Here is a 232,294-nt window from a genome sequence, read left to right as displayed (position 1 = left end):
CCATGTGACGGAGGGGCCGGGGGCTTTGTGGGGTGTTATAAGTTAGGGGAGGTTTTTTCCTTCCTTACCTTTATGGCGTCTCCGTGGTTTTTAAAACACTTAACATTGCATGTGGCGTGAGTACGTGAATGTGACAGGAATGGAGTAGAGACATGATCAGTCTGGGGGTGGGGGGTTCCCTCCCTTCTGCTTTATGTCTGTTCATGCTGCACCGTTCCCCTGTTCTGGTTCCATTTTCACTTTCGCCGGGAATTAAGCAGGTTCCAGCCACGCGGGGTGCTGACACCTGGAAACTAGTTGGGGTTGCCGTGACAACCATTAGCCCAGAAAAGCAGGACTTCATTGCCCCGGCTTGATCCTCAAAAACCAGTGGAGGCTGGGTGAGTAAAGCAGAGTCTGGGCCAATCAGCAGAGGGGGGGAAGCCAGGTACCAAACAGCTTTCCTGAGTTGACTGGAGGGTAGTGGCTCTGGAAGAGCAGGTGTGTGGGAAGCCGCCTAGTGATCCTCAGAGTGGCAAGTTGCGTGCAGTACAATGGAACTGTTAGGAAGGGAACTGACGTGCCAAGCTCCAGGCCGTCTGAATCTGGGTGCTGGGATGGTTAAACCTCATGCACTGAGTGTGAACCTGGGACAATTATATATTCAAAAACCAGGGCTTTGAAACCTGCATTCCTCGTGGGCTTTTTTCATGCAAGGGGCACTTCCTTTCCCCATTTGAGGAAGGACAAATTAAAATTCGGATTTAGCCTTCACAAAAGCACCTGTGAGGGTTTCATTAGAGCTAGACCCTCCACTTGAGAGGTCCCTCTGACATACGAATTTAACTATTTATGGTAGGAAGCCACAACCCTACCCGACATAGCTAAATTAGCACAAAAACTGTGAGTAGAACAGGCCTGAACCTGGGTGTCTGATCTTGACATGGCAGTAGTAACAGCAGTGTGAATCCCCAGTTCTGGGTTTCAAATGGTCAAGGCCAGCTGTGGGGAAAAATTAACTCACTTCTGGAGCGTGGAAGCTGGCACCTTACAGCAAATATTACAGCACCTTGCTGGTAACGTAAGGTTTGGCTCATCTAAACAGACCCATGGGCCATGCAGTTGGATATTCCCCAGTCTCTGATGGGGATCTAGGCCAGATGTTTTAGAGGAAACTGAGCTCCCTCGTGCACCCAGCTGAGCAACTGTGATCCCTCATTCAAGGGGGAATCAGATAGCTCCAGGTTCATTAAAATCCTGCTTTTCAAAACTTTTCCACTTATTCCCCACTTTGTAAAGCAGCGAGGGCATACTACATCTCTGACGATGCTGTTTGTAACTCTAGATTTGTTAAAATCTGCATTGAGATGGAGGTATGGTTGAGAGTACATATAAGTATCCTTAAAGGTTAAAAAAAAAACCATTACAGGGATGTTGGAATTATCCCAAAGCAAGCATTACACACCAAGGAAATTCAGAATGGAAGTTTCACTTGAAAGAAATCCAAATACTTTAAAATCTACAAACGCAGGGAAAGAAGCTTAATTCTTTCCATGCAATAATGATACAATTGTGATTAAGGTATTTTAGCATGCCTCATCACTCCTAGATGAAACTGATTTGTAAAGGAACATAAGTTTGAGTAGTCATTACTGTAGACAACAGCTCCTGTCTCTCCTCAAGGCGTAAGCAGGGAGACTTGGGCTTGTACTGAACTTTGTGTTGGTAACTCCTTGGCGGGGGGTGAGACTGACATTACACTCATTCTCGAATATTCACGACCGCTCCAAAGCCGTGATGTCGAATGGGTTTTGTTTGGGTTTTTTTCTTTTTCTCCCCAGTTGAGACTGTGAAGTGTTGTCTTCCTTCCAGCCCAGAGAGACAGCAAATCTGACTGGTGATCTTCAGGGAACCTGTTTGGGATTTTGTTGTTTGCCTGTACGCAGCAGGGAAACGTTAATTGTAACTACAGGAAAAAACACACAGCTGTTTTTCCATCTAAAAGCCTTTGGTTCATCCCTACCGTCCACCACCAGAGGGCACTAGTCACCTCTCGGTCAACAGCAAATCCAAAGCCCTTGGAGGGAATCCCAGGGACTTCAGGGGGCTGTTCCTAGAGTCTGGGAGTCACATCACATCCTTGCAAGCTCTTTGTTGGCAGCATTTGCTGTGCTGAGTTCACGGGCCGGCTCCCATTGGTTTGTAAAGATGCCAGGTCACAGTCTGCTCCTAGTTACACCTGAGCAACTCTGCACTGATGTAATTACGGAGGTTTTGGCCGGTGGATTGTACCTGGCTTTTCTGAAAGGGAAAATCTGAGTCACCAGCTCCCTGCTTTAATCCCTGATAGACGCTTTCTGCGGATCCATTTGCTCAGGCCCCTGTCAGGCCTGTGCTTTAAAGAGGCCCAATCAAGCTGTGGCGACCCAGGAGTTCCGTTCTGTAAAATAATTTGCTAACTGCCTGGTCGCTTCTTTTTCTTTTAAAGAAGACCGGCTTTGGAAACCCAGACATGCCGGCATTAGTGCAGGGGGACCAGACAGTGAGAGCACCGACAAAGTGAAACTGCCAGGTCAAATTTCACTGTCCACGCTAAGTATGACAAGGTAACTATCAGCTCTGGCCCAGCTCCTGCAGCCGGAGTCCTGGGAGTGGACTTTTGCCCCTCTGCCGAGCCACACTGGAGAGCCACAGTACAAGGGTCGTCCTGTGTGCTTGGGGCCACCGTTATTCATATTTTACTTTCACATTTATTTTGATTTGGAGAGAAAATCTCCTTTCATTGCGCTGAGTGCTTTCACAGTAACCAAAACAGCCTATGCCAAATGCAGCCTTCAAGTAACTACAAAAGTTTTTTTCTCCTGCTGATAATAGCTCATCTTAACTAATTAGCCTCTCACAGTTTGTATGGTAACTTCCAACTTATCTGTATGTATATATATATATCTTCTTACTATATGTTCCATTCTGTGCATCCAATGAAGTGAATTGTAGCCCACGAAAGCTTATGCTCAAATAAATTTGTTAGTCTCTAAGGTGCCACAAGTACTCCTTTTCTTTTTACAATTATATCATGGATCAGGCCCCCCAAATGTCCGAAGAGAATCTGCTTCAATACAGGAACAGGGGGGAGGAGGCCTCTGACTGCACACCCCGAGTTGTCACCTACCACCCCACACTGGAACCACTACGGGGTATCATCAAACAATTACAACCCATGCTTGATGGGGCCCCCATCCTGAAAGAAATCTTTCCTGAACCCTCTCCTCTGGCCTTCAGACAACCCCACAACCTCGCCAAGCTCATCAGAAGCAAGCTCCCCACAGACCAGGACCCACCAACTCAAAGTGGCACCAGACCCTGCCAGAACAACAGATGCAAAACCTGCAGACATATCTCCACTGCTACAATGATCAACACCCCACACAACACACCTTTCAAGATCCCTGGGTGTCAGTGACCGAGTTGTTAGCTGTCTGGCCTAGTGGTTGGAGCAAGAGTCTGGCCTACCAGTTAGATCTGAATCCAGATGGGCAGGTTTAGGAGCGAAGCCAAGGCTTGTAGCCTAGCCAGGAGTCAGAGACCGAAGCCTCAGCTGGAGTCGCAGTCAGGAGGGGGAGCCAAGGGTCTGAGCTGGGAGTCAGAGGTCAGGAAGGAGCTGGAGGCTGGGGCAGATACAGGCTGGGGCAGGAGCAAGCGCAGCTGCAGGCTAGGAATGCATTGGGCAGCACTGGGCTGCTGCTGCTCTTGCGCTTAAGAATCAACCTGCAGACTCCTGCAGCCAGCGGGGTGGTCCAGCTTCTATTGGACCAGCTGTGCTCATTGGGTGCCAGGAGACTGGTTCTGCTGCAAGCTGGCCCCTGACAGTATCCTCCCAGCAAGGGCAACTGCGAGGGGCCACAGAACATGGTTTCAGGGGTTATTCCTGATGGAACCTCTGAGTTCTGGAGCATGGATGTTTTCTATCGGCTCCCACAATCGCTCTTCCAGTCCATAGCCTTCCCAGTCTACCAGATAAGAGAGTTGGCCTTGAACTCGCTTAGAGTCTAGAATTTCCATGACCGTATATTCCTTTTGGTCCTGGACAACTAAGGAAGGTTGTGGTGAAGCAGAGCATCTGGGAAAGGAATTCTCCACATAAGGTTTCAGACGCGTGGAAAATGAGGTGGACCTTCAAGGATTCTGGCAACTGGAGCCTAAATGCTACAGGGTTAATCTGTTCCACAATCTTAAATAGGCCTAGGCATTGATAGTCCAATTTAGCTGAAGGACAGGTGGATGTTAGGTGTTCTGAGGATAACCAGACCTTCTCTTCTACAGATAGCATTGGTGTGACTTGGCATTTTCAGTTGCCATGATGTTTGTGTGCCTCCTTGGAGGCTTCGACGTGCTTGATAAGCTCTTGGTGAAAGTGGGCAACTACGTCTGCTGTGGCAGGGACTTAGGAGTCTGGAGGTGCAGCCAAATGAAGTTGAGGGTGGAAACATAGGTTGCATAGAATGGGCTGTGTCAGCAGATGCATGGGTGGAGGAGTTGTACGCAAACTCTGCATGTGGCAGGAGGATCACCTAGTCACCTTGGCGATAACTGAGAAAGCCATGGAGGTATTGCTCGAGGATCTGGATAGCTTGTTCTGCCTGCCCGTTGGTCTGCGGGCAATAGGCCAATGAGGTAAGTGATTCCATCCCTAGGACTTTGCAAAGTTCACGGCAAAACCAGGAAGTGAATTGTGAACCTCGATCTGAGACTGCTCCGGCTGGCAGCCCATGGAGCTGAAAAACACAATCTAGAAAAAGGCAAGTCACTCCCTGAGCAGTTGGGAAGGAGTGAACAGAAATCAAGTGTGCCATCGTAGGGAGGAGATTCATGGTGAGAAGGATGCTGGTGCGACCCTGGGAGTGGGTAGCTCTACAGTGAAGTCCAAGGATACCAAGGGCCAGAAGCGAGAAGGGGTAGGCAAAGGCTGGTGAAGACCGAGTGGCCTGACATACGGGCACCTGTGCTGACAGCACAGATCTCGTGAATTAATATAGCTCTCAACCTGGGCCACCGGAAATTCTGCAACACTAGGCCTTGGGTTTATTTTTTCTGAGTCCCTGCCTATGTTCTCTCTAAAACAACCCCTTCCCTTCCCCTCCCCGCCCCCCCAGAGATTCCTGTTTTACAGGCTCATCTAAGGACTTCCAGATCCTTAATTTAATCACCAGCGCTTTCCTATCTTAATCACCCTGCCTCTGTTTGTAAACAAAACACTGACTCCCTGCACCAGAGGCACCTCTCCTCTGCAGAACTTAGTGCTGTAGTTAAGAGCTCCACCTTGGAGCTCCACTGACAGGAGCTCGCACAACTCCTGTATGAAACTGGGTGGGGGGGAGGCTCCAGCCCCCCCCCGCCCTCCCTAAATGGTGCCCCTGGGTCCTGCAGCAGAGCTACTAAAGAAGCTAAGTAGTCATCATGGAATGAGAGGCAAAGTATTGTCTTGGATCAAAAACTGTCTGGAAGACAGAAGCAAAGAGTAGGGTCAGTTTTTATCCTGGGCCAAGGCTAACAGTGGGGCTCTGTACTCGGTCCTGGGTTCAACATATTTATGATCTGAAAAGGAGGGTGAGCGGTGAGATAGCAACACTTGCAGAGAACCAGGCAGGACTGCACTATATTCACCTAGGATGGTCTCTGGGCCACCGGCTGGTGAATGAAGGTCAATGTTGATAAATGTGAAGTGATGCACATGGGACGGAAACATTTAACCTACCCAGACAGCTTCCAGGGCTCTGCCCAGACTGTATCAACCCAAGCAAGGGAGCTGGCGGCATTGGGAATGCTCAGTGGAGACCTTTGCTCAATGTACAGCTGCAGTCAGAAAAGCAAACAAGAAGCTGGGTTGCGTAAGGAAGGGGATGGAGGATAACCCAGAGAATGTCATAGTGTCTGCATCTAAATCAAACATTCAGCCTCGCCTGGATACGGGGTGCAGGTCCCTGCAGCCCAAAGGCTATCGCAGAACTGGAGGGGGGTCAGAGAAGAGCAACAAGAATGAGTGTGGCCTGGAAGAGAGGGTAGGGCTGCTGCTGGCCTGTTTGCCCGGCTCAGAAAGGACTAATTGTCACGGGTGCAAAGTCTTGGGGCTCTGGACACCTCTGAATCAAACCCAGGCAGCACTGTCTGCAGTGTGACACCCCGCAGGATGCATTCTCACTAGGGCAAGCCCCCTTGGCTTCAGCACCTACTGGGACTGACCTCGGAGCATTCAGCCCCCCGTTCCATGCTCCCTGCAATGAGTCCACCTGAATAGGACACCTGGGGGAAGCCTCACATGCCCCCAAAGGGGAGTCATGCACCCCAACTTCACAGTCAGCAGTGACTCCCAGCCAGCAGCGCTGTAGAACAGAGGGTTTATTAATGGTCTGGAACACAGTGCTGGAAAGTTCTTTGTTAGCACAGAACCCAGAAAGTTACAGCTCAGTCCATCTTCATCAGACCCTGAGCCCAGAGCCCGGGGTCTCCCCCTGAGACCCCAAACCAGAGAGTGTCCTGCTTCCAACAGTCCAGCCTCAGTCATGCCCAGCTGCCCCTCCTCTATCCTTTGTTGAGTTTCCCACCAGGCAAAACTGTTCACCTGGCCTCCACCTCTCTTCCTTTTGTTGGATCATATTAAAGAAGTTCTGTATTAAAATCACAAATGAGTTTGATTCCCCATAGTTTAAATTCCAGGGTATTACTAATTAAGAGGTCTCTTGGTTTTTGGTACTGTTTCTCTCCCTCTATGTGTCAAACTTGCAAGCTGCTAATTGCGTTAGTACATTCTAAGACAGAGTCTGTTCTCAAAGCAATTCTTTGTAATAACAAGTACTCACACAGAGAGAGACTCAAAGCAATACTCTGTAACAACAGAAACAGCACCCAGAGACTCCCCGCCCTTTTGTTGTATTCATCTCGCTTTGTCAACAATTGTGATTAAAATAGAGATAGAGGATGTATGTGGATGGATGCTTGGTGTGGATAATAACTGAATGATCAGGGAGGTGCCAGCTTAAGAATCCAGTGTCCATCGGCTGAAGAAGGCGTCAAGTGGAAATAACCAGAGGACCCCGGAGGGCAGACTGGAATCCACCCAACAGCCTCAAGGATGGGAGAACCAAAGAACAAGATAACATCTGGCAGCACGGAACTGTCAGGAATGTGCCATCTGCTGATTGATTCAGCAACAGCATGATGAAGCAATTCCCATAGACTGGCCTAGGAAGAAATTCCTATAAAAATGGACTCTAGAAAGTGAGACCTTTGGGGTCTGATTCTGCAAACCAACTTCCAGGAGCGTCAGATGTGCATCTGACAAGGCCCTGCTCCCTCCTCATGTCCAGGCCACCTGGCCAGTGGCTTGGCATGAGCAACTCTAAGGCTGGTAACTATGATAACAACCTTGCAGAACCTGTGTGTGTGTGTGTTTGTATGAATGAATGTGTGAATAAATATGAAATTGAATGGAATGTTATAGCTATAAGTAACTGCTTACTAGGATTCTTTCTGTATTCACAATAAATGTGGTATTTTGCCTTTCCCCCTTTAATAAGATCCTGCTGGGTTTTATTTTATTTGTATAACACTTTGTTCTCCAACTAGTCATAACCCGCTGGCTTCTTGCAGAAGGTGGCCCCCCGGCCATCAGTTGCTAAGTTACAAACTATCCGCCCATTATCTGGGTCCAGGCAGCTAGATGGCAGTCACACCTGATCTTCTAGGCATTTCTGCAGAGATGAAACACCCTTGTCCCACCACAGGTGAATCATGCAACACATAGGGGAAACCGAGGCACAAAGAAAATTCCCCACTTTGTCACATTAACATCACACCCAAGGCTCTTTCAGGCCCTTCCCTCTGGGCACCGGTTATGAATTCAAACAAAAACTCGCAAAGTGACACAACACAAAGTCATTCTGGGCCCAGCCCAACACAGGCTGCAGGGGCTCAGTGGTCTCTCACACTGTATCTCTTTCCCAGCCCAGACACAGCAGCCAGCCCCCCTTCCCCGTTGAGCCACTGGCTAGCTTTGATAATTACTAGATCTCTTCCTAGATGGGTCTGCAAATCAAACAGGGCGGGCTGGCCCCAGGCCCACAGGGACAGACCACCCTGTTACAGAGAGACCAAAAACAAAGGAAAGGAGACAAACAAGAGGGGATATGATAAAAGGATACAAAATTACACCCCAAAGTACAACTGTTGTGCGTTGGGCTAAACCTTGTAATGAGTCAGCTGTGGCTGTTGCCTTCCATTCAGAATAAATGTAAAGATGCCATTGTAATCAGGTGGCTATCACCCAAAATCACAGGCACAGGAAAACGTTGAGTCAAAGCTGAATCCTGGGGTTTTAAAAGACAGGGGCTGGAGCTGTACTTGGGGGAACAGTTTGTGTGTGAGAGAGAGTTTGAGGTGGAGAGCCAGGACAACCTGGAGGCTTGGAGCTCTAAGCAAAGAAGTGTATTTAGTCTGCGGAAGAGAAGAAGGAGGGGGGATTTGATAGCTGCTTTCAACTACCTGAAAGGGGGTTCCAAAGAGGATGGATCTAGACTGTTCTCAGTGGTAGCAGATGACAGAATGAGGAATAATGGTCTCAAGTTGCAGTGGGGGAGGTTTAGGTTGGACATTAGGAAAAACTTTTTCACTAGGAGGGTGGTGAAACACTGGAATGCGTTACCTAGGGAGGTGGTGGAAGCGTCTTCCTTTTTGGTTTTTAAGCCCTGGCTGGGATGATTTAGTTGGGGATTGGTCCTGCTTTGAGCAGGGAGTCGGACTAGGTGACCTCCTGAGGTCCCTTCCAACCCTGATATTCTATTCATCTATGATTCTATGATAAGCTCTCCCCGAGGTTTGGGTTCTCCTGCATTCAGAGAAGCAGGACTTGGTACGCTCTTTGCAAATAAGCAAGATTCCATCAAAGAAAATACCAAACTTTGGCTGGCTGCTCAGCTTGGAAAGGGGTAATCCTGCTTTAAAAGAACATTATTAAGACTGCAAAGTCAAGCACGCAAAAGTTAGGAACTGCCAGAAAGAAGGTTACCCAGGCAACCTTCATTCAGCCTCCTTGTGCACACGTAGTATGAGCTAGTCTTTAATGACAGGATCACATGCTATTTTCCCACAGCATCCCTGCCTCAGTCAAGGAATGGCTAGTTGCTCAATATTTCTTCCTGTCCTCATTCCACGTGTAGGCCTAGGCCTTGGCCTTGTTTACCACACATCATCCAGCCCTGCACTGAATACAGTTATCCGGTTCCTCCGGGGTGTTTCTCTGACACCCTCACCCCAGTATCTGAGCGCTTCACACCCGGTAATGAATCTATCTTCACAACACTCCTGTGGGGCACGGTGGTACCACCCCCATTTAACAGATGGGGGAACTGAGGCACAGAGCGATCAAAGCTAAAATTGTCAGGCGTCCCCTAATTTTGGGTGCCCAGCTTGAGGCACCGAGGCCCTGATGTGATTTTCCAGAGTACTTCGCATTTTTAGGCACATGATTCTAGCAGCCAGTGCACTCTGTGGCCAGCAGAATCGCTGAGGCTGTAGAGGGGACAGCTGGGCTGCAGTAGATGGAGATGTTGAAAAATTATTTCTTTCAAAACCAAGGAAATTCAATGCCCCAAAACACTGTTAATGCAGAGTGCTGGTTGCCCAGCGCTGCCCCGTGCCCATCCAGCCTGCAGAGAGTGGCTAAACTTAGCCCTCTGTAAACCGGGAAATACAAAGTTATGGTGCGTGCCACCCCAGCAACACCATGAGCCCGGCTGTAGCACAAGCTTTGTGACACGGGGGCATGGGACTGTCACCACAGGTCACAGACAGAAAGGCGTCCCCGTCTTGCTGTAGGGGGCAGCAGGAGGTCGACAGCCACTTGCTGAGGCGTGAGGAGTTAAGGGAATTCCCAAATTGCTTTTCAGGAGCGGACAGAGAGGCGTTTTGCAGAATCCACCCTGAAACCGGATGAACTGTCACTCCTTCACAGCGCCATTCCTGGGCGTAAGAGACCAGGAGCAGCGGAAGCGCCCTAAAAGTAGGGGGGGCCACAGGTGCCTGAACCGTGGCCTCCACCCTGCCCCTAAGACCCCGCCCCACCTCACCCCGTCCCCTGAGTCCCCTCCCTCACGCCACCGCTTCCCCCCAAGACCCCGCCCCCACTCATTGCTCTCCGCCCCTCCACCCGTCACTCATCCTTATGGCTGGTAAAAAGCGGGAGGGCCGTGGCCCCCGGCCACCCGGTTCCAGCGCCCCTGTAAGAAACAGCAACAAATCGCCAGCAAAGAGAGTTCATCTGTAGCCAGAGGATACCTGGGAAGTCTCCCACGCGTGTGCACACATGAAGGTAGTGAGATCTACCGACAAGCCCTCTCCATTCAGCCAGGCAGGAGGATGTGCAAATCATGGTGGTGCCGAGAGGCCTACCGAAGAGAAAAGAAAGAAAACTGACTAACAAAGCAGCCTTCCCCAGCCCAGAACAAAGGAGGAACCGGAAGGAGAGAGATGTGCACATCCAGAGCCACATGCCATCAGGTACACCCTCACCAACCCAGAGAGCAGCCACACAGAGGCAAACCCCGACACGCAGGCACCCCCTGGAGACACATGCGTCACGCTGACGTAACAGGGCATGTTCACTGGACTAAAATAACCTTCAGCGGGTGGCCATCTGGCCTCCCGCAGCCCCTTGGTAACGGAGATCTGAGGAACAGGAAAATCTCTGTGTAGGTTGCTTCTGCACATTGATTGCATCATCTTGAGTGCTGTGCATGACCATCCCTGCGGTGGGGGCGAAGGCTGATCAGAATTGGGCTTTACTCCCGAGAGTCAAATTATCGGTCGTCCCAGCTGCCACCCGGGAGCCCCAAAGCAAACCCCTGGCGAGGGTTCGACCTGCAGCGGGCTCTGGGCACTCAGTGAGGCTTGCAGAAACTCCGCTACAGGAGGAGCCGACTGTGCCAGCCGAACCCACGCAGCTAATGTGACAGCAGCTCCTGCGAGGGGCTGGGCTGGGTGCCAGCCAGGGTGAGATGCAGCAAATGGCAGCTCCAGGGGAAAGCCGGGGGCAGCAGCTGCAGGGCAGACAGCAAGAGGAGGAACTGGCTGGGTGCACCCGGCCGCACATCAGCTAATTCAGGGGCTGCGTGCACTGACTGGCCCTGGCTTAGTGCTGAGTCACTATCTGTCCTCAGCCCAGACACAGCGTGGGCAGGAACCAGGGTTTACAGGCCTGCAGAGCCTCAGCTTCCCTGCGTGTCTCCTCCTCCTTCCCTGGAGCACCTTCGCCCTTGGGGAGCTAGCTAACCCTCAGCTGGATGTCAGCCCATGGCTGGCTAATTGCCTGAGGGTTTGGATCATGCAGCCTGGGGACACCAGGCCAGGAGGAGGGAGATTTCAAGATGCTCGGTAGCAGGGCTGGGTCAGGAATCTGGCCTGCATGCCAACTTCGTCTCCTAGCCTAGCCCTGTCAACTCCCTGGGCTGTGGCCTCTGTCTTGAGCCAAGAAGCAATAGGGGGCTGGCAGCCCATATTAGCAGCAGATGCTGAGAGTAGGGAGAATCTGTCTAGTTGCCTGTCACCATGGTATCTGGGCACCTTCTGGCACAGAGTCCTCAGTGGATTCTATCTGATCTATTTGTAGAGTGCCTCACACCATGGTATCTAGGCACCAAATACAGCACCCCAGTTTGATGAATGGGTGGGAAGGCGGCAGGGAGGCGTTCATGTCTCATGGAGCCACTGCTTCAGGCTGTCTGCAGACTCAGGGTATGCCTTCACCCCAAGGCCTATCCCAGCACAGTTATGGGCTGGGGGTTGCGTGGTGGATCATCCGCTGAATGTGAGCTCCCACTGTGACGCTGTGGCCAAAAGAGCTAATGCAATCCTGGGATGCATCAACAGGGGAATCTCGAGTAAGAACAGAGAGGTTATTTTACCTCTGTAATTGGCACTGGTGCGACCAGAATCCTGGAATCCTGTGTCCAGTTCTGGTGCCCACAATTCAAGATGGACGTAGATACATTAGAGAGGGATCAGAGAAGAGCCAGGAGAGTGATTAAAGGACGGGAAAACAAACTTGATAGTGATGGACTCAAAGAGCTCAATCTATTTAGCTTAACAAAGAGAAGGTTAAAAGGTGACTTGCCCACAGTCTATAAATACATAAAAAGTTGTAACGAGGAGAAGGGAGAAAAAATGTTCTTCTTAACCTCTGAGGCCAGGACAAGACGCAATGGGCTTAAATTGCAGCAAGGGTGGTTTAGGTTGGACATTAGGAAAAACTTCCTAACTGTCCGGGTGGTGAAGCACCGGAATAAATTGCCTAGTGATACCAGTCAGCTCTGTGTTTTTGGGGAACCAGGGCGCAGTATCCAGCCTGTCTGACTCATGAAAGACACCCCCCCCCCCCCACGCACACCATCACCAGTTTCTTCTTAAACCAAAACCCATCAGAGAAAAAACTTTCAGAGAGCAGTGAAGGGCGTTGGGAGACACACCTAGACCCCCCCTGACAAGGGTGACAAGATTAAGACATCTCCATTAGCATACAGAATGGAGAACAGAGGCCATTCCCCTAGCCTCATCTGCATGAAAGATGGGACAGGGAGACATCTCAATTTGCATACAGAATGGAGAACAGAGAACCGCACTGAACTCTGGGACGAGAAAAGCAGAGAAGCACTGCATCGTGGGAATCTCTGCTCCACATGTTAATGAACCTACACCTGCACACACCCTGCTCAGCAATTATCAGACCAATTCTAGTAATAAATCCTTGATTGATATCCAAAATACTGAAGCAGCCCAGTTGCATTGTCACCTGGAAGAAAACACCACCCATAGCCAAGAGTGATCAGCTCCTATTGTCTAGCCTAAAGAAAACCCTTAAGTCATCAGTTTACCCATAAACAAATCTAGTGTTCTTCCTTGAACCATTGTATTTTCTCTACAAAAACCCCTACCTATGTCCAAGTAAGGGTTCTGATGCTTTGATCCAAACTATGCATCAGTTCCACTGGGACTCCATCTCCTGACTGATTGTGCTGGGGGCTCTGCCTGTCTCCTGCCCTCAGGACCCTGAGCTACCATCGTCACCTGGGAACCCCGACCAGTTCAAGCCTCCTGGAGTGGGTGAGATCCCCTTCTTTCTCTCTCTCTCTGTTTTCCTTTCTACCTCAGGTATTAACCTTTAATAATGTAACTAGAAAAGGAGTACTTGTGGCACGTTAGAGACTAACCAATTTATTTGAGCATAAGCTGTAGCTCACGAAAGCTTATGCTCAAATAAATTGGTTAGTCTCTAAGGTGCCACAAGTCCTCCTTTTCTTTTTGCGAATACAGGCTAACACAGCTGTTACTCTGAAACCTGTAATAATGTAACTGTTATGTTGGTTTAGGCTCTCCTTGTGTAGTTAACATTATTATTCAATAAATAACTTTTATGGTTAAGCTGGTTGCTTCCCTCTCTCTCTCTGCACTTTACTCTTTTGTGTTTTTAGCTTCCCCCATTTTCTCTGCAGCACTTCTTTTACCTAAGCTAAAGATCCCTGCAGAGTAACCCTAATAAATGAGCATACCCCAAAGTAACGGGCATATCTGGTAAGGTTGCGAAATCTCCGTCACTGGAGATTTTTAAGAGCAGGTTAGACAAACACCTGTCAGGGATGGTCTAGATAATACTTAGCCCTGCCATGAGTGCAGGGGACTGGACTAGATGACCTCTCGAGGTCCCTACCAGTCCTGTGATTGTATGATTCTAAGTATCCACAAATATTTAATAACAGGCTCTTCAGTCTAGCTGAGAAAGGTCTTACACGGTCCAATGGCTGGAAGGTGAAACTAGACAAACTCAGACTGGAAATAAGACGTACGTTTTTAACAGTGAGAGTATTTAACCATTGGAATAATTTATCAAGGGCCGTGGTGGATTCTCCATCACTGATAATTTTTCAACGAAGGCTAGATGTCTTTCTAAAAACTCTGCTCTAGGAATTATTGTGGGGCAGGTCTCTGGCCTGTGACAGCCAGGAGGTCAGACTAGATGATCACAATGGTCGCTTCTGGGCTTGGAATCCATGAAACTATGAGCTACACACCTAAAACATAGACTGACCTAGCTTCGTCGCTCAGGGTTGTTGAAAACCTGTACACCCTCTGCACCGGAGTTAGGTTGACCTCACCGCTGGTGTAGTTGTGGCCAGGTCTATGGAAGGCTTCTTCTGTCGACCTAGTGGCCGCCTCCCAGAGAAGAGGATTAACTATAGCGATGGGACAACCCCTTCTGCTGATGTAGGAAGCATCTACATTGTGCCCGTGTAACTGCGGCAGTGGAGACATGCCCTATGGTGCCATAGCTACGCCAGCAAAACCCTGCAGTGTAGACAAAGTGTGCACCGACTGAAGGGGTTTTCCTGTTGGTGGAGGAACACCACCTCCCTGACCAATGGTAGCTAGGTCAACAAAAGCATTCTTCCATCAACATAACATGGGGTGAGGCTGGCATAGTACAGCGCTCGGGAGCGGGGGTGTTTTCCATCCCTGAGCAACGCAGCTACGTGAACCAGGGCTCGGGAAGACAACACGGCATCGGTTCACCTTTGAGAGGTTGTTTCGCAGCCTTGAGGGCTAGGAACGTTTTTAAACACTTGTTGTTAAGGTGAAAGCTGAGATTCTACACAATCTGGATCGGCCACACAAGGACCCCAGGGAGGCAGGATCTGTCCCGTGGGCCACGGGTTGGATACTCGTTTTAGAGGGGAGTTGCCAGTTTACTTTCTGACAATATATTTTAGATGAAGATTCCGAGCACGTCGAGCTCTTCCCTCGGGCAGGGGAGTTTATAAATGGAACGACAGTCGTTAATTTATTATGATAATTGGAGCACCTTATATCACGTTGCTGCTCTGAGACCGGAACCCCTTCATCTTATTTTTCAAAAGCTGGGCCATGGACCTTAGACACAGGAGAGGAGAGAGGAGGCCAGGCGGTGGCACAAAAAGAAGGTGGTAGCCACAGAGGAGGAGACGGGCCTGTTAACAAGCAGCCCTCTTGCTGGATTGGAAGCTCTTAGGATTTAGCCAATCACTGACTCATTCAGAGGCCGAACCACAAAGGAATTTTGCTTTGGAAAGACACTAGTGATTGCACAGAATCTCAAGGGCAGATATGGTCAGAAAAGGAGCTTTAGAACTAGCCCCATCTGACTCCACATCTCTGCTTCCTGCGAGACTCCCTACCCCTCACACAAACCAGCATTTACTCCCTCTTGCCCCGCAGAACTCCTGCAGCAGTCAGAGAGTGAGCTAGAGTCCCGCTTGCTCGGACACCGCTGAGGGGTTGGAGCCGTTCTGGTAGCTGTGGGAGTTCATAGCAAAAGCAGGAGCCTGGCTGGATTTCCAGCTCTCCCCTTGAGGCTGGGGTGCCAGAAGTGGAGCGATTTAGATCTGGACTAGTTGAAAGAGAATAAAGCTGCACTGTAAGTTTCCTCATCTGCAGAGAGATTTGCATCTGTTTTTACTGTGGAAGGCTCGGCTCCTGAATTCGCTGCCCATCCCACACCCGCTGCAGCCCTGGCAGTTTTGTACACATAAGGAACGCAGGGTTGAATCAAAAATGGAGCCAGCTGGAAACAGCCACATCGGCACCTTTCCTGATGCACAGAAGGTGAAATTCCCCCTCCGCTGCCAGCGAGCACAGGGCCTATGCTGCCCTTCAGCTGGGGATTTACTGGTTGCATAGGCTTTGTGCTGGCCCTCTCCAGAGGGGTGAATTTCCCCCAGAAAGAAATGCAAGAGCTAGAGCTTTGGTGATGTTGTATGATTAAAATATGACCCTCGATATTATTGTTGCTACCACTGTTATATAATTGCAACAAATCTTATATAAGGTACATCATGTAAGGCATCCATGGAAAAGTTACAACCGATCAAATATGATTATCTGGTTTGTATGCATGCATCATTTTTGTATCTCAAGTTATGAATATTGACTATATACCTGTATTTCAAAACACAAGGTAGTTTGCATCCTGTCTAGCCAGCACATTGTGAATGGACCATTCAGGTTGATGGCCCATTAACAAACACATGAAGCTTATTCCTTCCCGAGCCTTCCTGTGGATGTTTTAGCCAGAATATGGGTAGTAGCTGCTCCTATGACTCACTGAAGCATGCAAGGGCATGTGTCTAGCTCATGTGACTCTGGACTCTTGTGCCTGGACTTTTCCACAAATGGTGCTGGGAGCTTTGTTTGGGACAGTGAAGTTCCCTCCACATGGGAGAAGGTATAAAAAACCCTGGAAGCATCTCCATTTTGCCTCTTTCCTGCTCTGATCTCTGGACTAAGGACTTACACTAACAGGAGCGTTACAACTAATGGACTGAGGACTTTCCAGTGTTTTGGAAGTTACCAGAGACATTACAAGCCAGCAGTTCATTCCATCACAGCTACAAACTTGATCCAAGAATTTTGCAATGAGTGTATGTATTTGTTTTCCTTGACCATTTTAACCAGGGGGTCGCGAACTGTCAGCCTCCACCCCAAACCCTGCTTTGCCTTCAGCATTTATAATGGTGTAAATATATAAACAAGTGTTTTTAATTTATAAGGGGGGGGTCGCACTCAGAGGCTAGCTATGTGAAAGGGGTCACCAGTACAAAAGATGGAGAACCAATGATTTTGATTCTCTCCTCTATCTTTTCTCTTATTGATAACACTTTAGATATTAGATATTAATAGATTGGCAACAGTGTGATCATCGAGTAAGATCTGATTTATAGATTGACCTAGCTCAGTGGCTGATCTCTTGGGATTAGAAGAACCCTTTGTTTGATGAAATTGGTTTTAAATAACCACTCATGGTGAAGTCTAGTCTGCGGGTGGTGACACAAGGGCTGGAACGCCTAAGCAGACTGCATGTCTGACTTCTTGTTGATCCGTGGGGTGAGAGAGACGTTGACTCTTGTTACTGGCTTGGTGTAGCATATGGAAGAATAGCCCCCAGTTTGGGGTGGGTCTGCCCCATTTCTCAGCAGACAGAGAGCTCTGTGATGCTGATGGAGGGTGGTGGCTCAACCTCTCTCTCTCCGCAGCTCACACACCCTGTCTACACTACACAGCACAGGAGGTCATGGCTCCGAGCTGATACTGACGAATGCCCCAGCCATGGTGTAACAGGGTTTGGACTTGCCTGTGTGGATGGGACAATGTTAAGGAGCTGTGCCCTGGGCCTGCTTCCAGAGTCTTTACTGGGATTACAGAGCAGCTCCTTTCAGAGGGTGGGGTCCTGTCTACACAGGCAAAGCCAGTCCATATTACAACAGAATAATGCTGTCCCTGCTCCCCTCTCACCCCCAGAATTATCCCAAGCAGAGCTTCCTAGAAGCAGGGAGGGGAAAAGAGCAGGAGATTCAACTGAGTTCACTACGGACCCTGCTGTGCCAGGGAGGTGCTCAGGTAGGGTGACCAGATGTCCCGATTTTATAGGGACAGTCCCGATTTCTGGGTCTTTTTCTAATATAGGTTCCTATTACTCCTCACCCCCGTCCCGATTTTTCACATTTGCTGTCTGGTCACCCTATGCTCAGAGACCATGATGATGGGCACCCATACAACCCACAGGGACACAGCAATAGCTGCCGCGTAGTTGGGGATTTACACACTGAGCATAGGTCTGCATCCAGACAGGCGTAAGGCTCAGCAGGGCGCCTGACTTGGAGACCTTCTGCACCAAAAGACCAAGCCCCTGTCGCTACAGCAGAGGATGCGCTCCATTCACAGTCACTAAATAGTAGGCTTTTATCCTCACTGCAGCCAACTATTAGCCCTGGCCAGTGAAACGAGGCAGCATGTGACACTGACACCTACATAGCAGCGGATACCCGCAGCAGGGAGCTGTCTATCCTAATCCACCGAGGTGCTGCTGGAAGAAGTTAGAAAATAGCATTTAAGCAGCCAGCCAGGTGGAAACTAGACAAACTCTTCCATCCGCTTAACAAAACAGGTAACACAATGATCGGTGAGGCCAGCCTGGTTCCCCGGAAGTCTTGCTTTACTTTCCTCTCCCTCTGCCATTTCCCCTTCTCTTCTATCCTACCCGTTGCACTTGGTTTGTAGTCGAAACCATAGAGGATCCTACTCCTGGCACTTCAGAGGAGCGACTCTGTAACCAACACTTATGTCATGAAACTCACACGCCTCCTCAGGGCTCGCTCAAGCGATGCTCCAGGTGCCGGCTTCGTTCCGGGCGTTGATGGAGCAATTTGGTCCATTGACTCCCATGGGGGCGTTATCGGCATAAGGTCTGTGTCACAGAGGGGGATGGCCCTTTGTGGGAGCTGGATTTAGCTCCTCACCCTCGCCTGGCACTAGCCAGCTGTCTCCCAGGTGGTGGATACAAGACCAACAAGCAGCCAGTGTTAGAGCTACATGGACGGTGGGGAGGAGACTCTGGGTCAGGGAAAGTGGGCTTGCCACACCAGCTGCGGAGAGGGCCTCGCTGCGCATATGTGCTATGTAGGGAACAGCAGATGCCTGGTCTACACTGCACAGGTTGACTGGTAAAACCTGTTTTATTTTGGCACATTTTTGATGCGCGCCCCCTCAGGCTTGAGTCGTGTCAGGGAAGTCCTGACCTTCTGCCAGGGAGCTCCTCCCTGAAGGCCACACACCCTCAGTCGGCACTGGTCTACCAGTGGAACATCTGTCTGGACGCCGCGTTACCCATACCGGTAAAAAGAGTCACAGAATCATAGAAGGGACCTCAGGAGGTCATCTAGTCCAACCCCCTGCTCAAAGCAGGACCAATCCCCAATTTTTGCCCTAGATCCCTAAATGGCCCCCTCAAGGATTGAACTCACAACCCTGGGTTTAGTAGGCCAATGCTCAAACCACTGAGCTATCCCTCCCCCCAGTCCTCCAGCAACAGTCCCACAATGCCCCTGTCCTTGCAACCAAGACCACTCTGGCCACAGCTCTGAACTCTGCAGGCCAGGGGCCACCAGAAGAAGAAGGCCAAGCTTATTTTAAAGTCCCCAGGTATTTTTGAAATGTTTGTCTTCTTACCAGCCCACCTTGGCAAACACGCAGGGCTGGCTCCATGCAATGCTCTGGCTAAACCTTGTGGTGCTGCCTGGTCCGGGAAAGAAGTCCTGGATCGCCTCAGTCTTTGGGGAGAAGGGGAAGCACAAGCCTAGCTGCCGAAGAACCACAGAAACAAAGATCTCAGAGTGGCAGCCCTGTTAGTCTGTATCCGCAAAAAGAACAAGGAGTCCTTGTGGCACCTTAGAGACTAACAAATTTATTTTAGCATAAGCTTTCGTGGGCTAAAACCCACTTCATCGGATGCATGCAGTGGAAAGTACAATAGGAAGATATATATATATATATACAGAGAACGTGAAACAATGGGTGTTGCCATACACACTATAACGAGAGTGATCAGTTAAGGTGAGCTATTACCAGCAGGAGAAAAACAACCTTTTGTAGTGATCATCAGGATGGCCCATTTCCAATAGTTGACAAGAAGGTGTGAGTAACGGCAGCGGGAAAAAAATTAGCGTGGGGAAATAATGTTATTTTGTGTAATGACCCATCCACTCCCAGTCTCTATTCAAGCCCAATTTAATGGTGTCCAGTCTGCAAATCAATTCCAATTCAGCAGTCTCCCGTTGGAGTCCTCCCTTGAAGCTTTCCTGTTGTAGTATTGCGACCTTCAGGTCTGCAATCGAGCGACCGGGGAGATCGAAGTGCTCTCTGACTGGTCTCCGAATGCCATAATTCCTGACGTCTGATCTGTGTCCATTCACTCTTTTACGTAGAGACTGTCCGGTTTGGCCAATGTACATGGCAGAGGGGCATTGCTGGCACATGATGGCATATATCACACTGGTAGATGTGCAGGTGAACGAGCCTCCGATAGTGTGGCTGCTGTGATTAGGTCCTATGATAGTGTCCCCTGAATAGATATGTGGACACAGTTGGCAACAGGCTTTGTTGCAAGGATAGGCTCCTGGGTTAGTGTTTTTGTTGTGTGGTGTGTGCCTGCCGGTGAGCATTTGTCCCAGGCCAGGGGGCTGTCTGCAAGCAAGGACTGGCCTGTCTCTAAATTTGTCCGTTCAGATGTGTGCAGAGAGGGGATGCAGCAGCAGGTGTACGGCCGTATGAGCCCCAATGCCAGGCAAAGGGGAAGGAGCTGTGGCAGGCCTTCCGAAAGGCAAAGGAGGCCAACAGAAAAGCTGGGGCTGCCCCCCAGATCTGCCGCTTCTATGCGGAGCTGGATGTCTTACTTGGTGGGGACCCCTTGTGAGACCTGGAGGAAGGAACCCCAGAAGTGCCCAGCAATGAAGAGCTCGTCAAGGAGGGGGCGTGATGGCTGCAGACCCCCTGGAGAGCTGAACCTGGCCCAGATGAGCCCAGAGGAGGAACCCATTGCAGAAGGAGAAAGGAGCTGAGTTTGGGTGTTTAATTCATGGCTTTTTTCACACTATGTTCACAGGCTGCCTTGAAGCTCCTCCCCCTCTCAAAACGGGTGCTGAACGCATGTGGCCAGGGAACAAAGTTTGGAATCATCTTTTGCATAGCTGGTTTCTTAGAACATGCACTGCCAGTCATAGGCAAAACAGGAGAGCAAATATTGCAAGCAACGCATCAACATTTCCAACTGCATGCTTCAGCCAGGGTGAGCAAAGAGAATTCCTAGCCACTTAAATCGATGCATCACAAGGAGAAAGAGAACCATACTGAGCATTCAAGGAAAATACACAGGAAATGAAAAATAATTCCTGCAAGCAGCCCAGTAGCTGTTCATTCAGACCATCTGATTGGGTTACGGCTAAAAGTACCCAGCAAACGCATACTGCAAGTATCAAAACATGCAGTATGGTTGTTCAAGTCCAAGACAAATTCCTTGCATGCTGTGCTTGAAATTAGGAGTAGAAGGAAGTAGAGGGCGTTTGTTGCTGACTCAGGGCACTTGGCTCTGAAGTGGCCTGTAGGGCTAGGCCGTGGTAACCTCCCTTCTTTTCCGGAGTACGGCGTTGATCTTGCCACGGATCTCCCATTAGTCATCTGGCACCATTTCAATGAAGTATGGAAGCAGGCATTCTTTGAGATTTGCCTGAACGTTTCTCAGCAGGGCTGCTTTGTTTCTTCCACCCCAGTAGGCAACTTTCCCACACCACCCTGCAATGGGTTCCACCGGCGCTAGGAGTGCGGCAGCATATGGCACCCCCAGGAGTGGTATATTGGCCAGAATCACCACTGCCTGTAATAAGTTTGGTACTATTTACTGTGCTGTCCCTCCAGTTATTAGCCGGGATGCCTGGCCAACCACCCCCATCTCCTCAGGGCGACAGTTTTTGAAAAGTGTCCCCTATGCACTCACCATGCTGGGAACTGCTGACCTGTCCTAAAGCCAACGGCTCTGAAGCTAGTCTGATGCTGTTCATGGTTTTATTAGGATCTTTATGGGAGCCTTTTAGGGAGATTTCTCTCTCTCTTTTCCTATCTGCCAACTCTTTAATTCTAACAATGTCTGTCTGCCCTGTTGTTAGCAGTGGCCTCAACAAGGGTACCCCTTCTGCACCTGCTGAAAAACTGACCTTGAGCAGAGGAAGAAGAAAAGCACAAGGAAGGGCATGTTCTCCGGTCTCCTCTGGAGCTCTGAGTCGGGGGACCATGAAACAAGGTACTGGAGAAGACACATTCTGGAGGAAAGGCAGAAAGACTGGGAGGGCCAGCAGAGGGAAAAAGGGTGCCCAGGGACATCCGCCAAGACATTATGGAGCTCCTGAGATGGCAAATGCAGATGCTACAAAACTCCCCTAGGCCCCAGCAGCTGTTGCAAACAGCATGGACAATTCTGTTTCTGGGCCCAGGCCCATCCCCTCCCATGACACCAGCATAGCATGCCACACTAGGAGCAAGGAGCACTGCTATGAATATCCCTACACTGACCTGGGACTGATGCAGGGCAGCTCGGCAGCTCACACAGTCTTTTTAAATGGTCCGCAGTGATCGAGAGGAGTATTTTTATCACTTACAACTGCTCGGTCAAGTGGTGGTTTGTGCCAATAGAGATGTATTTATTTGGTCTTGCAAGACAGTCACGCAACCTCCAAAACCAGCCTCCCTTCTCCAGATGTACCCAGTACGTTAACCGTCAATCGACAATTCAGATGCCAGCCAACTACCATTTAATCATAAAGGGATACAAATTAACACAAAGCAGCACGCTGCCTGGGGATGGTGCACGGTCAAAGCACAAGGCCACCTTCAGCTGTCCAGGGCCTCAATGGGCCCTTGAGTCGCGGCTGCTGAAAGTCAGCAGACAGCCTTTCCACTTCCCCCCACCCTGCCAGTGACGGTTTCCCCCTTTGCTTTACGGATATGAGGTAAAACACACCGTGCAGCAACAAGGATCGGGATATTTGCTTCGGTGAGATCCAGCCTGGTTAACATCCTTACCATCTATCTACCGAATGCTACACGACACAGTCATCCTGAACCTGCTCGGATGCCGGTTAAATCTCTCCTTGCTGCTGTCCAGGTGCCCACTGCAGTTTTATGAGCTAGGGAAGCAAAGGGTTAGGTTCCCAGGATCACTACTGGTGTTTCAACCCCCCCACCAATGCAAATGTGCCACCAGCGAAGGCAGCCACGTGTGCACATGCTCTCGTGATATTGCAATGCTGGCAGTGGTAAAATGTTCTGGCGCAGACGTGGCTTTGATCGACGTTGAACTGTGTCTGTGACTGGACAATAAATGCCTCCCTTGGGAAAGGCAATGAAGTCGTGACAGTGGAGGCATCACTGCAGGTGAGCTGGCTGCTGGCTGACGCGTGAGTGTGGAAACTGAAGCCCATGCAGGGCCTGACGCCAGGTTTGAGGCCACCCTGTTACAGGCTGGATAAGAACTACAAGGCCAAATTCATCCCTTAGATCACCCAGTTGATTTCAGGGGGGATTAAACCTCCATGTTTGACCTCCTGCAAATCTGGCCCTGGCACTTTTCTAGCATCTCTACACGTATTAAAAATACGCATGCCCTCCAACAAGTGCCTGAACTGAGCAACCGCATCATTACAACAGGGTAACCTGTGTCCTTACTTGTCTGTCAAATCCGCCGGTTAGCTGTTGAGCTCTTCAGGGCAAGGGCTCTTCTTTTCAGGGAAGTGCCGAGAACTGCCGTGGGGGCCTGTAAAAGAGTGAATCGCTCTACCCTAAAATCACGCTTGTGCCATGAACCCGCAAAAGCAAAGATGTTGCTCTCCCTCAAGCTTCTCTGTATGGTAGGTGAAATAAGCCAAACCATGCCAATGAGTATTGAGGACACTGGAGGCCTACCAGCAAATGTCCTTCCTCTTGTAGGTTTACATTATAGCGAACATCAGCTCCTTTGTATACAATTTCCTTTTATTTAAACTTTCAGCAATGCCACTGAGTAAAACTATAACAAGCAAAGAGCATGTCTTGGAATAAACAGAAGTATTACAGAGCCCCTGAATGTATCACAGATCCCCAGCTGCAGTGAGTGGGACCCACAAAGCATTCCGCCAATGCCGGAGACAGTCACATGGAACTAGGTGCGACAGATATTGCAACACCACGCCATCTCTCTGTATTAAACTGAGGATTGGGTTGATGTCCGATTGTGTTCTCCGCCATGGGGGAAGGTAACCACAGCTTCTACAGGAGCTAAAAACAGTCGGGGGCGGCTACCCCATAGACTGTAAATGACTCCTGAGAAACTCCAGCCCTGGGGTGGTTTACATAGACTGGTTCAAGCTGCATTTTCTGGAGACTAGGAGACAAAGAAAGGGGTTTGGTATAAAAGTATGAGCTTGAACTAACTCAGGGCCTTCTTTCTGCCCAGCAAACGGACAGGACCTTCTGTCCAAGGGGGGCCCAAGTCTTGCAGAAGGGCTGGAAAGACTTTACCAGGGCACTGTAAGACTGATGGTGACTCCTGGTATGCTTAGTGTGTGTTTAAATCTGTTTATTGTTTTTATTAGGGTTAGGGTAGAATGTGCTTGCTTAGAAAGAGCTGTGGTGACTCATAACTGCTGTTCCTGGCCCTTGGCGAGAGAGCAAAGTACAGGTGCCGGCCGTTGGGCAGACTGGCTTGCTGGGGATATCACAGTACAAGGCAGGGAGCTGTATGGCCTTAAAGTCCCTGGTCAGAAGGGAGTGGAACAAGGGTCTCCTGCCAGAGACAGGTGATGGCTGGAGACCTGAGCCCTGACCGAGCTTTCCTGGAGTGGACCACTGAGGCGTGGATGCTGTTACCCTGAAACTGTGACACTAGGTTTTAGCTTTCTCCTTCATAATGGAAATAAATGGTAACTGAATCAAACCAGTTGAACTGTATTTGTGAGAATACAAAGAACAACCCATGTTATATAAAATCCAGCAGTGGGACTCTCAAGTAATGCATCTGAAGTGGGACTGAAGCATGAGCTCAAAGATCAGCTACCTGGACGGCTGTCAGTACTCAAACGTCTAATCCAGAAAATCCAAATATTCACAGGTTTCCCTGACTTTGTGCAGACAGCGAACACAGAACACTTGACTTTGTATTCAGCATTGGGTTACTCGCATTGCTCCTCAGCACTCAGGAGAAGGCAAAGCTCACCCTGGTGATCAGAGTTCCTCAAAGACCTCTTCTGTTTATCCGGGCAAAGAGCATCCCATACAGCAGTCTGTTTACAGCTTTCGTGCTGACGCGTATGATGGGTCAGAACCCACCCACCTGTTCCTCCTCCATTTCCTGGACAGAACGAAATGTTCTCGTGTTGCTTTTATTTATATACGTGAAATTTACTAGCGTCTTGCCAAGAAGGAAGGGCTTGACTTTTATGTCTTGCTCTAAGAGCTTGTCTATAAATTCACCAGTGAAGTCCCCAAAGCATTTATATTTGTTACATGACCAGATCATGTGAAAGGGTATCAGCCTGGGGACAGAACATTTTAGACAGGCAGGTGGCTCTCATCCCATGCACTTAGCATACGTGACATATAAATAGCCTATGTTTCAGAAAGCACTGACAGCATTAGAGGCGGGTTTTGCATTTTGCACCCGCATGACCCTTTGCATCTTGAAAATCTTTTTCTGATTAGAAAGTCTGCTTAGAATTGAATAGCAAAAGTCCTGAGGAAGGACGTCTGGATTTGTCCTGTCATGATTAACATGTAGCAAGTAAGCTGGAGAAATGTGGGCTCGGCGGAACTACCATTAAGTGGATACATATCTGGTTAAACAACTGCAAACTAAGAGGGACTGATGCAGGATTGGAGGGAGGTCTCAAGTGGGGTTCCACAGGGATCTGTTCTGGGTCTGGTGTTATTTAACATCTCTACTAATGACTTGGATATAGGTCTAGAGAGCAGACTGATCAGATTTGCAGATAACACAAAGCTGGGGGGGGGTTGCCAACACTTCGGAGGATAGCGCTAAAATTCAAAGGGATGTTGATAAATTGGAGATCTGGGTTATCGACAACAAAATGAAATTCAATAAAGACAAATGTAAGGTGCTCCACTTAGGGAAGAAAAACCAAATGCACAAATACAGAATGCGGGATAACTGGCTTGGTAGCAGCACTGCTGAGAAGGATCTGGGAGTTGCGGTGCATCAAAACCTCAACATGAGTCAGCAATGCGATGCTGTTGCAAAAAAAGCAAATGCAATTTTAGGTTGCATGAACAGGGGCATAACATGTAAATCACAGGAGGTGATAGTATCGCTCTTCTCGGCGTTGGTTAGGCCTCAGCTGGAGAACTGTGTCCAATTTTGGTCACCAATGTACAGAAAGGATGTAGAGAAATTGGAAAGATTGAGAGGCGAGCAACAAAGATGCTCAAAGGGGTGGAATGCAGCCGTATGGGCAAAGGCTGAAGGTACTGGATATGTTTCATTTGGAAAAGAAGAGATTAAGTGGGGAAATGAGAGTGGTCTTCAAATACCTGAAAGGCTGCCATAAAAAAGATGGAGAAAAGTTGTTCTCTCTTGCCACAGAGGACAGGACAAGGGGCAATGGGTTCAAACTACAGCACAGCAGATTAAGATTAAATCTCAGGAAAACCTTCCTAACTGTAAGGCCACATTCTGATCTCACATCAGTGTAAATCCAAAGCAGCTTCACTTATGTCAGTGGTGTCGTTCCAGAGTTATGCCTACGTAGCAGAGCAACATCTGGCCTTAAACGAGACAGAGCATCGCAAAGCCTGACAATAAATAATTGGAGGTATGGGAGACTGAGAATTACAAAAGTGAAACATGAGTGAAGGTTATTGCTACTTCCTGTTTTATGTGGTTATTTATGTGGAGCCGGAGTCTGCCCTCTTTTCTCTATGAGTAGTCACTGTTGACTTCAGGAATAAGGGTCTACTTACATGGTAGAATAGGATACACTATAGGATATACTATAGAATATTCCATACTAAATCTAACCCTTCGTATTTATAAGGAACGGGGCCAACATTTTCAAAGTTAGGCACCTAAATCCCGATTTAAGCATCTAACTAAACTGACCAGATTTTCAGAGCTAAGGAGCAAGCAACGCTTTGCACTTTTGAAAATCAGGCTTGTTAGATAAGTGCCTAAATATGAAATCAAATATCTAACTTTAGGCACTCAGATTTGAAAAGTTTTGGCCAATGTCCAGGATGAAGCCAGGTTGGAGGTTTGAAATGCTTATTTGGCAGTGAATAGGAATAGGGCGTATCCCTTTAAATAGTTTGTGAGCCCTCTCACGGCGCTCAGTGTGTTCTGTGTTTTAGTGTAATTTCCAGCTCCAGCAGACATATCTGTGCTAGCTCTGATTGCTCTGAGCACTAAAAATAGAATCGTTGCTACAGTAGCCACCCCAAATATGATCCCATCTGAGACCCTAGGTACGTACTCAAGCAGCTAGCCTTTCTGTGGCGATGGCTACACTTCTGTTTTTAGTGCACTAGCTTGATCAGAGCTAAAGTGGGTATGTCTCCTCCAGCTGGAAATGACACTTTCTAGCTCCAGTGTAGACATACGTTGTCAACAGAAACCAGTTTAGAAACCAGTCAGAGCAATAGTGTGTATATGTAGCTAGGCTCACATGTTTGTGCACATTTTGTAAACCCAGTTATTTAGAACCCTCTCTGCCTTGGTCTACCTATTATTCTGTAGTGCAAAGAGCAATAGACACAAGAGTTATTTATCTGGAACACGTTATGGCTGTCCCTGAAGAGAAGGGCAGCATCTGAAAATTGGGTGCAAAACCTTTGACATAATCCTGCTAGTCATGACTATGGAAGTTTCCTTCCATCTATTTAAGTCTGAATTTTAGCTGTGTCAGCTCTTCTCTGGTATTGGCTCCATGGATAAGACACCTCCGAAGTATAATTTTTATTCCTTAGTAGTGTATGTGAAACCAAGACGGCTCCACTGACAAGCCCAGCCTTGATCTGAGGGTTATTCAAATTATTTTTATACACTGAAAATGTTGAAAAAGCTTATATTGTTTGGATGATCTCTAGTGTGTACATTTACTGTGTTTAACAATATATCTGCTGCATGCAGGATTATTTCATTAACAGTGTAGCACAATGCAGTCCTCTGAAACGTATTACTGCCACTCCCGACGATTCCAATGAAAGCATGAACAGAATGAGTGAAACAGAGGACATACTTTTCCATAGCCCGGGGGAGGATGAAGAGGATCAGAAAGAGACAACAACCCCCATCTAACGTGTAACTGAGGAAAATATCCAGACAATACATTCCATTCCCAGCCCATTACAAAGGTTTTTCCTCATGGACTGGGCCACTCCACAGTCAAATAATTGTTTTCTGTCTCTAGTCACTCTGGAGGTGTGGAATAACCTGAGAGATCCCACCAAACAGCTAGTGGAGATTTGTGGCTCGTGTCTTCTTAGCATGAAACCTGCCTGATATTCATGGACAGTCATGAATATCCCCTTTGCTAACAAGAGGAAAATCCTATCCAGCTGCAGGGCTGGCTCGTTGATGGACTGGCAGGATTTTACCTGTTGTTCCCATCCAGTGACCGGCTGACCCCTAAATGTCCTCTCCTTCTGCATCACCCATACTGAACACCAATCACCAATGACTTCTAAGACAAATGCTGTACAAGGGAGGTAAGATTAGAATATCCATGGTGTAAGACTAAATTTGATCGTGGCATGAGACGTTTAAGCAAATCTGTGCCATAGCTCTCAAGGAGACCAAGAGAACCTTTTTCTCTGCAGCCACAGCAGCTGCAAAATGTCAGTGAGTGGAAATGTTTAGGATATTGTCCCACTTAAACAATGGAGGGTGCCTTCAATCAGTGTCCGATTCAAATACTTTCACCCTACTTGGGGGATGGGGGGAGATAAAATCTGAGATAGTTTTTCCAGGCCTGAGGAAACAACATCAGAACAATGGGCAGTGAACATGACATCTACCCTGAGCTTCTGGGATGGATCCAGGAATAGAAGGCTGTCCACAGAGCCCCTGATGGAACATGATGCTTCCCGAATTCAGCCCATTCATTCACACAGCAGGAAGTTGCTGAAACACGGAAGGAGATCCAAATGACCACAAAGTTACCCATGCTCTTCCTGGCTGGTGAAGGCCCTGGTGCTCTGGATTGCCTTTCTACCACAGACAGTCAATGTCTCTCCTTTTCAGAAACAACCTATTACTCACCCTAAGACACACAGTAGTCGCAAGGACCATCACTCACCAGCTGTCACCCATGATCTAATCTCCATTTCTAAGCAACATAATTGAGAAAGTGGCAAAGAGCTGGTTCCTTCTGCTTAAGTGGACCCCATCTAATCAAAATAGTCTCACATCACAGAAAGCACTCTGCTGCTTCATGAATGAAAACAGTCTTTTAATCTACAATGCTGGCATCTCCATTTTTTGGTCCCCCACTATCAATTTACTCCTTTCTTGCCCCCAGAAAGATGTCTTAGCTCATAAGCACTGACCTCTTCACAGGCCCCGGAAGTGATTTCTGATTCCACGTCTTTTCATTTTAATTAGCAATTGCCACCTTTCCTCTCATCTCTAGATTATTGATTCAGTCTACTGCCAGGTTGATAGTGCTGAAGGACTGTTACTGGTTGGTTGGTGGGTCTCAGTGCATTTCCTAGCAGATCGTTCCTGTGATGTGGACACCTGTGAACACAGATGGGTCTGTTGGCAGTTTCAGTAGAGATGTAAGGATGGAGAAAGACTGAGCTATTCTCTCAGTTCATACAGTGGTCTTTCCAGGTCACATTTGAAACACATAGCTGGGGGAGTGAGGGAAGCTTACACTGTCTATGCTCTACTTGTTCTGTAGTAAATAGGAAGCTTCAGAATCCAGAGCTTCCAATCCAGCATCTTTCATGCCTCAGCTGAAAGTCACATAATTCAGCACCATTCACCAGCACTAAATTCTCCTAAACAGTTGTAATAGAATAATTTTTAGATTTAGATTATAAGCTTCCCAGGGTAAACAAGAAACCTGTCCAGTGTTCTGTACACCAAGGAACATGTTGTGAATTCTCAACAAATATATTAATTTATAGAATTATCTTCCCCAGTGACTCTTCCTCTTTTCCACTAAGTTCCCAAAGAGGAAATTCTACCCGTTTTTGTTTGTTTCCCTGGTTCTTTCTTTCCGCTCTCAGTTCCTTTGTAATTTTGTATTCATTGATTTTGTCTTTGATGCAGTGCAGCGAGACTGCAAAACTTCAATGCAAGCAGGAACGAACATGCTACTACCCTGGTAGTACCCCAACCTAGACCACTCAACAAAACTAAAGCATTGGCAGCTGCTCTCAGATCATTAAAATGAATAAAGGTTACAAAAAATAGCGTAGCTACCAAAGGAATTTCACAAACCTTTTCATAACCCAATTTTGGTTATGGGTTCTTTATTTCTTTAGTTGATTATTTACTCTTCATAGACCAAGACTCCACGTGCTAGGTCAGTAGCTATACCACTTCAGGCCACTATCTAACTCTCACAAAAAAAGCTGGCTCGGGCCTGGTCAGTATTTGAATGTGTTCTTTTTTTAAAAAATTCAGGTATTGTATGACATTGAAGTTTTAAATGTGCTCTTCCTTCTCAGAGTATTAAACGACGTGGCATCAGGACCATTGTGATGCAAAACCGAATTCCTGAACACTCATGCTAAAGATCAGACTAGACTTTTCACAAGAGAGGGTTGTTAGACTCATAGACCAGGCAAAATATGAGCGTGTATAATTATATTTTACTTTCCTCCATTCACACTGCAATTTCAACTGGACATTCAAGTCTCCTTTCAATTGTTGTGCAGCATTGCAATGCATTGTTAAACAGCCACCACCTTTTAACGTCAGAGGTGGTTCCATTTTAGTGGGGGGTGAAGTGATTTTGCAGTGTGTATAATCTCTAAAGGATTTTATAGAGATAGAATATATTATGCTAATAATGGCTGACTTTCACCTATTTAAATCTTAATTTTTAGACATATAAGTGGGGGGGAGGAGGGGAAGGAAAATCATGAAAAGTGTAGCCTTTATGGTGCCACAAGCCATAAAGCTTATAAAAAACACCATTTTAGTGCTCATCTTGCCATGCGCTATGGGTGAGACATTTTTGCCCAATTCTGTAAATGCATTCCAGTATACTGCCCCACTGCTCCCAGAAATCCACTGAGTAGCCCCCAGAAAGCCTCAGCTGCATTGAACCAGTAAATTAATTCTCCAACTAGCAGTGTAGAAACAATGGCTAAAAAGTGTTACCACTTTCCCCAGTGATCCGGAAAGCGCCATCTTATCTGGAGAAGGCAGATAAGGTTCCCTTTATCTGTGGTGATGGGAGCAAGGACAAAGCGCCTCGTTATTCAGAAAGGTTTCAGAGTAACAGCCATGTTAGTCTGTATTCGCAAAAAGAAAAGGAGGACTTGTGGCACCTTAGAGACTAACCAATTTATTTAAGCATAAGCTTTCGTGAGCTACAGCTCACTTCATCGGATGCATGTAGTGGAAAATACAGTGGGGAGATTTATATACACAGAGAACATGAAACAGTGTGTGTTACCATACACACTGTAACGAGAGTGATCACTTAAGGTGAGCTAATACCAGCAGGAGAGCGGGGGGGGGGGAACCTTTTGTAGTGATAATCAAGGTGGGCCATTTCCAGCAGTTGACAAGAACGTCTGAGGAACAGTGGGGGGTTGGGGGGGGGGATAAACATGGGGAAATAGTTTTACCTTGTGTAATGACCCATCCACTCCCAGTCTCTATTCAAGCCTAAGTTAATTGTATCCAGTTTGCAAATTAATTCCAATTCAGCAGTCTCTCGTTGGAGTCTGTTTTTGAAGTTTTTTTGTTGAAGAATTGCCACTTTGAGGTCTGTAATCGAGTGACCAGGGAGACTGAAGAGTTCTCCGACTGGTTTTTGAATGTTACAATTCTTGACGTCTGATTTGTGTCCATTTATTCTTTTACATAGAGACTGTCCAGTTTGACCAATTACATGGCAGAGGGGCATTGCTGGCACATGATGGCATATATCACATTGGTAGACATGCAGGTGAACAAGCCTCTGACAGTGTGGCTGATGTGATTAGGCCCTATGATGGTGTCCCCTGAATAGATATGTGGACACAGTTGGCAACGGGCTTTGTTGCAAGGATAGGTTCCTGGGTTAGTGGTTCTGTTGTGTGGTGTGTGGTTGCTGGTGTATTTGCTTCAGGTTGGGGGGCTGTGTGTAAGCAAGGACTGGCCTGTCTCCCAAGATCTGTGAGAGTGATGGGTCGTCCTTCAGGATAGGTTGTAGATCCTTGATGATGTGCTGGCGAGGTTTTAGTTGGGGGCTGAAGGTGATGGCTAGTGGTGTTCTGTTATTTTCTCTGTTGGGCCTGTCCTGCAGTAGGTGACTTCTGGGAACTCTTCTGGCTCTGTCAATCTGTTTCTTCACTTCAGCAGGTGGATATTGTAGTTGTAAGAATGCTTGATAGCAGACCTTTTCAACAAAAAACTTCAAAAACAGACTCCAACGAGAGACTGCTGAATTGGAATTAATTTGCAAACTGGATACAATTAACTTAGGCTTGAATAGAGACTGGGAGTGGATGGGTCATTACACAAAGTAAAACTATTTCCCCATGTTTATCCTCCCCCCCCACCGTTCCTCAGACGTTCTTGTCAACTTCTGGAAATGGCCCATCTTGATTATCACTACAAAAGGTCCCCCCCCCCGGCTCTCCTGCTGGTAATAGCTCACCTTAAGTGATCACTCTGGTTACAGTGTGTATGGTAACACACACTGTTTCATGTTCTCTGTGTATATAAATCTCCCCACTGTATTTTCCACTGAATGCATCCGATGAAGTGAGCTGTAGCTCACGAAAGCTTATGCTCAAATAAATGTGTTAGTCTCTAAGGCGCCACAAGTCGTCCTTTTCGTTATTCAGAAAGCGACTGTTAAAATCGGGTCACTGGTCTGAGCTGAGACAAGAACAAGACACTCCTTGGAATATGGATAAGAAGCAGTCCCAGATGAGTGGCAGGCAAGGCCTAGCAGCTGGCAGAGATTGGTTTTTGCCTAATAGAGCAGGCAACGCCCAAGGGGTGCGGGGCTGGGCAGGCCTGGGCAGAGAAGAGCAGCCCCCAGGTATGTGTGTTTCAGGGGATTTTTGGGCAGGATGTGACTGAAGGTACAGCCAGGTAGGGTGGGTTGAGTAGGGTATCCCCCAGGTGTGCGTGTTTGGGGCATGGGGGCTGGGCAGGACTTGACCGAGGGGTAGAAGGCACAGCTGGGTGAGGTTGTTCCAGTGGTGGTGGGGGAGGACAGCCCCCAGTTACATGTGTGTTTGGAAGGTAGGGGGCTGCGAAACACTTAACTGAGGGCACAGCCAGCTAGGTGGATTGGGCAGACCCAGAACAGCCCCCAGGTGTGTTTGGGGATGGGGGGCACAGCCAGGTGGGATGATCAGGGCTGGGGGAGAGGGTAGCCCCCAGAGGTATTTGGGGGTGTGGAGCTGGGCAGGTGGGTTTTAGCTGGGCAGGAGGGGCCAGGGCAGCCGGCTGGAGTATTTGAGGGCACAGCCAGGTGGGATGAGCAGGGGAGGAAGCATAGCCCCCCAGGTGTGTTTGGGGGTGGGGAAACTGGGGGGATGGGAAGGGGCAGAGGGAAGGCAGTCCCCAGCTGTCTTTCGAGTGGGAGGGTGGGATGAGCAGGGCTGGAGGGGCTGGGCAGGCCCCAGGTGTGGTTGGGGATTGGGGTGGGGGAGGATTGAGTAGGGCTGGAGGGGATGGGAGGGCTGAGTGGGGCTGGGCAGGCCCCAGGTGTGGTTTGGGGGGGGGGGGCGGTTTCAGCGGGGCTGAGGGCTGGGCAGGCCCCAGGTGTGTGTGTGGGGGGGGGGGGTTGAGCGGGGCTGGGCAGACCCTGGGGGAGGGGGTTGAGCGGGGCTGAGGGCTGGGCAGGCCCCAGATGGGGGGGAGCGGGGGTTGAGCGGGGCTGAGCAGGCCCCAGGTGTGGGCGGGGGGGAGGTTTAGCGGGGCTGAGGGCTGGGCAGGCCCCAGGTGTGGTTGGGGGGGCGGGGGGGGTACAGCCGGGCGGGAGGAGCAGGGCCGGCTGGGAAGGGGGGCTCTGGTGGCGCCCCAGGGCTGTGAGCGGGGCTAGGCCGCTGCCCCGGAAGGTGACGGGCCCGGTCAGGGGAGTCGCAGGGCCTGGGGGGCTGGGCAAGGGGGGCCCGAGCAGGAGGGCGGAGCGTCCTTCCCGCCTCTCAGCGCAGGTCACTTCCGGGTGCGGGGGACAGGTGTGGCGGGGGCACCGGCCGGAAGCGCGCCGCGGGCGGTGCCCGAGGGGGTGGCTGCGCAGCCGCGTATCCGCGCGGCGGGCTGGCTGGGCGGGCGGGCTCCGCGGCGGCCGGGCGGGAGCGCGGCGCGGGCGGAACGCGGGGCGCGGGCCGCGCGCTTCCGGGGGGCCGCGTTCGGGGTGACACCGCCCCTCCCGGTAACGGACACGGCCGGGCGAGGAGATGGCGGCGGCCTGGAGCGGCGGCTGCTGAGGGGCTGGAGCCGGGCGCGGAGCGGCCTGTGCGGGACCCGGAGCCATGGAGAGCGGCGGGGGCAGCGCGGGGAAGCCGAGCCTGCAGCTCGTGTACCAGGCGGTCCAGGCGCTTTACCACGACCCGGACCCGAGCGGCAAGGAGCGGGCGAGCTGCTGGCTGGGGGAGCTGCAGCGATCGGTGAGCGGGGCCGGGGAAGGTCGGGGAGCGGGGCCCGGGACGGGCCGGGGCAAGTCGGGGATTGGGGCCCGGGGCAGGTCGGGGAGCGGGGGTCGGGGAGCGGGGCCGGGGAGCATTTGGGAGACTAGTTGGCCGGGCCGGGAGCCGGGAGCGCTCGGCGAGGGCGAGCGGGGGCCGGGCCGGGGGCAGGTCGGGGAGCGGGGCCGGGGAGATCGGGCCGGGCCGTGGCGCTGGGTGAGCTCGGCGAGGGCGAGCGGGGGCCGGGCCGGGGGCAGGTCGGGGAGCGGGGCCGGGGAGATCGGGCCGGGCCGTGGCGCTGGGTGAGCTCGGCGAGGGCGAGCGGGGGCCGGGCCGGGGGCAGGTCGGGGAGCGGGGCCGGGGAGATCGGGCCGGGCCGTGGCGCTGGGTGAGCTCGGCGAGGGCGAGCGGGGGCCAGGCCGGGGGTAGGTCGGGGAGCGGGGGCCGGGGAGCATTTGGGAGACTAGTTGGCCGGGCCGGGGGCAGGTCGGGGGGCCGGGCCGGGGAGATCGGGCCGGGCCGTGGCGCTGGGTGAGCTCGGCGAGGGCGAGCGGGGCCCGGGGAGCTGCAGAGGTCGGGAGCGGGGCCTTGGAGGACCGGGCGGGGCCTCGGGCCGGGAGCGGGCCCTGGGGACCTGCGCGGGCCGGGCGGTCGCGGGGGGGAGCCCGGGACGGGCCATGGCGCGGGGCCGCCGCGGCGAGGGGGACCCGGGCGGCGGAGCCTGGGCGGCCCCGGCGAGGGGCCGGGAGCGGCGCGGCCGGCCTTGGCGCTCCCCGAGCCCCAGCGCGGCGCCGGCTGGCGTTGGGGGCGGAGCTGGGTCGGGCCGGGCCCCGTGCGCCGGAGGAGGCCTGGCAGCAGGGCTAGGCCCGCGCGGAGGCCTGTAGCGCGGCCGGCTGGAGGCCTCGTGTTGCGGGGAGGCCGGGGTCGGAGCGGCCGGGACCGGGAGACTCACCGCCCTCCCCGGGGTCTGGCTCCCGCAGCAGGCGCCGGGCCGGGGCCGAGACGGGGCCTGGGTTTCTCGGGTCCCCGCCACGCGTGCGGGGAGGGCAGCAGGCCGGGGCTGAATGTGTCTGCGGGCGGGGACGGACCCGGACCCGGGCCCGGCCTCTCCCCCCTTCCGGAGACAGGGAGGGGGCGCCGGGCCCTCTCTGCGTTGGGGTGGGGGGCGAGCTGGCTCCACGTGGGAGCCCTGGGCACTGGTTCTCCTGCGAGATTCCTGGTTAGCTGCCTGCCCCTGGGCTCCGGTTTCTGAACCTCCCTGCTCGCCAGCCTGAAACCAGAGCAGTCTCGTGTTTCTCTGGGGCGTCCCAGCCCCCAGCATCCGAAAGGGCTTTATGGAGTCCCAGGGATCACTGCAGCCATCTGGGGTGGCGCTAGACCGCAAACAACCCTGCGCTCGCTCCTGCTGATCTTTACCAGCTCTGTGGGCATGGAAATGACAATATACCCTGGCCCCTGCAGACGAGTCCTCAAGTTCTGGAGACTGCAGCTTATATGGTCGGAGTCCAGGCTTCTAGTTGTTGCCTTCAGGAGTCCCAAATATTTGAAAGGAAATAATCTCTTTGTTCCAGAAAGAACTGCATATTTTCTCCTCTTATCTGTGTTGTCTGAAGTGAGATCAGGGATTTGGTGTTGATACTGCTTGTTCTGTAATAATGCTAGATTTTTGTGACACGTACGTTTTTACTAACAGGAGTTAAGAACCTCATGTTAAAGTACTATACTGACACAAGGATTTTTATTACACTGTGTTACACCAGTTAGAATCTGAAATTCAGGAGCAGTTAACAAAAAGTTTTGCTAATATGCAAGTTGTGGTTAAAAATAGATAAAATGTATAGTTGAGGACATACAGTAAAGCAAACTAATTTTTGCAAGGTAGTCTAACCGTTCGGATTATCTTACCATTGTAAGAAAGATTTGATTTTGCATCTCACTATAGGCAATTTTCCCTGCCCTGACAGCAAGATAAACAGACATGGGTCACAGCGTGTTACTTTAGGACTCCACCCCAGTACTTTTCCAATTCGGAGCTCCCCTGTAGTTTGGCCCTGTTCAGCTTCTGTGAATTGTGACAGCAGGGGGAGACTTCACTTCCTCTACTGATTGCTGTTGTGGTTTTGTCTTAATAGTTTATTCCTAACGGAGATGTCTTCCTTTGTAATGGCTCTTTTTTTTCTTTTTAGTCTATTTATTAACAGATCTATTCTTTTATAACAAATATAAAAATTGCTTTGTATCTTAAATAGGGAAAAGGAGGACTTGTGGCATCTTAGAGACTAACAAATTTATTTGAGTGTAAGCTTTCGTGAGCTACAGTTCACTTCATCGGATGCATTAACTAGAGAGAAACTTAATATATACACAATTATAAATTGGCCCATGAAAGTCCCCAAAAATTTATTGATGAGACCTGCTACAAATACCCATGGTATTGATCATGTATTGTATTGTGGTTGATGCTTTTCTACTTAGACTTCCTCTTCTGTCTTGTCAGTTTATAGTGTTGGTTAAAGTCTTTCATTATCTCCTGTCTAGATCCAGACTTCTGCTTTTCTTACATTTAGATGCATAACCTTTTATTAGTTCTATTCAAACTCTATGCAATATTGTGATTTTTTTCTCCTATTTTCCTAATTTTAATATCGTCTTGCTGTTTAATTTTAAGTATTGTTGAAGGGATTTCTCTTCCCTCCCTCCTCAGTATTCAAAGAAAGTTCTCAAACTATCAGCAGCCCCCAGAAAGTTCCACTAGGTTTCTAAATAATGTTGTTGGGTTTTTTTGTTTGTTTTGTTTTTTCCCCTTCTTCCCTGTAAAATTCCAACTTGGTGAGTGAATTTTTCTAGGTCTTTCGTTCATTCAAAAATGCTCTGTTGAAACAGAAAGACCTGCTCTTCCTCCCTGAGCATTCACAGGGAAGCATACTTCCTTAATGGGGGACAGGAAAGGCAGGCTCTCCTTCTTTTGCACAATCTTTGCAATGTCTGAAAAGGAGGAAATGTGAATGACAAATTCTTGAGTTTTCATTTTTGCTGGGATTATAAACATCCCTTCTTTTGTGTTGTATGATAAGATGCATCAATTCGACACTGCTTATTTGACTCCCTTCTCCCCTTCCAAGAAGTATTGGCCTGAGCTTTCTGGCAACTTCTTGGAGCCTATCTCTGTATCTAACATGGCAGATCTAATGGCAGTTACAAGCCACATTTAAGGACCCTGTAAGTGACATGCTGGGAAACTCTCAACTAATCAATAAGTTTGGAGTACTGTGCTATTTCCTGGCTTCTGAATCTTCAAGGGGATTGATGCTAGACAGGTCCGGATGGTGTTACAAGACATTAATCAGAGGGCTAAATCTACTAGCTAGAAGCCAATATAAAGTGTTGCCAGTCTTGTCATGATTCAAGGATATTGTCTTGTCTGCACCCAATGCTTCCTGGTTGTTGGGAATGGGTTAGAACCATAGAAATATAGGGCTGGAAGGGACCTCCAGAGGTCATCAGGTCCAGCCCCTGGTGCTGAGGCAGGAACAAATTAAACCTAGACCATCTGTGAGAGGTGTTTGGAGGTTTTTAAGAACAGGTTGGCCAGTGATGGTCAGTCCACAGTCTCCCTTGGAAGCCTACTCTAATGCTTAACTATCCTTATAGTTAGAAAGTTTCTCCTAATATCTAATAAATGTCTTTTGCTGCCGATTACGCTGACGACATCTTGTCCTACCTTCAAGGGACTTTTGAGTTTTGCGTGATCTTACACAGAAGGGCCACCTCCAGTTCACCCAACTGCAAAATGGGTATCTGATCCATTGGATTAGGGCAGTCATAGGCAGTCGGATGTGATGCTGGCCACATTGTACTTGTGTCCTTGTGTACCGTTGGCTATGAAACTGACGTGCCTTAAACGCATCAGCCCAATGAGCCATTGGCTTGGGGAAACTTTGACTTGACTCTTTATTACAGCATATGACATATTTGAAGACTTGTTACCACGTTCCCCCTTGGTCATCTTTTTTCAAGACTAAATGTGGCCGGGTGTTTTTTAACCTTTCCTTCTAGATCAGGTTTTCTAGGCCTTTGACCATTTTTGTTGCTCTCTTCTGCAGTCACTCCAGTTTGTCCACATTTTTCCTAAAGTGTGGCACCCAGAACTGGACACGCTACTCCAGCTGAGGCCTCACCAGTGCTGAATAGAGTGGGACAGTTACCTCCTGTGTCTTATATAGAACACTTCTGTTAAAACACAACAGAATATTAGCTTTTTTCTGAACCGCGCCACATTGTTGGCTCATATTCGCTTTGTGATCCACTATGCCCTCCACCAAATCCTTTTCAGCAGTGTTACCGCCTCGCCAGTTATTCCCCATCTTGTAGTTATGCATTTGATTTTTTCCTTCCTAAGTGCTTATCTTTATTGAATTTCATCTTGTTGGTTTCAGACCAAATCTCCCATTTCTCAAGGTCGTTTTGAATTCTAATCCTGTTATCCAAAGTGCTTGCAACCCCTCCCAGCTTGGTGTCCTCTGCGGATTTTGTAAGCATACTCTCCGCTCCATTGAAGTAATTAAAGAATATATTGAATAGTATTGGGCCTAGGACTGACCTCCTGAGTAACCCCACTAGATAAATCCTTCCAGTTTGACAGCAAACCATTGATAACTACTCTGAGTACTGTCTTTCAACCAGTTGTGCACCCACCTTCTAGTAATTTCATCTAACCCACATTTCCCTAATTTGCTTATGATGATGTCACATGGGCCTGTGTTAAAACTTTTATCCTGCCTACTGTTTCCCCCATCCGCTTGGCCCATTTTGTAATCTTTTAATAGCCCCTAGTCTCTGCTGGGGCCTGTTGTAGTGTGATGATATTTTTAACTCAACAGACCAATATTCTAATTCAGTGGCAAAAAAGCTATAGTCATAAAGAGTGACGTTTCCTTGGTAGTATGTCGACCTGTTGAGTGCTGAGTTGAGTAAATCTCAAAGTTCTAAAAATCAGGAAATCCACAGTTAAGGATGCCCAGGAAACCTTAACCCTACCCTTTTTCAGCAATGCTCTAATGCACCCCAGTAACACACACTTTTACTCTGCCAACACCAGTTGCTGAAATGTGCAAGCTCTTCACCTCCTTCTACAACCCATTCACTCATCCTCAGGATTTCTTCTATACCCTGGAGCTGACAGTAGCTGATGGGAAATTATTTAGATACACTCCAGGTTCAGTCCGCATGGTACATGTACCCACGCTAAATGGTGGAGGCATTGAAAATATGCGTACTGGATCTTGAAGGTACACGTGCTGCTCTTTCCCTTGCTCACATCAGAGGGTACAAAACATACATCTTTTTGTATCAAGCAACGTAGGTTGTTACATATTTATTGCACAGGTCTACAAAGGTTCAGGCTTGAAACATCAGTGGTGGGATGTTCACCGTGGGCAGTGGTCTTGGCATGTTCCCTAAAACTACTCCTGCAAGCATAAAGTGGCTGCATAGAAATCCTCTCATGCCTTTTCTCTTTATTGATGCATGCACACTTTATTCTTCCAGCCTACACATCTATGTAAGCAAAGCAGTGAACATGGTCTTAAATACTGTTCACAATTTGGGTTCCCCAAAGACTTAGTGGGTGCCATGTGCTACTTTGGGTAAAACTGACCGATTGAGACCATTTTGACCCACATCACAGCACTAGTTTGCTCTCTAGCTTGGTGCAAAGAAAAATCCACCCAAAAACTTTTTGAAATTTGGGTCACTAACCTTGCTGTGTACTCCCATAAAGCATAGCACATTTCAAGAAAAGTCATGCAAATGTGCAGATTTTAGAGCACATTGTCCTTTAAACAGGCCATGTCTATGATACAAACTTATGTCAACTCAAGTTACATCACCATACAGCTGCCACAGGTAATACATCACTTGTGTGTGTTCTTGGCTCCGTGTTTCAACGATGCACATACTCAATAGGAGAGCTTGTGTCAATGAAGTGCAGTGCACCATGGGCAGATATCTCACTGCAATTCGCCATGATCCAGCAGGTGGTCTTTTGGGAAATTTTGACAATGCATGATGGGGCCAAAATGAGCTGCACAGTGGTAAAAGGGAACACAGGGTCAATTTCCCAAGTTTGCAACTGTCTCCATAGCATATTATCTGTGTTCCATCATTTTTGTACCTTTTTTCAAAATCCCATAAACCCTTGGCACACTCCTCACTGTCTGCCGTCTCAGACAGAAGCATGGAGCCTGCACAGCTCTGCACTACTGTCATGAGTGTAGCAAGCACAGGATGCACTGTCCTGCAGTATTTGAAGATCCACAAGAAGAACTGAGTAGATGGGGTAAGGATTGGTAATGATTTTTTTGGAGGACAGGTTGCAGTGGGACATAGCAAGAACCAAGTCTAGGTTGTTTGTGTCGTTCATGGGGCAGCTGCAGATGGTGGAGCACCGCTTCTGGGCCTGAGAAACAAGCACTGACTGGTGGGATCGCATCCTAAAGCCGGTTTGGGTTGATGAGCAGTGGCTGCAGAACTTTCAGATGCATAAGGCCACATTCCTGGATCTGTGTGCCGAGCTTGCACCAGCCCTTTTGCAGGGCAGGGACGCCAAAATGAGAACTTACCTGACAGTGGAGAAGTGAGTGGCAATTGCACTGTGGAAACTTGCAATTCCAGACTGTTACCGGTCAGTTGGGAGTCAATTAGGAGTCGGGAAAATCCATCGTGGGGGTTGCCATTATGCAAGTGTGGTGGGCCATTAATCGTCTCCCGCTGTGCAGGACTGTGGCTCTGGGCAGTGTGCAGGACATGGTGTATGGGTGGATCTGCAGCAATGGGGATACCAAACTGCAGGAGGGACGATAGACCTCACACACGTCCCTCTGTTGGCACCAAACCACCTTGCCACAGCATACGTCAACAGAAAGGGCTACTTTTCTATGGTTATGCAACCTGGTGGATTACCAGGGATGTTTCACCAGCATCAGTGTGGGCTGATCAAGGAAGGCGTATGATATTCACATCTTTAAGAATGCAGGATTTTTCAGAAAGCTGCAAACAGGGACTTCCTTTTCCTGACTGGCGGATTACCACTGGCAATGTTGAAAAGCCAATAGTGATTCTTGGGGACTCAGCATACCCCTTTCTCCCTTGGCTCTTTGGCTCATGAAGCCATACTCTGGTCACCTTGACAACACCAAGGAAGGATTCAACTACCAGCTCAGCAGGTGCAGAATGATAGTTGAAAGTGCTTTTGGTCATTTGAAGGGACGCTGGCATTGTTTACTCACAAGATTGGACCTTGGTGAGAAAAATATCCCAGTGGTTATAGCTGCCTGCTGTGTCCTGCATAATATCTGAGAAGCAAAGAGGGAGAAGTTTCTGCCGGTGGAGGGCGGAGGTGAAGTGGCTGTCTACTGAATTTGAACAGCCAAATACAAGGGTTATTAGAACTCAACGCGGAGCTATCCGGCTCAGGGAGGCTGTGAAAGACCATTTTTAACAGTGAGCCACAGTAACATGTTGTATACTCTACCAGGCCCTGCTCTTTTTATGGCCTGGTAGGAATTGTGTGGTGGTTGCTGTGCATGTAGGAATATAACATTGTCAATGCACCTATTAATTTTGTTTGTGACTGATCCTATGAGTTGTGTGCAGTAACAGGTAACTGGCCGCTTTCAGAACTGCTGAGCACTCAGCAGCATGTGTTGTGAACTAATAAAGATGAATTATGTTCCAAATAATAGAATTTTATTCTGTAAAAAGGATCTACAAAAACAAACCACCCAACCAACCCCATGCTGTTTTAAAACAAATACATTAAAAACTTAATAAATTTTGAGACCAGAACCTATGAAGAGGAAAGAACACTTATGTTCATGTAGGTACACAACCATGGCTTTCACGGGTCAATGTATGTGAAGCTGTGATTGTCTTTAATGTCCCCCAGGGTGGAGTGGTGGGGGAAGTTCAGTGACCCCTGATGCCACATGGAATCTGGAGGGAGGTTTAGGGTGGTCTCTATATTGAGTTTTTACAGTGGGCTGCAGAGGCACATGAGCCTGGGGTTGTTGAATGTGCAGATGCCCCAGAGCCTGCAGCATCTGTGGTTTGCTGCTTGAGAAGCCCTGTTATGTCCTGGTGCATCTCCCTCTGCTTTTCATACTCTGACTCCTGGGTCTCTCTTCTCTCCATTCTTGCCTTCTCCAGGCTGTCCACAACGTTCATTCCCCCAGGCCCTGTGATCACAGTCCAGCCCAGCACTGGCTTGCAAGATTTCACTGAACATGAAATCCCAAGTCGTCTTCTATCTCTTCCTTATCTGGCTTGGCTGTTCCATGGGTGTGGAGAGGGAGCCCCTGAAGGCCACAATGGCAGCAGCTGCAGATAAAACATCCAGAGGTACCATTGTCACTCTGTTCACTACCCAAACTTAAGCTGCCAAACTCACTCCTCTTGCTCACCTAAAGTTTTAGGCACTATGTTCTCACTTCTGCTTGGGATTGCTTGTGTACGGCACCAGTCGCAGCACCAGCCATGTTGAGTATTGCCCACTCGGGGCTGGGGCAATGAGGAGGGAATTGGCTGGTTGCATCAATCTACTAGTATAGGACATTGACACTGAATACTGGTGCCATTTTCCACAGGCGGGGTTGATTTTTAGCTGGTATCTCACTGCTGAGGGTAACACAGGCAGAGAGAGCAGAGTTATTGCTGGTATCCAGAAGCTGCCTGGGCCCATATGCTGTTAGCCTGTGTACAGCAATGGTGCCTGCTGAAGTTATTGCAGAGTAGTGTGGGAGGAAGAAATAAATAAAGCAGCCCTTCCTAGAAACCTTCAGCAGAGATTGCAGAGTGCCTTCAGGAAAGTTTCGTCGATCTCGCAGGAGGATTCAAAGGACATCCCTGTGTCCATAGACAAATTGCTCCAAATGCTCCTTTCTCTCCCGCCTAACTCTCTAGTGGGGAATGAAAAGCAGGTACCAACTGTCCCTCTTGGTTGTACCACTACCTCTCGAGTAAATTATTGAGTCAGAAATGTGTCCTGCTACTTTGGGGGCACCATCCCTGCAACTGAAAATTTACACTTACCCAAGGTTCCTTCCCCTGCATCAGGCTCATCCATGCCCGACTGGCTGGACTGCGGTGGAGTCAAAAATAGGTCCTGGCTCGTTGCGCAGCTGGATCCCCCAGTCATCTGTCCCCCAAACTCCTCATTCTCCACCACCACCACCTTCTCGCTGTTCCCGGCAGGGCTCTGTGACTTGGGCCCCTTGGAGGTATCCACGGGGGTGTGCAGGGAAGACTTGCGGGGGCCTTAGCTGAGTATGGCATGCATCTCTTTTGGCGTTCTGATATGCTTGCTGCGTTCCTCGGCTTCCATGCAGCACTGCTCCTGATCCCTTCTCCTGGGTCCCCTGAGGAATCTGTTCGTAGGTGTCGACGTTTCTGTGGCTGGTCCGGAGCTGTGACTGCAGAGCCTTTTGTCCCCACAGGCCCAGGAGATCCAGTGTCTGGAGCGTGTAGCATGGGCAGCTTGGCAGTTGCACTCAACAAAGGAGAGCTCGGAGGTGTGCTTGCTGAGTCAGGGAAAGGAATTTCAGAAATTTGCAGGGCTTTAAAGGGGAGGGGGGCTTCCAGGCTACGCAGCCCCAGGGCCGCGGAGTTCACCATGGTGACCAGAGTAGTCATTGTGGGACAGCTGCTGGAGGGCGGTTCAGATCGTGTGCACTCGCACTGCGTCAACCTGTGTGTGTTGGCAGTGGCTCTGTGCTGCTCGGGGAGATGGGGCTGCTCAGGGCACAGCTACGCTGACAGTTCTGCATCTGTGCAGCTGCTGCGCTTTAATGGAGACACTCTTTAAATGACGGGTGAGAGCTTCTCCTGATGGCTTAGTGAATCCACCTCCGTGAGAGACTGTCTACACCGGTAACTGTGTTCAGGGGTGTGACTTATTCACGCTCTTGAGCGATGTAGTTATACCGGAGTAATTCTGCAGTGTAGACCAGGGGTCAGTCAGCTTAATGGGGCAATTTGCAGTTACATCAATGAGAGACCAGTTGAGTGTTGACACATGCACAGGTAGGTCGCTGTAAGCTGCCTTGCATCGATCTAGCTTTATAGTGTAGACCAGGCCACAGGAAGATAGAGATGATGGAGAGCAAGGCCTCCTTTACACCTCCATCTGCAGCATTGCAGGCTCTGAAAGGTGTGAAATGGCCCATTCACCTCAATGTGCTCTTCTCAGCTCAATGAGAACACCCCATGGAGGTGAATACAATAGCTCTGAGACTGTGACCTGCTCCATTAATCTCAGTGGGTGTTCCCGTCCCCCTCCTGGGTGCTTGAGTGCCTCTGATACGCATGAAGTATACCTCTTCACAGCTCCTCATCCAAAGAGGCAGGACTACCCCAGATCCTGACTCACATGGGGGCAGGGAGGGGGCCTCAGTCCCTCCCAAAAGGGTAAGCCTTTCCCCAGAACCTGTCTGGCTCACATGAGGTGGGTCCAACCCCGATAGATCCTGGCACATATATGGGGGCAGCGAAGGGGCTCAGACTCCCAGAGAGGCAAGAACCCCTCAGATCTGAGTGCACACATGGGATGGGAGACTGGGGCTGACAGGTGCCCCTGCCCCTGTTCTCCCCGCCACTGACTTCCATGTCTCTCTTCCCAGTGTCCCACCCCTCCACTCTCTCTAGCCCCAGCACCACCTTCACCTGAGCCCCCAACCTCTCTCCTCTCCCTTGACACCCTTCCCCTTTCTCCCTATTCCCCCACTCCGCCTCCTAATATCACCCCCCTCCCAGCAAGCAGTCATGTCCAGTTTTCCTCCATAAATACTCAGATTCCTTTCCACCCACAATAAAATTGCCACCCATGACTCAGATCATAGCAACATCCAGCCAGTCAGTCTAAAACTCCTTTTGTCTTGGGTGGGGGCTTTTGATTAATTTATCTTTAGTTTTGTTCATTGAAGGGTGAGTTCATGTCCATCAGTCTCAGAGGTCTGATTCATCCAGTCACTAGTTTAACAGGACCCAGCAGCAGCAGGAAACTGTTTTGGGTAGGGAACTTGGGAACCCCTCCGTCAAATGACCCCACATTTGGATCACTAATGCTACCCATGCCCCCTATAAGGCAAGCCAAATTTTAGAGCAATCCGAATAACCGATTGGATTTTAGAGAACTTACAAGAGTTAAGCTTTAAAACATAAAATGATGGGAATGAAAACCCTGTAACCATTTTTCTGTATTGGCGCTTATGCATGCACAAGTTTACATTTTCTTAAATACCATTCTCAGTTTGAGTTCCCCATAGATTTAGTGGGTGCCATGGGTAAAACTCAGTTGACTGAGACCAATCTCTGGCTCAGGGGGAGAAGGGGACCTACCTAGAAACTTTTTGAAAAATGGCTAATTTTGCTGCGGGAGGATGTAATCTCTGCAACCCCTAGCTCAAATAACCTCAACACTGGGTCATTAAGCCTACCCTGCACCTTTCTGATACACATCAGATTTCAAAGGACTCCAACTAAGCATGTTGATTACAGAAGACTTGGAAAGGTGGACCTTTACACAGAAGTCGTGACACAAACTTACCTGTAGTGGTGCTCCTGTATTGACTTTGGCTTGTGGTTGGCTCTTCTCGCCTGTGTATGGTCCATCCTCCCCCAAAGTCCTTGGCTGCTGCTCAGAGTTTCCAAGGAATAGCAGTGCAACTTGAGTTTCCGGTAAGTTTTCCAGTATTGCGGTCAGTTTTTACTACTACTTAGGACCTAGGCAGCAGTTGTAGAATTGACCAGTCTAACAATCTTGCTGCTCCAAATTTTCTATGGGCTAGTAGTTCTTAAGCCTTTGTGACAGAGAACAAATATTTTCCTTGTTAACTTCCTGGGAAGTAGTGGGACGAAGCTGAGTGCCTAGATATCTCAGAGACATTCCAAGCTATGACTGTTTCCACAGGTTCTGATAAGTGGAAAAATTGAGTAAAAGGATGAATCAAATTTGTGGAGTTTTGGGTAACTAGTAATACTCCAGCTGAAGATCAAACTGGTTACTTTTGAAGAGTCTGAGGACTTGCACTTAATTTCCATAAAATTGAGTGCAGCCTCTCGCTGGTATTATAAGAGTTTCAGCCTATGGAGATGACAGGTCCCAGTATGCATACTGCCTCTACTGGGATTGAAATGTAGTGTTGTATAGCTGTCATTTTTGCAGGCTGCACCTCCTCACTAACGAGAGGATGGCAGCAAACAATGCGCTTAACAGTGAGAGTAATTAACCATTGTAACCACTTACCAAGGGCTGTGGTGGATTCTTTGTCAGTGATAATTTTAAAATCAAGATTGGGTGTTCTCCTAAAAGATCTGCTCTGGAAATGATTTTGGGGATGTTCAAACAGGGGTAAAACATGAGCAAGAGAAGTGTTTAGTTTTGCTCAGCTTGTAAGTACAAAGTCAGATGCTTTTGTCAGGCGAGCGGTCTTAAACTACTACATCTCTCCCCTAGAGGGCTGCTGACAATCTGAGGACACAGACTGGCATGTTATGGTACAGTACAAAGAGAACAAGCACGGTGCTTGTGGTGATCAGTACAGATGGGTTTTCGACCTGTGTTGAATAAGGCTCATTCAGGCATTGGGGCAAAATGGGAAACCGTACAAAACCAGAGTGGGCATACGTGACTAAAAACAGTTGAGGGAAGCCTATGGAGAGCTGCCTTCTATCAAGATGACTTATTGAATTTTGGGACTGGAAGTCCCTGAGGGCTGCACCACTATACTACAGATAATGGCATCAGCCGGCTGACTGCTCTGTAGGACTCTGTAGACTGTACTATATTTGCCCTCTAATTTACAGAATCTCTCATCAAGAAGTGCAGGCAGGGCTGTCAAATCTCCTGCTCAAGGCTTCTCCCTTCAGTGGGGTTTATCATCTGGTCCCATCCCTGTTGTAAATTTGTGATTTGGGCTCCAGCCTTATTCCTATTGGTTATGATTCATATGTGTATTTATCTGGGGTTGCCTGGTGTAATAAATTAGTGGGCCACAGTTTTCCTTTTTAGCCTTTGTTATCTTCCTTCTCTTGCTTAATTGATCGCTCTGTAACTATTCCCTCTGCACGACTCCCCCCACCTAAGTTACTGTCACTAAAAACAATCCATAGTGACTGAACAAGCATTTCTCTGTGAAACTACTGCTCAGACAGTGGGGCAGATAGGATTTCTAGCAAGACGATAGACCTATTTCAAAGGATCCCCTTATAGAGACATAACTCTCGCATCTCATCTCATGAGAGCTCGTTGTTTCATTGATTTCAGAAATCTTTTTTTCTAGCTGTGGACTGTGCTCTCTGTTTCGCGTGTTGTAGTGCAAATGTTTTCCTTGAGAACCTAGCTCGTCTCCAGGTTAACCGCACTGCTGGCTCTGTCGCTTTTTTGTTAATGCTCACCAGGCTTGATGCTTTCAGAGAGATCCCCCCCCCCCCCCCCCCCGCGTGGAAAGATTTTGTAGGAGGCTCCTGAGCTGTTCCTCAGAACGCTAAAGGTCTTGGTCCAGTGACTGGATTGGGGTGGAATTAGTTTCCGTTCCGAACGTAGCATGTCATTAGTCTAAACCAGGGGTTTTCAACCTTTTTTGTTATGCACCCCTCCCCCTCCCCATGCAACAAAAATTCCATGGCCCATCTGTGCCACAACAACCGCTTTTCTGCATACAAAAGCCAGGGCTGGCATTAGGGGGTAGCAAGCAGGGCAGTTGCCTTTGGCCCCATGCCACAGGGGCCCCAACAAAGCTACTTTGCTCAGGCTTCAGCTTCAGCCCCGGGTGGCAGGGCGCAGGGCCCCGGGCTTCGGCCCCAGGCAGTGGGGCTTCTGTTTTCTGCTCTGGACCCCAGCGAGTCTAATTCTGGCTCTGCTTGGCAGACCCCCTGAAACCTGCTCGTGGCCAGCTAGGGGCCCCAGACCTCTGGTTGAGAACCTCTGGTCTAAACCATTCTTTACAGGATTCCTCTCAACTACCAGTTAGAGAGAGGTGAACTTTAGAGTTAGATAGATCTTCTTTGTTCTGACATCTGACTTGTCCAGGCCACAGAGGGAATCTCACTGCTTTAGTCTTCATTTCCTCTGTGTTAAAAGGGAAATAATAATGTCCCCCTCAAAGGGGTGGGATGGTGTTGAAAGTTAATTAATCCTCTATTAACAATAGCAGTCTGACCTCCTCCAGCTGCCAATTTGTGGTTTGAGGAATAATACGTCACACTCTTCAGCATCTCCATCCAGACTTCCCAAGTGCTTGATAGATGTGAATCAATTAAATCCTATAATAGCCCTGTGAAGTCAAGTGCTATTGCCACGTAACGGAGACACTGAGACACAGACGAAATGACTCGCCCGAAGTCATAGGAGGTCAGTGGTGGGGCTGGACTAGATCTCACATCTGATTTAATGAGCCTTCTTCGCCGAGAGAGTGGACGTAGGTTTTAACTAGCTCGGGACTGTCTGGGGTGAGGGTTGTTTGTGTTTAAGAAGCAGTACTAATCCCTTGCATAATTATTGGTGGGTTACACACACTCAGCTCTTATCAGGCTGTGCTGTAAAAGGGGGTTTAGTCGATTTCAGTGGTGGTGGCAGTTTCAGAGCTGTGTGTAGCAGTGAGTCATGCAGCGGCAAAACCCTTTAAAATGGATGGTTCATCTCTCCTGGGTTGCGGAGAGTAAGAGGAGGATGTAGACCACGCTAGTGAAAAGCTTGCTGGGGTGTGGCTGCAAAACATTCACCATGAGCGTCCTTTTGAAAATACCACTGTAAAGGTCTTTCTCTGGCCTCTTCTGTACAATGCGCCTAAAATTAGGTGGTTAGATGGCAAACGTTCCTCTACTATCTCCAGACTAACTGCAACCTGTTGCAGCTCTTCCAGAAGTCCCATTCGGAGTTCACCTGCCTTCCATCAGGTTGCAGTGATCTTCCTGAAACCAAAACCTTGTTTTCCCAAGCATGAGCCATTCTTTTCAGGTGACAGATCCGAGGAACTGCTCCAGATTGAGGTGTCAATAGAAGTTTTGGAACATGTTGATAAATTTAACAGTAAGAAGTTGCCAGGACCAGCTGGTCTTCACCCAAGAGTTCTGAAGGAACTCAAATATGAAATTGCAGAAGTACTAACTGTGGTGTGTAACCTATCACTTAATAAAGCCTCTGGACCCAGATGGCTGACTGATAGATAATGTGATGCCAATTTTTTTTTTAAAAGCTCTGAGGCGATCCTGGCAATTATGGGCCAGTAAGCCTAGTTTCAGTACCAAGCAAACTGGTTGAAACTATAGTAAAGAACAGAATTATCAGACCCATGTGAACATAGTATGTTGTCGAAGAGTCAGCATGGCATTTGTAGAGGGAAATCACGCCTCACCAATCTACTAGAATTCATTGAGCATGTCAACGAACGTGGACATGGATGATCCAGTGGACATAGTGTACTTGAACTTTCAGAAAGCCATTGGCAAGGTCTCTCTCCAAAGGCTCTTGAGCAAACTAAGCAGTCATGGGATAAGAAGAAAGATCCTCTCGCAGATTAGTAACTGGTTTAAGATGGGAGACAGAGTAGGAATAAACGGTGAGTTTTCAAAATGAAGAGATTTAAATAGCGGGGTCCCCCAGGGGTCTGTACTGGGACCAGCACTGTTCAACATACTTATAAATAATCTGGAAAAAGGGGTAAACAGTGAGTTGGCAAAGTATGCAGACAATACGGATATGTCTACGCTGCAATTAAGGGTCTGTGGCTGGACTGTGCTAGGTGTCTCGGGCTAAGGGGCTCAGGCTGACTGTTTGTTTAATTGTGGTGTAGACATTCAGGATTGGGCTGAAGCCCAGGCTCTAGGACCCTGCGAGGTGGGAGGGTCCCAGACAAGCCCAATCCCAAACAGCCCCGCAGCCTGAGCCAGCTGACATGGGCCAGCTGTGGGTGTCTAAATGCAGTGTACACATACTGTGTAAAATGACTCCAGCAGATTGCAGTGAGTTACAAAGAGCTCTAACAAAACCTGGTGACTGGGCAACAAAATGCCAGATGAAATGCAATGCTGATAAATGCAAAGTAATGCGCATAGGAAAACATGATCCCGACTATATATACAAAATGATGAGGCCTGAATTAGGGCATGTCTTCACTAGCAATGCAGTGCTTGAACATGAAAGAGCTCTCCTAGTGGTATTAAAAAAAACCAAACAAAACCCACCTCCACGAGGGGAATAGCTACCAGCTCTGGGAGCGCTGTCTACACTGCCACTTTACGGCACTGAAACTTGCAGCGCTCGGGGGGGTGTTTTTTCACCCCCCTGAGCGAGAAAGTTGCAGTGCTGTAAAGTGGCAGTGTAGACAAGGCCTTAGCTGTAACCACTCAAGAAAGAGATCTTGCAGCCATTGTGGATAGTTCTCTGAAAACATCTGCTCAATGTACAGCATCAGTCAAAAAAGATGATAATGTTAGGAGCCATTGGGAAAGGGTTAGAGAATACAGAAAATATCATAATGCCATTGTATACATCCATGATATGCCCGCACCTTGAATATGTGTGCGGTTCTGGTTGTTCCATTTCAAAAAGATATATGAGAATTAGGGCTGTCAAGTGATTAAAAAAATTAATCGTGATTAATCACACAATTAATCACACTGTTGATAATAGAATACTATTTATTTAAATATTTTTGGATGTTTTCTACATTTTCAAATATATTGATTTCAATCACAACACAGAATAAAAAGTGTACAGTGCTCACTTTATATTTATTTTTGATTACAAGTATTTGCACTGTGAAAAAAAAAACAAAAGAAATACTATTTTTCAATTAATGTAATACAGGTACTGTAGTGCAGTCTCTATCACGAAAGTTGAACTTACAAATGTAGAATTAGGTACAAAAAAACTGCATTCAAAAATAAAACAATGTAAAATTTAGAGCCTGCAAGTCCACTCAGTCCTACTTCTTATTCAGCCAATCGCTAAGACAAACAAGTTTGTTTACACTTGCAGGAGATAATACTGCCCGCTTCTTGTTTACAGTGTCACCTGAAAGTGAGAACAGGTGTTCGCATGGCACTGTTGTAGACGGCGTTGCAAGATATTTATGTGCCAGATTTGCTAGAGATTCATATGTCCCTTCATGCTTCAGCCACCATTCCAGGGGACATGCGTCCATGCTGATGACGGGTTCTGCTCGATAACAATCCAAAGCAGTGCAGACCGGCGCATGTTCATTTTCATCATCTGAGTCAGATCACACCAGCAGAAGGTTGATTTTCCTTTTTTGGTGATTCGAGTTCTGTAGTTTCCGCACTGGAGTGTTGTTCTTTTAAGACTTCTGAAAGCATGCTCCACGCCCCGTTCAGATCAGATTTTGGAAGGCACTTCAGATTCTTAAACCTTGGGTCAGTTACAAATCTCTCATTGGTACCACCTTTGTGTTTTATGAAATCTACAGTGAAAGTGTTCTTAAAACGAACATGTGCTGGATCATCATCCGAGAGTGCTATAGTATGAAATATATGGCAGAATGCGGGTAAAACAGAGCAGGGGACATACAATTGTCCCCCAAGGAGTTCAGTGACAAATTTAATTAACACATTCTTTTTTTAATGAGGGTCATCAGCATGGAAGCATGTCCTCTGGAATGGTGGCCAAAGCGGGAAGGGCCATATGATTGTTTCGCATATCTGGCAAGTAAATACCTTGCAATGCCAGCTACAAAAGTAATTGCAAATGCCTGTTTTCACTTTCTGATGACATTGTAAATAAGCGGGCAGCATTATCTCCTGTAAATGTAAACAAACTTTTGTCTTAGCGATTGGCTGAATAAGAAGTAGGACTGAGTGGACTTGTAGGGTCTGAATTTTTACATTGTTTTGGTTTTGATTGCAGATATGTAACAAAAAAATCTACATTTGTAAGCTGCACTTTCACAACAGATTGCACTACAGTACTTGTATGAGGTGAATTGAAAAATACTATTTCATTTATCATTTTTACAGTGCAAATATTTGTGAAAAAATAATATACACTTTGGCTTCAGTTACAACACAACACAATACAATATATATGAAAATGTAGAAATACATCCAAAATATTTAATAAATTTCAATTGGTATTCTATTATTTAACAGTGCAGTTAAAATTGCAGTTAATCACAATTTTTTTTAATCACGATTAATTTTTTTTGAGTTAATCGCGTGAGTTAACTGCGATTCATTGACAACCCTAATTAGAATTGGAAAGAGTACAGAAAGGGCAACACAAATGATTAGGGGTCTGGAACAGCTTCCATGTGAGGAGAGACTTAAAAGACTGGGACTGTTCAGCTTATGGGGATTTTTAAGAGCAGGTTGGACAAACACCTTTCAGGGATGGTCTAATACTTGAGTGCAGGGGACTGGACTAGATGACCTTTTGAGCTCCCTGCCAGTTCTGTGATTCTATGAAACAGATGACTGGGGGGGTGGGGGTGGTATGATAGAGGTCTATAAAATCATTAATGGTGGGGAGAGAGTGAATAGGGAAGTCTTATTTACCCCTTCATGTAACACAAGAACTAGGGATCACCCAATGAAATTAATAGTCAGCAAGCTTAAAACAAACAAAAGGAAGTACTTCTTCACATAACACACAGTCAGCTTGTGGAACTCATTGCTTTGGGATGTTGTGAAGGCCAAAAGTATAACCGGCTCAAAAAAGGATTAGATAAATTCATGGAGGAAAGCAATTGATGGACCTGTAAGCCAAGGTGATCAGGGATGCAAGCCCATGCTCTGAGTGTCCCTAAACCTCAGACTGCCAACAACTGCAACTGGATGACAGGGATCACTTGAGAAATTGCCCTGTTCTGTTCATTCCCTCTGAAACACCTGGTCCTGGCCACCCCTCAGAAAATGGGATATTGGGCTGGATGGACTGTTGGTCTGACGCAGTCTGGCTGTTACTATGTTCTCAGTCTTCCCTCTGAGTTGAATTTCATTATATAAACTCTTAGCCAGGGCAGCAAACACCACTGAAATGCAAGCACTTTACCTCGACTTGGTAGTAAGGAGCAGTGTCTCTTTACTGGCCCTTTTTTATCAATACCATCGAGCAGTTCTGTGGGACTCCGTCCGTAGAGCTTAAAGTACTTGAAACTGGGACAGAGAGACGTTATCTTGCCTAAGGTTGTGCAATGAGTGAACGGCAGAGGAAGGAATAGAATCCCAACTCCTACGTGTACAGTGTTATACACTGGGTAATTATGACTTTGTGGGAGGAACTAATTGAAGGATAGAAAAAACAGAAAATCCTTTATGGTCTCCCCTGCCTTCCTCACCGCCTTTCTTGTGACCATCTGAGAACTTAACTCTCTATGGCAGTCACTTAGGGTACGTTGACATGGCGTGGGGGAACAAAACAACCATGTTAGTGAGTCACAGAGCTCAGGTCAACTGACTTGGTCGGGGTTGTGCTGCAGGGCTACAAATAGCAGTATAAATGTTCCATTTTTAGCCCCATAGTGTGAGCTTGAGTCAGTTGACCCAGTTGACTCACTGATGTGGGGTTTGGTTGGTTTGTTTCTTTGCTATGTAGACATACCCGTAGTGCATCAACTTGTGTTGAAGCTGCAGCATAGTTTATGAACCTGGAATAAGAGGCTTGTTTCATGTCCGATGAACAAATCCAACCCCCTTGGGTGTAATCTGATTTGTCCTGTTGGTTCAATAATAAAAGTAATTGGCTCTGAGCCATGAGCCACTTCAACTCTTTGTTTGACCATCGGCCTAACAAACCCTAGCAGCAACTTAGAGTTTCAGCAACATCCTGTGTATACTCAAAGCAGCACTTACACTGATCAAGTGCTTGCCAATCTGGGGGCGGGGGGGATTTTTATTTATTTATTTTTTTAAATAATGCCAGTTTGTAACCTGAACTGGGGAAATAATTTGCAGTGAATAATCTGAGTTTTTAAGATCCTTTTTTCCATTCACAAATTGTCTTTGAGCAAATTAAGGGTTTCTTGGTATTCATTATTCTCAACTAACCTGAATAACTTTTATAGTCCGTGGTTAGACTATGCATCAGCGGCTTATGACTATTGGATATTTGACTTGTGTTGGTTGGTTCCAATGGGCACATAAGTCATGTGATACGGCCCTACTGATTGAGTGCAACTGAGAAGCCAGTATGAGTGGATGTGATCAGACTTTTTTTTACTAGAATCATCATGGGAAGCAAATTTATTTAATATTTTAATCTGTTTGTTTTGGCAGTTTCCCAACAAAAAACACTTTTAGGACAGGGTGCTGGTAAATACTGGCTTAAACCCGGTTTAAATCAGGAAGCTGGGAAAAATTGCATCAGTGTCCAGCAAGCATAGAACAAATCTTTTCAAGCTTTGGATACTTCCATTCAAAACTGAAGAATAGGCTCAAACTATCTGTTACATGAGAGAGTAGGTCTTCTGCTTCAGAATGCTATCTGCAGCTCTGGGTGTTTCTGATTGCTTAATGCTGTCAAGCCTACAACGCTGCACTATTTGTCATTTTCCTATAACAGGGTGGATAAAAATCAGTTATTTTTTTAAAAAAATTTAAAAATTGGATTATTTTATTTAAATCGGATTTTTTTGATAAAATGCTTTTTGAGTATCTAAACGTACTTTTAATTAAGATACATTATAGCTCAAAGATATCTCATCATGGACTAGGGATTATAAATTCTAATTCTATTGTATGAAACAATATATTCATGTAATATTTAAGAAAAGTTTTGTAAATGAGATCCAGAGGCTTCTCTATAGATTATTTAGGTTAATCTTTCTATCTACCCAATGGGACTCAGTGCTCAGTCTAGAAGGTACCATCAGAGATGCTTAGTTTTGCAGTTCTCAAACTGGATTTATGTCTCCAGAGAGGTGAGAAATAACAAACCTCAACTCTATTGTCCCTCTGCAAATTTGTGTACACAGAGTCAATCCCTTACCTCACTCTCGAAGTGCAAAGTTTTAAAAAGTTCAGTGAATAGAAGATTGTTGGGAGTGGAATAGATCTGGACAAGGGGAAGAAGTCTGGAGATAAAGGTGAGAAGCGAGGGACATATTCTTGTTTTATTAAAATATTATATGTTTGCTGTTGAAGAAAAGAATCCAGAATACTTAATGTTGTTGTTTTTAGTTAAATAAAACAATTTAAATGTCTGTCTGGTGATATTCTCTTCCTAATACAGCATGGTAAGAAAATCCTCCAAATATTAATGATTAACCTGTTGAATTGAAGATAGTGCACCTCCCAGTGACTTCATAAATACCTGCTTCAGTTACCTTTGGTGAATGAAATAACCAATCATTCATTTTCTGATATAGCTGTAAAACTGATTAAACTTTTTAGATTAATCTATGATTTTAGTATGTAATTAAAATTAAGTGTAATGTTGTGTGCATTAATGAAACAGTTTTTAAAATAGAAAATGCTTTAAACTGGGACTAACTAGTTTTCCCCAGGGTGGTAACCACCTCTGGTAAATACTATGCCATCCCTGATTTGTCTGGTTCTGTGTCTAGTTGTTCCTCCCCTTGAAGGTATCTAAGTCAGCATTGTGCTTCTCTGGTTATTTATTTGAGCTGTTCAGATTTGTCCATCTGCTCCTTCCTTCAGAAGTCACTCTGTTTTTCTTTTAAACTATCACTTATTCCAGAAATGTAATGCATGTGGGTAGGAAATTAGCTAAGGGAGTGTCTTATAAGAAGTTTGCTTTCCACAACCCTCAAGACTTTCTGTGCATGGCCTTGGTTTACTCACCTGTAGGGAGTATTCCAAGGTCTTTAAACCACAAAATGCAGAAGCCACTGGGCCAAAAAAATCTGCACCCTGTGTTTTGAGTTAAATAAAAGATGCTATCTCCTGGAGGTTTTGAGTTTATTTTTATCTATATAATGCAGATGTTATGTGTACGCGATCATTGCTCATTTGATAAATGTGTATTTCAGAATAGGACCTCCACCGTGGAGGAGTCTCTGTTTTACTGCTACTTGGCTAGCTTCCAATCTGTGTGAACAAGTTCATAAAAATAGCATGCAATATATACTTGCAACAGAGACCTGCGTTCCCGGGCATCCGATGTTCAGAAGACCGTGTGGATTGGTATTAATGCCGGTTAACTAACACTTTTTTTTAAAAAAAAGGTGAAATTAAACCTGGGTTATAGCAGTATAGTTTTATTTACTTTATTCTTTCGAGGCTAACTCCAGTGTAGACTTCCCCTCTCCCTCCTCCACGTTTTCCTCCCAATCAGCTAAAAAGATAGTGATGTATGAAATTTAGCGTGGATTTAGGCTTTGTAAAAACAAGCATTTTACAAAACTGATGCCATTGGAAATGATTCCATGACTGTTTTTCAAAATTCCAGTAGAAAGCTTTTTGAAAGGGGGAAAAACATTCCCCTGTAGGTTTTTGCAACCCAAACACTAAGACACCTATGAAATATACTAGAAACAGACTGTCCACAAAAGTGAAACTGGCTAGTTTCTTTTCAATGTCTAAACAGAGAGAAATGGAGAATGTAAACAGTATAAAGTGTGGGAAGTAAATATTGAAAATGCTTCTATTTTAATATGCTGCTAGTGGAAGTAAATACAGAGCTTTTAACCTGGTGAGTACCCCATTGAATTTTTAATTTGAGAGGGAGGCTTTTGTGTTTTCAATCATTCAATCTGAACTCAGTGCAGATTGGAAGCAATGTGCCAGTCTCTCTTCCTGTGCGTGGGAGGCTTTGTCCAGTAGAAAATAAGGCTGCACTTCCTTTCCTTACCCAACCAATCAGTGAGTTCCTCAAAGATGTGAATGTAGAAATAGATGTGTGGGGGTTATTTGTGGCATTTTAGAAATGAAATTCACACATGTTCGTTGCACAGTGCTGATATCTGTTTCACGCTTGTCTTTGTGCTAATGCAGTTACAGGTGTGTTAGGGTTCTTAAAGGGTCCTATCTCTGTTTGTTTGTGTGTTTTGTTGTTTTTTGTACAGAAGCGGAAAATACGGTTCACTGATATCTTCAGACATTGCGTCCTGTGTGTAGGTGGCTTTGAGTAGCCACAAGAATTTTTCCTCTTATCATTGTTCTCAACCTCTTATCTAAGGCAGCCTTTTTAGATGTGACTCCTCTCAGAATTAATTCTAAATCACACAGCTCTTATATATACCGCCAGCTCTTCCCCCTAGAACTGTGGATTGTACCAGTCCAGGGAGCGAGGCCTTGTTGGAAGATTGAATCTGTTTAGGCACTTACATCATATCATACAATGTGTAAGTGCTTCCCAAGTGTTTGAAAATAGACATAGCATTACCTCTCTCTCCCCAGCCTGTTGGAGAAATAATCTGATCAGTTTATAGGCTATGTGGGGGCAAGAGTGGGTATACTGTGTTTTTATAACACACGGAGGGAAAGCTGAGTTGAAGCGAGTTTTGAAAGCAGAGAGATCTGCTTTCTCTTTCATGGAAGTGACTGTGGTAGTCGAGGGCCAATTCCTGTGGAGAGTCAACTCGTGTGCCGCCCTTCTAATAGACTCTTTTGTTCAGGTGGAATGAAGCTCTTGTGGGAGGCCATGAATATGGAGGCAGAGGCCATCTCTGGCAGTTAGGACCGATCTCCTAGATGGCTTTGAATATCAGGCCTTGAAGTGGACGTGTATGCAGCAGGGAGCCAGTGCAGAGCGTGACGCACCAGGTGGTGGTGGTATGGCAACCTGTGTGTCTAAGCAGACAAATTATTGCCGACAAGTTGGCACTTCTGTGGGTGGATGTGGCTTCGTTCCTAGATATTGGTTGGAATAATACTGCCTGGAGATCATGAATGTGAATCGCCATAGCCAGGTCTGTGTGTGATTAGACGGTGCTATTTTTCTGACCAGTTAGAGAGAGAGGATGGCACTTGTTTTGCCACCTTGCTTAGTTAGGCCTCAATGTGGTATGTGGCAGAAGGGGTTACGAATGTTCTGTCCTGTTTGCAATCTGATATTGTTCCCCCAATTTCAGACCTAAAAGTCGCAATTCTCCAATAAAAAAACTTCAAAAACAGACTCCAACGAGAAACTGCAGAATTGGAATGAATTTTGCAAACTGGACACCATTAAATTAGGCTTGAATAGAGACTGGGAGTGGATGGGTCATTACACAAAGTAAAACTATTTCCCCCTGCTAATTTTTTCCCTTGCTGTTACTCACGCCTTCCTGTCAACTGTTTGAAATGGGCCATCCTGACTATCACTACAAAAGTTTTTTTTTCTCCTGCTGCTAATAGCTCACCTTCATTGATTAGTCTCGTTACAGCTGGTATGGCAACAGCCATTTTTTCATGTTCTCTGTGTATATATATCTTCCTACAGTATTTTCCACTGCATTCATCCGATGAAGTGGGTTTTAGCTCACGAAAGCTTATGCCCAAATAAATTGGTTAGTCTCGAAGGTGCCACAAGGACTCCTCAGGGTTTTTTTGCTGATAGAGACTAACACGGGCTACCACTGAAACCTGTTCCCCTAATGTATTTACAAACTAGAAAGTGAAACTGATTTGAAATAGATCTATTTTCATTGTCAGAGCTGATTTACTCAGCAGACTACTAGTAACCAGTTGAAAAGTAAATTATATTTCACTTCTGTTGTTCGAAGGTGTTAAGTTTGCTAAGGTAGTCTTTTTTTTTTAAATTTATGAATTTTAATCTGGCAGCTCATTAAAACTGAGAGAGGGTATTCCTCTTTGCAAGCAGTATTACATCTTTGTGTGAGTATGGTCTCTCAGTTCTCCAGTCCCCTTATTTACCCGTGTCTCTTGTTACAGCCACGGAAATCTCATATTTCATGTTGTTGCTAGATGTCACGCTTCAAATAGTTTGTTGTTTTATCTGTCTGTGGAAGCTGGTTCTTTGAGACAAAGCCTATTGGGTGTGGATCTTTAGAACGTACGGATGAGGAGTCTGAAGCTTTAAGGCTCCCTTTCTGCACTGTACGTCCTCCCTTAGTTCTCAACCCTTACTATGTCTGCTGTAAAATACTGACCCCAGTATGACAAAGGTACTTGCAGGGACCAAACAAAAATCTTCTACACAAGCAAGATTATGTATAACTCTTAAAAGATTTATTGAAGAAACCAGACCTGTAGCCAGTCTTAACCTTGATAGGTGCAAATTTAACTAATTATTTGAGCTTTGCATGTAAGACTAAAGAACTTTATCTTAACCCTTAACCTCTCTGTTTTGACAAGGCTATTTTAGAGTCTTACATTACGAAGCCATCTTATTTTTTTAATAAACTTCCTTTCATTAAAGTAATTCCAAGGGGTGTTCTAAACAGTTCAGACACCATGCTGGGCTTGGTTTTTCCGACCTGAATAGAACAAGAAAAATCTGTCTCTCTGGTGATGAAGACTGCCTCTGAGGTGGGATACTGCAGATGTTAAACAACAATGCTGTAGAATAGTTTGGGCCAGAGAATGTTGTTACCTTTTTGAAACTCAGTGGGAACTTATGGAGTCAGAATGTAACTTCCCACATTATTTGGTTAGGATACCTGGATTACCATGATCACGAAAGTGGGAGAACCTAGGGCTTCTCATCTAACCCTATGGACAGGCCCGTTTGTTCCTACAACTGGATGCGTCCTTGGGAGTCTGGTCAGGAGCAGAGCGTACATGTAGGTGAGGGGGAATGCTGAGTCTTTATCATCACAGCTTCAAAGCAGAGTGCATCTGTAACTTGCTACATGGTCCCTCCTCGGGATGCGTCTTCATCCTTCCTGAAACCCACACCAGAGAGCATCCAACATCTGAAGACAGGAGCTAGGACCACTTAGGACAGTCCTGCTTCCACTTAATAATGACTCCATTGCAGTGATATGCCACTCTCTGTCCCCAAACTGACTGTAACCTATAGAAAGCTCCCAGTTCCTGTGGCCTCAGAGATTGAATGGTTAAAGTTGGAACCCAAACAGCCACTGCATTTTGGTGATTTCCACTATCTCCCCTGGAACTACTTCGGCTGCCATGGGCCGGGGACATCATCAACTCACATTTTTTCAGACTGACTAAATTTTAAAAATTCCAGTTCCTGATACAGCATCTTCTGTGTCCCGAGTTACTTTAAAAAAAAAAAAAATCCATTACAGTTTTTATACAAGGATTTCCTGCTCTTTTCTTTATACGGGCCTGTGACAGAGTGGGAGTAGCCGTACGAGTGTGTGAGAACTGCTTGCAAAGGGTGGGAGAGCAAGCCCTGTGGCAGAGGGTCTCTTTAGTTAAATCACTTTCTCCCTAGCGCTGACTGTACAGTTGGTTTAGTGCAATTCACAAAGTAAACAAAGGAGGTGGACGCTTTTGCTGGTTGCAGCGTTCTGAAATGTTTGTTGCGGCTATTGTAGATAGAAAATTGTGATTCCCCCCCCCCCCCCCCCCACAGTTGATGGTGTCTAAGTTCTTCCCTCACCCCTTCTGCTGTTGCATAGTTACATTTCAGTTTTGTTTCTGATCTTGCTACAGTGTTTCTAAAAGTCTCTGTGTTAATTTTCTAGTATGAAAAATATTTTAACTTGTATTGCCTGGAATCCCAGCAGACCTGCTGAGATCGATCTCCCGGATGGAGCCTGCTGTGAAGGGTTTATATAATTTCTAGATATACTGGAGTTAATTCAGGCCACGAAAATGCCTCATTTTAGCCCATGTCTGGGCCGTTGGGACTGAGTTGGAAACCTTTCCAAACACTAGAATTGTAACAATTGTGTTAGACTGTGAACTTGTGTGTACAGTTAAACTGTCAATCATGCAGTAAGTTCTGCAGCCTTTGCGCTATGGGCCACGAGCTAAGACCTTCTCGTGACCCACTCCCAGCATCCCAGTCCCTCCCACTACGCAGTTCTCAATATAGTTAATTCTGCAGATGACCGAGAAGGGCTCTGCTGACCACTGGTGATCCGTAGACTGCAGCTGGTATGTCTCTTACTATAGATTGATTACTTTGGAGTCTGGTGTGATTAGTCTAAAGTTATTTCAACTCTCCTTGTCCAAATTGGGCTGGGAGGCCCAGCTAGCTTACAGCTATGTCTGTAAACACTGGTCAAGCATGATTCTGTTAGAACCATTTTGGAACATGTTTTGCTGCTTCAAACAGTGGGCAAGGCCTTTCGTGTAATGAGGCTTTGGTGGTAGCTGGGTTTATGAGAGAGAATGCCTTGAGTAGATTTTTGTCACAGGTGTACATAGCAGCTGGAAAAGAGGGACTGAAAGATGAAGAACTTTCAGACAGCAAAGACATCTGGTTTAAGGGAGGCAGCACCTGAGAGGTCCATAAATCTCCTCCAAAATCACTAGTAATTGATTCAGGCCTGCTCAGTTCCCTTTGAAAATGAGCCCCTGTGGGATGCATGAGCATGTCCACCTGTGGATGCAGTCTGCCTTCCGAAGATGGGATGGACTTTGGTCTCGGGAACAGTGCACTGCCTGCGATGGCTGCAGTGGCACTGGACATTAAAGCCTCTAGAGCAAATGCCAGTTTGGTGTTTGAGACAAAGATCATTTGGGCAAGTGCACTCTGCATGGAAAGGGAGGAGGGACCTGCATTTAGAATGAAATCCAAGTCCTGCAGAGTAATTGCACTATGAAGAACTTTTCTTAAATCTACAAAATCCAGAGAAGTCAAAGCAAAGGATGAAACTGTCCTTAACTCACCTTGTGTCTAGATATTGCAGCTAATCAGGGCATGTAAGCTTCCACCCGCTGTCTCCTTTAGGCACCAAGGGGTGAATTTGAAGAAGTTTCAGTATTAACTCCTGATTTCCAGGTGCTTCTGGGTTTAAATCTTTATTTTATTTTTGATGCACGTTTCCTTTGTTCTGGTATTTAAAGCAAAGGGGATATAGGAGCTGAACAGAACCCTATTTGTTCATAACTGTGCCCAAAGTAATATCTTGGGGCTCCTTTAACAAGCTGAATTTCTTTTTGATTTGCCATTAGTCTCATGTCTGTGTATTGTTGTGAATATTCAGAAAGCATGCAGCTGCTGCATGTGTATTGCTTTCTGGGCCAAAATGCCTTTGAAATATATCAACATGTTTATTATTTAGGTTTATAGTCTCGGGAGCTGGTGCCTTGTCTTCGTTCCTTACTGTAAAGCTCCCAGAATTATCCTTGCTGTATCCAAATTAGATCTTGCTTTGCTCAAGAGCACAGAAGTGCGTGTCAACCAGTTGAGTTCTAATCTCGGCCCGAACGTAGATTTGTGGCCTTGGGAAAGTCACTCCATTTGTTTTCTCACCTATGAAATATAGTGGCCTGCCCTCACTTGGTATCTGCAGCAGATCACTGAATCACACGAGGGAACAGGATGACCGGTAACTGAAGCTCCTATCTGTAATGTATTGGAGGAAAAGCTGTGTTTCCCCAGGGGACTTCAATCTGAGTGCCAGTACTAAAACATTCTAGGGATTTCTAAACCTTATACATAATGGTTTTCTTATTCAAAAAGTTTTTCATCCAACACAAGGGAATTCTATATTAGACTTCAGCTTGACAGTAAAGAAAAAATGATCACAGACCCAAAAGTTAGTGGTGGTTTAGGTACAAATGATCATTTTTCATTAAAGACTTGGATAATGGAGTGCAGACTATGCTTATAAAATTTGCAGATGACACCAAGCAGGGACGGTTTCTAGCTCCTTGGAGGACAGGATTAGAATTGAAAATGAACTTGAAAAATTAGAGAATTGGTCTGAAGTCAACAAGAGGAAATTCAATCAAGACAAGTCCAAAGTGCTACATGTAGGAAGGAAAAATCAACTGCACAACTACAAAATCAGGAATAACTGGGCCAGCGGTTCTCAACTAGGGATGTGCAGAGGTCTTCCAGGGAGTACATCAACTCATCTAGATACTTGCCTAGTTTTACAACAGGCTACATAAAAAGCACTAGCAAAGTCAGTACCAACTAAAATGTCATACAGACAATGACTTGTTTATACTGCTGTATCTAGGATACACTGAAGTGTAAGTACAGTATTTATATTCCAGTTGATTTATTTTGTAATTCTATGGTAAAATGAGAAGGTAAGCAATTTTTCAGTAAGTGTCCTGAGACACTTTTTTGTATTTTTATGGCTGATTTTGTAAGCATGCACTTCTTAAGCGAAGTGAAACTTGTGGTTTACAAGAGATATCAGACTCCTGAAAGGGATGCAGTAGTCTGGAAAGGTTGAGAGCCACTGGGCTAGGTGACAGGACAGCAGAAGAGGATTGGGGGAGGGGTTATAGCGGATCACAAATCGAATTTGAGTCAGCCATGTGGTGCAGTTATGCAAAAAACTAATATTCTGGGATGGATTAACAGAAGCGTTCTATGCGGGACTCGGGAGGCAGTTGTCCTGCTCTACTTGGTGCTGGTGAGCCTGCAACCAGAGTACTGTGTCCAGTTCTGGGTGCCACACTTTAAGAAAAGTGAGGACCAATTGGAGAGAGTCCAGAGCAGAGCAACAAAAAGTTTAGAAAACCTGACCTATGAGGGAAGATTAAAAAAACGGGGCGTGTTTAGTTTTGAGAAAAGAAGGCTCAGAGGGGACCAGGTAAGTTTTTGAATATGTCAAAGGCTGCTACAAAAGGGCCGGGGATCAGTTTTCGCCATATCTGCTGATGGCAGGACAAGAAGTAATGGGCTTAATCTGCAGCAAGGGAGATTTTAGGAAAAACTTTCTCGCTAGAAGGATATTAAGCTCTGGAGTAGGCTTCCAAGGGAGGTTGTGGATTCCACATCACTTGAGGTTTTTAAGAACAGGTTAAAAAAATATTTGTTCGGAAATACAGGAATGGTCTAAGCTAGGTGTACTCAGTCCTGCCAGGGACTGGATTGGATGGCCTCTGGAGGTCTCTTCCAGTCCTACATTTCTATGATTGTGTCTTGATTACATTTGTAATATGCGACTAGAATAAAATCCAAACTGGCAATATATATACTTAGTGCATTAAAAGGGCCAGTTTCACAAAACAGAAAACAGTTGAGCCAGATCAGTTGTTGGAAAGAATTTAAAGAGAAAAATGCGAATGATAACTGGGAACTGTAGAAGAACATTTTAATGGATGCCTAAAAAGCCACAACTGAGAGAGAAGGTTTCTCTGGCTAAACAACCAATCCAGTTTAGTGGGGAAGCGAAAGCAACTACAAACAACAAAACATATAAAAATGGAAGAAAGGGGAAGTTGATAGTGATGATGAATATAAATCAGAAGCTAGTGATTGTAGAAAATTGATAAGGGAAACAGAAGGGCACAAGGAGAAATGTATAGCCAGCAGAGTTAAGGAAAATCAGTTTTCTTAAAAAGTATGTTAGGAACAAAAGGAATAAATACAGTGGTCCATTAGTAGACAGAAATGATAGAGTTGTCAATGAAGAAAAAGGCACAAGTGTTGGATGCATTTTTGTTCTGTATTTGGAATGCAAAAAGCTGTGCGGTTCGTATTAAACACAATATGTGCAAACCGTTTTCAGATTTTTTTTTAAAGTGCTTCTGGCGTGAGATTTCGGCTGCCACGCCTTACTGCGAAGGGAATGCATATAGCTGAAACAAACATCTTGGAATGAGGTCTGCAGTTACGTTGTGTCAGGTGCATCCTGAAATGAAGGCTCAGGCCTGGTCTACACTTAAAAATTAGGTCGACCTAGCTATATGTCACTCAGGGCTGTGAAAGATTTTGCTCCCTGAGCACCGTAGTTAGGTCGACCTAACCCCCGGTGTAGCCACGGCTAGGTCCATTGAAGAATTCTTCTGTCAACCTAGCTACCGCCTCTCGGAGAGACAGATGACCTACATCCATGGGAAAGCCCCTTCTGTCAGCGTAGGGAGTGTCTACATTATGGCAGCACAGCTGCAGCGTAGATATGGCCTGTGTTCCTTCAGGCACCCATGGGGGTGGGTCCTGAGTGTAACTGCACTTCGTGAAGTCGAAATGTATTTGTGACAACAATGTCCTAATTCCCCACTGGGTTCTCAAGCGTTGTTCTGTAGGAGAGCTGCACAGAAAACTTGTGCCTGCCGACCAGAATGCTCACGCTTTATAAGATGTTACAATGGGAAACCATACTTTGCCCTTGTTGAAGCTCACATAGGCTCCCAAACCCATAGTGAGATGTCTAACTTTAGGCTCCCAGGTTTGAACGATGATGGATTTGTAGACTAAAGACAATTCTGACTTCAGATGCTGTGTGAGAGAGATGTGGAGACCGTGAGTTGAGTTGAGCGTGGGGTGCTTGGAGGGGAAAAGGGTTCTGCTTTCAGGTGCAGGGGTTACTGTAGCGTAGTCCTGTACGCGAACGTAAAGAGTGCGGTAAAACAGAACCGTGCCAAGCAGCAGGCATCCCGCTGCTGCTGAGGTAGAGCTGCACGCTGATCCAGCGCAGCACAGTACTCCGGGCACAGAGCTGGAAGGCTTTTTGGGACGTGTGTGGCTCCTCGGATGGGATGGCGGAGAGAGAGCAGTCTGCCCAGGGCATAGTGAGCGGCATGGCTCATGCAGTGTGCAACATCAGAATGGAGTTTGGGGCTTGGGGGGAAATAAGGAAAGGGTTGCACTTCCACCTTGTGCCCGTTTTACAGCCCTCCCAGCACACTGGATTTGTTATAGGGACGTAGCGAGAAGGGGCAGTTCTACTGTTACTGCATGCTGGCAAAGAGTGATCTCTCTGTGTTAGAGGAGAGAGTGCGTTTGGAGCTCAGATACCACGCTAACTAAATAGAGAAAGTTGTAGGTCTGATTTTCATGACTCACTCTGGAATGATGATAACCTAACCTAGGTTTTGTATGTTTTAAGGCTTGACAGGACCATTAGATCATCTAGTCTGACCTCTTGTACGTCACAAGTCCTACTCACTGCTTTTCTGCTTATACATCGAAGTATCGTACGGCCCTTTGCACCACAGCATTGCAGCTGGAGCTCATGTTGAGTTGCTTGTCTACTGTGATTCCTAGACCCTTTTCATATTGGTTCCTCCCCGGGAACCATTCTGTAGCTGTGGCTTATGTTCCTTGTTCCGAGATGCGTCGCTTTCCACTTGCCTCAGCTGTATTAGAACACAGCTTGTCTCAGAGGGCCCAGCTTACTGGGATGTCAGGATCGCTCTGTAAGACTGCCCTGGCCACCTCATTATTTGCTTATCTGGCCGTTTTTCTCATTGGAGTGTGAGCTGCATTCCAGTCTTGTTCGCAGATCTAAGAGCTAATTGCAGAATGATAATTACTAAAATATTTTCATATAATTTCTGTTCCCTCTCTCCCTCCCCTGACCCCATGAAATGGCTTCATTTAGCTATCAACAGCTCAGGTGCGGTTCTTAGTCATTTGTGAAAGTCCAGGAGATGTGTTGTAAGGCCCAGCTGGGATCCTGAAGCTGGTCTGGAAAGTCCCAGGTGACTGCAGCTTCAGGCTGTATGGTGAATGGTGCTGATGGTGAATGGCTAGCATGTCTTGTGCTGCGGAACTGTAATTTGTCTCACATCTGGCAGTGAACGCAGTTTTAGAACAGGAGTGGAAGTGCAGTAAGCATTGCATGTGTAAACCAAGGTCCACTGGCAAAGCTGACTCTCCATTGAATCACCAAAGTAGCCTTCTAACTGGAAATAGTCAGCAATTCCCATGTCAGGTGTATGATTTGCTCTTTTACCTTGAGGTGAAGTTGGTTCATGTTGTGCTTGAGCCTGGCATCACTGTGTAACCAGCCTCTGCTAAGTGACTGACACTTTTGACAGCAACACGTTCAGAAGGGAGTCCCCAGTTCAACACTTCTGGTGATAGTCTTGCTAAGAACAAGGGAGTTGTAATTGCAGGAATTCTTGGCTCTTCCTTTTGCAAACTTGATGCTTAAACTTGTGGAAAGTCCATTTTGTTCGAAAAACCCTGCCAATTAATGTTTAGCTAATCTGAGTTCTATTCCATGTCTTTCTCTGCTTGATGGCAATGTTCCAATTTGCCTTTAGGTTCATGCGTGGGAGATCTCAGACCAGTTGCTACAGATCCGGCAGGATGTAGAATCATGCTACTTTGCAGCACAGACCATGAAGATGAAGATTCAGACGTCGTTCTATGAACTCCCCACAGACTCACATGCTTCATTGCGGGACTCTTTACTGTCCCACATCCAGAACTTGAAAGATCTGTCACCGGTCATTGTAACTCAGGTAAGCTGTGTGTTAACTCCTGGTGTGGGGGAGGAAAAGGAGCATTTCTCAAGGCAGTTGCATACCACCTTTCCATAATAAAGGATGAATAATTCAGTGCCTTAATTAGATATGCATTGTGGACACGTTGTAACATTTACACCACTGCCCCGTCAAATCCATTCTGTGCAATAATTGCTGCCTTGTTTAGGGGAAAGGGCAAGAAATAGATGCTGCAAGTCATGTTTAATAATAACTAAAGTTTTTCACTGCTGGCTTTCAGAAATCCAGCATTCATGCTCCCTGGCTCTTCTTCATTTAGCGTGGAGCAGGAAAAACGGAGAAAAGGAAAATCAATGCCCTTTAGACCCAGTCAGAGCAGTATCTCCATTTATAGGCTCAGCTTAGTTTATTTCTTGTCCGATGATGAATTCAGCAATGATTCAATATGTTAATACATTATTTTACCCCTTTCTGTGCTGCTTTGGGAGAGTGATGGGCGGAGCTGCTATGCAAGGATCTTTTCCCTGCTCAGCTATGAAAACAACATTGAATTACCCATCAAAACACCCTCAGAGACTGGAAGGTCTCTGACATGAGGTGCTACCATTTCCCCAGGCCTGTGTTCATTTTAGATATTGAACTAATTATTCCTTCATGCCGTCAACTTAGCTCTCCTGCGTGACTCTGCAGAGCACTTGTCACTACATCCCTATGAAGTCCAAATCAACCTTGCTACCTGTTGGTCCTCGATCAGCCTGCAGGGTCTGATCATGCACTGGTTGAAGTCAATGGGAATTTTGCATTTGACTTCTGTGCAGGCAAGGTTGGGCCTGAATGAAAATTGTTTATAGCCGAGGAACTGTACCTGGCTTCAGTTCCAAATTAAATGCAAATAACCTCACAGTGCTGCCAAGGAGACTGGCTAAGTTTCTAGGGAACAGTGTGTATGATGCAGCCTCCACTAGCCAACCTGAGAGAAGGTTTGCAGCCATGGAGAAGATGGTTGGCTATCTGGATCACATACTGCAGTTTGCAAGTGGGTGGGAGAGTGCTGGCCTCAGTCTGACAGGTGAGTTGAAGGCCTTATGACCCCTCAGCCTGAAGGAAATGACTGTTACCTGTGACTAAATGATGTGCCTAGCAAAAGTCACGCAGCCCCTTCTGTCCTGGTGGAGTGGTGCATTGGTCACGAGTATTCTGTTGCTGCTTACGCACCAGAGAAATAGTACTGTGGCTCATGGCTATTGAGTCCTATGAGATTGGAGGGGTCTGGCTTTCCTTCACAGAGGGTTTGACTTCTCCCATCTTCTCCCAATGTTGCTGAACAGAAACTGGATGTTTTTCCCCCTGTCTAGCCGCACAAATTGGACACTCCATGTTTTTAGCACTGGTCTTAGACTTGTTCTTTTTTTCCCCCTCCCCCACATTTTAGCTGGCATTAGCCATAGCAGATCTCGCCCTACAAATGGCTTCTTGGAAGGGCTGTGTACAGACACTGGTGGAAAAGTAAGTATTTGTTTTATATCATTAAGCTTTATAGAAATATTAAACCTACAAATCACTCCACTCCTACAAGACTTAGCCTACAGGAATGCGAAAAGAAAGGTAATGATCTGAAAGCACAACTGCACTTGTGTGCACTGATACAAAAGAGTTGGAAAAGTGCTAGAAAATAACCTTTTCGTGACTGATAATTTAAGTAGCTCCTGATTCCAATTGAACTATAGTCGTGAAGTGTTCTAGGTGAGGCGAGTGGCAAGTCAGTTTATAGACATATCTGTGATAGAAGCCGTGCATGCTTTTTTGGGACTCCGGTCTAAGTCTTCCTCAGCTCCATTTCTATATTACTTTACAATCCCTTTCTCGCGCGCATAGCTGGCTTATCCTTCTGGTTTAGGGTTGATCAGGAGTCTCAAGCCAGTCAATGCTGCATCTTCACTGGTTGCAACTGTAGCTAGTTAGTGTCGTGAGACATTCCTTTCGCTTCTTGCTAGGGCTGAGTACTGTCACTGAGCAGCTGGAGCTCAAAGCAGGATCCACGTCCAGCAATGCTTGTCACTGCATGAGGCCAGCACGTACACATGGCGCTGTCGTGAACTGGTGCAGATGCTGTGCGAAGTTTCCACTCAACAAAGCCACTGCAATGTGAAATGGAGATTGCATGACGCCATTGTTGGCGGCGTGTGCATGTGATAGGACTTAACGTCTTGTATTTGTAGAACTAGAGATTTTTGTCATCCTCCTTGACAGGCACTTCCGACTATGGTAGGAGAACTAAACCCCAAACCGGGGTCGGTAATGCTCATTTATTTCGTAGCCTAACGTTTGCTTTTGACATGAATCCAGACAATGTGTTTTCGGACAACTCTGTCCAGAATCTCTTCCAGTGAGATTCCTCTCCTCTCCCACTGTGGTGTTAAAGGTGCTTAGACGCTCCTGGAGTTCGATATTGTGCGTGTTGGCGAGCCCCTTTCTTCTCCATGCCATTTCACCTCTTTTCCACTCTGTCTGCTCAGGTACAGTAACGACGTGACATCACTGCCCTTTCTGCTGGAGATCCTCACGGTGCTGCCAGAGGAGGTTAATAGCCGATCTTTGCGCATTGGAGCCAACCGCCGTACTGAAATCATTGAAGACCTGGCTTATTACTCCAGTACAGTGATCTCCCTTCTAGTAAGTAGATCACCTGGAATGCAGGCATGTGACAAATCAGCCTGCTCGGGTGAGGCTATTTCAGATCTAGCCCGGGTTGGAAGTGATCAGGAAGCTATCAGGCCTCCTAACAGCTGCCGGTATGAAACTAGTTGCTCTCTCCAGTCCCTAGCGGATGAGAGTCAAACAAAAAAGCACAGCTGGCCCCCAGCTGTAAGCAGTAGGCCAAGGAATGAGTTTGGTCATGGAGACTTAACTACCCCTCCAGCTAGTTTCTCCAGGTCAGGATTGAGACACGTTAGCGAGGGGCAGTATGGGGAGGAAACTTGCCCTGCCACTCTTTGTTCTGTGCTTAAAGGCCTTCAGTCTCCTGGGCTGTCAATCTAGCAGCTCTCACTGGCACTAAATGCGTTTAGACATAAGGCCCTACTTGAATCATGGCTGAGTTGTGGACAAGCCATGGAAAATCATGGAAAAGTAATAATGTCCATTGTTTTTTCCGCTGTCAGCCACCCATGGGGTCTGCAATACTGTGAATTAAGTAGGGCCTTATTTATAGATTATAAAAAGATGAGGGATCTCAGACCATTCACTTATCTTATTTTAATTTAAAAGGAGACTGGCAGAGAGAACCTTTAAAGTAATTCTAGAATAAGAGGTATTGATTTGTCAGAATAAGCACTTTAGGATTTACAGCTACCTAAAGGACATCTTATGTATCTTATTTTTACCATGAGTTCTTTCTTGACTTACCCATGCCCTTCGTGCAATGCCTTGAAGAGATGTACACCTTTCTCCCCACCCCCACCCCCGCCTTGCCACGCCAATCAGCTGTTTGGTGCGGGAAGTCTGGGGAGGGGAAGAAGCGGGACAGCAGCGGCAGTGTGCTCAGGGGAGGAGGCGGAGGTGAGCTGGGGTGGGGAGTGGTTCCTCTGTCCCTTACTTGCTGCAGCCCGCCCCAGCTCACCTCCGCTCCGCCTGATTGGCGCGGCAAGCCTGGGGGGGAGGAGAAACGGAGCTGTGGTGCGCTCGTAGGCGGAGGTGAGCTGGGGCGGGGGGGCCGCAGCAAGTAAGGTGATGGGTGGGGTGCAGAGGAACCGCTTGCGGTAATGTGAATTCGGATATAATGAGGTAAAGCAGCCCTGCTCCCCAGAGCGCTGCTTTACCACGTTATATCGGACTGCATTATATCGGGGTACAGGTGTACTTATGTTCCTAACGCTCCCGTAGTGTTCACCCAAAGGATGATATATGGTGGCAACTGCAAAAATGTACCTGGATGGAAAAATCAACATCCACAGGTGAATTTCTAGATGCTTTCCCACTGGTGTGCCACTAAGGGGAGTCCAGGCTCTCCAGGGAGCTAACCGCTTGAGGACATTGGTGCTCAACAAGGCTTGTGATTTGGGTTTGAGGAGTGACATGAATCAACCCGTCTCCAAAGCAGTTCACAGAGATTGAAAGGAGCTGACTAGAATATATCCAGCCCCACTCTACTCAGTCAGTGTTTTCCCAAGGATGCTTTACTCGTTTCCTACTAAACTGTTTGAACTAAATACTCAGGAGAGACCAATCTGGACCCCTCCCCACCCAGCTCCAGGCTGTACTGAAATACAGCCCCCATACACATTAATGCAGAACTCCTCATTAGTTTTTATCATTTCACATTGCTTATTTAAATGGGAAATACAACATGCCCCCCAGCTGTGCATAATAAGGCTGTTAATATCCTAGAACCCCAGATGGAATTGCATTTTGATGTATTATAATTATAATAGATGGTAACAAATTATTTTTTTGCTTTGCAGCCCACGCTTTCTCTGCTTCTCTCCTTTCGCTGCCCTTCGCATCTGTGTCTGCTTTGCTGTCTGTTCCCCAGTCTTTTCCTCCAGCTGCTTTCCTTTTGCTTCAACTCTGGCCATAATTTTTCTCATTTTCATAGCTGTTGGAGTTGGAACAGATCTGCATACCTCTCTTCTTCTTCACCTTTAAAACCACCTCTCGCTTAGTGCAGGTTCATTCCCCAGGGTGTCTTCAGCACTTTATCTAATCCAGTTTTGAATGCCACCAGTGATGTGGGTCACCACTTCCTTTGAGGGAATTATTCCATCACCCGACCAATCTCACCCTAAATTTTCCTGTGCACTCTTTAATGCCACTACTCCTAGTTACAGAACTTCATAAGATGTCAAATTCAGGAGTGGCAGAAGTGCCCTAAAAGTAAGGGGGACACCGGTGTCTGAACCGTGGCCCTGCCCCCCATGCCACCCACTCCCCCCCAAGGCCCCGCCTTCCCTCTTTTAAAAGTGATGAGGCTGTGGCCCCTCCCTCCCACCCCCGTTCCAGTGTCCCCGGTCAAATTCCCTTCTCAGTTTGATACTACACCCTTTGTTGTTTGCAGACAGTTATTATGTTCCCTTCTAGCCATTGTTTAGCTATGCCATATGTAGACTATTTAACCTTGCTTTGTGAATCAACTCTCTTGCCCATTTCTAATTCCTTTTGTTCTCTGGATCCCCTCCAGCTTGTCTGTATCTTTCTGATACCTGATTGCTCAGAATTGGGCATAGTATTCTGGTTGTGCTCTGAAGCCATAAAGAGGCTTTCTGCAATGTGATGGGGTACTTCTGCCCCAAAGGATTTTCAAATCATATGGAGCATGTTGCCCTTTTCTTTGCTATCCTGTAACAAGCACCTCCAGTTCATTGTCCAATATCGTCTTGTGTTTGTCTTGACTCCCCAGCTTTCCATATCTCTCCTGTGTTAAATCTCACTTTATTTTCAGCTCATATTTATTCAGTCTAGGTCCTTGTATTTGTGTCCTTGTTGTTGCTTGTAACTTTTTCTCCAGACTCTTCATCCCCTACCGTTTAGTTTCATTTGTTTGGTTAACATGCTGGTTACTTCTTTTTTCCAGCTCATCAGTGAAGATGCTAAATAATTACTTCTGGGGGAATTCTGCATCACTGTGCGTGCGCAGAATTCATGTCCCCCGCAGAAAAATGAATTCTGATAGGGAAGCTGCAAGAGCGGTCATGCGCCCATCCCTGGCAGCACAGGCAGGTCGATTTTGGGCTCCTGGAGCAGCTGGTAGAGACATAAATCACTGCGGGGAGTGCTTGGCAGTCATGCATGTGAGAGAGAGAGAGAGACACATTGTTCCTCTCACTTCCTATTGCAGCATGCTCGGCATGGAAGGGCAGAGGGCATTGGGGTGTTTCTGAGGAGATAGGCATGGGGCAGGCTCTGTCCCCTCAGGCAGAGCAGAATGTAGCAGCCTGCCTGCTTAGTGAATTGTTCCCATTGTCTTTGTGAATTCCCCCAGGAGTATAAAACAGGTGTAAAAAGTTTTAAGGCTCCTTTACATTGCCAAAGTTGTGTAAAGGACAGTATGGCCTTAGAAATGCTTATGGTGCTTTAGTGATTAGAACTGAACTAAATTTTTGGACTGAAAAAATTTCCTATCAAAATGTGCTCCATGAACTGTTTGCTACTGATCTATTTGGAGATGGTCAGTAGCCACTATAAATTGTGAGTTTGATTCCCCAGCCCTCACTTGCTCTTCAGGTGCCTATGGTGTGACACTGAGCTTATGGCTGCATATATTTGTTGTCTAATAACTAGAAATAAAAGGTCAAACCTAGTTACGTTACTGGGCGGGGGTTGGGGATTTTTGCCAGTGCTCCCCACACCCCTTCTCCATCTATTATATTGTAGTTTAAATAAATTACCAAAATAATTGAAACCAGTGTGATTATATTGCATTATTTTGACAAATAAAATATTCACCAGGAGTATAAATAATATTGGGGTTAACCCTGTTCTGTGGTGCGACCCGGCACTGCACTCATCCGCAGTTTATTACCTTGCTGTCCAGAATTCCTCATTTTCATGTGTTCAAACTGCTTTTGAAGTTTAATTCTTTTCTTTTCAAATTTAACTGGTAGCTTAACGCTTAGTTTAAAAGTTCAAAAAGGCTGCCTCCATACAAATGTATAGCCGAGAACAGGAGCAGGGGAGGTTAGGAACATGGGGTCAGACCAGACTGGTCCAATCAGTTAGGTATCCCATGTCCAGCAGTGGCCAATATCTAATGCTTCAGAGGCAGATCGATTGTCTCTGCTCTTTCTCTCCCCTCTCTTCTCCTCCCCCGCCCCAGAAAAAAAAACAACCCACACCATACAATGCACCTGTATGTATAAGGATGGCCGTGGAGAACACATTCCTAATTTTGCCAGTTGGTTTAATCCAGATTCTAACTGTAAAAGTCTATGAGACTTTCAGAAGGGCCCATCGTGATCAGCTAGTCTGACCTTCTGCACCTTGCAGGCCACAGAACCTCACCCTGGAGCCTGTACTAGAATTAGCTGGTTTAAGTTCCAACCTAGTTTAAAGCCTAAGTTCTATCTTTATGGATCTGCAGAAGTGTTACCCTTAAAACTTTGTGCTGCTTTTTTGCTCTAGCCACCCCTGGCACTTTCTCTGTGAAGAGAGAGAAGCCGGCTGTCTGATTAGTTAATTGGTTAGTTGAGCAAGCTCATGTCTCTCTGATTGCTTATTGCCTTAGTAGAGATGACGTGGGAAGCCCGGGTTAGTCAAAAGCTGATGGTGGATCATAAAGGATCATGAGCAGGCCAGCTGGACCCAGTGGTAGAATCTCTGAGCATGTTCCCCCACGATGACCCTCCTGAAGTCTGAAAGGAAAAGCGGCTTTTGGCAGCACGGTGGCAATTCTCTGGTGATATCTGCTGGTGGTCCATCTGCAGATATGCCTGCTGAGAGGAAATCGTGGCTGGTGATTTCTTGGGACAGCCTGTCATTTGTTTGCTTTGCCAGGCAGACTCCACCCAAGTGTTTGCTTTGCCCCGGCGCGCTCTGCATATATTAAAGATTCTATATTCAGACCACCCAAATTTCCTTTCCAAAGTCCAGAGTGGGCATTTTAATGAGCTGCCTGAAGAGCAAAAAGAAATCGGGTCTCTCTGTCTAGGATTTAACTCCTATATATAACTCGTATAGGATTTAGCTCATATTTTTTTTAAGTTACTTATATTTAGGGGTCTACCAAATTCTTCGCTGCTGTGAAAATTGCATTACGGACCAAGAAATCTGGTCTCCAGCCACCCAGCTCTGAAGGCAGAGCAGAGAGCAGCGGCTGCTGCCCTGGTGCCCAGCTCTTCAGGCAGCGCCGATGTAAGGATGACGATACCGTGCCGTCCCTTCTCTGCAGCTGCTGGCCGGTGGCGCTGCCTTCACAGCTGGGCGCCCAGCCAGCAGCCGCTGCTCTCCGCTCTGCCATCAGAGCTTGGCGCCCAGGCAGCGCAACCCCCAGCATCAGCACAGAAGTACGGGTAGCAATACTGCGGCCCCCTAATAGGCTTCTGACCCCCTTTTTCGATCTGGACCCCTAGTCTGAGAAATGCTACGGGAGAAGTCGCACCATTTTCTTGGGTTCATCGCAGTCTAAATAGCGAATTTCAGGGATATGTAACCCATCTGCGAAATTTTCTATTTATGCCGTGACCAACCCATAAAAATTGTGTGATTTCTCCATGATCTAAGTAGACCCCCTACTGTCCTAATAAAACCTCTGTCTAATAAGACAGAGGTTTTATTGGAGTTCTCTAGAGGCTGTAATAATGTACAGAGCTACTAGCCTTCTGGAGTAGATTACCAAGTGAACAGTAAGCATGACCGTCTTGAAACATTTGGTATGGAAAGTTAAGGTACACTGTCAAACTTGTAGGCTCCATTCTCCCTGGAGATGGGGTGGTCCAAGGTCCACTCAAGCCCTGACGGGCAAAACATGAGGCTGTTCTAGCTTCGCACAGCAAGGGCCCCCTTTGGATGGGTCCTGGCAAACCTTGTCAGTGGGGTTGCTGATGAACAGCAGAAGGCTCTCCCTCCCCCAGGCTGAGGGCCCCCAGCCACAGTCAGAAATAACTCCCCAGTTTCTTACGGCACGATGGTGTAATGATTGTCCTCAAGCGGGCCTGAACGATGCCTTTTACCTTTCAAAGCCGTCACCGAGACGCTAGTGATGCGAGTGTATTTTGCAGCAGTGAGCGTAAGGAAATCTTAACTTGAGACTTGGCAAATATGAAGCTCATTAGGGCTGGGCTTCATCTATCTTTGAGACAGGACCCTGTAGGAAATTGATGTGCTGTGGACGGGTGAACATATTCCAGGCTGCTTTTCTCACCATATGCTGTCCCTGCAGTTGAAGTCAATTGATGTGCTTGGCTTAATCCCTAGATCACGTGGGGGGCTTGTCTATTTAGGCAGGGCAGGGGGGCTCAAGTCATCTCCTATCTCGATCGTGCTTCCTTCACTTCTCCTGCCAGACTGACATTCCGGGTATAGTATGTGGCTCATGTTTCTTGCCATGCACTTTTCTTGAGAGGCTGATTTTAGGCGTGGGGTGTCATTAAGCGATAGACGAGTCTCTTCACGTTGACACTGATGGGTGGGGGGGAATTGTGGTTTTTAAATACAGTTCATCCCTCAGCGATCACGCCATGGATGCTGCGTACCTTGAAACGCTGATCCTCTCTGTTCACAGCTTCCAGAAACCTGTTGAACGCAGGAGAGCGTCAGTTTTGTGCTTGTGGAAACGAACTGGTAGCTTTGGGTCTCTAACCAATTCTCCGTCCCTGCTCTTTCTCCCCAGATGACCTGTGTAGAGAAAGCAGGCAACGATGAGAAGATGCTCATGAAAATTTTCCGCTGCCTGGGGAGCTGGTTCAACCTGGGAGTTCTGGATAGTAACTTCATGGCCAACAGCAAGTTACTGTCCCTCCTCTTCGAGGTGCTGGTGAGTATTCGCTCAGGCCATTGGCCGAGCTCCTCTCTGCCCGGGAAGAAAGATGTTAACTTTTTACCAGGAGAGGAGCAGCAAAACTTTTAAATCAGTTTGAAATCCCTGTGCAGACTTGTTACAAATCCGTTGTAAACGTTGGCACGCTAGGATGACAGCTCATTGGTGGTCTGCATGGCGGGTCATAAAGAAAAGTTTACTCCTCTTCCTGGGTCCTTTTCTCTGTCTTGAGTATGAGACCCAACCCATCTCTTATCCCACTGTGCTGCTGGCTGCACGCTAGCTCTTCCCCAGTGCCCCAAATAGCTCTGCTTAGTGCCCCCTCGATTTCCAGCCTGAAGGCTGTCAAGAACTGGCACTTTGGAGAAGTGGGTGTCAACAGGAGCACAGGACTCTCTTAAGAGCAAGAGTCCAGTTTAAGTGCTTCTTCTGCCCACATGTCAAGTCCCGAGTTCAAGATTCCAGTTCTCTGGAACCAGCTGCTGCTGTCGCTGACCTGAGATACGCCTAGAACGTGGGCCAACTTCACCCCAGTCTGAACTCGCAGACTGGGGTGAAGTTAGCCCCAAGCACAGCATGGTGAAGGGGAGGGTTGAAGATGTCATTTTTAGCCTTTACCAAGTAAGAGAAATGAACAGCAAAGGACTGTGGCTCATGGAGTCGGGGAGGAAACCTCGCTCCATTTCTCTAGAGTGAAATAGGCGGGGAAAAGAGCAACTCAAACAAAATCCTGGTTTTCTGAACTGCAAAGGGATTATTGGGGGATGGATAGGTGAAGGCCCTGGGCCAAAAACACAGTAGACTTAAAATGTGAATGTAAGACCTGTTCTCCAGTTTGGCTGTGTACCATAGAGGAGGGAGAAACCTGCACCTTCTTCAGGGTGATCATCAGGGTCATCATCCGTCTACACTCCCAACCTCTAGCTATTCAGATAGTGAAAAGAACCATGTATTTCTTCTCATGCTGCATTTGAAAGTCCTCGATCTGAGTGGTATGAACGTTTTTAATTAAAGCAGATAGTAAGACACCTTCTCGCCCCCTGGACTCCGTTATTCCCTTTGCCTGCATTCCTGTCGAAAGACCTGCTGCAACAAATCCTTCTTCTGTGTAGCTTGGGATTCAGCAGTTGTATCCCCAGATGGGTCATGAAATGGCTCACCGTACTGTTTCCAGTTATAGCACATTGGTCCAGGGCAGGACTGGAGTGGGAGTGGGGTGGCATTGGATTGCAGAAACCACATGATCCTGTAATCTTTGCAAACCCAGGTATACTTTCTGGCAGACAGTACTTCCGAAAAGAAGTTCACAAAGTTCTAGTCGATCTGGTCTCCTGTTCTCACGGTCTCGCCCATTCATCATCAGTTTTCTCAACTTCTGTTAAGAGGCCACTTTGTCTAGTTCACTGGTGCTTCAACTTTTCCTGTCGTGCCCCACCCCCCTCTTACCAGTAATGGAATCAGTCTGTGCTTCCCCCTTCCATTACTGTCCAGTTGGCTCCGCGGAGGGGCTGGGGCTGGAGGCGGAGTTGGGCTGGGGGTGGAGCGGAGCTGGGGTGGGTGGCACTCCCTGCCCTGCCCCCTGTGGGGGCTGGCCTGGACCTCGCCACCGCACCTCCCTCCCCCCAAACATTCCTCTGTGCCCCTCTAGGAGGGTGCACCCCCCAGTTTGGGGACCACTGGTCGAGTTCTTAGAGCACGAGGCTGGGAGCCAGGGCTCCTGGATTCCATTCCAGCTTCTGTCACTGATGTTCTTTGTGACTTGAGGTAAGTTTGACTTCAACTTCTGTCTTTCCCATCTGCGAAATGAACATTGCTATCAGTTGCTGTTACTGACCACTTCAATTAAGAATGAGTTCAAGGTTTTATACTAATCTCCCTTTTAGGAGCTCATAACTTTCTCCATCATATACAAGGTGGGTGAGATAATATCTTTTATTGGATCAACTTCAGTTGGTGAGAGAGACAAGCTTTCGAGCCATGCAGAGCTCTTCTTCAGGTCTGGGAAAGGTACTCCGAGCGTCACAGCTCAATGCAAGGTGGAACAGATTGTTTAGTGTAAGTAAGTAGTTAGCTCATATTCTAAGGGACCAGCATAACTACTTACACTAAACAATCTGTTCCAGCTTGCATTGAGCTGTGATGCTCGGAGTACCTTTCCCAGACCTGAAGAATCTGTGGCTTGAAAGCTTGTCTCTCACCAGCAGAAGTTGGTCCAATAAAAGAAATTACCTCCACCACCTGGCATCTTTAATATCCTGGTATTGACAGGGCTACAACATTGCATCCATCATATACAGTTCTTCCTGGCTGAAATTCACCATGCTTAAAGGTGAATTGTTTTGTAAGGCTTTGAGCAAGGTGCCTTTAACACTTGTTTGCATTAGGCGAGTCTTGGAATAAAGTTCTGTCCATCTGCACAGGATTTAAAATATTCAAATGTTGTTAACTTTCAAGGCTAGAAGCATAAAACTTGGCTTGGTTTGTAATTGTCATCAGAGAAACAAAACTGGCTGTAGATTTTCCAAGTTCTGAACATTTAAGTCAATATTTTGTTCACGTACAGTACTGTGCTTTTATCCCTCCTTTTTCTGACACCTTTCCTGAGTTAGCTGTTCTGAGTTAAAGTCTTTCTCCATATGTATGGAAACCCCAAAGAGCTCCAGTAAAACAGGAAAATTAAATGTAAAAAACTTGCATTAATGCAACATGAAAGTTGAAGAGCTGAGCTAAGCACACACAAGTCAGAAATTCCCAAATGGTACCAGTTCGTCATGCATTGTTTGCTCAGACCTGTTGCATGGATGAGGTATTGTCTAATGTTTTATTATTATGCCATTATGAAACGGGTAACTTGCTTTGCATTTGTTGCACGATACAATCTAAGCAAACAAAAATGCAAATTAAGGTTCCCATTTAACAGTGGAAAGAGGACTAGACAGCACTTAATGCATGAAACAAGTCTGAGTTAATGTTGCAGTAGAAACTGTTATCCTCTGGGGTTTTCTGACTTCTGAGTGCTCAGCTTTTCAGCCTGCATGTTACATTAATGATAGTTTTTGCAGTTAATTTCTCCCTGCCCTTCATTGTTTGCAAGGGATTGTGCTGCTTAATTATTCAATGTTTGCAAAATGCTTGAGGATCCCCTTATGAAAGGGCATCTATAGGTGCACCGGATTACTGCTATTCCTTTGTTGCCTCTCCTCTTCGCTGTCTGCTCTCTCCTTCTTTGTACGCCAGCCCTGTCTCCTTTCCTAATTACCCCCAGCCCTATGGTAGCTATTAAAGCTTCTGTGAAATGAGCCTTGCACAATGGCCATGAATGTTTACCAGGCAGGGCCCACCCTAAGCCACCAGGATAATAAAACCAGTATTTTATCCACACTTCAGAGGGGTGTTCCCCCGGCTTCACCACCCAAGGAGAAAGGGGTAGTACAATTTTTCCATGGTGCTGAAATATCTCAGACCTGAGATTTCAGTCATTCTGTTCCACCTCTTTACGTGCCATGTAGAGAAGCCAGAAGGGTTCCGTGGGGCGAAGGTCAGTTGCCCCCTGGGTACAGCAGCAGGCTATGCAGGGCTGGCAAAGGAGGTGGTGTGGGGAGAGCTGTGTATTAAGAAACGTGCCTTGGTATTTGAGATGAAACAAAAGCTTCGTTAGGTGCAGCCTTGTTTATCGCTCCGCAGTCACCTGGCTCCTTTCCTCCCCTTCTGTCCTGCAGCGACAAGACAAGACGTCCTCAAACCTGCACGAGGCAGCCTCTGATTGTGTGTGCTCGGCTCTCTATGCTATTGAAAACGTGGAGACCAACCTGCCCCTCGCGCTGCAGCTCTTCCAGGGAGTCCTGACGCTGGAGGCCGCCTATCACATGGCTGTGGCCCGGGAGGATTTAGACAAGTAAGCAAATGAGCCTCTGGTGTTCCTGGAGAGGGGGGAGAGCTGCGATAATTAACTGTCAACTTGTCTGTTCAGAGCTATTCTTGGGATCGGCTGTGTTTGTGCAGCGCTCTGGAGTGTCGTATGCAAATGATTGCTCACGGAACAGAGACGGCTGAGTTAATGGCGCTTCGCTTTGCCGTCAGTCGCCAGGCTAGAATTGCAGGGGGGCGAGCAACCTGAGCTTGGGCAGGCAGGAGGGAGCGTTGCAGGCACTCTGGTGCTTTGCTCTTATCAAAAGTCTTATCAGAAGACGTGCCGCTGTGCGTCTCTCATTGAGTGATGAGAGAGAGTGGAATGGCTGAGCCTTCTGGAGAGGGGAAAAACAGCCTTGTGAGCGCTACAGCATGGGACTTGTCCTGCCTTCCATCTACAGAGTTCTGTACCGATGTTAAAGAGCCCTTCTTGTTGGCTTTATGATGTTAGCATCTAGCTGCTCCAACCAAGATCAAGGCCTCACTCTGCTTGTACAGTGCCTAGACAATAAGAGGGTTTACAGTGCAGATAGACAAGACAGAATAAAGGGTAAAAGGAGAAACAAAGGCAAGAGATGGAAAGTGAGTTGGCAGATCTCTTGTGGCAGTGCCTCCTCTCGCCGGCCCTGCGGCCAGTGTTCCTTGCTACCTCCCTCTGAAGTCAGCACTATCAGAGGGGAAAATGAAGGTGAAGAGGGTGGTGGCTTTCCATGGATCATGCTCCAGATCACTCCTAGAACTGCCATTAGAACTCCCAGTCCTGTGCTCAGCCCACTCGGCCATGCTGTCTGTTACACAATGCTGTGCTGTCGGTCCTCGGGAACTGAGAGATGGCAAATGGAGAGGCTTCACATTCGGCAATCAGCCCTCACTGTCTCTGTGGTCTTGGTTTTGATCTTCCTCTTTCAAACAGAATAGCAAAGCTGGTTAGTTTGAGGACAGGTTTTTGCTGTTCAACTCAGCCCCTCAAATTGTTTTCTAAAGATATTTTCAGGACAGCAATCCTATCTTCTAACACAGATTGCCTCGCTGTCTGTGACATGCTGCTGTAAAATTCAAGGCTGATAAAGCTGGTTCACGTACTTGTGTATCATATGCTGTTGCACAGTCCCTCCATTCTCGTACTGTATGTCCTGTTCTTGTGCCGAATGCATTTGAGGTTGATTTTTGGTAGACTTCTTGGGGGTCTGTTTGCAGCGATGGAGATGGATGTCCTAAACTTTCTCCTGAACCACAGTCTCTTAGTTGTCCTGGGTACGTATTAAAGTTTAACTCTGAGGAACCCAATTTAGACCAGGCAGTGGTCTTCACTTTCATCAGAACTTCCTGGAATCCATAAAGGGAGAGGCAATTCTTGATTTAGTCCTAAGTGGAGCACAGGATCTGGTCCAAGAGGTGGATATTGCTGAACCACTTGGTAATAGCAACCATAGTGTAATTAAATTTAACATCCTTGTAGAGGGGAAAATACCAAAGAAGCCCACCACAGTACCATTTGACCGCAGAAAGGGTTAACTACACAAAAATGACTACTAAAAACTACCTCAATTAGCTGTAACCACTCAAGAAAGGGTATTAAAATCATTGTGGATAGTCCTCTGAAAACATCCACTCAGTGTGCAGCGGCGGTCAAAAAAAATCTAACAATGTTAGGAACCATGAGGAAAGGGATAAATAATAGTATAGAAAATATCACACTCGACATAAATCCATGGTACGCCTGCAGAAAGGGCTAACTACACAAACATGAGTAGGGTAGTTAAACGGACGTTAAAAGGAGTGCTCACGAGTGAAATGCCTGCAAGCTGCAGGGAAGCTCTTTAAAAACACCATTATAGAGGCTCAAACTAAATGCATTCCCCCACCAGTAAGAGGACCAAAAAATGGCACCATGGCTTAACAGCAGAGTAAAAGTGGCAGTTAGAGGCAAAAAGGCAGCTTTAAAAGTTGGAAGCCCAATCCTACTGAGGGAAATGGAAAGGAGCATAAACTCTGACACGGCAAGTGTAGAAGTGTAACAAGGAAGGCCAAAATATGAATTTGGAGAGCAACTGGCTAAAGACACAGAAACTAACAGCAACATGTTTCTTTTTAAGTACCTCAGAAGTGGGAAGCCTGCCAAACGCACTGGGGCCACTGGATGATCCAGGGGCTAAAGGGGAGCGCTCTGGGAAGACAAGGCCGTTGCAGCGAAGCTAAATGAATTCTTTGCTTTGGTCTTTCCTGCAGTGGATGTGAGGGAGATTCCCACACCTGAGCTGTCCTTTTTAGGTGACAAATCTGAGGAACTGTCCTAGATTGAGGTGTCAATAGAGGTGGTTTTGGAATAAATTGATAAATTAAACAGTAATAAGTCACCAAGGCCAGATGGTATCACCCAAGAGTTCTGAAGGAACTCAAATGTAAAACTGCAGAACTACTGTGATATGTAACTTATCACTTAAATCAGACTCTACCAAATGATTGGAGGATAGCTAATGTAACCCCGATTTTTATTTTTTATTAAAAAAAGGTGATCCCGGCAATTACAGGCCGGTAAGCCTGACTTCAGTACAGGGCAAATCGGTTTAAACTAGAGTAAAGAACTGAATTATCAGACAAATAGATGAATACAATATGTCGGGGAAGAATCAATGCGGCTTTTGTAAAGGGAAGTCATGCCTCACCAGTCTAGTGTTTTTTGAGGGAGTCAACAAACATGTGGACAAGGGGATCCAGTGGATATAGTGTACTTGGACTCTCAGAAAGCCTTAGATGTTTCACATGCCAAAGGCTCTTAGGCAAAGTAAGCTGTTACGAGATAAGAGAAGGTTCTCTCCTGGATCAGTAACTGGCTAAAAGATAGGAAACAAAGGGTAGGAATAAACGGTCAGTTTTCACAGTGGAGAGAGGTCAATACAGGGGTCTGTACTGGGACCTGCTATTTCACAAATTCATGAACAATCTGGAAAAGGGAGTGAACAGTGAAGTGGCAAAGTTTGCAGAGAATACAAAATTCCAGATAGTGCAAAGAGTTCCAAGGGGATCTCACTAAACTGGGTGACTGGGTAACAAAATAGCAGATAAAATTCAGTGTTGGTAAGTATAAAGTATTTCACATTGGAAAACATAATCTCAACTACACATAGAAAATGATGGGGTCTAAATTAGCTGTTACCACTCAAGAAAGGGGTATTGGAATAATTGTGGATAGTTCTCTGAAAACATCTGCTCAATGTGCAGCAGCAGTCAAAAAAAAAAGGGGTGGGGGTGGGGGGGGAAGCTAACAATGTTAGGAAAGGGATAAATAATAACACAGAAAATATCATATTGCCTCTCTATAAATCCATGGTACGCCCACATCTTGAATACTGCATGTAGCTCTGGTTGCTCCATCTCAAAAAAGATATATTCGAATTGGAAAAGGTACAGAGAAGGTCAACACAAATAATTAGCGGTCTGGAACAGCTTCTATATGAGGAGAGATTAAAAAGAGAGATTGTGCAGTTTAAAAAAGATGACTAAGGCGCGAATATGATAGAAGTCTGTAAAATCGTGACTGGTGTAGAGAAAGTAGATACGGAAGTGTTGTTTACTACTTCTCATAACACAAGAACTTGGGGTCACCAAATGAAATTAATAGGCAGTAGGTTTAAAACAAACATAAGGAAGTATTTCTTCACACAACGCACCGTCAACCTGTGGAACTCCTTGCTGTGGGATGTTGCGAAGTCTGGAAGCATAACTGGATTCAAAAAAGAATTAGTTAAGTTCCTGGAGAATAAGTCCATCAGTGGTTATTAGCCAAAATGGTCAACGATGCAACCCCATAATCCGGATGTCCCAAAATGTCTGACTGCCAGAAGCTGGAACTGGACAACAGGGGATGGATCACTCGAGATTGCCCTGTTCTGTTCATTCCCTCTGAAGGATCTGGCTCTGGCCACAGTTGGAAGACAGGATACTGGGCTTGATGGACCAGTGGTCTTGACCCAGGATGGCCGTTCTTAGTTCAGATTTTGTTAAGCACATAACTCCCACAACTATGATGCTCTTCAGCACATTGTAACTCCATTTCCCTGAATTTGGGGGGCGAATTAGAAACGTCTCTGGATAAAAAGGCTGCTGAAATGGAAGGATTCAGTGTACCCCTGCCTCTGAGATGACTGCTTAGTGCATGTTAGCTTCAGGAAGCTAATGCTGTACATAAGTAGGAGACAGTTTTTCTCCCTGTATTTACGATATCACTGGGTATTTGCATGTGAAACATGATTTGCTTCACTTCCTTCAACAGGGTTCTCAATTACTGCCGTGTCTTCACTGAACTCTGTGAGACGTTTCTGGATAAAATTGTTTGTTCACCAGGCCATGGGCTGGGGGACCTGCGCACGCTGGAGTTGTTGCTGATCTGTGCAGGCCATCCACAGTATGAGGTAGGACTCAGTGCGTTACTCGCTCTTCTTCCTCAATCAGATCTGCAGAAAGCTTTTCTTTATAGCCTAGTGAGTTTGGGCAGGTTTCAGGTCCCGTTCCATAGTGGCCTTGAAAGCCTTGCTCTGAATTTGTGATGCAGAAGGTATTGTTTAATTCGTCTGTGCCTGGGATAGAAAGCCCGAGGCAGCCTCTCCTGATGGAAGAGGTAAGGAAAAGTCCCTCATCAATTTGCTTGAAAGCATTTTAAACCTCTCACCTGCTAGGAGCTGTATCTTGCTTTCTGCATCTTCTCTGTGCAGTAGTCAGTCAGGGTCCGCCTTTGGAAGAATAGATTCCTGGGTGAACATGTATTTTGGTGCCTCCCCTGGCCCCTGCTGCTCTCCACCCTCATTGCTCCCAGCTCTGCTGCCTCCCCCCGACCCATTGCCCCTCGCTCGCTTCTGCGGCCTCACACTACAGGCCCGCCTCACTCCTTGCCTCTTGACCACAGCTCACCCATAAGGCTAGCCCTTGTAATGGGTTTTTTTTCAATGTTCTACGTAGCTAAATGTTCTCTGAGGCTTCCAATGTAGCGGTAATTTCTTACATATCCACCCAAATCAGATGAGTGATCTCATCTCCCCTCGCTTCCCCCCCGCCCCCCGGGCGCACTTTTGCACACCGTCTGAAGCTCAGAATAGCAAAATATCAAATGTAAGATGTGGGATTTCCCCAGATCTCCCACTCTTGGGATATCCCCTGGGACAGTTTGATTAACTAAAATCTTGCTGATTGACCTTTAGTTGTGTTTGCTGTGCCCCTTCTATTCGGATCTGTGTTCAGTAAATGTGCCCCCATCACAGAGGTACTGATTTATGGATTGGTGCTCGTTACATATAGCACTAATACATGGTCACCAGCCAGACCTGGTTTCATAACTACCTATGCACCCATCACTTTATTTGGGACATAGAACTTTACTGATGGAGGAGTCAAGCCTTTAAAATTAGTCTCTCTTCATGAGAAAAGTAGAAACTGGACTGACTGGGTTTTAAGTGGGCTAGCATGCCGTTAACCTCTACAGGTGCAGATTTTCAAATGCACAGAAGTCCCTTAGGCCTTATCTGCACACAGTTTGGGTACCAGGATAACTGTCAGCTTTTGGCTGATAATTATACTGACCCCGCCCCTCATACGGACACAGTCATACCGATATAAAGCATGCGTCTGTGCATATAACTGGGTCCACACTCAGGGTGCAGCGCTTTCTTAGATGCAGTTTTTGTGTGTGGACCAGGCCTTGGGGTGTGAGTCACATTATCTTTCCATGGTTATTGGTGTGACTCATGCCTGAGCAAGGAGGGGGTGGAGGATTCTGTCTGACAGATGTTTGACCTACATGAAATGAGCTGATGACTTCAGCTGAGCTCCTAGTGAGCTCTATCCACTGCTGCAAGACACACTAGTATCTGCAGAGGTTTGAAGCCAGGAGGCTGAATTACCCTTTTGCTTGGGGATGGCTCCCTAGGTCAGAGTACGCCCAGCGTGGGGACATCTTCACTGTTACTCTGCAGGGTCACGCATCCAAACGCTGTCCCAGCACTAAGTTGTTTGATTTTTAAATCAACTGCTTAAACAACAAGCGAAAAATGCAGGTTTGTGAAGCCGAAGGAGCTGCTCGTGGCTTTGCTGAGGCTGCAGGTGTATGTGTGGAGCCTGTAAAAGTGCTTTTCGGCGGCAGCCTTCTGACGACTTTCCACATTGGGAGGATGGGGGCGAAATCCTGTCTGTGAAAATGACGAGTGGCTGTTTTTCCTCTCCCAACAGGTGGTAGAAATTTCCTTTAACTTCTGGTACAGACTGGGGGAGCATCTGTACAAAACAGATGATGCAGTCATACACAGCATCTTCAAAGCCTACATCCAGAGGCTTCTGCATGCTCTGGCCAGACACTGTCAGCTTGACCCAGACCACGTAAGGCTGCGTTCAGCTCTCTTCCTTTTTCCTCCCCTGCTCCAGTAGGCTGCAGTGGACATGGGGGGGGCTGGTGAAATGCAGCTCACCTTCCCCACGCGCTGATTGTCACTGCTAGCTAAGGAACCAGGCACGTAACGGCTCTGCATGTAATGGCTAGCTAAGGAACCAGGCACGTAACAGTTTTCGTCCCCCCCCCCCCCCCTTCCATCTGCAGTTAGGGATGGAAATGACGGGGTTGGGCAGTAACGAAAATTGCCATATACTTAGAGGGCCTAATCTGACATCCCCTCCCTTCAGCAAGTCAGCCTGTGTTCCGGCAGAGAGGTCTGGTGGCTGTGCTGCCCTAGAATGACTCTTGGGTGGGCAAGTGTGGGATGGGGGAGCTGGGTGCTGGCAGGTCTCATTTTTGCTTTTGCCATTCTTGGGTTCCGTTCTCCCCCAGCTGAAATGCCAGTGTGTGGAATTGCAGGCTGAGCACATTCACCTGACTGTCCTCCCCGCTGGTCACTGTCTCCCTTCTTGAAGGAGCCTGAGCGGCTTGGAATACTTAGTGCCATCCCCAGCTGTATTCCCCCACCTCCCAGAGACTTTGCATGGGTCTGAGAGCTTGCCTTTATTTCCGGAGCTCAGTGTGGGGAGAGGATCTGGCCTGTTAATGCAGGTTGTGTGGAGTGGGCCAATCATGAGCCCCAGATACCTCGCTTGACATGATGTTGGTGCTCCTGCTTTCCATCCCTTGAAATCCCCTTCACCTGAGATGGCAGAGAGGATCACATGGTTTAGGGTGGCTTAATGTAATAGCTTATCTTGCCCTTCCCTTGCTCTGTGAGTGAATTAGGATCTGGAAGTCCCCTTAGCTGCTGTAACCCCACTTCCTCCAACTCTAAATCTCTGCTAGGAGGGTGTCCCGGAGGAGACAGATGACTTTGGGGAGTTCCGGATGAGGGTCTCGGACCTGGTGAAGGACTTGATCTTCCTGGTTGGATCGGTGGAATGTTTTGCCCAGGTGAGCCCCTAGTAATGCTGCCGTGGCGCTGGATAAGTTGCCTCGGAGGGGATTCTGTTGCCTTGGGTGTGTTTAGCTTGGCTTTGCACGCACAGGATGATGTAATGTCCATATTCTATGAATGGATTGTTACCCTGAGATGCCGTGTCTTCTCCTTGTGGTGGTGTTGGCTGCTCACCTCCACCATGCTGGCCAGAGTCAGCTCCTGTGGCTTGATCCTGGATTGCCATGTCCCCTACCACTCGCTGTTAGTTCAGAGCCCACTCCAGCTCCAGTGGAGCATGTACTCTCCCCTCCTTGACAAAATGAAGGATCTCTGCGTATCCTGTCACGTTCACCACTGTGTGGTCTGGCTGGGCCCCAGGGGCCGTCTCCCAGGTTCCTTTCCTCTCTGCTGGCTGAAGCCACGCTGCGCTGCCCCTCGGGGCGTTCAGCAGCGAGGACGCTGCAGTCACTCCGCTGTGTGATAAAAGCTGGTTCTTGGTGGCGGGGTGAGATCGCCTCCAGGAGCTGCCGCCAAGCGGGTCTCGTCACAGACCTCAGCGCGCTTCAGGCCTCCTCTGAGACCGCGGCGCTAGCAGTGAGCATTAGATCAGCCTCGGTGCAGAACCAGGCTCCAGAGAGTGCTGGGAAAGCGGTTTAGGAGGAGAGGAGCAAACAGGTACTTCTGCCACTTCCCAAGGAGAGGTGCTACCCTGCTGCTGCCTCGGCTTTCTTAATCCTCCTGTGTGACCGACTCTCTCTGCCCCACAGCTTTATGCTACCTTGAAGGATGGGAACCCTCCCTGGGAGGTGACGGAAGCTGTTCTCTTCATCATGGCCTCTATAGCCAAGAGCGTTGACCAGTGAGTATCAGGCACTGCCTGCCTCTGTGAAGACTGGGTGTAGGGGCTCGTCCCATTTGTTTTCGGGGCTCTGGCTGCAGCTAACCAGTTTACTCCTGGGGGAATTCTGCACCAAAAACATCCACAATTCTGCATATTTTATTTGTCAAAATAATGCAATATAATCACACCAGTTTCACTTATTTTGGTAATTTATTTGAACTACCATACAGAAAAACAGTCGCAGTAACTGTTCAGCATTTCCTAAACACCTGAAAGTTAAGTTACACGAACACAGTAACCAAGACCCTGCATTCCAGTTCTAATCCTGGATTTTCATTTAAATTACAGGAGTTTTAGTTTGCTGTTTGGTGTTCTGTGAAGCAGACTGTCACTTTGAATTGCTCAGACTTTCACACATGGAAGTCGGACAGTTTTGCTAATCATTGTCCTGCATTTTTTTCCAATGGATAAGTGAAATAGATCCTCAGCTGTAATCTAGCCCCCTTGTGCCCCCTCTCTGGCATAGGGGAAAAAACACGAGAAAGCCCAGAGCCCTTCCTAGCTCAGGGTTCCCTCAGTGTCCTTTACAATAAGGCTCCTTTGCACACTCTGGCAAGGTATAGGAGCCTGAATTGACTAAGAATAGGAACAATTAGCTAACATTGGGAACATTAGCAGCCTGCCTGCTTAGTTGTTACATTTCTGCTCTGCCTCAGGGACAGAGCCTGCTTCACCCAGCCCTACGCCTCCAGGACACAGCAACAGCGAGCAAGAGAGACAGAGTGAGTCTCTCTCACTGGTTCATACAGGCACCCGCCCAGCCCCACCCCCTTAATGTCTCTCCAGGGGCGCATGCACGCCCAGCCTCCCCGCCCCCCATGATCTGCTCTCAGCTGCTCCCAGCAGATGCGCCCAGGCTGCCGCGGAAGGGGCGTGTTTTTCCCCACAGATTTCTTTGCTCCCTCATTGTTCTGTGGGGGAGCCAAGAGATCTGCGGCAGGTACGAATGCTGTGCCCCCACTGGGGTGCAGGACCCCCCCAGGAGTACCAGTTGCCAAGATTCAGGGACGGCTGAAAATACCCTGAGCAGCTCCGAGTTGCTCTTGTCTGTAGCGCTTGAGCCGCTGTCCCCCCAACCAGCAAGTCAGGTTTACCCGCTAAAAATGCAGGTCCTGCGAGCTTATGCAGAGACCTTCCGTGTGCCACAGGGCTCCTCAGTCGAGAGAGAGATTCCTGCTGATGTGAAACGTAAGTGAGGAGCCCCAGATACCTCAGTGCTGGACTCCCTCCTTGTGTCCCGTCAGGACCGTGCATCACCCGGCCTCTGCCTTCATTCTCCCCATTCTCTGTTCTTTCCCAGCCCCACTCCTTAATGCACCCTCAGCCAGTGCCATCCGCCAACACCCTCTGCTCCTCAAATCCCTCCCGATGTTACTGCCTGGTATCTCTCGTCTGGCTTGTGGAAGGCGGGGAGCCCTTCAGGGCAGGGAACAACTCTGTAAAGTACTGTTTCAATTGCAGCTCGCGTCACGAGTCTGTAAAACGATTATTGGCGCATCCCCTGCTGGCAGCGGCCCTAGGATCCAGAAGGCCACTGCTTCCCGGCTGGTAGAGGGGAAGGTCAGGGGGCTAGGAATTCCGTAACTGTGCCGGTCCCTGGAGGCTGGCGCTCTCTGTTGTCTGGTTGTCCGGGATGCCCTGACACCAGACGACTGAGTCACAGAGGACTAGCAAAACGAGGGGGGGAGAATAAATTAAGTGTTGGCAAGGTGTTCAAGTTTTTCCAGAACAAATCTATCCGGTCTCTACGGGGCAGGTGCTCCAGGGAAGAGGTGGTTGATAGTCTGTTGCCTGTAGATTCACCAGCTCAGACTGCCAAGCATCAAAACTCATCCTGTTGCTCTTCTTCTTCTTTCTAACGTCATTCCCCTGTAGCAAGAATGGAGGTTTCCGAGAGCTTGACCATCTTGTTGCTTTGTGTCTCCCGGGTCACTGACCCTTGTTCCTCTGAACACAGCCTTTCCCACTGTGGCTCCTCCTGGTCGCTGATAACTTGGTTAACAGCTGAAAACACAGGCACACTGGTGGAGTGAGACACCTCCACCAATAGGGCTGAATTCCCTTCTGGTACCACTAGGAGGCGCACTTCCCCTAGTTCAGGGCATAGCTGATGGTTCAGGGCAGGATAAAACAGATGATGTCTAGGGCTGATGAGTTGGATTTCTTGTATCTTAGAGATGCTTTTTGTGTCCAGTGGAGTAGGTGGCGATGGAAGGGTCCTGTGTGCCATCCAAGTAGGAGCCCCACAATGATCTGAGTGCAACCCTCTCAGGGTTAAACAGGAATGCCCGTTGAATTCCTTGCTGAGTGTTTTCCTCTCTGTCTTGCCCCATAACCCTGGCTCTTACCAGATGGCTCTTCTCATTCACTCTTCTTCAGCTTGCTGCTCCTTCTTGCCACTAGTATTCTGGAGCTTGGTGGTCCGCTCCCCAGTGTAAAGCTTGGACTGAATAGCGTTTAAGTGCTGAGTATTGTTACAGTTACTGTTAAAGATACTGGGCCCCCGCTGGGCGGTGTGTCAGACTCTCTATCCAGGCTCCTCAGGGTAGCACCGCATGGTTCCTTGATCTAGCTGGTACTTTCAGCCTTCAAATAGCAGAATCGATGGAACTGTTGGTTTCTTGCTTGGGAATAGGACTGACTGTGCCAGATACTGAGTAACCACTGTCCTCTGTCCCCAGGGAGAACAACCCGACGCTGGTGGAGGTGCTGGAGGGGGTGGTGCGCCTCCCCGAATCCGTACACACTGCTGTCCGCTACACCAGCATCGAGCTGGTGGGAGAAATGAGTGAAGTCGTGGACAGAAACCCTCAGTTCCTGGGTGAGTCTAGCCGTTGACACTAGCTCAGTCTCTGCACTTCAGCTGGCTTCCCTCTGGGAAGTGTGACCTCTCCGAGGTCAATGCGGGACAGATAAACCAGTGTGCCTTCTAGAATGAGGCAGAAAATGAAGCTGTGGGAGTCCTCTGTATAATCCAGTGTCTCCTTGTGGGTTTCTTCTCTTCTCAGATCCTGTGCTGGGTTACTTGATGAAAGGTCTCTGTGAAAAGTCACTGGCCTCTGCTGCTGCCAAAGCTATTCACAATATCTGCTCAGTATGCCGGGACCATATGGCTCAGCACTTTAACGGCCTGCTGGAGATTGCCCGCTCCCTCGACTCCTTCATGCTGTCTCCAGAGGCTGCTGTGGGACTCCTTAAAGGTATTTCCTCACATGCCCAGACACCGCTGTCAGGACTTACTGCTTAGTGCAGACGTGCACTCGATATTGTGAGGGTCACCGAGGGGGTGTATTACAGCCCCCAGTGTCACGCTTCAGTTGACATTCTCAAATCACAATGAATTCTGACCAAATCACTTTCAGGCCAGAATTTTCCATGCCTGTTCTTGGCCCAAAGGTGATTTTTTGTTTTGTTTTAAAGAAAGTTGGATCAGAATTTTTTCAGTTATGCTCAGCTCTGAAGAAGAAGTAGAAAAATACAGGTTTTCTGCTTTAAAACCTACTGCCGCACTTCATTCAGCGACTCTGGTAGAACGTTGAAATGTAGCATGAAAATATTCTTAAGTACCAATGGGACCGAATTTGAAGCTAGTCTGATAATAGTTTTGAGTTCATGGAAACTGGCTTCTGCTCATGCACAGTGGAAAACAAAAGTTTTTGTACTTCTGGAAACAGACTGATTTGCACTCGTGCAGTTCTTAATGTTCATTCTTCAATGTATTTCAATAGCCATCAACTTGCATTAAGGTCTTCAAGCAGCAAGCTGTCTTTCAGAAGTACAGTAAAAGCTTTATCCAGCATGTTGGGGGAATAGAGGGTGCCAGTAGGTAAAAAAATTTCCGGTTAACTAAGAGGGAGGGAGTTTGGGTGTTGGGAAGGGGCTCGGGGTTGGGGCATGAGAGGGGTGAGGGGCGTGGGCTCTGGGAGGGAGTTTGGGTGCAGGAAGGCTTAGGGCAGAGGGTTGGGGCATGGGAGGGGATTCGGGGCGCCGGATCCAGGCGGCGCTCATCTCAGGCGGCTCCCTGGAAGCAGCGACATGTCCCTGCTGCTCCTAGGCAGAGGCGTGGCTAGGCAGCTCTGTGTACTCACCATGCCCCGAGCGCTGGCTCCGGAGCGCCCATTTGCCGGGAACCACAGCCAATGGGAGCTCTTGGCCTGCAGGTGGAGGCGTGGCTTGACAGCTCTGTGCGCTGCCTCCGCCCACAGGCACCGCCCTCGCAGCTTCCATTGGCCGCGATTCCCGGCCAATGGGAGCTGTGGGGCCAGCGCTTGGGGCGGGGCAGGGCGAGCAAGCCGAGCCACCTGCCTGCTCTGCACCAACTGTACTATAAACCGGACTTTCAGTAAGATCAGAAATGCCAGTTTATAGCGCTTTCCAGTTGGTAAAGTGTCGGATAACCTAGCTTTTACTGTACTTGCTTATCAATGTATGTCGTTAGCTGTTTAATTGCTTGTGCATCTGTAATGTGGCTTGCGTTAAAGATTTGCAGGACCTTGCATCTAACTTTTTTTTTTTTTTTTTTTTAAGAGTTTCAGGCTATCCTAGCACTTGCACTGCCTGGAGGGTTTGTTTTCTTTAAACAAAACAACACATTGCATTAAGGAGTTTAAATACTCGTGAGTTTTGATACCAGAACATTGAATTGCATGGTTAGGAAAGGGCAAAGTGAAGGTTCCCTCAGCAGTATTGTATTGGCCATGTCAAGGAGAGGTAACGCTGTCCGTGTTTTCTGGTTTAATATGCAATTTCCAATTTACGTTGTAAAACACATGCCAGGAAACTTGCACTGAGTGACACTTGGCTAAAACGACTGCTGCTGTTGCAACCTTAACTTGTACATTTCCTGACCAGTGCCTGACTGCACCCTTTATGTTGCATTAACACATTTTGCATATCATTTTATGTTTGTGCTCTGAGTACATTTTAGGTAAGGTGCTGCTGTTACCACGGGCCCTTACAGCAATAGGCAGTGACGGGGCAATGCAAGTGGTGTTTGATTTTGTACCGACTGTAAGACCCCTAAAATGCTGTAGTATAAGCTTTTACTTTTTTTTTTCCGTCCCCCAGAAGTGTGTAATTTTCCAGGATTATTGCAATTAGGCTGAAATATAAAGAGCTTTTACTACATGATGACATGCTATTTCAGAAAGGGGTTTATATGCTACACTGATAGGCATGGTATGAATGCTGACAGAAATGTTTTGTGCCTATTCTAAGCTCAATGGTGCATCGTGCTTTTCTTTTCAGGTCAGGTGTGATTTGAGTGGGGTTGCTAGATTTTTTCATTCATCTAGGTTCTTCTCTTACTCCAGCACGCCAGCATCTTTCGTCTTCCATCCCACACATCCATTTCAGCGTCTGATCAAAATGAAGCAGCAATGCCAAGTTGTGGTATATTCAGAGGAATGTGTTTTATCTGAGGAGTAATAACTTCATGTCCAGTCAGGCCATGTGGATATTATTAGATGTTTTTTCCTGCTGTGTGTAGGGAGATTTCCAATTGATTTTGCTGCAGTTGGATCCATGTGGGGAAACTTGTTCATTTAGTGTCTGAAACTGACTAAACTTCCACTCGACCTTCTCCCTGAATTCTTTTCCTCTTGCATTCCAGGGACAGCGTTAGTTCTTGCCCGGCTACCCTTGGAAAAGATAGCAGAGTGCCTCAGCGAACTGTGTGCCGTTCAGGTGATGGCACTGAAAAAGGTACTTCGGGGCACTGCAGTTGCAGAACTTTTGCCTTGTTCTGCAGCCGGGTTGGTTATGCCAGTCTGTAGTAAGAATTTTCTGTGTGTTGCTCAGTAGAAAACTTCCACTGTGGCTGCAGTGTTCTTCAAGTGCCATAGCCCTGAGCAACTTACTGTTCTGAGCCTGGGGAAATAATGTGGGAACGGCAACAACGTGAAGCGAGACCTGAAAATGCAGCGTCATGACTTCCGCTGGCACTCGCTGCTGTAGCTCGCTGAAGTCAGTGCAGCTACACAGATTGACACCAGCTGAGGAGCATAGTAGCTTAAAGAGGTGTAAGAACCAGATTTGCAGAACGCTTGAAAGTGTTGTCAATACATGAGCCAATTTGCATGAAATGTAGCCGATTGCAGCTTCAGTATGGAGCTAGTCTCCTCATGTTGTATCTCCCAGCATGCAGTGCTTCATCTCTGCTGTGATCAAGATGGATCGTTGCATGCTGAAATCTATAGTCTCTATGGACTGTAGCCCTACAGTGTAGTTGATGGTGGTCACGGGCCACTTACCCATCCCTGAAGTATAAGTAGCCCACGCTGCCTTTTCATTTAGAGTCTTGGCTAAAGGAAGGTAAAAAGTGGAAAGGGCTGGGAAGTGAGGGGAGGGGCAGCTAAGTAAGCTTGCATGGGATACTCCCATATGTCATTCCTAAAATGACCTGCCATTTTGGAGCCAGGTGGGCTGAATGGCTCCCTCTCTGTTGTGGAAGCTGAGTTAAGTGTGGTGTACAGTTTGATGTGAGTAACTTGTGAAGCGCGCTCACCAGCTGATCAGTTTGTCTCCTCCTGGTAGGGCTCTCTTTTGCCATTCTGTCTGAAATCCCTGTCAAGTAAGCTCTGAATGCCCCATGGAAAAGCCGTAGGTAGCAGGAACTTCCCATCTTGTGCAGCTGAGACTAGTCACCACTCAAATCTTTTCACAAGCCCTAGTTCCACATCTCTCCCTTCAGGCTCATAGCGTGATACTCCCCACTTCTGGCCTGCTGCCTCTCTCTCTAGGAACAGAAGTCTTCTGCTCTGCATTGGCCAGAACATGGGGAGTCTGAGACATGAACATTGCTTGTGAGGTGTGAAAGAGGCATAGTTTACTTTGTGTTCTCGGGACAACAGCCATTCAGAACGGAGCTCCTTATGGTCACTGAAATCTCAGCTAATTTTGCTTTTTTTCTCCAGCTGCTGTCTCAGGAGCCGAGCAATGGCCTGTCTTCAGACCCCACTGTGCCCCTAGATCGACTGGCTGTCATATTTAGGTAAGAGAGGTGGGGACTAATGCAGGCTTTGTTGGGAGCTTCTGAGCAAGATTGTCTTGCTGGGGGCTGGATGGGGCCTGCTGATCTCTCTAGATCAACTTAAAATCCCTGAACCAGCCAGAGGTTCTCATTTACAAAGGTCTGTAAAAACAATACATTCTTCTTCAAGTGCGCTCGCCCTATGTTATTCCACTGTGGGTATGCATGTATCCAGGCGCCTGCTGTCAGAGTTCCTGAAAGCAGTGTCCATTGATCTGCACATATGCCCTCGCTGTCCTGTGCCTCCAATCCAGGAGATAAAGGGCAAAACAGACCAACCGCCTCTCAAGTTCCTTCTTGTAGTAGGAAGAGAGCCTGAGACATAAGCCCTTGTATCATAGGCCTGGTATGAGGCAGGACCTGCTCACAGAATCTGGCAAGAACAGGGCTGATATTGCAGAAATTCACATTCCTAAGAAGTACTACACACAGAGTGCTCACACAAACACAGCCATATCAAGGATGGTTCAAAAACATTCCCCAAGGATAAAAGGAACACACTGACCCCTCCTAAAAGATAAGGTCAGGATAACAGTACGTAATAAAAATGTTTGTTTTAAACCAACATGTACGAGGTGATGGGTGATAACTAGCCACGTCAGGGGGCAGTAACTAACTATGTCAGAGGGACAGTAACTAACTTGTTTGTATCAAGGTATAAAGATGTAGCTCAGAGGGAGTGTCTTTGTCCAGCCGAGTGGGGAATGGAAAGTCCCACCATTCACTGAGCTGCTTCCATTGTCACAGGCATACATATCGTAGTATCCTTGGGGGAAGCTCACGTTGCAGCAAGGTTTACTATCTGCCACTCTTTCCTCAGTCATACCTGTGAGGAGTGGAAACTTCCTCTGAAGAAGCACTTAATGGAGAAGGTCTTGAGGCTGCAGTCAGGCCCCAGCTGGGGGACACCCCATACATTGGCCTGACTCAGCAAGGAGTGCGTTTCATGCCGTGAAGTCAGACTTAGGAGCGAGGGAATGAACTCCTACAGACCCCCTGCTGGGGTCTTGTCGGGTGGGCCGGGAGTGCTCTCATAAGCACAAGAGCAAATTCTCCTCTAAATCCATTTCAAAGCAGCCAGATACAACCCTGCTTAAGTCAAGCAAGTCTTTCTCCTCAGCCTGTGCCATGAGTCGGCTCGGGGGCATGACAAAAAGGGCCACAAACCCAGGGCTCCATTGGCACCAAACCACTCTGCTGGCAACAGTGCCTCTGGCACTGGCAAAAGGCAACCGTAGAGAGTCTCAACCACCAACAGTACTACCTCTGCCTTGCCCGACTGTGGCACAAACTAACTCCTCCGGCTCCGTTGGTTCAGGCAGACGGACCACCTCCTATTCTGGGGCGAACAGAATCTTGCGCTACATCTGACATTTTTGGTCTCCCTGATCTCCAGTCTCCATCACCATAAGGTCCTTGCCTCTTGAGGGAGGCGTTGACTCCACCAGGAGATGCAGTTTGTCGGAGGAGTCTGTCTCCCATTCCATTGTCCAGGCGTCATTTCCCTCCCGCGGAACCGTCGGTTTGGCCAATGGATTCAGAATTGGCTTTTTTTTTTTTCCCCCTTGGGAGACTGAATCACCCAAGGAACCGACATCACTTCCTCCAGGGCACGCCTTCCCAGACCAGCCTGGAACCAACGCCTATCTCATTACCTACCTCAGAACCATTGGTACCCCATGCCATGGGGACCTCCACAACCCCCCATTTGACCCCTCCTACTGTCTGTTCTGGAGTCCCAGGGACCTGGACCATCTTCCAGAGTCGACATGATCCACGAGGGAGTCAGTCTATCCCTTCCCTGCGAGAGGACAGCCAGAGCTTCCTCTGGCCCCATGGAAGAGCAAGTTTATGAGCAGGATCCGGTGGTACCAATGGAGACTGTCCTTATCTCTGGATGAAGCAGTCACTCTGATACCCATCCCTGCAGCGATGATCGCAAACAGTTCCAGGAATTGTTGTGTAAGGTTACAGAGGAGCTACAGATCTCCCTGGAGGAAGTTTAGGATCCTCAATGTAAACTCCTGGATGTTCTCCAAAGATCTGGATCCAGCTGAATAGCACTTCTGGTTAACGAATGAGCTAGAACAGTCACTTTCACCCCTTCTGAAGATGGCAGAAAAACACCATATCGTCCCAGCCAAAGGGGTGGAATTTCTTTTCTCATCCTGCGCCCAACTCTTCGGTTGTCCAGACTGCCATGGAGATATCTAGACAGCAGCATCCTAGACCTACTCCAGTCAATACAGAGGGTAAATGCATTGATTTTATTGGGAAGGAAGGTCTTCCTTTCTATTAGCCTTCAGTTCAGAATAGCCAGTTACCAAGTACTGTTGCCAAAGTATGATTACCTGAACTATTCCAAGTTCATGGACTTGGACAAGCTTCCACAACAAGATGGAGCTCCGTTACGAGCTCTCGTTGAGGAAGGCAAGTTGGTTGCCAGGCCCACTGCTCAATCAGCAGTAGGTGCAGCACTGTGAATCATGGCTTCATGCTTTCGGGATACCCAAAAAGAAGGGGGGCTGGAGACCTATCCTCAGTCTCTGTCATCTCAGCCTCTTCTATTCACAGACTGAAATTTTGCACGGTCACACTGGCATCTGTGATCCCATTCCTGGAAAGGGGCATGTGGTTTACAGCTCTCGATATGAAGGGCACGTAGTTTCACGTGGACATTCACCCCACTCAGATATTGTCTTAAGTTCATGGTGGCCCCTGACCATTTTCAACACCGAGCGCTCCCATTTGGTCTTGCTACTGCCCTTAGGGTCTCTGACAAGTTCTTTTTGGTAGTAGCAGCCCATATGAGGTATCACAGCTTCACCATCTTCCCCTATCTCTGTCTCATTGCCAAGACATGTCAAGAAGCTTATGAGTCGACTTCATCAGTGCTCTAACTCCTGTCTTCCCTAGGGGTCGGCATGAACTCGGAAAAGTCTGTCGTCACTGCAACACAAACTGTAGACTTCATCGGAGCTTCCCTAAAGTCAGTCATGGCAAGGGCTTATCTGCCAGTGTACAGATTCCAAGCGATGAAGGACCTCGTAGATCAGGTCGTGAACCACCCTCAAACACCAATCAGAATGTCTTTCCGTCCTGGGGCACATGGCTTCATCTGTGCTTATCACACCATTTGTCAGACTCCATCTTCATTGCCTGCAGCCATGGCTCAGAACAGCGTACTCCCCAAACCAACAGTCCATGAATGCTATAGGAACTCTTCCCACTAAAGAAACATCATCTCCACTGTGGTGGAAGTATCCCCACCAGGCATGCATGGGCGTTCCCTTCCTTCCCCTCTCACCAGACACGACAGTCACTATAGATGCCTCCCTTTTAAGCTGGGGAGCTCAAATGGACAGCCAGACAGCGCAAGGCATGTGGACATCCTGAGACACCAGGATGCACAGCGATATTCTGGAACTTGAGAGCAGCCCAACCCTTTCTCACATTCATTCAGGTCCCTGAGTCCTCGTAGCGTCAGGCAATATGACGACCGTCTTTTACATCAACAAGCAGGGAGGAGTGGGATCCATTCCCCTGTGTGCCGAAGTGAAATTGGTACATCAGCAATATCATCACCCTGTCAGCAGTTCACCGTCCAGGAAATCAAAATCTGCTGGTGGACTCCTTCAGCAGACACTTTGCTATCGACCATGCCTCCGTGGTAAACAGTAGTTTTGCTCGATGGGGAACCTCCACAGGAGGTCTCTTTGCCTCTGACAAACAAAGGGCAACATACACTACTCCAGACGAGGCCTAGGACATTGCTCTCAGGGCAGCGCTCTCCTTCTGTGGTCGGACCATCTGAATTCTGCCTTCCTTCCCTTACCATTCCCACATCGGGTCTTACAGAACATTCGTCTGGACAAGACACTCTCATCAGTCCCAACTGGCTCAGACAGTTGTGGTTCCCGAGTCTCCTACACATGTCGTCATTTGGCCCTTTCTGATCTGCCCCAGGGGAAGGGCAGAATCAAGCACCCCAACCCATAAGCACTCCCATCTCAGGGCGTGGTTTTTGGATGGGCTCAAACTCTAGAATGTTCATGCTCAGAAGCCGAGCAAACAATCCTTACCAACAGGTGAAAAGATTCCTCTAGAAAACGGTGCGTAGCAAGTGGAAGCATTTCTTTATCTGGGTGCAACAAAAACTTAATGCCCAGAAGCTCCGGGTATTCCCCGTATTCTAGACTATCTTCTTTCCCTCAACACAGCGGGTCTTTTCCCATCAATTCTTTATGGGTCCACCTGGCAGCAATCAGGGCGATCCACCCACCTTCCGCTGGTTGCTCAATTTTCACTCACCCACTGACTACCAGATTCTGGAAGGGTCTAATCCAAACCTTTCCGCCAGTAAGGAAACCTGTTCCTCAATGGGACTTAAACTTTGTTCTTTGGGTCCTCACTAGGCCTCCCTTTGAGCCCCTCGCTACATGTTCCATGTCTATCCTTCCCATGAAAGTTGCATTCCTGGTAGCCGTCACCTCAGCCAGGAAGGTGGGTGAGCTCGGAGCGCTGATGGTGAATCCGCCTTACACTGTGTTCCATAGAGACCATTTCATTGTGTTTTACATTCTAAACTCACCCCCCAAAGCAGTTTTTCACCTGAACCAGTCAGGCCACTTAACTGTGTCTCTTCCAAAACACCACACATCTGAAGAAGGCTCCATCCCATCAACAAGCCTGGTCTTTTTATCTGCACAAGGACAAAGCCAGTCAAAAAATCTCCCAGGCTGTTTATCGCTGTAGCGGGAAGAGTCCCAGGTCAAGCCTGTATCTTCTGAGGATCTCCAAATGGATCTCTGGCTGTATCTTACTCTCTCGGCTATCTAATCTTCCTCCCCCACCTGGGGTGAGGCGCACTCGACAAGAATGCAAGCCACGTCAATGGCATCGCTTCAAGAAGTGACTCTGCTTGACATTTGCAAAGCAGCTGCATGGAGTTCCTTCCGCACGCTCCCAAGACATGCTTCAGTGCAGGACTCCTCTGCTGACGCCTGCTTGGGGACAGCAGTCCCTGAAACAGCTCTGCTGCCTGCATCCGCGGGCCCCCCATCTGCCTTGAGTCCTGCTGGTCAGTCGCTGCCAGTGGAATACAGATCAGGACCAGCACTTAAAGAAGAGAAAGTTACTTACCTTAGAGCAGAGGTTCTCAAACTGGGGGTCGGGACTCCACAGGGCGTCGCGAGGTTATTACATGGGGGGTCGCGAGCTGCCAACCTCCACCCCAAACCCCACTTCGCCTCCAGCATTTATAATGGTGTTAAATATATAAAAAAATGTTTTTAATTTATAAGGGGGGTCACACTCAGAGGCGTGCTATGTGAAAGGGGTCACCCGTACAAAAGTTTGAGAACTGCTGCGTTTGGGTAACTGGAGGTTCTTTGAAATGTGTGGTCCCTATCTGTAGTCTACCTCCACATCCTTCCCCTCTGCTTCCGAGCAGTCTTGAATTAGCTGCAGAAAAGGAACTGGAAAGGTGGTCAGGGCGCCCCGCCCTATATCTCCTCAGCTGGAGGAACGAGGAGACAATGGCACCTGCATGGACCAATGGAAGCTGCTTTCAAGAATTCTCCGTCTCTGAGTGTGTGGAGCGCATGCGTACGCACAGTGGACTACAGATAGGGACCACACATCTCGAAGGCCCTCTGGTTACTATAGGATAAGTAACTTTCTCTGCTGTGGAGAGGGCCAGGTGAGCTCCTGTGTACCCCATGCCATAGTTACTGTGTGTAATGCCCTGCCTTGAACCGGAAACCAGGCAATAAAGTACAGCCTTATCATTAGTGACTCCTTCTGGCTGGGAAATGTGCTGGAGTCCAGTACGCAATGGGTCTGCAGCCGCAGAACCAGCCCCCAAGGTGACCCTCTTGTCTGTCCTCTCGTCAGAGGGGCTAAAGAGATTAAATTCCCCTCCCCCACTCCCAGGTCGTGTCTCCAGATGTGGGAAGCGTATTCTGTTTGTGTTTATGCAGTACGTGTGCTGGGGGGGAATGGAGGCCCTCGGTGGTCAGGGCTGTCACCCAGGTGTGTTTCACCAGCACTGAGTTAACACAGAGTAGCTCGTGTTTAAAAAGGCACTTGACCCTTTTGTTGCTTTTCCCAGGCATACCAACCCCATTGTAGAAAATGGCCAGACCCATCCGTGCCAAAAAGTCATACAGGAAGTAAGTGAACATCGGTGCCAGGCCTGGGGCCATCCTTCTCCGTACGCGTCTAGCCAGGAATTGGGGTGTCCCCGTCACTGAATGCTCAGGGGCAGATCTGGTCTCCACAGGGCATTTGGCTTTGGGCTGGTGAACAGGAATGAGCCCCAAGTACAGTCCCCGCTGGCTTGTCCCTGTAATCGGAGAAGAGAGGCTGCTGTAGAACTGCTGAGAGGGGGAAGTTGCCCATGAAGAATCAATGGGCTTGTACCCTAGTTGCTTTCACTCCTTTCCTTGGTAAATAGAGGAATTAAGGCAAACCTCGAGCAAAACGTTGTAGCCCCTTCTTTGCCAAGTGCTTTGAGATCCATGGCTGTGTGAGAGCCAGGGTCACTGGATACGCGGGAAGGATTCCTTCCATCCAGGAGGTGCCCACAGCTTCGGTTGCCTGGCAGTTGGGTGGTGTGCCTGAGGGTGTGTCTTGCCAGTAGTTGGGGACTGTCGGGACGCAGAGTATTGTAGTCAATGGGGTGGTTGTGGGGTCCCTCCTGAATGCCTCGAACCCTCCCTGTTGTCCTTGCTCAGATCTGGCCGGTCCTGTCAGAGACCCTGAACAAACATCGTGCCGATAACCGCATTGTGGAACGCTGCTGCCGGTGCTTGCGCTTTGCTGTCCGCTGTGTCGGCAAAGGGTCCGCGGCCCTGCTACAGCCGCTGGTCACGCAGGTGAGCGCGCCCGGGGGGAGGAGCGTCTCATCCGGTTGGGGTGTCTTGAATCGGTGTGCGCAGAACGCGAAATCTCACAACTGGTCAGGTGGCTGAGCCCCTGAGTGAGATTTACAGCCCCCAGGAGGCTGGGAGGTCTGGGACGCTTAAAAGTCTGTGTGACACTTGGAATACCTGTAAACAGGTCAAGGTGCACAGGTAACTCTGAGCTGGTGGAGACTCTTGTGGTGAATGCTTTATAAATACTGAAGCCAGGTGCGACGTAAGAGGAAGCCGTGCTGGCTTCATGAGTACGCATGCGGCTGCTCTGATGACATGGGAAACCAGCCCTACTTCTGGGCAACTGTTGGTTGTCAACAGCGGTTGGACTGGAAGCCCCCCGCTCTCCAGGGACAGCTAAGTACGGGAATGGACCCAGGCAGCCACCCTCCATTGAAGCCCCAGGGATAGGCCTCTGTCAGGGCGGAGACTGGGGTATTGGGCCAAGCTGGCCCTTTGCAGGGGAGAATTTCTCCCGTACTGCAAGCGAATCGCCACTGGGGACTGGAAACCTGGCCAGGCCATGGGCTTCCCGGTGGTAGGAAATGCATCTGCTCTGTTGAGCTCCTGGCTGGGGCCAGCTGACGTCGGCTGCGTGTCTTGGAGTGGAATGTGAGCTGAAGTAAGTTTGCTGTGTTCTTGGCAGATGGTGAACGTGTACCAGGCGCACCAGCACTCCTGCTTCCTGTACCTTGGCAGCATCCTGGTGGACGAGTACGGGATGGAGGAAGGCTGCCGGCAGGGGCTGCTGGACATGCTGCAGGTAGGTGTCATGAAGGCACGTCCAGTTATGTGTATAAACGGTACCCGCTCCCTGCCGTCCCACTAGGCTTCAGCTTTTTGATGCCTTTTTTCCCCTCCGTGTGTTTCTCACTGAAAGCCGATGGGACTTCATCTTCCAAGTGTCACTTTTGAAAATGGGTCTTCAGCTCCTAAGTCGCTCAGATGTTCTAGATAATATTTCCGCTGGGCTGCCCTTCGGACTCGTCCCCGTTCAGCAGCTGGCGCAGCCGCATCCCTCGGTACAGATGGGGACGCTGGACCGAGCTTGCTGTGGCTTTCCCCAGGGCACACTGTATGACCTTTGCCTGATGCTCACAGTGGTCCCTACCTGATATGGGGCACGTCTCCCGCCCAGACAGCAGCTGTGTAAACAGCCAAAAAGAGGAATGCTTTGTTTAAATGCCCTCTGCCCTCGTGTCGATTGCTGTGGTTAGTGGCAAGGATTGCTGCGCTGTGCCAAATGCCCGGTCAGTGAAACCCAAACCAGCCCCTGCCCCACCTGAAATTCCTTGATGCTGCTGTGGTGGTGCTGGTGGAATGGGAGAAAAACGTCCTTCCGCTGTGTTCCCAGCGTGGGCCCCCTGTGCTGGTAAATAAACATGGATCCAGCGCAGGAAATCAAAACACCCAGTGGGGGGCGGTGGGAGGAAGGGGATAAGGAACTGATGATTCTTCTGAACCCATAACGTTCCTTCTAAAAGCGCGGCTCGCTCCCTGATCTAGGCACTGCCCAAGCTGTGACTGGCTCAGACACAGCATCTGCGTGCTTGGGGCATTACGCGTTCCCAGCACTGGGTGAAGGTTAAGCCTGGCTGTCTCCATTCTGCATCTCTGGCACCTGCTGGCTAGCGAGTGGCCAAGAAGTCAGGCCTCCGCCAGCTACACCTCACTGGTTTGTGGGGACCCTGGCCGCTCATGGAGCCCCATCACTGGACTCTGACTGCTCCTCCCAGCTAGTGCACTGCTTGTGTACAGCATGGAAGGGACCGTCCTATGGCTTAGGCCCCACAGCTGGAGTCAGGACACCTGGGTTTGTCCCAGAACTGTTTGGCCTTGGACAGGTTTCCTGTCTCTAAAACGGGGAGACTGATTCCTGCCTCCCCGGGGCCCTGAGGTTAAGTTAATGTTTGTAAAGTGATTTGAGCCCCATAAATGCAAGGCGATTTGTAAGCGTGTGGGTGGTATTACTCCTGGCTGCGTGGGTGAGTCTGAATGATTCAGGGAGACAAGGAAAATGGGGAGAGAGTTAAGCGACCAGGTGCTCTGCCTCCGCGGTTTTGCTTCCACCTGGATCTAGGAGCTCAGACTTCTGTAAACCACCAGACACCCGCGCAACAGTGCCCCATTGTAATCCGAAAAGCCTGCATGCTGCAAAGTGAGCATGCCCCCTCTCTCTTCTTCCCTCTGCCCCCTTGTCTCGTCTTCCCCCCTTTCTCTGCCTACACCCTGAGGACAAATTGAAATGTGAATTCCTCATTTCCATGTCATAACTGATGGCCTGTATACTTAAGTGGGAGAAAGGGTAATGGAATTTATTGGCTAGCTTAACTAGAGTTTCCTCATGTACTTTTTCCCACCATGCAAGAAGCCAGAGTGTAGCTTATTCAACTGCCTCAGTACACTGATATGTATTCATTTGTGACTCCTTTCATATCATGTTAACTGGATTCCAGAAGCTATCTTCATTGGCTATTGGAGATTTGAGATTTGGTGAATCTTACCCGCATGCTCAGGGTTTAGCTGATCACCATATTTGGGGTCGTGAAGGAATTTTCTTCCAGGGCAGATTGGAAGAGGCCCTGGAGGTTGTTCGCCTTCCTCTGTAGCATGGGTCGTGGGTCACTTGCTGGAGGATTCTCTGCTCCTTGAAGTCTTTAAACCACAATTTGAGGACTTCAGTAGCACAGACATAGGTGAGAGGTTTATCGCAGGAGTGGGTGGGTGAGATTCTGTGGCCTGCGTTGTGCAGGAGGTCAGACTAGATGATCATAATGGTCCCTTCTGACCTAAATATCTCTGAATCTATGACAAACTCAGTGTCTAATGCCATCTCTAGAGATCATGGAGTACGTTAATTTAATTAACCGGTCCCCTTACCCCTTCTCCTAGGCACTGTGCTTGCCTACCTTCCAGCTCCTAGAGCAGCAGAATGGCCTTCAGAACCACCCAGACACCGTGGACGACCTCTTCCGGCTAGCCACCAGGTAACCACTCCGCCTAAACACGGGATTGCTCCCTTACGTCTGGCCGGTTCTGCTCCTTACGCACTGGGTGGTTGAGTGCTTCCCAGGCAGAGGGAGTTTCCATCTTTAACTCCCTCTCTTCCTTTGGATTTATAAGCTGTACAAATGGCACTCCCCCCCCACCCCCAGTACCCTTAGGTTAATGTTCACAATCCTATCAGAACGGCCTGCCCACTGCACCCACGAATCGAGGCTCGTCAATAACCGTCACAAGAAAGCCACCCTCGCGGCACATGCACGTCCTCCAGAGTCCCCTGCCAGCCCAGGCGCCTCAGTAGCTGCCGTAGGTGCTTTGGCTGCAGCACAGGGTGACCTTGGATTTGGAAGTGGTCAGGACTTTCCCCAGTTCCTCGAGTTCCAGCCATCGGCATGGAGGATAACTTAGTCTCCAGCAGGGGGCAGTGCAGTACAGCTTGCAGTCAGGAAGTTGCCTTCTGGGGCTGGCCTGTGAATCAGGAGGGCGGTGGGAGCTGGAGGCCCCGGGGTCTTGCTCTGACTAGCGCTGGAGCAAAGGGAACATTCCTCTGAACCCCACTGCGGCTGTGTCCTTGGGGCGTCCGTCCAAACCAGCCTGCCAAGCAAAACTGCCTTCTAGCTCACACCTCACTGATCGCACCCTGATCTCTCTCTGCCCTGCCCAGGTTCATCCAGCGTAGCCCAATCACCTTGCTCCGCAGCCAGGTGATCATTCCCATCCTGCAGTGGGCCATCGCCTCCACCACCCTGGACCATCGGGACGCAAACTGCAGCGTCATGAAATTCCTGCGTGACCTTGTCCACACCGGGGTGGCCAATGACGTGAGTGATTCCCAGCGTTTCTTCTCCTAGCGGCGGGGTCACATATGGCCCTGCCCAGTCGGCTCGGGGAAGCTGAGCTTTACCCCCACCTGAGAGAGAGGCTGGCTGGTTTGGGTGTTGCTTTGCGTGTTGCATTTATCTGTGTTGCTCTTGGAATTGCAGCTGACAGATGAACCATTCAAAGCCAGGTGAGACGTGGACTCCCACCTGCCCATGGGGAGCCTTAGCCTGCAGTGCTGTTCCCAGGTTAACCAGACCAGCAGGGTCGCTCACGCAGTGCTCTGCTGGAGGAAATGCCTTCCTAAGGGTGAACCGCCGCTGCCCTGGTCTCTCCTCTTGGCCCCTTGCCCCGGGAGGCTGGTTCCTGGCTCTCACTCAGGCCACGTGCAACAAAAGGCCAGTTGTTGCTTGCTGGGGCCATGGGGCAGTTGGTGCCGGTGTTCGTGCCCTGCCTACGCCAGGTTACTCGGTGCCAGCGGGCAGCACCGGAACCCAGGGTGCTACCTTTCCATCTTCTCTTCTGTCCTGCGCGTCGGTCACTGCAGCGAGTTCGGCCTCGATGAGCAAATGGCGCTGGGAGGTGGGAAGGGATGCAGAGGTGGAAATGTGCCCCAGGCCACCATGCTGGGCACTGCTCACGCGGCCCCTCTTCCCTCTGCAGCACGAGGAGGACTTCGAACTGCGGAAGGAGCTGATCGGGCAAGTGATGAACCAGCTGGGCCAGCAGCTTGTGAGCCAGCTGCTGCACACCTGCTGCTTCTGCCTGCCGCCCTACACCCTGCCCGACGTAGCTGAGGTGCTCTGGGAGATCATGCAGATCGACAGGCCGGTACGGTTGGCCAGGCAGCCCCTGGAAAGAAAATGTAGTAGAAGTCTAACGCAGGACTGCCTTGAGCCCGGTGTTGGCACGGGGAGAATCTGGCCTGCCCGGGGGATTCAGGGGATGGGATCGAACGAAAGGTGGGGCGAGCGATTAGCAGCTGTCAGAACATCCAGGGTCAATTTCACCAGGCTGAATAAAAAAAATCGCATCTCCTCTTCAATTACAGCGGTGAAGATTAGTACCCACCCCCTACTCCACCTCCCTCAAATGCTCCAATCCCAGTGCTTTTAGCTCTGTGATTCTTGCTAGCTGGCTTGTCCCTCTCTCTACTTCGTTCCCACTCCTTCCTGCTTCAAGACTTGCCGCCGATCCTGTCTCCCCACCCTCCCTCCAAAGTGGGTTCTCAGTTCTCAGCCAGCGCAGGAAGATTGCGCTCTTGAGGTGCCCATGGGCTGATAGCCGCTGCAACAAAACGCAGTCCTTGCTCAACCCGAGCTGAGTCTGTCCCTGCTGGGTTGTGAATCATTCCGAGCAGTATCTGGGCACGAGCAGGGTTTAGTAGTCACTTGGAATGATTCATTCCGGCCGTACAAAGACAACACGTAAAAATGAAACTTAAAAATAGGCCCTCTTTCCTAGCAGGCTGACTAGCAGCGCTGCCTGGGGATGCAGGGCCTGCCAGCACCTGAACCCGAACTTGGTCTAGATTTCTTTTTACAGCAATAAAATGTTTAACTTTTTCCTTCCTTCCTCCCTCCCTCTCCAGACATTTTGTCGCTGGCTAGAGAATTCACTGAAGGGTTTACCAAAGGAAACAACTGGGGGAGCCATCCAAGTGACGCACAAACAACTTACGGACTTTCATAAGGAGGTGACTAGGTGAGTGAACTCCGTGTTGGCAGGATGCCCTTGTTCACACAGGTGTTACCATGAGTCACCCCCTCGCACCTATCTAGGGCCAGCCGCTGGGCTGTTCCGTGTGACTGTCTGCTCAATCGTCAGAGACTTTTTAAGCCAGAAGGGACCATCGTGGTCATCTAATCTGACCTCCTGCACATTGCAGGCCACAGAACCTCAGCCGTCCCCTCCTGTAATAGACCCATATCCTCTGGCTGAGTTACTGAAGTCCTCACATCATGGTTTAAAGGCTTCAAGTTACCTTGAATCCACTATATACTTTAATTGAAATCAACAAGTGCCCCGGGCAGCAGAGGAAGGTGAAACCCCCCAGGGGCTCTGCCAATTTGACCTGAGGGGAAATTCCTTCCTGACCCCAAATACAGCGATCATCTGCATTGTTCTACAATGGCTGCCAGAGGTGTCCCTTACAGAGAATTAGCACCTCCACTAAAGCCAGCGCCCCAGGAGTCTGCCATGGTGGTTCTTGTGCTGAGAGTGCTCTGCAATACTTGCAGACTCTCTGCTGGTAAAACCCAGGGGCCAATCTAAAATCCTCCTTTGTTATGTAAAGCGTTAAATGTAAACTTAGAATCAGCCTGCCCCCTGCTGTCAGCCCCTGCTCTTTGGGTCACTGAGGCAACGAAGGGAAAAGCTCTTACAGATGAGCAAGACCGCAAAGCATCAGCCAACGGGAATAATACTTATAAATGCTATAGCCCTGTATGCACGCATCCCGCTCCTGTGAGGAAAGTCTCTGATCTTCCATTTACAATTCACAGAGGGAGCCTGCAGCTGCCAGGGTTAGACCTGAGTTGTTCCAGGCTCTGACAGCTAGGCCGCACCATTCCAGTCACTTGGCCAGTCAGCTAGCTACTGACCCAATCCCTGTCACTTACAACGCAGATTGTCCATGTGATTGTCCTGAAAACCGAAGCACTGATTGTTTAACCTGGAGTCTCTGCCTTGGCACAGGTGGCCCCGGATTCTGTGACTGTGAAAGGATTGATGCCTGTGACTTGGCTTCTCCGAGAGGCTGACTCAGTGGGAGCTGTGATGACTCAGCCCCCCTGAAAATAACGTCCCATGTTGAGATGGGAATTTGAGAGCCTCCATGTTTGAAAATGTTGGCCTTGATGTCTGATAGAACTCTCTGCAAGTGGATTGCTTGGGTGCTCCCGTTATCTCAAGCAATGGAGGTGTCTGATTACTAGGCATTGAGTGAAGATGCTGCTCTGCCATTTGGGTAGCGAGGACCATCATTTGGAATAGATACCAGTTTCTCTTGGTTTTAAGAGAATGCTTTGGGTCAGTGATCAGTTCCACGGCCTGGTATCCCTTTGACTTGCTCATCTTTGAGAGCTTACTCATTGCCTCTGTGACCCCTGTAGCTCTCAGACATTTGGGTAGCTCCAGCGTCCTGCCCAAGCACTAAACTATTCAAATTTGTTGAGGGAATCAATGATCATGTGGGTATGGGGGATCCAGGGGATATAGTGTACATGTTTTTTTAGAAAACCTTTTGACAAGGCCCCTCACCAAAGGCTCTTAAGGAAATTAAGTTGTCCTGGGATAAGAGAAGGTCCTCTCCTAGATCAGTAACGGGCTAAGAGATAGGAAACAAAGGGTAGGAATAAATGGTCTGGAGAGAGGGAAATAGTGGGGTCCCCCAGAGGTCTGTACGGGGACCTGTGCTGTTCAACATATTCATTGATGATCTGGAAAAGGGAGCAAACAGTGAAGTGGCAAAGTTTGCAGGTGATACAAAATTACTCGAGATAGTTAAGTCCAAAGCAGATTGCAATGAGTTACAAAGGGATCTCACAAAACTGGGTGATGGGCAACAAACTGGCAGATGAAATTCAACACTGATACATGTAGGTGGGATTATGTTTTCCCATGTGCACTACTTTGCACTTATCTAATGGCGAGTTCTAAATTAGCTGTTACCACTCAAGGAAGAGATCTTGGCGGGATCATGGCTAGTTCTCTGAAAACTTCAGCTCAACGCACAGCAGCAGTCAAAAAAAGTGAATGAAGTGTTAGGAACTATTAGGAAAGGAATGAAAAATAAGACAGAAAATATCCGAATGCTATTCTATAAATCCATGGTGCGCCCACACCTTGAATACTGTGTCCAGTTCTGGTCACGCCATCTGAGTGGAACTGGAGAAGGTTCAGAGAAGGGCAGCACAGATGACTGAGGGTGTGGAACGGCTTCTGTACAAGGAGAGACGAAAAAAACCAGGGACTGTTCACCTTAGAAAAGAGATGATTTAGGGGGGTTATGATAGAGGGTCTATAAAATCATGACTGGTGCAGGAAAGGTGAATAGAGGAGTTATTTACTCTCACCCACAATAAAAACAAACAAAAAAAAAAAACTAGGGGTCACTGATGAAATGAATAGGCAGCAGGTTTAATGCAAACAAGAAGTAGTACTTTTTCACACAACACACAATTAACCTGTGGAACGCATTGCCATGGGATGTGTGATGACCAGCAGTATAACTGGGTTCAAAAATGAACTAGATAAGTTCATGGAAGATAGGTCCATCAGTGGCTATTAGCTACGGTAGTCAGGGATGTAACCCCATGTTCTGGATGACTCTAAGCATCCGACTGCCAGAAGCTGGGAGGGGAAGATGGATGGATCTCTGTAACATTGCTCTATTCTGTTCACTCCCCCTGAAGCTCTTGTACTGGCCACTGTCGGAAGAAGGACACTGGGCTAAATGGGCTGTTGGGCTGACCCAGTAAGGCCGTTCTTATGTTCTTAAACTGGGCAGTTGCATTCTGCTGCCCAGACTAGGCGAGGAAGAGGAGTTCAGTTGGATATTGTTCTTTGCCTCCTGTTCTAAACCAACTACACTCCAGAACTGATTGTTACGTGCCCCTCACCGTGGTGTCTGGCTATTCTGTTGCTGTATGTGCTGCAAGCACTCTGGTTCCTTAGTGCCCTTCAGCCCTGCTTAATTAGAATCATAGAATATCAGGGTTGGAAGGGACCACAGGAGTTCATCTAGTCCAACCCCCTGCTCAAAGCAGGACCAACCCCCAATTTTTGCCCCAGATCCCAAATGGCCCCCTCAAGGATTGAACTCACAGTCCTGGGTTTAGCAGGCTAATGCTCAAATTGTGCAGTGTTGGTACATAACTGGTGGTTGGAAGGAGCTTGTTCCCTGGAGGCTTCGTGACCCTTCCCAGCCCCGCCACCCCCATTAACCCTTTGATTTCTGGTGATTTCCCCTTCATCCTGTGGGCGGGCTGCACACAAGTGGGGGTCCTTCCGCCAGGGCCTGTGCAGCGTATCTGGGCTGGGTTTCCTGGGAGAAGAATCCACTCTTGACTTTCCAAGCCCATGAGAGCTCTGTGCAAACCGAGCCCGCAGTCTGTGTCTCGAGTGATCAGGAATGCCAGAAAGCCCCAGCTGGGGTCTGGAGTCCCCTCCTTTTCCATCGCTTTCCCTCCTCTCCCGTGAGTCCATGCAGTGTCACACAGAGGAGGGAAACCGCAGGGAGTTAGGTGACTGGCTGCCCTGCTCCGAAGCAGGACGAGCTCTGGGATTCCTTCCCCACTGGGCTTTCACAAGCCTGTACGTCGCCCTCAAACACTCACCTCGGTCTTCTCTGCCCTGTGACTCAGCAGCTCCAGGTTGCCTGGGCTGCTGGCTCTGCCCAGGCCTGCACATGGGCGTTGTTCCTCCCCAGCGGTAAAGGGGCAGATCACCTCAGCATGGCCCGGCCTGTTCCTCCAGCTCTTTCACGCCCTTGTGAAACGCCAGCCTTGTGTCTCCGTTAGTCAGAAAGTCAGAGGCCCGGAGCTGGGCCATGGCCCTTGTCATTCTGGGATTCTGTCAAGGCCCCTTCTCGGTTGGATGTTTTCCTGCTTAGCTTTCTCATCTCTGCAGCCTGGCCCTCCCAGCCCTTCTTGGGAGGCAGCAGGCAGCGTTCCTTCTTTGCCCGTAGGAAAACTGAAACACTCACGCCAGCGCCCGGGAGCCCCTGACCCCCAGTCCTGTGCTGGGGCCACACGATCGCACCCAGTGTGTCCTCGCTGAAGCCCGGTCAGGCTGCCTGAGTGTTCAGACACTTCCCTGAAGGGTCGGTAAAGTTCACGCTCGGCCCCAGGTCGCTAAGGTGGGAAATCAGCAGCTGTGACGCGGCCCGCTGCTGTCTGTGTCGGGGGGGAAGGAGGGGCCTGCACAGGCCTGACTTCCTGTAGCATCTCCCAGCTTCTGCTTCAACTCAGCCTTCCCTGGCAAGGGCCTGGATCTTCCCTTCCCCTAACAGCCACCCTTGTCTTTCAGTGCTGAGGAATGTAAACAAGTGTGCTGGGCCCTGAGGGACTTCACCCGCTTGTTTCGATAGCTCGCGCGCCCACTCTGTGCCTGTCTCCAGGTTAGTAGATGCCGTCTGGCCGCACTCCAGGTCCGGGTGGACACCTCCCTGCAAGGGCACCCTGCTGGGTGAGCTGTCCCCAACTTCAGGGAGGGCAGGGTTGGGGCCTGTAGTACAAATTAACCCGTTGGTTGCCAGCGGGTGGTAAGAGCGGTAACTCTGAGAAGTGCCAAGAGGTGGTTGGTGGTGAGAATCCTGGGTCACCGTGGTAGAGAAGACAGCCTGAGGCCCATGTATCGAAGCGAATCCATCCTAGACCATGTCTGGGGTGAAAGGCTGGTCAGTGGCCGATGCGTGAAAACCCTCGACTTCAGACGCAATCTGCGTGCTGCACCCAGGTCCCAGCCCGCTGATCCCACACACTAAGCCCATCCCTGGACACTGGCTACCAGGTGTTGCACATGTAACCAAAGGGAGTAGCTACCTCTGGAGCGTTTCTCTGGCATGTGCTATGGAGCCAATGCACGGCCAGGGGTTGATGGACAAAATAATCCAGCACCCTGTGGGGGATGGACTCCTGAGGCCATTTGCTGTTTGCCGTCCCCCTGCCTTCTGGGATAGCAATCTGTGAAAGCCCTGCTGGGCCTCAGAGTGCCGGCTGGTGGGAAGCCAGGGTTTCTAGCCAGAGGTGGTGTGTGCAGTGTGGCACTGCTGACTTAGAGCTGCCCTCGCCTGCTGGCACCCCCCAGTTGTTAGCTTCAGCAGCTATTTCATCTGTAAAGGGCCAGTGACAGCTTGGGATAATGGGGTCTTTCACATCAAGGCTGCGCGTTCCAATTCAACCCAGATGGATGAGTCGTCTTGAGCATCTGAGGGCAGCTTGATTTTCAGTATGAAACTCAGTGGGAGTTCCCAATGGATGGGTGACAAATCAGCAGCACTCCTTGGTCTCGGCAAATAGACCAAGCTCTATATCCATCCTCCTCGAGGGGGCCTTTCAGGTCAGGAGAGAGTCATGTTGGCTAGGGGGCAGGTTCGGGCATTGCTGCTGCCCACGTGGCTAGAGAAGCTCATCCCAGGACTGTTGTTCACCAACACTCAATTAAAGACCATAAAAGCTTTGCTTAGTGCCTTCAGTGCAACTTTCAGCCTCTGGGCTCGGTCGCAGCCGTGGAGTTACTCTGTATTTCCAGCAGTAAACTGGGCCCTGTGGCACTCGGGAGTCCAGAGGGTCTCTCTAGGTGGTGAGCTCTTTGGGGCAGGTGGGAGCCTCTCTTCGTAGCCATAAATCGCTTTGCTCTGGAAATCCTGACTCTGCTTTCTGTCCCCCGCCAGGAATGTCTTTTTATTTAGAAGACAGGAAATAACAAACCCAAGAATGTCCCACAATCAGCAGACTTCATTGTGGCCGAGGGCTTTCACTCACTCTAGTGCGCATCGTCAAACCCGAAGAGACGCGCCCCCGCCAGAACAAGCCAGTGACGTTACTGGGTGTGAGTGGGAGGGCAACTCAACCTGACTAAAGATGGCTGCAGCCGGACCTACGGCATCGTGGGGGGGACGCTGCTTTCCTGATGGACTCGCTTTAAAAAAAACAAAAAAATAAAAAAAAACAAACAAAAAAAGAGAGAAATGAAACAAGAATGGAAAAAAAAATTGCCTGGTAGCAAAAAAAAAAAAAAAAAAAAAAAACCACCAAACAAAGTAGAAAACTTTCTGTGAAATGAAAAATAAAATAAAATTTACTTAAGGAAACCGTGGGGATTAAAAATACACACCTAGCAAAACCCCTTGTCTGCACTGGGAGGGGGGAAGGCACCCAGGTTTTTAGCCCACTTCCGGAACTCCCCGAGCTCCCTCCACTCCCCCCTCGCCCCCTCTAAAAGAGCAATCCGGAGGAGTGGGTTCCCCTGCGCAGCACCGTGGGGATCCCGCTGGTCGCCCCTGTGGAGCACACTTCCAGAGCTCTGGAAGTTTAAACTTACCGCACCCTGCCCTCCTTACGCACCCCCCTCGCTAAATCTGATGCCATCGATCTGTCGGCCTCCGGGAGGAGAATCCGCCTGCGATAGACTGTTATATATTATATATATTTTTCTTTTTTTAGTTTTTTTTTTTTTTTTTCAATTTGGTTTTCTTTGGGTTTTTTACTGTGAGGGGGAGAGAGGAGAAGGGCTCTCGAGGTCGCAGTGACGGGGCTGACTATTTTACTCAACAGATTTGGAAACGACTCCCTGGGGAATCTTACATTGACAAGACCTGAGACCCTGTGCAGGCGTTAGAATTGAGCGCATGCTGTTCCGTCTGGTGTTGTAGCCATCTCGAGAACAAGACAAACAAAAAAAACAAAAAAATAAATTAAAAAATTAAAATGTCGGTTTTGTGCCTCGTGTCTCTGGCTGTTGAACCAGTCTGGACGCCTCCGGCGAGGAGCGGGACTGGCCCCGGCTCCGAAATCCCGGTAACCGTAGGATCTGTCCGCGTGCTTCAACGGGCAGCAAGACCCCGTTACCCTTAAAGGGTAGTACCAGCGAAGGCGGATTGTAGTAACTGGGGGGAAGGGACTGTGCCAAGTGATGTGATATTTAATTTTCTGTGCTTTAGTCACAAGACTCAATCCCAGCTTAACCCTCTTCTCCAACCACCTTGGCTCCTGCTACTCGAGGAAGAGAATTCGCTTCTCCCTTGCACGCTGATTGGCACAGTAGCATTCGCTAACCTGGCTGCATTGCTGTGATCTCGCTGTAATCCTAGGTAGTACCTTTGAAATTACCCTACAGCCTCCCTACTTCGCACTAATGCAGGCCAGGTCTGGTGGGAATTGCTGGATTTTATGACTTAATAAGTAAATGACCAAAGAGGATCAGAGTCAAGGTGCTTTTTTTTTTTTTTTTTTATTGCACCGCAGCGAGCTTCTGAGCAGGGTGACTGAGCGTGACCGCCATTTCGTTGCCTTCTGGTGTCCGTTGTGTAAAAGCAGCGCGCCTTCAAGGCCCCCGCGCTGTACCATCCGGCTAGTCAAAGCGAGCCGCGGTGCGAGACTCATAAGCACCAGGTGAGCTTCCCGTGCTGCGTATTGGTGAGCAAGGTTCTCTCCTGCAGCCAGAGATCTAGTTAACAATACAGCAGCCTGGAACTGCTCAAAGGAGCCTGGTAAAGGTTTATATGCTAGGCCATCGTGGCTGAATGAGCCACAATTAAATACTACCCAAGCAGCAAATCTATTGCTCTTCTCCTTGACACTTGCCTGCAGGGCCATATGGCTGGAACTGCCCTGCCCTGCCCAGGGCTAAAAGGCAGTGAACGTGCCTGGCTTAGGGCTTTCATCTTTTGGAATCGTAGGGTCTGTGCTCGGAGGTGCTGGTGAGTAGTTCCCTCAGCTGGCCAGCACAGGGCCCACGTGCACTGAGCATCGGGTGTTTGGCAGCACCAGCTGCTGTTCATTTGCCACTGACTTTGCTAGGCTCAGGCTTTGTAGCATTTAATTTCAGAAAGGGGAACGACACAAAAATGAGGTTAAACAGAAATTAAAAGGTCCAGCGCCGAAAGTGAAATCCCTGCAAGCTGCGTGGAAATTTGAAAGGCACCGTAATAGAGGCTCAATTTAAATGTTTTCCCCAAATTGAAAAACAGTGAGAGAACCACGGAAGAGCCACCATGGCTAAACAACAAAGTAAAAGAAGCAGTGAGAGGCAAAAGGCGTCCTTTAAAAAGTGGAAGTTAAATCCTAGTAAGGAAAATAGGAGCATAAACTCTGGCAAGTGAAGGGTAAAAATAGAATTAGGAAGGCCAAAAAAGAATTTGAAGAACAGCTAGCCAAAGACTCCAAAAGTAATAGCAAAAATTTTTAAGTCTATCAGAAGCAGGAAGCCTACAAACCAACGGGGGGAGGGGGGGTTGTCACTGGCTGATCAAGATGCTAAAGGAGCACTCAAGGATGATAAGGCCATTGCAGAGAAACTAAATGAATTCTCTGCATTGGTCTTCAGGGCTGAGGATGTGAGGGAGATTCCCAAACCTCAGCCATTCTTTTTAGGTGACAGATGTGAGGAACTGTCCCAGACTGAGGTGTCAATAGAGGAGGTTTTGGAACAAATTGATAAACTAAACAGTAAAGTTACCAGGACCAGATGGTATCACCCAAGAGTTCTGAAGGAACTCAAATGTGACATTGCAGAACAACTAACTGTCGCCTGTAACGATCATTTAAATCGGCTTCTGCACCAGATGACTGGAGGATAGCTAATGTGAGGCCAATTTTTAAAAAAGGGCAGTCAAAAAAAAAAAAAGCCAACAGAATCATCAAGAAAGGGATAGATAAGACAGAAAATAGCACGTTGCCTCTCTCTAAATCCATGGTTCACCCACAGCTTGAATCCTGCATGCAGATGCGGTCTCCCCATCTCTAAAAAGATATATTGGAATTGGAAAAAGTTCAGAAAAGGGCAACAAAAATGACTAGGGGCATGGAACGGCTTCCGTATGAGGAGGGATTAATAAGACTGGGACTTTTCAGCTTGGTAAAGAGACGACTCAGCGGAGATATGATTGAGGTCTATAAAATCATGACTGGTGTGGAGAAAGTAAATAAGGGAGTGTTATTTACTCCTCAAACACAAGAACCAGGGGTCACCAAATGAAGTTAATAGGCAGCAGGTTTAAATCAAACAAGGAAGTATTTCTTCACACAACACAGTCAACCTGTGGAACTCCTTGCCAGAGGATGTTGTGAAGACCAAAACTATAATGGGGTTCAAAAAAGAACTAGATAAATTCATGGAGGATAGGGCCATCAGTGGCTATTAGCCAGGATGGACAGGGATGGTGTCACTAGCCTCTGTTTGCCAGGAGCTGGGAATGGGCGACAGGGGATGGATCACTTGCGGATTCTCTGTTCTGTTCATTCCCTCTGGGGCACCTGGCATTGGCCACTGTTGGAAGACAGGATACTGGGATAGATGGACCTTTGGTCTGACCCAGTATGGCCGTTGTTATGTTTGCCCATGTCCCTGCCCTCCATCAGCCAAGGAAAGGTAACCAGACCCTCTGCACTTACACCTGCCTTGACCAAGTCTCTAGGTGGTGGTATAAGGGGGGGTAATTGTTGCAGAGCACAGGACCAGGGTACATAAATGGCCGACACTCTGTCTCCTGGCACCTGATGGCCTGGGCCTTCCCCCCTGCAAGGTGAGAGCTAAAGGGTTGGAGAACAAAGGAATCCGGTGACCTCCTGGCCCAGAACAGGGACAAAGCCCAGAGGAGGAGGGGCTGGAGGGGGAGTCAGTTTGGGGCTGGCTGGGGACGAGGAGTGAAGTGCAGACGTGGTTGTCTGGCTCACTGCCCCCCCAAATGGACCCGGCTGAGGGGGTCCTGTTCTCTGCACCTACAAGCTCTGTTAGACCACGTTCCTGTCGTCAAATAAAACTTCTGTGTTACTGGCTGGCTGAGAGTCCCGTCTGACTGCGGAGTTGGGGGGCAGGACCCTCTGGCCCCCCCAGGACCCCGCCTGGGGGACTCGCTGTGGGAAGCACACAGAGGGCAGAGGAGGCTGAATGCTCCGAGGTCAGACCCAGGAAGGTGGAAGCCGGGTGAGCTGTGTGTCCTGCAGACAGGCTGCTCCCGGAGAGGAGGCTCCCCCAGAGTCCTGCCTGGCTTCGTCGGGAGCAGTCCCAGAGCATCGTCCGGGGACGCCGGGACAGTCCGACCCAGGTTTGTGTACCAGGCACCCTGCTGTCTAGCTGCCAACACAGGCACGGGCTGGCTGGGCGGCCCATGTCCTGCTCCGCTGGGGGTTTGGTACGCAGGGACACGTGCTTTGCACGATGCTCTACCCTGAGGCAAACGGCTTAAAACGTCTCCACAGGCGCTCGGCCGCAGCCAGAGCAGTCGGGGTCTGCGGAAACCCCGCCGAGCCCAGCGTCCAAGCAGGGGCCTGTCTCAAAGGAAGGGCTGTTGCTTGGCCTCTGTAAAACTGACCAGGCCAAAGCTGCGGGGAAGGGAACGTAGACACAGCCGTGCCTGCTGGGGCTTTTTCAGCCCCACTTGTTCAGTCAGGCAGCCGGTGCCGCAGCCGTGACGAACTCGGGGGAAGCGCCCCGCTGCTGTGGAGGTTACAGCCCAGCAGTTACAAACGGTAAAGACGGGGCTAACCTGCCCGGCAGCTGCCAAGTCATTAAGGCTTCAGGCTCCCGGCTGCAACTAACCCGGCTTCGGCTCCCTGGTGGCCTGGCTAGGCTGGGGAGCAGCAGGGCCCTGCCCCCAGCCACCGTGCTGGAGCCCAAACCGGGGCGCTTTGGTCAGTTTCCGACGTGCACACGGCTGCAGGCGCTCGGCCGGGCCTGCACACGCGCCCTGGGTGCTGAGGCAGGCAGAGAATCCGCGGGTCAAAGGCTGCCTGTGGTCCCGGCCGGCCAAGCCCCGGGCTTGCTACGCTCTAGCTCCTCTCCCCCGGGGGGGGCGCGTTTTGGTGAGCGCAGGAGCTCTGGGCTGGGGGGCTCAGCGTGTGCTTTTCCCTACGCTGAACGCTCATCGGGCCGGCTCCCTTCCTGTCCTCTCCCCCGGCCCCTCTCAGAAGAAGCCTCACACACACGCGCACGCAGGCAAGTGGTTGCTTTTATTAACAGCTGAGCACGTCCCCTGCCGCATCTCTGTGCCAGGCCAGCTCCCAGGGCCGTGCCGCCAGCTCCTGCACACTGTGAATGCAGCATCGCCTCTGGCTCAGCCACGCCCGCGGGCTGGATCAGGCCCAACGGCTGGGCCTGTCCTTTCAGCAGGCCCCAGCCCCTGCTGCCCACCCCCCAGGCAGAGTTCCCATAAATGCCTAGGGCTGTGGGTCTAACCCAGTCTCTTTCCTCCATGGCAGGCATTGCCTGGCCCTGCAGTGCTCCGGCAAGGTGGGGCCTGGCCCGCAGCCTAGCGTATTCCCAGCAGGCGATGGTGTGGGCCGGCCTCCACCCATCCCAGGCAGGAAGGGCCCCCTCCCCCCGGCCCCTTTGGGGTCCACAGCTGGTAGCTGGGAGGTTGGCGGCAGCCTGCGCTGGCGGAGTGGAGATCAGTTTGCCTCGTCTCCCCCTCCTCGGGGCTGGCGTGCACGGCCAGGCTCACACGGGCGCCCGTCAGGAGGGAGGGGAAGCGGGCGAGTGTCTGCGACGTGCCCACGTCCTCACTGCTGCATGCTGCTGGCCTGCATTGCCCAAGGGCCCGGGCCTGGCTCCAGGTTCGAGGCCGGGGGGGCCTGCAGGCTCTGCTGGTTTTGCCAGAGCTGATGCAGCTCCTTGAACTGCTCCACCATCTTGTCTTTCAGGTCCGGATGGGAGATCTGCAGGCGGATGCTGTCTGCCGACCAGGAGAGCTCCCCAGAGAACATCTCCAGCAGGATGCGGGCGGCCACTGGCACGACCTGGGTGGCAGACAAACAGCAGGCCGTAGCTAGCCCACTCCCCTCTGCAGCCTGCTCACCCCTGCCCCTTCCCAGCCTCAACCCCTTGTCTGCCCCCCACTTCCTGGAAGGATCCGGGGCTGAGTCACCCAGTCCCCGCTCGGGAGTCCCTGCTACAGCCCTGCTCCGAGCACGTTCCCTTCTCTCCGCCTGAACCCCGCCGGGTAACAGCCTCCTCTTGCTGCTGCGTCTCCACCCCTCCCAGCAGGCCAGGGCTGCGATTAGAGCGTAAGCTGCACGGGGCAGTGTGAAAATCTCCGAGCTTGGCCCAGGGAGGGGAGGGGCGGAGCAGTTGGCATGACCAGGGGCCTGCTGAATGAGGGAGCAGCAAGGAATTGGTGACCAAGTGTACCGTCCAAGTACTGATCAGTCACCCCACTCCCAGCCCGAGATGCTCTGGTGACCCCCTGCTCGGGAAGGGTATCGCACACATGCCTGGCCCTCAGCTCCCCCTTCGCAAGCTGCAGGCGTCCCCCAGTCCCAACCACTCGGCCTTCTCTGGGCTGTTGCTGGGGGCCCATGTGGGTCTGCGGGCGCGTCCTCATTCTAGCCTTGGCCTGTGTGCATGGAGTTCAGTGCAGTCCAGGGGCCCGGGGCGCTGGGCCATCAGGCACCCCAGCTTGGAAGGGCCACGGTTCCATGGCTGGCGTGTCCTGCTGCAGGCTGGGAAGGAGCAAGGGTAGAGATGGGCCAAGCGGGGAGAGGGTGGAGGGTCCTTAACAGAGCCAAACCAGCAGACAGGACCCCAGCTGGGCCCTAGGCCTCGCTCCCAGGGGCGAGAGCGGGTGGGGGACCCCTTACCTGGACAGTGATAAGTTTCTTCTCCTTCGGCTTCTGGTCCGGCCACTCCTCTCCGAAGCAGAGGAAGATTTCGAAGGGGGGCGGCATGCTGGTCTGCCCCTTCTGGAACAGGATGAGCCCTAGGGAGCCCCACAGCAGACACGGCATGAGGGGTGGGGCCCCCGTGGCATTTCCAATCCCCTCCCCCGCCCAGCATCTAGCAATGCCCCCCCGCCCTCCAGCCGCGTGGGAGGGGCCAGGGCCAGAGGAGAGGGGGGCCAGGGGAATGGCAGCCAGGAAAGCTGGGGGCAGAGAAGCCACGTGGGGAGGCCAGGGCCGGGGCGCCAGGATGCGGAGGGCAGGGCTGGCCCCCAGCCCCTCCGCTCACCGTTGAGGAAGCTCTCCAGGCTGAAGAGTTTGATCTTCCTCTCGCGCTCGATGGGGTTGGGGCCGGCCCGCTCGCCGGCGCAGGGCCCCGTCCAGAAGACCTTGCACTGACACAGCCGGACGGCGTAGATGTCTTGGCCCTGCAGCTCCAGGATGAGGCCCCGGTCCATGACGTCCAGCAGCTGGTGGGTGTAGAAGCGCTGCTTCTCGTGGGGGATGTGCTCGGTGCTCGGGAAGCGCACCTGCTCCAGCGTCACGGGCCCGAAGAGCTCCACCTGCTCGTGCGTGGGCTCCAGGCTGCTGTGGAACAGCCGGCACCCGTGGGGGTTGCTGATGGTCAGGGAGCTGGCCTGCCGGCCGCGGTAGTGGAACTTGATCTCCAGGTCGGTCACTGGCCGCGGGGAGAGCGAGACAAGCCCATTAGCCGGGGAAATCGGTAACCCTGTGCTCCCGTCACGCCGCTGCCGCCCCTCGGGCTCTCCCCCCGGCGTGGGCACGGCGCTAGGTGCTGTCCGGAGGGAACGGCAGGCAGCCCGCGCCCCGGGGAGCCCGCGCCCCAGACTGGAAGGGACAGGGCAAGGAAGCACTGATGGGGAGGGCAGCCCCAGGCAGAGCGGGCAGGCGGGGGGGTCTTACATGGCAGCATGTGCGGGCTGATGAGCAGGTCGGGGATGAACTGTTCCATGGGCTGCAGAGACACGTCCGCGGGGGGCAGGTTCTGCAGGCTGCCCGGCCCCCCCAGCGGCATGCTCCCGGCGGGGTTCTGGGCAGGCAGCTCCCCGGCTGCGAAGGCACCGGCGGTGGGAGGCGGAGGCGCCGACACGTCCGGGTGGAGGAGTTCCTGGGTGCCCAGCGGGGGGAAGGACCCGTTCCCGCAGGCGTTGGGATACTGGACTTCCTGCTTCGGCCACACGTAGGAGGGGAGCGGCTCCACGCCCTGGCTGCTATCTGCAAGACACCCTGGCTCAGGATCCCCTCGTCAGCCCAAGCCAGCTGCTGGCATCGCCAGCCGTGCCCGGCTCCAGCCCACGACACCCGACACCCAACACCCAGGCCCTGGGGGCGGGCCAGCGGGCTGGGACTCCCTCGGCACACGGCTCCTGCTCTCCAGCAACCCTGGTGCAAGGGCCCTCGCCCTAACGGAGAGCAAAGGAGGAAAACAACTGACCCTTCCGGATGGGAGCTAGTCCTTTAGTGCCCCACATGGGAGGGTGGATTGAGGGTAAAAGAGGGGCAGTCCCCAACCTGGAGTGGGATCTTGCTGTGCCAGCCAAGCCCCCGGGGCACTTTGGCAGCTGGGACCGTCTGCTTGGGGGACAGACCCAGCCCGCGTCTGGGGAAGAGAGGGACCACCCTGTGTTTCTCCCCACAGCTTTCAGGCTCCTGTTGGAGTCAGGGCGGGGGCATTGGAGGCTGCTGAGTGCATCACTCTCCTCTGCCCCACCTTCCCTGATCGGCTGCAGGCGGCTCTGGGCACAGAGCAGGGGGAGCCCCTGGGGCTGAGCCGGCAGGACCCCACACCAAGCCACAGCCCCTTCTCCTTCCCCTGTGGAGGCGGGTGTCCGGGCGAAGCAGGGGCGGAGGGGGCAGACTCAGGCAGGAGGACGGCGTAGGGAGAGGGAGGGGCTCAGAGCCCTATGGAATGCAGGGGGGTGCTCAGGGGTGACGAGACTCTGCACCAAGGGGTGCTGGCCCCGGGCGATTGGGCCGCAGTGACCCCGCCAATGGGCCGGGGCAAGGCCGAGAGACACCCTGGCTGGTGTCCCGGCCCACGAGCTGGATGAGGTCGCCCTGCTCCATCACCATCCCCGGCCTCAGGCCACGCCGGCACCGGGCACCAGCCCCACCGCCTGCCGCAGGGCCTGGGCACTGTCCGAGCTTGCAGGGCACCCGAGGGAGGGAGGGGTTTAACCGGGCAGCAGAGTGGTTTTGTCCCCGGGGCTAAGTAGATGGAGGGAGCAGACCAGCCCTGCAAGTCCTGCTAGCCCCGTCCCCAAGTTGCCAGGCACCCCGGCCGGCCCCCCAGCACTCACCCGCTATCGTCAGTGTCGTCATTTTCTGCAGCTGTGAGAGAGACAGGAGGCGCTCGGTTACTGGGGGAGGGTGCCCAAGGGCCTGTGACAGACCCAGGGGAGGGGGCAGAGGAGGGTTGGCAACTTTCAAATCACACAAAACCTAACGCCCCTGCCCCGCCCCCGCTCACTCCATCCCCCCCTCCCTCCGTTGCTTGCTTTCCCCCACCCTCACTCACTTTCACCGGGCTGAGAAAGGGGGTTGGGGTCAGGGTTCCAGCTGGGGGTGCGGGCTCTGGGGTGGGGCCAGGGATGAGGGGTTTGGGGTGCAGAAGAGGGCTCAGGCCTGGGGTAGGGTGTTGGGGTGCAGGAGGGGATGCGGGCTCCGGGAGGGGGCTCAGGGCTGGGGCAGGAGGGGGTGCAGGCTCTCAGAGGGAGTTTGGGTAAGGGAGGAGGTTCAGAGCTGGGGCAGGGGATTGGGGTGTAGGAGGGGGTGCAGGCTCAGGGCAGGGGCAGGGGGTTAAGGTGCAGGAGGGGGTGTGGGGTACGGGCTCCAGCCAAGGGGTGCTGACCTCAGGCAGCTCCCAGAAGCGGCCGGCATGTCCGGCTCCTTGGCAAAAGTGTGGACAGGTGCGTCTGCGCACTGCCCACCCCTGCAGGCGCCGCCCCCACAGCTCCCATTGGCTGTGGTTCCTGGCCCATGGGAGCTGCAAAGCCGGCCCTCAGGGTGGGGGCAGTGCGCGGAGCCTCCCTGGCCGCCCCTGCACCTAGGAGCTGGACATAGCAGCCACTTCTGGGAGCCACATGGAGCCAGGGCTGGCAGGGTGCCTGCCTTAGCCCCGGAGCACCGCCGACCGGACTTTTAACAGCCCCGTCAGCAGTGCTGACCGGAGCTGCCAGGGTCCCTTTTCGACTGAAGGTTCCAGTTGAAAACCAGACGCCTGGCAACACTAGGGCAGTCAGCCCATGCAGCCGAAGGGATTCCCCCAGCCCAGGGGCTCGGCAGCCAGCCCGTGGGCTAGCAGACGCAGCGCTGTTCAGCAGGGTTTTCAGGGGACACTCAATGGCAAGCTCTGGCAGCCTGGGAAGTATGTAATGGCTAGTAGCCTCCTGGCCCTATTGCACCCACACTCACGCGCTGGCCAGCTCCGCCAACCCCCTCACTCACTCACCTCCTCGTCCTCCTCACCCAGGCAGCAAGTGTGATCCTCCCCGGCCAGCGAGTCTGCAATGGAGACACGGGGGCGGTTAGCAAGTCACACGTGAGAGTCATGGGGCCCGCTGGCGGCAGGGGGTGTGTCATGGGGCCTGTTAGTTGGGGGTGAGGCTGGAGTCACAGGACCTGCTAGCTGGGCGGGATCATGGGGCCTGTTTTCTGGGTGCAGTGAGGGTGTCTCGGGTGCGTCACGGAACCTCTTAGCTGGGTTGTGGGGCGTGGGTCATGGGTCCTGTTTTTTAGAGGGCCTGGGGGGTGTCCAGGGGCCTGTTAGCTGAGTTGTGGGAGGTGGGTCAGAGGGTCTGTTTTCAGGGCGGGTTTGCTGGGTGGGCAGTCATGGGAGCTGTTAGCTGGGTGCTGCGAGGGTGTGGGGGTAGAGTTGCCAACTTTCTAGTCACACAAAACCCAACACCCTAGCTCCGCCCCTTCCCTGAGGCCCCACCCCCCACTCATTACATTCCCCCTCCCTCAGTGGCTTGTTCTCCCCCACCCTCACTCACTTTCACTGGGCTGAGGCAGGGGGTTGGGGTGTGGGAGGGGGTGCAGGCTCTAACTGGGGGTGCAGTCTCCAGGGTGGGGCCAGAAATGAGGGGGTCAGGGTGCGGGAAGAGGCTCAGGGCTGGGGCATGGAGTTGGGGAGCAGGAGGGGGTGAGGGCTCCAGCTGGGAGTGCAGGCTCTGGGGTGGGGCTGGGGATGAGGGGTTTGGGGTGCAGGAGGGGGCTCCAGGGTGGGGCCGATGGACTCAGAGTGTGGGAGGGGGCTGCAGGTTGAGGCATGGGGTTGGGGTGCAGGGGGCTGAGGGCTCTTGGGTGGGGCTGGGGATGAGGGCTTTGGGGTATAAGAGGGGCCTCCAGGTTTGGGGGAGGCTCAGGGCAGGGGCTCGGGGCGTGGGCTTACCTCAGGGGGCTCCCGGTCAGCAGCGCTAAGGCAGGCTCCCTGCCTGTCCCAGCTCCATGCTGCACCCTGAAAGCAGCCAGCAGGTCCAGGCCCTAGGTGGGCGGGCCAGGAGGCTCCACGGGCTGCTCTCGTCCGCACGCACCGGCCAATGAGAGTGCAGAGCCGGTGCTCGGGGCGGGGGCAGCGCGCGGAGGCCCGTGGCGACCCCGCCTAGGAGCCGGACCTGCTGGCCGCTTCCGGGGCGCAGCGTGGACCCAGGACAGATAAAGACCAGCCTGCCTTAGCTCTACTACGCCGCCAAGCGGACTTTTAATGGCCCGCTCGGTAGTGCTGACTGGAGCCACCAGGGTCCCTGTTCGACTGGGCACTCCCATCGAAAACCAGATACCTGGTCCCCCTATGTGGGGGGGTCACGTGGGCTGTCAGCCGGGGTTTGGTGGGGAGTCATGGGGCCTGTTAGCTGGGGTGCGGGGTGGGGGGGAGTCACAGGACCTGTTTGCTGGGTGGGGTTAGGGTGTCAGGGATGGGTCACAAGGCCTGCTTGCAGGGTGAGTTTGCTGGATGGGGTGTCATGGGGTCTGGTAGCTGGGTGAGGTGGGGGGGGGGTCACGGGGCCTGGTAGCTGGGTTGCAGGGGCAGTGGATCACGGGGCCTGGTTTTTGGAGGGGGCTGGAGGTGTTGTGGGGCCTGTTTGTGGGGTTTTTGTTGGGTGGAGGCACAGGCAGCCCCCCCAAGCACTGAGGGGCTCACCAGGCAGCCCCTGCCTAGCCTCTGCAGCTCTGAGGTGCGGCCACCGAAAATGGGAAATAGGCCAGAGAAGCCCAGGCGGGTGGGGGGAGGGGTGTTATCCTCCCTGCCCCCCCCTCAGAAAAGAGGACCCCAATCCTCATTTTTCCCAGCAGCCTCCTTTCCAGGCACCCTGCTTGTCCCGCAGTTCCCCTCCTCCCCCAGCCCAGTTTCCCCTTACCATAAGGGCATAAGAACGGCCATACTGGGTCAGACTAAAGGTCCATCTAGCCCAGTATCCTGTCTACCAACAGTGGCCAATGCCAGGTACCCCAGAGGGAATGAACAGAACAGGGAATCATCAAGAGATCCATCCCCTGTCGCCCATTCCCAGCTTCTGGCAAACAGAGGCTAGGGACACCATCCCTGCCCATCCTGGCTACTAGCCATTGATGGATCCATCTTCCATGAACTTATCTAGTTCTTTTTTGAACCCTGTTACGGTCTTGGCCTTCATAATATCCTCTGGCAAGGAGGTCCACAGGTTGACTGTGCCTTGTGTGAAAAAATACTTTCTTTTGTTTGTTTTAAACCTGCTGACTATTAATTTCATTTGGTGACCCCCTAGTACGTGTGTTATGAAATCACAGAATCACAGAATATCAGGGTTGGAAGGGACCTCAGGAGATCATCTAGTCCAACCCCTGCTCAAAGCAGGACCAATCACCATTTTTTGCCCCAGATCAACTAAACAGCCCCCTCAAGGATTGAACTCACAATCCCGGAGACAGAGTAAATAACACTTCCTTATTTACTTTCTCCACACCAGTCATAATTTTATAGACCTCTATCATATCTCCCCTTAGTTGTCCCTGTTCCAAGCTGAAAAGTCCCAGTCTTATTAATCTCTCCTCCTACGGAAGCTGTTCCATTCCCCTAATCGATTTTGTTGCCCTTTTCTGAACCTTTTCCAATTCCAATATACCTTTTTTGAGATGGGGCAACCACATCTGCACGCAGTGTTCAAGAGGTGGGCGAAACATGGATTTATAGAGAGGCAATATGATATTTTCAGTCTTATTATCTATCCTTTTCTTAATGATTCCCAACATTGTGTTCGCTTTTTTGACAGCCACTGCACATTGAGTGGATGTTTTCAGAGAACTAGCCACAGTGACTCCAAGATCTTTATTGAGTGGTAACAGCTAATTTAGACCCCATCATTTTACAGGTATAGTTGGGATTATGTTTTCCAGTGTGCATTACTTTGCATTTATCAACATTAAATTTCATCTGCCATTTTGTTGCCCAGTCACCCAGTTTTGAGAGATCCTTTTGCAGCTCTTCACAGTCTGCCTGGGACTTAACTATCTTGAGTAGTTTTGTATCACCTTCAAATTCTTCCACCTCACTGTTTACCCTTTTCCAGATCATTTATGAATATGTTGAACAGTACTGGCCCCAGAACAGACCCCTGAGGGACACCACTATTTACCTCTCTCCATTCTGAAAACTGACCATTTATTCCTACCCTTCGTTTCCTATCTTTTAACCAGTTACCAATCCACGAGAGAACCTTCCCTCCTATCCCACGACAGCTTACTTTGCTCAAGAGCCTTTGGCAAGGGGCTTTCTGACAGTCTAAGTACACTCTATCCCCTGGATCCCCCTTGCCCGGCCTGCTGATACCTCCGTTGGGCTGGTGGCCCTCGCACACCTCGTAGATCTTGTAGGGCTGCATGGGCGTGTCCTTGGTGCCGTCGTAGATCAGCTTGAACTCGCGGCTCTTGTTGAGGGCACAGCGCAGGTTGGCTTTCCACTTGGCTGGGTCCGGCTCATCTACACCTTCATTGTACTTGCCAGTCTCCTTGGCCCAGGCCTGGGAGGTGGGGATTCATGGGGGAGGCGGGTGGTCACAGACATAGGTCAAGCCCCAGCCCAGCCCCAGTGCTAGGAGCCCAGGAAATCCAAGCTTTCGCCTGTATGGTCAGTTGATTAAAGTTTCATTCCTGAGCTGCCCTCAGCTGAGCGGTGACAAGGGGCAGCCAGGGGGTGGCCCGGGGAGAAGGCAGCTCGGAGATGCTCTCCCGACACAATGTGTAATTCACTGGTGGGCCAGCACCAGGGCCAGAGCCTGTGTCGGCTTCTGCAGTGACACCGGCTGGCATAAAACGCCACGGGCTTCCGGGCCTGGCCGACAGCAGCACATCACCCCTCGGAGCTGCGTCCACAGGGCAGTTCAAAAAGGGGTGCGGACATCACGCCTCCTGCTGCAAGGCTGGTACGATCGGCCCCATTTCACAGGGGGGAAAACAGGCCTTTTCAAAAACACCTCAAGAGGTGGCTAACTGAGCGGCCTCGTGGCTAGTCCCATGCAGCTAGCAGGGTGCATTCTGGGACACCAGGGGGTTATGCCGTCCCATGAGCCTCCCATCCCAAGGGGGCAGAGGGACCCATGGCCTGCCCCAGTGCAGCAGCTCCTGGGAGTCCCAGTTGGGGTCACGTCGCATTGCGCGCATGACCAGCCAACCCCGTTCCTTACATGTCAGCTGGGTGCCATGTGCCCCAAAGGGTACCCCCAGCCCAGCCTGGCATCCCACAGGCCCCCTGGGCGGTCACCTTGAACACGGTGTTCTCGTCGTCCTGTGTGGGGACGTGCCGGGTGGCGTGGCGCCAGGGGATGCAGAAGAGCTTGCGCTCGGGGTTCACCCACTGCAGGCCTGGGTACTGGTTGCTGTTCACTTGGGCGATGAGCCAGGGCTTCAGGCGGATGCGACGGGGATGCGCGTTCATGGCGACTCACAGCCCGCAGGGCCACGCCGGCCACTAGCCTGCAGACTGAGAGAGAGGGAGAGTCTGTTACAGGGCCAGGTACCCAGGGGAGAGGGCAGAGCTAAGGGGGAAGGAATGAGAGGAGGGGGAAGGGCAGGGATAATAGTGGGGGGAGGCAGAGTCCTCCCTTCCCCGTTTTTCACAGACCCCCAGATCTGTCAGGCTGGAAGGGACCTCGAGAGGTCACCAAATCCAGCCCCCTGCGCTGAGGCAGGACCAAGTAACCCTGGACCATCCCTGATGGGGGTTTGTCCAGCCTGGTCTTCTTTCTTTATTCAAGTCAATTTTATTAAATCGTCCTGTGACTAAGGCGAAAATTTGGTCCCCGATATTTTTAGTAAAAGTCACGGACAGGTCACGAGCAATAAACAAAAATTCACGGAAGCCGTGACCTGTCCCTGATTTTTACTAAAAATATCCGTGACAAAATGGGGATCTGTGGGTGCCCACACCACCTGCAACGGGGCAGCTGCACGGCGGCTAGGAGCTCCCACCGCGGACTGCGTGTCGGCACTCCAGGGTCCCCCATTGTCCATGGCTGGGAGCTGCTGGGGCCCCCGCCGCCTGCAGCAGCCAGGAGCTCTGGGGTGCCCCCGCTGCCCATACTCCGGGAGCCCGCGGCGGCCGGGAGCTCGGGGGTTCCCCCACCACCCGTGGCGTCCAGGAGCTGTAGGGTACCCCCACCGCCTGCAGCAAGCTTGGAGCTCCGGGGGCCGCTAGAGGTGATGGGGGTACCTTAAAGCTCCCTGCCCGCGCGGGCAACGGGGGACCCTGCAGCTCCCCACCACTGCGGGCTGAAGTCCCAGAGGTCGCTCCAAGTCATGGATTCCGTGATTTCCGCAACTTCCGTGACTAAATCGTAGCCTTACCTATGACACGTCTGCTGCGAATACAAAAAGACAAACCTACAAATCTAAAGTAACCACATCTATATCCATGTTTCTCAACCTTTTCGATACCATAGACGGGCTTGCTGCCTTCCTAAACTGTGTCAGGGGGATCTCAGGGACGGGCGCCGGTCCACGAACCGGTCGGTGAGAAACACTGATGTATATGATCCATTAAAATGTCAGTCAGAGCCTAATAAAAACTCTCTTCTTCAGCGCAATGCTAAAAGGGCAAAGATTGCCACTGATTTGATTACTGCCAGCGACTGAGAAGAAACTAAAAACATCTTTGGAGATGGTGATCAAAGCTCGTTTCCTACACAAGAGGTAAAATCCCGTGTGCTCTCAGAAGCTGGAAAATTCTAAAATCCAAAAGAGAGTGAGGTAGGTCCTCCAGCACTCCAGATTTACACGGGCAAAGCCGAAGATGTGAAGGAACTTCTCAACAGCTTGAAGGACAGCAGTTTCCATGGTTTGGAATCTTAACTGAGTCTGTGCCTTAAGCAACGGGGATTTGAGAACTCACTCAAATATAGTTCAAAGACATAGGCCATCTTCAAAGGAGAAAACCAAAAGCAAACTTGGAATCATGAGTCATAGCCAGATATTCTTCTTGGGTATGGGCTGTCATGTTCTGTTTGAGGAGCTGATGATATCAATTAAAAGATATTGACAATAAAGTGAGTAGCAGAAAAACCCAACATAGCTGTGATAAATTGGCGAGTGTTATACCATGGAAATAAGGAGCACACAGGTCGTTCCTCCATCTCCTGGAGGCAAAGAAGGGACAATTTATAATCTGGAAGGGGACAGATTTTAAACCAAAAATATAAGAAAAGCAATGCAAGCTCTACTGCTTACAGAAAGAACACCCAGCTTGGCATGTAAAAACGAGGCAGGGGTAGACTTTGGGAGAAATAAAAGTCTCCTCAAAAAATATTTTGAACAATCTCTAAGGCCAAAATTTGTCCCCTTAACCAAATATCAACCCCATAGACGACCTGGAATATTATTTTTGCATTAAAAATTCTTAGTGCCGGGGCAACTCTGTTCCCACCATATGAGCGTGTAAAACAGAGCAGAGCTAAGGGCCTTTTGGTTTAAGTCTTTACGACAAGGGGACCAGTGGTCCGAATGATAGAACTTTATCCCTAACTAAGTAAAAGCAGAGACTTGTTCCACAGGGTGGCCTTCCTAGCTTCCACTCAATTTGCAGAGGGGTTCTTCCCCAAAATCATGACCTTGACCTTATAATTAAGTTACAGTGAGAGTTACCATGAGAGGGAAAACGAGAAAATAACTGGCGGAGTTAGTGATAAAACAACCCCATCATCAGCATACAATGACTCTGGGATAGGTCGACCCTTAATTTGTGGCAGAGAAAAATTATCTTCCATTAAAACATCCACCACTTCATTAATATGTAAATTAAAAAGAGGAGGAGCTAGAAGGCATCCTGGGCATACTCCCCTAGAAACAAGGAAAATGTTGATTTTAGTTCTGACCCTGATAGCCATATTGCCCTGGGCTAGAGACTCCAAACGAGTTGAAAGTCTCAGATTGTAATGTAAATATTAGAAAGGTTCTGTTGGCAAAAGGAATACACATTAATGCACTGGACATAATGAAGAAACATTCAGACTCCTCTGAAGTGGCTGGAAGTGCCTGCAAAATGGTGAATCATGTTTTTGAAGAAAGGTAAGATATATCTAGTAATGTGGGATCATGTGATGTTCTAGGGCAGGTTTTAAGACATATTTAAATAATTGACAGTTAGTTATTTACTTCATGTAGGATGAAAATTTACTGTAGAGCAGAAGTCACGGAGAAGATTCTGATTCAACAAGATTATGAGTCAACAATGTGCCCTTGTTGCCAAGAAGGCCAATGGCATTTTGGGATGTACACGTAGGGGCACTGCCAGCAGATCGAGGGACGTGATCGTTCCCCTCTATTCGACATTGGTGAGGCCTCATCTGGAGTACTGTGTCCAGTTTTGGGCCCCACACTGCAAGAAGGATGTGGAAAAATTGGAAAGCGTCCAGCGGAGGGCAACAAAAATGATTAGGGGACTGGAACACATGACTTATGAGGGGAGGCTGAGGGAACTAGGATTGTTTAGTGTGCGGAAGAGAAGAATGAGGGGGGATTTGATAGCTGCTTTCAACTACCTGAAAGGGTGTTCCAAAGAGGATGGATCTAGACTGTTCTCAGTGGTAGCAGATGACAGAACGAGGAGTAATGGTCTCAAGTTGCAGTGGGGGAGGTTTAGGTTGGATATTAGGAAACACTTTTTTACTGGGAGTGTGGTGAAACACTGGGATGCATTACCTAGGGAGGTGGTGGAATCTCCTTCCTTTGAGGTTTTTAAGGTCAGGCTTGACAAAGCCCTGGCTGGGATGATTTAGTTGGGGATTGGTCCTGCTTTGAGCATCTATTGGACTAGATGACCTCCTGAGGTCCCTTCCAACCCTGATATTCTGTGATTGTTACCCATCCTTCTTAATGTCACCCAAAGTTTGCCTTGATCAATAGAACCAAATGCCATCTTTAGATCTAAGAAAGCAACACACACTGTAGCACCCTTAACCTCCATATATTTATAAATCATATAGGATAAAATAAAGCAATTATCAATTGTGGCCCTACCCGCCCTAAAACTGGACTGCTCCGCCTGTAATAAATTAGCCTTGAAAGCCCCTATTTCAAGTTGAGATATTAAACATCTGGAGTACATTTTCTCTGACACATATAACCAGCTAATAACTCTACATGAAGCAGGATTCTTTCTAGCCCTATTTTAAAAATAGGAACGACAAGACTGGATATCCAGCCAGCCAGACGGAACCCATCCAATATGGTTAATGACGGTAAATAATTTAGCCGAAGACTGGGGAGAACCAATTAAGATTCTCCTGAAAAACTTCCATCAGGAGAAAATCTTCCTCTGAAGCTGCAATTCTCTGTCCATTTCGGAAGGCCGGAGTGGTCAACCCAAGAGAGGATTCCTCATTGCACCAGCTATGGCAGAAGTAGATGTAAAATTGGTTGAGGGGAATCACTAAGGCCCTGGGCCAAAGTGTACCACCTGGGCTTCCTCATGAATATGGGGCTCCTCAACAGGAGCGTATCTACCAGCGCTAAAGCTGCCATCTTCCAAAATGGGGAAGACTTTTTAGGTTTCGCTTCTGCTTCAAAATCCTTCCACAAGGATCTAAGATATTCTTGGGAGGCGTCTCATATAATAAACCTTTATATCTTCTTCTGGCCTCTACTACATCCTGAAATAAATGAGGGGAGGGATTTCATCTTACCCTACTAGCTACACTCACGAGAACAGACTTTTCCTTCACCGTCCGCATCAAACCAAGTGTGCAATCTCTGGAAGCATTTAGAATAGCTAAAACCAAAGTCACCTTGTCTAGAGACAAGTGGTTGTAGAGACTTCACCAGCAGCTCATATTATTCACAAATTTGAGATCAATTCTCAGACTTAATAATTATGTCTCTGAGAGATCTAACAAGCGAGTCCTCCAATCTCCTCAATGATTGGTCATGAATGGCCAGGGTCCATTTTAGTCTATTACAACCACTTTGGTCCACAGGGGTAATTAAAGCCTCCTCCTCCCCCATCAGAAATACAGCTCTCCCTAGAAAGAGCACATCAGTCTTAATTATAGAGCAAGGCTGGTGGGTCACTAGCCTGTCCCTAAAAATCTCCAGTGATGGGGATTCCACCACCTCCCTTGCAAGCCTGTTCCAGAGCTTCACTACCCTGAGAGGTAGAAAGTTCTTCCTAATATCGAACCCAAGTCTGCCCTGCTGCAGATTAAGCCCTTACTCCTTGTCCTACCGTCAGTGGACATGGAGAACAAGTGATCCCTGCCCTCTTTATAACAGCCCATAACAGGTGTGAAGACTGTTCTCAGGTCCCCCCTCAGGCTTCTTTTCTCAAGACTAAACATGCCCCATGTTTTAACCTCTCCTCACAGGTCAGGTTTTCTGTTGCACTTCAGGAAGGATGTGGACAAAGTGGAGAGAATCCAGAGGAGAGCGACGCCCAGCACTGGACACAGGACTCCAGCGGAGGTCTCGCCAGTGCCGAGCAGAGCAGGACAGTTGCTGCCCATGTCTGACATACAACGTTCCTGTTAACACGCCCCAGAAGGATATTAGCCTTTTTCACACCTGCCTCACGTTGCTGACTCATATTCAATGTGTGATCAACTGTAGCCCCCAGCTCCTTTTCAGCAGCACTAACAGCTAGCCGGTTATTCCCCACGTGGACAGCCACTCTCGGGATAGGGCAGGGAAAGCGCATGGAGGTCGGGCTCCAAGTCCAACAAGTCCTCGGCCTCTCTGCTGAGACTGCCAAGGACGGGGCCAGCTGGTGTCATCTACAGGGATGTTTTCTGATGCAGATACCTGCTCGTTAGGAACTGGGCAGAGACCCAACAAATTCATCTCATGTAGGCCGCCAACCTGCCAGCACCTGCTGCCTTCCAGTTACTGCCAAGCAAAGCTGGATTCAGGGCAGTGCCCTAGTTGTGAGGGGCCCATTCCCCACCCCCAGAGCCCCCCAAAACTCCTGCCCCTCCTGCACACACACGGTGTGAACCGAGATGCTCCTTTCTCCTGTGAGCCCAGAGTCCCCGTCCCCTCCCCCACTCCCCTGGGATGCCCCACTTCTCCCAAGGTGACTGCCGCGCCAGCCATCCCATCCCAAATGCAGGCCAGCGGCTGCTGCCTCTAGGTGGCGGGGCCTGCTTGTTCGCTCCTCCCCTGCTGCCAGGGCCTCCACTCACACCTCCATGGTGTGATCCTGGCCAGCTGGGACACCTCCTGGGGTGGGGGCAGGGTGTGCCGGAGGGGTGGGGGATCCAGGCCCCAGTCCATGTGGTGGGGGAAGGGGCATCCCGGCTGAGGGGCACCCTGGCTCAAATTATATTTGGGGCAAGGGTCAGCTGGGATGGGGACCTCTTGGTGGTACTGCAGGGTGGGGTCTCCTGCCTGGCTTATGTTGGGGGGGTCCCGGTTGGGGTAGGTGTCATGGGGGCTCCCCCAGTGCATGGGGTGGGGCTGCTGGCTCCCAGGAGCAGGGGGCTCACGCTGGGGCGGGAGCAGGGGTTGCTGAGCTGTATGAGCCCCGGGGCTCTGCCAGGGACGGGCTCCATACCACCTCTCTCCCAGTGCCCAGGCACTTGCTCTACAGCTTCTCCTTCCAGTCCTGCTTCCTCTTTTGGCCTCCCCTGCAGGGCACCATGGGGCTCACACACGGCCTTGTTGCTGGGGACGCAGTGGGAAAAAACAAACCCTGAGAGCCAGCTGCTAGGCCTTTCGAAACAGGCCTGCGGCAACAACCCCAGCACCAGCCGCCCACGGCCCGACATACCAGCAGGTTGCTACGAGGCTGCTTGGCTGTGACCCCAAGGTCCCCAGAGGATCCCAAGCTAGCACTGCATTACAGGGCACACTGGATTAGGGCCTGGCCAGCTGACAGAGCTCAGACAAGAGCTGTCAACAAGGAGCCAACACCGGATGGGAGGGTTCCCAGCGGGGCACTGAAGCCAGACCGAGCGATCGGGATCGCTTGGGAAGCTGGGCCCAGGCAAACAAAACGTTTGTACAAGTTACACCTCTAGGAACAAGGAACACAGGACGCGAGTGGGGGCCGGGATCCTCGAAAGCAGAGACTCTGGGGTCACAGTTGCTAAGCAGCTCAGCATGAGCTCCCAGGGCGATGTTGTGGCAACAAAAAGGCGAATACAATTCTGGGATGTATAAACGGGAGTGGTGCCTAGGAGCAGCGGGGTGATTTTACCTCTCTACCCGGCCTTGGTGAGACCACTCGTGGGATACTGAGCCCAGTTCTGGGGGCCGTGTTTTAAGAAGGAAGTTGAAAATCGCAGAGGGTGCAGAAAAGAGCCACAAAAATGATTGCAGGGCTGGAGAAAATGCCTGACAGCAAGAGACTGTCAATCTATTTATCTGATCAAAGGAAGATTTAGAGGTGACTCGATTTACAGTCTGAGTGCCTGCAAAGGGAGAAAATACCAGGTTCTCATGAAGACAGACAGAGCAAGAACCACTGGCTGGAAGCGGAAGCCAGACAAATTAAAATCAGGTACAAATTGTGACCAGGGAAGGTGGTTCACCACTGGCACAAACTACCAAGGGATGTGGAAGGTTCTCCATTGCTTGGGGTCCTCAGATCCAGCCTGCCAGCCTGTCTGGAAGATTTGCTTTAGCCGAACACAAGTTACTGGACTCAAAACAGGGGTAACGGGGTGAAATGTAATGGTCCGTGATACAGGACGGGCTAGGTGAGCTAATGTGGTTCCTTCTGGCCTTCAACTCCTGGAATCTATGAACCTTCTCACACAGAAAACAAGTCCTGTTATTGCCAAGAGGAAAAAAAAAGGACAGTTTTTGTAGGTCCTACACACAAACAAACAAACAAAACCCCACACTCTGCATGAGCTCCCCCTGCCCTCTCCCTGGCTTCACAGCTGCCAGCTGGCACTGGCTACAGCATGGCTGATGCAGGGGCAGCGCCCGGAGGGCAGGTTCCTCTCAGCTCTGGGACAACGGCGCTGCCAGGAGGAGGGGTTCAGGTGCTGGAAATGGAGGAGACGAAGCAGGACTTTTCCTCCGCTCCAAGCTTCTTCGGAGAGAGGATTTCAAATAAGCCAGGGGAAAGGAGAGAAGCAAAGCCCAGCCCACGTGGGCAGGGCGGGGCCGGCGGGGCCTAGGAGGAGGGGATCTCCTTGCCGTGCTGCACAGCTCCCGACTCTCCCCATTTGCTGCCAGTCCTCAGCGTTTCCTTCACTCTCTCTGCGGTGAGTGCCAAGCCCAGCCCTGCAGCCCTGTGCAATCTGCACCGATGGGAGCAGGTCACCGGGTGTGGAGCACACGGCGCCCTGCCCTCGGGCCCATCGAAGCTTGGAGGGTGGATGGGGGGAGCATTGAACAGCCCCGAGCCTGGAGAGGAGACAGTCATGGAGGGGGCTGCACACCTATCTCTCCGGGAGGGGTAGGCCAAGCCCTGAGGGAGGATGATGCCCTATGGGGGGCCCACAACACCCTGGTATTTGCAGAGCGGAAGGGTCTCTGGGCTGGGCAGGGAGGCTCTCTGCTTGCTGCAGCTTGCCCGAGCTGGGCGAGTCGCCGGGCTGGTCAGGCCACCTGGCGCCGGCAGGGCGTGGGGCGACACACCAAGCACGCGTCTCCTGTAGACCTGGGAGAGGAGCCCCACCTAGCCTGCTGCTCCCATGCCCTCAGGCAGCTTGGCAAGAGCCCTGACACAAGATCGGCATCTCGTCCCCTGGGGAGGAGAGCGACAGACACCCACCAGGGAGGTGAGGTGGGGCGGGGGGGGCGGGGGCTCCACCTAGCCCAGGGCCTGGGAAAGCTCTTCCCTCCAGTCTAGTATGATCTTAGACACCCCACACGATGGAGAGCCCCTTCCTCCACCTGGCACAGCTCCCTGGTGGGTGCTGACTGCACCCCCGCACAGCCCTTGGTCCCTGCGGGGCTCTTCACAGGCTGCTCCGTGTGTATTTTAATCACCCACCCAAAGTCCAGGCCCCACTCTGCAACCCCCAGCTCTGGGCACACAGCTGTGACCTCCCTTGCACTGAATACATTGGCGTTTACACACACACACCACGAGCATACAGTCATCGAACATCACCGTTGTGTACAACGACCACCGTGGAAGGGAACAGGTGCAAGAAATCCAGACAGAGAAACTGGATTAGTGTATACCCATGTCGCCGTAATCCCAGAACTGTTGAAACGATGCTGGTTAAAAACAGAAGATGTGGAACCGGAAATTAACGAACTGAAGTTGGTGTGTCGGATATTAGGCCTAATTAGTGGACAAAATAATGTGGGGATGGGCTGTTCCACCCACCACTCCCTTCTGGGGTCCTTAAAGAGAGAGACTCTGGGGGAAAAGAACAGACAGAAGGACAGACACACAAGCGTCACCATCCTGGCAGCCACCCCCGACCCCAGCTCCTAGGACCCCTGACCTTAGTGCCAATCCTAACAGATGTCCTGACCAGGCCGGGCCAGAGAGAGGGACCCAGATGACACAGCCACCCCTACTGGTTCCAGCTGAATCCCATCCACCACCTGGGATGAAACAGGACCAGACATTAAAAAGCAGAAACAACCGTTCCAGCTAGGGGGAACGGATAGCAAGTCTGACAAATCAGGATGGGGGTGCGGGTAACAGTCGCCTGTATAAGACAAAGCCCCACATATTAGGACCGTCCCTATAAAAATCGGGACATCTGGTCACCCGAGTGCCAGCCCATCTCAGTGAATAGAACTTCTCTTCTCCCCCAAAGGACAGTTACCCCCATCTTTGGCACCACCAAAGGGCTGGTCAAACAAGGGGGGGTTTCCTTCTAAAACTCTCCCCAGCTAAAGGGAAAGGGGACATGGGAGGCTGTGAAAAGGAAAGCCTCACTTAAGAGGATACATTTCACAGGCTTGAACTAGTTTTCTCCCTTTTCCATACCTTTAGTAAAGGCTAACGGGATGTTGCCTTTGCCATGGTGGGAAGCAGACATAGGTCTCTGTACGCCAAACTCAGGACCTTGTTTAACACTGTTTGATGCTGGACAGTGACTGGGTCACGTTAACTTCTTTGGCCTGTTTCTTCCCTTGAACTCAAGCAACCCCAGGTTTCTTTTTGGTCCCTGGCCTTTAACCTGAGAGGAGGGTCCCTCCAAAGAGTGTCAGGCTTCACTTCCTGTCTCAAACTCTTCTCCAGCGTTACTGTCCACTGTGAAGCAGCTCCCACATTCCACCCCAGAGGTGGCTGCATTTCAGTGGTGGGTGTGCAATTCCTCGATGTATTGGGCAAGATTCTGCCACCTGTCCTCCCGCTGAGTAGTAACTAGCCGCAAGGAGGTCTGTGGGGCAGCACGCGGCATAAGGCACTGATCAGCAAGCGTCAGAGTGGCGGAATGCAGGCTATTATTATTTTATTCCCAAGACAAACATTTGATTTCCCAAGAGTCGAGGTTGCTCAAGCGCGTTTCCTTTGGACACAACCACTGCACATCCAGCGAAACAGCTGCCGAGTCGACGCTCACATCCACAAGCAGCCCGGCTCACGTGCCCGGCCAAACACACCCATGGACTCCTTCCCCCAACAGCAAACTCCCCCTCAAGTCAAACCGCTTCCCGGTGCACATCTCAGCTCCCAGCTAGATCAAGGCACGTGTTCCGCAGATACACACGCACCAGTCATGTCAATCATGTGCTATTTGCAAGTGAAGGAGTCAGAGGCTGGGATAGGTCCCACCGACAAGCACGGGTTTTATGTGCATACGTAGTTAGGGCCCTACCAAATTCACGGCCATGAAAAATGCGTCACAGATCGTGAAATCTGGTCTTGTGGGTGCTTTTACCCTATACCATACAGATCCCACAGGGGAGACCAGCCTTTCTCAAATTGCGGATCCTGAGCCAAAAGGGAGTTGCAGGGGGGTGGCAAGGTTATTTTAGGCAGGTTGCAGTATTGTCACCTTTACATCTGTGCTGCCTTCAGGGCTGGGTGGCTGGAGAGCGGCGGCTGCTGCTGACTGAGGGCCCAGCTCTGCCAGGAGCAGGGCAGAGGTAAGGGTGGCAATACCACACCAGGCCATCCTTCCTTCTGCGCTGCTGCTGGTGGCCGCTCTGCCTTCGGAGCTGGGCTTCTGGGAAGCAGCCGCCCCTCTCCAGCTCTGAAGGCCGCACCACTGCCAGCACCAAGGCAGAAGTAAGGGTAACGGTACCCCAACCCCCCCCGCCACAACTCGGTTTTGGGTCAGGACCCCTACAGTTACACCACCATGAAATTTCAGATTTAAATAGCTGAAATCATGACATTTATGATTTTTTAAATCCTATGACCGTGAAATTGACCACAATGGACCGTGAATTTGGTAGGGCCCTAAACATAGCCATGGTTTGTGATGTGCTCATTGTTACCCCACTTGTCTTAGCGCCAACTGTGGGCGAATTCCTCTAGGGCCCTGCACCTGGTGTCACCTCTTACAATAGGTGCCAGATGGCCATCTCTCGTGACAGCGGGTATTTAACTTAAAGCACCAGTTCCTAGAGTCATGTGAATGCAGGAGAATATCAGCTGCCATTTAAAAAAAAAAAAAAAACAGGTATGTTTCTAGCCACGGTGGTTGTGAAAAGCCTGAAAATGCGACCCAAACAGCATCGAAACCAGAAGGCAATTGCAAAGAACCCTGCCTATATTTATTTTAATCGCAAGGTTTTTTTAAGCCAGTCTCATGACCGCGGTGGTGATGGTGGGGAACCGGGGCTGGCTCATGGTTTTTGAACATTCGATGTCAGTGCAAGGCTGGTCTATCCCGACTGGGTAGCATTTTGCCCTCCCTTCGCACTGGAGTGACCCAAGACCCACAGTGCCGGGGCCTGTAGGGGGCACACATGGAGCGCATGCAGCCACCCGCTTACATTCTGCCTGGGGCACGTCCGCAGCAGAGAGACAGACCACGAGGGAGGAGCTCGGAGAAGAGCAACAACAATCATCAGGAGGAAAAGTGAGGCTAATTCAGTGGGGCTGATGAAAAGGTACAGAGAGCGCTGCTCCAAAAAGCCTCCCGAGGAAAATACACAACCACAGGGAAGAGGAAAGTGTTGTTATGGAATAAACCCTGGTTAGGCAACAGGAAGCAGTGAGAGGGAACAGCTGCTCTGCAGAGCACAGTGCCACTAATAAGGAAGTGCCCCGGGGTGGGCACTGGGGCCAGCGACACTTAAAGGGACAATGGCCACTTCAAGTCTCGTCCCCTTCCAAAAGGATCTGCAAGCTCTCCCCAGGACTAACAGCCACCCCACATCTGGTGGTGTTGGACTCACCTGGCCCAAACTGTTCTTACAAACCAAAGGATAAAAATTCATTTAAAACACTGGATTTTTTAAAATGTATACAAATATTTTTTTTAATTACATAAATTACATTTGAAATTGATGACCTATGTTAAGGCCTACATTTATTATAATCTATCAACATCATTTAAATTAAATATGAAATAATACTATGAAGCAGTACATGTTCGCTGCCAAGTTTTAAAGAAAGTCAGACCACTGAACCGGTGGAAGTTGCTGGTGAAGCACCTGGAACCTGAGTTTGCTGAAATTCTAAACTATTTTAGAATATTTTCTTCAGATCAGCTTATTCAGCTAGGTCAGTTCAATGACTACTAGTTCCTTCAAAGTTAAGAAACCAATTGGGAGATGCAAAAGCAGGAAAGCTTGTTTTCCTCTCCCAATCTGTGAATAAAAACTAGGTGTGAGAGGATGAGCTCTACTAATTCTAAAACCTTGAGGGATGTGGTGACTAGAAACAGTCCATTCAGTTCACGAACTGCAGATACTTCCTTTCTTTTATAACTCAGTTTTAAATGCAAAACACGTTTTGATAAACTTTTTGATCAACTGTTTTTTCTCAGGTATCTCAGGTATTTTAAGTTAGTTTAAGAAAAAAAATAAACGGTGTTTTTGTGCATTTTTAATTGAATTTGAATTCTCATCCAAGTTAAACTTAATCATCTATTGTATAAGAAATGTTTCATTCCCCATTTTCTAATTTAATAAAAATGTAAAAATTAAGAATATGAATAAATGTATTTCAAGCTGCATAACTGCTTAAATAAAAGTGTCTCACTATAGCGTATCCTCCTGGTTAGCAAAAAGAAGACCCGAATTTAGCACAAAGGCTGCAAATCAATGTGTTTTAATGGTTACCAGCCAACGAGAACTGACCTGTCTTTAGGAAAATAAAAAGTGCAAATGCAAAACATGATTAAAATTGTTTATTTAAATCAAGGTTTCCTCTTTGTGACAGAGCAGGTTGATTTAAATTAGCAAATGTAGTTCTTGTCCTTGTTTCTGCAGGGAAGACTCTCTCAAAACAGCTGACTACCCAGAGGAAAACTGACACTGAGTATCCAGAGCGCTGTCAGTTACTGTTAGATGCAGCTTTCCACATGGAAACGTTCCGGTTAGACTGATGTTGTCCCTGTAATACTGGGCATTTGTCACTGTGCTGGGTGCTAGGGTCAGTCTGGACTTCATGGCAACAGCAAGGACGAGAACGACAACCGAGCTGTTGTGAAAACACGGACCCCTGTCACGAGAGCAATGGTGAGTGACAGACAGAGGACTAGGGCACACAGTTCTGATCCTGTCCACCCAATGCAGTGGCCCCAATCCCCACATACACTCCGGGGGCCATTACAGTGGACAGAGTAATGAGCAGGAGGAAGAAAGGGGCTGTGAAGTGAAATTTGCTAAGTCCTGGATCCTCAAAGGCTGAAACCAATAGAAGTTAGGCACCAAAATACCTTTCAGGATGAGTCTAAATTTGTCAGGTTGGTAATTGCCATAGTGCAGTATGAGAAGTTCCTGATTGATGGGGCCGGGGGGGGGGGGTAGATCTAGTGGGGAGGGTGCTGGGAGACCTGGATGCAATTCCTGGCTCTGCCAAAGACTCCCTGTTTGACTTGGGCAAGCCACTTAGTCTCTCTGTGCCTCAGTTTCCCACAAAAAGAATATCACTGCCCTGCACATGAGTAGTTCCACTGACTTCACTAAGTTTCCTCATATGCTTAAAGTTAGGCACTTGCCTTTAAGTTCCCCGCTGAACCAGGGCTCAGACATGACCTAGGGTGCAATTCTTAGAACTCTGTGTCACCCTTCTCCTTTAAGACACCCTCACTTGCCCCGCTCTGCTTGACTAGAACCTGCTGCAGCTTCCGCTCAGCCCCAGTGGCCAGAAAACAACTGGCTGAGCTAGTCCTTCCTGGGACGCAGGTAAGAAGAAAATGGGGAAACCCTCGAACGTGCCAGGAGCTGTACAAAGCCAGAACAAAATGACAGTCTAGGAGAGTTCTCTCGCTCCCGTTCTCGGGAGAGCTAAGCATGCGGTAGCGATTTAGAGACTTAAAAAACCAAACAGTTACGTGCCATTCACACCACACAAACCAGTGGTGGATTACCACAAGGGCCCCAGCCAATTTGGGGGCCCTGGAAAAATCTCCCCCCGCCATGACCCCAGGATTGGAGGAGCTCTTGCTCTCTGCAGTGGAGGGAGGGAGGCACGGACAGGAGTGAGCGGGGGGCAGGGCTGTGGGGAAAGGGGCGGAATGGAGGCAGGCCATGGGCACGGGGATGGAACAGGGTGGGGCCATGGGCGGGGCTTCAGGCGGAAGGGGCAGGGCCGCAGGTGGACGGGGTGGGGCAGGGCCATGGCCTTGCTCCAGCCCAGGGCCTCAGGAGACCTTAATCCACCTCTGTCTCACACACACACACACACACACCACGCTCACCAGGAATCCCCAAAGCAGAAAGGGAGCTGATGATGAACAGGAAAAGCTCTGCCCCAGAGTGTGGAACAAAGAACAGAAACCGGCCCCAAACACCAGGCCAGCGTGGGCCTGCTGCTGAGTGCACGAAACGGGATTGTTTCTTGGGCACCATGTCCATCTTCCTGCCTGTACGCTTGGTGTCGCCCACCTGCTGAAGCCCACCTTGGGAGCTCTCTGGGGCAAGGACTGTATTGTGTGTTCCTTTATCTGTGTGTACAGCGCCTGGCACACTAGGACCCTTGGTGGGTGCCTTTCAGTGCTACTGGAATACAAAGAGCTGCCATCTCCTGGATGGAAGCAGGCTTGCTTGACTGTGTGCCATAGGCCCTGTGCTGGTGATGAGTGCATATCACTAGCCCCACTGTACAGAGGAGGAAGCTGAGGCATGGAGACGGGCTATGAGGGAGGTACTGGATAGACAGTGGTAGAAGCCATGCTTAGCTACTCTCAGCCAGAGCTGATCTCAGCTAGGAGTCACTCTTTGCAGAGCTCTCTTCACCCCTCAGATGTCAGGCAAGGGAACTGGGGTAATTGATGCCAGCAGCTGAGCAAGGGGGAGTAGGAATTGGGGTCAGCTCTGTGCAAACACTGCTGTGGTCCAGTTTGTCTGGCATCCTGTACCTAACAGTGGCTGGTGCTAGTTGCTCCAGAGGATATCAGAATGCCTCCTCATCTCCCACAACCATGCATTTCCCACAAAACCTCTTCCTGACCCCAGCTGCCGATCAGTTTATGCCCTGACGCATGAGGATGAAGAGCCAATAAACAGATTCTAGGCTTGCAGCAGAAACTGACATACCAAGATTTAAGGGCATGTGCAGAGGGAAAAAACAGGAGCCTTCCCCTTACCCAGTTCCCACATCTGTCTTTCAGCTCCCGGAGCCGGAGGGAACAGCACTTCACCGCCCTTTAAACAGCCTTCCTCCACGTTATTCATGCCCTGCCGGGACTTCACAGTGCAGCTACTTGAAAGCAGAACTTTGCTACCAACATTTTGCTACCCTGCACCGCATGACCAGCCTGGGGGACGACAGGGGACTTTCCAGGCTTGTGGGGATTCTAGAAATAATTTAAGTTGCACTCTTAAAAAACAGGTATCTTTGGAAAGACTTAAAAAATACTTAATTGGCCGAATATTTGTGGTAACTGGCACCAACCCACCAGTAACAGGCAGGTCAGGATACTGGCTGAGCAAAGCAATTAGGAACAGAAAAGGTCACCAAGTCCCACCCCTCCCACTAGGGAAGGGTTAGACGGGAACATTGAGAGACAACAGAACTTTGCACGGTTGCTGTTGCTCTAAAAAACTATCTGGTCACGCTCCCTGCTCCACATCCAGCCAGCAGGGGGCGCAGCATTCTGCTAGCCACGCCCGCACCAGGGTACTTACACGAACAAAGAAGTAACAGCTGCAAAGTTACGAAGAGCACGCTCTGGAGGAGAGGTGTGCGGATCCAGGTGTAGCTGGCTACTAGGCACGGTGCTGAGAGACAGTGCTCGGGAACATGCGGTGCAGTTCTTGGGTTTTGCAGGACCAATAAAATTTGCCGTGCTCTGCAAACAGCTTCTGGCCGTGGGCTGGCCACCACACACGGTGCTGGGGCAGCGGAAACCAGCCTCGGCCCACATGGAAGGGGCTAGGAACGGTTGGTAAGAGAGGCTGGTGAGCAGCTGCTAAGAGAAGGAGGTAACGAACGCTGGAGAGTGCAAAATACAACATACAACAACAAAACCCTGGCCAGCCGGGGACATAGGCTGCACCCTGTGTGCATCTGGAACGTCACAGCACCACGGGGATAGCACCCTGATCTTACTGGGGATAGCTCAGTGGTTTGAGCATTGGCCTGCTAAACCCAGGGTTGTGAGTTCAATCCTTGAGGAGGCCATTTAGGGATCTGGGGCAAAAATAAGGGACGGTACTTGGTCCCCGTGTGAAGGCAGGGGACTGGACTCGACTATGACCTTTCAAGGTCCCTTCCAGTTCTATGAGATAGGTATATCTCCATATTATCTATTATTACTGTTCCACAACACCCCTATCTCTTCAGGCAAAGGAGACCCTCCACTCGCCGTTAGCAGTGCAAGGCCTAGGACACATGCACAAGCAATTCTGATTCCATCCAGCAGGGGGCAGTGGCGCACGCACACACACTAACAAACCCAGTTACAGTGCAAACCCACATCCAAGGGCTTTGCTGCTCAGAGCGGCGTGGCGGGCAGCTGGCCTCCTGGGCGTCCCTTCGCGTCGGACGGCTTGCCAAGGACAGCCCTGCCTGGTGGGTCAGACGCCTGCCCTGGGAGTTCTTGCCGCATGGCAGGGAAGGGAAGTGGAGGTTTCGAATCGGTGCTTAGTCACAGCCAGAAAGGAAATGACACACAATAGGTGAGGAAACATCCCCTCTTTGCAAGCAGAACCTTTCCTAACTCCAGCGCAGGCCACGCGTGCTCACAGAACGCTCTCCAGCGCCCTGACGAGGGGCCCATCGCCACCGGCAGCCCCGCAGGAACAGCCAACGCAGAGCCCAGCCAGCAGCCCGAAGCAGGGGGTGTGTAACCATGGACAGCGGCCAAATGCAGGAGGAAAATCATCCCCTTTCCCAATATTCCAGCTGTGACACTCTGCCCCGGCACAGCCCAGAATGCAGCACGCTCCCTCTAGACACGGTCACCGAATCTGGGGGCAAACCTGTATTTGCGACCCTTGGCTCAGTCAATGCCAGGACCCCTTCTGACCCACTGCAAAACAGTGCCGTCGCTTGGCTTCTCTCTCTCACCAACCAGCTTCCTGTGCTCACCGGCCTCCTTTCAGTATCTTTTCAAGCTCTGAGCCTTCCCTGTTATGCATCAGTCGCGAGACCCCCATCAGGGAGCTTCCCTGCACCCTGGAAAGACCAAGGGGCTGGACGCAGGAGACCTTGTCTCTCATCATGGAGACAGTCACGTCCCTCAAGGAGCAACCCTTTAGAGGAGATCTCTTTCTCCTAAGCGCACCTATGATCTCGTACTCTAGGCCATAAATATCACCTACCTATGTTTCCACACAGCCAGACCTCGTCCTTATGGTCTACTTTCCTGTCTCCTCTCTCTCTCCTTTTTCTACTCTTCTGCTCCTTTCTCACTTCTTCCTCTATCTTTCTGGCCAGTCAGGTAATTGCATAACTGACACCCCCCCCCCCACGTCCATACCTACACTGCCCGAAGAAACACAGAATCACTTGTGGGCAGCTGCAACTGCCTTGCCCACCGGGTTTCTGCCCAGAATCGCCCGCTTTCACACATGGCACTTCTGATCCTCCCAGGAGAGCAGGCAGAGGGAAGCTCTGGTTTGCTGGCAGCTGGTTATTGTTACTGCACCAGGACCCGGACATTCTTGGAAAGCCAGGTAACCAAAAACCATCAAGGCAAATAAATTACATTGAGAAAACAGATTCAAGTTTCCAGTTCTTCCACGCTCTCCGCGCACAGTTCTGCTGGTGCCCCTCAATCCCGACCCGCAGCCCCCTGCTCTCCCAGCCCTGGGCTCCCCCCTCCCCAAGCTCTGCCAGTGCCCCTCACTCCTGATCCACAGCCCCCTCCTAGCCCAGCCTTGGTCCCCTCCCATTCGCACAGTTCTGGTGGTGCTCCCGAATCCTGACCTGCTGACCCCCTGCCATTCCACCCCTAGGCTCCCCCCTCTCCCCACTGCTTTGCCGGTGCCTCTCAATCCCAACCCGCAGCCCCCTGCTATCCCAGCTCTGGGCTCCCCTCCCCCATATCTCTGCTAGTGCCCCTCAGTCCTGACCCGCAGCCCCCCCCATCCCAGCTCTGGGCTCCCCCCACTCCCCACTGCTTTGCCTGTGCCCCTCAATTCCGACCCGCAGCCCCTGCTATCCCAGCTCTGGGCGCTCCACACATTGCTCTGCCAACAACTCGGTCCCAACTTGTAACCTCAGTTCCAGCCCTGAAACTCTGGGGAGAAGCTACCAGTACCCCTAAACTGTGGGTTTTCCTTTGTGGGAGGGTTCGGTGTAAATGGGGCCAGGGATGATCCTCAAGCCCTTTCCCCTCGTGACCTGGGATCTGCTCTGCATGGTGCTGCTCAGTGAGCAGTTGGGTTTCCTGGTTGAAGCAGAGTGTTAACCCCAAGCCCTCAAAGAGATTTCTGACTGTTGTTGGGAGCCAGCCAAAGTCTGCTCGGGCGCTTTGGAAATGTAAAGTGCTCGGTGAGTGCTGGGTAAGATTACTGCTGAGATTAACAAGAATTGACCTAGACAGTAAATATTGGCAGAGTCACAGGCAGCCAATAGCATCACGCCCAGAGTTTCCGCACTCACAGGTTTGAATCTCGGCACGTTAGACTTGGCCCCTCAGCCTTCCCAGGGAACAGAGTCAGTGCACAGACACTATCGAGACCATGGGTCAGGAGCTGGAGTCAGGCTCCAGCAACCTACAGGAGTGCAGCTGACCTGGAGTCGGCTGCCTGACTGGTGGGAACCGTGCCCCGCAGCAGCAGTTTGGGGGCTGCTCAGAGCATTCGCCCATGGCTGCGATAGGACCTGTTCCTCCGGGTTGCCAGTCCCCTCCTCCCTTGCCTTGCCTCACTGCAGGCGAGGGTAACCTGCTCTGAGTCTCTGCTCCGATGTCTGCCTCCGGCTCCAGTCCCGGTCACCAACTCCTGCTCTAACCCCTGGGCATGACCACCATGTCCTGGTCTCTGACATCATGGCAGGTTTTGTAAGAGCGAGGAGTTACTCCAGTGGCCCTGGAGTCCTGCCAACGGGGCTCAGGCCAGGCTGACTCAGTAGGGCAGGATCCGCTTGCTGACTCCAACCTCGCTGGCTGGAATCGGGTGCAGCTGGAAGATTAACTGCCCAGGCAGCACCTGGAGGAGCAGCCAGGGAGCAGGGACTGATCAGACAGGCAGCTCAGCTGGGCAGGAACAGCAGGGGCCTGTATAAAGCCCAGGCACTGTAGGAAGGAGCAACAGGTTCTTGCAGGAAAGCAGGCCACAGCTGCAGGTACGGGGTCCCCAGGCTGGCACCCCGAGCAGTGGGTGGGCCTGGGTTCCCCTGCTGGCCACTGGGGAAGTGGCACCGGCTGGGCAGTGAGCAGGAAGATTGCCAGAGTCCATGTGTCAAGAGAGACTTTGGTACCCCCGGAAGGGGAAGTGCACAGTGACCTGGCCGGAGGGGCCAAGGCACGAAGAGGGAACACGTTGAGGTGCAGAGGGCAGGAGGGATGCTGCCAGAGGCGGGCGCAATACCTGGCCAAAGCTAATCCCCAGAGCAACCAGGAGGCAGCATCATTAGCAGCGAGTGGACCCAGTGACAAGGGGGCACATTTGGAGGCCAGCTGAAGGTGCGCATGCTCCAAGCATGGCCTGGGGGAACGGCTCTAGTCACCGGGCTGTACAGATACAGACCGCTCTTTCTCGAGGGGCAGGACATCCTGCTGATCACAGAAACCTGACAGCAGCGTCCCCACCGGCACACGCTCAGCGTCCCATCAAACGCACTGGCAAGTCCTGCGGCCGAGCCCGTGGACATCACTCTGCAGCCATTCTTCTTAGGCCACGTCTCCAACACAAAATTGCGTCACCCTCACGTATGTCGGCACGCAGCCCCGGAGGTTATTCAATCGCTTGTGCGGGTCCCCACACGGCTCCTTGTGTCGGGGTGCGCGCCCTCACCCGGAGCGCAGTTCTGAGTTTACTGTCAGCGTGGGGCACCGGGGGACGGCCCCTGAAAGCCAGTAACGGTCGAGGTAAGCAGCACAGGGTCTACACTGACATGGGGAAAAAATATTCCTCCGAGCCAGCCAGCAAGCAGAGATCTGCATATTGCTATCTGATTGGCTCAGAGGTGGCCAATACTTTTGCTCTGGATGAGCTGCAGGTACCCGAGTTTGATGGCTCTTCCTCCCACTAGGGCAGCTTCCCCCCCCCCGTGCTTCCCCCGCCTATCTGAAGTCCTGCTCTCTCCCTGCCTTTCTTCCCCCTGGGCAATTTAAGCCTCTGCTTGTTTCATCACATCTAGGTCTGAGAACCCGGCCAGTGACATCACATAGGTTGCTACAGCAGCAACCACGGATGTGACGGGCAGACGGGTGAAGCAACCGGCGTGTGAGTAAAGAGCCGGGAGCCCCACATTTGCAAGCTGGGTCTCTCTCTGCGAGGCCAAGCCCCGTGGGAAACGAACGCCCAAGCTCTCCCTGGAGATCTGTCCCATTGCAGAAACCGGGTAAGGAAACAAAACCATCGCTCCCAAAGTGAGTTGGTTCCATCTATGAGGTGCATGGTGGAGAAACGCCAGCCCGCTTACCTGTACACCGTCACTCCTACCCCATCTGGGTCTCCGGCAAGCAGGGCTCAGGTATCAGACCTGCTGCTGCTCCAGTCCTGGGGCTCCCCCACCACAGATGTGCTGATGCCTTGGGCCTCCTCTGGCCACACACCTCGATCCAGACCCTTGTTCCTGCAGGCCTGAGCCCCCAGCCACCCTCTGCCAATGCACCTGAGCCCAACTGGGCCCACAGACATCTGTGGCTGCCCAATTCCTCTTGACAGGGACCTCCGGCGACCTCCCTTCATTCAGAACATCTCCCTTTGCATGTGGAAGGCCTTGATTTTCCATTCTGAGCACCCGCCCACCTCCTACATTTGACAACAGGAAAATTAAGAACAAAGAAAGCAAGAGCCACAGAATATGTCAGCAAAGTGACTCAACCCCCAGCTTGCCCCATGTCCACACACAGACATGCAGCAGGCTGGGGGGCAGGGGGAGGGGAGGGTCCTGAGCTTTCCAGGAGGCTGTTTCCCTCCCAACTGCATCACCTGAGTGGGATTTGAACCCCGGCCTTCAGAGATGGTGCATAAAAGACAAACAATAAGACCCAGTCCCCGCCTCCAAGATCCTATGCAGCAGAGCCACCGTCACGGCGTCCCCGGGCGATGCTCTGGAACTGCTCCCTACGAAGCCAGGCAGGACTCTGGGGGAGCCTCCTCTCCGGGAGCAGCCTGTCTGCAGGACACACAGCTCACCCGGCTTCCACCTTCCTGTGTCTGACCTCAGAGGATTCAGCATCCTCTGCCCCTCCATGCGCTTCCCACAGTAAGTCCGCCCAGGTGGGGCTCCTGGGGAAGCCAGTGGGCCCTGCACCCCAGTTCCGCAGTCAGACGTGACTCTCAGCCAGCCAGTAAAACAGAAGGTTTATTAGACGACCGGAACACGGTCTAAAACAGAGCTTGTAGGTACAGAGAACAGGACCCCTCAGTCAGGTCCATCTTGGGGGGCAGGGAGGCCAGAGCACCATCTGGGCCTCCCTCCATTTCCCCAGCCAGCTCCCAACTGAAACTCTCCCGCCCCTCCTCTGGCCTCTGTTTGTCTCTTTCCCAGGCCAGGAGGCCACCTGGTCTCTTTGTTCTCCAACACCTTCAGTTGGCACCTTTGCAGAGGAGAGGCCCAGGCCCTCAGTGGCCAGGAGACAGGGTGTCGGCCATTCTCTGTGCAGACACCATCACACTGGCCCTCTAGGGCTCTGCAACAATCACACCCTCTTATTCCACCACCTCGATACTTAAGAAATACCTAGGGGAAACTGAGGCACCCACACAGTATTCAGAGAAAACATTAAGAACATTCCCATTTCATCATAGCCATGCAGTGCAGGTGCACGGGCCCCTGGTAAGAGCGTGGAGGAGAAGAACCCAGGGATGACTGGCGAAGGAAGAAGGTTTGAGGGAGGGACACCAGGAAAGCAAGTGAGTGGAAAAGAGGGGAGAGATACAGGTGAGACAGGGCTCTGTAGGGCCTTGGCCAGAGCTCAGATGTGCTGAGATGAAAGGCTAAGCTTGCAAAGGCTTTCTGCCATCCAGCCCCAGGCTGATCTCCAGGTGATATCAGGAACTGCCACATTACATGGTATTGCCAATGAGACGTCTCATAGGGACTTCAACTCTGAAGTCGCAGGCACTGGCCCTTGCTAGAGACACGATATTCAGCTCTACGGACCCATGTTCTGATCTAGGCTGGCAAACTGTATGTTCCTGAGAATAGAACTAAGGAAAAAAAATAGACAAGAGAGAATCTCCCTGCAACACCGGTTCAGAGAGCCTGTCCTCCCATGCAAACCAGCTCACTCTCTACCGCCATTCTGTCGGACAAGGCATCAGGCAAAAATTCCCTTTGAGGCTCTATTCACAAAGGTGGGTGGTGATTTCTCAACCTCCCAACTGGCCAGCATCCCTGTTACTGTATGAAATTCATACAGTCATCCTGTTCGTGCTGGCAAAGATTAATGCTGCTGGAATTTATTGGAAGCCCCTTTGATTCTTTCTGTAAACGAACATCTCATGCACATCTTCATGATTGCTCTCAGTTTAAACCACACCCGCTACTTCATTTAGGTCTAGCCAGTACCCTCAAATGGAACATCAAATTTAACACGCCTTGGCTAGTTTAAGAGATCATAGAATCATAGGAGTGGAAGAGACCTCGAGAGGTCACCTAGTCCAGTCCCCCACGCTCATGGCAGGAGTGGGTATTATCTACTATTTGTCTTTTTCCAAAACTAAATGATCCCAATCTTTTCAGGCTCTTCCCCGTGTGGAAACCCAGGGAAATGAGCCCCAGATCATTTTAATCACGTTGCTCGGAGGTGGCTGCGCAGGGACCATTTAATGTGAGGAAAGGGCAGACTGGCTGAAACCACAGCAAGCAGAACCCAGGAAAATATTTGTGTGCCTCACTCATCTTTCACAGGCAGGTTAGCCTCTCCAGGCCAGATTTTTGTTCTGTGTTTGTACATAAGCTAGCACAATGTGGTCCTGCTCCCAGAGGGGGATCCCTAGGCATTCTCAAAATACAGCCATAAGAATGACATACCGTCAACTTCTTTTTTTATAAACGAATTTAGAAAAAACTCAGGTCAGACCATATAAAGGAAACTCCATCAGAAAAGAACAGGAGGACTTGTGGCACCTTAGAGACGAACCAATTTGAGCATAAGCTTTCGTGAGCTACAGCTCACTTCATCGGATGCATACAAGGCACTCCATCAGAAATGGGAATTCTCTGGAAGTTAGTTAATTTAAAAAACGCTACATTTCTTTTCAGCAAGGGAAACACCAAGCGACTGATTGACTGTAAAGAGGAACAGTGAAACTGACTCTACAGAGCCCTGTAAAATGCCACATGACAAAGCGCAAAGACAGAGATTTGCTTTTCTGTGAACATCTCTCAGGTTTCCTAGTCTTATGTGCTACTTGTAACTATCGTAGGTCCAACATTTTCAGATAGATCCGATTTTCAAGACTACTGTGTCCCTTTAGATTATTTCTTAAAGGAGGTGGAAGGCGCAGAAACCGACTTCATTAACTCCAGACTCTTGAGTTTTATCTCAATCCTTAAATCTTGATTCTGACCTGACCACAGTCTGTAGCTGGGTGACATGGTAACAGGTTCTTATTTACAACCCTTTCTCCCACCTGTTAATTAAACATGAACAATGATCTTACAAGAACAGACAGTTCCCACACAGCTCTGCTCCCCGGTCTGAGCCGCAATTAACCATTCATAACCACATTGTTCCAGTCAGTAACAGCGCTGCAGACACCAGGCCGAGATAAAAAACACAACATCCACTACACCACTATGAATTCCTGCCTGGATGTTTCCCACTAGCGGACACCTTCATAAAGTGAATGTGCAAAAGACAAGCAGACTTACCTAAGGTAGGTTCACAGAACGGAAAGAGAGAAGAGGCGGCCCAAGACTTCTTGGAAGCCCATGGAGGTCTGGCTTTGAATTCAATGTTAGAGAGGGGAATTTGAAACTCGGGTTGGGGTTTTTTCTAACTTCAGTCTCTGAAATAAAAATGAGAGAGACACTTCCTCAAATCATCAGAAATAGACATGGGTTTTCGGCTACCAAGCGTGAAAACTCCATAACTTTGGGAGGAGGAGTATAAACAGCCTAGCCATGTCTGTAACAACCCCCTTCATTTCCCCTCTTATTTGTACCGCAAGTAACCCCCGGAGACCTCAATCAGGGCCCCATGGTGGTAGGTGCTGGACAGACCCCATGTCTTGCCTTGTCTTGGAAATCTTGCAGTACCAGAAGCTCAGTTAAAAGGAAGGAATTCATATGCAAGCAACCAAACCCCAGGCAGGCAAGAGTGACACCCAGCTTAGGTTGCAGTACTTAAGTCTCTCACTTTCCCATAGGTCTGTGCCTGTGACTCAACACTATATAAATACCTAGGTAGAGAGAGGGAACTCGGATTAGCTGTTTTGCAGATGACTTCAGACCTTTGTAATAAAAACACATGTACATTTCAGAACCCCGGGAGACAATCCCAGCTCCCAGGGAATCTATAGTGTAATCTCTGGGAGCAATGAAACCTTAAGAGCAGCTGTCAACTAATACTGGCTCTCCTAGGCAATACTATCCAAGGGAGAATTGTCCAGGAGAGCCTTGTAGGATTGGTCCCTAAAGTTTTGCAGGACTATATACGCTACCCTGGGCAATTATATTAGGGTCACATTTTTCAGAGTTGGGTGTCTATATTTAGACAACTAAATCCACACTTAAGCAATTAAATAAGTGTCCTTATTCGGTGTCTGGCTAGAAGCACCCAAGTTTGAACACTTACATCCACACACAGGTCCCTGTTTAGTGTGTGACTCAGGTCCTCCTGCCCCTTTCTGCTGCAACAGCCTGGCTTCCCCCTGGCTGCTATTCTGGGCTAGGTTTTTGAAAGGAACAGGGAAGCATGCTGTTAAAATGACAAATTCAGCATTCTGAAGCAGCTTCTACTGTGCCACCCTGCCTGGGTCATTGTGTTTGTCATTACAGCCTTGCCTAAGGAGGGGAACTCCCCTTTCACCTCCTAGCACCTGTATTCAAGGGATGAGTTTATTATTACAAGGAGAACTGGGCTCTGGGAGGGATGACCAGTTAACCCTGCTGCAACTCGTCCAGAAGCATGGTGAGCCATCTAGGCTGGTATGCTGCCTTTGGCAATGGCCAGGGCCTGTTGCTTTGGAGAAAGGTAAACACCACCACCACCATCTCTGTGAAGCTGCCATTGATAGGAAAAAAACTATCCTGCAGTTCTAGAGACGACAGGTGGGCAGGCCTATGACATTCAATCCAGCCACCGTCAGCCAGTGCAGGATTGGGTGGGGGTTATACGATCAACGACTGTGCTTTTGTTGAGTTTCCCCCATATTCATCCTAATTGTCTCTTTTTTAAAGGGAGGCTCGCAAACTAAAGGTCACATTTGCATTGGCTTGTTTTTGTTTGTTTTGTTTTTTTTAAGAAATCTCATCTCCTTGCTCCTAACAAACCCCTCAATTGTTGGCACTGAGAGAATTTTTAAAAGTTGTTATTCATTTCCAATTTGTTCGCCTTGGCCCAACAAATCCCACTCGTCTATTTCCTGTTTGTTTAGAATTCAGTGCCACAAGCTGCCTCTCTCGGACTGTGGCGGTTGAATACAATCCTTGCAGGGGAAGGTTAAAAGCCACATTGTGTGATGGGTTTTCCTAATTTTGTCTTCATTGTAGCATTGAAAACTCCTTTGACAAACTGTCAATAAAACCTACACTGTCTGCCAGGGTCTTTATTAATTTAATCCTGCTTCTCCTAGGTATTTGCCAGCGGACTGCCCACTAGCTGTGTGTCACTGAGCCGAGAAAAATAGCTTAACATGGGGAAAAAGTGTTCCTCTGTGGGGAATTGGGGAAGGTGGGAACATGGCACACAGAGGAATAGGCACAAGGGGGAATAACCCAATTAAAGCTCTTGCATTGGTTGTGAGAAGTAAACCCTCCAACAGCGTGGTCTCCTGCTACTCTCCCCACTCCCTCTCTTCATCTAGCATGGGGCTCTTCTGGGCCCATCTCCATGGCAGGTCCTGCTCTCTGGAGCAGCCTGCTAGGTCTGTGCCGCATGCCAATGGCAGCAGGAAACTTTTGGTCTTTATTCCCCACCTGTCGTTTTGGGGAAGGGGGGGCTTCCTGTAACTTGTACACAAGGGGTTTGTACGTACACACACACAACCCTGCACAGAAAGTGTGTGTGTACGTACACACATACACATACGCGCTCTCTCTCTTTCCCTGCAGAGTTGTGTGTGTATACACATGCAACCCTGCACAGAGAGAGTGTATGTACACACACACAACTCTGCAGGGAGAGAGCACATGTGCGTGCTTGTGTGCCCACACACGACTCTGGAGAGCAGAGTGCGTTATCTCAGTGAGGAAGAAGCAGGACAGTGAGGAGAAGTGAGCCCATCTGGGAGGTTTGTGTTTCCAGCACTCAGAGATAAATCCGCTTGTGCCGCACCTCACTTAGATCAGCTTGAAAAAACAATATCGGCTGGATCAAGAGCTCTGTGCTAATGACACCAGGGGGTGGGGGCAGAGCAGCTCCCAGGGGCAGGGGGCTGCCTCAGCTCCCACCAGCCCCTCAGCTGGGGACTCGCCAGCTTTCAGTTTCTCTCTCTCCCACGGGGTTGCGGTCCCGGTCCAGGAAACTTTTCACCACAATAAATAGAGGCGCCATGCCCCGGGCACTTGTGCCAGCCCCCCACCTGTTGGCGCTGACCCTGGACACATGAGGAGCTGGCACAGGGAGGGGCTGACCCTGGGCAGGGGCTGGCACAGGACAGGTATAGGGCTCTAGGGCTAGCACAGGACAGGGACTCAGGGGCTCCCCCAGCAGGGGAGGGGCTGGCACAGGGGAGGGGAGGGACTCAGGGGCCGGCACAGGACAGGGACTCAGGGGCTAAGGGGCCGGCACAGGAGAAGGGCTGGCACAGTGGAGGGGCTCTGGGGCTCCCCCAGCAGGGGAGGGGCGCTGGGGCTGGCACAGGACAGGGACTCAGGGGCTCTGAGCCCGGCACAGGGGAGGGGCTGGCACAGTGGAGGGGCGCTGGGGCCGGCACAGGACAGGGACTCAGGGGCTCTGAGGCCGGCACAGGGGAGGGGCGCTGGGGCCAGCACAGGACAGGGGAGGGGCGCTGGGGCACTCGGGGGTGGGAGTCACGGGGCCCCTGGGGGGGGGGTTCGGAGCCCGGGGGAGGAGGGGGCCGCTCCAGCGGGGGAAGGGGCCGCGACTCACCCTGCGCCGCGAGGCTCCTGGATCCTCCTGCCGGGCTGCTCCCCTCGCTGCCCGGGGGCCGCTGTCAGCCGGGCCGGGCTCCTGACTTCGGCAGCAGCCGCCCAGCACTTCCGCATGGCGGGGCCGCCGCCCCCGCCGCTCAGCCGCACCCCCTGCCGGGGCGTCCCAGGGGCCAGCCCCGCCTCGCCGCCCGGGAGCCCCGCACCCGCCCAGGGCCAGCCCCTCACCTGCCTGGGGAGCCCCCCACCTGGGCCAGCCCCTCTCCCTCGGTATCCTGCCCTGTGCCACCTGTTGATCTATCCAGAGATCTATGCCAACCCCTCACCTCCCCAGTACGGTTGAGTTGGACTGACTGAGACATGAGTTTCACCTGGGTGGGGGAGCTATTCCCCCGCATGGGCGGCCCATCCACTCCAGCGCTTCATTCCACGATGAAGCTTCTCTTGTGCAAACTCAGTGTGTGCCTGGGAACCCTTGCCAGCCCTCCTCTTCCCTGGAGAAAATGGCTTCCCTTGGCCAGCTGTTGACTGGCCTCTTCTAGGTACCTTCATCCAAGCTCCGTCCCAAGTGGAAACCTTGGTGTGGCTCATTGGCATCACACTCTTGTCAGTAAAGCCAGTGAGCCAAGGTGGGCTCGGGTGAGTCTCTCACATTGGGATAACACTTCTTCAGGGGAGATTTGTATAGCATTTGAAACTAGCTTTTGATGAAGTGCAGAAGCTGCCTACAAGGAGGAGAAGCCAGCCCTATGTGGCCAGCCCACTACGTGGGGACCAAATGCCCTGTGGCTTACCAGTTGGGTAAGCTCCAATGGGTGCTCCAGAGAGATGCTCTGCTTTGGAGAAATTAGGCTGAGGTCCCGTCTTCCAGCTGGTGTCCATCTCACAAGCAGCTGTCCAAGATGTTGTGACACTTTTTAGAAAGAGGAAGGAGCAATACCATTGGTGGTATTTTTAAGCACTGGGTGTAAGCTGTTGTTGAGCACATCATAGTTACTCCAGGCCCAGTAGAAGCCTGAAGTGTTTTCAAGAGAACCCAGTGCTGCTGTGTCCCACCCATGCAGCAGTCACCTGGTGAAGTGAAATTAACCCGATTAAACTCTTTTTAATCCTGATGTCAAAACTTAACCGCAAAATGAGATTTCCATGCCTGCATCCTACACAAAGGGGAATGGAGTGATATCCCTCTCTGCTGGCCATTCAGTATGTGGCAGGGATCTGGGGCTCAGCAGAGAATGGAACTGAATCAATTTATTCGTTCCATTACATCTTCTTTCCAAACCTTCCTTTCGAGACAAGACTTCCATTGGAACATATTCCTTTAAAAGCAACAAGCTGGAACTCAGTTCTAACTAACAAAGCAGAATTCTGATTTGCACGGTTTAAAATATTCCAGCCTCTCACCAAAGAGTGTTTGGTAGGAAATGATAGGTTTTCTTAGCTAAAGCAGTTTTTGCAACTGCTAACCAGGAGCCTCCAGACACTCAGATTCTATGAAATCACAGCTTCAGATTCCAGCAGGGTTCCCCTAGCTCTTCATCCTTCCAACCAAGGTCAATAAACTGATGAGCTCCATGCAGTTTACTGCATGAAGGTCTTTTAGATGAGACCTTGAGTGCCAATATTCTGTTTGTTCTATGTATGTATTAAGGATTCCATGGCACTTTTCATAAGTAGGGTTTTTGCTCTGAAGTCCTTGGTCCAAAATTCTCTCTGTTGATCCGTGTCCCAGATTCCTGACTCACAGCAGGGTGGTTGTATTTCAGAGCAGGGTATTCCCAGCTATTCCTGCTGGTATTGTAGCACTAGCCATGATAGTTAGGTTGCACAGTGTTTCCACACACCAAACAGCTGTTACCAGTCACTTCTAAATATCTGAAACTGAAAAGTTCCACAGAAATGTAAAATATTCATTTACTTGATTTGATCAGCTTCACGTGCATTGTTGAGGCTGACCAGGAATGTTATTTAATTTGGATAAAAGGTTGGGATTTAGCCCAGGGGATCTCTGACAGTACCTGAGCTGTTCCACAGTACTGTGTCAATGAATTTAGTCATCAGACCCATTCCAGCTGCGGAGATAGACACATGAAGAAAACCTCCCACACAAGCTGCAAGTCTCCAGTTTCCCCATAGAGATGTCAGAAATACTAGACTGACAATCATAGACTTTTATCTCCTCTTTTTCAAAGGTAATGTTGAATTTAACATAGATATTGACTTGGTGACAGGGAATCAGGACTCCTGGTTTCTGTTCCTAGCTCTGCTCTTGACTTGCTGTGTGGGTCATTTCTCCTCAACATGCCACCTTCTCCTCATTTGTCAAATGGAGGTGATGTAAAGGAAGTTCACAGATTTTAACACCAGATGGGACCGCTATGATAATCTAATCTAACCTCTTGCATAACATGGCCATAGAATTTCATGCTGCGATTCCTGTATCAGGGCCAATAACTTGTGGTTTAACCAGACAAAACCTCTCTCCTCTTAAAAAGATGTCAAGTCCCGATTTAAAGACTCTAAAGTGTCCAGGATTTGTTTATTGTGGTTACTTAACAAATCAGTGATATTTAGGTGTGATTGCTGGCTGGGACACTAAGTGGCATGTAACTAAGTCAAGTGAGAGAAATTAAACAGGAAAATAATTACTCTTGGCAGAATTTAACTTTTTTATAATTTTGATTGATATCAATGTTTATTTTCAAGCATTTTTTTTTAGATTTTTATCCATTTAAATTTTCAATTGTGGGAAATTGGGGGTGGGGGGCAGACTAAGGACAATAGACACCGATATTCAAAAAGGCAAAGCTTTACAAACTGTTAAAATACAAATTGTCAAAATCATACAAATTAAATATCCTTAAATCAATAAATCACACCTGTTCACTATTCATATGCTAGTCCATTTGTAACAAGCCTCATTCAACATTCTAAACCACAGTAAGTTCTCAAGCAGCATCTTTCTTACATTGCCTGTCTGTACATTTCTATTGTTATTGCTGAAAATATTTTTGTTGTCAGTTTGGGTGTGTACAGGGAAACTGAGCTTTACCGACATCAACCAATAAAAAAAAAAAATCCTTCCACACCTAGAAATAATGAATTGAAAGTTACAGGATACAAGTTACAAGGCCTAGATGTTTGGGGACCTCTATTTGACACAGCCATCAATCTAGGGGATGAATATGTAGCCAGCCTGGTTGGCTGTGATATGATTAAGAATAGTTCACTTCATGAGGATTGCTGCTCATGTCATTCATATCCCTGTTCTGTTTTTGGTCCTAACTGTGCAGTTCTACCTCTAGTTCATGCCCTATGTCAGTGTCTGGTTATTGACACCTGGGGTATTTAGATTCTGGACTTGGGGCCTGAACCTGCATCAGTTAATGTGAATGGTAACGTCCCTACTGACTTCAGTAGGGCAGGACCTTGATGAGTAGCCGGCGTGCAGTAGTTCCCTGGGGGAAGCTCCCCTAGTGAACATCACCAAGGGTGCCAAGGCTCCAGGCATCATCACCTCACTCCAGCATTGCAGGGATGGGCTCTGCAAGTGTCAGTGCTGCTGCCACATGCTGGTGGAGCGTGTGCATCACATCCACTTCCTGTCCAGAGAGGGTAACAGCCCAATACTCCCAGCAGCTAATGGAGCTGCTCCCACAGCTCAAGTGAGACAGGGCTAGGCTGAAGGAGCCAGGCTGCAGTGCCGCCATCCTGGGATCTCCCTACCCCTGTCCTAGGCCCAGTACCCCCAAGTCCTCTGGCTGCGCAGGTGCCCACCCCAGCCTTGCACACCCCAGGCCCTGTGGTTGGGCCCTGTCCCCTCCTGACCCCGCACCCCCCTGTCCTCTACCCTGCACCTGCCAGCCCTGCACATTCCCCAGCCCAGTACACCCCAAGCCCTGTAGCTATGCGCTGGGCCGTGTCCCCTCCTGGGCCCTGCCTCCTCCTGGCCCTGTACTCCTCAGTCCTGCGCCCCCCAGGCCCTCTGGCCGGGCCCCAGCCCATCGCCCCCCGGGCTCTCTGGCTGGGCCCTGCCTCCTCCTGGCCCTGCACTCCTCAGTCCTGCGCCCCCCAGGCCCTCTGGCCGGGCCCCAGCCCATCGCCCCCCGGGCTCTCTGGCTGGGCCCTGCCTCCTCCTGGCCCTGCACTCCTCAGTCCTGCGCCCCCCGGGCTCTCTGGCTGGGCCCCGCCCGGACCCTGGCCAATGCCGACCCGCGTACCCACAATGCACCTGGACACTCGCTCAGAGCCGCGAGGGGGAGGCGGGGGATGCAGCGGGGAGGGTGACTAGGGGCCTCCCCGGATTCCTCTGGGCCGCCAGCGAGGGCTATGAAAGTGTCCCCGCCCCTCCGCTTTTCTCCGCTCCCATTGGTTCGCCTCCTGAGATCGCTCCGCCCCTTTCACCCAGCCCGGCTCAACGATTGGTCGCCGCGGGTTGGTCACTTCTCACTGGGGGCCGCCTGGCGCGGGCGGCCGTTGGCAGCAGTCGGGAGCTACGTGCGGCGGTTACCTGGCAGCCCCGCCCCCCGCCACGCGACCCCATAGACAGCTCCTCCCCCACAGCAACCGCCATAGACAGCCCCGCCCCCATAGGCGGCCCCGCCCCCCGGCCACCCGCGACACCGCCCCTCCCCCACAGCGACCCCCATAGACAGCCCCGCCCCCAGCCAGTCGCGACACGGCCCCGCCCCCATAGACGGCCCCGCCACCCGGCCACCCGCGACACCGCCCCTCCCCCACAGCGACCGCCATAGACAGACCCGCCCCCGGCCACCCGCGACACCGCCCCTCCCCCACAGCAACCCCCATAGACAGCTCCTCCCCCACAGCAACCCCCATAGACAGCCCCGCCCCCAGCCACCCGCGACACCGCCCCTCCCCCACAGCGACCGTCATAGACAGCCCCACCCCCAGCCAGTCGCGACACGGCCCCGCCCCCATAGACAGCCCCGCACCAGCCCGACACGACACTGCCCCTCCTCCACAGCAACCGCCATAGACAACCCCGCCCCCAGCCAGTGGTGACACGCCCCCCCATACACGGTCCTTCCCCCTTAGGCAGGCCCACCCCCCTCTGCACCAGAAAGCCCCACCCCCGCTCCACCCCAGCCAGACCCCCTCCACAGGCCACAGTGCCCCTCAGTGCCAGAAAGCCCCAGCTGCCTCCTTGCAGCCCCCCGCCCCATCCCATAGACTCCTCTGCGCCTCAGCACCAGACGGTTCCAGCTCCCCACCCCCCGAGCGCCGGACCACCCCAATCTCTTCCCTCCACTGCCCAGGCAGCTCCAGCTCCCCCCTCCCCGAGCGCCGGACCACCCCAATCTCTTCCCTCCACTGCCCAGGCAGCTCCAGCTCCCCCCCTCCACGAGCGCCGGACCACCCCAATCTCTTCCCTCCACTGCCCAGGCAGCTCCAGCTCCCCCCCTCCACGAGCGCCGGACCACCACAATCTCTTCCCTCCACTGCCCAGGCAGCTCCAGCTCCCCCCCTCCACGAGCGCCGGACCACCCCAATCTCTTCCCTCCGCTGCCCAGGCAGCTCCAGCTCCCCCCCCCTCCACGAGCGCCGGACCACCCCAATCTCTTCCCTCCACTGCCCAGGCAGCTCCAGCTCCCCCCCCCTCCACGAGCGCCGGACCACCCCAATCTCTTCCCTCCGCTGCCCAGGCAGCTCCAGCTCCCCACCCCTCCACGAGCGCCGGACCACCCCAATCTCTTCCCTCCACTGCCCAGGCAGCTCCAGCTCCCCCCCTCCCCGAGCACCGGACCACCCCAATCTCTTCCCTCCACTGCCCAGGCAGCTCCAGCTCCCCACCCCCCGAGCACCGGACCACCCCAATCTCTTCCCTCCGCTGCCCAGGCAGCTCCAGCTCCCCACCCCCCGAGCACCGGACCACCCCAATCTCTTCCCTCCACTGCCCAGGCAGCTCCAGCTCCCCCCCCCTCCACGAGCGCCGGACCACCCCAATCTCTTCCCTCCGCTGCCCAGGCAGCTCCAGCTCCCCACCCCTCCACGAGCGCCGGACCACCCCAATCTCTTCCCTCCGCTGCCCAGGCAGCTCCAGCTCCCCACCCCTCCACGAGCGCCGGACCACCCCAATCTCTTCCCTCCACTGCCCAGGCAGCTCCAGCTCCCCCCCTCCCCGAGCACCGGACCACCCCAATCTCTTCCCTCCACTGCCCAGGCAGCTCCAGCTCCCCACCCCCCGAGCACCGGACCACCCCAATCTCTTCCCTCCGCTGCCCAGGCAGCTCCAGCTCCCCACCCCCCGAGCGCTGGACCACCCCAATCTCTTCCCTCCGCTGCCCAGGCAGCTCCAGCTCCCCACCCCCCGAGCGCCGGACCACCCCAATCTCTTCCCTCCACTGCCCAGGCAGCTCCAGCTCCCCACCCCCCGAGCACCGGACCACCCCAATCTCTTCCCTCCGCTGCCCAGGCAGCTCCAGCTCCCCACCCCCTGAGCGCCGGACCACCCCAATCTCTTCCCTCCACTGCCCAGGCAGCTCCAGCTCCCCCCCCTCCACGAGCGCCGGACCACCCCAATCTCTTCCCTCCACTGCCCAGGCAGCTCCAGCTCCCCACCCCCCGAGCGCCGGACCACCCCAATCTCTTCCCTCCGCTGCCCAGGCAGCTCCAGCTCCCCACCCCCCGAGCGCCGGACCACCCCAATCTCTTCCCTCCCCTGCCCAGGCAGCTCCAGCTCCCCACCCCCCGAGCGCCGGACCACCCCAATCTCTTCCCTCCGCTGCCCAGGCAGCTCCAGCTCCCCACCCCCCGAGCGCCGGACCACCCCAATCTCTTCCCTCCTCTGCCCAGGCAGCTCCAGCTCCCCACCCCCCGAGCGCCGGACCACCCCAATCTCTTCCCTCCGCTGCCCAGGCAGCTCCAGCTCCCCACCCCCCGAGCGCCGGACCACCCCAATCTCTTCCCTCCGCTGCCCAGGCAGCTCCAGCTCCCCACCCCCCGAGCGCCGGACCACCCCAATCTCTTCCCTCCGCTGCCCAGGCAGCTCCAGCTCCCCACCCCCCGAGCGCCGGACCACCCCAATCTCTTCCCTCCCCTGCCCAGGCAGCTCCAGCTCCCCACCCCCCGAGCGCCGGACCACCCCAATCTCTTCCCTCCGCTGCCCAGGCAGCTCCAGCTCCCCACCCCCCGAGCGCCGGACCACCCCAATCTCTTCCCTCCTCTGCCCAGGCAGCTCCAGCTCCCCACCCCCCGAGCGCCGGACCACCCCAATCTCTTCCCTCCGCTGCCCAGGCAGCTCCAGCTCCCCACCCCCCGAGCGCCGGACCACCCCAATCTCTTCCCTCCGCTGCCCAGGCAGCTCCAGCTCCCCACCCCCCAAGCGCTGGACCACCCCAATCTCTTCCCTCCACTGCCCAGGCAGCTCCAGCTCCCCCCCCACTCCAGGCCCCTTCCACTTCCTAGGCCTGCCCAGTACCGGCTTTTGCCCTTTCGGGACCCCTAGCCTCTCAGCCTCAGCTTCACCCCCCCCCATCCCCATTTCCTTGCCCTAAGTCCTCCCTCAGGTGCTAGGCCCCCTTACGCCCCTGGGTGTCACCCTCTGCCCACTCCAGTTGCCCACCTACAACCCCCGCTCCATGCCCTTCTGCTCTGCTAGGCAGCTCCCAGAGACTTCCTGGAAGGAAGCGGCAGCCAGGCCTGCCACATGGTACGTACCCCCAGGAATAACCTTAGCAGGAGCAGCATGGGGCTTGCCTCTCGGTTTATGAACTGGTCCCAGGCGTGGGGGAGCATTCACATCTGTGCCTTTAAAATCGGGGCCACAGAGGGACACCCATCCCCATCTAGGGTTGCCAACTTTCTAATCATACAAAAACAAACACCCCTGTCCTTCCCGTGTCCCACCGCTTCTCCGAGGCCCTGCCCCCTGCTTGCTCCGTCCCCGCTCCCTCCATCGCTCGCTCTTCCCCACCCTCACTCACTTGCACTGGGCTGGGACGGGGGTTGGGGTGTGGGAGGGGGTATGGGCTCTGGGCTGGGGGTGTAGGCTTTGGGGTGGGGCCAGGGATGAGAGGTTTGGGGTGCAGGAGGGGGCTTTGGATTGAGGTGCAGGAGGAATGAGGGCTCTACCTGGGGGTGGGGCTGGGTGTGGGAGGGGACTCCAGGCTGGGGCAGGAGGTTGGGGTGCGGGAAGGGGTGCGGGGTCCTAGCGGCGATTACCATGGCTCCGAGGAAGCGGCTGCCAGGTCCCTGCGGCCTCTAGGCACATGGACGGCCAGGCGGCTCTGCGCAGTGCATGCTGCCTTCACACCCACAGGCACCGCCCCTGCAGCTCCCGTTAGTCGTGGTTCCCGGCCAGTGGGAGCTGCGGAGCTGGTACAAGGGGTGGGGGCAGCACATGGAACCTCCCTGGCTGCCTCAGCACCTTGGGGCCACAGGGACCTGGCAGCCGCTTCTGGGAGCAGTGCAGAGCCAGGGCAGGTAGGGAGTATGCCTTAGCCCTGGGCCCCTGCTGCACTGCTGACCAGACTTTTAACAGCCCAGGCAGCACCGCCACCAGGGTCCCTTTTTGACCGGGCGTTCTGGTCGAAAGCTGGACGCTTGGCCCCATCCCTCTTCCTGGATCTCTGCCCTGTGAGTGTGATGGTGCAGAACTCTATGATTTGGCGTGGTGCTCGTTTTCTGATGCCAGTTCATCCCCCTGAGCTCAGCATCCAAGTAAACCGAAAACCTCAACGCAAAACTTCTCCAGAATAACCCAAATTTTGCTTGTTTTCTAGTGGAAACGCTTAGTCAGATCTAGGGCCATGTGAGAGTTAGAACATGTTCACTTCACTGCTCACCTGCATCTTTGCTGAGGAGTCTGCCATGGATTCAGGGTTATGGGGAAAAAAAGCAGGAGAGGTGGTATCTGTATATGGGAGAAGGAATCCGCTCACAAAGTTGGTTTGCACACAGTAACGAAACTGTAACTTCTTGTCTAAAATCCTTAACCTGAAATAGCTAACTGATCTTAGGAAGTGGTAGTGGCTAGACTTGGAAAAAGAGAATAAGGCAGAGGCTGTTACTGAATCAGTTCGCTATTGTTGCATTATATGGTCTATGGTATTATGACTCATGCACTCACTTCCAAGTCTGCATTATAATTCGTGATGCTGAGTAATTGTATTCGTGGCAGTATTCATGCTTCTTCCGGGTCATTTATGTGAATAGAGGAAGAGTGGGGAGTCACATGGAAGAGCAGCCAGAAGAGTTTTGGGAAGGTGGCAGCCAGGCTCTCAGCTGACAGGCCTTCCAGCGTAGTGTGGAATGCACGAGGCAGATCAGAATCCACCTCTCAGCCATAGCTGCATTGTTGTAGTTGGGAGAGCAGTTCGTGTTAGCGAACTGAGCAGCTACAGTGTGACTCAGAGATACACAGGAGAAGATTGCTTGAGTAAGAAGGAAACTTTTAAATATAGCTGCTTTTCTGACTCCAACCACAAACTTTCCTTCCAGTTTTCATTACAGTAATTATCATGGTGATTTCTCTTCCACATTGTACATAGTGACAGCATCTTTCACCATGTACAGTGCAAAAATGAAATGCAGTTAGCAATCCATATCTGGCCTTCTAGCTAGGTAATCCAGTCTTGAAAGCTTAAAACAACACAGACTTATATTCAGATCAGTCAAGTTTTAACATTTCAACTCCATACCTTTTACTTTCACGTATATTTTATATTTAAGCCAATTAACTAGTTTATTTGTTAGCAAAAGACCAGTTCTGGTGAGTGTATGGAAGATATAATGTGCTTACCACCCTTGCAAAGCATACCTGAAATGATTAAAATCTTCCTGAACATTGCAGGGTTAATATCTTATTGGTCAGCCTTCGCTGTGGTCTTATATCTTTGATATCCAGTATGGCAATTTTCATGCAGGAGGATTTCAAAGCATTTTATGGACCATAAAAATAGCAATTACTTTGTGACTTCCCCATGTTGAAATGCAGCTACCTTTGTGATGGAACGCAGCACCACCTGTTTACTGGCCACAGCGCTCTGCAGCAGCTGAAGGAGAACACCATATCCTGTTGAAACGACACAGAGATGTTAGGAAATCAAAATGTAACTGCCTGAAAGTGCAGTGGGCTCTGACCTGGATGCCTCCTTCTGTATTTCAGGACATTGATGCACTGAGCAGTCCTTGGGACAGTTCTCGTTCTTCTTCCAGTTGTGAGGAGGAGCCATATGGAAGGCTAGCAGTGTCGGAACGCTTGGTAAGATTTTAGCTGCAGCACTTCACTTTAATTGGTACTCGGGGTGAAGTCCTTCACTCATGAATTATTGGGACTCCTAAGCAATCAGTGACTCTAAAGAAGCAAGGGGATAATGCACAGTGAGCTTTTTGTGGACTGGAGAAGGTGAAGTGGATGGCAGGGAGGCCAGAGAAGAGGAGGAGTTGTAGAGGTCGATATGGGAAATAAAGGCCTGGACATGAGCTCTTAGCTGCAGAGATAGAGAGGTTATGGAGGAAGAAGTGGCAAGAGTTGGATATGACTTGCATATGTGGGGAAAGGAGAGAGAGGAATGAAAGGAAACTCCCAGGTTATGGACCTGAATGAAGGTGAGAGTGGTGATGGTGCCAACCATCCTTACAGAGACTGCAGGGAATGGAGAGGATTTGGAAGGGAAGATCAGGGGAGATAGTTTGGCCATGGTAAATTCAAGCTTTTCAAAACACTTCACTGATGCTAAACCTCTCAACATACCAGTGAGCTAGGTAAGGACTATCCTCCCCGTTTCACAGGTTGGGGAATTGATGCAGGGTGAAGGGAGTCATTTACTCAAGCATTACAGTGAGCGAGAAGCAAAACTCAGGAGTTCAAGGTCCACAGTCACCTAAGGCTACTAGACCAGTCTTTTCTACAGGAAGGACTTTTGGAGCAGTGATGTGGATTAGCTTGTGGATTCTAGTCTCATCAAGGATATCATGGCAGCTCCATCACCTGGGGCCCTTAAAACTGGACAGGACACCAAACCCTAGGAAATTAGCACTAGAGATCAGTCCTTCATTGGTCCCAGGAGATGGGTGGTGTTTAGGAGAATATGGGGCCTCTGCAGGAGGTGCAGGTGCCTAAAGTTGGCCCTTAGGTGAGGGGGGAGGGGAGTCTAAACTGTGTGATGTGGAACTTTGTCTAAATGTAGTAAACACCTGCCCACCCCGTATGGCCCAAGATGAATGTTCTTTTCCCATCATACCATACATACCACACAGACTATGCTGACAGCTTGTGCCACACGCTCTCAAAGAAACTGCGGAACCACCTGATCAACATCCTCTACAGCAAACAGGGAAAGATAAAGAATGAGCTCTCAAAACTGGATACTCTCATAAAAAACCAACCTTCCACACAAACTTCCTCGTGGCTGGACTTTACAAAAACTAGACAAGCCACTTACATCCGATGAAGTGAGCTGTAGCTCACAAAAGCTTATGCTCAAATAGATTGGTTAGTCGCTAAGGTGCCACAAGTCCTCCTTTTCTTTTTGCGAATACAGACTAACAGGGCTGTTACTCTGAAACACACACTTTGCTTCTCTACAAAAGAAGAAGGACACTAAACTATCTAAACTACTACATGCCACAAGAGGCCACAGCAATGGTTCCCTCAACCCACCCAGCAATATTGTTAACCTGTCCAACTATACTCTTAGCCCAGCAGACGAATCTGTCCTATCTCGGGGCCTCTCCTTCTGCCCCTCCACCCCCACGAACATGATACAGTTCTGTGGAGACCTAGAATCCTATTTTCAACGTCTCTGACTCAAGGAATATTTCCAACACACCTCTGAACAACATACTAATCCGCGGAGACCTTCTTACCAACACTACAAAAAGAAGGATTCGAGGTGGACTCCTCCTGAAGGTCGAAACAGCAGACTGGACTTCTACATAGAGTGCTTCCGCCGACGTGCACAGGCTGAAATTGTGGAAAAGCAGCATCACTTGCCCCATAACCTCAGCCGTGCAGAACACAATGCCATCCACAGCCTCAGAAACAACTCTGACATCATAATCAAAAAGGCTGACAAAGGAGGTGCTGTCGTCATCATGAATAGGTTGGAATATGAACAAGAGGCTGCTAGGCAGCTCTCCAACACCACTTTCTACAAGCCATTACCCTCTGATCCCACTGAGGGTTACCAAAAGAAACTACACCATTTGCTCAAGAAATTCCCTGAAAAAGCACAAGAACAAATCCGCACAGACACACCCCTGGAATCCCGACCTGGGGTATTCTATCTGCTACCCAAGATCCATAAACCTGGAAATCCTGGACACCCCATCATCTCAGGCATTGGCACCCTGACAGTAGGATTGTCTGGCTATGTAGACTCCCTCCTCAGGCCCTACGCTACCAGCACTCCCAGCTATCTTCGAGACACCACTGACTTCCTGAGGAAACTACAATCCATCGGTGATCTTCCTGAAAACACCCTCCTGGCCACTATGGATGTAGAAGCCCTCTACACCAACATTCCACACAAAGATGGACTACCAGCCATCAGGAACACTATCCCCAATAATGTCACGGCAAACCTGGTGGCTGAACTTTGTGATTTTGTCCTCACCCATAACTATTTCACATTTGGGGACAATGTATACCTTCAAATCAGTGGCACTGCTATGGGTACCCGCATGGCCCCACAGTATGCCAACATTTTTACGGCTGACTTAGAACAACGCTTCCTCAGCTCTCGTCCCCTAATGCCCCTACCCTACTTGCGCTATATTGATGACATCTTCATCATCTGGACCCATGGAAAAGAAGCCCTTGAGGAATTCCACCATGATTTCAACAATTTCCATCCCACCATCAACCTCAGTCTGGACCAGTCCACACAAGAGATCCACTTCCTGGACACTACGGTGCTATTAAGCGATGGTCACATAAACACCACCCTATACCGGAAACTTACTGATCGCTATTCCTACCTACATGCCTCCAGCTTTCACCCAGACCACACCACACAATCCATCGTCTACAGCCAAGCTCTACGATACAACCACATTTGTTCCAACCCCTCAGACAGAGACAAACACCTACAAGATCTCTATCAAGCATTCTTACAACTACAATACCCACCTGCTGAAGTGAAGAAACAAATTGACAGAGCCAGAAGAGTACCCAGAAGTCACCTGCTACAGGACAGGCCCAACAAAGAAAATAATAGAACGTCACTAGCCATCACCTTCAGCCCCCAACTAAAACCTCTCCAGCGCATCATCAAGGATCTACAACCTATCCTGAAGGACGACCCAACACTCTCACAAATCTTGGGAGACAGGCCAGTCCTTGCCTACAGACAGCCCCCCAACCTGAAGCAAATACTCACCAGCAACCACACACCACACAACAGAACCACTAACCCAGGAACTTATCCTTGCAACAAAGCCCGTTGCCAACTGTGTCCACATATCTATTCAGGGGACACCATCATAGGGCCTAATCACATCAGCCACACTATCAGAGGCTCGTTCACCTGCACATCTACCAATGTGATCTATGCCATCATGTACCAGCAATGCCCCTCTGCCATGTACATTGGTCAAACTGGACAGTCTCTACATAAAAGAATAAATGGACACAAATCAGATGTCAAGAATTATAATATTCATAAACCAATCGGAGAACACTTCAGTCTCTCTGGTCACTCGATTACAGACCTAATTAGAAGTCGCAATATTACAACAAAAAGACTTCAAAAACAGACTCCAACGAGAGACTGCTGAATTGGAATTAATTTGCAAACTGGATAAAATTAACTTAGGCTTGAATAGAGACTGGGAGTGGATGGGTCATTACACAAAGTAAAACTATTTCCCCATGTTTATTTCCCCCCACCACCACCACCCACTGTTCCTCAGACGTTCTTGTTAACTGCTGGAAATGGCCCACCTTGATTATCACTACAAAAGGTTTTCTTCCCCCCCGCCCCCGCTCTCCTGCTGGTAATAGCTCATCTTAAGTGATCGCTCTCCTTACAGTGTGTATGATAACACCCATTTTTTCATGTTCTGTGTGTATATAAATCTCCTCACTGTATTTTCCACTGAATGCAACCGATGAAGTGAGCTGTAGCTCACGAAAGCTTATGCTCAAATAAATTGGTTAGTCTCTAAGGTGCTACAAGTACTCCTTTTCTTTTCCCATCTATAACCCTAGCTAGTTCCTTGGGTGCTGTAATGTAGCTCAAGCGAAGGAGAGCATGCCTTGTTTTAAAGAGCAATTTTAAATTGGTGTCTTCACCTTGTGATGCAAACATTTTGGTTAGCAATATGAGACTGCTAACATCCTGCATCTTTCCCAAGGCTGGTGCTACCGAGTCCTTGTGCAGTCAGGAAGAGGAGGGACAGAAGAAGCAGCAAAGCCATCAAGGGAATGGAGCAGGAGTTCCACAGCAGGATGGGTAGGTCCATCCCCAACTAGCACTGCCCAAACTGGGAGATTTTCTTCAGCCCTTTGGAGAGGTAGTTGTGCTATTATGGTTCATAGCTTTTCTCTTTCCCTGCATGGGTTTCCCTCTCGCTCTACTGTATTTGCTCTTACCATCAAGACACGTTACCGTGACTGTGCCCCATCCCTCTGGCTAAGGAGGGTTGGACACATTCACTCCAGAGCAGTGCAGCTCCTGAAATATCCAGAGCAACATGAGGACTTCACTCTGTCATTGCTGCTGCTGCTGTTCAAGTCCAATCCTGGTTCCTAGAAGACAAGACAAGAGGAATAAACACAAAAGGGGGAGAGAAAAGAACAGCAAAGAGACAAAATGCAGTTTCTGGCTCTGGTCTTGACTCTTGCAGCCTCACTGCTTGAGAAACACAGATGCAGCACACTGTCTGGTCAGGCATTCAGAGTATGCTTACACAGAGTATGTTTACACAGCAAAGAAGACTCGTGGGGCTTAGGCTGCGGGGCTATTTCACTGCTGTGTAGAGTTACAGGCTCAGGCTGGAGCCTGAGTTCTGGGACCTTCCCACCTCGCAGGATCCTACAGTCTGCATTACAGCCCAAGCCCAGTGGTCTGCACAGCAGTGAAATAGCCCCACAGCCAGAGTCCTGCGAACCCAAGTTAGCTGGCACGGGCCAGCTGCGGGTGTCTAGTTGCTGTGTGGGGATACCCTCAGAGACTTGGCAGACTTGTCCCAGCTTCAGGCTGTTTAAGGCATTGCACGTAGCTGCCTTTTTTTGCTCATAGGCTTACAGCAGAATTGCAAAATATGCAGTCTTGGCCAGCTAAGCCAGACTCTTATTAAATAGAAATAAAAAGGAGAGGGAGGGATGGGAAGGAGAAGAAATAATGTGGGGAAGGAAAAGAACACACAAAGGGGTGGGGGCAGGCGTGTGACAAAGTTTGATATCCCAGGTGGTATTTGGATTTAGCCAGTAGAGATGGAAACGTCATCTGGCTCCTTCTCTCTGGCCTGGTATCTTGGACTTTAAGGTCAGAAGTGACCATCATGATCATCTTGTCTGACCTGCACATTGCAAGCCACAGAACCTCACCCACCCACCTCTGTAACATGCTCATAACCTCTGGCTGAGTTACTGAAGTCCTCAAGTCATGATTTAAAGACTTAATGTTACAGAGAATCCACCATTTATAGTAGTTTAAACCTGAAAGTGATCTGTGTCCCATGCTGCAGAGGAAGGCTAAAAACCCCCAGAGTCTCTGCCAGTCTGACCTAAGGGAAAAATCCTTCCCGACCTCAAACATGATGGTCAGTTGGACCCTGAGCATGTGGGCAAGACCCGGGGAAAGAAGTCTCTAGTAACTCAGAACCGTCCCCATCTAGTGTTCCATCACCGGCTCTTGGGGATATTTGCTACTAGCGGTTGCAGATCGGCTGCATGCAGTTGTAGGCAGTTTCCTTGTACCATCCCCTTTATAAGCTTATCAAGCTCAGTCTTGAAACCAGTTAGGTTTTTTGCCTCCCCTGCTCCTCTTGGGAGGTTGTTCCAGAACTTCACTCCTCTGATGGTTAGAAACCTTTGTCTAATTTCAAGCCTAAACTTGTTGATAACCAGTTTATATCCATTTGTTTTTGTGTCCGCATTGGCACTTAACTGAAATAACTCCTCTCCCTCCCTGGTATCTATCCCGCTGACATATTTATAGAGAGCAGTCATATCTCCAGCTCTTTGAGTCTCCTCTCGCAAGGCAGGTTTTCCATTCCTTGGATCATCCTAGTAGCCCTTCTCTGTACCTATTCCAGTTTGAATTCATCTTTCTTAAACATGGGAGACCAGAATTGCACACAGTACTCCAGATGACGTCTCACCAGTGCCTTGGAAGTGTTAGTATTGTTATCCTTGTCTCTACTGGATATACCTCACTTATGCATCCTAGGACTGTATTAGCCCTTTTCATGGCCGCAATCACGTTGACAGCTCATAGTTATCCCGTGATCAACCAACACACTCAGGTCTTCTCTTCCTTTGTCACTTGTAACTGATAAATCCCCAGTTTATAGAAAAAAATCTTCTTGTTAGTCCCTAAGTGCATAAGTTTGCACTATTAAATTTTATCCCATTTCTATTACTCCAGTTTTCAAGGTCGTCCAGATCTTCTTGTATGATATTCCGGTCCTCCTCCATATTGGCAATACCTCCCAATTTTGTGTCATCTGCAAATTTTATTAGCACAATCCCACTTCTTGTGCCAAGGTCAGAAATAAAAATGTTAAATGAGATTGGTCCCAAGACCGATCTCCGAGGATCTCTACTAATAAATTTTGCCCAGCCTGACAGTTTACCTTTCAGTATGACCATTGTAGTCTTCCCTTTAACCAGTTTCTTATCCACCTTCCAGTTTTCATATTCATCCCCATCTTCTCCAATTTAACTAATAATTTCCCATGTGGAACTCTATCAAATGCCTTTCTGAAATCCAGATAGATTAGATCTACTGCATTTCCTTTGTCAAAAAAATCAGTTTTTTTTTCTCAAAGAAGGAGATCGTGTCGGTCTGGCATGATCTACCTTTTGTAAACCCATGTTATATTCTATCCCAATTACCATTTACCTTTATGTCCTTAATTGCTTTCTCTTTCAAAATTTGTTCCAAGACCTTGCATACAGTTGAGGTCAAACTAAGAGGCCTGTAATTTCCTGGATCACTTTTTTTCCTTTTCTTCAAAATAGATACGATGTTAGCAATTCTCTAGTCATGACCCATGAGTTTACAGAGTCATTAAAAATCTTTGCTATTGGGCTCCCATTTTCATGTGCCAGTTCCTTTAATATTTTTGGATGGAGATTATCCAGACTCCCCAGTTTAGTCCCATTAAGCTGTTTGAGTTTGTCTTCCACCTTGGATATGGTAATTTCTACTTCCATATCCTCGTTCCCATTAACTACCCTGCCATTGCCCCTAAGCTCTTCTTTAGCCTCATTAAAAACTGAGGCAAAGTATTTCTTTAGGTGTTGGGACATGCCTAGATTATCTTTAATCTCCACTCCATCCTCAGTGCTTGGCGATCCTACTTCTTCTTTCCTTTAATTACTGCATCGGCTGTACGCCGACCTAACTTAGGTGGACATAATTTCCTTTAAAAGGTCCAACTCTGCTTAGCTTTTAGCAATTCTCATTTATCCCTACACTTTCCTTGCTGATCCTTCCCATCTTCCATTTCTTGTAGGCTTTCTGCTTTCCCTTTATCACCTCTTTGTGATACTTAGTCTGCAACCCTTCCCTATGCATTTTTTCCCCTTTCTTGGGATGCAGGCAGAGTTTCTGCAACTTTGACTTAAAGTAATTCCAGGCCTCCTCCACATTCAGATCCTTGAGTTCTTCAGTCTAGTCCACTTCCCTAGCTAATTCCCTTAATATTTTAAAGTTTGCAGTTTTGAAATCAGGGACCCTATGTGCAAATTTGTTTTTGTTTATCCTTTCATTCAGTTTAAACTGAATTAGCTCATGATCACTCGAACCACGTCCTCACGACTCACCAATTCTAAATCGGAAACGACATCACCCCTTGTTGGTTCGATGACTGTTTGATGAAGACATCTGCCAGCTATCACAACCCGGAAAATCTGGGCCTTGCTATTACTAGTAGCACTTGTCCTTCAATCTATATCTGGGACATTAAAGTCTGCCATAATCATACAATTTCCAATTGTATTTATTTCATTAACAATATTAACAAGGTGTCAATCCATATCCAGATTGGATCCTGGGGTCTTTAGCATACCCCAAGCACTATCCTAGAGTAGCCTCTGGTAGCTTTCTTTCCCAAACTGATTTTGACCCAAATGGACTCTGTGTTATCCATCACTTCTAATTTCTTTACAGTCTACCTCATCATTAACATACAATGCTGCTCCACCACCTTTATCCTTATTTCTGTCTTTCCTGAACAGCACATAGCCTTCAATACCTGTACTCCAGTCATGGCTACTATTCCACCATGTTTCTGACATCCCTATAGTATCTGGCTTCACTTCCTGCACCAGTAGTTCTAGTTCCTCCATTTTGTTACTCACTCTATAAATGTTCATTCACTTTTTACAGTTTAACTCACAATTAGGGTAAATTTGTAGGCCCATTTAGCACAACAGCTCTCATCTGGGGAGCTGTGGGAACTGAGCCATAAACTCGACATTTATCAAGGGGCTGAGTGGGGATCAGCTGGAGATAGTGCAAGGATTTCACCATAAGGTTTATGAGATTTTGCATGGCAAACTAGCAGTCAGTCTGCATCCCTGCTGTACACGAGAATTCCTTCGTGTGGGGATCGGATGGAAGCATTGCAGCACCAACTACAGAGAAACTTCTCTTTGACGGAACATCAGATGTTCGTGTTCCAAATCACCAGGACGTGGCCAACCGTCCTAGAATTGTTTACACAGCCACAAAACGCAGACAGCTGATTTTTTTCCCCTTCTGGTTCAAATATCTTCTTAATCTGCGCAACTAGATCACAGGTTTACTGACGAGGTTGTAGATATTGTCACGAATAATTTAGGTTTGACTTTTAACCCGAGGGGAGGGAAACTTCATCTGCATCCTTAGTGAGGTTACAGGGACAAACCATCCTGATGTGTAGAAAGAATAGTAAATATGGCAGGCGACCAGCTTGGCTTAACAGTGAAATCCTTGCTGATCTTAAACACAAAAAAGCAGCTTACAAGAAGTGGAAGATTGGACAAAAGACTAGGGAGGAGTATAAAAATATTGCTCGGGCATGCAGGAGTGAAATCAGGAAGGCCAAATCACACCTGGAGTTGCAGCTAGCAAGAGATGTTAAGAGTAACAAGAAGGGTTTCTTCAGGTATGTTAGCAACAAAAAGAAAGTCAAGGAAAGTGTGGGCCCCTTACTGAATGAGGGAGGCAACCTAGTGACAGAGGATGTGGAAAAAGCTAATGTACTCAATGCTTTTTTTGCCTCTGTCTTCACGAACAAGGTCAGCTCCCAGACTGCTGCACTGGGCAGCACAGCATGGGGAGGAGGTGACCCGCCCTCTGTGGAGAAAGAAGTGGTTCGGGACTATTTAGAAAAGCTGGATGAGCACAAGTCCGTGGGGCCGGATGCGCTGCATCCAAGAGTGCTAAAGGAGTTGGCGGATGTGATGCAGAGCCATTGGCCATTATCTTTGAAAACTCACGGCGATCGGGGGAGGTCCCGGACGACTGGAAAAAGGCTAATGTAGTGTCCATCTTTAAAAAAGGGAAGGAGGAGGATCTGGGGAACTATAGGCCAGTCAGCCTCACCTCAGTCCCTGGAAAAATCATGGAGCAGGTCCTCAAGGAATCAATTCTGAAGCACTTAGAGGAGAGGAAAGTGATCAGGAACAGTCAGCATGGATTCACCAAGGGCAAGTCATGCCTGACTAATCTAATTGCCTTCTATGACGAGATAACTGGCTCTGTGGATGAGGGGAAAGCAGTGGACGTGTTGTTCCTTGACTTTAGCAAAGCTTTTGACATAGTCTCCCACAGTATTCTTGCCAGTAAGTTAAAGAAGTATGGGCTGGATGAATGGACTATAAGGTGGATAAAAAGCTGGCTAGATTGTCGGGCTCAACAGGTAGTGATCAGTGGTTCCATGTCTAGTTGGCAGCCGGTATCAAGTGGAGTGCCCCAAGGGTCGTTCCTGGGGCCGGTTTTGTTCAATATCTTCATAAATGATCTGGAGGATGGTGTGGATTGCACCCTCAGCAAGTTTGCAGATGACACTAAACTGGGAGGAGAGGTAGATACGCTGGAGGGTAGGGATAGGATACAAAGGGCCCTAGACAAATTAGAGGATTGGGCCACAAGAAATCTGATGAGGTTCAACAAGGACAAGTGCAGAGTCCTGCACTTAGGACGGAGGAATCCCATGCACTGCTACAGACCAGGGACCGAATGGCTCGGCAGCAGTTCTGCAGAAAAGGACCTAGGGGTTACAGTGGACGAGAAGCTGGGTATGAGTCAACAGTGTGCCCTTGTTGCCAAGAAGGCCAGTGGCATTTTGGGATGTATAAGTAGGGGCATTGCCAGCAGATCGAGGGACATGATTGTTCCCCTCTATTGGACATTGGTGAGGCCTCATCTGGAGTACTCCGTCCAGTTTTGGGCCCCACACTGCAAGAAGGATGTGGAAAAATTGGAGAGAGTCCAGCGGAGGGCAACAAAAATGATTAGGGGACTGGAACACATGACTTCTGAGGAGAGGCTGAGGGAACTGGGATTGTTTAGTGTGCGGAAGAGAAGAATGAGGGGGGATTTGATAGCTGCTTTCAACTACCTGAAAGGGGGTTCCAAAGAGGATGGATCTAGACTGTTCTCAGTGGTAGCAGATGACAGAACGAGGAGTAATGGTCTCAAGTTGCAGTGGGGGAGGTTTAGGTTGGATATTAGGAAAAACTTTTTCACTAGGAGGGTGGTGAACACTGGAATGCATTACCTAGGGAGGTGGTGGAATCTCCTTCCTTTGAAGTTTTTAAGGTCAGGCTTGACAAAGCCCTGGCTGGGATGATTTAGTTGGGGATTGGTCCTGCTTTGAGCAGGGGGTTGGACTAGATGACCTCCTGAGGTCCCTTCCAACCCTGATATTCTATGATTCTATGTATGTGGCCCTTTATTTTCCTAATTAGACCTTTAATCTCTACAGTTCATGGATGAATATTGCTTTCACCCACTCGCAAGTGTCCAGAGCCTCTGCTGAGGGGGAGAGCCATCTTCAGGCACCAAGGAAAAAGGTGGCAAGCAGGAGAGTGGATCAGAAGAACCCTCCGTTTGAGGACTTTAAGGGAACTCTGATAGGTGATGTCCCCAGAACTCTCCTGAAGATGAGGTTGTAGGGTGCCTTTCAGGTCCTGTTTGAGACTGTAACAGATCACTTTATCTGATAGATGTGAAGGCAGGTTTGTCTTTATTGGGTTGTATTCTGACTGGCCTGGAGAACAGATCTCATGTTCTGTAGTCACTTGGAGTTGTCTTCCAGTCCAGCATCTTCCTGACAGGGGAAGCTGAAGAACTGGATGGGGCTCTTAATCTACTCTGGAGCTGGAGCTAGCTGGCTGGAGTACACTCACGTCTCAAGCCCTGTGTATGTATTCAGGCTGCTAGCCTTCCACATTGCTGCAGCAGTACTTCCATTTGTTGCATGCTAGTCCATCGCGGCTGGCTCAGGTCTGTTTGCCAGAGTTAGAAGTTACACCTGCAGCTCCAGTGTAGACATACCTGTGAGGCCATCAGTCCTGCACTTTGCTTGCCCACAGAGGGTGCAGCAGAGCCAAGTAAGGTAGTCCTGTCAACCCTGGCCTGTAGAGCTGAGCTTGCTGCAGCTCCACTCTCTCCTTACCCCTTACCCCAGCCCCACTGCTTCGAAGCCTTTGTTAAAGGATCTCATCTTTTTATGAAGCCGATTTCTTTAAAATATACAAATCGTATATCAGTGAATTTTACCAGCTTCCCACCAATCTGATGGGCTGGCACAGAGCACATCTGAGTAACTGGCACTTACAGATGACTTCTGCATCAGACACAAATATAACCCTCTACTACCTTCAATGCACTGTTATATGGCTGTGGTCTTCTCAGCCTTGTGCATATTCTACCTTCCCAAACTGCCACAGGATTAGCACAGTTCAACCTGAGTGGCGGGTTTGCTTGGTCTGAGCAGATTCTCAGCAGTAGAGGATGTTCTAGCTCAGGAGTAGAGGGATGCATTGGTAGAGCAGTGTGGGGATGCAAGCGTAGAAGACCAGAAGGGCTGTGGGCCAGGACTGAGGGACGTCAGAATTGCTGTGTGCGTGGGGAGCCCAGGACTGGAATAACTTCTTGATTTGGAAAAAAGTGATCCTGTTCCATTCAGGACTCTTTACTGTGGCCATCTCTGGGGCATGTGAGTGGCTGTGGCTTGGCTCAGTAGACGGTTTACTTCTTGTACCTGTTTTCCTTAATTTCTCTTAGATCAAGACCCCAAAGATGCTAAATCTCATCAACATTCTGTGAAAAATCAGAGAGCCTTTGTTTACAAGTCCAGCTCAACAGAACATGCTCAAGGTAAATAAAAACGTCAAGAAAACAAGACAAAAACACAGATACCGACCCAGGCCCCTCACAATCGAAGGGATGATTCTGCCTGAAGTCCTTCTACAAGAACCGGAACCGTGCTTTGCATACTTTATTCTGCCTAAAAAATATTCCAGCTCTGCTTTTCTCTGTGTGGTTCCCAAACTTTAACAACCTGTGAACCCCTTTCACTAAAATGTCAAGTCTCACGAACCCCCTCCTAAAAATGAACATTTCCAGGGATTTTCTCCGTTATCTGAGTATAAATTATAAAAGCAGTGATCTTGGAAACATAAAATTTGTTTTTATGACATGCTTATTACACACTATTTATTATTAATTATTATTTATCATTACAGTCTTTTTATTACATTATGAAAACGGCAACACTCTTCCAAGATCCCACTTTCATAGCTTGTATCACTTTGAATAAGCCTGTTATAAGACAAGGCTCCTATGTTTCACCAAGGAGTATCAGATGTGAAACAGTATGAAGGTATTTAAGAAGCCAACTCAAAGAGTTCCTCCGACACAAGCATTCAGGTCTTGAGCAGTCCAGGCAAACAACGCACGTTACAACAAAGCTTAAACTTGTTCTTCATAATAATTTTAAAAACAATACTAGCTGCCTATTTAATTTTAAAAACAGCAAAAAATATCCACCTCCCTTTCCATTTCTTATAAGGAGTCTTGAAGTTTACATCTCCTCAGTGGGATAGATATGGTTGCTTTGATCTGCTTAGCTCTTGGAAGTCCAGAGGCTCTGAGCTGCTGGCCCCGTGCTGCCCAAGGTCCTAGGGACAGCTCTGTCCGCCATTAGGGAAATTTTTCCTGAGAACTCCTTGTAACATTTCACGAACCCCAGTTTGGGAACCACTGCTCTACAGGATCTCTCAGTTAGCTGGATCCTGTTGCAGAAACATATTAAAATTAGAGATTAACCAAACCTCTAAACTCCAGTTGCTCCATTTCTGTCATTGGAAACCATGCTGGAGCAAGAGGAGCACATTTAGAGCGGAGTAAGCATGTTGTTCCACATGCAGCTATCCTGCTCTGAAATGTACCCAGCGTGTGTAAGGTATAAACAAAGCCGGGAGGGAAAGAGCACGTCCGCTTTGTCTGAAAATCCAGTGGACTCAGAAATTTTCCATGGACAGAGACAAGCTAGCAGTGACCACCCTGCCTGAGTGTAAAATCGTATAGAAGTTGAGATTGGGGCAGAATGGCAGCTACAGTGAACTAGCCACTTGGTATCCTAGCTACTTCTTAGTTTTCAAATGACTGACCCTTTCTCAGGCCTTGTGCATGGCTACCATCCAATTGCATCAGAGAGCAGAAGCCAAATTTGAAATAGAGAACCAGGTCATGCTATGTATGTGAGCAGGGGACTTTTTCTGGGTGAGATGAGTGGAAAGGGAGATGCGTCAATGAATGAATTGGCACAGAAGAGGTGGAAGGTGGGTGGCTTAATTCATGAATGTTGTCAATGCCCTTTGCCAGAACGCACTGGAGAAAGGTACGGCTGTCCTGTCTCTGCCCCCCTGAGCATCACTTCAGTCCCAGAGAGATGCAAAGATCAGTTAGAGGCAACTCAGAGTACAGAGAAATTGATGACGGGGCTGGAGGGTTTGATATGTGAGGAAGAGCTGTGAGAACTAGACATGTCCAACTAGCCCAGGCAATGCCCAACGGGAAACACACTTCTAAAAGTATCTGAAAGTTGAATGACTTCTAGAGAGGGAGAAGAATGGCTTACGGTGGTACCTGGCACTAGAGTGAGGATTGAACAGCTGCAGTCTAATATTGTCTGACTAGTAGGTAACCACCTAACAGTAAAAGATGATTGGTTTAGAGTGTGATACCATCCCCTATCTGGGGAGTGTGTCCTGGCTTGGTAGGGGGTGGACTAGATGATCCTTGGTAGAGCTTGTACTAAACTCCGTCCACTGTCTCCTTTCTTATCCATTCAGTCTTCTGTCTGTGCCCTGAATGCCTCTTCATTGCCTCTTTCACAAAAAGAGAGCCTGTACTGTTTACTTTCCAACAGGAGATCCACCACCATTGGCTAAGCTGGCCTTAGCACCAGCTGAAAAAAGAGAGGAGTGTGACAACTCAGAGGCTCGGTCTGAGATCAAAAGTCCGAGGCGGATGCAGCCCCTTACCAAGAGCACACAAACTGAAGGTAACTTGGCCCAGGCCAGGCACGGTCACTGAGCAGGAGAAGGCTGTATGTTGCTGCTGACTGTATCCGTTTGTAATTTGTATATGAGTGGGGCTGGCAGCCAGGACTCCTTGGTTCTATTCATGACTCAGCTGCCAACTCCCTGTGAGAGCTAGGGCAGGTCACTTCACCTCTCTGCCTCGTTTGACCAATCTGTGAAATGGGGTGATGATACTGGCCCAGCTTTATAAGTGCCAAATATTATTAGATCATAGGTTCTTCAGGGCAGGGATTGTGTGTTTGGACCGTGCCTAGCACATTGGAGGCAGTACCTGAATGCAAAGGGTATGTTGTTGCTCTGAGTTGGAAGACACAGTGACATGCTCCAAAGATGTATTAAGTGCCTGCAGCATGCTCCATGCAGGAAGATGTGTTCTCTGTCCCAAGCTGCTTGCAGACCAAACAAGTCAGCCGTGAGAGGCTTTAGGCAACAGGAGGATTTTTTGATACCACTAGCATAGTCAGCAGGTCTTTCCGTGACTGCATGGTCCAGGCCAGGATTTCAGGAGATGAGAAGTGACACTTGGCAGCACAAACTGTGTCTGTCAGTCAGTCTGGAAGCTATAGAGTCAGGGAAAACCACAGGGACTGTCTGTGTCCTGCCGCCTCAGTGAAGAGTCCCCTTTGTATTGATCGCAGCCTAGTTCTGCCTCTTCTCTCTGGCAAGGAACACTACACAAAGTGAGTCTTGTTAGAAGAAGTGAGTGCTAAGGAGGGATGTGAGTGAATAGTTTGATATTGCTTTGGGTACTGGGGTGGGGAGTTCACGTGCAAGATGCAGCCTGGAAAAAGGCAGGAAAAGCAAAGGGGCAGGGGTAGGAAGAAAGCTGCTATCACGAGCTAAGGGAGAGCTGTTTTGTCTCTGGTGAGGGAGGCCTGCATTGCCGGAGGTGCGTGATTTAGCTAGCGACATCATGAGCTGTATGCAGCAGGTGGACAGTGTGACTTCAGCATGATGCAACCAGCCAGTTGGGATGTGGTTTCAGGCAGTCTATGTTCATCTGATAGACTGTGGTGATGCTAAAGGAAATGTGTGGTGATCATCATGGTGCTGGTGGAATGGGAGGCTGGCTAAGCTCCCAGCTGCTGTGAAATCTGATTCATGACTCAGCCAGCTGTTGCTTATGGGGGAGCTACTGACTTGTTTGCATTTCTTTTTCCAAAGAAAGAGAGGAAAAAAACAAAGAAACCTGCAAGCCCCACCCCCCTCGAGCCCAGACTTCATTGGCGGCCGTATCTGACTCTAACGCTCCTCTTTGTTTCCTTTGTTGGGATATTTGTCTAGAATCCTCTCCAAACCAGACCCAGCTACCCTGCGTCCCAGATGGCAGAGGGAACAAGAACAGCTTTGGGCTTGAGAAGAGGAACTCTCCCCCTCCACTGGGAGGAGCAGGAAGGAAGTGGGCTGAGGGCTCTGTAGTGGAGCGTGAAGAGGAACTGAAAGAGGTAACGGATCATCTGTACCCACTTGCGTGGAGGCTGCCCAAAGCCTTCTGTAGCTTCATCTGGCAGTTCCCAATTCAGTACAGCATAGGACTGTGAGAGTCCTATTTCGATATATATGTGTCGGAGGCGACCTCCGTGTGCTGCACTGTGCCTAGCCACTACAGCACGCAGCGTTTGCAGCCATCTTACTGTCAGGCTCTGGCCAGGACTGCCTAGCGACACACACGCATCCATAATGTAGTGCACAAGTTAACTGTAGCGATCTATAGACTTGGCCTGTGCTAGTGTAATTGATTCTGAAATGGTACCTTAAAATATATCAGTATCCCTCTGTGGGGCCCGGATCCGCGGAGCCAACTAGACTGGAGAGCTGTGTTGTGTAGAGCTCAATGGTTCTCACACGGGTCTCTGGTCTCCTGTTACAGCAGCTAAACATCTCTGAGGCTTCAAGCAGCGTTGTAGCCCAGTTGGCGAACACTTAACTCATCCACAAAGCCGCTGGAGACTCTCAACTCCACATCCTGTGCAGCTGCTTCATGGCCTCTGCAAGCTGTCTGGGGGCATTCTCGAGGAACCTCTTCTTTTCTACTTAGCCTTTGATCAGCTACACCTGTTCTGCTCTTGTGTTTCAATCCCTGTAATGGAAGCGGTTGGCTGCTGGAGTGACAAGCGTGATAGAAAGCAGAGTGTGTTTGGTGTAAACTCAGCTGTGATCAAATTGGCACATGATGCTAAAAGTGGCCATGACAGTAAACGTCAGCAGAAGAGACCCCAGCTGCAGAAGGATCTGGAGAGGTGAGAGCAGTGGCAGCCTCAGGCTGTGATTGAGGAGCCAGAGTTCTTAGTTTACAAGTCAATAGATGATTTTTTATTTTCTCCCCAATAGCTAGTGCTGCAAACACCTACCTAAACACTGAAAATCTTCTGCTCTTTGTATCCCCACTGGTAACTGAGCAAGCAGCTAGGAGGTGGGCTGGGATCCATCTCCTTCTTGATCTTGGTTTTGGATAAGGTAAATTGATAGAGCTCTTTAAATCTCTCTCAGGCTGGCATTTTTTCCAGGTGATAGTGAAGAGTGAAGTGCTGATTATTATTTCATAGTTTTCATATTTATTATCTGTTTTACGGTAATGCCCAAAAGCTCAGATCAGGGTCAGGCAGATGCTGTGCCAAGAGCTTTCAGTCGAAGATACTTTTATGAGTGTGACTGTCCTTGGATGCCTTCAACCAGCCCTTGAATTGTCCTGTTCCCACTCGGGCTCAGCTCTAACCCTGATATGAAAGTGCCTCCCTGTAAAAAAAAAAATGTGGGAGTCTCTAGAGGGGGGCTGCTCATCCTCGTGTCATTTGTTCTGCAGACTCTTTCAGCACTTGATCAGCCCAAACTGGGATGTTCCTCTCAATCCAGGACCTCTGTTGTGCTAACAGAATGGAGATTAGAGGTTTGGCTTTCATTTCTGAAGGGGATTTTGAAGAGCTCTGTCTTCCGGAAATGTCTGCTTAGTTAATAAAATTCTCCTTAGGAAGAGGTTTAACCACTAGATTACCTTCTACTTGTGTCTGAGGTTGGACTGGAAACCCTGTCTGGTTCTCTGCTGTGCCTAAAAACTCCTTTTATCCAAAAGCTGGGTGTATCTCAGGATAACAGCACAGTTCTCTCCAAGTCACTTGACTTCTGAAAACTCCAATACTTTGTGTCTCTGTGGCACTCTCTCAGCTGAGACGACTCTGCCTAGAGGTCCTGGCCAACCTGTGATGGTGATTAGAGAGCTGCAAGAGCAGTGACTGATCTATGTTCAAGGGTTTTTGCCCTCTACTCCCAAAAGTTACGCCCGAGCATATTCAGAGTTCTGCCCCAATGCAGTCTGTGGGCCCCATATTCAGGCCTCCACGCCGTTCTGCAGAACCAAATCATAACTTGGTTGTGTTTGTACTTTACCAAGTCCCTTGCAAACCATAGATGAAGCAATACATTGGACCCCAACTTTTGTGCCCCACCCCTGACCTCTCATGCGCATGCACATGCTTCAAGGGAGCTTTGCTACTTGGGCCTGTCTTTATTATAAAGTCCATCCAGGATTTTGGTCAGTTGGTTTAAAAGAGAACAGAGCAGAAAAAAGCTGGGCTTTTGGAAATGAGGAACTAAGTGGCTTAGGTTGGCATGGTGAGCAGGTGCTGTGTTGTGCCAGCTGTCCCAGGACAGCTCTGCCAATGCACCTCAGTCCTGGTTTGGATCTCATCTGTATACAAGTCATCTCCGGGAGAGCTGTTCAGTGCTTGGTTGCTATAGTGATGGGCACAATGGCTAATCCTACAATAGGTAGGTACATTACCCAGGCCTAATCGTGGACAGTAAAATCTAGCATTGATGCACACTCATTTTTTCTTTCACTCTCACTTGGGGACCACATTCTCTCCTGGTATAAGAGGGTACAACTAACTATATGAAGCCAGAGCTGGACCTTCTTTTACTAAAGGTGAAGATGGCACCATGCCATCCTACATAGGGCCTCAGTTCCTAAATGACATAAGAATGGCCATACTGGGTCATACCAATGGTCCATCGAACCCTGTAACTTGTCTTCTGACAGTGGCCGGGGCCAGATGCTTCAGAGGGAATGAACAGAACAGGGCATTTAACCAGTCATAGAATCATAGAATATCAGGGTTGGAAGGGACCTCAGGAGGTCATCTAGTCCAACCCCCTGCTCAAAGCAGGACCAGTCCCCAATTAAATCATCCCAGCCAGGGCTTTGTCAAGCCTGACCTTAAAAACTTGTAAGGAAGGAGATTCTACCACCTCCCTAGATAACGCATTCCAGTGTTTCACCACCTCCTAGAGAAAAAGTTTTTCCTAATATCCAACCTAAACCTCCCCCACTGCAACTTGAGACCATTACTCCTTGTCCTGTCATCTTTTACCACTGAGAATAGTCTAGAACCATCCTCTTTGGAACCACCTCTCAGGTAGTTGAAAGCAGCTATCAAATCCCCCCTCATTCTTCTCTGCCGCAGACTAAACAATCCCAGTTCCCTCAGCCTCTCCTCATAAGTCATGTGTTCCAGACCCCTAATCATTTTTGTTGCCCTTCGCTGGACTCTCTCCAATTTTTCCACATCCTTCTTGTAGTGTGGGGCCTAAAACTGGACAGAGTACTCCAGATGAGGCCTCACCAATGTCGAATAGAGGGGAACGATCACGTCCCTTGATCTGCTGGCTATGCCCCTACTTATACATCCCAAAATGCCATTGGCCTTCTTGGCAACAAGGGCACACGGTTGACTCATATCCAGCTTCTCGTCCACTGTAACCCCTAGGTCCTTTTCTGCAGAACTGCTGCCTAGCCATTCGGTCCCTAGTCTGTAGCGGTGCATTGGATTCTTCCGTCCTAAGTGCAGGACTCTGCACTTGTCCTTGTTGAACCACATCAGATTTCTTTTGGCCCAATCCTCCAATTTGTCTAGGGCCCTCTGTATCCTATCCCTACCTGCCACCGTATCTACCACTCCTCCTAGTTTAGTATCATCCGCAAATTTGCTGAGAGTGCAATCCACACCATCCTCCAGATCATTTATGAAGATATTGAACAAAACCAGCCCCAGGACCGACCCTTGGGGCACTCCTCTTGATACCGGCTGCCATCGAGACATGGAGCCATTGATCACTACCCATTGAGCCCGACAATCTAGCCAACTTTCTACCCACCTTATAGTGCATTCATCCAGCCCATGCTTCTTTAACTTGCTGACAAGAATACTGTGGGAGACCGTGTCAAAAGCTTTGCTAAAGTCAAGAAACAATACATCCACTGCTTTCCCTTCATCCACAGAACCAGTAATCTCATCACAGAAGGCGATTAGATTAGTCAGGCATGACCTTCCCTTGGTGAATCCATGCTGACTGTTCCTGATCACTTTCCTCTCGTGTAAGTGCTTCATGATTGATTCCTTGAGGACTTGCTCCAGGATTTTTCCGGGGACTGAGGTGAGGCTGACTGGCCTGTAGTTCCCAGGATCCTTCTTCTTCCCTTTTTTAAAGATGGGCACTACATTAGCCTTTTTCCAGTCATCCGGGACTTCCCCCGATCGCCATGAGTTTTCAAAGATAATGGCCAATGGCTCTGCAATCACATCCGCCAACTCCTTTAGCACTCTCGGATGCAACGCATCCGGCCCCATGGACTTGTGCACGTCCACCTTTTCTAAATAGTCCCTAACCACTTCTTTCTCCACAGAGGGCTGGCCACCTACTCCCCATGCTGTGTTGCCTAGCGCAGCAGTCTGGGAGCTGACCTTGTTCGTGAAGACAGAGGCAAAAAAAGCATTGAGTACATTAGCTTTTTCCACATCCTCTGTCACTAGGTTGCCTCCCTCATTCAGTAAGGGGCCCACACTTTCCTTGGCTTTCTTCTTGTTGCCAACATACATGAAGAAACCCTTCTTGTTACTCTTAACATCTCTTGCTAGCTGCAGCTCCAGGTGCAATTTGGCCCTCCTGATTTCATTCCTACATGCCCGAGCAACATTTTTATACTCTTCCCTGGTCATTTGTCCAATCTTCCATTTCTTGTAAGCTTCTTTTTTATGATTAAGATCCGCAAGGATTTCACTGTTAAGCCAAGCTGGGTCGCCTGACATATTTACTATTCTTTCGACACATCGGGATGGTTTGTCCCTGTAACCTCAATAGGGATTCTTTGAAATACAGCCAGCTCTCCTGGACTCCTTTCCCCCTCATGTTATTCCCCCAGGGGATCCTACCCATCAGTTCCCTGAGGGAGTCGAAGTCTGCTTTCCTGAAGTCCAGTCCCAGCATCTGGTGGTCAGAGGTTTAGGGGCTCCCAGAGCATAGGGCTGCATCCCTGGCCATCTTGGCTAATAGCTATTCGACCTATTCTCCAGGAACTTACCTAATTCTTTTTGAACCCAATTATATTTCTGCCCTTCACAACATCCCCTGGCAATGAGTTCCACAGTTTGACTCTGTGTTGTGTGAAGAAATACTTCCTTAGATTTGTTTTAAACCTACTGCCTCTTACTTTCATTGGGTGACCCCCTGGTTCATGTGTTATGTGAAGGGGTAAATAACACTTCCTGGTTCACTTTCTCCACACCATTTGTGATCTGACAGACCTCTGTCCTATCCCCCCACTTAGTCGTCTCTTTTCTCTGACAGAGTTAGAGGTTGTGAAGTACCAGCACTTCCTTGAGGCATGTGGTGATGTTGCTGCTGAGGGTTGGTTTTTACAACCCTTCACTGTAGAGGACTGGGGTACAAAGCCTTTCGCTTCTTGTGACTGTTCCCAGCCAACCCAGCGAGGAAGTTGCTATCCTCACGGCTGTCACTTGGGTCTGAAGTGAGCTAGTGGATCTCAGTCCTGTTCCTAGTGGACAGGTGGGTGCCCCCATGTAAACCCCCATCATTGACCATCACAGCAGAGCAGGTCAAGAACTGAATGAATGACTGATACTGGACATAAAGCATGGTATTCGTGGTTAGGAGTGGTAATAATAGACCCCTGAACAAGGAGAGCTTCTAATGTTGCCAAGAGTGGCCAATTCCCTTTTGAGTTTAAGGCCAGAAGATGACCATCTGGTCATCTACTCTGACTTTCTGGCCATTCAATTTCCCCCGGTTTCCCTTGTACTGAGCCCAGTGACTTGTATGGCTAAAGCTCATCTTCCACAAAGGCATCCAGCCTTGGTGTGAAGACATCAAGTGATGGAGAATCCACCATTTCCCTTGGTAGTTTATTCCCGTGGTCATTTACCATCAGTACATTCAAGGAGGAGTTGCTTCCCCAGAATGATAGTTACTGGGGAGGATTTTATTCTTTCTCCCCCCATCTCCTGAAGTCATGCCCTTGCATCTACACTGCCCTTTATAGGGGAGACTTCAGGTTTATTTTTTCTAATTCTACAAAGAACCATATACAGCATGAGTGTGTTATTCAACAAGAACAAACTAATGAGCTTATCAGAAAAAAAAAGCCATCCAAAAGCGCAGGAATGCAAAGAACATTTCTCTTCCAGAAATTGTGTTAGAAACAGTCCTTGAGTTTTGGATAGAGTAAAATAGTTTGATATGTTTTATGTATACTTTTGTATCTTCTCTTTGACAGCTTGGTTGGATTAACTATGGGTTCACTACGGAGCCACTGTATAGAAAGCTTGATTGTCCCATGGAGGAAGGAGTTAAAGTGGGGACTGTAACAGATGTTAGTTATAAAGATGACCAGTAAGTGAAATGCTTGCTTCCCTTCTTGCTCCTGGAAAAGGCCTCTCTAACCTGTTGTTTCCCTTTCCTGTGGACTCGTTCTCCCATTCCCCTCTTCTCAGGGCATTTTTGATTCCTAAATACTGGGAGTTGGGCATCTAGAAGGACTTCTTGGCTGGGATGAATTTGGTGACTGCAGCAACATCCCTTGGTATGCGATTTTCTTATATTCCCCCAAACTAATTAAGGTTGACTGGGTCATTGAGTCAGAGTGGGTAGTGAAACCAAGCCCCATTCCCTCTCAGGGAGAAAGGAGCGCAGTGTTGCTGGAGGCACCATCTTTCAGATGATGCATAACTTCTGTCCTGAGCATATGTGGTGTTACACCCCTAGATGAGCTCCCATTCCTGGACACTCAGCAGGCTGCTGTACTGCACCCAAACCTTGGGTCCCACAGGCTTTTGGCTTGCTAGGGCTGGATGAAGTTTAGGTACTGTCTCTCTGGCTTTGAACCTCTAGTCAGACAGTACAGGTGCAGCCCCCATGTCTGACACCCCTTTTGGCAGTGGGGACCCCTGGGCCCTGAAACTACCGCTGCTCTCCCCAAACTCCTCAGTAGCAGCTACTTGCTCCCAGAGTTCCACAAAAGCTTTGGACCCTCTGGTTTGTGGTTTCCCTTTTGAGGGACTAAGTGACAGTCTGAGGCTTGGTCTACAATACAGAGTTTGGTTGATGTAAAGCAGCTTACATCAACTGAACTCTGTAAGCGTCTACACTGTAACATTGCTCACGCTGAAGTAAGTTGCCCACTAGACCGACCTAATAACTCCACCTCCGCGAGAGACGTAGCCACTTAGGTCAATGTAGTTAGCTCGATGCCGTGTGCATGTCGACATTGCGTTGCTTACACTGCCTGTCAGTGCCCCACGATGTGCCACGTAAGTTGGTACAAGCGATCCTGGTGAGGACGCAGACCACCAACAGAAGGAGTGCAGTGTGCGCTGATTTAATTACTGCGGTAGCTGGAGGCCGACCGAACTTAAGTCGACTTAATTTTTTAGTGTAGGCGTGCCCTAAGCAAGTAACACGCAGCCTCTGCCAAGGTGTTACTAAATACACACACTTTCATTTTATTAGAGAGAGCACAAGAGATACATAGATCTGTAAGAAACAACAAACACCTGCATGCAAGGACCTGCCTCAGTTTCCTCACCCTTCCAGAGAGTCCTTTGGGTTTTAGTCAGTGTCTTCCAGGGAACCCCAGCTTCTTCTGCACCCCCTCTCCTGCTGCCTAGTCTTCTGCTTCTGGGCTCTCTCTGCTCAAGCACTCACAGAAGCACTCTGGCTTATAAGAGGGGGTTTGGTCATGAGCCCCAGTGTGAGACCTTGGACCCCAGCTGTGGTAGGTTCACCTCCATACACCCCTTTGTTTCAGAGGGGGTGGATCTGATAAGTCATTAGAAAGTCAATAGCCCTTCCAAGGAGCCTCCATTGCCCTGCTAGGGCAAGGTTATTAACCTGCTGATGGTCTGTGAAGTTTGTCCCATTCAGGGCAGAGGCCCGGTCCCCCTTCTTTTAACACAAGAGGTACAATGCCGCGAACAACCCCCATAAGGGTGTAAATGTAAAATCCAACTGGAATCCATAAGTGCACACAGACAGATTCCCAGGCTGTTCCTGTCGCCTCTGGTTTCTAAAGCTGTAGAGCACTTCTTGCAGTAACAGCGGTATTAATCCTGGTGTTCCAGCCAAACCCCAATATGGGTTATCGTATTTTTCCTACCTAAGAGTACGTCTACACTAGACACGCAACAGTGGTACAGCGGCAGCTCTGTAGCATAGGCATTTACGACACTCCCTGCAGCACCTGGAGGGGGTTGTTCCATCCCTGTAGTAGATCCACCTCTCCGAGAGGCAGTAGCTATGTCAGTGGAAGAATTCTTCTGCTAACCTAGCAGTGTCTCCAGGGGGGCATAGGTCGGCTTAATTGCATAGCAGGGGACATGATGTTTTTCACAGCCCTGAGCAATGTGGTTAAGCTGACGTAACTCTGTAGTGTAGACCAGCCCTCAAACTTCACCAGCACTTTCAACTGGAAAGTTTTTTTTTTTTTCCATTTCCTGCTCTAACCTCTTGCTGTGTTCTATTAAACAGCTACCATGATCCACCCCAGAGAGGTGACCACAGCAATGTCTGAAAAAGGGGTGGCCAAAGCTTTGACCTCCAGGGCCTTCCAGGTCTCATCCAATTGGCAATCATTTCTTCAGTTTGTATTTTTTTAATTAAGGCCAGTATTGCCAAACTGTACATTCACCAGTGCAGACAAAGGTGATTAAAAGTGTCGTTCTCCTCTGAAAAGCGACTGTAAAAGTGGTAACATATTACCCAACAGGGCTGCTCCTTTTGTATATTCAGAGTTCTGTTTGCACATTCTTGTGGTGCTTTTTATTTTTACTAGATCTGCAGCACCAACATGCTAGGGAAGAGCAAGCTGGAGTCTTTTCCTTCTCAGGTGTCAGCAACAAAATGGTTTGCTAAGCTCCAGACAGTTACACCTGTGCAAGCAGCTAATGGAGTGGCACAGATGTCAGTGAGAACATAATTCAGCCTGTAGAACTGTTGGTGGGGGGGCCCATGGGATGGAAAGAGCCCAGCTTGACTCTCTATTATCAGGGAACTTTGCAGAACTGGTAGTTGCGGGGAGGATGCGGGGGCGGGAAACATCTTTACTGGCAAAGTACTGTTACTGTTGAGTCACTGAGGGACAGTACCGTGGAATTCCCGCCCCCCCCACTTTTCAGATAATCACCATTTAAGTAGATGTTTGTTAAAGCTCTTGAGAAAAACCTTTTGGACAAAAAATTCTGTGCACAGGGCCTTGCTAGAGCACTTCTCTGTTGTGCCATTAGAGGGCACACTCCCCTCCATTAATAGCATGGTCTGTGGACATCTTTGTGGTGCCTGCCGCATATAGCTTCCTCCCTTCCCCTTCCCCCCCCAGTCCATCCAGAGTTAGTGTGCAACGTTGTTTGTTGATAATGGTGGCTCTGGAGCGTCTGGGATGCCCATTCTGACGGCTTTCACAGTGTGAAAGGTAGCCAGCTGCACACTGTGGGTGTTCACTGTGTTGCCGGCACCCAGTGCCAAGAGGCTGAACAACAGCTTGAGTGGTTCGTTACCCGGTGTGCTACGCCCAATAATCACAACGGGGTGGAGACGCAGAAAAGTTTATTTGAAGCTTCAAATAGGTACAGGGAGATTTGAATCTCAAATCCTGCACCCAGAGCAGGAAGTTACACAGGCTTTTATACATCCTTTTTCCCAGCATACTTATCCAATAGCAAGCTGCCCCAAGTATCCATATAGCCAGCCAATCCAGTTCCCAGCTAGTTCCCTGGTTCTCTGTATCATTTGTTAAACTATACATAAAGCTGCTTTATTCAGCATTGTTAATCCATATCTGCCCTGTTTGGCCTTGCTTAGTTTCAGGCAGTCTGACTCTGCAGCATATTGTTGCAGATCCTCAGCATAACTGCTGTGTGTGCCTCCAGGTCGGGGGGGCCAAGGACACTTGTTCCTAGTACGCAGAGCTGCTGCGAGTGCCTCTAGGCGGGAGGGGGGGCCAAGGACACCTAGGCCTAGTGCGAGGGGGCTTCCATCCCCTCGAGTTACCTAGTGGCCATGCCCCAGTGTCCCCAACAACTGTGTCGCTTTTGGCTCTTTCAGCTGCATGTACTGCTTTGACTATGGAAACAGACATTATTACCAGCCTAAGAAAGATCATGAGAGAGCCTACATGATGAAGCTGGCAGAAAGGTAACCAGCACTCGCTGTCCTGTGGGAAGTCCCCGCCTGCAGCTGTCTCGAATTATTTATTTATTTTCCCTTCTAAAATGAATGGACCGTTGACTAGTGGCCCTGAAAATTGCACTTCTTTGGTACAGTGAAGGCAGTAGCAGTGCAAGGGTGTCTTCTTCTCCAGCCCCTTCCCGCTGACCTCAACTCTGCCCTGGAAAGGTAGGGAAATGTATGTAGGAAGTCATTGTCCTGCTCTGCTCGGCGCTGGCGGGGCCTCAGCTGGAGTTCTGTGTCCCAGGTCTGGGTGCCGCCCTTTAGGAAGGACCTGGACAAGTTGGAGAGAGTTCAGAGAAGAGCAACAAAAATGATCAAAGGTTTAGAAAACCTGACTTGTGAGGAAAGGTTCAAAAACTGGGCATGGTTAGTCTAGAGACAAGACGGCTGAGGCGGGATCTGATCAGTTGTTCTCCAAGTCCCCTATTGGCAGAACAAGCAGTACTGGCCTTAATCTGCAACAAAGGATATTTAAGTTCAATATTAGGAAATCTTTCTAACTCTAAGGGCAGTTAAGCTCTGGAATAGGGTTCCTAGGGCATTTGTGAAATCCCTGTCATTGGAGGCTTTTAAGAACAGGTTAGACAAACACCTGTTGGGGAAGATCTAGGTGTACTTGGTCCTGCCACAGTGCCGGGGGGGGGGGGGGGCTGGACTTGATGACTTCTCAAGGTCCCTTCCAGCCCGACATTTCTATGATTCTGAGAAAGATCACTGCTAGGATTCTGGGTGCAATAACCCTATTGATATCTAGCCCTATACAGCACATCTGTAACCAGCTTCTCTCTGAGGCAACCTAACATGAGGCCAGTGCATTTCCTGGGTGTCTTTTGTAATGGGGACTCCAACTTAGACCGCTGTATCACATTGGCGGGCCACTGAGCTCCCAGCAGATGGTAGCAACTCTGGGTCACTGGTTCGCTAGTTACCAGGAGATGGAAGTCTTCATAACCCATTACCCTGAGCTGGCCAGCCTCCAGAGCTTCCTATTGTTCCTGATGTAAAGGAACGAATCATTTTGAGCCAGCGAGGATGCATCTCTTCTCAGTCAAATTGCTGAATGGCAGAGTCAGGCATCCTGCTCTGGCCTTTACTGTCACAGGACAATTATTGAACAGAATGTTTGAAGAAGGTAGGCTGGTGAAAGTATTGCACAATGCAGCGGAGAGATTTTTACCACCACCACAAATAACGATCTCTTATACCATTGCTGTAATACATGAAGGCTATCTATAAACTGTTGCAAGATAACGTTCTTTTTCATAGATGAGCAGTTTTCAATGGTAAGGGCTATTAAGACTTGGATTTTCCCTATAAGCTACTGGAATCGTTCATCCTCTCTGATGGTGCCTGTCGGTAGCACTCCAGATTGCCGTGTGAGAGACTTATTTAGATCTGAGTGCTGGCTTCTCGCTTCTTAGATGAGCAGGGCACTGTGCTGTGGAGGAATTGTGCTCAGCCCAAGGGGAAGAACTTTTTGCATTGCTCATGAACAACCTGTCCAGCCAGCTAATAAAGAGTAATATTGAAAGACTAAAATAATCTAGCTGCTTTTAGCTGAAAGCTCGGAGGCTGAGACAGGTTTTGTGTATGTGAAGGGGAGTGTGGCTAGAGGAGGGGACTGGGAATCAGGACTCCGTGTTCTGTTCCAGCTTCTGCTATTGACTTGCTTTGGGCCCTTGGGCAGCTTAATCAAATGCAGGATGGGGATGGGGGAAGGGGTTCTTCAAGCTCCTGACCACAACTTTGACTCTTGGATACCTAAAGTTAGACACCTAAATAAGCAGCCTGACGACAGAGGGGCCAAGTACCCACAAGGCTCATTGGGTGATGAGTGCTCAGCATCTTTGAAAATCAGGCCACTTATTTAAGTGCCTGAATATGGAGCTCAACACCCACGTTTGAAAACATTGGCCCCTAGTGTGGGTAGGTGGGGCTTGGGGGTCATTTTACTCTTACAGTAGTTCTGTGTTGATGTAACACCCAGGGCAGAGCTAGCACGATTCATTCCCAAAGAGCCTGGTCTTTCCTGCCAGCGTGAGAACCTTTATTTCCTCTCCATTTGGCAGCTCTGAGAAGGTGATTCAGCAAAACCTGAGGGAATTCTTTGGCCTGCTGAGGATCTTGATGAACGTGGTCCTTGTTTTCCTTATTGAGCTGGTCCGCTTTCTCGGCAAATCAGTGTTCCAGGTGAGCAGGGCCCTTCCCAGAGCTCCACTGGCCTCCCTGCTCCTAGAAAGGCACCTCTGGTAGCACCCTAGGTGGATCAGATTGTAATGGTGGGGTTCCATCATCCTCACTGTTGCAGGGTACTACCATGACACCGATTTAACCTTACTTTCCTTTGTTAAACTAGAGGCCGAAATTGCTCTGAACATGCCTAACTAATTAAGTAATTTACTACATCCAAACAGTAACAAAACATTTACAAGCATTTGAGCAAGATACTCACAAATGGGCAAAACCCAGGGGTGCGTAGACCCATATAGGTCAGCTCCAGCACGGTCAGGCAGGTATTTGCAATGAACCCTTTAAGAGTTTACTTTTCAGTACACTTTAACAAACAAGTGATGTCATTGCCAAGTATCAGCTCTTACCTAAGGCCAGATGAAAGATTTTCTTTTATATCCAATTATTTACTGCACCTGGTACCCAATCAACTGTGTTTTATGTCTATTACTTTGCCCAAACCTTAAATAAGAGAACACTGGTATTTCCAATGGTCACTGTAAGTTTAATACACTAGCTCTTCTTTCTCATGACCTCATCCTTTTTTGGTCACATGCCTTTGGCCTATCCCAACTCAATTTAAAACCATAGTCTGCCCAGACATAATGTGGGACTGTATTGGTAGAGGTGGGCACAACTTCAGTCCTCTGAAGGAAACAGGATGTTCCCTAGAACTGATGCTACAGGGGGTGGCTTTAGGTTTGTGGGTGGATGAAGAGGAGAAATGGAAAACTCCTCAAAAATGAAAGTCCTGACTCTGCTTTATCAACATGGCTTCTTTTAAGTACTTGCCAAACTCTAACCAAAACATGCTTTTCTGTGATGTTTGGGTATGCAGGAGAGGGTGGATTCTGTGTGAGTGAAGCATCGTGGCTGGTGGACCCTCTACCGTCTCAGTGGGGAGAGGTTTTCCTTGAGCTGACCCTCTTGCAGTAGGTCTTCTATGGGGGGTGTATGTATCCCACTTTCTCCTTCTATAAGTGCTGGTTCCTTTGTAACCTAAGCCCTAGCCTAAATAGTGAAGTCAACAACTCCCAGCGCAGGGGGCGGGGTAAATGGGGTCCAGAGATATGTTGGCCTTCAGGGAGCACAACTTACTTTCCTATATAGAAAAGAGGATAACCCCTGTGGAGTCTGTGGCTTTTGAGGCCAGTGGCTTTTGCTGCATAGCCTCAGGAACGTTCTCAAAGTCTGAGGCGCGTCTGGAACTCCTCTTCCCTTTGAGAGAAGGGTGTGTTCTAGGAATTGGAGGGCTCAGGGACTTCCAACATTTGGCTAATTTTACCTGCATGATTGGTTTTGGGAACCAAAGAAATTGATTCATAAAAGAACTGTCCAGTCTAAGACAAGCAAACATGCCCTGCGTGGAAGCTCTCCCTGCTTTCCAGAAAAGGAGTTAAAGGAAGACTAGTATCTTGATCCCCCACGTTGTCTAGACAGAGAAATGCAGATTATGAAGAATCTCACATTCAAAACACAAACATTAAGAAATTCTCAAACAAAACCCTGCTATAAATCCGTCACTTCCCCAAACACCAAAAGGTGCCTCTGCTCAGGCAGCAAAGCGGCTCTGGAGGTTGGAGGCCCAGCTGTTTGGGAGACGAATGAGCCAAAGCTAGCTTAGGAAGAGGGTTGGAAATTTGTCACAGTCAATGATGGAAAAATGTTTACAGCCCTAAGAATAAAACTCCCGATTCCCTTCCAGTACTTCAGGCAGATTCTACCCTGGGATGAGATGTGTCATATAGAGTTTCAAAAGGATCTGCTCCTTTGGATTAAAGGGTTGAAAACCAGGCTTGTAATGGGAAGCTAGTTTTCATCTTAACCCCTAGAGCGGTTACCAATGGTCTGTAATACCTGGGGAAGTTTCAGCTTTGCTGTGACTTTGGATTTTTCTGTACTACACAGAAGCTATCGTTTTCTGTGGTGGGGAGAAATGGAGATTTCTCAACTGTTCCTTCTACCCTCAATCTCTTGGCCTCTTCTGTCTGCTTTCCCCCTTCTCAGCATGGAGAACTTCCCTCCAACCTGAGCTTGTATCTGGATACCATCAACCTCAGTGGTTGGTCTGTTCACAGGGTCCTTGCTAGTGGACTGTCCTGGACGAATTATTCATAAACTCAGCAGTTCCATTACACCTGGCTGGATACAGTACATACTGCTGGTTGGTGAATATATTCAGCTATATAAACAACTCTGTAAACAACTAACCAAAATCCATCTTCTCCCTCCAGGTCTTGGTGGTGGGCCTGCTGACAACTGTAGGAGATCACGTTCTTAAGCCCTTCTTGGTTGGCGTGTTTAACAGCCTCCTGCAGCCCCTGCTGCTATTCCTATTGAATGTCCTTTGCAGTGTCCGGAACCTGACTTATCCTCTTATCGACATCCTGAAAGGCATTTGTTTGCAGCTGGCTGTGGTGCTTCAAGCCTTCAGATTAGTAGAAGTCAACATACAGTCAAAGACACCATTAGCTCAGAAGGTTTAGGCAGGAGACCAAAATCACTTTGACAGGCAGTGAGACAGGCTTCACTCTGGATGCCCCTGGACGTCTTTCCAGGTGCACTGTCCTGCTGGCAGCTTGCCAGCAGCCTGAGCTAACACGCAGCAGAGTGGAGCAGAAGGCAGCCCTCTTCATCATGACAATATGGATGTGGCCTCCAGACACTCCCTGTCTGAGCACTCAGTGCTTCATCTTCAGCCAAGCAAGACCATCATTGCATGCTGGACCTGGAGCAGGCCATGCAGTCTGCACTGGGTGTAGTCAAGCTGAGGATGACCATGTACTGACTACATTAGGCAAAGAACTGTGCTTGCACTCTGGGGACTGCTGCTCTAACCCCTCCCAAAGGGGTTTGTAATCAGCCATTCAAAATCCTGAAGCATGGGAAGCTCTGTGGATTGACAGTGGCACAGGGACCCAGATGGCAGAGTGAGGTGAGCAGTAATGGCTGCTCTGGAATTGGCCTCCTAGGGGAGGGTCGAAACCCGTCCTCAGATGGCTCTGTCAGAGCCATGTGGAGACCAGGGCAGGTGACCACCCAAACAGGAAAAACAAGTGTAGCTGGATGGTTCTGTCTAAGGCACTGGACGTGAAGCACAGCTGAGCCTGTCTATAACTTGCTAGAACCCAGTACGACCTCCCTGTAAAATAAAAACTCCACAACCTGGACACAGTGTCTCGAACAAGCTTTTATTCCTCCTCTCCCTGCTGTGAAGTCTCTGCCTTTCACTGGGAAGTGACATTGATACCACTGTTGAGACTGGATTGTCTCCTGCATGGCATCCCCTGACAGTCGGAGTCAAGCTGTAGGAGTCGGGCTTATTCAGGGAGCCACCAAATCTCGTCAGACCTGCTCTTGCCAGTGGTGAACCAGGGATGGCTTGCTGGCCAGAGACGCTGGCTGGAAGCAGGGATGGCCTCCTGCTCCTGGGAGAAGCTCTGTTACTTCCTTGCTCTGTTTGCAGGAGTGGGAGAGCGTAGCTCTGAGGAGAGGAGCTGTCAGCCCTTTCCCAGCCCTCTGTGGCCAGTGAGCCACCTTGTAGTTTCTGTAGCGAGCTGGGGGATGCTAACTAACGCATTCATCGCTCCTGTCATGGGTGCCCGGGCTTGGGACTCTGGCACCACTCTCGGAGAGGTCCCACAGGACCCTGGGCCAGTGTGACACCCCTCAGGGTGCGCTCTCAACAGGGCAAGCCCTCTTAGCTACAGCACCTCCTGGGTCTGACCTCGGAGCGTTCAGCCCCCCGTCCATGCTCCCCACAGTGAGTCCACCTGGCTGGGACACCTGGGGAAGCCTCATGCCCCCATGTACCCCAGCTCCACAGTCGGCAGTGGCTCAGCCAGCGTGTGACACAGGAGGGTTTATTAATCAGTTGGAACATAGCGTAGAACAGAGTTTTGTTTGCACAGAAGCAGGAACCTGCAGCAAAGTCCATCTTGGGTGGGGGCGAGAGCCCTGGGCTGTCCCACTGAGTCCCAACCCGCAGCCTGACTAGCTTCCAGCAGCCCACCCTCAGTCGTGACCCATTGCCCCTCCTCCATCCTTCGTCTCTTTCCCAGGCAAACAGGTCACCTGGGCTCCACCTCTCTCTCTCTCTCTGTTCTCGAACACCTCCGGCTGGCTCCTGCAGAGGATGGGCCGAGCAATCAGTTGCAGGACAGAGCGCTGGCCACTGTCTGTGCGCCAGTAGCTATATGGCACTCACAGCTGCCCGCTCTGCAAGATCACACAGCCTTGCCCCCCCACCTAGATACTTGTGCACCATATGGGGGAAACTGAGGCACACACCATATTCATGCAAAACGTTAAGAAAGTTCCCACTTTGTCACAACTCCTATATCTGTTGTAGGGGTAGATGTCCATCCCGGGGGCTGTTGCTTTGGATTGTGCAGCAATGCTGATACCCTGTGGGGGGAAAGCACAAATTCCAGGACATTCTTTTCTTTTTACTTGTAGGGAGCTATTTGTGGGGCTGAAATGGCAGGAGAGCTGGTTTCCTCATTCTCTTTCCACCAGCTAGGAACTGCACTACCAGAGGTTGTGTTATAGCCCTACAAATGGCTCCTTGACCCTAAAAAAGCTTATGGGGAAATATAACCACACAGACAGCTACGCGCCCTTACCCAACCCCTGACTGAGCTGGAGCCCGGAAGAGCCACGACTAACGTACTCCAAGATGCAAAGGGATTCAGTCAGCATCAAACTTCCGCAATCACCGTCTTCTCTGGCGTTCTCAACCTGTGGCCCAATCAGCAGAGCGCTGCAGCCCACGTGGCCTCCTCAGGGCCGTAGCGGAGTACTGGATGCAGCTCACCGTGGTAAATAGGTTGAGAGCCACAGCTCTGTAGCGACTCCTGCAGAGAGCGGGGGCTGCGCCGTGGCTGAGTTGCTAAGGCAGCTGTGTTACTCCCTGGGACTAGCTAGAAGGGAGGTGCCCTGCAGTCTTGAACCTCACCTCTGCCATGTGTCTCTCTCAGCTGGGGTCAGGCAATTCAAGACGGCAGCATCCTGAGGAGAAGTGGAGCTAAAGGAAGACTCCACACCTGTCCTGCCCGGGAGAAAGGCAAATTGCATGGAAAACCGGCGAGACAGGAACCGCAGAACGAGCACGGGAGCCCATGACAAGAACTGCCAGGTGAACTCGATACTTTAATCTTACCTCATGAAGCGCCGAATGAGAGCACGGGTGTCATGGCCCCACAGGATGTTACGCCCTGGCTTTAAAACAGCCCCTTGGAGGAACTGCTTCACTGTGACAGACAGCCCAGGGCTCCCGCTCTTTCTTAAGGGGAGGCCACCCGGCCTGAGCAGCCCCAAGGCTGAGCCCTGGGCTCCAGCCTCCAGCCTGTGCTGTGAGACTTGTCTGCTCTCCAGGGGCCAGTGCACCTCTGCAAGTACCTGCAGTGACACCAGGCAGCCCTTTCCAAATAAAGTAGGGTTTATTAGTCAACTGCAACATAGCCCTGGGAAGTCCTTAGGTCAGCACAGAGAACCAAAGGTTAAGACGTTGTCCAGACTGGCCAAGGCAGGGCTCCCTTCAGCCACGTTCCTGAAGAAAACACCTTGGTTTCCTCACTCTGTCCCTGTCCTCGTCTGTCTCCTAGTCCCACATGAGCTGGTGTCTCCAAGGGCCAGCTTTTATCCCAGCCCCCAGTCACCTCTCGGTCCATTGTCCTGCAGACCCAGGCTGGGTTCACACCTTCTGCCTGTCGGACTTTCCCCTTGTTAGGTGTTACCTGTTCAGTCCTGCGGTTCCCATTGTCTTTCCGGACTCTCAGTTGAAATGGGTGGATTGCGGCCATTCATCCCACCCAGACAGTTACCTTACGTGACACATGTTAGGGGGCTTATTCTTTCACCCGCTTACTTCCCTGGTTCTTCTCGCATGAACAGAGAGCAACAATACCCGAAGTCCAAAGGTGCAAACAATTCGATGTTTATTGGGGTGAACTTCCAGCCAGCATGATTCCAGTTTCCTTCTTCGGTGTCCCCCTTCCCAGCTCTGAGACCACAGAGCCTTACACCTGTGTCCCTGTTCCCATCCCCCCCTTAGCAAAACATGATTCCAATTCCCCACCCCCCATTGCCTATTCCCATGCTCCCCCTTACTTCCTGATTGACTGCAGACTATATAGTAAAACTTGAGTTCTGCTTAGCTAAACCTTAACCTGTCATTTTACTGAAATTTAACTAACGAATTCTAACTGTAAGAATGTGACCGGTCGCTTCCCAGCTTATGGCTGCCTCTGCTGCTTAGCCAAAGGCCTTAGCCTAAGCACAGGGCCTCAGACTGTGACAGTGAGAGAAGGCCTTTACACCAGCAGACAGTGATTTTGATTCTCTGTTTTATACCTCTAGAACTAGCCAAGTGATAAGAATACACCTAAATTCTTAGAGTCTAGGCCTTTGCAGACAGGCCTGAATATCTATATCCTAACAACACACGCACTTGGTGTCTCCTGCTCTGCCCCAGGAGCAGCTTTTTAAGAGTGCTGCACCCATGGGGTAGCTCTCCCCAGCCCAGAGTCACTGCCAACAATATTACAGAAAGTTCCCCTGGCAGCCCTGCGGGTCCCAGCAATCCGCTCTCAAGTCTCCATCTTAAATTCAGGGCTGAGAGCGGCCCCCTCGCGCTGCAATTCAAAGCTGCCTGGTATTAAGGAAGGACCTCAGCTGCACTGCAGTGACCCCAGAGAAATAAAAGACTGAGGCAGTGGACTCCTTTAGCGCGAGGGTTGGTGATCTCACTTAGCCCAGTTTCAGATCCACGCTGTGCGCTTCAAACTCACGGCTGGAAAGAAAGCAGGGGTGGGAATAACTATCCACTGTTCAGTCCCTAACACAAAGCACAGGCACCTCACGTAGCTAGAAAGCGTGTTTTATACGTGATAGACCAGGGGGGCTGGGATTCAAATGACAAAGCACAAAGCCCAGTGAATGCAAATATGGTTTGCAAAACCCCCGACTGGTCAGATCTCCAAACCCTAGCAGGAGCCCCCCTCGTCTGGTTGATCTCAGGCTAGCCCCACCCTCCCCCTCAGTGGAGCAGTCATTGGGCCAGAGAGAGACTGGGAGTGATTCGAGTCGTCTGGTTGGGGGACCTACCTGGGAGGTGGGAGACCCAGGGCCCATCCCCCTGCTCCAATCATGATTTAACCACAGTGGAGAGCCAGAGCACGCTAACCACTGAGCTAGAAGATACAAGGGGGTTGGCGGTGGGACCATGGCCTCCTCCAGCAGCTGGATTCTGAATGGGCTCTGATCTGCGGGAGGCCTCCGAGCGCTGCTACAGACCAGGCCACGCCCGCGACGTAGGCGGCCGAATGTCCATCTTCCCCCAGTTTATCCATCACTCCGGAGCTGAGGTGTGAACTGAGGGGCCCTTTCCCCCTGAAAACGTAGGTACCCAGTGAGTCCGGACACACAGGGTTCGGTGGGAGTTTCACGAAGCCAAAACTGGGCCTTAGGCACCTATGGCCAGGGTGAAGACACCGAAGTATCTTTGTGGTTCTGGACCCAAACCACCCACTCACAGGAGAAAAAGCCATGCAGTCGGGGGGGGGGGGGGGGGACCTGCCGGTTGGCTCACCCAGAACCTCACAAGAACAATAACTCCTCCCTCACTTGGCGAAGGCTTGAGCCCAGAGTCCAGGAGACCAATGTGTCCAACACCCAGAGACAGGATTCGTCTGACCAGAGACCAGGCTTGGGGCTGCAGCAGGCCCTAGGCCAGCCCCCATGGGGGTGAGGGGGAGCACCACCCAGCCCCCCTCCACCCCCAGCTCTGCTCCAGCCCTGCCCCCAGCCTTGGCCCCCGATTACAGTCCAGCTGCAGCTCTCCACCCAGCCTGGCTGATCAGCATCCCACCACTGACAGCAAAGAGAGAGAGAAGGCAGGTCAGGGCCTCGATCCCGTGTAAACCAGATCCCATTAACCCCCAGAAACCACGGCTCCGGTGTCTTTGCCTTTCCATTGCCCCTTAGCTGTGATCCCTCTGGTGTCTGTCAGCTAGCACAGTGTGTGCCCTGCGCCCTGAGAACACAGTCGGCTGGTGGACAGCCCCTGGGCCGATACAGCTCCTTGCGCAGCTCTCCCGAGGACAGCGCAGCAAGGGAATAGGATCTCTCTCAGGGCATCTCCCCAGCCCCAGAGCCACCCAAACCCTCCCTCTTACCTGCCGTTCCCTTTGGGTTCACATAGCAATACCCCATGTGAAGTGACCCTCCAGAGCTGCCTCCTTTAAACCATCGGTCTGTGGCATTGCACACCAGACAGTCGAGTGTCATTAGTCAGAGTCGGCATCAAGGGCTTGGCCGGTCAGTGGGCTGGGCTGGCTCCTCATGTCCCCAGCTCTACTCCAGGCACCTGTTTGTCCATTCGCGCTCCAATTTCGGGTCAGACAGGGGTTCGCTCTGCAAAGCAAACACTGTGCAAAGGTGGCTGGGTACTTACATGGCTTGTCGCCCGCAGGAGCCTGGACTTCCTGAAAGAAAAGAAGAAGAAGAATTAAAAGCCATCCCCCTGCCCCAGGGCAGTAACACCCTCAGCTGCCTCCTGATGCATTGCATGTTTCCATGGCCGGCATGAGTTTACTCTCCAGTTAACCGGACGTACTCGATTCCAGAGTCCATGCTGCAGCCTGCCCCAGTGTAAAAAGCAAGCCGCCCCCCAGCCCACGAGTCTCAATTCAGGGGGGTTTCCTGCACACTCCTGGCTTCTGTTCTGCTGAACTCGTTGAGCGAAAGGCGACATCCTGCCCTGACTTGGCAGGTGGAGGTTCTTTGTTGACCTAAAGCAGTGCTGGTCATTTCCCTGCCCGCATCCCTGCTCATCCCCCCAGCATCAGGCCAGGCATCTATTATAACCTGTCTCCCCGCAGAGTCCCACCAAAGATCTGCATAAACCAGACGGACAAGCTGAGCGGGACACATTATTTGCTGGAAATATGCTCTGATTCATTTGGCCCTTCTTTCTGTTCACAAATTGTTCATGACCCAATACCGACTTCTGTGCACACATTAGTTAGTCAGACACTGAGCTTACGCACACAAATGGCAAGCGACGGCTTGTTTGCCAGCAGGTGGTGGCCACTGTTCGCTCTTTGTGGTCTGTGACTGGTCACCTAAATCACATGGCGTGGCTAGTGCTCCCTGAACAGATGTCTGCAACATTTTAAACATGAGACTAACGAATGAAAACCAGCAGATAATGGGAGACAAAAAAAACTTTCCAGTACGAGTTTCCAGCTGGCTAATCATTCAAGCTAAAACCTGTGAAACTTGCAGGTTTCATGAACAAACCCTGTGGTGTTCTGAACACTTGTGAATAACAAATACCTTTGGTTTTGCTCAAGTGCCTAAATGTTCTGGTATTAAAGTGCATCTCTGTGTGGCACGAGGAATAGCCCCAAAGCAAACTTGCAATTTGTATTAACGAAATATTTGCAAATTGCTCTGTGGTGTTTGGATGCAGGGGAGGGGTCATGCCTTTAAGGGCTGAGCTTCCCAAGCAGAGAGTCTGGGCAGGGTGCTGGGAAACGCTTGTTGTCATGCACCAGAGGCTGCCTGTTGGAGCCCAATGCAGAATAAAGCAGATCTTGAAACACAGCGGGACCACTGAACTCACACACTGATTATTTGGCCAGAGGGATCACTTCGCCGACTGATGCAATGCAGTCACTTCTGGGGTGGAACGTGGAAGCTGTTTAACACTGCACAGCAACAGTTTAAAGCAGGCTGTGAATAGGAACCCTGTATCCAACTGAGACTTTTGGAGGTAGCCTGCAATTCCTGGAGCAGGGCTTTCTGATGGGGAAGGGGAGGAATCAACACGGCTAACCCCTCCACTCTGATGAAAACTGCTGGGGGATCTCTCAGGGCCTTGAGCGGTCACAGCTCTGGTTTGGGGTTCCCTCTGAAAGCCATCAGCAGTGATTTCTCAAATCCAATCCACTCTCTTATCTCAAAAAGAAAAGGAGGACTTGTGGCACCTTAGAGACTAACCAATTTATTTGAGCCTAAGCTTTTGTGAGTTACAGCTAACTTCATCGGATGCTCACAAAAGCTTAGGCTCAAATAAATTGGTTAGTCTCTAAGGTGCCACAAGTCCTCCTTTTCTTTTTGTGGACACAGACTAACACGGCTGCTGCTCTGAAACCTCTCTTATCTCAGCATCCCTGTCCTGCTGACAGGTCGCACCAACGTGGCTAGTGGGACACAGCGACCTCTGCTGTAGGAGAGGAAGCGCCGCGTCAGTCCAAGAAGCTTCCATGAGATGCACTGTGGGCCAGCGCTAGTGGGAAGCCAGAGGATGCTGTGATGGCTGCCCCAGCTGCATTCCTGGCTTGGGAATATCTGTGATAAATCCAGTCGACTTCAGCCCAAGTCTCCAGACCCTCCTAAGTGACTTACGCTTCTCCATGTCTTGTAACGTTCCTGCTACAGAAAGCAGACTCCTGCCTTTCAGCAAGCGGGCCTTTCCTCTTCAACCCGAATCCAGCTTTCACCCGCTGCTTGTACGCTCCAGCGGCGTTCATCGTCAGGTGCTTGACTGTACCCTGGGGCCTGGCTGAGGTTAGCACCGAGCACCACCTTGGAGTGGAAGAGTATAACACAGTTTAGCCTCCGATTACATCTGCATTCCTTGTCAGTTCTGCATTCCTACCACATACAGTATTTACACTGTCGCGCTCTCTTTCAAGTTCAGGTCGGATCAGGCTGTCAAGTGTCTCTGAATCGTGCTGGTTTTCGAATTTCACGACCTGAATGCGTAACAACTTGGGCCTCTGGCCGTCTGCTAGTTGCAATGACGGTTTGGAATCCTTGAATCTTCGACATCTCGTTCTGCACCTACCCTTTGTAGCGTTTGACCCGTTGATTCTTCTTTCTGCGTAACAAACTGCAGATGTCAACGGTTTCTATTTAACTCTTCACTGGCAGTCTCAGTCACACGATCTGGGCCCTGAATTCTTTGTATTTCTCGACAGCTGCAGTTGTCCCTCCCTTTTCTCCATCCAGTTTGGCACAAACCCGGTCACCGGGTTTGAGACCAGCAGTTCTCGGCGTGACGTCTGTTGTTAGTGTTCAGAAACCCTTTTATCCACTTTGGCTGCTCTCTGCGTGGCTGGAGACAGGACCTTTTCCCACACTGGAACAGTAGTTCTGGTTTGTCTTCCCATCAGTGTTACCCGCACAAAAATCTCTGTTACACACACGCTCGGAGCCACGAGTTCTATGGGCCCGTGGTGCCCGTGCTCCACCAATATGAGAGCACAGGGGCCTGGCTCCACCAAAGTTCGGGGCCAGGTCTCTTCCCCAGCCCCACCTGCCACCCCTGGGCAATTTAAAAGGGCCCAGGGCCCCCACTGCCACCCCCAGCAGCACATCAGGGCTAAGGCAGCTTCCTGCCTGCCTGCTGCGCTTCCAGAAGCGGCCAGCACGTCTCTGCATGTGTGTGGGGGTGTCTCCACACACTGCCCCCGCCCCGAGTGCCGACTCTGCCAACTGCAGCAATGGGAGCTGTGGGGGTGGGGCCTGCGGGCAGCGGCGCGTGGAGACCCCTCTGGGCCCCCGCCTAGGAGCTGCTGCTAGAGGGGGGTGCGGGTCGCTTTTGGGAGCCCCCCGAGGTAAGTGCGCACCCCTCACTCTCTCCCACACCCCAACACCCTGCCCCAGCCCAGACCCCACACCCAAACTCCCTCCCAGAGCCTGCCCCCTGCACCCCATCCCACACCCCAACCCCCTGCCCAGACCCCACACCCAAACTCCCTCCCAGAGCCTGCCCCCTGCACCCCATCCCACACCCCAACCCCCAGCCCAGACCCCACACCCAAACTCCCTCCCAGAGCCTGCCCCCACAGCCCCTACTGCATCCCAACCCCCTGCCCAGCCCAGACCCCTCACCCCACACCCAAACTCCCTCCCAGAGCCTGCCCCCCACACCACCAACTGCACCCCAACCCCCTGCCCCAGCCCAGAGCCCACACCCCACACCTAAATGCCTTCCCAGAGTCCCCCCTACCCCTCCCCGCACTCCAACCCCCTGCTCCAGCCCAGACCCCGAACCCAAACTCCCTCCCAGAGCCTTAGGCAGGTGGTGCGGGCGGGGGGGGAGAGAGGGAGACCTGCGCAGGACTTGGACCCATTCTGGGCACCACCAAAAATTATAGAAACCTGTCGCCCCTGCACACTCTAGGGAACCCACCTTTACCCTCCCATGGGCTCAAGGCGTAACCCTGTAAATTTAGGCACCCCACCCTTTCCCAGTTCCTAGGGCTCAGGGTGTACTCTTTCGCGGGTGTACAGGGTCTTTTACCCGTGAAAGAGCCTTACACAGGAATATCCTTAACCTCTGTTTATTAACAGTCACCACATCAGAATGCACACACTAAGCACACAACACTCCCCACTCCCAATGAGGCCGATGAACTTTTCTTGGTGGCCAGTCAGGATCAGGTCATCTGAGGACTCCAGTTTCTGCACGGTGTGATTGGCAGGGTGCTGAGGCCTGGCAGCTCTGATCTTGCAGCTGTGTCCTGGAGTTGGTGCCAAAGAACTTCCTTTTGGACCCCAGTTGATCTAGTGACTCTGGAGTCCTGCTTAGCTGTACCTTAACCAATCATTTTACTAAAATATTACTCAACAATTCTCTAACCAATCCTACTGTATTGTAAAACAATCCCTTAACCCGGGGTCGGCAACCTTTCAGAAGTGGTAAGCCGAGTCTTCATTGTTTCGCTCTAATTGAAGGTTTCGCGTGCCAGGAATACATTTTACCATTTTTAGAAGGTCTCTCGCTATAAGTCTATATATTATATAACAAAACTATTGTCGTATGTAAAGTAAACAAGGTTTTCAAAATGTTTAAGAAGCTTCATTTAAAATTAAATTAAAATGCTGATCTTACACCGCCGGCCCGCTCAGCCCATTCCCAGTCTGGGGTTCCGATCACCTAGGCCGGCAGCAGGCTGAGCGGGGCCTGCGGCCAGGACCCCGGCTGGCGAGGGGCCGGCAGCCAGAACCCCAGACCAGCAGCGGGCTGAGCGGGGCCGGCGGCCGGGACCCCAGACCGGCAGCGGGCTGAGCGGGGCCGGCGGCCGGGACCCCAGACCGGCAGTGGGCTGAGTGGGGCTGGTGGCTGGGACCCCAGACCAGCAGCAGGCTGAGCGGGGCCGGCGGCCGGGACCCCAGACCGGCAGTGGGCTGAGTGGGGCTGGTGGCTGGGACCCTAGACCGGCAGCGGGCTGAGCGGCTCAGCCCGCTGCCACTCAGCCCGCTGCCGGTCTGGGGTTCCGTCCACCGGCTCCTGCCAGCCAGGGTCCCGGCTGTCGGCCACGCTCAGCCCACTGCTGGTCTGGGATCCCGGCCCTCTCTCTCTGCACTGAGCTGAGGTTGGGGGTGCACTGAGCACAGGGCTGGGGGTGAAGGAGCAAGCTGGGGGTTGGGGTGCAGGGTCTGGCCAAGAGCTAGAATGAGGAGGGGGCTCAGGGTTGGGGCAGGAGGTTTGGGTGTGAAGAGCTTACCTGGGCAGCTCTCATTTGGCATTAGGGGTGCAGGACCTCCCGTTTGGTGCTCAGGGTAGGGGTGGGAATGTGGGGGGTGCAGGGGTCAGGGCAGAGGGCTGGGAATGTGTGGGGGGTTCAGGGGTCAGAGCAGGGGGCTGGGTGTGTGTGAGGAGGGTGCAGCAGTCAGGGCATGGGGTGTGGGGGGCTGGGTACATGGGGGGGTGCTGGAGTAAGGGCTCGGGTCGTGGGGGGGCTGGGTATGTGGGGGGGTGCTGCAGTCAGGGCTGGAATCGGGGGGGGTGCAGGGGTCAGGGCAGAGGGCTGGGGTGTGGGGGGGTGCAGGGGTCAGGGCAGAGGGCTGGGAGTGTGGGGGGTGCAGGGGTCAGGATAGGGGGCTGGGGTGTGAGGGGGAGGTGTAGGGGTCAGGGCAGAGGGCTGGGGGTGTGGGCTGGGGTCATGGGGGTGCTCCCAGCCCCTTGCCCTGAGCGGCTTACAGCAGGGGGCTGGAGGAAATAAGTCCTGATTCCACCCCCCCCTTCCCCAAGGCCCTGTCCCCACCTCTTCTCCGCCTCCTCCCCGGAGCAGCGAGTGCGCTGCGGCTCCGCTTCTTCCCCGCCCTCACAAGGGCCATCAGCTGATGGGAGGCAAGGAGGGAGAGGAGGAGGGGCAGGACCCCAGCACACTGGGGGAAGAGGCGGGGGAGCAGGGACCTTGCCTGCCCTGCAGCAGCAGCCAGCAGGACCCAGCTTCTTCACTCTGCCCCCGCGGGGTGGGGGTGGAGCGGAGAAGAGCGGGCCAGGGCGGGCAGGATTTTTAATGGCACGCTGCTGCCTGATGGGGTCCCGGCCTGGGTTCGGCAGCAGGCTGAGCGGGGCCAGTGGCTGGGACCCGGCAGGCAGCAGCGTGCCATTAAAAATCGGCTCGGGTGCCGTCTTTGGCACGTGTGCCGTAGGTTGCTGACCCCTGCCTTAACCAATCAGTCACCACCACCATAGTTGATTTACACCCAACAAAATTAGTTATGCAGCTGACAGAAACAATCAAAGAACCAGACCGAGACCATACAGATAAACAACAGAGAAGTGGGGACCATAAAGACAAAACAATAAAGAAGTGAGGGACTTCACAGCCACAACTATTGATAAGTGATTTCTTGCCAGACAGACTGCTGTCAAACAAAGTTTTCTTTAAACATCTTAAGATCTGTTTCCAGGTAATAATGTCCCCTGAATTCAGATAAATCTGCAGCTAGTTTCTTCCAAGGTCTCTTTTCACCGCCAGTTGGGGTGTTTGCACACTGTATGGTTCAGCCTGGTCTCTTAAGTTGATTTGTACTGGATCTCCCTTCCAAAGTCCAATATCATCAAATCCTCCATCAAGTTCTTCCACCTTTCTCATTAGTCCGATCATGGCTGCCACGCAACGGCTGAGGAGGTTGTTGGTCTCTGATCCTTTGACCAATGGTCCTCTGAATGCATAGCTTTTGTCTTTGTAACTTGTTTCCTTGGTGAACTGGCTCAGGCAGTTCAGAATACTTCCAGGGTTAGTCAGAGCTGTGTCAGGTGACTTCAGCTCTGGGAGAGGTTGAAAGTGATAGTAAGTCCCGTCTGAGATGATTGTGAGGTCAGCTCCAGAGTCTATTTTAAAGTAAATAGTCTTGCCAGGAATATTCAAGAGACAAGGTGGGTGAGGTAATGTCTTTGATTGGACCAACTTCTGTCAGTGAGAGAGACAAGTTTTCGAGCTTACACAGAGCTCTTCTTCACATCTGGGAAATGTATTCAGAGTGTCACAGCTAAAGGAACAAGCTGTTCCACTTTGTACTTAGCTGTGACACTCTGAATACATTTCCCAGACCTGAAGAAGAGCTCTGTGTAGCTTGAAAGCTTGTCTCTCTCACCAACGTAAGTTGGGCCAATAAAAGCTATTACCTCACCCACCTTGTTTCTCTAATACCCTGGGACAGTCATGGTTACAACAACATTGCCAGGAATATTCAGTTTCACTCTCTAGGCAGGCTCTATATCATCACACCTGATAGATCCCAGAAACAATGGCTCTGGGTTGTCTGTAATATGAGTCAATTGTCTCACTGCTTTGGTGTGGCAAACAGCTGAAAAATGTCCATATTTCATTCAATTATTACACCATGTGCCTCTGGCTGGACATGCATCATCTCTTGGAATAGGACCTTTTCCACACCTTGTGCATGTAGACTGGAATTCGTCCCTCTTAACCTGGGCATTCTCTCTCCTTGCCTCCCGGGTTTTATGATCATGACTTTTAACACTCAAGTGTCTGTTTATAGCTTCTAAGTTAGCTTCAGGTTTTTCAAATTGCTCCTGCCTTTTGTTCTGTTTGGCTAATTCTGACTGTTTTGCTCTCTGTATAGCTGTGACAAGGGTTAAGCTCTCTTCCTTTGTAGCTGCTGTGAAAAGTTTCAGAGTAGCAGCCGTGATAGTCTGTATTCGCAAAAAGAAAAGGAGGACTTGTGGCACCTTAGAGACTGACAAATTTATTTGAGCATAAGCTTTCGTGAGCTACAGTGTACTTCATCGGGTGCATCTGATGAAGTGAGCTGTAGCTCACGAAAGCTTATGCTCAAATAAATTTGTTAGTCTCTAAGGTGCCACAAGTACTCCTTTTCTTTTTGTGAAAAGTTATCATCTGTCAACCCAATAACCAGCCTGTCTCTGATATTTTCATTATTTGCGCTCCCATAAAAATCACACTTTTCAGCCAATATATACAGAACTCTTAGAAAACATTCAACATTTTCCACTGGTCTTTGAATTCTCTGAGGAAAACATGCTCTTTCATACACCACATTTCTCTGTGGTATAAAGAATGCATCAAACTTAGCTGGAACCCTTTCATAGTCATCTTTATGACTGTCTTCAGTAAAGTCAAAGGATTTAAAGATACGCTATGCTTGCTTACCCATAGTATAAATTAAAGTTAATACCTAGATATCTCCAGTTTCTTTATACAGCTTGGTAGCAATGCAAAATCTTGGAAAATCCTGCTTCCGGTCTTTTCATTGTGAAGATTTGTCAAAGCTGAAGTTCTCTGGGGCATTGAAGAATGGCATGTGGATGAGATCCTGCAACCTTTGGTGCTGTTCCTTCTGTCTGCAGCCTTTGCTGGTGTTTTCTTTCTGTTAGTTTACTCCTGACACCATGTCATGTCCCTCTGTACCAGAGGTGGACTGGCTATGGAGCTTGCTTATACACTCCAGACGTGTTCAGTGTAAGATCCTTTAACACTCTGCCAGGTATGGCTGAGGTTAGCTTAAGTAGGGTATTTTACACAGTATGCCACCTAATGGTTTGATAATATAATACAGTTTAGCATTCCATGACAGGTGCCGAGTGAGTTTAGGCACCTGCAGTATTTAGTCATGGGTTTTTGGCACTTAAATACTTTTGAAAATCCCACTAGGCACCTAAATATCTTTAAAAAGCTGGCCTGTTTTCTCTATTAGCCCCTCAGACTCACACTGGTCTCTGACTGTCAAGCTGGGTTCCTCCCATCTCACAAGTGATCACTAGTGCTAGAGGTTCTGCCGGATATATTGCTTCCTCAGTTACACCTGTGCAACTCCCATTGTCTTCAGATTCTGACTTCAAGGACATGTTTGTAACCTCTTTGGCTCTAAATGGATTTGCACAGGCAGGGCCGTCCCTATCTGTGGTGGTGATCTACACAGCCCAAGCACTTGCACCCTCCCTGTGGGGGGAGCAGCTGCTCCGCTGGGGTGCCAGTTCCTCTGGGGGGGAGGCTGTGCTCAAGGGCTGCAGGGCTGCGGGGGCAGGAGCTGTGGGGGGCAGCAGCAGGGCAGGGAGGCCCAGAGCAGTGTGGGGGATTAGCGGGAGGCCTGGTGCCGGCAGCAGGGGTCGGATCTACCAGCCCCCGCATTCAACAGTGGCAGCGAGAAGCAGAGCGACCCGGCCCCAGGCCGCTCTGCTCCCCCAGCTCCCAGCACTGTGGCTTGGGGGAGGGGGCTTGGATGAAGGGGTCAGGCCTGCCCCCGAACTGACCAGCGGTGGTGGTGGGAAGCGGAGCAACGCGGCTGGGAGCTGGCGGAGTGGGCTGGGGTGGGGGCCGGCGCACGGTGGAAATTTCACCTAGGACGCGAAACATCCTTGCACCGGCCCTGTCTGTGGGGAACTATTCCTGTGCTTCGTTTGACAACAAACCTGGCCGGGTGCCTTCGAACCTTATCAGAGTCTGTGGTCACTGGGGGTTCTCTCGGGGTCTCCTGTCCCAGCGATTTGCAGAGCCGGGGCAGCACACAGAGGGAACACACGCACACAGCCGACTGTTATCATCATCGAACAGAGCAGAGCACCACACCGGTGGCATCTGACAACAACATGTACTAACGTTATTTTATTCCAAGCAAAATGTCATGCCGTATTTGAAGACAAAACTTATGTATGTTTTAAAACCAGGTTTGGTCAACTGAGATTTTTTTTTCTAGTGCAATTGAGGTCAAATTGAGGATTAGTTGATACATAATTCAACTTCCCATCTCAAATACTCTCACTCAGAATCTTCCCAAAAAGCACCCGATCAGCTTGAGTACTGGAAAAATCAACCATTTCCTATGTAACTCTGGCATAAAGAAAGGCAACAGAAATACAGGCACATCGATGAGGTTCACCAGAACGATGTACGCAAAGATGTATTATTTTAATTTTATTTATTATTTGTCAAGCACCATGTGATTGGCACTGGACAATGCGCAAGCATTGAGAAAGTCCCTGTCCCAGAGAGTTTAAAATGAAAAAAGAAGAGGAGGACTTGTGGTACCTTAGAGACTAACAAATTTATTTGAGCTCAAATAAAATATTGTGCTCAAATAAATTTGTTAGTCTCTAAGGTGCCACAAGTCCTCCTTTTCTTTTTGCGAATACAGACTAACACGGCTGCTCTGAAACCTGTAAAATGAAAAAGTAATCATAATATTTCCTTTGCCTGTCTTGATTATTTAGATGGTTTTCATGGCAGGGACTATGCGTTTTTGCTGTGTCTAGCACAACGGGGCCCTAATCTTAGATGTGGCCCCTGGCTCTGACTGTAATACAAATAATCATAAGAGTTAATAATAAATCAGATATAAAAAGTCAAAATGCTCCAGGAGATCAGGAGTTCGGAATTCCTCTTGGCTATTTTTATGCCCCACTCCATCATCTAGTATTTTCCATATTCCCCAATTCCAGACCTTTTGGAAGAAGTAGGTTTTTAGCAGGGATATTCATAGTTTCATAGATAAGTCCAGAAAGAACCACAGTGATTATCTAGTTTGACCTCCTATATAACACAGGCCATAGGACTTCCCTGAGTTAATTCCTGTTTGAAATAGAGCAGATCAACCAACCTTGATTTAAAAAGTTCCAGTGATTAAGAATCCATCATGGCCCTTGGCAAGTTGTTCTGGTGGTCATTTACCCTTCCTGGTAAAAATTTGTGCCTTATTTCTAATCGGAATTTGTCTAGCTTCAGCTTCCAGCCATTGGACCTTGTTAGACCTTTGTCTGCTAGACTGAAGAGCCCATTTTCAGTTGCTGTGTTCATAGTGCGGGGGAGAGCAGGAGGATTCCACATTAATGATTTGCTCTTTGCTGATGAAGTGGAGCGGCATGATCAGCTGTCAGAACCTCCTGGAGCTTTGAAAGAAGAGGAGCACATGCCTGCAGGGCAGCTGAGTTCAAACCAGTGAGCAAAGCAGTCGTGGCAGGCATTGTGGGATACTGGGGGAGGCCAGTTCTGGTGATATAATGAACGGCAGCATCTACACTGATGCGTTGACATTTGAACTTTGCCGCAAAAAGCTCTATGCCTCTTGGCGAGGTGGTTTTATTTTGTTGGCAAAACAGCAGAGTTTTGCCAGCCAAAGTAGCTTTGTAGTGTGAGCAGCTCCACTGTTTTGTCGGCAAAAGCTGCTGAGTAGAGCAGGGTCTACACAGACGGTTAGGATGTGATAGGTTAGTGCAAGGTTGATTTACACCCCATCTTGCAGTGCACTAACTGTTCATATGGACACGCCCTAAGAAAAATGCATCCTGCCTGTCAGACGACTCAGGAAGAAGAGAATTTACTTTCTTTTAATTTACTTTACCAGCAAAGTCTGCAATAAATGAAACTCAAACTGTGTTTTAAAACACAGTTAACAAACTTGGGGCTGGAACCTTCACTCATGGAAGTCAAAAGAAATTTTACCATTTAATTCAATGGGAACATAACATCAGACCCTAAGAATGGCCCTACTGTGTCAGACCAAGGGTCCATCTAGCCCAGTATCCTGTCTTCCAACAGTGGCCAGTGCCAGGTGCCCCAGAGGGAATGAACAGAACAGGGAATCAGCAAGTGATCCATTCCCTGTCATTCATTTCCAGCTTCTGGCAAACAGAGGCTAGGAACACCATCCCTGCCCATCCTGGCTAATAGCCATTGATCGACCTAGCCTCTATGAATTTATCTTGTTCTTTTTTGAACACTGTTATAGTCTTGGCCTTCATAACATCCTCTGGCAAGGAGTTCCACAGGTTGACTGTGCATTGTATAAAGAAATACGTCCTTTCATTTGTTTTAAACCTGCTGCCTATTAATTTCATTTGGTGACCCCCTAGTTCTTGTGTTATGAAAAGTAGTAAACAACACTTCTTTAAATAGTATCAGAGGGGTAGCCGTGTTAGTCTGTATCCTCATAAACAACAAGGAGTCCGGTAGCACCTTAAAGACTAACAGATTTATTTGGGCATAAGCTTTCGTGGGTAAAAAACCACTTCTTCAGATGCATGGAGTGAAAATTACAGATGCAGGCATTATATAATCATAGAATATCAGGGTTGGAAGGGACCTCAGGAGGTCATCGAGTCCAACCCCCTGCTCAAAGCAGGACCAATCCCCAACTAAATCATCCCAGCTAGGGCTTTGTCAAGCCTGTCCTTAAAAACTTCAAAGAAAGGAGATTCCACCACCTCCTTAGGTAACACATTCCAGTGTTTCACCACCCTCCTAGTGAAAAAGTTTTTCCTAATATCCAACCTAAACCTCCCCCACTGCAACTTGAGACCATTACTCCTCGTTCTGTCATCTGCTACCACTGAGAACAGTCTAGATCCATCCTCTTTGGAACCCCCTCTCAGGTAGTTGAAAGCAGCTATCAAATCCCCCCTCATTCTTCTCTTCCGCACACTAAACAATCCCAGTTCCCTCAGCCTCTCCTCAGAAATCATGTGTTCCAGTCCCCTAATCATTTTTGTTGCCCTCCGCTGGACTCTTTCCAATTTTTCCACATCCTTCTTGTAGTGTGGGGCCCAAAACTGGACAGAGTACTCCAGATGAGGCCTCACCAATGTCGAATAGAGGGGAACTATCACATCCCTCGATCTGCTGGGTCCCTCTATCGAATGCCCCTACTTATACATCCCAAAATGGCATTGGCCTTCTTGGCAACAAGGGCACACTGTTGACTCATATCCAGCTTCTCGTCCACTGTCACCCCTAGGTCCTTTTCTGCAGAACTGCTGCCGAGCCATTCGGTCCCTAGTCTGTAGCGGTGCATGGGATTCTTCCATCCTAAGTGCAGGACTCTGCACTTGTCCTTGTTGAACTTCATCAGATTTCTTTTGGCCCAATCCTCCAATTTGTCTAGGGCCCTCTGTATCCTATCCCTACCCTCCAGCGTATCTACCTCTCCTCCCAGTTTAGTGTCATCCGCAAACTTGCTGAGGGTGCAATCCACACCATCCTCCAGATCATTTATGAAGATATTGAACAAAACCGGCCCGAGGACCGACCCTTGGGGCACTCCACTTGATACCGGCTGCCAACTAGACATGGAGCCATTGATCACTACCCATTGAGCCCGACAATCTAGCCAACTTTCTATGCACCTTATAGTCCAGTCATCCAGCCCATACTTCTTTAACTTGCTGGCAAGAATACTGTGGGAGACCGTGTCAAAAGCTTTGCAAAAGTCAAGGAACAACACGTCCACCGCTTTCCCCTCATCCACAGAGCCAGTTATCTCATCATAGAAGGCAATTAGACTAGTCAGGCACGACTTGCCCTTGGTGAATCCATGCTGACTGTTCCTGATCACTTTCCTCTCCTCTAAGTGCTTCAGAATTGATTCCTTGAGGACCTGCTCCATGATTTTTCCAGGGACTGAGGTGAGGCTGACTAGCCTGTAGTTCCCAGGCTATGAAATGACACATGAAAAGAAGGGAGTTACCTCACAAGTGGAGAACCAGTGTTGACAGGGCCAATTCGATCAGGGTGGATGTAGTCCACTCCCAATAATAGATGAGGAGGTGTCAATTCCAGGAGAGCAAAGCGCTTCTGTAATGTGCCAGCCAGTCCCAGTCCCTATTCAGGCCCAAACTAATGGTGTTAAATTTGCAAATGAATTTTAGTTCTGCTGTTTCTCTTTGAAGTCTGTTTCTGAAGTTTTTTTGTTCAAGTATAGCTACTTTTAAATCTGTTACAGAATATCCATGAAGACTGAAGTGTTCTCCTGCTGGTTTTTGTATGTTACCATTCCTGATGTCCGATTTGTGTCCATTTATTCTTTTACGTAGAGACTGTCCGGTTTGACCAATGTACATGGCAGAGGGGCATTGCTGGCTCATGATGGCATATATCACATTAGTAGACGTGCAGGTGAATGAGTCTCTGGTGGTGTGGCTGATGTGGTTGGGTCCTCTGATGGTGTTGCTAGAGTAGATATGGGGACAGAGTAGGCAATGAGGTTTGCTACAGGGATTGGTTTCTGGGTTAGTGGTTCTGTTGTGTGGTGTGTGGTTGCTGGTGAGTATTTGCTTCAGGTTGGGGGGCTGTCTGTAAGCGAGGACTGGCCTGTCTCCCAAGGTCTGTGAGAGCGAGAGATCGTCCTTCAGGATAGGTTGTAGATCCTTGATAATATGCTGGAGCAGTTTTAGCTGGGGGCTGTATGTGATGACCAGTGGTGTTCTGTTATTGGCCATCACGTTATTGGCCATCAAGGTTATTTTAGGGGGGTTGCGGCATTGCCACCTTTACTTCTGCGCTGCCTGCAGAGCTGGGCGGCCGGAGAGCGGTGGCTGTTGGCCAGGCGCCCAGCTCTGAAGGCAGCGCCCCGCCCGCAGCAGTGCAGAAGTAAGGGTGGCAATACCATACCATGCCACCCTTACTTCTGCCCTGCAGCCGTGTATTAACGCCTAGGCCGACAACACTGGTTCTCCACTTAAGTCTGCAGAAGCCGGGGGAGGGGGCGGAGAAGCAGAGCGGGGCGGTGCGTTCAGGGGAGGAGGAAGAGAGGAGGTGAGCTGGGGCCGGGCGCGGGGCGGGGAGCTGCCGCTCCTCCTCCTCCCCTGAACGCACCGCCCCGCTCTGCTTCTCCGCCCCCTCCCCCGGCTTCCCGCGAATCAGCTGTTCGGCGGGAAGCCGGGAAGGGCTGAGAAGCAGGCGGCGGCTTCCTGCTCAGGCTGAGGGTGGCTAAGGGTGAGCTGGGGCAGGGAGCGGTTCCCCTGCGCCCCCCCCACCCCAGTTACCTGCTGCGGCATGGGCGGCCCTCCTCGCGCCCTCCACCCGAGCTCACCTCCGCCTCCCTGGGCCTGAGCGGGAAGCCGCAGCCTGCATCTCAGCCTGCCCCAGCTTCTCGCGCAAACAGCTGATTCGTGGGAAGCCTGGCGGGGGGCAGGGGGAACACCCATGGAGTCGGCGCCTAAGGCGCCACTCTTGGCTGGTTAAATTTAGAAGCCCTTTTAGTAACTTGTGCATAGGTCTGTATAGAATTTCTGTATGCTTGATGTAGCGGGGTGTCCCGGCGTCCCCGGGCGATGATCTGGAACTGCTCCCGACGAAGCCAGGCAGGACTCTGGGGAAGTCTTCTCTCTGTGAGCAGACGGTCTTCAGGACACACAGCTCACCTTGCTTCCACCTTCCTGGGTCTGACCTTGGAGCATTCAGCCTCCTCTGCCCCTCCGTGCGCTTCCCCCAGCGAGTCCACCCAGGCGGGGTCCTGGGGAAGCCAGAGGGTCCTGCACCCCGACTCCACAGTCAGACGGGACTCTCAGCCAGCCAGTAACACAGAGGTGTATTAGACGACAGGAACATGGTCTAACACAGGGCTTGTAGGTGCAGAGAACAGGACCCCTCAAATGGGTCCATTTTGGGGGGTAGTGAGCCAGACAACCCCGTCTGCACTTCACTCCTCGCCCCCAGCCAGCCCCCAACTGACTCCTCGTCCCCAGCCAGCCCCCAACTGACTCCCCCTCCAGCCCCTCCTCCTCTGGGCTTTGTCCCTTTCCCAGGCCAGGAGGTCACCTGATTCCTTTGTTTTCCAAACCTTTAGCTCTCACCTTGCAGGGGGGAAGGGCCAGGCCATCAGGTGCTAGGAGACAGAGTGTCGGCCATTTATGTACACTGGCCCTGTGGTCTGCAACAATTACACCCCCTGCCTTATCCCACTACTTAAATTTAAGAAATGCCTAGGGGAAACTGAGGTACCCCTACAGTATTCAGAGGAAACATCAAGAACAGTCCCACTTCGTCACCCGGGGCAGTTTTGTTTTTTTGTTTTTTGTTTTTTGTTTTTTTTTGAAACAGTAAAGAAGTTTATTTGTAACAGTTACAGAAATTACAAAAAGATAAAGAAAAACTTAGCAACAAAACAACGCAATCAGAAGGTATAACACAACAGCTTTCAGGAGGGAGAGGTGTTCAGGCTAGCCCAGGCCTAGAGCGGGGGGGCTTCCTCGACACTCGTGGTCTTCCACCCCCTCGAGTTACCTAGTGCCGCGCCCAGGGTCACCGACCCTCCCTCTCCTGAGAGTGCCCGACAAGATGGCCACGGCTGCGGGGTGGGTGGTTGGGAGGGAGGGGGGCACACCCATGTATTATAAGACCCCTCCTAAATGACAATAATGATGGTGTTCACAGCAGCTAACGGCTGTGGCTGGCGTCTCTCGCTCTGTCCCTCAATCAGAGGGTCAGACGGAGGGAACCGGACGGGGTCACCGCACCCGGGGCAGTTTTTTTTTTTTTTTTTTTTTTTTTTTTTTTTTTTGAAACAGAAAAGAAATTTATTTGTAACAGTTACAAAGATTACAAAAAGATAAAGAAAAACTTAGCAACAAAACAACGCAATCAGAAGGTATAACACAACAGCTTTCAGGAGGGAGAGGTGTTTTTTTTTTTTTTTTTTGAAACAGAAAAGAAATTTATTTGTAACAGTTACAGAAATTACAAAAAGATAAAGAAAAACTTAGCAACAAAACAACGCAATCAGAAGGTATAACACAACAGCTTTCAGGAGGGAGAGGTGTTCAGGCTAGCCCAGGCCCAGAGCGGGGGGGCTTCCTCGACACTCGTGGTCTTCCACCCTCCTGAGTTACCTGGTGGCCTAGAGCGGGGGGGCTTCCTCGACACTCGTGGTCTTCCACCCCCTCGAGTTACCTAGTGCCGCGCCCAGGGTCACCGACCCTCCCTCTCCTGAGAGTGCCCGACAAGATGGGCACGGCTGCGGGGTGGGTGGCTGGGAGGGAGGGGGGCACATCCATGTATTATAAGACCCCTCCTAAATAACAATAATGATGGTATTCACAGCAGCTAACGGCTGTGGCTGGCGTCTCTCGCTCTGTCCCTCAATCAGAGGGTCAGACGGAGGGAACCGGACGGGGTCACCGCACCCGGGGCAGTTACTCCGCTCCGGAGAGAAAAGGCCAGGCTGATTAGGGAAGCAGCCACAGCTGGGGCCACACCCCAATCAGGCCACACCTAGCCCTGTTATAAGGACTCAGGAAGGAGCTAGGTCAGTCTCTCTCTAGCTCCTGACCCTGGAGTGGAGTAGGGCTGGGGAAAGGCCAGAGGAGCTGGGGAGCTCCAGCCTGGCAACTCCCCAGGCTGAGGGCCTTGGTAAAGGCCTATGCAGGTACTGGGGCTGGGAGGTGCAGCCCAGAGATAGGCAGAGGCAGCTGGTCCAACATCCTTGCCAATGATGAGTGGCCATGACAGACTGCAGTTTGTCCCAGTGAGCGGGGGCTAGATGACAACTGGCAGTAGCCACTGAGGCAAGGTGGGTGAGGGGTTTGGGGGTTCCCCTGGGAGGGGAGACCCAGAGTGTGGTGTGGCACTGCTAGGGCAGCACCCCAAGGTAAAGGGCACTGGGGTCTGGGAGGGATATGGGGGCCTGAGGTAGGTGAGACACCGGCCAGCAGAAGGTGCTCTGAGGCTGAAGAGCTAATTCCCAAGATGACCAGCAGGAGGTGCCACGCTGGTGAGTCTTTGCTTTGCTACACTTGGGTAATCATAACTTTAATTGTATCTTTAATAAAACTTGTAAAACAGTCTGGACCTTGTACTTGTGAATGTCTGTGTGGTCACTACCCTTGGTCTTTGTGTTCCCAAAGACTCTAACTCTGTTAAGCTTGAAACTGTAGCCACCAGAGCCAAACCCACGGTGGTGTAACACCACATTACAAAATTCATTTTAAATAAAATAAAAGGCTAAGCAAGAGAAAAAGAGATGGTATGGTTACATATGAAACAAACCAAAACATGCTTTCTAGTGCCTAAACTATAATTCTAGCGAGTTACAATCTTTCCCTGTGCAGGTTTCTCACTTCCATCAAGCTACCAGCAACACCAGCCATTCAGATAGGAGGTTCCACTTTTCACAGGCTCAGAGGATGCTGTCCCCTTGGTTCCCTAAGTGATGAATAACTAGAATGTCTTTTTGCTCCCCTTATATTTTCCAGAGTCCATTGTCTTTGCCTTAAGAGCAAGGAAGGCTTCCTGGGGTGCAGACTCTGTCCCCCAGATGTGCTTGCTAAACTCTTTCCTCCACCGCTTGTTAGCTTCATTGCTTTGTTTACCTTATATGTTAATGTATGTCATTGTTCTTTGCCTGTAGGCAAACCAGTCAGACAGGGAAATCCACTCTCCTTTGTCTAGGGCAGGCATGCTTTATGCACTGCCTCCCAAACACATTTTAAGAACATATTTCCAGCACACACGTATAATTCTGTATCCATATCCTGTATATACATCCCACAGCAATACTCTTGACCTGTGTTTCACAAGTTTACATATTATCCCTTACAAGATACCTTCTGGACACATGCTGACTGCAGTGTTGTCATAAAAATAAAGGGAAGGGTAACCACCTTTCTGTATACAGTTCTATAAAATCCCTCCTGGCCAGAGGCAAAACCGTTTCACCTGTAAAGGGTTAAGAAGCTAAGGTAACCTCGCTGGCACCTGACCCAAAATGACCGATGAGGGGACAAGATACTTTCAAATCTGGAGTGGGGGGAACAAAGGGGTCTGTCTGTCTGTCTGATGCTTTTGCCGGGAACAGATCAGAAATGCAAGCCTTCCAACTCCTGTTAAGTTAGTCAGTAATCGAGCTAAACATGTGTTGGATTTTCTTTTGTTTAATGACTGGTAAAATAAGTTGTGTTGAAGGGAATGGATATTCCTGTTTTTGTGTCTTTTTGTAACTTAAGGTTTTGCCTAGAGGGATTCTCTATATTTTGAATCTGATTACCCTGTAAGGTATTTTCCATCCTGATTTTACAGAGGTGATTTTTACCTTTTCTTTAATTAAAATTCTTCTTTTAAGAACCTGATTGATTTTTCATTGTTTCTTAAGATCCAAGAGTTTGGGTCTGTGTTCACCTGTACCAATTGGTGAGAATTTTTATCAAGCCTTCCCCAGGAAAGGGGATGTAGGGCTTGGGGGGGATATTTTGGGGGAAGACGTCTCCAAGTGGGCTCTTTCCCTGTTTTTTGTTTAACACGCTTGGTGCTGGCAGCATAGGGTTCAAGGACAAAGCAAAGTTTGTACCTTAGGGACGTTTTTAACCTAAGCTGGTAAGAATAAGCGTAGGGGGTCTTTCATGCAGGTCCCCACATCTGTACCCTAGAGTTCAGAGTGGGGAAGGAACCTTGACAAGTGTGTTGGGTGGTAGTGAGTGTGTGTTTTAGGCCTGATAAGTGTCACAATATAGTGGGTCCTCTGCCAGGGGGTTTTGAGTAGCTCTTAGGGTCACACATCCGATGCAATGTGATATCATTGTACCTAATACAATTTTGTTCTGTGCTGTCCTTTTGACACAATGTGATAGCATTTTCATGTAAAATGACAACAGTGATGTGCATGATAGTGTTTTGATGTAACCTGAAGATGTTTTGACATAACATCCTTCTCTCTGGCCTTGACAGATGCAATCTTACCAGCTTAGATCCATTCAAAATACTGCAGCATAGATCATTTTCCTAGCCTGTTGCTTGAATCCCTCCTTTGAATCCCTCCAATGGCGCTGTAACGTTGCACTCCATATTTTTATAAAATATGTTTAAGTGTGGATATGATGTAACTGGAATATGCTTTATGCAAAAGGTCTCTTGTAAGGTAGCAGTAAAAAGCTTATAATCTACTGAGTGTGGTCCTCCTATTCGTATAAATGTATCATTCTTGTATCTGAAACTAGGAATATGAAATATAACTCTGAGGTCCTACTGTAATTATGCAAAGTGTGGGCCATTAATGGTGGTTTGGAATCTTGATGGCTCCCATTAACCAGGACAAGTGGTTGTAAATGGCTCTGTTTACTTGTAAGACTTCCTGTATAATGTGCCAGCGAGTGGGTAATGAGGTCTCACAGGACATGTGATCATGTCACCTGAACTGGAATCCATCTTTAACCTGGTGCTTTTCCATTTTGAAGGAAGGGTGGGAACCCAGAGAGAGACAAAGGATTCCTGCCTTGTGCCAAAGCTATAAAAGGGGTGGAACAAAACAAAGGTGGCTGCAGTCATGATAAATCCCCTTTGTTACCACCTGAGCTGGAACTAACAAGAACTGTAGCAGGGAAAAGGATTGGGCCCAGACTAAGAAGGTGTCTACTCTGTGAAAGAAGCTTATTGGAACATCTCTGAGGGTGAGATTTACCTGTATTCAGTTTCTTAATGTATTAGGCTTAGACTTGCATGTTTTTGCTTTATTTTACTTGGTGACTTCCTTTGTTTGTCTGTTATTACTTGGAACCACTTAAATCCTTCTTTTATTCTTAATAAAATCACTTTTGTTTATTAATTAACCTAGAGTAAGTGATTAATACCTGGGGGAGCAAACAGCTGTGCATCTCTCTATCAGTATTATAGAGGGCGGACAGTTTGAGTTTAACCTGTATAGCTTTTATACAGAGTAAAAACGGATTTATTTGGGGTTTGGATGCCATTGGGAGCTGGGTGTCTCGGTGCTGGAGACAGGAGTACTTACTAAGCTGTTTTCAGTTAAGTCTGCAGTTTTGGGGATGTGGTTCAGAGCCTGGGTCTGTGTTGCAGCAGGCTTGTGTGTCTGGCTCAACAAGGCAGGGTTCTGGAGTCCCAAACTGGCAGAGAAAACTGGCTCAGAGGTAGTCTCAGCACACCAGGTGACAGTCCCAAGGGGGTGTCTCTGACTGAACCCATCACAGGCTCTCTTCTCTACTGCATCAAACATAAGCTGCTTGTACTCACTTTAAAGGCTCTTCACAATCAAGTCCCACCTACCTATCTGCTCAGGCACTGTTCATGCTCACCTCCAGTCAGCCCACATAACCAGCCTCCATTGGCCACTTGTTACATTTTCAAACAAATCCCTTCTTTTTTTTCTCCCATGCTGCCCCACACGCTTGGGAGGGCTCGCCCTAAAGATCTGCAAAGCCACCTTATTATCCACCTTCAGAGCCCTCCTCAAAACTCACCTTTTCTGTGACGCTTACAAAAATCTTGACAACGGTTAGGCTGCTGGTGTGGAGAGATCATGACTTTATCATGCTGACAAATATGGTCTTATTATTTTACTGGGGATGTGGGCACCAATGACACTGCCAAGAATGACCTTGAGTGGGTCACTGCAGAGTATGTGGCTCTGGGAAGATGGATAAAGGAGTTTGAGGCACAAGTGGTGTTCTCATCCATCCTCCCTGTTGAAGGAAAAGGCCCAGGTAGGGACCATTGAATTGTGGAGGTAAATGTGTGGTTATGCAGGTGGTGTCGGAGAGAGGGCTTTGGATTCTTCGACCATGGGATTTTGTTCCAGGAAGAAGGATTGCTAGGAAGAGATGGGATCCACCTAACAAAGAGGGAAGAGCATCTTCACAGGCAGGCTTGCTAACTAGTGAGGAGGGCTTTAAACTAGGTTCGCCGGGGGATGGAGACCTAAGCCCTGAGGTAAGTGAGATACTGGGAGGAAACACAAGGAGGAGGGGGCAACAGGGGAGGCCTCCTGATCCCTACTGAGAAGGTAGGGCAATTGGTAATTATCTTAAGTGCCTGTACACGAACGCAAGAAGTCTGGGAAACAAGAACTGGAAGTCCTGGCACAATCAAGGAACTCTGATGTGATTGGAATAACAGAGACTTGGTGGGATAACTCACATGACTGGAGCACTGTCATGGAGGAGTATAAACTGTTCAGGAAGGACAGGCGGGGGAGAAAAGGTGGAGGAGTTGCACTGTATGTAAGAGAGCAGTATGACTGCTCAGAGCTCCAGTGTGAAACTGGAGAAAAGCCTGAGAGTCTTTGGGTTAAGTTTAGAGGTGAGAGCAATGGGGTGATGGTGGGTGTCTGCCATAGACCCCCCAGACCAGGAGGATGAGGTAGACAAGGGTTTCTTCGGACAACTAACAGAACTTTACAGATCACAGGCCCTGGTTCTCATGGGAGACTTTAATCCCCCTGACATCTGTTGGGAGAACAATACATGAAGGACCATCAGCTATACAATTGGCCCATTGAGAGAAGGCAGATACCCCTTGTGACTCAGCCAGGCATGCAGGGACATGCCTATGGATGGAACTCTAAGGTTTTTCCATGCCATGTGCTGCGTGGCTTGTGGTTGGAACAAAGAAAGCACAAGCCACATGGCAAAAGGACCACATGGCAGCAGCATCTCCATTTTGTCTTCAATCCTGCTTCTTCCTTCTGGAGAAACTTTGCTACAAACTGAAGCTCTGAACAAAGGACTGAATGACCATCCCAGCTGTGGATGTACTCCAGAGGCTTGATTTGAACCTGCAGTTTATTCCACCATTGCTACAAGCCTGAACCAAGAATTTTGCCGTTACTGTATGTAATTGATTCCTTTAACCAATTCTAACTCTCCTCCGTATTTCTTTTTATAAATAAACCTTTAGATTTTAGATTCTAAAGGATTGGTAACAGTGTGATTTGTGGCTAAGATTTGACTTGTATATTGACCTGGGTCTGGGGCTTTGTCCTTTGAGATCGTGAGAACATTTTTTCTTTTACTGTGGCATTGGTTTTCATAACCATTCGCCCCCATAACGAGTGGTGGTGATACTGGGAAACTGGAGTGTCTAAGGGAATTGCTTGTATGACTTATGGTTAACCAGTGGGGTGAGACCGAAGTCCTCTCTGTTTGGCTGGTTTGGTGTGCCTTAGAGGTGGAGAACCACCAGCCTGGAGCTGTGACTGCCCTGCTCTAAGCAATTTGTCCTGAATCTATGCTCTCAGTTGTGTCCCACCAGAGGCAGCATCATTGCACTAGGAGGGTGGTGAAGCACTGGAATGGGTTACCTAGGGAGATGGTGGAATCTCCATTCTTAGTGGTTTTTTAAGGCCCGGCTTGACCAAGCCCTGGCTGGGATGATTTAGTTGGGTTGGTCCTGCTTTGAGCAGGGGGTTGGACGAGACCTCCTGAGGTCTCGTCCAACCCCAATCTTCTATGATTTCTTTATACTCCACCATCTGTCTGTATCCATCTGTTCAAGGAGTGTCCCTGTAGGTGCTCCACTTTAGGTGTCTTGAGACCCTGCACTTGTAATTGGAGATTTGTGGTAGTACTGCCCGGTTGGGCCGCTGTCTCCGAGTGGTTACATAGCAGTGCATAGCCAACTGTCCCCCCGCAGTTCCTGCTCTACCACCTTTGGCTTGAGTCAGAGCCATCAGCAGCACCCTCTTTTACTTCAGAAAAAAATTATAGTGGATAATTCATAGGGGTAATGTTAGCTTCCCTATCCACTTGCCCTACTCTAATTTCTTTAATTTCATTTAAAAAATCCTTTTATTTCTCTCTTCTTCCCCCCCCCCCGGCCTCTCTGACAGGTGTACAGCCTTAGCCTCAACGTTTTTCTCTAAGGGACCGTTTTTCTCTGTCAGGCATGCCAGGCTCACCTGGTTTTAAACACTGCCTGACCTGCAGACTCTCCATACCGATCTGACGGCCACGCTCAGTGTGTCCGCTGCCTCGACAAGATGCACATTACTTAAAAGTGCCCACGCTGCAGAAAGCTAACAGCCAGGACAAGAAAAGTCAGGGATCTCCAACTGAAGCTCCTCATGATGGAGAAATCCCTCAGGCCAGCCTCTGACCCCGAGTCCAGGTCACCCCCTGGCCAACGGTTGCCAGCAGCAGCCTCTGACAGGGACTTTGCTCCAACAATAGCTGCCAAGGAGCCTGTTCCAAGGCTACAAAAAAGTGGTTGCAGACATCCCCTGCACCAGGAGTCGTCCAAAAGAAAGCAATCTCCTACTGAAAAATCTGCTCCGGCACCAAGAGCGCCAGACCATGAGGCATCGGGAATGTCTGGAACCGAGGGCTCCCGACGAGCTAAAGACCCTATGCAGGCAAGCTGTAATGGCAGTTCACACACTAAAGTGAAAACTGCCAACTCAGCACCCACGGAGCCGAAGAACTCAGCACCAAGTGGTACGATGGCGCCACCTGCTGTACTTGTGCCACACAGCCATAAATGCTTGGCACCGGCAGTTTCAACTCATGCTCCCGGGCCATCCACCATGCCATCTCCGGCACCAAGCCTTATGGTACCGCAGCAATTTATGAGGCATGAAGGTGGCTTCAACGCCAGAATCTCCTCTACTTGGCCCAGAGGGCACCACATCCAGATCAATAACAAGCCAGCTGACCTACTCCCTGCGGATCAGCCCCTACTCTCTCCAGTGATGAGAGAGGACGATGCAGCAATGTACACTCCTCACCGCTCCCCACCCAAGCCAGGACCATCTCGGCACCCACCACCTGAGGATATAAGAGGATGGTATGGTCACTGCCCCCCCCCCCACCATTCCCACCTAACCGGTCATACTGGGATCCATGGGCAATGTACAAGGCCCAAAACCGCAGGCCCCAGAACAGCCCAGTCCCCTTAACCAACTGTCCCGGCACCCTCAGAAACACAAGAGGAAGACACTGAGGAACCTGAGGATGCAGCCAAGCATGACACTTTGCCACCTACTCACATCTCATCTTCATCCCCAGATGAAATCATAATGCCACCGCCCCCTACTATGGGGATGATTTCAAATCCTTTCAGGACCTCTTCAAAAGGGTTGCTGAGTCCCTAGACATTTCTGTGGCACAGCTACCAGAATTCCAACATAAATTCATGGACATATTCCAGGCATCCCCATCAGCAAAGATAGTCCTGCCGATAAATGATGCGATTATGGAGCCTGCAAAAATCATCTGGCAGACTCCAGCTACTGCACCACCCTTGTGTAAGAGGTGTGACAAAAAATATTATGTGCAAACAAAAGGAGCTGAATTTTTATTCAGACATCCCCACCAAACTCCTTAGTGGTAGAGGCAGTCAATCAAAGGGAGAAACACCACCAGTCCTGAACGCCCCTGTGACACCCTGACATCCCAATATTTACCACTGTCATGTCATTAAGATATGTCTTATACAAAGTATGCCTTGTGAGATGTCAATCTAAAAGTCTTGATCTGCTACCCTATACAGTCCAATGAGATATTACTATCGTCCTATGTGAAGTTATGAAGTTTGGCTATGTATGTGTTGCCGAAACATGTCCTAAGGTTGAAAACACCCCCAAGCAGCCTTTCAGGTACAACCGCAAAAAGGCCAAACAATGTTAATGGCTTATTGAGGAAATGCACACAAGCATAAGGATTACCCTGGGAACTGTGTACAATAGAAACCTCTCAGATAGCACTACACAGTGGGAACTGTTTGACCCCAGTCACCGCAAAAGAGCTTTCCAGCAAGTGGGGGGAAATGAGATTATGGGGGACCGCACTCTCCCTACAACAACACACCTGGAAACACCTGAGAAACAAAGACTGGACTGTGGGAAGGGGAAGTGATGGTCCCAGGCTAGAAGGATCTTTAGCCTGTGTATGAAAACCTAGGAAAGCTAAGGCAACTTGTGTTTACAAGACTGTTTATCACTCAGGGTGAGAATTTGCTAATTTTATATCCTACCTATCTAATGTGTTAAGCTCAGTTTGCGGTTTTTGTGTATTTACTAAGGTAATCTGCTTTGTTCTGGTTGCTGTCCCTTATTGTCACTTAAATTTTATCTTTTGTAGTTAATAAACAAGAAATAAGCTTATACCAAAACAGAGTTTGTGCAACTCATAACTGGGGGGGGGGGGCACAAAAAGCTGTGCATAACTCCCTCCACATTGAGGGATGGGTGATTTTTATGAGCTTGTGCTGTGCAGATCTCGCTATACAGCGCAAGACAATATTATTTTGGGTTTACACCACAAAGGAGGTGAGCATGTGAGTGCTGGGCAATCCCCTAGCTGAGTCCTCCCACAGAGAGCTGATTGCAGGCTCTGTGTGATTCAATAGCTGGGTGTGTCCCTACCTCTGTGTGTGTGTGTGTGTGTGTGTGCTGGAAAGGGGCTTGAGAGCTGGTCACAGCAGCTCAGAGTGAGGGAAACCTAGGCTGGTGAGACAGGCGGGTTCACTGGGACCCCCAGCACATCTGGTGGCACCCCAAAAAGGGGGGTCCAATCCATCAAAGACCCAATATGATAAGAACTGGAAAAGGCTAGACCGTTCTGGGCGGAAAGCTTATTCCTCAGCTACACTTCAGTTTCACATAGCCAAATATGCTGCCCTGCTGGTCAAATATACACACAATGTATTTGTCAAAATGTCAACTTTTATTGAAAATGTACCAGATGACACAAAAGAACAGTACAAGACAAACATTTCTGAAGGGTCTCTCAGTGCCAGGACGGCCCTCCAGGCCTCCCTTGACTCTGCAGACACAGCAGCATGATCCATCGCGACATCCGTGGTCATATGCGGTGCATCGTGGCTCCACCTCTCTGGGTTTGCAAGGGAGGTCCAGGCAACAGTCGAGGAGTTACCCTTTGAGGGGCAGAAACCAATGTTTCGTGACACCCCTAAAAGACTCCTGGGCCATCTTAAAAACCCTTAGCATTTACATATCTGCAAACAAAAAGAAACAGAACAGGTTTTCCAATCAGAGATTCTGGTCTGTGGCTGAGAGTATGGCGTAAAGACAATATGACCAACAGCATAAACAAAAACAGAACAGACAGCAGACCCATAATCAGCCTTCAACATCTCAACAATCCACCTCTAAACAATCATTTTGCAGGTGTGGTGTAAGGCACGAGACCTGCAAACTCTCTGACTCCAGAACCAGAAACGGTCTGCCCATTTGGAGACCATCTGTCACCGTGCTACTCAGTCTGAAACACCATCAAGACAGACAAATGGGTTTAGAGATTATCCAGAAGGGCTACTCCATCCCCTTTATTTCTATCCCACCCACCCTTCCTCATCCCTCTTCAGGGACCCCTCTCATGCGCATCTGTTAAAACAGGAAATAAATCGTCTCGTACAATTAGGTGCCATGGAACCTGTACCATTACAACACTGGGGAAGAGGTTTTTATTCACATTACTTTCTAACTAAGAAAAAGACTGGCGGGTGGAGACCCATCCTGGATTTATGAAAACTCAACAAATTCGTAAGAACACAACATTTCAAAATGGTGACTAACCACAATGATTCTGGCATTAGAGAAAGGAGATTGGCTCTCAGCCCTCAACCTTCAGGACACTTATTTTCATAACACCATCCACCCATCACACAGAAGAGTCCTGAGATTCACCCTAGGGAAACAGCATTTCCAATACAGAGTACTACCCTTTGGCCTTTCCACTACTGCAAGGGCTTTTCCAAAGTTCTCGCTGTCGTTGCAGCTCACCTCTGCAGATAAGGAGGAGTGATATTTCCATACTTAGATGACTGCAAGAAGCAATAAACTCCACGCAGAACATAATAACCCTGTTCCCCGATCTAGGGTTGCCAATAAATGTACAAAAGTCCACACTGGCTCCTGTCCAAAAGTTGGAATTCATAGGAGCCTACCTCGATTGTCTCACAGCAACAGCAATATTACTTCAACAACACTTTCTCACTCTGGTCAACCTAATTTCAAAGGTGATGGACAGCCCCCAAACATCCGCCAGAACATGCTTACAACTCTTGGGGCATACGTCAACAACAACGTTTGTTGTAAAACATGCCTGACTCCACAGGAGATGCTTGCAGGCCTGGCTTCCAACAGTGTATATACCGCACAGTCACTCTCTCAACAGACACTCCTCAATGCCACACAGGTGTAAAAGACTCACTAACATGGTGGACACAACCAAAGAACATCTGCTCAGGAGTCCCTTTCCAACAAAGAACTCCCACCACAACAAACGCTTCCCTAATAGGTGGAGGGGGGAGGAACATCTACGCAACAATATGATCCAAGGCCACTGGTCCCCAGCAGAGTCCAACCTGCACATAAACTTATTGGAGCTAAGGGCAGTCTGAAATGTATGCGAGCACTTTCTCTCTTTAATCAAGAACAATGCCATCAAAATCCTCGCGGACAATATAGCATGCATGTTTTATATAAACCATCAAGGGGGAGTGCGATCATAAGTGCATCACCAGCAACACAGAGCTGTCAGCTTCCTAGCTGCCGGGATGTCAGAATACAACAGTGGCTCCACTAAGCAGGGATTTCTCACAAACACACAAGTGGGAGATGGATTCTGGAATTCTCAAATCCATATTCAAACTATGGGGGTTCCCCACCATAGATCTATTTGCAACAGCTCAGGATGCCAAGTGCCCACAATATTGCCCCAGAGCAGCATTGGGGCACCACTCCTGAGGTGAGGCTCTCTGTAGGGAGCCAGGGTGGCTCCCCTCCGAACCAGAGGGTAAAGAGCCACCCTCTCAGCCTGAGTGGGCGGGGCCAGGCCAAGCTTCCGCCAATCCCCGGAAGGGGAGGGGTGGGACAGGAAGTACAAAGGGTGGGGCCCTTTGCCCAGTGAGGAGAGCACCAGGGAGGGAGACAGACGCAGGCTGCTCCCTCGCGATCCTGCTGCTGACCCAGGTGAGGCCCTGGGCAAGGAGGAACCGGATCGGGAGGAAGGCCTGTGGCAACCAGGACTGCCAGCCGCTGAATACCCGGAGGACCTGGAGGGGCCTGGCTGCAGCCCGGGCTGGTGTGAGTCCGACACAGAGGGGGAGCTGGAGCTGCCAGCAGCGGAATACCCGGACGAGCTGGAGGGACCGGAGAGACCCGCCGGAGAGACAGGGTAGGAAGTAGCCCCAGGGCAGAACTGCACCGTGGGGTGGGTGTGTTTGGTCAGCGGGCGCGGACGGCCCTGCTGACCCAGCGGCAGGACCTTCGCCTCCCGCCACGGACCGGGCCCAGGGGCTGGAACGCAGTGGAGGCGGGTGGGCCTGAGTTCCCCTACCCCGGCCAGCCTGCCCGAGGGGCACGCTACAGACTCGTGCCGGCGCTCCCCTGCCCGCTAATTCCCCAGTGCCCGAAAGGTGTGACTGAGGCCTGCCAGTGGGATCATAGCTCTCCATCGCCCCTAGGGGCTCGGAGGACCGACT

At 49.9% G+C, this 232,294-nt stretch overlaps 3 protein-coding genes across 3 annotated transcripts; 2 read left to right on the top strand and 1 right to left on the bottom strand.

The window, feature by feature from the left end:
- Nucleotides 1-33,949: 33,949 nt before the first annotated feature.
- Nucleotides 33,950-114,520, top strand: TNPO3 (transportin 3). The gene is made up of 23 exons (XM_074942762.1): nucleotides 33,950-34,215; nucleotides 67,243-67,443; nucleotides 68,858-68,931; nucleotides 69,942-70,098; nucleotides 76,748-76,891; nucleotides 80,614-80,789; nucleotides 85,077-85,215; nucleotides 87,023-87,169; nucleotides 88,071-88,178; nucleotides 88,932-89,023; nucleotides 91,747-91,886; nucleotides 92,074-92,265; nucleotides 94,677-94,768; nucleotides 95,980-96,056; nucleotides 102,208-102,268; nucleotides 102,833-102,973; nucleotides 103,659-103,775; nucleotides 105,905-105,999; nucleotides 106,680-106,836; nucleotides 107,498-107,665; nucleotides 108,426-108,538; nucleotides 112,865-112,955; nucleotides 114,231-114,520. Exons 1-22 carry the CDS (start codon nucleotides 34,081-34,083, stop codon nucleotides 112,923-112,925), a joined length of 2,787 nt encoding a protein of 928 aa, XP_074798863.1. The 5' UTR covers nucleotides 33,950-34,080; the 3' UTR covers nucleotides 112,926-112,955; nucleotides 114,231-114,520.
- A 5,016-nt stretch (nucleotides 114,521-119,536) lies between these two features.
- On the bottom strand, nucleotides 119,537-157,580 carry IRF5 (interferon regulatory factor 5). The gene is made up of 10 exons (XM_074953091.1): nucleotides 156,955-157,580; nucleotides 153,182-153,318; nucleotides 128,972-129,190; nucleotides 128,042-128,231; nucleotides 124,685-124,737; nucleotides 123,534-123,564; nucleotides 122,137-122,448; nucleotides 121,502-121,891; nucleotides 121,135-121,253; nucleotides 119,537-120,294 (listed from the first exon to the last, which is right to left on the bottom strand). Exons 3-10 carry the CDS (start codon nucleotides 129,143-129,145, stop codon nucleotides 120,058-120,060), a joined length of 1,506 nt encoding a protein of 501 aa, XP_074809192.1. The 5' UTR covers nucleotides 129,146-129,190; nucleotides 153,182-153,318; nucleotides 156,955-157,580; the 3' UTR covers nucleotides 119,537-120,057.
- A 6,638-nt stretch (nucleotides 157,581-164,218) lies between these two features.
- LOC141991024 (uncharacterized) lies at nucleotides 164,219-197,551 on the top strand. Its single transcript, XM_074959051.1, has 10 exons — nucleotides 164,219-164,255; nucleotides 166,713-166,808; nucleotides 170,906-171,003; nucleotides 178,999-179,091; nucleotides 181,148-181,282; nucleotides 182,607-182,767; nucleotides 188,890-189,005; nucleotides 192,711-192,800; nucleotides 194,906-195,026; nucleotides 197,300-197,551. The coding sequence occupies exons 3-10, from the start codon at nucleotides 170,976-170,978 to the stop codon at nucleotides 197,549-197,551; spliced, it is 996 nt and encodes a 331-aa protein (XP_074815152.1). The 5' UTR covers nucleotides 164,219-164,255; nucleotides 166,713-166,808; nucleotides 170,906-170,975.
- The last annotated feature ends 34,743 nt before the right edge of the window (nucleotides 197,552-232,294 follow it).

Source organism: Natator depressus, chromosome 1 (genome assembly GCF_965152275.1).
Source record: "Natator depressus isolate rNatDep1 chromosome 1, rNatDep2.hap1, whole genome shotgun sequence".
Taxonomy (NCBI): domain Eukaryota; kingdom Metazoa; phylum Chordata; order Testudines; family Cheloniidae; genus Natator; species Natator depressus.
The sequence above is the reverse complement of the archived record's forward strand: the minus strand, read 5'-3'. Positions and strand labels throughout refer to the sequence as shown.

Coding starts and splice junctions, on each gene's coding strand:
- TNPO3 (XM_074942762.1), top strand. CDS start 34,081: ATGGAGAGCGGCGGGGGCAGCGCGGGGAAGCCGAGCCTGCAGCTCGTG. Junction 102,269..102,832: donor GCCAAAAAGTCATACAGGAA/GTAAGTGAACAT, acceptor GTCCTTGCTCAG/ATCTGGCCGGTCCTGTCAGA. Junction 107,666..108,425: donor TCATGCAGATCGACAGGCCG/GTACGGTTGGCC, acceptor CTCCCTCTCCAG/ACATTTTGTCGCTGGCTAGA.
- IRF5 (XM_074953091.1), bottom strand. CDS start 129,145: ATGAACGCGCATCCCCGTCGCATCCGCCTGAAGCCCTGGCTCATCGCC. Junction 121,892..122,136: donor CAGCCCGCACATGCTGCCAT/GTAAGACCCCCC, acceptor CCCCGCGGCCAG/TGACCGACCTGGAGATCAAG. Junction 120,295..121,134: donor AGAAACTTATCACTGTCCAG/GTAAGGGGTCCC, acceptor TCTGCCACCCAG/GTCGTGCCAGTGGCCGCCCG.
- LOC141991024 (XM_074959051.1), top strand. CDS start 170,976: ATGGAGCAGGAGTTCCACAGCAGGATGG. Junction 192,801..194,905: donor ATGATGAAGCTGGCAGAAAG/GTAACCAGCACT, acceptor TCCATTTGGCAG/CTCTGAGAAGGTGATTCAGC. Junction 195,027..197,299: donor TCGGCAAATCAGTGTTCCAG/GTGAGCAGGGCC, acceptor TTCTCCCTCCAG/GTCTTGGTGGTGGGCCTGCT.